The sequence below is a fragment of the Struthio camelus genome, chromosome 5, assembly GCF_040807025.1.
Source record: "Struthio camelus isolate bStrCam1 chromosome 5, bStrCam1.hap1, whole genome shotgun sequence".
Lineage (NCBI taxonomy): Eukaryota > Metazoa > Chordata > Aves > Struthioniformes > Struthionidae > Struthio > Struthio camelus.
Window position 1 is genome coordinate 30,629,073 of NC_090946.1, and position 269,703 is coordinate 30,898,775.

Below are 269,703 nucleotides of genomic sequence, written 5' to 3' on the forward strand. Positions count from 1 at the left end.
GAAGCACTGCCTACATGAATAAGCAAATTCAGAATGAGGCAAAATAACACAAAAAAGACCATGTAGTAACAAATCATACAGTGCTAGTGTAGAAATGATCGAGTCAGCGCTCTGGTTAAATCAGATAGAATAAAGAAAGCAGCAAACAAAATTATTTACAAAAAGGAAAAAAAAACAGCTAAGAGGCCAAAAAACCCTTAAAATAAAGACTAGTAATGTGAAGACCATGTCTATAGATTACCTGTGTTGCCAGATTCTGACTTATATCTTAAGATAATTTAATTCTTTAAATATACTGGAATTTTTGAAATTTTTTGAAGGTATTCGACTCATTCGTCTTCACAGCTTCAGGTGAAACAGTTTAACCACAGTACATCATTCTATCTTCAGAGACCATAAATGGTACCTAAATGTTCATAAATTACATTCCAAAAAACAGAAGACAGTAGTGGTTTAGGTTGCTCAGATATATATGATATGATGCAAGTTTTATTATTCTATATAATGGACTGTATATTTAGGGGAGGAAGGAGATGCCTAAAGCTCAGGTACTGTTAGCAGCAGATGACAATTTTTGGTTGTTTAGAAAGCAGGAGAAAGATGTCAATAGGAGAGGAAGAAGAGCATTTTCTTTCAGAATAGGACAGTTTGTTTTGTACTACTGATGGCTGCTCAAGACTCACACCTAATGCCGGCAACCTTGTGTTGCTTCAGAAAGGTGCTGTCTTCTTCCCGGAATACAGATTTCTGGTCTTTTGAAATCTGTGATATTTCCTTGCAGCCATGTCTTCCTGGAATAGGATTACGGTCTTTTATTTCTTCCAGTAGTCCAGCTAGCGGGAACTGCTGGCTTTTTACTATTTTCAGTGCTATATCCATCTTTCAAACAGAAAACCTGCTTTACAAGATTGTAGGACTGGCAATCTCAAGCTGCAGAACAGTGCTACCTTTTGTTTGAGACTGTTAACGGGATAATAGCAGAAAGTTTATCAAAATCCTGTGTGTCCTGTTTTGAGATCAGTTACTTGTATTTGAACCAGGAGTCACTGCCTCAATGGAATAACATTTCTTTGGAATTGCTTATGGATCAGTAGGTTTAGCTACTTTTATTTTTTAAGATGAACCAGTGGCCTTTGTAGGTAACTGCCTCTGGTAACTTTCATTTTCCCCTTTTCTGGAGGAGAAGGAAATAATTTATTCTACCTCCCCAGCCAGGCTTTAGAATCTTCTCTGGTTGGCATATTTTCTAAGTTGAATGACAAAATCTTTAATTTCTTCTGTCTTTCCACTAATTCAAGGCTTGTTGAGAGAATAGTCTTTGCATAGTCTTTGCTTTTCCCTCTCTTTATCGTACATAAAATCTGGGTAGATTAATGTCAAAAGGCAAGGTTGGAAGAAAGGGTACTGACTTCTGCACAGCTTCTTGAAGCCAGTTCACCATCTGCTGCTATATTAGGTTTTGGTAAGAAAAGTAATCTTCTAAGCCTAGTAGATTCTTACACATGTCCTAATCTATTTTTAAAAACAGAACCAGCATGCATACTGAGTGAAGTGCACAGCTGCTGTAGAGTGATTTTACATACTGCCTGGTTTGACTGTGATGAAAACTTGACTTTTCCTCTAAATCCTGTGTAGAATTGCCTTAAAGTAGCGTCTGTATCCACATTAAAGAATAGTTAACGCATTGAGTTAGCACCTTGGAGAATGTATAGTGATCGCCTCACTTTTTCTGCAAATACAACTGTTGTCTTAATATATCAAGTAATGAGCACTTTCTTTCAAAAAGTATAGAAATATTTTAAAATATTTTTTAGCCAGTACTTTTTGCATTTTAAGGAAGCCAGTTTGAATTCCAAATTGCACTTAATTATGGATTGACATAATAATGTTCGTTATACTTTTATTGGTTTTATAATTTTTATAAATTAAGATATTTCTAATTGCTGTTAGAGCAAGTCACAAGATCTGATACTCCTTTTATACAAGGTACATTTCAATGTGCCAGTAATCGGGCAAATCTGGGGAAGCTGGACAAAAGACTGAGGATTCTGAACTTGGGGTGGCTGCCTTTTTGCCATATGTGGTTCAAGAGGACAGAGTCTCTGCTCCACTCCTGCTTCTCTGGCTTTCTCTGCCTTTTTGAACTGACGGGATATTGGAGTTGACAGGGTTTCTGCAGGACTGAAACCAGCAAGAGCACCAAAGGGCCTGCATGAAATATATACTCTTGTTGGTCATGGGCCATCCAGTTTGGAAAAGGACACTTTAATATCAGCTTAGACATCTTTTCAAGCATACAAATTTAAAAGGAAAATGCTTTGAAACAAATGTGATTTCTGTGGGAAAGACAGTGTAGTTGGGTAGGGGAAAGGGGAAGCGGCCCTGTATTAGCCTCGAACATACCTCTCTGACCATTACAATTCTGGACGGGGTTCTTTCACCCTTCGGACTGCTTTGCAGTGCTTCAGCAGTGCAAAACAACCTCCGAACCACAGCGCAGGGGGATTTCCCAGATCTCAGGGAAGCCTCAAGTGGCACAGAGATTTTCTCAGCCATACAGGAGAATCAAAGTTCTTTCTGCATGCCTTTCAAAATGTCACTCATACTAACTTCCTTTAAAATTATGGGGAGGAATCAGACATCCCTGAATGTTCAGAAAAAGAAAGTGTATGTATGTTCATCAAAGCACATTGCTCAATTTAACACGTGCAATTCCCGGTAAAATCAATGGCTTACCTGGCCAAAACCTAAGTAGCTCTTTGAAAATTTAGCTCTCACGTGAATAACTATAAAGTGTATTTAAGCGCAGATGAATATGCTTCTACTGCACCAGCAATTGTAAAAATAAAATGTCTCCCGCTGCTGCCAATACATTACCCTGAAAGATTGCTACAACACATGTGCTCAGAAACGCAGCACAGATACAGTCTAAACTTGGCTTAATCTAGCAAACCACAGTAACGCTTTCCAAGAAGTGGTTTAATTGTGTTGGCCTTAAAGGTTGTTCATAGTCTTGGCAGATGACCCAAACAGCAGAATGCTGTGAACACACAGGTTCACTGCTTGCAGAGCAGCTAGGGCTGCTCTGCTTTCTGCTGCTCTTCCCATGCACCACTCAACATGGCATCGACTTCTGTATGCAATTGCTCTGAGCAACGTGGCTGTTTCTGCACTTCATCCCAAACTTTTATTTTTCTGAGGCGCGAGGTAGTGTCGTTATTCTTCTCGTATTCTTTGCTACAGGGCATTGAAGGGGAGTTGGCAGGAACATTTGGCAGTGGCACTGACTTTCAAAATCCTTCTCTAAGCCTGCAGAAAACTGGTCAATCATAGGTGATATCTCCAGTCGGTCCAGAATCATGAACGTTGATGGCAAGAACCAAAGCATATACCTTCTCTCACTTCTCTTTAAAGTTCATAAAGGGCCTGATAACACAACAGACATCACATTTTGAGTTAGCAACTTTTTTACTAAAGTATGCTTAAATGGAGAAGAAAAGATATTTCTTCCATTATTTGTCAAAGCACTATAAGAACTTTGAAACCCCTCCCTACTAGCTCCCTGTATTTTGGGAAACTTTTGGGGTTTTTTGACTGAGACAACTTGGAGCACTTTGGGGGTGAAATATGAACAGCAGAGCACTGCACCATTTCTCCACTTTTGACAGTTGATTGTTTCAGACTGGGCTAGGTCCAAAACTTGTGTAGATAAGAATATGTCACCACAGTAGCTCTGTAAAATATTTATCAGTCCCTGAATGCTTTCTTTCTGTACGTTCTCTTCTCATACGGCTCCTTAAATTTTTGCTACTGACCATCACTGGCAGCAGGTTTTGCCTTAGACAGAGCCTTTAACCTGCCAAGTGTAGCACTTGGCATGGTTTTTGTTCTGCATGCTGGTTTCAGGTGCATTTCTTTAAGTTGTTAATTGAGAGTAATACCTACTGTAATTTAGCCTGGATTTTTTCTTCGTCTCTGTCATTTGTGAACTGATTTCAGCCTATAGGCTCTCACATGCTATTAGTCACCAAATAATGTATAATTTAGTGTTTGTAAGTTTCTCATTGGAAACATCCTGACAGATATTATAAACATGGAAAAGGTGGATAATAGCATATGTATATATATCTGCTCCTTGATTACCTGTTATTAGTAGTATGGAACTGCTAATTTAAGACATTTTTCTTTCTTCCTCCATAGGACTATCCTATTCAAAAATGGACAAGTAATTAAGAGAAAATACCAAATAATAAACTTCTATCCCAAATGTTTTTTTGAATGAATGAATGGAAATAAGAGTGATAAAAATGTGTTCACCTTTCAGGATTCATAAACTAGCTCTTAGTTAGCCCATTGACTCCAAGAAATTATGAATAATGAATCATGAAATCTCAGAGAAAGTACCTGGTCAGACACAGAATGGGGGTGTATGAATCAGGTTTCCACTGCTTCTGCAGTGTCTGTTAGATTTTTTTGCAAAATACACTAGTTTTTCACAAAAGTTGGAATGCATCTAGCTTATGTCATGAATGATTTCCTTTTTCTCTCTATGTTTATATGTTTGATGTGAAAATATATCTCTTGCTTCGGGTTCCTGAAACAGTTCCGTGCTATGCTTGGAGTTCTGGTATCTCATCTCTAGTTTAACAAAAGAGAGTGTCATGACTCTCTTGTGGCCGTGATATAGGTCTACAAGCCAAACAAATGACTGCATCAAGTTTACAATCATCACCTGTGCTTTTGATCATAATGCTGTTGTTCAGAGTGGCAATGCATACAGCATTTAGGGTGGAGCCAGAATTTCACTCTCACATGTCAAATCCATTTCTAATTCCAATTTTCACTGTTATTTCTGGTATCCTATAGGGGTGAAACTACTTACATATTCGAAGTTATACACATATACAAGAGTTCACAAGACTGGTGCTTTTCGTAACTCTATCATATAAGGTTTGTGGCTAGCTTAAGCTCTAGTATTTGTCTCAGGACTAACATGATATGTCATGTTTTCTTTTCTTTTTTTTTTTCCCTACATTCTGTTTCACTCCATTGGAATATATTGGTCAAGAACTGCTGACTTTTAATTCAAGGGGTTTAAAAATGTATTTTCTTCCTAGCACAACATCATTTTATTCATGCTAAAATCACCTAGAAAAGAACAGTGATGGCTACTTCAAGACTCCACAAAATGATTAGTTAAAAATAAGATATTCGTTCACTGGTAGCCAAATAGAAGATTAAATTAACTATCACGCATGTAATTATTGTTTAATAAAGCAGCCAAAGCTCCCAGTCAAGATCATGGCCGTATTTTGCCAGCTGTTGCACATGAAAAACATGTTTTTCTATCTCAAAAGTTTATTAAATAGTTCATTGTTGGCTTGACTATGCTGAAAGTTAGAAATAATAGAACTTTTTCCAGTGCAGATGCTGCAGTGTAGAGCTACAGTCTGTGTACTAGTATGTACTTTTCTGCTCTGAGTCTGGAGAATTATTTCTGTTGTTGAGTTATGACTATGTAGTAATGTAGATCTTCCAAATTTTTAGTAATTGCCTCATTTTTATCTGGATAGTAGTTGATATAATAGTTTGACATTTTTATTACCTCTACATGAAAATGAAAGACTGATGTACCGGGGAAGAAAGGTGGTTACGAACAGTTCTGCCAGAGGCCTAGACTCTCTTCTCATTTAAATTGTAATATATTTTTTTCTAAATGGGTATATGCCTCATACTCCCCCTGTTGTCTTCGCATGGTTGCAGTCTAAGTCGAGCTAATCAGTCCAGTTTGCAGTAGAGCAGGGTGAACTGGTGCTGGCTTTTGTCCTCTTGACTCTTCTCTTCTTCCTTGTGATACTGTTATGTTGTGGAAAGTCCTGGGAGGAGTAATGTTCAATAGGCAGTGTGGTGAAGCCTTCTCAGAAGACAAGAGGTTTTCAGTACACTCTAGATACCCTGTATAACCAGGGACAGGCATCACCTGACCTACTTCATTTCACTGTACATAGGCTTTTGTTCACTGGAATGAAGTGTGACCTGAAAAACTGTGTTGCTCTTCATATCTATGGGACCTTTAAAAAGCATGAAATCTTGTATGAGAGTGTCTGGTGGCAAAACATGTCTCCTGAAAGTTTCTTGACTACCATGCAGTATATTATCTGGTGATTTGAGTACTAAAACAATTAGTCATCTTATTATTGGTTTCACTGTATCATCTTTTTAAGATACCTTACAGAAAGTCTGTACCATCTGTTACACTTAAAAGGGATACATATTTGTCATCTTCACACCTCCAAAATGAGCTCCATAAGCAAAGCAAAGCAAGCAAGATGACATAGAATCTTAATAGGCTAAGGATGATTTTTTATTTTATTCCAAGAGCCATTCCCCTCTTCCAGTCATCTCCCCAACAGCCCTTTTACATACATACTCTCTTCCCTGTGTTTTGATCCAAGAAGAGAGGAGGTAATGATAACACCCTCTTCTGTCTATCTTTAGGATACCTGTTTCTCCTCTGGTGCGTGAAAACTAACGTAACTGATTTTCACTTAGCAAACAGCAATGATATGAGGCCACTTTTTAGTAGCCAGTAAGCTTATTTAGACTGTGATCACTGCATATTATTCTTGCTTGTAGAAAGGATAATGTACATGAACGTGAGTTTGGTTGGCAAACATGCAACTAAAACGTTAAGCGTACACACCCACTGGTGCTTAAGTTCAAGCATATAATACCTCCTGAATCCAAAACAGTGGTAAAAAGCTTCCTCTGTGGTTACCAGAGATGTTAGGGTTTATGCACATATATAGCTCAAGATAATATTTGGGCTAACAATCTCCTATGATTTTTTTTTTATTATTTTATGAAGCCTTTGGTAAGGATAATGGATATTAATGGACATTAATTGCACTAATGGCCTTTTTTGCTACATTAGTCACACAGAAGAACTTTACACCTGCTCGAAATAATAAATAATTCCTCTTCTCACTGCGGCCTAAAGAATGGGTAAATGCCAGCTCCACCAGATATATGACTTAGGCAGGAAAGGAAAGGGGAACCAGAGCAATCAGATAGATTTACCTTTTTCTTGTCTAAGTTGTATTTTACCATCCAAAAATAAACTTTATCAAGGAGCATGAAAAGTTACTCAAGCTCTCTAATCTCTTTGTTCTCCCAAAACTGTTACTTTCTTCTGACTGCTTCTAAGGGCATGCTAGTATGGCAGCCAACATTCAATTTCAAATGTTCTCGTTTGAGTACTGGTAGCAAGAGCACACAGAACAGATCATGGGCTAATCAAGTATTTACTTAGGGCTCCAATGTGTTTTGTGTTCAGCACTTTCTCAGCCTCAGTCCTACGTGTTTCCAGTAGCCAGTTCAAAGCTAGCACAAGGCTGTCTACACAATCCTTAATCACCCACTTGACGTCAACATATATCTGTGCAAAGCCGTGCTGTTTTTTTTAAGTCCAAACTGGATTTTAAAATTATACCCATCTACTTCAGGGACAGGAATGGTTTCATTTGATTAACATATGTAATCACAGCTAACAGTCTCATATTCTGTTTTGAGTGTTGTACAGTTAACCATTCATAGCAAATTGTTATCAAAGAGTAATAATGAGTACACTTACAGATCTGTGAACAAATATGCTGCAAAAGTTATCCAATGTGCTCCTGAAAGACACGCTTTTGTACCCTTCTGTAGTTTCTGTCTTTATTGCCTGGATTTGTCAGGTAAATTATTCACTATGAATATTTTCTAATTGCAAAATGTGACAAAAAAGGCAATTGCAAAAGAAAAAGAGGCTATACCAGGGTAGAACAGATCTAAGCAAAGAGAACTGCTATATACGGAGAGCTTGCAACACAGCTCTCATAAAATCAATTTACATTGATTGAAACACGATGCAAGCAGGTTACGTCCTATGGAATCTGCACTGCAAAAATCTAGAGCAATATGTTAGTCATAATTTTCTCTTATCTCTGAAGGTTAAGAGATATTTCACCTGAGACATCTTACAAGGGATTATCTGAGATGACGTGTGGATTGGATGTGACTTCAGGGAAGCTGTATATCTGACAATAACAAATTTTACATCTCCAGTGAAATTAAGTTGCTGGCCTGCCATTCATCACATCGTCTCTGTTCACTTTCCACAAACGCTATGGCAGTCCTTAGGGAGGGTATTTGACAAAGAAAAAAGGTCTTTCTTAGGTTTCTCCTAGCAAAATGTATTTATTTTTTATTGAAACCCCGAGAATAACACACCTTCATCTTAGAATTTTTTTAAATGTTCCTGTTATAATTGCCCACTGAATATGTTGTGACATACAGTGGTACTTACAAGTAAATTGTGGGAGAGAAAAATGCCACACAGTAAGTGATAAAGTTGTTATGGTAAACTGTTGAATCAAATATAATGCAGGTTGGGTTGATCATTAATAAAGAATTACATCCTTTCTTACTTTATTATATAGCAATGAATGTCAAAACTTAGTCAAACAAGTTTTTCAGCATCTAAAGTGGAAAAAAATATTTTGCTATAGTGTGCTATAGAACATTTACACTTTTTAAAAAAAATGGCATTAATTTATTTATTTATAGGAACATGTTTCTCTGGAAACAGTTGCTATTTTGTGCCCATTTCAGAGTCAGCATGTTATAAACAAAGTTGGTTATTATGTGAATGAATATTAAGTGAATGTTTTCTCCCTTCCTTTGCTCCTACCTTTTCTTATCTTAAAGTAAAAATAATTTGGAAAGTGTATAGCAACTTTTCATATAAGAGAAAAATATAAACATTGCTATTTAAGTGGTAGAGCTATTCATTTTTCTATCTAGAACCTTTATAATGGAGCAATACACTCAGATACTGCTGCCATAAAGTGCCTGTAATAATTTCTCTCTGTGTAGCATTCCACCCTTCATATATGGCGGGATGACTCTGACATTTAGCTATAGAGAACACTCTCAGCAGGCCTCTTCACAGTTATTGCTAATGGCATATGTATATACACCTCATCTTTTCGTCAACAATTCTCAGCACCATTTGCAGAGCAGACAACTATCATTATTCTCCGAGCTACAGCTAAGGAAATTGAGGCAAGACAAGGTAAGCAACATACCTTCTGTCCTCAAGCATCTCCTGCAAGGTGGCAGCATTTGCTAAAACCACATTTTCTGGCTGAACATCTTTCCTTAAAGCATTAACACTAGCTGTGGTATTAAGGTCCTCTATTCAAAAGGGATAGAGGGTGCGGGGGCAGGGGGACAGTATCTTGCCAACAGAAGTAATGGCTTAGGGCAGACAGCTAGGTGGGAAATAGTTTGCTTTTTTATTGTTGTTTGGTAAGCTGGAAGGTAACAGATAATGCACCATAACCTCCCTGAAACAGTTTTTGTTAGACTGTTTTTAAAAAACAGTGCCAGTTCCGGAGCCTGCTAGGAAAACAAAGCCATCCTGAGTGGATAGACAAGAGTAAGGCTGTGGTAGAGGCAAGCAAAATTTTCGATCTATTTTTCTGACAAATGGACATTCAGAAATGCTGTGCTCTGTTGCATGAATTTTTGTTTAGCTTTGTCAGCCAAGAAAGGATAGGGGAGAATGAACCTCACTTTTCCAAAAATTTAAGATCTTATCTTCTCGTTTCAATTAGTTAGTGAAACTAGAAGTTTCACTGTGCCAGGACTTTTAACTCTTTTGAGAACTGACTTTTTTATTTTTACTAAGACCTATTTCCTTCTAGTAAGCCAGTAAATCAATTAACTGTACAGGTCTAGGTTTACTGCACAGATGCATCTGCACATAAATTTTTGGCTACTATTGTCTAAAGTGATTTCAGTCTGAGCAGGCTGTGTGTGTCCTAGCAGTTTGCTTGCCAGCCTTGCTATATTCTGATGAAAGGAGGAATTCCAAAATATAGAACTTAATCTATTATAAATCTTGTTTATTTGTTTTGGAGAAACAAAGAAACATAAAGGCTTTTGCTTGTTTTCCACTTCCCTACAGGCTGTGCTATACGTTGCCTACGTTGCTGAAGGAAGGATGGTGAAGTGTGGGTTGAGGCTGTTTTGCTTTGTAGAGAGAAGGAGTCGGAAAGATTATTTGTTGTTGCTTGGCTACAGGCCTTGCTTTTCACTGCTCTAAGGGATAAGTTGTGATGTTAGGGAAGGCAAAAAGTGTTTTTTCAGAAAGCGATTTACATTCAAAGCTTAAGATAGGGTTCGTAAGAGCTCCTTCTCTTAAGCACAGACATCCTAAGGTACACTGTATTGTCTTGTTTTTCTCTGATGCTGTACATGTGTATTAAGGATGGCAGATGTCTGTTCTGAGTACCCTCTTTAACATATGTACAGCCTCCTTTCCCCCCTTCAGTCTCCTGCCAACATTCGATGAATCTACACATTATGGGCCAGAATGTTGTCCTGTGTGACTGCTGAAACTGATATGCACCTGTGCTCTCTGCGCTTAATAAACAGCTGTCACATTTATAACCTTATTTTGATATGAAGCAGCGAACAGGGGAAGCAAACCTTTAGAAAGACGTATCAAAGAACAAATAACTAAGCCACTATAACCTGAGTCATTGTAAATAAGATCCATGACAGTTCTTTTCTTTGTTAAAGCGAATTTCAATATATTTTAGATGTGTTTCCTAGTGGTTACTTTCAGGAATGTGTCAATGATACTCCTGTACAAATAACCCCTCCCATTTTACTTAATTCAGCTTTCTTCTGTGCTGCTTTAACATCCTCTGCACACCAGGGTCTTCTGTGTCTCCGTCTCGTTAAGGAGCAGATACGATCTGCATGTGACCTGAGATTCTGAACCCAGGATCATCTAAATTGTGGACCTGGACTGAGCATGATGCACTTTGTGTTCGGCTCCTCTACCCAGGTCTCTTTCCTGCAGTAACTCTGCAGGAAGGTGGTGGCAAATGCTTACCCTGCAGAATCACAAAATAGCTGAAGCTGGAAGACCTCTCTGGAGATGGTCTAGTCCAACCCTCTGCTCAAAGAAGGGTCAGCAAGAGCAGGTTGCTCAGGGCTGTGTCCAGTTGGGTTTTCAATATCTTCAAGGAGGGAGACTTCACAGCCTCTCTAGGCAACCTGTTCTAGTATTTGACCACCCTCGCAGTAAGTTTTTTTCTTACATTTAAATGGTATTTCCTGTATTTCAATTTGTGTCCATTGCTTTTTGTCTTGTTACATAGAAAAATTCTCCCCTGAACCTTATCTTCTCCAGGCTGAACAATCCCAGCTCTCTCCACCTCTCCTCATATGAGAGGTGCCTCAGTCCCTTAATCAAATTTGTGTGCCTTTGCTGGAGTTGCTCCAGGAGGTCCATGTCTCACTTGTACTGGGGAGCCCAGCAGTGGACCCAGCACTTCAGATGTCACCTCACCAGTGCAGAGTAGATGGGAAGAATCACTTCTTTGACCTGCTGGCAACACTCTTCCTAATGCAGCCAGTCGTAGAATGAACGTATCAATTTAGACATAGCCTAAGAAAATATTTTGCAAAGATGAAAAGGAAAATTGACAAAATTATGAACTATTCATGCACATGAATTTGATGCTGTTTATTCCCTTCTCAGACAAACTATTTTCTTATACTCTTCCCTATGCCTCCTTTTTTAATGAGAAGCAGATATGATTCTGTCTTGTTTCTATCTGATTCATTGGCACTGACAGATTTAGGGCTTTTTATTACCAGTATCCAAGTATGTATCATCTCTCTAAAAAAAAATCCTGCTTTTTAACTGACACATCACAGAATAACAAGCTTTTTTGACCTACTCCTTTGTCTCCAGAGTAGATACCCTCCCAGCCCATTTCATAATGCTTTGTGCTTCATCATTCATTTTCATGATGAAATCTTAGGGTGAATTTTCTTGTGTATATTGACAAAAGTATTTGAAACTCTCTGTTTAATCTGAAGGTTTTGATCACAGAATGTTGTTCCTGGTTGCTATGATGCCTGGCAAAGGATGCAGCGAAGGCGACAGCAAGAACAGTCACTACAAGAGAAAATGGTAGACCATAAGGATGAGATTCCGATTCTACCTAAATCAATAACAAAATCTGACTGAGTTCATGAGGCCAGAATTTTTCCCCACGTCTTTTAGGTTTTGCTACTTTCACCTTCCTAAATCTTTAGTTCACTTAAAAGAGTTCCTAATGAACTGGAAATTCAGGATGAGATATATAAAGCTGAAAATTGTTAGATATGGATTACACTTCAGTCATAAAAGCTAACTCTAAAATGTAGACATGAACCGTGCCCACCTCCATATGTTCACACAGTCAGTCCCAAATCACAGAGATGAAGGGTTTTTTTTCCTTTTTTTTCCTTTCTGACTCTTCTTTGAATGCAACGGGCAATATTGAGAGCTTCCCAGCAGACGGATAGCGGGTGTGTGTTGCTGGAAAACTCAAAGACAAATATAAATCGAATAAAAGCGACTCAAGTATGTCATCGAGGGCCCGGCAAGCGAAGAGATAATTAAATTGGGATTTAGAAGGTATGAGTACTTTGAACAGCTAAAATCTAAGGAGAAATCCTTATAGAGTTCTGTCAAGTGTTGGAATAATTATCTTTATTTCCTAAATAAAGTTGTATTTATTTTCTTAATTCACTCTTATTAGAGATGAATTCAAGATACTGCCAAAGCTTTTTGATTAATATGTTTTACTGTAGAAAATTTTATCTTTAATAAATTTTTTGATGGAAACACAAAATATTTTAGCGAGAGACAGGTGAGTTAAACCAGGTTTTCCATCACTACATTTTTTGAGACTTCAAAAGTATACCTGCATAACTACAATATTTTAGCAGTTTTGTTCCAATATACAAAGAAGTTGGAATAACCGTAAACCTGTTACAGGCCCTTTCTTTGTATCTCTGTTCTTTCTGTGTAAGTGCACAGACCACTAAGGTGACTGTCGTCTCTGTCTTTCTGTCTCACTCTGCTTACTAGCACATCAAAAAGACACCTGCACTCCAAATCATATAATTCTATGGTGGCAGCATCTCATAATCAAAGGATGTTCAGCTGCAGCCAAAATATTTCAGTTTTCAAGCACTGAAGTTTTCAGTTAAATTTCTAAGTTCTCCGTGGAAAGCAGATCCTTTTAGTAGAATAATAGCAGTAAAAATAACTGAAGAGCAATTTTTCTGTGAAACAATTTGGATAATTTTCTGTTGAATATTTGGAAACATTTCATTCAACCCTGCTTACAGGAGAAGTTAATATATGCCTTTATGCCATAAAGGAGACAAACACTTGCCATTATTAGATCTTCTTATAAACTAATTATTTCACTAAACTTTCATTCTGATTGAATTTTTAGTGTTGGATTGCTAATTTAGTCTGCAATTTTTAGAGGCAAAAATGAAAACTACTGAGAGCAGTGGTAGGAAGAAATATGCTAGTATTAAATTTTCCCCCATGAATTTTTAAGCTTTTCTATAGTTAACAGTTAATATGTGGAAATGTGACAGGGAATTATCTTGCAAACTGGTGAATTTTGATTTCCCAGTGGAAATCAACCAGGGCGAGGAACTATGCAAAATTATCCTTTGCACAAGGGAAGCTCAGGGTTAGTTCTGAGGTAAGGCAACACGAAGGCTTGGCCACAGCAGCAGATAGCCAAGGACAGCAAAATGCTCAGCGCTCTAGAAAGCGAGGCTGGCTGTGGCAGCCCTCTGGGAAGGCAGAGGTCCTCCCCAAGCGCCAGTTGTCATCCTCACCTTTGCATCCCCTTCGGGCAGCAGAAAAGGTAAAGCTAGCTCTGCAGCTCTTCTTCCTCTCTCCTGTGAGTGGCAGCAGTACCTGGGCCTCATCCCCTAGTCTGTACAACAGCAGAACTGAGTTTTGCTAATGCTGCACAGCCTGGTTGGGACTTAATACTAAGCTCATGGACTCTTTCAGCACTTCAGGGGCTTCCTCACAGCAGATGGACTTTTGCTCTGATTCGTGGCTACTTCCATAGCACACTGCTTTCAATATGGAAAAGGATAGTTATTTTGGGAAAGAGAAAACCTCTATTCTTACTCCAACTACTAGTAAGAATATTTTTCGTAAAATATAGACCCTGTTGTACTGTCTAAGTATGAAATACCCCAAACTTTCTATCTATTGGAGTCAGGCAAAGAAAAATCCTTTCCTACGTACAGGTAGATTAACTGAGAAGCTAAATAAAGTTGATTCTCCCATAGCTGAGGATCAAGCACAATCTAGTCAGACAAATTCAAGCCATACCTGATTAGTCGCAGTATCTTTCTGAAGGAATGTGATAGGCTGTGCTGTCGGTAACCGCTAGGCAGCATCCTCACAGGAATGGGAGAAGAGAAGAGAATCTGGCAGCCTGGTCACCAGGATTTACCACTGTTTGCTGCACAGCAAATAGTTCTGCAGCCCTGTGACAAAGAGCTGATCCAGACAGAAAATGACTTTTACCCATTACCAGTTACTCAGTTGGGTCAGGTGACAGAGCTGTGCACAAGGGAGCTAAGGTTTGTGGTTCAAGCCTTGACTGGGGCGCGCTTGTTGTGGGTCAGCTTTCCTGTGCATACAGTTCTTTACAGCCCTCTACAGTTACCTTTGACATACACACACACACACACACACACACACACACACACACACACACACACACATACCCCAAATGTATATATGTGCGTATTAGTACTAGGGTAGTACCTATTGTAGTCTAACCAAACAGCGACTTTACTCTACTACTCACATAACATACAGATGTTATGTTATATTGAGGTTATGTCAATTTAAAGATCGTCAATTTACTAAGCAGTGTAGTACACTGTATCTTTAAAATCAGACAACCCCTAGGTACGTAAAGTGTGCCTTTAGTTATTACCTGCAAATAAACCTTTAGTAATGAGGTTTCAGATCTATTGGTTGAGTGTTGATAATAAATTCTCTGTGGAACTGGCTTCAACCCATTAAGCAAGCCCGCTTCTGCCGTTGTGGTTGTTAATTTGACAGGACTGTGTCACATTAAGTAGAACAAACATGTTTTCACCCACTCAGCCATCCAGAACGGACATGGCTGTTACTCTAACAACTGGATATTGATTGGAGGCATTCACCCTTTCTGACCCGGGGCTGGTATATGAAAATAGAGCCAGGACTGATTAAGAAATTGCATGTGTTTGTGCACATGTGTGCAATGTTAACAGTCCACATAAATTTCAAGCCTTTTGAATTCATGTCATGTTAATGCTCTGAGCATGAGATCTGTCACTCATTTCCTGCAGGGGCCATGAAGCCTCATTTATCTTGAATTATTTATTTGTCTGTATGCCTGTACCCATCTGGTCAGACCATGCTTTCAGGGTCCACTGCCCAATATCCAAAACTTTGTTTATTAGCAGCAGCTATAACAAAAAAGTCTGAGGAAACAGTTAAAAACACAATGCTAAAGTAGGTGAAGATAGCTGAGATTTCTTTTTAGTTTTATTCTCAGGTAACAGATAATTCATTAGGTAGTAGCATGCTACTTTTGTGATTACCTCGATACAAATAGATAGAGTATCTTTAACTGGTCATTTCAGTAGACAAGTGAGAAGAAAAACTAAAGGAGGGAAAAAAGGAGGAAGGGAACTTTGCATCTCTTTATGACAGTAGGCAATGTTGCAATATAAATGTTAAATACACTTCACTTCCTTCCTACACGTTTTGCTGTATTGCTTACTTTACCTATGCGTGATGGAAGGGAAAGAGAGATGTCTTACTATTTGCCATCATGATTTATATTCACTCTAGTTTAGAGTGGAGACAAGAGGAAGTAGGCTAAACTGCTGCTGTTCCCCGTGCCAGCCAGCTGTGGGGTGTGCGAGTGGAGACCACGAGCGTGGAAGAAGGAGTAAAACACTCACTGCTGGAAGACTGGCAGCAACTTGCTTCCCCTTCCAGGAAGGGGCATCATGAGCTCCGCAGCGATTCTCCGGGGTTCAGTGCAGTTGTGCACTGTCGCACACGCAGGATCATTTTGCACCTCATGCAGTCTGGCCTGTATGAAATTATAGGTTCACTGATAGTATGTTTTCCCTTTGATAGTCTCTTCTCAATTTCTTTTCCCTGCTGCCTATCAGAACGAGGATTCTGCTAAATGTATTATACCATTTAGTTATAATGCATTTTCTTGGTTTTAAAATTATTGTTGCCAAAAACAGTGCCAAGGAGCTGATGATAAATTGTTACCTCTGAGTGTAACTACCACAAATTATCTTTTAATCAAAGGCCATGTTGTGGCAATTAAAGTGAGAAATGAGAGATATAGGTAGACTGAACAGGGTGAGAGAGGACTAAAAATAAGTATTCATCTTATAAAATATATAAAATATACAACATACAATATATCATATTATATTTTATATCTTAATTTTCTAGCACTGATATAAAGATATATAAATATATATAAATTATGCATAAAATATGTATAATACACACATAAAATATATACAATAATACATAAAATTATTTTATATATTTTACTCTCACAGAGTGCTCTGGACATTATATAGTTAAACGTTATGCTTAGGTAAATGAGCATAATTAGAGTTTAAGATATGGGAAATACATGGCTATTGATAATAAAGATGCAAAGTCTTCACACCTAATAACAAAATATATCTGGTATTTTTAATGGAAATACTTTAAGTTTCAAAATAAGTGACTTAAAATATTTCAGCATTATGAAAAATAAAATTTTCACATTAAAATTTGTTGGGTTTACAGATATGGCAAACTAATGGAAGATAAAAAGGCATTGCTCTTTACTTCTGTCCATCATGAAGAAGAAACAAGCAATGCACTAGTGAGGAAAGCAATGATGAAGTTTAGCTGAATACAGAAAAGAAAGCTTAGGAAACTGATGTGTAAATATAAAAATATAATACAGCTTAAAAAATTGAACAAAAAAAGACAGGGGAACACAGTATAACTGAATAAAAAATGAAAAGCCATTACCAGCAAAAGGTAGAGCTGATCAAAGAAGAGGAATAAAAATAATGATATATATAGAAATTTTGATACAAATACTGCAAAATAAAAAAACATAGCAGGAATCTAGGAGGGAGGCTGAGGACCAGCAAAAAGGGAAACATTGCAAAAATGAGGAAGAAGAAAGAATTCCTATTACAATTGTAGTGAATTACTTTGAAAATGAAATAATTTACGAGAAATGATCAGTTTCATGGAAATAATTTTTCCAAAGTATCTGTTTTATTATTGAAACAGCTTTCATTTTCCCACCTTGCTCAACTCCCAAGAAATTGAAATGATTGAAGGAAATGTTGTTTGAAAAACTTTTAAGACAGTTGGGTGTAATGAAACTTAATGTTCTTCTGTTACAGTTCATGACTTATGAAGCAATCAATCTCAGTATGTGCGTTGATATTTTGTTTTGTGGAGATCATTGGAATTCAGCTGAGTGGATAGGATGATGAAAAGTGATTCTGGCATCACTGAGTTAGAATGGAATTAAAGATTCATGGGAGCTCTGCAGAGGGAAGCAGGGTAGGAAGCAGGACAGAATGCACAATTAGTCATAGGGGAGGCTTCTGCTGTGAATTCAAAATAATCAATACATTTCTTTTTCATACTATTAAGCTATAAATATATTACCCCAGAAAATCAGACTCTGCATTACTGAAGTGTAGTACTGCACAATATTATAAGCATATAATTGTGCACGTAAAGAAAAACATTCATCGCAATGTGGTAAGCAATTAGTGCTTAATTGTAGCTAGGCTATATTATTGTTTTAATTTTGCAAGAATGTTGAATTCTGATTAATATTTTATTTTGAAATTTTACAATAGAGCTTATCTGTAACTCACTTGTAAAATTAGCATTTATCTCATTTTATCTCTCAGGGCACACAAAATTATTATTTTGTTTTGTATTACAATTCCTGTGTTGGCATATTATTTAGCAGGTAGCAAGATCTCAGGAAAATAAAAACATTGCCTTTGGAACGTATATGTCTTCATTAAAAAGGGTCTTGCATCCTTTTAACTTTGTCAAGGCAAGTAAAATACGCAAAGGCCCGTTCTCTTGCACAGCAGGGTTCACAGCTATAGGGTCAGTTTATGTCCCTCCCTACAAGAGGTGGCCTTGGCTCATACTACCTGGTAAGAACAATCCCTGTCTGGTGCTGTGTCTCCTATCACACTCAAGCATTTTGAGGATGCTGGTTGGTGCAGACCAACGCTGTGCCAGGGAGGGTGCTCGCAGTTCAACACTGCCGGTGTTTGCTTGCGTGTCCTGACTCAGCGTGGAGCACTCAGTGTGTGGCTCTCTGGAGCCTGACAGCAGCAATGCCAAGCAGGATCCAACTGGCTGCCACATGGAGGGGCTCTGGGCTATCCATGATCTAGGATCCCAGCTGCCTGCAGCTGGAAGAAGGACGTGACTTGCCTAAACTAGAAGAGTAGAGCACTGAACTTCACGTTTGTTTCACTGATTCCTCCAGAATACTGATAGCTGTCAGTTAAAGCATCTTTCTGAATGTTGTATTTCAGATTAAAGACATGCTCGAAATGAACATATGGTCATGGAAGTAGTTAATACTCTGCAGCTTTAGTATGTGCTTTCTGATCATATAACAGAGACCCAAATGAGAATGGATATAACAGCAACTGTGTAAGAACCCTTCACATAAATGTCCTCTCTTGTCTTTAAGTGATTGCATTTAGCCAAGCTCACGTCCGTTTTGTAGCTACTTTGTGGAGCTGAGTTTTATTGGCACAAGATTTCTCGGACTCTTAACATGATTTAGTAGAAACTAAATTTTAACATTCTACAAGGCAGCATCTGGGCCAGAGTAAGAAACAGAAGTACTATAGCAGGCACAGACAGCAGCATGACACGCAGCATCAACCAGTCATCTCCAGCAAGAAATATTGTATATTAATTGAAATACTAGTATTTATTTTGAGTTGTTATTCAGAGGCACAGCAGTAATACATGACCTTTAGAAGAACACCCTTCCATCCTTACTTTCTATAAATTCTGTTGTTTGCAGAGGTTTCTTTGTGGCCAATCCACCGAGCCAAAACTCTCTCTCAAAACAATCGTTGCATCTATATTAATGGAAGTCTTTCTATTAACTTCAGTGAATTTTAGATCAGGTCGGTAAGGAAGTAATTTAAGCATATCACAGCCTGCTTGAAAATATTCCATGAAGATAAAGAGGCTAAACTCAGCTGATATTATTAATTGCAAATCATTCATTACTTTTATTATATCTTTTAAAGACATTGTCCTTGATCAGTTGCTGTCTTCACCTCGTATCTTACTCCTTCCTTATTGAATCTTTTTTTTTTTTTCCCCACTCTCAGGGCACACTGAAGTGATTATACATTTCCTCATATTTTTTTCTGAACTAAAGAATGAACTGAGAAGGGAGGGTCCTGCTTTGCTTTTTGGATGTGATCTAATGTTACATATTGGCTAAAAATCACCTTCAAATTTTGTATGAATGCTGATGCTGTATGCTTAATCTTATTTGGGTAGCACTTACATAATTCATAGATAGCAATAATTGTGTAAAGAAGGCTAAAATTCATTTGGAAAACTAGTGACCTGGACGTAGTTAGCATGAAAGGTTATGTAGCAGAATGTGACAGAGGCTACAGTAGAACCTGTACCATCTCTTCAATATATATGCTGTCTACTGGATTGTACTGCCTTTTCTACAGTAACTGTTTACCATTTTTAGTAAATGTGAGCTCTGTTAGGTAACTCTTGCTTGTTCATTACTTATATATAATACATCTTTGCAAGTCAGAGGATATAGTGAATAAATCAATCTAAAGCTTAAGGGTGAAGTTTGAATATATACAACAATAACAGGAATCTAAAGAAGCAGATGCATGATTTTAATGACATGTTGGTCATAGTTATTTCAAAACCAGTATTGCAACCAAAATGGCAGTAAGTTAGAGATATCAGAAATGTCAGGCCAAATGAAACAGATAAGAAGTCAAGCAACGGATGAGAAGTCAGTAATTTGTTTTTTATTACCCTTTTTTATTGGTGGCTCTAGATCAGATTTTGTGAAGTGTAAAAAAACTTAAATTTTTATTTGGACCCTGTTGCGGTTGGTCATTCCCAAAGAAAGTCAAAGAAATCCCTCCCTCAAGAACATGCACAGTGTAAGACAAAAGTGACAGAGAATAGTTTTCTTTTCATCTTAGGTGAGGACGAAGATTCAGAATGATTACAGTAAAGCTGATGGTCATATCACATATCTATGATAGAACCAGAAATTGGACTAGATGTCTAGAGATATCATTCAACATAATCATGGAATCATAGAACAATACAGGTTGGAAGGGAGCTTTGAGGTCACCTGGTCCAACCCCACTGCCCTCAAAGCAGGGACTTTAGATCAGGTTGTTCAGGGCCTCATCCAGTCAAATTTTGCATATCTCCAAGGATGGAGAATGCACAGCATCCCTGAGCAACCTGTTCCAATATTTAAGTACCTTTATGGTGAAAACAAATTTCCTAATATCTGATCAGAATTTCCATTCTTAGAACTTTTTGCCCATTGCTGCTATAGTTCCACCACTGTACACCTCTAAGGCTCTGCCTCTGTCTTCTCTACCTTCCCATTAGGCACTTGAACACAGCAATAGGATCCACCCTTAGCCTTCTCTCAAGCCCAGTTCTCATAATACAATCAGCCTTTCCTAATACTTTACATGTTTCAGTCCCCTGATTGTATTGGTGGCCCTCCCCTGGGCTTGCTCAAGTGTATCAATGTCTTTCTCATATTGGAGAACCCAAAACTGGATGCAGTTCTCCAGATGCCATCTCACAGGTGCTGGATAGAGGGGAAGAATCACTGCCGTTGTCTTTCTGGCTACACTCTTGCTAATGCAGCCCAGCGTGGTTGGCCTTTTCTGCCGGATGGGCACAGGGCTGACTCGTGTTCCACTTACTGTCCCCCGGGATGCCCATCTTCATTCTGCAGCGGTGCTCTCTGGCCAGTTGGTGCCCAGCCTGGTTTGCATGGGGTTATTCTGTCCCAGGTGCATAACTTTGCATTTGCATCAGATTCCTGTGTCTCACTCAGAAGTGGCTCAGTCTTCCCAAATATCTCTAACAAACAAAAAAATCTGATCCTGTAGCTTTTATTCATACGTTCATTACAACCATACGAAGCTATTGATGTTTTCATTATCAGAAGTGTCAAAGTGTGTTAACTAATATGTCCAGCTTCAAGAAAAATTATAGTTGAGGAAGCTGGTTCAGCCAGGTCCTGATTTCAACTGCTCTGTATCAGTTTGATTAAATCAACACTGGGCCAGGCTACCAATAACATTAAGTGGATTTGATTAAATTGGAATGCTTCAGACAAGTATGAAATGCCTCTTCAGTAATAAAATGTTACACTTTTTTGTCCTTTGCTTCACTTGGTTTTATCTGTGCAAAGCAAAAATATTCTTTCTGTATGAGTAGAAGTAGCAATTCAGTTTCATGATAAAACCAGAAATGTATCAGGGGCAAAGCCAGTCTGCAATCCACTAGATCTGTGTGATTGACTGAAAAAAAAATTAGAAATTGTTATTAGATAAGTATTTTGGAGTTTGGGTATGTGGCTAGTCTCTGGATCTGCTCCTAGTTTTACAGTAGATCAAGTCCTGCAGACTAAATCATTCTGGGCTCACTGATTTTATGCAAAAGAGATATAAATCTGATCTCTTGCTACAAAGGATCACAGTTTGAACTTTGTATTTCAGATGTGCTCTTTAATTGTATTATTTTCTTTATAAGTAACAAGTACACAGTTTTTTATCCTTCTCTCAGCGTTCTTCCCATCACTCTTATACTAAATGCACAATTTTATTTTTATGTATGCCACAGGCAGCAATGGGCAATAGTCATGTAGTTAGAATTAGAACAAATGTACCATACTAACATCATTTTGATCATGCTTAGCAATCCTACTAGTCTTTTGGGTTTTCTCTGCCCTTTTACTTGGCATGGGTGGGAGTAAAGATGTCTGCATCATCAGCCTAAACACAGTACCAATATGTTTTATCCTGCAAAGAAGATCAGAGCATCTTAATGGTATGATGCTGCTCTCCTTCAGTGGAGAGAAGTAACTGATAAAATGGATATTTAAATCTTTATCACTGTATATCTTAATAACACTCAGTAATTTGAATGAGGCCACTGAAATCTGTTGCAGATATTGCTTGTGTCCCCTGCAAACTCTCACTCCACTTTGTTTAGGGTTTCAGAATTTTCTTTAAAGTCGCAGTAGCTAGATAAAATGCAAGATGTTATGTTGAATTTTACAGTAGGCTATGATCTGGTGTAGTTATTCACACGAAATTGTATGCTCAGTGGTTTTGGGTGCCCATTGAAGTCAGTGGACTTTGCCCTAACTATGGACAGATTCACACCAAAAATCATCACCAGAAATAAGTTTTTGATAACCCTGAAACTTAGATTGGTGTCCTTACAAGTATTCATGATTTTCGCCTTTCCACATGGCAACATCATGGTTATTAGTGATTTCTTATAACAAGATAAAAATATCTGAAATCATGATAATTTCTAAGGATTTCTCCTTAGGTATTGAAAGATTACTTTTGAAAATAAGAACAAGTACTGTCAAATTTAGGGCACAAATGGGATATATCAAGAGGAAGTTATTAGGACTTGCACTATGCTGGCATTTGCCATAGTAAGTTGCTTTTTTATACACAGAAAACAACTCTGAAATTTGCTGTTTCATCCTTTGCCAGTTTTCAATCACACTGCGTTCGTTTATGAAGGCATGTAAACGCTGTAAAAAAAAAAGGTTCCTGTTTTGCGGGCATTCACCTCAAAAACGCTAAATGCTAAGAGGGCAGTGGGATGGCTGTGATATTCCTGGTAGAATTTTAGCAGGTTTTTAAAAGTTTATTTTCTCTTCCTATTGGGGCAAATAAATAAATAAATAAATAAAACATACAAGAAGCGGCGTATGTTATTTCCTAGAGCCAGTTTTTCTCTTAGCAGAGCCAGTGCAGGATTTTCATTACCTTTGCAAACAACAAGGATTTTGCAATTGTGAGGAAACAAGTGGAAATATAGCAAAAGGGAGTTGCCAGCCTGTGTGGCATACTGTGCATGGACTTGACGCTACGTATACGAAGACAGCCTCAGTGTTGGTTTTTTTGGGCCAGGTCTTGAATTCCGCCACCACTGGCTGTGGGGCTACTGCTATTCTGATTTTTGTGCCTTGGAAATTTCATGACCATAAACAACTACCAGTTCTATTTGAACACTAGCACCATCTCACACGAGCAAAGGGCCTGAAATGAAAATTGCTTTGTCTCCTAGCGAGGGGAAGTTACTATCCACCTACTACCTGAATGTTTGTTCTCTGCTAGTCCATTGCAATGTGTTACAAAATATTTTTACTTGATCCATATGATTCTTTATACAAATCTAGTAAACACACCTAGCAATGGTGTGTTAACTTCTTAAAATACACTATCAAAATCAAAAGAGAAATTACTTTCAGATTTGTTGTAACAACTGCATTCTGAATAGCAGCTGGCAGAAGGAACGTAGAAATGTAGTCTGTGGAAAGTTACATAGTCTATCGAAAATGGCTGTGGGAAAGCAGGTAGTGACTTGTCAAAATAATATGAAATAGGTACTCCTGTAATTTCTATTTGATTACTTAGCAAGATTTAGTATTTGTGTTCTCAACACGTTCTTGAGAGATAAGAAATGGGATCTGAAGCAAAAAGGTCACAACATTTTCTCAAGAAAACTGGTAGCAGATACAGATCATGTCTTCATCTTCTACCTGAAATTCTGGAGCATATTTTTCAAATACAGATAAGACTTGTTGCCTTAATCCTAGCTTATAATACATGGGCAGCAACTGTTCTTTTTTTCTTTTTTTTCTTTTTTTTTTTTTTGTTCTGCTGTATTATCCTTCAAATATCAGGAAGGAGAAGGAATGAGGGCTTCTTGCTACTTCATACTTCATGCTTTTCTGGTTTTCTTGTATGTCCTGCATTTATATAAAGCTAAGAATACATTTTTCTGTGATCAGAGAGTACTCAGAGCATGGATATATTCTACCTATGCACTTTATATATAGCAAGTTTGGGTACCTGGTGCATGAAAGAGGTGAAGAGGAAAGGAAACAAGAGAGTCATATAAGCCTTAAGCACTAAAATTAGATAGATGGAAAGGCCTTTTGCTGTTTTATACTGCCAAACTAGTGATGGATACTAGTTATGAATACCGTCCTTATACCTTTCAAAATAGACTTTACGTTAAAGCCCCACAAAGAAATAATGAAAAAGGAGTTATAACAAGACAGAAATAATTATGAAACAGAGATGAATAATGATCCTTTTACTTTAAAGCAGTCATCAGCACCAACTAAGCAAATGCATAAATTGCATTCTTGTTAATGGACTTATTAGCGAGACAATAGAGGAAGTGGCATTTGAGAGAAGGAAGTTCTAGGGACAGAAGCAGACCAATGATGTCACCAATCCACTGTCTTTAATGCGAATTCATATAAGCTTCTGTTTAGCACTCTTTATTCCAGCATTAAAAACTTAAAAGAAGTTGACTGAAGTGGAATAACAAAGCAGCTCCTACTGGAGGAGTGGAGTCCTTTTCTTAGTGAAGGATCTAATTTTTATTCAGTAACCAATCAAATGCAATTCAGCTAAAGAAAATTTTAAAATCTTATAAATATATTTTCTGTGGACAAATTAAATGATATCTTTAAGGAAAAACAGTATTTCTAATGTGAACATGAAGTACAAACCTATTTTTTTATATTCACAGAAGTCTAATTCTGCAGCTCATATTCCATGAATAGTTCTGTTGAAAAAAAAAGATACGGTGTACATCGCAGTCTAAGTAACTAATTTTTGCATCACCTGCCACTTCTTTTTAAAGTCATAATTAACAGACAGATCTACCTTTCTAACGAGATAGTTAGATTTTTTAATTGCTGCTGGGTGAGAAACAACATATAATCTTATATTCTGTAAAGGAACTATTAAATGAATTTTGAAGTCTCTGTCTCTTTAAGAGATAGGAGTCATGTATCCTAATAGGTTTCTTGATATCTAAACAAGATCCTTAACTTTAGATACTGATTAATTCCTTGTAAATGAGCCTGCTGTTTGGTCATCTTTTAGATCATTAGAAATTCATGATGTCATGTTACACATAATACTATCTGTGTTAACTGTATGTGAAGTGAATTACAAAATATTAGCAAATCTCCCCTCTAAAGACTATTAGCTAAGCAATGAATCAACAAAGGATATGTGGGTGAAATTGTTGTAGCCCCGGGTTATTACAACACATGAGGCACCACCAGAAGACTCTCATCCCTCTCAGGAAAAATTTATTACAGCAACATCCTCTGAACTTCCTTTATTTATACAAAAATTATTGGGATGAAACATTTGGCAAAGCAGTATTAGCACAGCTAAATAGATTGCATGTAGTCACTATCCTCTTATGGTTTCACATCAGTACCTTTCACAGAATATAGCTATCTGATTTCAAACCAGGTACAGAGTGAAAGCAAAAATACCGTGTTTGATACAACTGGACAATAAAAACCTTTGCTTTTAATTTTAATGATAAAAGATCGGAAGCGTAACTAACCCAAGCATGAAATTCTGTCTTAAGCTTTTAAGGGTTTCCCCTGTAATCCCCATGTGTGCTTATAATTATTCGAAGTATTCTTCTGCAGGCATAAAACTTCCGAGCTTGGGCAGAAGATGTCAAAGTGGGACTCTGATTTTATCTTTGATGCACATATGTTTCTCTGGAAACGAGTAGAAAGTATTAAGCAGTCTTTAAAAGACTTCAGTGTCACAGTGCTGAGAATTTGCACTATATTAAACTGTCATAGGTGACTGTACGCTGGTTTCTTGACAGACTCCAATAAGGGCATGATATGGATTGACTGGAGATAGAAGGAGAGATCTCAGGTCAAAGAGCATATGGGTCACTATATTTATTCAGACTGGACTGAAAACAATTGGCTGCCTTAGCGAGAACATGGTAGCTGAGAGCAATTATTTCAAAGAATACTTTTGCATCCAGAACAATCAGATTTCAAAAAGCAATAAAAGTGGCTTGTAGTGAGATCTGCCCAATATTATTTCCATATGTTGCTTCTCCTCAAGGTACAAAACAGAGTATCTGCCAGGCCTTCAGAGAAAGCTGAGGAAGAAAATCGGCTCAAAAATCTTTGCCACCTTTTCTCAGTATTTGAAAAAAAAATTCTAATCACACTTCCTGAGTCAAAAATAGCTGAAGATCAAAAGTGATGATGTAATCAAGTAAAGCAAACTAAATGTGGGTGATTGATAAGTAACTTCTGCGATCTAAATATGCAGTCACTGAATATATGCTGTGGTTTTATGTAGCCCCTTTACTCCAAAAAGTTTACAGGAAACTAACTGGGAAATTTAGTATCTCATACATGATCACAACTAAGTGGATTCATGTGATTATTTTTGTCTTTTTTCCCAACTCATCCAGTTCTATCCAATCTGGGAAATACCAGTAGTCTGTTTTGAAGGTAATGGAGAGCCATATATTCTCCTTTCCCCAACTGTATGACTACAAAGGTATCTGTGACCAAGTGCAGAGAGTGCAGTGCACGTATACGTAGGCATACAATAGCAAACACAGCGTTGTTTTCATGAATACACGTGTAGAGATATTCTCATCCTGTGATGCTATGCACTTCTTGTGATGGAGGACGTTGCACTTTTGAACTATGAAGGCCAGATAGGTCGGGTAATAAGAAGCTGGAAGGGCTTCCTGCAAAGATGAATTGGAGAGCAGGCATTAAATTTTTTTGGCGAGTCAGATCCAGCCCGCAGACAGAGGTTGAATATCCATATGTTAACAAAGAAGGACCCAGTTTCTGAAACATTTACTCATAAATGTAGCACTACTCATTTGAATGAAGCTATGCAAAAGTATGTTTGCACAATCAGATTATGTGTGTTTATACTTTCTACTGTGCTCAGCATCTGGCAATTTTACTTTCTCCAATAAACATTTTAATAACCAATGTCTCCTGTAACTCCTAATTCTGACTACAAAATTATGTATATTTTGATATCAGAATGAACACATTTTTGGAGCTTCTGGGTGCTTGGAACTTTTGAAGTTTTGGCCCTTACTCCTTTAAAGAGGCCCATCTGGGCAAAAGCAGAGCAGCAGTTATGCATGGATACACAATCAGATTTTTAAGGTATTGGCCAGGATGTACTTAACAGGAATACCATAAACCTGTAAAAGAGTTACAACTGTTCCTGGTAGCGCCAGTAAAACTTCAAAAGCTTTCAGTGTACCCTTGTCCTATAATTTCATCTTCTGTTTTTCCTCTGTGTATTTTTCTCAGACAAAATGCTAACAGCAAAATTATTCTAGACATATGTCTTCTGTTAACTTGTTGAACTCGAGAAACTTATAACACTCCATTAGAATGATTTCCCATCTCACTAAGATGCCATGCCACAAGTCATAGAGCAACTTTAAGTAAAGCATTACTTACTTGTACCTGAAAATACTGTAGTCCTAAAGAAAATCACTCTTTTAAAAAAAAAAAAAGTTTAATTTTGAACTGTGGCCCAGAGGCATTGCAGGCTTCTGCTCCAAATTATCATAGATGAATTTGATAGCCTGAGGCTGTGTTACTTGAGATTGATTAAAATATCAGTTGGGTTTAATTCTGATAGTTGTGAGAAAGGAATATAAATTGTAAGTGCAATGGTAGTCCTGAATGAGAAGATCAATAAATAAGCACTCCCAGAAAACTGAAGTATTGCATTTCACATGAACTATGAACTTATTTAGTAGAAGCTGTGCTAAAATGACAATGATCCATATTAGAGGGGAATGATTAATATTTTTATGACATTTTATTAAAGTAAGTTTAACTTCATTTTTCAAAACCATGATCACACTGGCCATTTTTATATGGCTCCTTGAAAGTATTTCCTCAGAATGAATCCTATGAATTTTCTTTTGTGTGAATTGAATTGAGATTTTTAGTTAAAAAATGATGAACAGTAATTAGGATATAAATTATTTAAAGGTCTTGTAGTTTAAGCAGACATAAAAACTGGCAGGCAATTAAATTCACTGTAAACTCTAGGGGATACTGGTGGAAACAGGTGGAAGCGAGTATTTTATGAGACCTGGGGACAAGCTTGAGGGCTCAGGAGATGGTGGCATGTGGATGAAAACTGGCATTTTTCAATCTAATGCTGGCTTAACAAGATGTATAGGAAACCTTATTGCACTGGTGTGCATGTCCCCTGTGGGGCAGAGTGAGGCTAAAGCTTCTCATTTAGAGCTCCAGATGGGAACAAGCAGCCCACTCTCTGAAAGCTTTCGCTTGCTTCCATCCCTTTGTATGCATAAATATCTGGGGTGTGCTCAGGCTCTGGAGCACAGTTTCACAGCTACTGCGAAACCAAGCAGAGCAAAGAGTGTTCTGATAAATGAGCAAAGCTTGCCAGCATCTATGAATTTAGTTAGAAGTGCAAATGCTTAACGCTTCTAATACATTGTGCCCACCCTGCCGCCATACAAATAGCCTAAAACAGCCTAAGTAAACATTGCTAAAATGTTTCTACCTAATGGAAAAAAAATAGTTTTTTCATTTTCAACAAAAAAGATCGTTTAATATTCATTTACTTTTTTTTGTGCTAGCATTATTCCAGTCAGTAAACAGCTCACCTAGAACAGGGCATATGATTGGTGGAAAACCTGCAATTATTTGTAGATTTGGAGAATCTATTTGTAGAAAAATCTGCATTTTTTATAATGTGTGCCAATTAAGTTGAATCAGAGATTTGCTTTTTATTAGCTGTATGACTGTGCAGTATGTACACATCTACCCATCTTCGTTCTCATCAAATTAGTTTTTAATTTATAATAAGCATGAAATCACAGGTGTGGTCAAACAAGCTGGTTTAATAAATGTACATGTAATCAGTGTTTTCTTTGTACACTGAGGAATGATATCTCCTTTAACGGCCTTATGGCACATGCCTTTAATTATGCAAGGAGGCTGAAGAGACACAAGAACTAACTAAAAAGCTAAATACTATGGTCTTTCTCAGGTTCTTGAGTCTATCTTGCTGTTTTAGTATAGCTCAAGAGATACCATTATTTTCTGTCCTTTTTATTCTCTGACTTTCGGACTGCCAAACGGCAGCACAGTCATCTAATCTAACAAAGCACAGGCCTTATGGCTGCTTTACGTAACAGCATTTTCTGAACGTGTTAGGAGACTCTTCTGGAAACTGAAAGTTATGCTGCAGCTATGTTACTGTCTTCATGTGGCACTGGTTTTTTTTCATTCTCCTGCGAAAGTGCCACTCAATAACATAGTTTTTGGATTGCTTCTCAGCACACTAATCCAATGAGGATGTAGACCAAAGATTGTCATCCTTTCCTCAGAAGGCAGAACACTTTAAATGCTGTACCGAAGACAGAAAGTCCAGCTTGTGGAAAAATTAAGATTTTAGTATTTGTTTTTATTCTATTTAGGAGAAAACTGCCTAATTTTGGATTTTCTAAAATGAAAATTCTGAAGAGAATTTGAGATGCCTTGAAGCATTTTATTGTGCTTCCACCTGTATATAAGAAGAAAAAAAAAATACAGAATGTCAATTCTGAAGTGCCAGAACAGGATACTTTATTCTTGTCACCTCTTTTAATTTTTCAGCTAAATGAAATTTCATTGAAATAGGAGTGTTTCAGCTTTTGGCGGAGAAATACATTGTGATGAAAAATGCTTAAATATTTTCTAAACAACACAGTTTCATTTTAATTTAGTTTCTCCTGGCCAAAAAGTCCCTACTCTGTAACATCACGGCTCTGCTATTGGGAGCAAGCTGAAAATCCTTTGGTTCTGACTCCATAGAAAGGCTCCGTGGAAGGTATCTTTAGCATGGACAGCATTAGTTTTCTCTGTATTGTTTCTGCTTTTCTGCATTTATGAAGCTAAAGCCCTAAACTGTCTGTGTATAACTCTTTGCACATAGCGAACTTTTTCTTTGTGAAAATATCTTACCAGCCCAGCATGTCCACTGCTTACAGTGTACCAGACCTCCACACTGGTGTCCAAGAGCTAATAATACATCACAGGCCTTAGCTTCAGCTCTTTGAACAACTAAACCAGGCAGGGTTTAGTTCTGTTCTCAGGGTTGCTGAGAAGAGGAGGAACCCTAATCTATGCAGCCAATATGGCCTGAACACGTTCCTCTGGGAAACTGTAGAAGGCACCATTGAGGTACCTGTTCGCAAGTGAACTGCCAGCATTTTATCAGAAGTGTAACCATGCTTACCGGTTTTGTCCAAGACCTAGCTTCTTGATTCAGACAGTTCAATGAGAATCACCAGCTTTAATTTTTTTAAAAGCAAATTCCTGGTCCTCATAAACGTCAAAGAAAGCTGGACAGCATGATGTAACAACGTTGCTATGATTCCGAAAGCTAAAGGCAAGAACAAGGCACGTGCGAATAACTGACTAAACTAAATTTTGACTGATTAAAATTTTTTTTTCTGAATCCGTAGATTTGTGGGCTTGACTAATGCTTTGTGAATATTCAAGATAGGATGTTCAATGCTGGATCCTCAGATTCCATGTGCTCAAATGTTGGGCTAAATATAGCAGTCCCTTATTTTGGTGGGCGTGCTCAGATGCAGTAATCCCTCATTTACTGGGACTGCCTTGGTTCACTGCCCAAAGGCCTCTACACCTTTGGAGGAAAAGGTAGACTTAGTCCAGGTGAAAATTCTGCTATATTCCACAGAGTATACTAACTATACATGTCACTACAGTAAAATGTGTTACAGCCTAGAAATTTTTACAAGACCTTTCTTTCTGTTTTGAACACTTTAAATCATGTTAAAATCAATGGGGACACTTGGGAGTAAGCTGAGACAGATTTTGGCCCTATACCTATTCAATGTACACATTGAATTCTGTGATGTAAAATAATACTGTAAGCTATTGTGGTGCTGTTTTCTTTTTATAATCCACATCAGATTTCTGCAGTGCAGAAACATATTTAAAAGCTACAGAGTCCCCCAAAGGATTGATTATTTTTAAATCTTTGGAAGGCTTGTACCCTTTAAACCCAGACATATTTGTTTTACTAAACCTGGCTGTATGTAACTGTTAGTAGTAATAAACTATTTTGCATACCCAAGGAAACGTTTTAGCTTTATATGTAAAGCTTTATATATATATTTATATCGAATGAATGGTTCATCGCTGAACAAAAGTAATTTAGCCACTGATGAAGACAATTATATATTTGCGAGAAATATTAAAAATAGGATCAGCAGGCTTACTAATATTTTAGTCTTTGCTGAAGAGTGAAAATACAACTAAATATGGAGATCAACAATATAAATTCTTGCTGAGGAAAGAATTTCCTTTTCAGCTTTTTAGACGTTGCCCTAAATCTTAAGATAAGATTTTCAGAGTTGTGTAGAGTATTTGCCTATTTCCTTTTCATTTCAATGGGAAATGAACACATAAATCTCATAGGCTTGAATTTTCAAAGCCACCTCAAGTGATTGCTGATTTTATTCAGGTTTCTTCTTTACATATATGGAACCAGCTATTTTAAGTGTGTTTGCCAGCAGTGGTCTCCACAAATTCCATTGTTTTGAAAGTTTTTTTCTCTCCATGAGAGAGAAAGATATCATGAAAGTAGATAGTGGTGACTAAACAGGCTCGTCTATGAATGAAATAGGTAACCACTATCTTACCATAGTTGCTATAGCCCATAACTATGATTAGGTCCCCACTACACTAGGTACTTTACGTACAGTGTAAAATAACTCATGCCCCAGAAAGCATAAAATCCACACAGAAATGAAAAATGAATGAAAGCGTTACCATACTAACCTTACATGTGGGAAACTGAATGAACTGAGGTAGAGGCACTTAAAGTGCTACATATTAAAGATCCTTTTTCATGTCTTCATCCTTTATTTCAATATCTAGTTAATTTTGGAACTTGTGTCATTTTAATAAGTGACTTACACCAAGATCTTCAAAAATAATAAGCCACTTTATTTATGTTTAATAGGCGTCTAGTGACTTTGAAGATCAGACTCAGACTCCGCTGAACATAAATCCATTTGATTTTCAATTAGTCTTAGAGACTACAGCTGCATAGGGGTCTTGGGTCTCATAATGCCACACCTGGCAGACCCTAACCCTTGCTTGCTTTACCACCAGACGGAATCCACAGCCAAAGTCCCTCAGGTCCTGTACAATGCAGGAAGAGTCAGGCTTAGTAGAAAATGTGATATGCAAAGACCGGAATACTGACCAAGAAGCTGTAATATGCAAACAGGAAATCATGACAAGAAAGATACAGCTTGAACTGATCTCCAGCCAGGAATTAAAAGGCTAAGTCTGATCTGCATTGCTAATAGGAATTACTTTTTTCAATTCAGTCTCTCTCTTGAGAGAGAGAGTCTGAGAGAGAGTCATCTCTGAACTCTCTCTTGAAATTGAGCATTTCAAGTTTTTTCTGAGGTGAGGCCAATCTTTCAAAAGATAGCAGAAGCCGGTTCTCCAAAATTTGTCTAATAGCTCAGTAGTACAAGGACTAATGTGGGCTGTAGACTTGAGTTCTGTTCCCTCTTTTGTCTAACAAATGTTAACTTCTTCCCTCCCTCCTTCCCTTTCTCTCTTCTTCCCACCTTCCTTCCTTTCTTCTGCCTCTACTTGCTTCCCTTTCTCTCTCACTCCTTTCCAGTTTTAGTCATCAGCCAGTAAAATACTGTGGAATAGTAAGTTGTCAGTCCCTCCTGCCTGAAGTTGTCCCACACTGGAATTGAACTATTAAATATTTATGGAGATCTGCAGGAAAGAGAAAGCATATTTGAGAAAAGAGAGAGCCTACAGCCTAGTAATAGTATTAAGGTAGGAAGGGTGAACTACTTCCAATCAATAAGTAATATAAAAAAATGAATTATTTAGTGAAGTAGGGATTAGGAATCTCATTTCCCCTTTCTTTCTGACACTAATTCCTATTCCTAGTTCTCATTTCTGAACTAGATTATTTATATATAAACTATATAAACTATTTATCTGGGTGTATTTATGTGCAAAGTGTTGCACATAAGAAAATTATCCTACCCTCATATATAGTATGATAGTCTCTGAGATGACTTTCTACTTAGGAACAAAGCATTAGAATCATACAGAGCCAGGCTGAGCTCAGTGCTCAGCAGAGGTCAAAAAGAAAGTCAAACATTAGGAACTGCTAGAATAGGAAAAGAGAATGAAACAGAAGATTGCATTAAACCACTGAATACATCCGTTCTTTGCTGACACCTTAAATACTGTGGACAATTCTGGCCCTCTGACCTTACAAAATACATACTAGATCTGGAAAAGGCTCAGAGAAAAGAATGGAATAACTTCCATACAAAGAATGACTGAGCAGGCTAGCAGTCTTCTGCATGGAAGCAAAGACAATTTAGAAAAGACGGATGTCTACCAAACTATGAATAGCATGGTGAGGTGTTCCTTTTCTTTTCCAACACAAGAACTCTGGGCCATTAAATTAGGCCAGTAGGAGCCAAGTTGGAAAAAATAAAAAAGAACAAAACCCCCAAAACAAGTAGAAAGTGGTATTAGACTTGTGAAATTCCTTACTTTATGACATTTCGGATGACAAAATATATGTGTCAACAAGACACTACATAGGTACTTGGAGGAGAGATTCACTGAGGATTACTAAGTAAATATATACCAGCAGGCTTTGGAAATGTTCTGAGCTGAAAATTGTTGGAGGCTGGGAGAATCTTAACAGGGGAAATGTCACATATTCTTGCTGTGTTCGGTTTTGTTTATTGTTTATTTTTGTAGTCAAAGTACAAGGCTACGTGGTCTGAACCAGTATGGTTATTCTTGTATTCCTTGCAATGTGTCCTCTGCTTCAGCAGCAGAGAGGGGGTAAAAGACTGTGCCCAAACCAGACCTTACTCCCTGGTGACTAGACAACTCTTGTGAGAGAACGGGACACAAATCCCCTGGTTTGGAGGAAAGAACATAAATCTTCTGCATCCTCTTTGAATGGCCTTAGTAACATGCACAAGATCACCTAGGGAGCTCATATCATAACCAGGGCTGAAACTAAATCTTCCAAATCTCAGAATAATTCTTTAATCATCACCTGTCAGATTTTGTTAGTGAAGATTCTGTGGAATCACTGATAAAATTTTGATACAAGACTGTAGCCTTAAAGTTAACAGCAGTAAGGATAAAACATTCTGGCATCCACCCACATCTTCATTGAAATATGTTTGCGTGAAATGAGTCATCTTGATCCTTGCAGACTTTTTGATATGCATAAAACTTAGAAGGTACATTTGGTTATTTAGAGAATAGCAATTTTTTTCACAACCAGAAAACATATGGAAAAAAAGAGAACATAATGTTGTTTCTATCAGTTTGAAATGCAGTTTTGGAAAACAGCCTGATATAGTTGCACATGGAAAGTCAAGACCTAAAGGCTAAATGTAGACAAGTATGTTAGCTGCAAAGCAATAGTAGACCCAGTTAACAGCATTATAAGAATCAGTTGGTCAGTAAGCAACCCTTTTTCAGTCCAGTGACCAGTTCTTAGCCATTCTGCCTCAGGAATTCACTATAAAAGAAAACCAAAGGCTATTATCTCTACAACAGAATCCAGCTTAATGAAAAAAATCACGTCATCTTTTCTGAAAACTAGGCATTTTCTTATATGCCAAGAATCACAAAATCACAGAATGGCTGAGGTTGGAAGGGACCTGTGGAGATCATTTAGTCTAACCCCTCTGCTCAAGCAGGGTCCTCTAGAGCACATTGCCCAGGATTGTGTCCAGGCAGGTTTTGAATATCTCCAGGGAAGGAGACTCCACAACCTCTCTGGGCAACCTGTCCCAGTGCTCAGTCACCCTCACAGGAAAGAAGTTTTTCCTCATGTTCAGATGGAACTTCCAAGAGTTCCAGCAGTTCCAAGAGAGTGGAGATGAAGTGATATTGAGGTGCCTGCCTTAAGAACATTTCCCATTGCTGATTTTTGGCACTTGAAAAATGTTCGCACATGTTGCAGGGACTAGAAGTAAACTTGTGAGTCCTCACATATAGACTGCTGCTACTGAGGCAACCGCATTAGACCACTTTCATAAGATGATCAAGCTTCATCATAAAAGCACTTATTTTTCTTGTCCTCATGATCCTTCCAGAAAGCTGATCCAGGAGCACAATGGTCTGATGGTTAGACACTTTGTTGGCATTCTAACCCTGGTAAATTATAAATGAGCTTGCACTTTGATCCTACCTTACATTATTCCCGTGCTCATCCACTTCCCAAATTCCTGTTCCCACTGAAGGCTGTTGAGATAAATCAGATCTGCTGGTTTCTACGGTTATAGAAGGTTTTCATAAACATCATTAAATGATGAATGAAGGGTCTTATTTACCCTCACTTGTAAGAGAAATCATTCATTACTTTCTCCCCACAGTCATTAGTATCTTAATGCCTACAGATGTTCGTTGTGTCTCGTTTTAAAGTCTCACTCAGTATAATAGTTATTATCTAAAATGTCTCTGGAATCTATGGAGATTCTCAAATGCTTCTGTTTAGGAGTCTGGTTGATAGTTAATTTTACATTTTTTAAGAACAAATTTCACTCTAGGTGTAAACCAATTGCTGTCAATATACAGATCCAACAGACGATTTAGCAAAAACATATTAAACTTTTGAGATGCCTTCTGGTTTTTTTCAGCACTTGCCCACTAACTCCTAGTTTAATCCTAACCTTCATTTCTATTCTTGTAAATTGTGGCTCTTTTTATCTTCTCAAGACCTTGAACAGAGACCATTCTACTGATTATACTGGACTGATAAGCCAGTGGTGTTTACTCTTTCTTCATGGTTCTTTTTTGTAGACACTGCTCAGGTTTCAGGTTTATCATATATTCTAATAATTCTCAAAATTATCCTTGAATGCCACATTGCAATAATGCATGACTTTAGGAATACTTTATTTTTTCTTCATCAGTGTTGTTATACTCTTTCATTTCTTTCACCATCTGCTTCATGGTAAAGAAAGAAAAGGGGTAAACTCCCAATGATTCATTGTTGATGTTTTTCAATAGTAAAGCTATTTTTCCACCTTGTCAGCCAGCATTGGCATTATGCAGGTCTTTAGGAGGTGTTCTTTTTATGAACAATACCTTGATGACACAAACCAGAGCCGCGGTGGCAGCAGCAGAAGCAGCTGAGGTGGTAGCATGTTTTTTAGTGGACGAAACAGAAGAATTTGCAGAACCTGTGAGAATGTGACCCACAGGAGAACTTGCTGCCAACTTGCTCTCTCTTTTATAACTTTTCCTCTTTCTTTTTCATTATATTTGACATTTTCCTGAGACTGAATTTTTTTTAACTGTAAGTAGTTTATGGCAATGAACAGATGAAATGGGGTTTGCTCTGACTGGGAACATAGACGAAGAAAATATGCAAAAAAAACAACTTTCAAAAGTTGGAAAAAGCATTGGTGAAGTGCTTATGACCCCTCCTTGTCTACAGAGGCTAGTCGAAGCTAAAGTGCTCTATTCCTTGCAGTTGCTTGTATACAGAATCAAGTTTCACTAATTTCTGTCTAGAAACTAGAACTATGTTTAATTTTTCTCTCCCTATTTTCAGTTGACAAAGAGTATTAGTCCTGGCTTTCCAGTTAAAACACTCCTCTCAGCTGTACTCTGTCACCTCCAGTATTATCTCTACAATCCATCTTGCATATTTTTTTTCCTTAAATTTCACTAAAAATTGAGGGAAAGTGCAAAAACTTGTCAGTCTAGTCTGCAATATTTTCACAGTAAGCCTCTTACACCTGTTTTCATCATGTATGCTGGCTTAAATTCAGATGCTGGTTTTCACTTACATGCCCTTGAACAGTCAAAAACAGGATTTCTAACAGAACACTTACGTAATACTGATTCCACTTAGAGAGGAAAGCAAAGTTTTCATAGGCTTTTATGGCAATAGGATCTCATCACCATTGTCCTTATCCAGGTGATACGGGATAAGTAGTGGCAATAGCAATAGATTGATGTGGAATGCATAAATGCAATGTATAGCGTAGTACTCGACAGTGTATGATTTTAATAGCTTTTGGGGGAAAGGCTAATGAAATATTTGTGATTTTTAAAATATTTTCAAAATTTTTATGTGAAAGTTAGTAGACCTTCTGAAGCAGAATTCAGAGACTGACTCAAACATCAGATATAGAGACATGAGGTAAATTTAGTTAGTTTGGCTGAGGAGCCAATGTCTTTGGGATTCAAAGACAGCCACTGCATCCTCAGGAGAAATCCACTAGATTACATGCATTTTCAATGCCTTTAAATTTGTTACAAATCTCAATGGTAGACAGTAGTGGTAACAGCACCTTCCCTTGTCAGCATTGAATTGTTTCTGTACTGTTGGTAGGGGAGAAGAGGCTAAGCTATTGTGGCGAGCACATCTTTCTACTGTTTATAGGTTGTCTGGCCCAGTATGCTGAAAGATTCCGTGAAAAATCACTGTAGCAGGTTGTAAATGATGTGACATAGGAAATGAAAAATCCGTTTGCCTTTTTTGTGCTGAGAACACCAATGAGGCTGCCTAATGGCCTTCCCTCCTGTGCATTTTGTGAGCCACTCGAAAACTCAGTAGTTGCAGCAGAGAGACAGGAAAAGTAAAGAGACAAATACACTGCCTCCTCCATCCCCTCTCCTCTTCTACCCTCACATATGTAAATAAACATGTTTTAATGAAGCATTTTTGTATTTCCTCTATCCCTTCCTGTCCTTCCCTAGTCACACAATACGCATTGCTTTAGATCAGCTTAAGTGAGAACTTTAGAGTCTTGTGACAGGAGAGAGCGATTGCTTCACAGTTAAAGACAAGCGGCTTCAAAAGCAAAAAAGAGCTGTGATCTCAGGTGTAGAAGCTACGGCAAGGACATCCTCCCAAGCTTGAGATGCTTCTTTCTCTTTGAAGAACTGGAATATTCTCTTCAGGCCTGTTTAGACTGTAACCAAAGACTAGAACACATGCTTTACCAATGAAAGTTATTACTTCCATATTTGAAAAAGCCCCGGAATTTCAAAATCAGATTCATTCTGCCATTTATATATGACTGTATGTGTCTAATTTAATGCAGACAGGTACCTTCTTAGCATATCTATCAGATTCTTCAGGTCTATGTTGCAAAGGAAATAATCCATCAGTGATTTTTGTTATTATTTACAAGGAATATGCAATAGTCTTTGCACTGTACAAGAAATTAGGACAACATTTACCCTAAAGCTTTAAAATATGATCAGTCATTTGTGCCTACTGAGTTAGTTACAGACACTGTTACAGCTGTCCAGCTAGGAAAGTCTTGACATGATTTTTCTGTGCTGATGTCTTCAAATGTACTGAACAGGGAAGTTTGTCTAAAATTTATTATCTATGTTATCTATGTGTATCTATGCATGTGTCTTTAAGAAGATGCTCTCTATCTCTGCAACAGCTTATGATTATCACATGATGCAGGAATTACCATGGTAACTACCTGTATGCATTTTTATTGAACAGCACAATGAGAGAGCAAGAAAAGCTGCATAAGTTGTTGGCAACACAAGTTACAGCTACCCTTGGTCTGTGTAGCTCAGTCACTGTCTGTGGTGAAAGCACTATCATTGTCTTAGGATGGAATGGTTGTATTTTATACGTTAAATCCAAAGAAGGCATATCTTGACAAATTGGTGGCCTTCCTGTATATTTATGATTTGTGGCACAGAGAACTATACTTGTTTTTACTCAGGAATGAGGAAGAAAAGAGCTCTTTTGCTCATTTATGTCAAAGATAAATTACTAGGCATTCTGAATTCTTCTTTAATATTTGTGCAGAAATGAACATATTTCTCTCAGAATGGAGTTCACAGGATGATATTCCTTGGGAAAAATTATAAGCAATGTTTGTGCATTTTTCAGAAATATGAATGCAGAAAATTCAGTAAAATATAGTTTCCTCCCATAGGATTATTGTGCTTGCTATGCATTTTTCTTGTAAGTGTTGCATTTCAGGTGGTGTAGAACCTGAAATGCAGTTGTTATTCATCATGAGATAATAGGTCTGTTTAGATTGTAGTCATATTCTACTATAACACTCAACTAATATTTATAATATTATAAATATTAAAGATAAGATATCACAATATCTTCCTCTAATGTTCCTATGTGTGACTGGAACCCAGGGGAGGCAGCAGCAGGGTGCTGCCTGTAATCTCATTCACTGGCAATTGCTCTGATGCTTCAAGGGACATTTATTACTCACTCATTCCATGTCAGCAAAGCCAAGCAGCTCCAAGTGGTTTATTGAAGTGCCCAGTAGTATTTCGTTTCTACCAATTCATTGCTTAAAGGAGAACAATAGAATTTTTATAAGTGGAAAATCATATCTATGGCCTTGAAAGCAGCCTCCAGAAGGAGACAGTAAAATATGTTTCCTCATCAAATTATTTAGAGCTCAATGTGATGGTTTAGTTCTCAATTCTGTGAGTTACCAAATGTCTTCAGTGCCCTCAGCCTGGTGTTACAGAGGTGCTATTTGCACAGTGAGAGTAGAGGAGAAGAAAAGAATGGTTAGGTGATGTTCCAGCTACTACTTCCAGACTCTGATGAGTCATTACCCAGTAAAAATAAAAAATTTAAATTGTGCTGAAGTTAGACCAAGTCAAAAATGTAACTTTTAAGAGAGCTTATGTATATGTATATATTTTTGCTTTATCACCAAAGAGGCAGCATAGGCCAAGGGTATATCAGAGTGGGAAACTTCAGGTTCTGTTCCTAGCTCTGCCAGAAGCCTACTGCATAAGCATGTTCCAGTCCTTTCCCTTTGCTATACTTTGATTTTCCTACCTGTAAGATAGCTTCGTGCTTTTTTTATGTTATTTGTGTGACACAGAAACAAAACAGTAGCTTTGTTATCGTCATCATGAAACCAAATGTCAGATCAGCTATACAGTATCTACATCTTCCTTGTGTGGTATCTGCTCTTGTTCCCACCACTGTGGACCCAAGTGAGTTAACTAGATATTGTACATGGTCACAGAAATGAGCCTGCGTAATGCAATGCTGCCCTAGTACCTTGGCTGGTCTGTCAGCAGGGCATTTTCGAAGCTCTCTCTCCAAATTGTGTGCCAAGTGACATGTGATGCAGCAACTTGCATAATGGGGAAGATCCCTATGGAAAGCAGTATGGGGAAATAAGGAGTGCTTAGGTTCTTCTCAAATATTCTTTTGAGGAAAAACATGATGAATGTTGCATTCACAGTAATTTGTGCTTTTCTTAGTGCTTGGCAGCATGACTATCATGATGCTTATTCATATCTGCAATTTTAAACAAGTGCATGATAATGATACAATTTAAATCGCCCAAGTTCCAGATTATTTGGTTCCCACACCTTGAACAATACTTCAGTATAACTTCCAAGTTGACAGACAACATAGGAAAAAGAAAAAAATATAAATGTCTCCTCTGAACTCTGAACTGAGAATCCTAACTTTAAAAATAAAATAGCTTTTGCTTCTAGTTTTTCTCCCTGTCAACATCACAGTCTGCCAGCTGCCAGGTTTAAATCCCCCACAAGGCGACATTAGTTTCCAATACTGAGATACGGACTGACGTCACTTCTTATATAAGATCACAATAAACTGAGTTTTTTCTTGAGTTAGTTCCAGTGATTAAATTTGCTACATTGACAGTGCCTGCTGTACACAGTAACTGTCTCTACTCAAGAACCTCTAATACTTACCAGTACCAGAGCCTCTAAAACTTACCTACCCTTTTATTCTTTTTCTAAACTTGCAGTGCATTTTACTTAGAGAAAAAGACACTACTATTCTTCAAGTAATAGTTGTCTACTCGTCCCACAGAAGTAGACTTCAGTATAGCTTTTGAAAGTTGTCAAATTGTCATTGGTTTGGACATTATGGGAAGCCTTTGCATGTCAAGTTACATATGCTGTGTGGTAGCGCTATGAGAAGAAAGGCGAAGTCGGATGTGCCTGATGTTTTCTGGAGTATTGATCTCTCTGAGTACTGCAGGGACCTCTTGGTAGGGTCATAGTGATAAAAGTGTTTCTCTGGATTCAAAAGCTCTTATTGGTTTGAGAGTGCATATAATTATATGGTATTCAAGAATTATTAGAAGGACACTGTTTAGCCTGCAAATAAGTTAGGACTTCAAATATTTGAAACTGCAAAATTTAAAGTGGCTTTAGAGCTCTTATTTACACTCTCCTTGTATACAGTGAGATTTTAAAATGAGTGTAAAATGTGTCAAACGATTCTTGAAAAATGTTAACATGCATGTACACAAAGATATACAAACTGAAATATCAGAAGCATCTATAACTCTTGCATTTCCTAAGTTTCAAATGCTTAAAGTTACAACATTTAAAAGACCTCTTAAGAATCACTTAGTACATTTTTACTCAGCATTAGATATTTTTAAAAGGAGAAAATAAAACTGAATTTTATCATGTAAGACTTTAAGACACGCTTCGGTGTATAGTGTCAATGGTGTGTAAATCCTTAGAGAATGCAGGGTTACCACTGAGAGTTGGTACATGGCAGCATATACTATATGCTGTCATCCTAAGAGGGACAGGGCTTGAACAAAGAGGTTTTCAGCTTTCTTTTTCTCTCTGTGAAGGACCTGGGTGACTTCTGTCTGATGTTAGCCCAGGTACAAAATGGGCTGCTGAGGCTATGCGCTACATCAGAAGGTGAATGGCAGAAATGTTTCGTAATGATCTCATAACATATCCCACTTCCAAATTGTTATAGCTACTTCCAGCAGTTTCAACATATTCTCCATGCAATATCTGATGCTGGGACTATAGTGCTGACCTATTCCTGTCATGAACTAGACAGTCCAAGTAGAAAAATTATTTGGCTAAGTATTATTGGCAGCTACCAGTATTTTTTCCTGAATAGCAAACATTGCAACAAAAAAGTAAGATTTTATAACAGTGCATACATACTTTGGTAAAAATGAAAATAATTTATGAGCGAAAGAAAAAAAGTAGTCTGAGAATTTTCCTCTGCCTGTAATTATCGCACTGCCTAATTATAATACATAATATTCATAAAGTTTGCTAGACATGTGCAAGGTATTTGCAGATATGTCATTTGTATAATGATGGTGTAATCTATATTTTTATACACATTCTGTTTTAGAGAGCACCCAGTCAAAATAAAAAGATAATATAAAAATAAAAGCATAGCTACGTGGTGAAGATCTTTATGATACCTTTTGGAGACGCATGTCTCAAGCCAGTAACCTTTCACCTCTCCCCATTTCATCTACACTTTGCCTTCTAATCTGTCTCCACTGGGACTAGTGTTCATATTGCAAACTGCAGAGCAGCTGTCAGAGAGATCCCATTATTATCATTTTATTTTTAAAAAGGCAACTAGCCATTAAACATGCCAAGTATTTTTATATTCTCGCACGAGGAGAGTGATGACTAGCAGACACCTAGTTTTAAAGCCCTTCTTTTGTAAGGAATCCTTAGTTTTCCCTTGCTGCTCCCGTGACTAATCCCTTATCCGCCAAATGCTGGATGTGTCAGCAGGGCATATGAATGTCGGGGGGGAGGGGGTGCATGCGCACTTACATTTGCTGGTGCAGATTAAAAATTAGGTTGCTATGGATTTGCGAGATCTTTTTATGCCAGGGCTATGACAGTAAGATTTTGAAAGAGAAAAAAAAAAAAGGAGAAAGATTTGATTTGATAAGTTTTCAGGATCTAGGGGAAAAGCATACTTGTGAGGGAATATGAGTGAAACTCAGCACATTTACCATATTTGCTCTTGAATTGTGTTAAAATATTATTTCAGACAACTATTTCTTTTTATAACAATGTGGTCTATCTGAAACTATTGTTGAATAGTCTCAGTCTGCAGAAAGGAAAATACTAGCAGTTGTTATGGCAGACTTCTGCCGTTAGTGTATATGATTCTAGATCTAATAGGCTTCACATGAGGAGAGTAAATAAACTGGCAACTTCTGTGCATCAGACATGAATGAAACAAGACCCATACCCTACCTCATCTATGTGAATTGCAAAAAATAGGAGTAGCTCGAAGTATAAAAGTGCACTTTTACCGTTTGACCTTTGGCACTTCATGTTGCTAACCCTTTTTTGCTGTATTATCTAATACAATAACCACACTACTCTTTTTTGTGTACTCAAAAAGTGTAGCGAGAGTCAAGAGTTTTTCCTCTTTTAAAAAAAAAAGCATTGCAGAAAAACAGATTTGAATAACTACCAGATGGGGAGGCAACTTAGCAATACCAGAGACAGATAGATGACATAATTCATGGCTCCAGCATTTCATTTTTTATGTAAATAAAGGACAGCATCCTCAAAACATATACTTTAGCACCAGATTGGCAGCTCTGAGATAAAAAAATGTTTTCATACTGTCAGTTACTATTTATTTTGTATTCAGTATTTTTCTCAGTATTCGGATGCCAAAATGTTCTTTGTCAGTTATACAGTATGTACAGTTTTCCCCCTTCACTAAGAACCATTCGTATTTCATTGTCTGGATTTGACTAACTATACTTCTCATGCATTTACAAATAAGTGAAATTTCTTATACTCTAGTGGCTCCTTGTGGAGTTGCCTTTTTCAGACTGAACTCCTGCAGATGATTCACCGTTGCAGATTTTTTTTCTGCATTTGCTTTAATATAGAGAAATTGAATTTTTGATTCTAGAGTAAATAGTTATGGAAAATAAACCAGATATTTGAAGACAGAATATCTGTATGAAGTAGCTCAGCAGTTTCATTATATTCACTTTCAGTTTCACACTGATTTGTGGCTTGGAGTTTTGCCTGACTTGTCTTCAGTGTGTGTTAACTCATAAAAATGCACGTGATGAAGTCATCCAAAATGGCAGATGTATAAGGTGCATTCGTATTCTTATCAAACTGGTCTGGATCGCCTAAGACTGTAGAGCTGCACTATTGAAACGGAGTGACTGTCTCTTTGCTGCCCTTTTGCTTTGTTACTCTCCACATATCCAATCCACTTCTGTCCGTTTCTGCAATATACATGAAAAAATGAAACCCTTGTTTCACGGAGTAAGAAGCAAATCTTCTAGAAATTGATAATTACTTAGAAAATTAAAGCAATATGCAATATAAAATATTGTAATATATTTAATTTTCCAAATATTTGAAAGCAAAAAAATCCAGAACTGGGCTCCAGTGTGGCAGATGCAATTGTCATATTTATCCACTGAAATTTAGCAAAACATACAATACACCACATCTCTGTACTCAAATGTGCAAGTATTGACCTGCACGTACTGAAATAGTCTCCAGGTTGAGATGATCTGGGTAATTTCTAATGCATTGTGGGCTCAGTCCTTCAAAATGATGAGTACACCCAAGTCAGTGGGAGCAAGGGAATGAAAGAGCCGTTCATCACCTTGTAGCATTCACCTGTATCTGAAAAGATTTAAGAACTTTCCCTCCTCACCAGGCTAGGGCTCCTGGGGTCCTACTCAGCTTGTGCTCCTTTTCATACACTCTTCTGTGGATTTATTCAAATCAGATGCATCCAAAGAGCAGAGCCTGCTTTTTCCCCATACTCTCAGAGCAAGATCCAGGTAAATGATAAGAACAGGGTACAGGTTAAAGTGGAGGCAAAAGTGATGCTGAAGAAGTGGAGATGGTGTAAAAAGTAGGGCAGAGTTAGACCCAGTGTGACTCAGTCAGGATTTTGCTTTAAATATGTAAATAAAATGCTTGTATTTGTTTCAGCATATGCCTAACAGACAGTTCCAAATTCGGGTTGAATCAGTGGGATGTAAAACTATGACTTTCCTTCCTCAGGATATATAAAATACAGACTAAATCTTTTTTAAAGCAATTTATTGCATTTCTTTCAAGTTGCTTATCAAATTTGATATATTCCCAAGTTAGCGTAGACTGTAGATTCCAGTGTCTAATCTATTCTTTTTAGTTTCTTTAACTGATGTAAATTGGAGGCATAATTGTCTTTTTTCCCTGTTATTTCAATATCTCATTTAGTTTATGCTGATCTAAGTGTTCAGTCCCTTTATACGCTGGCAAAGCTGTTTGAGGCTATTGCCCTGGTACAGAGTGGACAAAAAACTCAGTAGTCCTAGCCAGTGGAGGGTCCCTGTGGCAAAGATTCCATAGGGGGTGTAGACCGCTATAGCTGCTCTTATCGACAGCATGAAAGGTTTGAATACAGATAGATCAGGTCCAACATTTTTGCCATCCAAGCATCCTCTGGACTAATGGATCAAATGAAGCCATCTTTATTTCCTTCCCTCTAAACTATATAAATGCATAGATGCTTTTGGTATCTGGGTAGGGACATTTTGGATCCCAGAAATGCTACTCAGATAGGGAGCTGTCTTTATTTCCTTTGGTGACCATGAAAAGGCTAAATATTTTAAAGCTTATGAGTAAATGGTAGAAACCTCATGCTGTTGATGTAGAGCGTGCTTTCTAAGAACTTCTAATTGCATATACTTGATAGGACATGAAAAGTTAACTTTTAGGTCTGCTAACTTGTAAACAACCTAAGGACACCGATTAAGCCAAAGCCTGATGGAAAAATTGCACATCAAACATGCTGACCAACAAGCAGAGAAAAATCTTGTTGGCTATATGCTGTAGGGAATCAATGTAATTGTCTAATATGGACAAGTGGGACAGTGAAATAGCAACATCCAAAACTATTTATTGTGGCAAAAATTAATTAAGGAAAGTTTGCAAAGGCCTTGGGAGCTAGCAGTTTAAGGCCAGCACTGAGATCTGCCTATAGCCTGGGTTTCAAATGCCTGATTTTGTTAAAGATATTATGAGATTCTAAATTCATAAAATAGGTGGTAGTGAATATGATAGATAAAAACAATTTCCATAACTCCTTTCAAGTTTAATCCTCAGAACAGACTAGATTATTACGTTTCAGTTTGTTAAAAGTAAAACCTGTGGAAAAAAGTGTAAATACTACTTGTTTCCTATTGTTGTGTAAGAAACATTGTAACAGAGCAAACACTAGTCTTTACATTTTTAATTTTGAAAAGCAGGAGGAGGGGGAAAATGCCCAAACTGAAAAGTGGAATAAAAAAATCCTCTAAAGGCTTAGGAAACTATACAGATTTTTTTCTCTTCCTGAAATAGTTTTCTAGGTGATTTATTTAAAAGAAAATTAAATGACTTCTAGTGGCTGAAAGAGACTTTTCAGATTAAAGCAGGACTGAGAGAAAAGAAGCAAATCGAGAGAGATGGGGGCAACAGTCACAGATTAAAATTACTTGTCTTGTGTATATTTTTAGTCTCTAGTATTTTTTCTTTCCTCCTTTTTCCCTTGAGCTGTGAAGAGGCTTGTACAAGTACTACCTGTCCTAAACTTCTTTTGAATGTTATCAGAGACATTCAATAAGTAGTGCCTATTCTGCAACCAAAAGGCCTCTCTTCCCTCTGCCTTGTTTTCTCCTGTTATTGCAGGAGGCCAAGAACGATCCTTGGCGTAAGGGAGCTAGTTTGGCAAACGATACTGGGAAGTGAGGGCAAATGGTTATGCAGCCTAGAGGGGATCTGGGGCCTGGACTGAGGAAGAACAACAAATGAGAAGAGGATGATTTGGGGGCAGAAGAGTGGACGAGAAATCAGGATTACACATCGGCACTAAAAATTGCAGTTCACAGATTTGGACTGATGGAGAGTGAGGCAAGGATTGCAGGGCAGGGATCTGGCACAGTTGTTCTCATGAGAGCTTTGACTAATTCACTATGCAGGAAGCAGCTTCTATAGAGGAGTAAAAGCGACTTGTTACGTTAGTTGAAAAATGTATGGTGACTGAGGCAGAGGATTACTAGCAAAAAAAAAAAAGGGTGATGCTTTATTCAAGACTGTTGAATGCCATCCCAATGAACTGATTTCCTTTTTTCTTATTCCAGAATTTTTAGATTGATGCTAAACAAGTTATGTTAAAAAAAAACACACACCTTCCTATAGATATTCACTAATTATGTTCCTCATTTCTGGCAGGAGAGTGTGAGATGATAAAGTCTGATGGCATTAGAGCATTTGTAACTGCAACTGATATGGGGGAGTATATTTTAAACTGAGGTGCTATTATTTAGTGCTAATTGTTCTGAAAAATCAGAACAAAGATATTTCAAATTAGTACCTAAAATTAGTTGTCATTTTCACGTTTTGGCTTAGTTCTGTGCTTAAGCATGCAGTCAATGCTTCCTTATCTTGTACAGATGCTGAGGAAATGTGAATCAATGTCTGAAGCACTAGGACACTGTAGTGATGAGTCTTAAGGAAGAGTAAATAAGGAAATTAATCGTTCTGTCTTCAAATCAGGATTTAAATGGGCTGATAATATCGAACAAGGAAGATAAAACAACATATTGAATAGTTGCTCATTAGTATATGTTATTCATTTGTGTAGATGAGTGACACACAAGTCCTGTGGAAAACACAGTAGTTCATCATGCATTGTTTCAGAATATAAGTAGAAAATAAATCCAATTAGAGTGGTACATGCACATTTCAATTCTGATATTTCCGAAGTGTGAATACTTGTCTTAGCACTCATGTATCTTTATACATATGTATAGATAGACATATATATATACACAAAGATAGCAAATACAATTTTAAGTGAGTGTATATTGTAGATGCTCAGTTTGATGCCTAGGTATCATCTGGAGGCAGTAGAAGGCAGGAGGAATTACAAGGAGTGTTTATTCTTCTGTCTGTGGACTTAACATGCTATTAAGCATCAAGAGAAAACAGCCTGATAATGTTCTGCTTTTATAAATCTAGTAATACTAAGTAGTGAGGTAACTGTGAACTGTTAACATAAAAACTGTAGTGTAAATTTCATGAGCATAAATCAAGTTTTAAAACTAATGAAGATAATTAGAACTGTTATTTCAGGCAGTCATCTTTGTTTCTCCCGTTTAATATATAAACTGGGACACATTTTTGTGTCATATTAGCATGTAGGATCATCCAAAACATGTTAACTTTAAAAAGAATATAAAAAATTAGTTAGTAAGAGAGGATCCTGCTGAAAGATGATGCTTGTTCAAGGCTAGTTTTGCTTGCTTGGGAGTGTGGCACCATTATGGTTAACTCCCAATCCGCGATCGAATCCTGATGATAAAGGGTGAAATGAAATTTGTGTTGGCAGCACAGGTCATTGCTCCTTATTTTAAACTATCAGTGGCCAAAGCTGTTCTTTAAAACCATTGTTTCTAAAGCAAAAGGGAGAAAGGAGTACTATTGCAGCAACACTATCCACACAGCTAACAAGGGCAGTCTCAAAGGAAGCTTTCAGTGGAGTTTCAGGTTTGCTGCCATGTGATAGTAAATGTCATATCACAGGCTCAGGGAGCTTAGCAGGGAGAAAAGAGAAAAGAGAAAGGCATTGTCAGTAGATAACCATGTGATAAATTGCTACTTTACAGAATGTCATCTGTTTTGTTTTTCCAATAGTTTCAAATCAAAGCGTACTATCTATTGTAAATCCAGTATTAGCGTACTAAATCCAGTGTTAGCATAGCTAAATTTCCCCCAACTCCTACCTTCTGTGAAAAGTTGTTACTGACAATCACTGCTGTTTCTAAGGTTGTATAATAAGGAAAATGATGTCTGCAAAACCTAAAGGTTACTTTGCCTATGTCTTATTAGGAATTTAATGCTGATTTGTTTTCATACGTCCAATTAATCACAAGAACAACAGAAAGACAAATTAAATTTGTTTTTATTTTTATTGCATATGAGATGAAGAGTGCTTTAGAGATGAACTGCAAACCTATTCCAATTAGTGACCAAAGGTGAATCAATAATTCATCCATATATATCTTCCTGCACTTTGCCGGCAATCACAGATTAAATTAATGGCCGCACACAGCAGATGAAAAGAATGACTCTGGCATTTTTCCCCAGGAGATCAGCACCATTTCACTACAAATGACAGAGACTCTCAGTGGGTCCCACACTGTTTTTTCAGACAACAGAAGCAAAAGCCCACTTAAGAGGATGTCAGGTCTGAGACGCTCTATAAACACTTTTTGTCCATGTAGGTTCTAATATATGCACATCAAAAAAGTTTAAAAAAATAAGCTCCTAGTAAAGGTCACATAGGTTCTTTTTATTTTGGAGGTGATAGAAGTTCCCCAAAAGTGTCTGAATACATAACATTTCTGTTCCCTGTTGTTAATGCAATTAATATGCAAACAGCAATATAATTTTACTAACTGATTTTATTGTCTTTTCTAATATTTGGTTTACAATGTGCCTTGATGGTGACCCCCTACCCCCTTCAGTCAGCTGGAGGATTCTTTTCTGTCTCATTGTTTCTCACATGTTTCTTTTTCTATATGCCTTTTTGATTATTATTATGAGATTTTTCCAGGATGTATCACATGATTTTGTCATTTCATTGCAGAAAGGGAATGCCAAGGTTGCTTGAAATGAAAGGAACAAGGAATAGTAACCCCACAGAAAATGATTAAGTCAACACGTGGCTACTAATGAAATGGACTTATACATGATTATTTCATTTGTTGAAATAATTGAAAATGATAGATTCATAAAATTAAATCAATAACAAAGAAAAAATAATCATTTCCAAGCGGCCTCCAGCTTCACTAATTAATCAATTAAGGTTTGTTCACATGACGTAATGCCTCTAGGTTGTGTTTCGTTTGTTATTTTATGAGGTTGTGTTCTTTGTGCATCTTAACAATTGTTAATAGCTACAAAAATTTAGGTATGCCTTAACCATGCTGACATATCCAGAACAGTAGATGCAGTGCCATGCTGGTGCAGATCGCTACTTTGTGATTTTCTGAAGTTCTACTCTATATCATGAAGATAAAATTTCCCTTTTGTTCAAATACTGTTCACCTACGCATGCTATGAAAACAGAAGAGATCAGGAAAATAAAAAAGATCAATTCATTGATCGAAGGGTTTGAATACTTGTCTGGAATATGAGAGGCTCGCATTTGAGACCCTGGTTTACCACAGCTGTAGCCATAGCCCCGGGCTGTTCTGGAGCTGATCTTGTTTCCTTGTGAAGTTCTGAGGAAGATGCAGTTTTCATTCTGATAGAGAATAACAAATGCCAGAAACTTTGAACTTTGAAGAAAATATAATTACAGCTTTCTCTGTGTTTCAGTTCTTCCATTCTGTTAAATAGGAATATAGGCTCAAATCTAGTGCGAACAAGCAAAGGGCATTATAACTGGAGAGTACTACTTCAGAAAAATAATTTCAGTGCCCTGACTGCGGCTATTCCACCGGCATGGGCACGTTACAGACAATTTTGAGAAACTTGATGTATCTTTTCGGTATGGAAGTCAATGACAGAAATCTCACTGCCTCCACAAGGTGTAGAACTGGCCGTTTTGATAGAAGATAGGGCTGAATTCTCCCAAGTTTTACAATGCATGCGTAAAGGTATCACTTAGGGAATAGATCTTATATACTATCTTAATGCCAATAGTGAAATGCAGAGGAGATTTGCTGAAGAGTGCTGGAATTCCAGCTCTGTGGCAGTCCTTGCAGCCTGTATGTTTTCTGCTAAGCGCTTTGTGTGACCTCTCAGATAGAATTGTTACACAAGAACAAATAAATCATTCGTGACCCAAAGGATTTTATTCTAAATAAAGCACAGAGTAATTACATTTAGTATATGTGCAGAAAAAGACTGTTGCAGTAAAGCTGACGTTGTATGAACAAATTTCTAGGCTGATACTGACACTCTAAGACAAATGAATAAATGAACTAGAAGATGCTTTTTTAAACATATTCCCTTTGTTTTTGCTCATGAAGACTGAAGAATTAAATATTGCCCTGTGCAATAATTGACCTAAAAAGATCATTCTGATTTCCTATGTCTTCATTTCTCTCTGTTAAATCTGTGCAGTATCTAGAACATTATTCAGTTTGAATAGAAAGGTATATTGATTTGTCACAGAGTCAAACTTTAAGCTTCTCAGCATGACCCCAGCCATGTCTGAAAAATAAAGAGAGATCTAGTTTCAATTGGGTATTTATAAGAAAAATAAGAACAAAATTCCTCAAAAGAATGCTTTCTGGAATATGACTTCTATTTTGAATATTTTTCACTGTATTGTCAGTGTATAATACCTGATTTTTCAAGTTCATTAGAGTGAGTTGAAAAGTTCTCTGAGAATGTTATGCGGATTAGTTCTATTTTTCTATGTTAGCCTGAGATTATTATTATATTTTTATCTAACCAGTCCACTTCTTCATATTGCCATCCTGTTACATACCATCACATGACTAGTCCAGAAATAAATATGGACGATTGTTTCCAGAACTCCTGAATTAGAGCTGGATGCTCAGTCTTCACCTTACGTTACTGCCTTGGTGATTTTCTGTGTAAGGCTTGTACGTGCGGACAAGCAACTTTTCATACGTCACATTTAATTTGATGCTTCCTCTATACAGGGGTAAACAGTTTGTGCTTTATTGATCCTATGATAAAACGTAGCTGCATGGAAGAGTAGAACTGAAGAAGAACTTGAGGTTTGTCTTTATTTGTACAATTTTCATTCCACAAAGCAACATTTACAAACAAGGAAATAACACTGTAACTTCCAAAGCAAAACTGAATGCAGTTATGTTGCTTATCCTAGTGTTTACTTTGAAGAATATAACTTACCCTCCTCACAAATTTATTTAATTCATGGCCATCTAAGGCAATTATCCATATTTAATTGATTATACAAGACAAACTCTAATTATATGGCAACCTTCCAGCTTTAACAAGGCTATTCTTTATTTTCAGAATATTTTCTTGTTTGGTTTATTTTCTCTTTCTAAGCATAAATTTTGCTTTTTTTTTCCATCTTTGATTTTTTTAGCATGATAGCTGCCTTTCTGTTTCGTTCGTTGGCCTTCCCAGATGCTACACAAGGGTGGAGAGAAGTAAATAAAGAAGTAGAGCTATTATGCATCCATCTTATTTCTTCTGGACATGACTTATTGTATCACACAGAAATATTTTCTAAAATTTGAGGAATTTTTACCTCTCTCTGAATCCTTGGACATCCAGTAATCCACTTGCATTTTCTGAATACTAACTTAAGTCAGACAAGTTATGTGGACATTGACACATTTTTACAGTGTGTGTGCTTTTTATCTGCATGGCATGGAAATAGTAAGTCCAAAATTTCATGGTAAGTGTCATTTTTACTGTGCATGTGCTATTTAGTTGATTCATATGTCTTTAGTAATTGTGATGCACAAATGTACTATACATTATACACTATTATACACTATATTATACATATTATACCCTATTATACAATAATTTACTATACATTATACATTGTTATACACTATTCTTTTAGGAAGCCCTGGCAGAAAGATAGCAACATTATGAATAAGTGAAAGAAATTCCATTCTTTTCTTTCATATTTCCATTTCAGTAGAAAACAATTATAGATGCTCTGAAAAAGTATATTCAGAGTTGAAGGAGATCCCTTAAATTGGGGAATCATATTGGCATATTCATAACTCTAGAAATGTTATGAACTTTAAGTATATCAACTACATTTAGTTTAAGTACTAAATACCAAGTACCAAATTCCAACTATGGGGTAAATCAATAATAGATACAGAAGTATTTGTGACCTGAAAAATGTAATGATGAAGGTGTCCAGATAAGCAGTATAAAATGAAGTGGTTTCTGCTGATATCTCCATCCAGTTTTACAGACCTGAAAGAGTTAGGTTGCTGATCTGAGGTTCACACAAGCTATCAGACTTCAAGATCTTCTAAGAGAGAACACAAACAACTAAGCTTCCTATGTATTACTTTTAATTTTTGCTCCTTACTGGGGATGCCCTTATTTACTGTAGATTATGGTGGTTTTCAGAGGAGCGCTACATAAGTACTATTTTAACTGGCTGAGGATGTATTAAGATTTTGATCTAGTAGCAAGTCAAAAGCTAAGTAAAATCTTTCTCTGTACACTAAGATTTCTATAACTACTCCAAATATGTATATATTAATCACATATATATACCTATGTACATTTTATATGTACATATATTTGTATGTATATACACACCTAGAAGAAGAATATTCTGAGGAGGTTCATGTTAAATTTTAAGTGACGTTTACAATTACATTAATCTTAATAACCATCTTTTCTGTGAAACCCTGTTATCCTTCTCATATATGATATATTTACTATTTGAAAAAATAGTAAATAAAATAGTAAAAAAAATCCTCCTGTTACTGGTTATATTAAACAGTCTATTTTGTTAGGTTGCTAATGCGATAGGTAACTTCTGTATTTTTCTGAAAGAAAGGCAGGAGAGGAAGTAAATTTGCAATTACATGTTGGGAGTTCAAGGTGTCACAGTCAAAGCAGTTGTGAGTGAATTCATACTACTCAGTATGAATTGGGATCTTGCTAAACCAAATATAGCTGTATTGTTTGCATGTGTCAAATGCTCATCTCATTCACTATCCTTTGTGCACAGAACCTGCCATTTGATCTTCAGGGTACAAGCAACAGACCTTGTCATCAACTCCTTGTCGGTACCACTAGGTTGCATTATTCTTTGCAGTGCCTTGCTCATCACTTCTGCAAACCATCAGTAGTAAAACTGCTGACCCTGGTTAGTGCAAAGATCAAGAGCACTATTTGCTTGCATGCATATGTGAACAGATACTATGCCATTGGACAGCAATGCCAAGCCAGATAGATAGAGTGTAAAAAACCACCTATATTGTAAAGTGAGTTCAAGCACAAGTAAATGCTGATCACCTCCAGCAGAAGGACTGAGGATAATAATAGCAGCTCCTTGAACACAGTTAAGAAAGCCCACGGTGGGTTCAAAGATGAAAACTTGATTCGGTTTCATCAAGACACAGTGACAAATGAAACAGCCTTTTCTGGAAAAAAAACTGGCACCATGAGTGTGTCCACAATAGTAGAGTACCCCGGGAGGAGAGACAGGCTTTGAATAGGAATCCAAAACCTACTAGTAATGAAGTAGTACACTGTGGTATCTAACAGGTAAAATCTTATCCTAACAGGTCTGTATATTTGGCTATAGTTTAGGAGAATAATGATGGGATGGTGATCCACGGTTTTTCTCCTTCACGGACTAACACAGGTGCTTAGTTTCAACGTTGTAAATGGACCATACACAGTTAGATAAGGTGAAGTTAGCAAATCTCCTTGGAATCAGCTCCTGATTCCTATCCCAATTTGCAATATTAATAAAAATTAACGTTGTATTGGTTGCACTAAAAGTTAAACATTTATTTTCAAACTACTCTTTTATGTAGCAAATAACCTAAAAGTACAAAGGGAATTCAGGGGCATAAATGCAAGAGAGGATTGTGCACGGCTATTGGAAAACCTACGCTTGGAATTTAGGTGAGCAACATTCAAAAGCTGCTGATATCACAGCCTGGAGGCAGGCAGCTCTAAGTCCTGGACTTTATGATAAAAGTGTATTAAGAACTAAAATTTCAAGACTTGTTTTTTATCTATAAAAAAGAACAGAGTCATTTTTATGCATGCTACTGAAAAAGATAAACTGCACTAAACAGAAAACAGCGCTAATTTTGAACAATGATACATACTCTCCCTCCACCCCCAGAAAAGATTTTCATTTAAAAAGAAATTCGTACAAATAGCCAGGAATATTACTGCCAAAATTGATAACTCAGACTCCAGAGAAAGAGTTTCAGGTGACATGGAGCTACTACTTCTACCTGGGCAGGGGAAAAATACTATTTAAAGTGTGACTCTTTCAGTGATTTAACAGATTATATCTTAAGTGCTCTTTTAACTGGAAGGAGCATTTAAACTGCTCCTTAACTTAACTGCTCCTTCAGCCCTAACTGAAGCCCAGGTTGGCTTCAGTATGCATCCAGTTCTCAGCCCTTGGAGCTGTTGGATTTGCTGTTCTCTTTTTTTCTACAGATTACTAGTGAAGGCTAAGAGTTTATTTATATTTCTAAACAAGGGGAGAGTTCAATTCTCTGCTGTAAAGCTACATTAATTAGCTTACTATTTAACATCATTTTTAAGACTTGTTAGCTTGAATTCACCTAACCTCTCTGCTCATATCAAAAGTCCAGAAATTTCAGACGCATCAGATTGGAGAGTATATCTGCCACAAGCTCTGCTTTGGAAGTTTTCCTTTGTACTTCGTATATCCAAATAGTAATGTAGTTGTTTCAAGTTTAGTGTCTTTCAAAAAGTATCTTTCGTATAAAAAGGTTCTGGAGGTACTGGAGGAGGGCAGAAAGAACGAGATGTTTGTGGTGCTTTTATGGGTGGGGGTGCTGGCTACACTCAAGTACAGAAAATAAGGGGCAATGAGGTTGTTGTTAATTGAGTGCTTTTCTGAAAATTTTTATCTGACGCTAAACAGGCTGAGAATTGCTAAAGAAAGCTTGATGTTTAATTGTTACTGTCTTACAGTGAGATTTAGTATCTGACTTGATGTCTTCAGATATTATAATAATAATTTGTTCTTTTTTTTCAATGAGATGTTTTATTCTATGTGTGTAGGGTTAATAAATGATCAGAAGTATTGCGATGGAGAAAACTTATAGACTACCTTAGCACGTCTGCTTTTTAAGTTATCTATGCTTACATGCATTACAAAGCTGGATGAGAAGCTAGTTGAGACAACTACAGAAGAAAGGTATTTTTAGTCACATACACAGTGAAGCAACAGCTTCACAGTCAATACCAAAAGCTTCCAAATTTAGTAACATACGAATCATTAGATTAAGTGATAAAGTCTTTGCTTCTTTGCTGGTGTAACTAGTAGTAATGGGAAGGATTCCCATTTACTTCAACAGGCTTTGGATTATCTATCAAAGGCATGCTTGTTTCTGTCGCAAGACTGGGAGGCTTATTTTAATCAGAACTGGTAATTCAGGAATTGTCATTGTTTACATGTCTTAATTTCTGCATGGTAGCTTTTGATTTGTATGTAATTTGGCAGTAGAAGAGCGTATGAGCAGAGAATCCAGGTCCTTTCCAAAACAGCCTGGACTTAGAATATGTTTAACCCTTAAGAGCAGATTTTTCTTTTCTGTGATTCCCATGTGGTTTCCGGCTAGCTGGAAAGAAACCAAACCAAGCTAGCTGGCAACGTCCCTAGTGCAGGGAGACTGGGCAGCAGGGAGCCGGCGCCACTGGCGCAGCGGGGAAAGGGGTGCCAGGGAGCCGCAAGCGCGGGGCTGCCCGCCAGGCAGGGTGAGGCACGGACAGGGCCCTCCTCAGCCCGAGGCCCTACCGCAAGGGGCTGAGCTACCCAGATAATTAGGGATTCCTCTTCAGGTTTTTTCCTCACTACTGTCATGAACGAAGGCTAGGAAATCTGGCAGCTCTTCTGTAAGCTTTCCCTTACATTTCCTAAAACACTGCCTTGTTTCCTGTGGTCTCTAACTTATCTTTATGTTTCGTGTTTGATACCGTATCTGCCTTTCATACTGTTGTTCATGCTTTATTCTCTGCTTTCTTCTGCGTTGTCATTTGCAATCTCATTTTGTTTTAAAATGCCCGTAGCATTCAAGAGAATGCTGCTTCACCTAAAGCAAAAATTGCAAGAGTTATATGTTTCTAATGTTAAAACCTTATCAAGGAGGCATTGATCAACAATCATTTTGTAGCATTCCCTCTCAGACAAGGAGAAGACTGTCTAAGCATTTGAATTCAGAGTAGCTAGTCACATGAGCTTCAGTAGTTGTGCATACGTGACCACGTAACACGCTCTATTCTGTGCCATGCCTTAGGTTACAACAGAGTGTGAAAGTATTAAGCAAAGCGAGAGTAGCAATGTCAGACACAATTATTGATTCAGAAAGGATATACTTACATACCCAGTTTAAAATATCTTAGTGTAATTCTCGGTCCTTTGATTATTTACTCTTAAATTGCCCGGTGCAGTGAAAATTATTCAAGCAAAAATGCAGACAAATTAAAAATAAGGACAAAAGCAGCTGCTTTTAAGTAGTTAAACTAGACTTAGACTAGCCTTCAAACTCTTTCACAGCTCATCCTAAAAGGAACAAAATATTTTATCTTTCAAAGGCAGCGTCTGTGATGTTATCTGACAGTACAGCTTTGAACTGTGACATTTATTCTGACTTCCACATTCATTCCTATTTCTAGCTTCACGCTGAAAGAGAACTTCATTCAAATTTGCAGATACTCTTTTGTCACTGTTATTCAACCTTTACCTTGAGGCTTTCTTTTCCCATATGAAAGTGTTTTTATGAAATTTGCTCCATTGAATTTCATGATCATTTCTGAAAGCAAAAGCACTTTTTGATAGCTTTATCTCTGCAGCAGAGAGTACATGCTAACAGAAGGGACCTGACCAATGTGGATTCAGTATTTTAAAAATTGTCATTGGTTGAGTGATACTATCTATATGAAATCATTTGAAGACATAAAGGTGAACATTGGAGCTGATACTCTAACCTGTCTGAAGTTAAAAGAAGTTTTCAATTGATTTTAACAGAGCCTAGGTTTTGCCCCCTCCTTTTACGTACTGTTCTTCACTTAAGAAAACTATCTGGTCAGTAAAAATGTAAGTAATAATTCCTTCCCTCTTTTTAACATATTAAGCAAGTGCAGCGTACCAGATAGGGGGAACAGAAGAAAAAAAATAACAAGATAAAAAGACTGAGTGACTGTGCATGCTGAACCTGTAGTCTCCTTGACAAACATGGATGATTGGACCTAGGAAGAGTTGCAGAATAGGAACACTGCACCACAGAAACACAATGCATCTGAGGGCTCGTCTTTGAATCTGAGTGCAGAAGAGAAATCTTTGGGCAGAAAGAGCACACATTCAGGAGGGGTTGGAGAGGTATATTTTAGCAATCCTACTCTATAAAAATAAAGTTCAGATCAGAGGGAAGCATAAACACATTTACTGAGATGAAATGTAGGAGTTAAGATCTTCATCTTATGAGGGTCATATCCCCTGAAATCTCCTTTTTCCTAAAACAGAAGCTGCTGTTGCTGCTTGTCTTCACATAATCATCCTTTGCAAGAAACCAGATATTTTTCTCTATTTCTTCTCCTTATTTCTCAGTCATATTGCTGGTGTTTGATTGCTGTATGTTTCCACAAAGAGGAATATGTGAATTTGCAAAAATCTTTCAACCTATCATGCTCCTCTTCTTCTCAGACAAATGAAATCCTCTCCACTTCCATTAGAGGAAGTATAAACAGTCAAAACAGAGGCACAGAGCTAGAAAGAAACGTGGAGGGTCTTAGAATGGCATGACGTTTTAAGCGAAGGGAAAAAGAAGAAAACAAACTCTCAGATAGGACGCATTTTCAGAAGATAAAAAGTGAGCTAACTACATAGCAAGCAGATCAGTGCTTTAAAGATGAAAATGATTAAATGATGGATTATATCACAAATATGTTTTACTCAGACATGCTAAAAAAGATTGCAGAACATTTTCCCCCTGTTTATAAAGAATTTTCAAATCATTCCAGTTAATATTTGTCTTCAGTTCTAGAAAGTAAGGCATTTGCTGAGTTCCCGTTGAGTTGTGCATGGCTGAACAGTGCAGTGGCTAACAGCTGGATGAGTCTCTCCTGTGTTCAAAGTAATGAAAAGGTATCAACCCAATAAGAAAAGAAATTACCTGTACTTAGTGAAAGGAAATTACTGGACCAATTCCAAAAGATAAAGCACCTGCAAGATTAGACTGAAAACTAAGAAGAATTGATTTTAATTGCATTAATTAGTTTTCATTTTCTAACCTGTCCATTTGCTACAATAAATATAATAGCACTTCTACAGCCCCTATATATCCCGCTTTTGTATGGTCCAGGATGTTTCTGTGGTGACATCACACCAGCCCAGCCAGACAGTTAGCAGTAACTTTGTGTGTTATGTGAGGATTCAGCATCTGATGACAACTAGTCTATTGGTAAGAAACACTGGGCACACGATTGTTCCGTCTAATGTTTTGTAGCCTTCTGTTCAGTTTGGTGCTTTTACAGTCTTCTGCTTGGTGCAGAAAAATCACTGAGCAGTAAAAACTTTGTTAGAAAAAGGCTTATTTTTGAGGTAGAGTTCATTGAATTTCCCTGATTCTGGTAGGATCTATCTAAGGGGATGGACAGAAAGTAACTTTATCCTCCAGTAAAGTAATATTGCTGCAGGAGCAAAATAGGGAACAAATTCTAATGGCAGTCTGTGACAGCTTTTCATTTGCTGTAGAGAATGCTAATCCACACCAGCCCTTTAGCTAACACAGATTAGTTTCTTGTCTTTACCAGTTTTGCTGCACTGGCTGGTGCATTGATCTTCCCGCTCCTTTTTCATTCACACTCACTCCACACATCTTTCTGAGAAGAGGAACAGCAGTCCAGGATTAGGCGCCTCTCCCAGCATGTTTCTGTGCATGGACAGAGGAGAGGCTAGACCATGCAGACCTATGGGTATCCAGCATAGCTCCCAGCTGAGACCTACAATATTATCTCCATATCCATAGCAGAATTTATTCCTCGGTGAGTATAGTTTTATTTGTCTGTATTAAAGTGCATCTAAAAAAATGACAAGAAACTACAATGGTCCTTTTTTATACAAAAGGATAAATAGAGCATTTTATTAACACTTTGCAGCAACAAAAGTGACACAGTCCACATCTTTTTCATTAAACAGAGCGAAAGCTATGGTCACATTTTACATCACTTTGAGGCACAAAGCAAAATATTTTTTCTTAAGGTCAAGGTATGATTTGCATTAAAAAAAAAAGGAGAAGAAACAATCCTCAAGTTGTATATTGCGGTAGCAGGGTTTCCAATCACTAGCACAATACAATGAACAGACCAAGAATCCAGAATGGATTATTACATACAATAATAGTCATTTGATTGAGTTAAGAAATGGATCATTGTTGTCATTTTAGAGTATTAAGAAGTGGTCTGGTGTTGCTAACTTCAGTTTGGTTTGGTTTGGTTTGGTTTAGTCCCAACGACCCCAAGTATATACAACAAGCTAAATGAAGATTAATATGTAGACTAGAAGATTATGCACTTTATAATGCATTGCACTTATTGCTTGGTACACTAATGTTGCAGTCACTGTTGAGTTATGCTGAAAAGACAAGCATGGTGCTTGTTGGCTTCTTTCAACCCAACACTAGTTTTTTGCCACTTTGGTTTATTGTGAATTTATATGTTACTCATGTTCAGTGTCCATTATTACTAGGTTTAATCCAAAGACAAATAAATTTTTTATTTCAGGGATTTCTAAAATAGCAACATTTTCTATAATTACAGTATCTTCAATAAACTTATATCTATGTATACAACTGTGGCACAATGTGTAAAAATATGAAAGCTATTAAGGGAAGAATAAGGGTTAAATTACTCTGTTTTGTCTATTGGCTTCAAAATATTCTGCAAAACAAATACGTCCTTTTTCTTAGGGCTAGGTGCTCATAGTAAATTTCTCTTTGGAATTTTGTATAAGACTATATATTTTTCTACATTATACTTTTTTCTCTCTCTAAAGATACCAGTATAAATTTGGAATATACTGCAAAGAAAGGAACAATAAAGCTTGCTGTTGGTAAGGGGATTTGGCAGTCTGCATGAAAAGTCAGACTTGACATTATATATTGTTTTTATGCTAGTTGATTAATGCAGGGAAGAACATGACAGTGCCTATAATTTCATAAGGTCCTGTAAAGAATAGAAATAAGTATTTGTGCCCAAACATTCAGTATAAAACTCCTAAATAGTTCTTTTATTCATCACAGAGTAGCCTGCAGCATGTAATCACGATAAACATACAATACATCCTATTTGTTCTTTTAGGCTTGATACAATTACCATCAAAGGAAATTGGATCAGTCCCTCCTAAATGCCTAGGACTCAACCTTTCTTCTTTAAGAAGGCTCTTGTCCTAGGCCAAACATACAGTTCCTACATTGCACTGAGTAAACGTGTGTATTTAACACAATCTCTTTCAATACAGTGTAACAAATATATAAGTGCATTTTTTAATGATCAAGTAATTTTGGCTTTCTAAAAAGAGTATTAGATGTGCCAACTTGGTTGCTTAGTTGTGCTTTAATCCTTAGTTATGAGTTTCAGCTCATATATACTGTAAGTATCTAGTTGCCTCTACAGTTTTGACCAGTAAACCCTTAAAACTCTAATGTTTATAGAACAAATATAACCTAATGGAAGTGATGACATGTCACAACTCATACAGATTGCACTTTAATGGATTTTTTTTTTTTTTTTTTTTTTTTTTACAGTAAGACCTTCCTGTCTGATATGTGTTTACATGTTTATACCACATTTTATTTCTGTGTGCAAACAATCACAATGAATTTAATCACAAACACTACAAAATATACCCAATATTTAGGTTTGTTATGAATAATCTCCTTCCTTGTAGTTGTATGAGTCTCGTACTTCCTCTTGTACAAATTCCTCTTTTTTCTCCCAGCCATTAGGCCAGCCACCGTTGACCTGGGTTGTAGCACCATAAGACTTGGTGGTACCATAATTTACATAATTCTGAGTAATGTCCCCTGTCTCTTCATCAAGTTCATCTTCATGAATAAAGCCACATTTCTCTTCACTTGTCTGCTCAGGGTCTGCCCAGGGTTGTTTCTCTCCTGAAGCAAATATGCCATAGAATATAACACCTCCATAGTGAACTAAAGCAGCAATAAGGAAGACATACTGCCACTCTTCACGTGTCTGTAAAAAAGAAATTATCTAGATCAGACCACTGCATAGATTTATCTAAATCTTATGAGCTCAGAGATTTAAATCAGGCTGTGATGGTCAGCCCAGACTAAAACATTTACATGTCCAGTTTCCAATTACTTGTGTTCATCATCCTTTGAAAATCACTGTATAAAGGTTAATATGACTTCAGTATAATTCTGTTTATTATTCATTACCTCACAAAAGCATTGATATGCTGAGGATACAGTGAAACATGCTTCACATTTGCAAGTGCTGGATGCTATTCCCTAGAGGTCCCCAGACCTTAATACAGAATTTCTGGCAAGTTATTCTATAGAAAGGTCTTTTTCTTGATGCTAATAGTGTTAAACTGAAAGATTTGAAAACTGTATCACAGTTTACCTTGTTCTTTGTCATTGCTCCAACAATTATAGGGCAAACCATTCCAGACAAGGTCCCGACTCCATTAGAAATCCCCATTAAGATGCTGGCGTACCTTGGGGCAATGTCTAAATGGTTGACATTGAATCCTGCAATACAAATGTCAACAAACATTCATACAACAAACAGAGCACTACTTCAGTTCTGAACTGAAAAATAATGCTATCACTTGATAATTTTATTGTGACATATTGGGGCTGTTTAACTGGCTTAAAATGATAAAAGGCTTAAAATGATAACATATTCTTAGAGCATCTCTGGGTTTTCATTTTCTTTGAAAAATATATTATAAATTGATACCAAGTGTATTTTCTTCCCAAATTGACAATTAAAAAAAATTACAGTTGTGATTGTGTAGGGTAGGGAACCCAGAAGATATTCAGGCAGGGGTAAAGTTCAGATTTCCCCAGTGTCATTCTTGACCTTTTTATGATGTAAATAACATGTTGAAATGCTGTGTCATTTCTTCTTCCAGCTTGTGCCACTTTCTTTGCCTATTGTCCATATTTTCCTTTTTATTACACAGACCAGCAGAAGGGAACTTGCTGTTCGTGTGTGGGAAAGCAGGATGGAGGAGGATGGAGTCATCTATCATTTATTAGTTATTATATTTATCTATAAATTATTTTAAGAAAATAATTTTGTTTCTTTGCATTTACAACAGTTTACCTCTGTTCCGATTTACTCAGTAACTATTCAAATAATCCTAGAACAAACACATGGTTCTGAGAAGTAGCAGAACCCATTGTCCCAAAAATAAGCAGATAAGTAAATGAAAGCAGAAAACAAATCCTTAGATACTGAGCAGTAATAAAAGGGAAAAAGCAGGTGATAGGTGATATGCATAACACTTTGACAAAGTGCAGTTTTTAAGTGCTACAGAAAAGGCATGATGACTTGTAGAGTAAGTGGGATTATGGACAGATTTGATTAAGGAGAGTTTAGATATTTGGCACAAAAGAAAAGAGAGCTTGTTTTAGACATAAGGAACCAGCATGTGAGAGGATACTAAGATCACAGTGGGAAAACAGGCAAAGGCCAGGTGACTTGCATTGCGAATAGGGAAAAGGGAGGATATATCAGCAGGAGAGGGGAATAGCTGATTTTTATATTTAAAAAAATGCTAGTTATTAGGTCCTGAAATAATAAAAAATGCAACACAAACAAAAGAATAACCAATGTGCAGCATAAACATGGTAGAATTTCTATGTCTAAACAAATATATATCTATATTTAGATATTGGTATAGAATATCAGAGCATTTGTGTTATATATTTAATTTTAAGAAAAATCAATGGTGTACATTAGCAGCTCACTGCAAAAAATGTCTAGTTTGCTGCAGTGAATATTGAAAAAGTTGAAGTATTTAGAACAAAAATAATCTAATACAGAAGATTTATTTATTGTTCTTTCATTTGGAATTATCATAAATAATATCATTCGGAGTTCTGAGGTTTATGTTAAATTATTGTCAATGAATAAGAAACAAGTGAGATGTTCATTCCCTTAAATTAAAATAATTTACCAGTAGCAGTAGTGCAATCTTACCAGATATGGCGAATCCACTAAAGCCTACAGCAAGCACTAAGAATGAAATAGCCACTCCTTTACTGTGAGAGTATCCCACCACTAGAAGAAGAGTTGCTTCCATACCAAAACCTTGGGAAATTGTAAAGAAAACTGGACATCAGATTTAATTATTTCTCAAAAATTGCAAGTCTTAGGATACTACATTTCATAGGAGGACAAAGTGGCAAAACATTACCTCAGAGTGAAATAGTCAGGCAATTCTTTTGTCCCTAAAACCCACAAGTTCTTGCTACATCAGGCAATCCTTATTTTGTTGTTTGCATGCTAACTTATTGTTACTTGCTGTCAGTTTTAAGATAAAATAAAGAGATGTGATTAGGTTATCCAGGGAGTTCCCATTGGTCCTAATGAGAGTATACACTTCACCTGCTCTCTGAGTTTTGAAGTTGTCATCACAGCTGGGGTTCAGCTTGTGTAGCTTTAACATCTCAGCAGTACGATATCTAGTCACAGCTAGTTGTCTGGGCTCTCTTAGTGCAGACACAGTTTACAGGAGTACCTAAGGCTCATTAAGTAGCTAAGGGTGAACAAATTACCCCAGCAAAGCTCATCTGCTTCTTTAAGTGCCTAAATGCTTTTTTTAAATACCAAATGTAAGTATTGACGTTGGGAATAGGAACACCTGTGTTTACTCTTATTTAGTAACCACATCTGTAATACACAAGAAACATACAAAGTATTGCTTACTATGTAGGTAAAACCATACAGTTTTGTTTGTTTACTGTGTATACAGGATGCTATGTGGACATTGAATCTATACAAGGTACTTTATTAATAAAAAAGGAAAACTTACCTCCACAGTTCATTATCTTTCTCACAGTAGTAGTTGAAAGAATCTGTTTGCTTCTTAAAAAGTCTGCAATTTGTCCCCCAATAGGCACAATAATTGTCATCACTAAATGCGGCACAGCAGATAAGATACCCACCTAAAATAGTAGTTAGAAATCACAGCGTATAAAATGTAAGAAAATACTGATTTCTCAGTTTCTGAAGCATTCAGCAAGTTGAATCAATTAACTGATTCTCTTCAATTTCAGACTATGTGTTAAAACTAAAAATCTTAACTTACTTTATTAAGAGAACAAAATCTGTGATCTTAACTTGTCATTGTACTTTCTAAAGGACAGTCCGACTTTTTAAGAATCTCTGATGCCATGACACTTTGCATTTATAAATTGTTCTCATTGTTTATATTTGATTGAGTGACTTTTTTTCTGATTGATAGCCCCCTTACACTTCCTTTTCAGAAAATGTAGGATCAAGTGTGTCTAACTAACTGAAGTGCTACATTTCTGTTGGTGTGTGTTGGGCCTGGCTTTGCCCAGTAAAACTAATACTCCTGGAAGTGTGAGGCCTCTGAGAGATTCTCTGTGGATTCATCATCACTTGCACAATGGTCATTTGCCTTTGATTTCTGAACATCCAGCAAGCTTCAAATTCTATATGGGCAAAGGATATGTCTGGGAGATTCTGTATGTAATGACAGATAATAAACTAAATATCTGTAGATAATATATAAAATGCTATAGATACTAAAGAATTAAGACACAGTAATTTTGCAATGATTGTCCCAAAATGTAACGATATTTTTGAAAACCCTTCCTTAAAAGCAGTACAGAGTATCTGTGAGCATGGAACGAACTGCCACCTGCTTTTTCCTGCAAAACATAATTGCCTTGCAGATAGTCTGTTTTAGCATGCATGACATTTTATTCTAAAAAGAAATTCTGGATTTTATGTACACCTGAAAATGTGTTTGAGCCCAGGTTTGCGTATTTGCTGTCTGTGTCAGTCTGGCCTGAGGTGTTTCAGCATGCAGTGCAGATTACATATGTGGCAACTATGTTGTGACAGCTAGCTTTACGTTAATAGGTGTTACTCCAATTGAGTCGTATATTAACTGGGAGATAACTGTGATGTTCCAGTTACTACTATGAGGTATTCCTGAGTAAACATTAACTATTAATTTTGTGACTGTGCATCTCCGCAGCAGATGAAAATTGACCCTGCTGCCATTGCTTACAAAGCTCCAAATTTCTTTGAACACATTCTCCAAAAAGTCTTTTAGAACAAAATGATCAGATTAATTCTATAAGGCATGAAAAGCATGACTCTTCTAATGATAAAGTTTCACGCATAGCAAAGCTTCTTAAAAGAACTCTAGCTAGGTTTCAAGTTCCATTTTGCAGAATTCTGAACACTCAATAGGCTGGTCTAAAGATTCGAACACATATACCACTAGATTTACATGTTTGCTTTACTTATCAAGAAAATACTCAAACAGCCTTGTTGTTTACCAATAAATGTAAGAACATACTGATTTTGAACTAGAATTTCAAATATTTCATTTTCCGACATGATGCAATTATCATGAATTGTTTAACTTTTTCCATTCCAGTGTAGTACCACAAGTATAAAAATGTCCTAAAAGCAAAGTACCAATTCAAACCAACTCCAGTCTTTGAAGATAGGAATATTTACGGGTGAAGTCCAAACCTGATCGTCATTTCGAAAATGATTTCTTTCCTGTGATAGAATAGACTCATGCACTTAGATCTGATCTGAAGGCTGGAATTCCAGGACTTAATTTGGTATCTCCTGCCCATCTTTAAATGCACGATATCATTACATAATTGTGATAATGTCCTGTAAGACTGCTACACTTTAGTAGCTACTTAGAAGGTTCTAATTGTCACAGCAAAATTCAGGGTCACTCAGTACCTCATAGAGCAATATCAAAAGAATAGAGGTGTTTCAAAAGCACTTTCACAAAAGGAAAGTTTTATTTGTGGAAAGCTTAATATACGCTCTTAAGATTTGTTTGCATCTATCCATATTCACATTAGGGATCTGATCCAAAATTCATATGAACTGCATGGAACTGTGGATCATCCTTTGGTCTAATATTTTGCCATCATCTGTTTCACTTCCTAATTAAAAAAGGAGGTGCAGTTCTTGGCACATTAAAGGGGAAGGTTGAAAGGAGATACATCCCCCTATCTTTCCTAAAACCAGGTAGCCATGCTCTGCAAAGTACACCTGGAAAAATGTAACTACTTCTCCAGATTTTCCTAAAGCTTTGATAGCACCCTGTGGTCCCTGGGGTATCAGGAAGGATAGAAGTGTAATGGGTCTTTCTATACCTTTCTAATACTTTGCATGGTCAGGTTTCAAACACCTAATTGAAGGTCTTTTTGCAATATGGCCCCAAGCAGATCGTCACGAAATAATACCATCCTGCCCTCACCTTCCCCTATCCACTCCCTTTTCATTTTTGTTACTTCACTCGTATGTACTGACAGTATACAATAACTGGTGAAATAAGATTTAAGACTTGTAAATCCATAGTAAAGATGCAGAACACTTATCTTTCCATCTCCTAATAAAGACCACAGACATGACTGATATTTACTTATCTAAGATAGAGGCTTTATGTTATTGTTACATACCTTGCTTATTTCAAATCCAAACACTTCCTCAAAGTAAGCAGGCTGACTAATAAGCAACAAGTAAAAAGTCCAGCTTCTACAGAAGTTTGCAACAATTATTGCATAGACTGGCATAGATGTAAAAAATTTTCTCCATGGAGTCTTGTATTTCTGAAATATAAAGGGGGGGGGATCCGATTAACATTTTGTTCATTATCAACTGTACCTCTTCCCTTTTGCTATCTGTTATTTTTACTTATACTCCAAGAAACACATGTATGCGCAACTTGATGTACCTGTGTTCCGATGACTTTAATTGCCATAAAAGTGCATGCATCCATGTTTGGATAATCAAGATTTAATTTAAAACATAAGCAAGTAATTACAAATTGACTACAAAGTGTGCAAGTGGAGAAACTCAGTTACTGAGCTGTAGCACTTGTTAACATTCTTGTACAAGTGCTGTCAGTTCAGTCCCATTCAGTCATATAAACATGAACATATTCAGTCAAAAGTAATGTCTCTTTAAAAGAGAACGTTGCTGTATCTAAGGCAACAGTCCGGTTTTACACTATATGCACACAATTTCATCTAGGTTTATTTTAAGCATGTATTTTAGCATCTAAATCTTAATTCCAGCACTCTTTTTACCAATTCTCAGCTGAAGCTGCTTGGTCAATATATTTTTGGTTTGTTTTATTGTTTTTTTGAAATGAATTGCATAACAAACAAACAAACAAAAAGAGATGACAGATGGACAGAACTGCAGTCGTGCTGAGTTCCTGCACCTTTTCACGAGCCCAGGGTTCTACCCATCTGTGTTGATCCAAATGCATGATCCAACCCCAGATGAATATTTGAAAATTACTTCAGCAATGTTTCAGGCTAAATTGGGTCTACTATGCTTTGAATACTGGCTTTTCTTCAAAGAAACGCAGCCCAGTAGATAGGTATTTGCACTAGCTTGTAACCTATTAAATTACACTGAAGAGAGAGTTACGGATTAAGTGAGACTTAATTATCGAGAAGCCGGCCAGAAAAGCTGACTTGAAACTTTGGGAAGAATTTCAGCCTGAGTATTTCAATAGCAATTAAACTATTAATGCAAAATAATTACTTCCAAAAATATTAAATTAAAAAGCACCAATAAAAAAGCAAACAGAAAACATCCAATCCAAATTAGAACTATGCTGACTTCCTTTGAAATATCTCATTACATGTGAGACTTTCAAAAACACTTGTAGGCATAAGAAACCATAAACGTTGAATACCGTTATATATTAGCCCAGACACTATCTTAGGAATACTTAAAAATGTCTTTTGTCAAAGAAGTGACTCTGTTAAGCATTTACAGAGCATTTCCTATTTAATCTAGAAAAAAGCTTTTAAGAGGAAGTTAGATTGTTAGGATGGTTTCCAGCGTAGTTTCAGTCTGGACCAGCTATCGTTCCCACAAGAAATTTCTGGCTCATGACTTAGTAGAGACCAGAAACCATTTACAAGGGGGTGTTCATGTGCAGCTACCCTGCCTTAGTGGCTAAAAGAATTTAGTAGTATGGTAACAAGTCATTGCATGCCTCTCTGTCATAGCACTGTGCATGTATACTATACATACTAATATATATAAGGTTCTTCTATGTCTGTTCCTCTGAGTTTGCAAGGTAGATGGAGTGACAGCACTGGATCTTGAGGGAAAAAAACCCATCAAATTTACCAAAGCACTTTTTTAGTTTTCAGAGGGAGAGGGGGAAATCAATGGATCTAGGCTAAATAAAACACAGTGATTCCATATTTCCTTTGAATTTCAGTAATATCAAACGAGAGGCACATTAATCGCAGCCTAGCGTGTCTAGTTGACTAAGAAAGCATTGATTTGGAGGGTAGAAGCAGTGAAGAATGCCTTGAGAAATCAATGAAAAAAAGTCAATGACAGCTAATAGAATAGAAACTTTGATACAGTTTTCTGACTTGCTTGAAAACAGTTTCCCACAGCCCTTAGCTCTTAGAAAGAGCAGAGTTATATCCTGCGAGTGAACCTCTAGAAGAACTGAAGCCTGTGTTCTTTTTATGCAGAAGCAAGATCCGCCTAAAAATCCATCAGCAGATTTCAGGTGGCCCCCTTCCAAGTTCAGTTGTTTAAAACATGCTTTTCTATGTTAAAGAAGTAGAGTATTTTTTTGTTGTTTTTTTTTTTAGTATCTCATAGGAAATAAGTATGAGAGTAGTATTCTTACTTCCATTGCACCTAGGAGATTGGCACTCTCTCCAATGCTTTCTTCTATGTATCTCCTTTCTTCATCTGTGATCGTAGGATGTGCTGCAGGACTCTCGTATGAAACCAAAAGCCAAAACATATACCAGACTATACCAAAGCTCCCTTTGGAATGGAAAGAAAGACTTTGAAAAGAAATGAACACTAAAGCAGCAAACAAGGAAAAATTCTGTGGCTAATTAATAAATTTAAATGGCAGTTATTACTGCTTCCCTACCAAGTCACTCTAACAGAGAGCCAGATCCTGCAAACTGTACATGTGCAAAATATATGAAGAGCTGGACCACAGTGAAGTCCTTGTTTCAGCTACAGAATGACTTCACTTTAAAGAAAGATTCATTCAGATCTTTACAGTGATTTGTACAGCGCAACGCAATGAAACAGTTTCTATGTCACTGTTACAGTGAAGTTCCATTCTGCTTTATGGCGTTGTTGTAGGATCATTGCACTAAAAGTTTTCCCTGCAAAATACAAGATTCTGGCACTATTTTCAACATAGTAATGCACTTCCTGATTTTGTATAAGGTTTACCCCTAATTCACATCAATTTTATGCTGCAGAATGAACTCCTTTGAGGCACCATTTTCCATCAGTGCAAGTCAAGGTAGCGCAACTATTCACGCAACTGTGTGAATAGACTTACGTATGATGTCTTCAGAGCAGCTAAAAATCAGGACATCTTACTCAGGACAGGTACTTTTATATTGTATAAATGAAAGAAAGACGTCACCTGATCTGAAATTCTACCGATCTGCATGGCTATTTGCACTACTTGTTCTAAAAGTAATGAAAGTTTCTCTGTGAAGTAGCTTCTGTTCTTGTTTAACGACTTGCTTTCCTACTCTCCTTTAAGTCCTATTCTTTCATTTTCCTTTCTCCTGGACTGTATTTTTAGCTTCAAAGGTCTACTTCTCCTTTATTTTTGGCCTCTTAACAGTGGTTTTTACATTTTTGAAGGGGTAAAGTAGGGTCATACACTATTGGAGTGAAATGAACAAAAAAGTCGTACCATACACATAGAACACAGAAGACCACCCAGTATATTGCACAAGAATTCCAGCTAAAGGCATTGCAATAACAGCTCCTGCATAGGAACCTACAAAACAAGACATGTGTGAATGAAAATTGCAAAATAATCAGTCTCAAAATATTTTATTGTTACAAGTGAAAGACAGACAGACAGAAGGTTACTTACCACAGAAGGAAGTGGTTGCTAACCTACTTCTTTCCAGTGGAGGGGCCCACTTGCTCCAGATGCCGTGGCAGGCAGGGTAAGTGACGCCCTGGGGAGTGGACATTCCACACGTTAGCTACTACTGATCAATCAGGCAATGCATCGTCTTTGTATGAACTTCTATGTTAAAGCTGGTACAGACAAAATGTGAGGATACTTCACATTTCTATAGCAAAGACTGAGCACAGCAGTAGAAAAACTCCAATTCCTATAAAGTTGGAATAGGTTTTTTTCGCATCATATATACATTAATGATTTATGAATCCTTAAAGAGGCCTTATGAAATAGATATAAAACATAATTATCCCCCTTTCTCCCTTACCTGTTTCAGAAAAGAATAGTGAATATGAAGAAAGAAAGAATCTTAATGCACAAGTATCAGGGTCGAAGACAGGATCAAAACACAGATCCTCAGGAGTCTTTCTAATGCTGGGCTCGTTTCTGCAGCCCTCAGTAAATAATCTTGATTGTTAGTGACCTTTTAACATTTAAAATGTAGTACACGAAATACGTCCAAATATATGAATATATGAATAATTTTTTCTGTTGCTCCAAAATGAGAAAATAAAATCAAGATGATCTCAAAAATATAAAATTGCAGGAGAAGTTTTTCACTATCTTTGTTTTTAGTGAACCTTTTTGAGCACTTAAGGCAAAGAATTGGATGATGTCAGTTGATGCAATTTTAAACCAGTTACATTTTAGGTCTCCCTTCCAAAACAGCTTTCATTTTAATAGTAGAAAAACTACAAAAACATCTTGCAGCCTTGAAATCTTAGAAAATATAATATGAAATATATAGTAATTTTTCACAAAATTAATAATTATTGTGAGGTCTGCATTGTTCCATAGGCAGTTACATTTTTTTCTTTCTTTGAAGTTTTGATTCCTATGCAGAATTTCAAAACCAACTGTTGCAAATGCAAAAAGCTTTTTTTGCAAAAGCTAACAAACATTTATCACATTTACTGGTTATTTTATACTTTTTCCATACCTCTACAAGGCCCTGCAAGATCCTAACAAAGATGACACACCCATAATGCACCCTGGCTGCAGATGGTATTAACATATTGAGGGAGGATGTCAGCAATATAGCAGCACCAAACACTCTGCAAAAGTGGGGAAAAAAAAAGGAAACAACTTAAGTATTGTTCAAAATGAGTTATTCCACATATGTTCACATATCAATATAGATGTATATAAATATATGCTCTTTATTTAGGAGTATACCAACTGCTGGACTGGACTACTGTCTACTTCTACCTGATGTAATAACCCCTCTGAAGAGACCCAGACCAAACATGGACATATCCATCTGTTTAGCATTATTTCCTAAGGAAATAAGTCTTTTGCTGTCACAGTTAGATATCTGACTATCCCTGTGCAACCTCACTCTTTAGTTAATTTTCTAATCTGTTAGCTAATTTCAACCAAATCTGATTGAATTCTCCACCCTCTAGAGAAATTAGAAATTAGATCCCTAAATGTTTTGATAGAATACGTGGCTAGGAGAGAGAGTCATATTAATGCTTTAATTTTAAGAAAGTGGCAACATACACTCACTCATTAGAAAACACTAGAGAATCCACTTTTATAAATGCCAAAACAGCAGGAAAATTTTCAGAGATCTATATTTTTTCAACACAGAAGTCAGTTAATCTGAAAATACATATCCACAGAAAACAAATCATTCTTTCTGCTGGCTTTTCAGGGGCTACTTGTTGAGTTCTGCTAATTTTGATTTCAGCAGCATCCTAGAGATTGCTTTGCATAGAGCGCGTTCGGAGGTCAAAACAAATGAGTGAAATGATTCATTTTCCTAATTCCACTGTTTTGTCTGTTTTTTTAATTTGATTTAATGAATATCTACCCCTTACAGGATGAAGCCTTTTCTCTACCACTGTTACATTCTTTTGCCTGTTTGTTCATTCCTTCATTGCGAAAAAAAATCCTTTTTTCAGTTTTCCTTCACTGAAACTATGCAACATTTTTTTCAGTTTTCCTTTCACAGGAACTGTGCAAAGGCATGAACACAATAGCAATGACTGGCCACTTTCTTTTTATGAAACTATGTTACACTAAGATAAATGCTGGAGATTTTTTAACATCTGACATCATGATATCTGATGTGGGACTGATTTGAGAGAAACCTTCAACCTTAGTAGCTGTTTTTTAGAAATTGGTACAGTGCCAAAAGTTAGTGAGAAGCAGACCTTAGCAGAGAAAGAAGCAGAAAGCAGTGATTAGTTTCAGAAAGAAACTTCTTCCCAAATATATCTATGTTTCCTATTATGTATTTAGAACTGCAGCCTGATACAAATCCTCAAATAGCAAATAGAATATACTCCACTTCTAAAGTTCAGCAAATACTAAAGGACAGCTGTACAGAAGAAAGCCTCTTGGACCTTCAAGGCAGCTTTGTTAAATAGTTCTAAACCTGCTCTCTTTATTGTGGTTCCCTGTGATCCCCCTCTCCTGTTGGACAACATCTAGCTCCCTGTGCAGTGTATTCCTGGCTTTGTTTGACAGCTTGTTCCATGTATTTATTGGGACTGGCTAGTATGTGTGTTTGTATTTCACTGTGTGAACTATTTTGGCCTGAATTATGTATTTACTCTTTAATTTCTTAATGTACAAGCTTTTTGTTTCATAGCTTTATGACTCACTCCAAAAGCATGAGCAGTTCATTTCCTACAATTTTAATGCCCATCCCAATATGTTCACATACACCATAATGATGTCTTATTTTTCATTTGCTTTTTTTCTTTATTTATAAATGAAAATAGTTTGGAACTCTCAGGAGTTTGCTTGTGATTTTTTACAAATGCCCTTTAAAAACAAGATGTTCCCTTTTGCAATTCCTGAAGAGCAATAGGCCATAACTATTCTAAACCAAAATTCATCTCTAAAATCCTTGCTTGTTCATGAGCAAGAAGAAAGGACTGTTTGTAGGTTTTTAGCCTTTCCTATTTCTGCTCTGAGTAGCTATTTAGCTAAATGTCTTATGCAACAATACAATTTTAAGTTTGTGATTGGCATAGATTTGCTTGACCAGATTCTTAACTAGTGTGAAGCAGTGCAACTCTTTCTAAATCCTGTTAAAATCATGCTAAGATGGAAGGAATATTAGAAATTGCCATCTTCTAAGGATGAGATTTATAAAACCGTTTATGATATGTAATTGTTTCTTCAAGGAATTTTACTTGTCTCTCAATTCTGTATCTGAAATGAGATTCTGCTTGCCACCATTGACAGTTGTATTTCCCAGAATAGCCTTTTTTTCTCATTTTAACCAAAGAGAAGCTGATTTTTTGAGTCTATCCCTTCTAAAAGAGAAAGGAAAATGTAATTTAAAGAATGATCACAGGCATGCATCTTCCAAATGAAAATCTTGCCTATATTTAGACACACAAGTAACAGTAAATGTTTAGTTACATTGAGGACTAGATGATGAAATAATTATTCCACAGTGTCACTTGCAAGTCAGTTATTTGAGAGCTATGTTTTATTGGACCAGGCTTTCCAAAATCAGATTCATTATGATTTTTATTCCAAATGTATATGGATTTAAGGGTAGAATACAGTAGAGTTAAATTATGATTCTTGTCAGAAATGACTTTTTTATCCTTTTTCTTGAATGCAGATTAGAAGCAGTACCATCATTTTAATGCATTGCTATTTTGGTAAGGCAGTTTCCTTTATAACCCTCAGCCCACAGTAAATACGTCTTCCTACATTTCCTTTGCATCTCTCAGTGCACACCCATGCAGAAGCAGATCACTGGTTTATGAATTTTATAACCACCAGTATTTCTCTTTAGTGATCTTTTTTTCTTGTTACTGTTATTTCTCCTCCACAAATGCTAAATCCTTCCTAACAGAGTATTGTGAGTTTGTTCTGCTTCTCAAACTATGCTCATTTGCTCAGTTTAAATATGGAATTAACCCCAAACTTATATTAGAAAGTACAGCTGTGGTTGTTCTAGAAATATTGTCCTACATTTTAATATTTACTCAGATATTCATCTGCATAAATTTGATGAAAAGATCTGATAAACGGTGTGTATGTTGAAGCCATAGTTTTCTTCAAAATCCTTATATTTCCATAGGAAATTGACAGTATGTTAGGTTCCACAGTTGCGTTTATTGCAATTAATAATGGATTAGGTTCATTTTGGGACAAACATGGCTCATCTGTTTAAAATAAGCCTTTCAGCCTGTGTGGGAACATTCATCCCTATCCCACACTGCGCTGCATTTTTTATATATCCCTCTGTGTGTTTTTCTGATGTTCCGAGGTCATCATGAACAGATAACACCTTCCTGTCAAACTATTCACTTATGTCTAGGTGTGCCCCATATTGGATACACACACTTAAAGCTGCATGACTTCTTGTGCATTTCTTTGGTCATGCCTTATATATATCTGCATGGGCTTGTGGAGAAGGCTTCATACCTCAGGCTTAAATATCAGTAGAGTTCAGGTCTCTATATTATAGAGTGAGCCAAGTCTTGCTATATGCTGCCTCTCGGGTTCACTGCACCAAACCCAAAAAATAAGATTGAGCCCAGTTGAGGAATGCCATGTAGCTATGCAGTTGAATTTTTGTTTAAAGCTATCCATAAACATATATTTCATGTTGGTCACACTCCAAAACCCACAAAACACATCTTAATGCCATGTGACAAATTTAAGGGTTTTAGCAGGTTGAAGGTAAACTTCAAGAAAACTAGAATATGCCACAGAGCAAATGCAGGAGAGGCCAAGGGCATTGCCATCATTCTCAGCCCTGACACTAAGAAGGAATTAAAATGACCTGGTATGCCCTCAGCAGTCCCTAGACTTAGGGGAAAAATCCTTTTTGACCTCAATCGGCAATTAGCGTAACCATATATAGAAGAAAATAACCATATGTAGAAGAAAATAAATGAATACAAATAAAAGTAGTATGTCCAAAAAAGTAAGGGGAAAAAAGTAAGTCCTGGCCATCAGAAATGATCAGAAGAAGTCTTGAAACAAAGAATTATGCTTTGCTTATGTACTTCTATTTATAGACTCAGTAGACTCAGTCTCTAAAGAGAGAACCTAACACTGTTCTTCAGTGTTTTACTGACATTGGCATTATGTGAAGGTCATGAGCTGTGACTTACTCCTCCTGTACTACAAGTAGTAATAATAGCAAAACCATATTTGACCAAGAGACATTTGGGATGGGAGCACAGGAAGGAAATTACTCTGACAATTCAGGAAAAATGCTTAGAATGGAATGAAGTTGCAGGGGAAATTAATCTTTTGGGTTTTCAAGTCAATTGGCTCATTTTTCTGTTTGGAGAAAAACTGAGGAAAAAGAAATATATTTATTTTCATCTCTGGATGTCTAATCTCTGCATCTGCATGGCTCCACTATTGTCAGCTGCCTTTCTTGGGCAATTGATGTTACATGAGCATTCTGCACAGAAGTGCATTATAGGTAGTGCTACTTGACTGGAAGAAGTGCTAGCTCAAAAAGTGAGCTGAGAACAGTGGGAGTACAGAGGCATGTCAAATGCTGAATGCCGGAGGGGTGACATACTGGGTTATGCATATGGTATCTGAAAATAAGGAGTGCAGGATTGCAGCATCCTTTTACCCCAACAGCTGGGAATGAAAATTGCTGCAATGACTCCAGAAAGCTAAATCCTCTTTCATATGCCTATGGATAAGAGTCAGTTCCTTAGCTGTTAGAAGCTAGTGTGTTTCTATTGATGTTATTCTTTAATATGATTGACAAATGCTATGATTAACTGTATCTCTGAAAAAAGTGATCCAATTTGCATGAAAAAGAAATGATTATGAAAACTAAATAATATGTCTGACCTTAACTAAAGTTTGTGCTGTATAAAAAAAATCAGAAGAGTTAACTCAGTATGTTTTTTTAGATATTTATTTCAAAGAGAAAATCCTTTAGGTTTAAGATGCTTAAATGTATGCTTTATAAATGAAGTATGAGTGACATTTCATTAAAATCCAAAATAATTAAAAAGTAGTAAGTATTGGTCACTGAGGACTACAAAAAAGATCCTCAATGTTTTTCATAGAATTCCATTGAAAGCTCTGTAGGCACAGAAGGTTTCAGTTCACTCTTCATGGTAATCTAAAAAAGTTTTCACTGGCTTTAATAGGAAATTCATTCAGGACCGACTGAATAATTTAACCCTCAGAAAAGACACCAATCACCATTTCACTTAAAAGACCTATCTATGGAATAGGATATTTTGATTATTTTAATTCCCTAAGGAATCATGAAGAGGAAACACAGCATTTCACACTGCTACAATAAATCAAATCAAGATATTATAGGGAGTTTTACTCTGACTGTGAACAAGAACCTATGGGAATTGTAATCCGCATTCATTTCTGGGCCATACAATTTCCGTACTTGATGATTTTGCAGTAATACTAATCATATTATAAAGGACTTTATTTTCATTGAGTAAAGTATTTGTATTTACCATTTTATTTAAAATATTTATTACCTTCTCTCTTTTAATGAAATGTCTGAACTTTTTGAAACTATTTAATTAGTTGTTTTTCCCACCTTGTGAGCACTTGTTTGCACAGGTGTTTACAAGTCAATGCCTTTCTTCTGTCATCCTTGTGGACAAATTAGTATGAATGAAGCAGAAATACTTAATGACTCTTCACTGATATGAATGTTGTCACACTTTTTTTTTCCCCACAGTCCTTGCATCAGCTAAGTTGATGATAACTGGGCACAATTCTTGCATATAGGAAGCCCTGCATGCAAACTGAACCAGCTATCTAATATTAGGCTGTAAACAAAGAAAGAATATTTTTTCCAGCCTTAGGCAGAGATTCTTCCATTAAGGAAGGGTGGAAACCAAATAGAAGTGAAAACACGAGTTTCCCCAAACTAGTCTGGAAATGAAGATGCTGTCCTGAAAAAATGGAAATATGTTTGGATTCAAGTTGGTGAGCTGATTAGGCTGACATCCATTATTGCCATTCCTCTTCCTTACAGAAGATACATTAAATACATTAAAGGACAAAGATGTATTTTATAAAACTTGTATAAAACTAAACTAGGTCTAATTACCCTTAGGTCTTGCTGAAACTATGTTTAGGAGAGTCCCAGAGCTGGGCTGCTGAACATGTATCACTCGGAGTGACTTCTTAAACTATTCTGTCAGCTCATTACTAAAATTTATAATCTTATATTCAGACTGTACCTACTATCATTCATCTTTGACACAGCTCCTCCTGCAAAAGGCCAGGAACACACAGCAGAACTGATTATGCTCCTTTTTTTTTACACAATCCAAAGAATCTCCTGCCTGAGAGGAACTGCAAGACTGAATGCTGGATTCAATGCTAATTTTTTCAAGTAAAAGACTATACCTAAGGAGAAACCAGGTCAGGAGCTATCTGGAATGTCTATAGGCTGGAATGTCTATAGGCATGCAGACTTTTTCCAAAATCTTTCTTGTCATAGCAAAGCCTATTTGTGATCACCCTTTGTAAATTCAGTTTTTCTGTGAGCTGTGCAGTGACTGAAAATACAGAAATTTCAGTATTTTAGCTGCCAGTTAGCACTTCATTTCTCACTAAGTGTATGTCTACCCATATTAGGTATGATAAGGATCTTTGAAGACTAATACGGAATATGAACATTTTGAGGACCTGAACTTCCTGTGATTTGATCTACCAGCTTTTAAAACAGACAAATTCCAAAATATTCCAAAATTTTTTAATAGAATAGATCTTGATGTTACTTGCAAGAACTGGACGAAGCACCAAAGTGAAATCCCATGGCAGAGCTAAAGCTAATGTGTAATAGTCACAGAAAGTCCCTTCAGCTTTTTGCTGCTCTGAGCTCCACCAATGCCACTGTCTCATACAGGTCAAACCAAGATCCCACATAGCTCTCAAGCCATGCCTTCCATTGACTGTCCACAGCCACATTTTTGGTATGTCAGTGTATATTTTATGAAGTACTTTCTCACTGATGGATGACAGCATCATAGCAATCAATGCTGAATGGAAAAGATTCCTGTGTCATTACCAGCAACTCTCCTGCTCTTAACAGCAACTACATTACCCGATCCTTTCATAATCAGATCAGGTTACATCTTATAAGTAGTTAGCATTTGTCCTGTTTATTTTGGAGGCCCTTTCAGTTTGTTACTTCCAATAGCAAGTAGATACCTTGTACTCATGCTGTCATTTTTAACAGTTTTTATCTCTGCAATTTACCCATAATAGCAATCCGATCCTGGCTCTTTTCCTTCACTAAGCAAGCTAGGCTTTCTTCGTCTCATCTTCCCCCTTCTCCATTCATTTGATCACCCTCCTAGCCCTCTCTGCCTCTGCAGTCTGAATTCAGCTGGGGAATCTTTCAAACCTGTGGTTTCATTTTACAACTCATTATTACCACATATGTCTAGATAAAGCTCTGACTCATTCTTTCTAGCTCATTAGCTTTGGGATGGCTTGCTCTTTAAATATGTAATCTGCTAGATCATGTTTCAAACTAAGAGCATCTCGTTCAAATTACCTTACTGAGTTCCAGGTTTTAGACTGTGATTCATAACTGTTGACTTAGAGGTATATAATACAGTTAGAAAGAAATGAGCGGTATTTTTAACTTTAAAATATTTTGTGGAGCTGGTTGGAAGAATAATCACTGGACTCAAAGACTTTATCTGTACTGCTCTATGGAGTGTTTTCTGGCATGAAGTCCAGGTGTTAGAGATGATTGTATCTAAACTGCTATGGTTAAATGTAAATTCCTTCAGAGAATACTGGCTCTGTCGTTAGTGTTGTACAACCAGCATAAAGGGCATTTCTGTAGCATGAAATCAAGGGTGCATATTGTATTGGGGTGAGGGCTGATGAAGGATGAAAAGCCTAGTTAAGTAATGCTACATAACTATGTAGATGACGAGGACATAACCCTGGTACAATCTTACCTGTTGGGAAGAGCACCATTGTGCCAAAAATTTGGGAGGGGAAGGGGGGAGTGTTCAGAGGGGACTATTTTTTTCCTTCTGAAAGGGACCCTGGTTATGAGGTATCATTTGTGCACTGTAGATTCATAGAGGATCAGGACCTGGCAGAGAATTGGGAGCAAAATTATTTGGCAGTGTAGACATACCTGGATGATATAATCTAGATAAATAATATGTTTCTTTGTAGGCTTGGTCCGAAAGCAAGTCTGGTATCATTTTAAGTAGAATGTAGCAAATTTTCTATGGATATTGATTTTAGAGGATTTAGGTCAGTGGAGGAAGGAATGCAAAAATGAGTCCTGATTTAAGACTTAATCCTGGTCCTGTTAGTTATATTTGAACAAGCAGGGTCATATTCTCAATTTTGTATATCTAGTCCTGAAATAACTCGATGAGAGTGGATGTAGGTATCTGTATTTAGTACCCTGAGGACCACGGCCATGTTATATCCAAACAGTTCCAAAAGTCTACCTTTTGTGGTCTTGTACCAGCCAGCTGGTACTGATACAGGGGCTTCTCAGTAATAGAAAAAAAATATATTTTAGCCTATAACATTACTGCTTGAGGTCCATTTGGAAGCTATAAATTTAATACCATTAATGATGGTTTTCTTGCTTCCAATTTATGTAAATGTAAACAAATGTTCTTCCTGGGTTCTGAAAGGGTTATTTTGCCTCAGTACTATACTGTGACAATCGTTTACATTTTTCCAGCTGTTTCCCCATGCATCAATGATCACCTCCTTGATTAGGAATTGTGTTTCACCATTCATTTGGACTATTTACATAAAGTATTCGCATGACCTATACTCATGTTTATTAAGTATTTACCTATCATATCATTTGTTCATCCCCTTTCTAACCTAAATAATCCTGATACTGTTTCTCTTACTGTAGTTATCTTTTGACTTTGTAATTTTGCTGATAACCCTTCTTGGGACCTTTTCTATTTCTCTTTGCTTATTCGAATGGACTAAGTGAAAGTGAGCCCAGAGTGGGGAGATACTACTTACCTATTTTGTGCCATTGTTTCATCATTGTTACTGTTCTCTAGCATAGGCTAATTTCCTGCTGGCTCTGTTGACCACTCTACAGTAGACATTTTCACCCGAAATGGCCACCCTGACAATTTATAGCTTCATAACTGATAGATAGAATGTAGTATTTTTCTGAAACGAGCCTTTAATTTGCATAAAATGGTATAGGACTAACAAAGTGGGATTATGCTGTGAATGTTAGAGTGTTGAATGAACTCAGCTGCCCAGCAAAACAGCTAGAATAAGCTTCCTTTGACATTAGAGAGGAACAGTTATTCCCAAGTGCCAGTCACAGGTTGAAGGTACTTCTTGAGAGTGAATCAGTTAAAACTGATCATCTTTAATAATAATCTGTGGCGAGAAGCCGTGGCATAGCAGCTTTGTTTGTCTTTTTAAAAATGTGATAAAACAGGTTATTTTCATTCATGTGTGTACAAGGGAGGAGGGGATGTGTCTGTCTGCCCTTCAGACTAAATCCTATTATAAGCCCTTCATGAAGCATTAATATGTAAAAGCTGACCTCCCGCTATCTAATCTAGTATAATAAGGGCTTGGACACATTATTAATTTTTGTCACACATCTGAGGCCCCCTTTTATCAACCAAAACCCCCATCCAAATCCCTTGTTGCATCATTAAATTGTGAAAACAGCTTCATCACTCATGACAGAGAAATGGAAGGACCCTAAGCCATATGGCAGAGGGAGCAGCAGTACCAGCCACCCATAGAGGTTTCTCCAGTCCCCTCCTTGCAGCAACGGGTACGTAAAAGACCCGTGCAGTGCCGCAGGGGAACAGAATCGTCTCGGGTTTTTTGTGCAATATTGGCTTCTGTGCCTGGGAACAGACGAGCCCAGCACCAGTGCCTGGGACCATAGCCCAGTGTCAGCTGCGGGATCTTGAGCTGAACGTGAAAGGTGGAGTTGGCAAGCACAGCTTCAGAGCTCTGTCTTACAGTGCAAGGTCAATTTATGTCTTCCTAAGTTCAGAAGTTAACCTTTGTCTGACCATCCCAAAATACCCTGGTTAGGCTATGAATTATGAACTATTTGTCAAACAGGAAAACACATATTGTGTTTGTATACTAAAAAGGAATGAATAATTTATCTTTTAAAAGGGGGAAAATGTAAAGACGTAAAGTCTTGCATTTTTTATTCATGTTGTCATTAAAACTGACTGATTTAGGGAGATGGACATTATCATTTCTCTGACACACTAACAATACAGTTTCTGTTAAAACCTTTTGGATTCTGAGAAGAAATGTACTGACATAAATTTGTCTGAAATATCGTTCAATTTATCCATGGTAGTAATCCTATTGGATTGCTTGCTAGAAACAAGGATTTGGCCCTTAACAGCAAGATGAATGGCACTTTAACTGCAGAGAAGAGTCTGAACTGAAAGGTTGATTTATATGCTTTCATTCAAGTTAGAATGTGACAACGATGCAGAGTTCAACACAGATGAGAGATAATTGAGTTGTACAGAAATTCATTATAGTTCTGTAGCTATGATTATTAATGTGAGTAGTGCCAGGATTTGCTATTTGACAGATAATGAGAAATGTATGTCATTGTTATAGAATTATATGGGTTACTTTAATTTAAAAAATGTAATTCTCTTCTGTTTTTGTGTTTTGAGTTCTAATGTTTGAGTACACATGAATGACCTTAAATATTCAGTCTTTCATTTTACCAGAAATAGCCTGTGATTTTTATAGATCTGTTTTTGCAACCGTACTTGCACAAGTAACTACTGATAATTTCTTGTATATATTGGATTTGTACACCTCCATGAAATGTTATGTATTTAACTTGACATTTACTTGTTCAAATGTGTATGGCCATGTACAATCAAATAAGTGCATTTTTATGTTAAATATTTAACTGAACACTTGGGAATGAATTCCTTAGCTTGTGTAATCTAACAATGACCCATTAATTGAAGTGAATCTTTCCTGTTTTACACTAAGTATCTAACCTGTACACTTAGAAAATCGGTGATAAAATACTGTCCCAGCATTTTGGTTTTGTCTTTCACAAGGAAAGGGTTTCATTACAGATTCCCAATGTTTTTTAACAAAATTTGTAAAGAGTGCATCAGAAGTTAAAATCTAATGATATTTAAATTATTCTGAGATTAGGTTGTAAAAACCAGTAGTTTCACACCCTTCCATATGCACGTAACAGCACAGCAGGTAGTTGAAACCACACATTATTCACAGACAGCTCTAGCTCTGCAGTAGTATGAATGTGGAATAGGAAATACTAATTTAAATAAAATCATTATTTTTCTAGGTTAAAGACAAAATATGTGAATATATTTTAAGGCCATAGGAAAAATTAGTTCGTCTAGCTTGACCTCTCCTATGACATTGATCCTTACATTTCACTTGATTAGTCTTATACTGAAAGCATGTGTTTGTAATAGGTAAAATAAAACTATCACAATAGGAACTGAACACCCAAGGTGAAGAATCTAGCATATTCTTTCCCTAGTTGGGCCAGCTGTAGCTAGTACTCATTGTTAATATTTATGCTTTTTTTCATTTATCTGGCTTTAGCGTACTGGTTCTTGTAACTGGTACTTTCTATAGGAGTAAAAAAAACATGTTTATACCCAGCGATTTTTCCCAGTGGAGGTGTAAGTATACTTTATAATCGTTACTTCCCAATATTTTTTCTGATACACTGAACACTTGGTTCTTGCTATTTCTTTTTCTGTATGACATTTTTTCTATCTCTGTCTTCAGTAGCTCCACAGCTAGTTTTAATAGCACTAAACACAGAAAAAACAAATATCCCAGGATTACATGAGCTTCTTTACCAGGGCACCACATTGGAAGGTTGTGATGTGTTACTAATACAGAATGGCTTAGGATCCTTTTCAGAATCACTGCTTTCCGGAATGGTTTCCCATTTTGAAGAGGTGGCCTTGTTTCCTGACATTGCTTTGCATTTGACTGTACTGTATATGGTTTTGAACAACACCGTATATATCATGGCTCAATATATCATCATTCCCTTTTTGTACCCGCAAGTTTATCAGCGTTTACACATACTTATGAAATGGCTGATAAAATGCAAAGATTACACTACGTCCTGTTAAAGGACTATTCAGCATTGTTATAATAGTATATAAATCTTTGAAGTGTTCCTAAACATTAGTTAATTAATCTTCATAGCATACCAGTGTGATAAATACATCATTAGTCCAGTTACAGACACTCGCTTTTTTGTGCAAAACACAAAAAGACACATCACACCTACATGATGAATTGAGCTAGTAGCCCAAGTACTCTGGAGTCCCCATATAGTCAACAGGCAGAGATGAGCACTTTCTGGGAATGATATAGCACACCCAAGATGTGAAGTGCTTCCTAACTCCGTTGCTTAGTTAAAATGTATAAATCCTCCTGGAGGAGCTCAAAGTCAAGAAAAAACGTATCAATTTGCAGATTACCTGGAAATTATTCCAGATTATCTGACAGTGTTTTCAAAGTATCAGAACACCAAAATATGTTAATAATATAGTTGCTAAGGTACTACAAAAGAGTGTAATTATTAAATGGTCATTTCTAAATTTCATATCAGAATATTGCATTCCTTGCATTCTTTTAAAGCATTTAAACATCTTGGCCATCACATTCCATTTAATCCAATTTTGAAAGATAGAGCTGAAGAACCACCAAACCACAAATTTCTTTCTTTTTTTTCTTGTAATAAGGTTTCAATCACTGTAACTGATGATTACCTTTTTAAATGTGTCAAGTTGAGATGAAGTCTGATTAGCCCCAGCCAAAGTTCCTTTTGTGGCCTAAGTAGAAATTAAGACTAATGGGTTAGAGGACTGTCAGCATATTATAGACTGCAGTCTGTTCACACAGCACAGTAATCTTATAATGTTAGCCACTCTGGTGGGAGCCACTGTAATGCTGACATTGAAACCTATACTTTAAAAGCACTCAAATGAGATTTTCCATGCTTTTAAATGGCATTTACTGCCATTGTGAATTATGGCCCAACTGATTAAACAGTGTGAATACATGAGTGTATTACACTTGAATTTTCATGTTTTCTTGTAATTTTCAAGGAAAAATGCCTTTAAACGATGTGAATGCAACTCTGTTCCTTCCTTCTGAGAACCCGAGTCACACTAGTGAAAAACCACTGTGACTTTAGTAAAAACAATAATAACATTGAATCCTCAGCAATTTTCAGATCTCCAAACAGTCTCACCCCAAATCACTCTTTTATAAGAAAGCTTTGCTATTACTACTCAGAATGAGTTGTAACTAAAAAATATTTATAATATTTTTGAATCTCTGTAATCTGCTTACCCATTCATGCCCCTACAGTCTCAAAAGCTCTAAATCATGCCTGATTCTCTCTCATAAAAGATATTTATATAAAAATCTCTACAAGGGCCACCCACTACTCCCAGTGTACTGCAGCCTGGGGAGAAGAGCCCTGTTTTCAGTATAACGCTCTACATAAGTTCAAATATGCGAAGTAAGTAACCTAGATTATTTGCAGACTTGGAGGCTCCTGCGGCAGGATGCCTTCTCCAGAGCATGTCTCAGTACTCTCTGCTATCATCATCTAATGCTTAATCGATAGCAAGGTTAATTGTTCATTGAGAACTTAACTCTGAGGAAAGGTGTAGCTGTAATAAACTCTACCCATGGGACTCCACATTGTGCTTCCGTCATTCCTCCGGTCTGCTGTGGTTGGTTGCACAGTGGTTTCATACCAGCGTCTTCCAGAGGCAGATCCTCCTCTGGGAGAAGAGGTCTCTAGCCTTGTAGCAAAAGGGAATCCTCTTCTATTTTCACACACTGCCCAAGGGATACAAGTTTAAAGCTTCACTGATTGCAGATGAGTTGGCACCTGAGGCCTAACCCTAGTCTTCTGAAAGATTACGTTGTCTTACAATGTATTGAATGTTCCCTATTCCTATGGAAGTCAGTAGAAGTTGAAAGTGTTCAGGAGTGCTGGCCCTTTGTAACATGCTATAGCCCAATTTCTATTGATCCCTTAGAGGTAAAAGTTCTGATTGTACTCTTGAATTTTCAAACACAATTTTATTTGATCTTATTCTCACTATGAAAGTGTAAATATGTCTCTTTTAAACTAAAGCAGTTTTCTTAGTGTTGGACTAAGAAAATTCCTGCTGATGGTTTTCCTTTTCTTAAAAAAAAAAAAACATGAATTTTTTTCATCCACTCTATTGAGGAAAATTCTCAGTCTGCAATCTGAGATAAATTGGGATAAAAGCTAGTAAGTGCAAACTCCTGAAAAATTCCTTTGACCTTTCATTATATGCCAATAAATCTCATCTCTCAGAAGCAATGAAGAGCTACATGCAAGATAAGAGCAGTGGGTCAAGGCAGAACAGAATCACTATGCAGTAGCAGCCTTGAGTTTTACTATTAGGAAAGCATGTTAGTAAAAAGTTCCCCATTGACTGACTCAGTTGGAAAAAAAAATGGCAGAGAGTTCAGAGCTTGGGGTAGCTAATTCTTGATTGGCAGTAAGCATTTTAAAACAAGGATAAGATCAAAATAGTCTCAGCCTAGCTTGAAATTAATACATTGTGTGTAGAAAGGTTTTCTTGATATTACAAGAGGGTCGTTTCTTCCGCGTGTTATGCCTTAGCGACACTTTCAAATTATGTCCCAATCTCTATAATTGGCTGCTAGACTGAATCTTAATATCAAGCAAACTCAGCAACTGCCTGTCAATAACAAATTAAGCTCACAAAACACTCCCTAACCTTCCTTCCTCATTGCTTTCCTTGACAGTCTTCGCAGCTGGGACTCAGTTTTTCATTCATGCTATCCTTTCCATGTAATCTCTATCTCCTTCTCTTCCAGGGAATGAATCATTTTCCATCTTGAAAATCTCCCTTTTTTCTTAAACTCAAGACTGAGTTTCTGATAGATTATTTTGAATCCTGCTATGCTTTTCTGGAGTCTGTTATTTTATATGTAGAGCACACCTGAAGTTAGTTTTTCTTCATAAATTCAGACTTGCTCTGAATGCAGAGGAAACCAAGGCTGCCACAAAGGTATACAGTGAGATTTGTTTAAAAAAAAAAAAAGTTACCTGGCCGTCATCCACCACAATGTGAAGGGACCAGCTGTGACTCTAACATCTGACACAGACCAACACTGACTTTTACAGTAGCTGACATTCTGTTGTTACTGTGGGTCTCGAGGCCGAAGTATTCACTTCTCTGACTTTTTCCTCATGTAGAGTTTCTTGGAAATTGTGTGGACATTGAGGCTTGCATCACTTGGTTTTCGTGCTGCTTTACCCTATAGATTTTCCTGTGCATTTCAGTTAAACTTGTGGGTGCCAAAATCTGATTGTAGCATTCAGAAACAAGGATTTTGGCTCTTCTAAGTGGCCTATTATTCTGACCACTATACCTAACTCTCTATTCTACGCCATTTTTATCTATGTGCTAAATATAAGTCAAGACAACTATCCATATTTTACTATGTGTGATTACTGGCATATACATCATAGCCAGTACCTTAATTAAAACTATGGTTTAAATGGTTATTTGCCTTGTATTGGAGTTGTCTCAGAGGCTTCCACAGCAGCAGTAACTAACCATTAATCTGTGAAAACTCATGAGTTAAAATGCATCAAGGGTGATAACTGGAACTAGTCTGCATTTACAATATCATGAAGAGGAGGAAAATTTGGTTCAGGTACACCAGGCCGTGTATTTATACTGCTGAGTTTTCCTAGGAATGTGCATACCATTCTCCTACAGATCCTTATAGTTACACTACTTTAAATCTGAATTGATTCAAATTACTTTGTTAAAGTTATGCTAGGGTAAATGAAGACAGAATTTCTTAGTTCTCTGGGTCCAATCCTGCACACTCTACTTAGGCAAGATTCCTATTAATCCTGTGGAGTTACAGGCTGTGTAAAGATGCAAAAACACTCAAGAAAGGAAGAAAGGGGAAGGAACCCTTTATCAGGCTCTTAATTGTTATTTGAAATAGATGTGTAAATGCTCATTATTTTTAATGCAAGTCTCTGTCTAAAAGGTATGCTACCCTCGGAGAGGGTATTTTTGCTATAGCTCCCCTCTCTCCTCCCCCCCTTTTCCAAACAAATACAAGGCAGCTTGCCCCCCAGGCAAAGTATCTCTATCTATCCAGGGCTACCTTTGATGTGGCACACTCCTGGAAAGAGTTAAAGGCATATATTGCTATTTTTAGTATCCATTTGCACTTAGTTCATTACTGTTTTGAAGAGTGGCACTAGGACCTTCACTACTTCTCCTAATGATGAGCCTATGGCACTAAGGATGGATGTGAAAGCCTCATGTGTCTTGAATACTCAGTGGATCTAATTAACAGGTAGAATCGCACCCGGGGTGCTTGAAATATTGCCAGACACCATAGAAACGAGTCCTTAAGTCCCTGCACCATCTGCACTTTCTTTTCATTGTGTAAATCTCATTGAAACATGTTTTTCGACCATTCTAAATTCATTTCAATGTCAATGGAAAATTCCTGCTGATGGTTTTCCTTTTCTTAAAAAAAAAACATGAATTTTTTTCATCCACTCTTTGAAAAAATGTCTCAAGCTTTGATGAAATAATGAACCTTTGCATTTGCCTGTATTTTTAATAACATTGTCACAGCCCACTAAAACTGCATTTTAAAGGGAAAAGGAACACACATGAAATCCCGCACACAAGCGGAGGACAGTTCTGAGTGTTAGATGTGTCCCGATAGCCGCTCTTCCAGGTTTCACGCGAGCGCCTTTTCTTTTTAAAGCGAGTGCCCCGGGCCCGGGGGAGCCGGCCGCCTGTGCGGACGTGCCCGCCGCCCCTAGCTCGGGGGGCCGGCGGGGGCGAGGGGACCCGGGGACCCGCGGGGGGATGCGGCTGCCGCTGGCGCGGCCCGGCGCTCCCCGGCCCGCCCCGCGCAGCGCCCGCGGGCGCGGAGGGAGGCGCCCGCCGCCGCCGCGCTGCGCTGCGCGGCGTGCGCAAGCCCGCTGAGGCTGCCTGTGGTCTGCAGGCGCACAGGAAGCGAGGGGCTTGGGGCCGCCGTTACCTGTTAGCTGCCAGTCGGGAGGAGATATACCCGCCGGGGATCTGGGTGATTATGTATCCCCAGAAAAAAGAGCCATGGATCAGGCCGACTGTTTCAGGATCCCAGTTGAACTTCGCTTTCTTCCAGTGCAAAGGACCAGGAAAAAGATGGAAGAGAAAAAGAGGGAGGCTGTAATCGTGCCAGATTAAAGCAGTCACCCGCAGTAACTTCATACTGGGCAGTCGAGGGGGAGTTTCTAACGTCGGTGGTGCCACTTGGCAGCTGGTACAGCGCCGGGCGATGGGGAAAAGGACGCAGGGCGCCAGGCTCCCAAATCTATTCCCTTTCCTGTTTGCTCACGACAGCAAATACTCCAGCTGCCCGCGGGGGAAAAAAAAAAAAAAAGCAGCTAAACAAACTCAATAGTAATAGCCGGATGGCGCTGCCCAGGACCCTGTGGGACCCGCTGCGGCCGCGTCCCTCAGCAGTGACCAGAGCCCCGTATATCCCGACTGCCCGGCACGGCACGGCCCGGCCCGGCCCGGCCCGGCCGCCGCAGCTCCAGGCCCGCAGGAGCCGGCCCGGCTGGGTCTGCTGGGCTTGCAAACACCCCGCTGGCGCCGCGGGGGGGAAAGTGCTTGCCTGCCCGCCGCGCCCGCACCCCCATGCCTATGAACACCTACCTCTTGCTTCTGCTCCTGAATGTATTCGGGAGTAAGCCCTAGGGTGTTGAATCCGGACTTGCATATTTAATACTCGCCCATATTTAACATTTACCTCTTTCTCCCTGGGCTACAACCCGCTTTAAAACGGTGGCATTTTATTAACACAAATTCTTTCATCCTGGTGTTTTCAGACATTCCTGCACAGTCTCCTTCACAGCTCCGCGCGTCCATTTGCTATCGCTCACTCGACGTTCTCCTCCCCCATTCCCTATATTTATTTTACAAGATATCTGCGTTTTCCGAAGCACAAACGAAAAAATCTGCCCACAAATTAGCGCCGCAGAACGGCGTTGGGCCGGGAACCGAAAGGGAATAACCGGAATAATCGGGAGGATTTGTTGCTCGTACAGCAGCGGCGCTCCGGCCGTCGGCGCGGAGCGGCGCGGTGGCGGGGAGCATCGGGGGCCGCTCCGGGAGCGGCGGGAAGTGCCCTGAAACCTGCAGGGCCCATGTCGCCTGCTCTAACCTGCCTGACGTGAGAGGATATGGGATTTACGAGGGAAGGGTCCCCACCTCTTTAATAATTTTTCCTCCGCGGTGTATGGTGCTATTATTGACCATGTCCACGATGGCAACTCCCAAGTTACATCGGATGCCAAAGGAAATGCAGAATCCCAGTCCACTCATGATGGCAATGATGTACCTCCGGGGCAGCCCGAAGCAGGTGCAGTCGCACAGCGGGGCTTTCTTCTCGGACACTTCCACGGGCTTCCCATCCTCCGTTAGCTCGATGGTGTCCCCGGGCTTCTGCCTCTTCTCCAAGACCCTGCCCGACACAAGAAGGGAGAGTCAAGTTCCGCCGCAGCCCCGCCGCCCTGGCCGGCTGAAGGCACAATTACTTCGAGTAGCTGAAGGCTTACGTTCAGCGCTCCCCCGCCCCTTGGGCTGCTTTGGTTTGGGGGTTTACTCATTGCTTTCCATTCACCTTCAGCTGTTCTTTAGCAATGACCTGTGGGAGTCACGATTAGTCATCCTCAACTCCCCCCGCCACCCCGCCGCAGAAGCCCAGGGAGGAGCTTTAGCTGCGAATTGCTCATCTATCATTAAAGACTTCTGCTTAAATATGTAGGACACAGTAAGAAGACATCATCTGTAACCACTGCAGAGGCGCCATGTTGGGCAGTCCAAGAGGCATGGTTTGAACTGGAACAGGCTTTTGGAGAAGGTTTTATTCTCTCGTTGCTGCTTTAGAAATATTAAGGGGCATGATCTTAGTGTACATCTCGCTTCTGGTCTGGGAACAAAAGAAATGTTAATAAAAAGGGAGGGGGCGATCTTGCTACTTATTTTAGATTTGCAAAATGGCTGTCACAAGCAGTGGAAGAAAATATGATTGTCTTTGGAGAGCTGGCATTTCCGGAGAGGTCTGTCGAAAGAGAGCTGTTTAGCTACACGCTGTGAGCGTGCGATCGTTTAGCAGTTTTAATCTTCCCAGATCAGCTTTATGCTCGATCCCATTGCCCTCCTTTCCTTATTTTTAGTCGGGAATCCTAGCTGCTAGAAATCAACGCACAGGATTCTGGTTGCACCTATTTCGAACCAACAGAAAAATAACGATGGAAACTGTCCTCCCCAAAAGGTGATTTAGAACATTTCATTTTATTTCTTCTTTGGAGGAAAAGCTTTAAAAATGCCTTATCGACAATAAAAAAGATCTGGTTGATCGAGCAAGTGTCCCATGCTGAATCTCATAATCTTCTTTTATTGTCACTGGGATATTTAAAACACAAAAAAAAACTAACCGCCTTCATCCTACCTCCATCCTCTTGAGGAGCGAGTATGTGACCATTTCCGACACTTTACACTCTCCCTATCACTGTCCTAACTTCTGCTTTAGGAGTGTTTTCTCACATCACAAACTCTCCTTGGAGGAGCATCTCAATTGAGGTTAACTCATCCGACTAATGGGGCGGTAACAATTAGCAGAATCAGGCTCAGAAGGTTCTCTGTGTTTTGTAGAAAATATAGAGCATTCCTCCAATAGTTACTCAGTTGAAATCCTCCCAATTTTTCTTTGTTGGGAGAATTAATTCCATTCGTAAAGAAGGCAGCATTTCTAGTGTCTTAAAGTTGAGAATAAAATACAATACTGCGTTTTTATGTTCAAAATTCGTTCGTGCGAATAAAGAATGATGTAGAAGTGTCTTCTCACTGAATGGGCTTGTTGTCCTCAGGAAGACACTAAGGTATAAGGGACATAAAAACTGTTTTAATTCTTAGAATCGAAAACAAAACAGTTCAGTTCTGTGCATGAAAAAGATTAGTAAACGGAGCACTTCTTAATCAAGGGGGAGTTTAAAAAGAGTTTAATTGGAAAATATAAACACTGTTTCTCCATTATTTGCTGTGTGACAGTATAAAGAAGTGGATACGATCGTTTTATTTATTTATCTTTTATTGAGTCTTTCAGGGTGGAAAAGGATTTTATTTCCTTAATGATATTTTTAAGAGCTGTTCTGTATTATCAGCTAGTTTTTTTTCTTTTCCTGATCGTTGAAGATGACTTAAAATATGGCCATAAAATATAGGGTTTTCACTACGTTGTTGTTGGCTTTGGTTTTGATTTTGTGTATTAAAACTACACCAGTCCTGCTTAAATGGAAATCTTAGTTTTATCTTTATTACTTCACTGATATCTCCACTTCCCTTAAAATGGCAGCAGAAGTTGTGACTCATACTGTGGAACAGCCTTGTGCCTGTGCCCAACACTGCCGCATAGGTAGAGAAAAAAGACTTTTACGTGACCTACGGTAGGCAGATAAAACCGCAGTTAGCTTTAATCAATATTTCTAAAAAATTTCGAGATGATTTCTAGCAGAGGAGAAAATCAAAAAAGTATATTGGAATTTAACAGACTATTCTCAGACATCCTGGAGGTCACTAGAGTCCCCAGGTTTGATATGTCAACTTTTGTGCATACCTTTTTTAGTAATGTGTGAATTTTTGGTGGTATACCTGTCATCTCTAAGATGATAGAAATGTGTATACACAAAGAAACGTAGTGTTGAGCGATTCTTACGAGTTTAGCAATTACAGTTGTATATTACTTATAAATCAAGTGGATGCTTCTCAGTGCAGACGGATAAATAATTAAACATATCACTCTATATGTTTCGGCTTAAGAAGAAAAAAAATCGTTCGGTTATCAATTATTTATACATCTCCATGTTTATCTTCCTCTGACGACGAATTACACAAGGGACAAGACTAATCGAAACCAGGAAGGATTTTTTTTTGCTTTTTAATGATCGGTAAGGGCAAGCAGAAAGATCTTACGACTGCATTGCAAAATTAATGCAAAACAAAAAATACGGAGAGCTGCTCTCCTCTGATTATGATTTCAAGATGGGATCCTGTTTTTGTGGGAGAAGGATGGGGTAATCTTTCGCCACATATTTACTGACACCATCTACGAATCAGATAGCCAAGTTACGAGGGTGCCATATTGAGAAGCTTCAGCGTTAGTTTCCAGGATCCAGATTAGATCAGCGATATCTAAAGAGCTCCCAGCCCGTCCGCGATGAATGATACCCGGAACATAACTATTCGACCTCCTTCAGCAGCTGGGGCTTAAGGAAAGCCTCGAATTGTTTCTATTACGACGGACAGTCCTAAAAGAGTTCTCGATCTTACCTGTAGAGTTGACCAAGCGATTTTCCAGCAAAATTCTTCAGTCCCTCCTTGCCAGGGGTCAAAATCCTTTGTTTTACCGACTCCATTCCTGCAGGGGTGCTCGCTGGATTCCGCTCTGCTCTGAATAGGGCACTGCTATGAGCAACGATGGTTCATATTGGTTTAATCTCTAACTTTTCCCCCTCATTAAATGTCTGTCAGTGCACCTCCGGGTAAAAGGAGAGGGAGAGAAAGCGCGCGCGGGTGTGTGTGTGTGTGAGAGCGAGCCAGCGAGCGCGAGAGAGAGACGGAGCGTGAGAGCCGGGAGGAGGGGGGGGAGGCGAGGGAGAGGGAGAGGGAGAGGGAGAGGGAGCGCGCGTGTGTGCGGCAGCGAGCCGAGTGTGAGAGCGCCGCAGGCAGCCCCCCCGGTTCCCCGGCAGCGCGGAGTTGGGCGGCTCGGTCAGAAAGTCGCCTCGGCCGGGCAGGGGTCAGTGGCGGCAGGTGGAGGCAGTGCCGTGGCTCGGCTGGGAGGGCAGGAGGCTCCCTCGCCGGAGAGTTTCAGAGAAACCTCGGTTGGCGCTGGCGGTTCTCCTGCGCGGTGGAGCTGGAGGGGGAGGGGCGCGATTAGCCGCGCTGGGCAGACAGCTAGCTACACGGATGAAGTTCCCGGGATCCGCTGGCTAAATCCCTCGGACAGCGAGGAACCCTGGCTTTTCCTCGCTCCGCCTGCCCGCCCGCGGAGCGCTGCTCCCAGCGCGGCCGCGCAGGTCGCGCCCCGGGGCGGGGGTGGAGGCGAGCGGCGCCCCGAGGGCGCCTCGCCCCCGTCAGCACCGCGGACAGCGCCGCGCCCCCGTCAGCACCGCGGACAGCGCCGCGCCCCCGTCAGCACCGCGGACAGCGCCGCGCCCCTGAGCCCGCGCAGGGGGCGGCCGCGGAGGGCGCGGGGCCGGCGGAGCCGCCGCGGCTCCCGGGGCAGCCGCTCGCCGCCCCTCCGCGGGCCCGGCTCGGCCCCGCGGGCAGCGCCGCCCCGCGGGGTTTGCCGCACGTCCGGGCCGGTGTCGCGGATCCCTTCGCACTGTTCGTGCGCGGAAGGGACATGGTCTCTGTGCAGTCGCACTTCTGGGGAAACGGGGCATTGATTCAAAGAATACTGCTCTTGCTATAGATACATAGCATCTATCCAGAAGGTATATTTATCTCTATATCCATATTTACTTGCACAGACTATTCCATTTGATATTAGGCATCCGTTAGTGACTGCTTGCTCTTAAGCCTTTAATGTTTTCATACCTTTTGTGTCCTCTGCTTTAATGCCCTGGAATAGCATGCCTGGAATAGCCAGCATTTAGAGTTGGTTTGTGGTATTTATAGCCCTGGAATGAGCCGGGTACATTCTGTCAACAGGATTATTTCTTCTTTCCGGAATCTCATAGTAATCTGCTGACCTTAATCACTTTGCAGTGCGTTGTAGATACAAATTGTCGTATTTCTTTCTAAATCTTTCTAAATGTTATATTTCTCTCGGGCTTCATGCTAATAGTAAAATTTATGTAAAGTAGGTTGGTTAATTACGAAAAGATTGAATGTATAACTTGTGCCCTGAACAAATTTGTCTGAAATTATTACGTTCCTTCACTTGCCTACTTAATTTGTGATAAAATGTAAACAGCATCATATAAAAATAAGATCAAAATAATCAGTTCCCTGATGAAAACGTGTGATGTTCCTGCAATATCCTGAAAGCAACGGCTCTTTGGAATTACATAAATATTTTTTCTGATGTTGCCCTCTGGTGGAGGGTTAATGAAGTTTTACAGCAGCAAAGCACTTTCGTGCAAGAAAGGCCAATTGTTTTAACACTAAAATTCCCATAATGACGATCTTATCTGCCTAGAACTTCAATATTTAATTTCAAAAGTGTAAAAAACCCACGAAGTATTACAGGGGCAAATAAATTCAAACTATAGATAATTGAAACGTTGCTAATTAGCAGCATAGTACATTGTTGATATCTACATCCTGGTAGGTACTGAATGTGGTTTTCAACATAGGGTTCATTTTGCAATCTTCATTACCATTGCACTGCTGAAAAGGCTTTTCCCAGTACATACAAGCTTACACAGTTATATAACCAAATCCTCCCAACGTTTCATGGCTCTGACATGCCAATGCAGATGCTCAAAAGAAACCCATATTAATAGATTTGTTTCTGAGGGACAGAAGGAATAGGAAATCATTTAGTGAGGAATAAATGGGACTGAATTTGGAAAAGCAATCCTATCACAAAAGCATGTGAGCACTTTTTCTAAGCTGGAAGTTGCGATTGTAAAGTCTGTGGGCCAGAGGATCTTAGCACTGTTTATTCACACATTACCTACAACAAGGAGCTCTGACCCTTTTTTAGACAGCTCAGCACTGATGCTTCTGCTGCTACTACTACTAAGTAGTAGCAATAATTATTACTGAAATAATAACATTTATTAAGTAAATGAGGACCGATGTGGGAGAGATAAATAATTTATCATATCACATGTGAATGGGTTTAAAGGCCAGATGAGACTTTCCTGGATATGTTCTCTTACTGGAGGAAAATGAGTCCTTAATTGTATAAAATATGAAAAATAGCAAATATCCCTGGGATAGTAAAATACTTTAGTGAATAGGCTGCTGCTGTAGCCATTTGAAACAGAAACTGTATATCCATCACATACAATATTCAGAATTTCCAGAGTCACTTCCTAGTCAAACCCAACTGTTTTGGTTTCAATTCAGAAACTAATATGTGCAGTAAAAAGCTAATGTCATTAGCATTATAAAATATGTACAAACTTGCCAGCTTTTAAAACAACATTGTATATTAGTTCTTCAGTCTGGTTGGATTAAGTCATTTCTAGAAGGAAAAACACACTAATGTGTAATCAATATTATTATTAAAAATTATTGCTATAATGAATGCCTGTCAAGTACAGATTTCTCTCAGAAAAGGCCTAATTCAGACTCCATTGAAATCAGTGGCAGTTCTTTCCACTGGTCTCAATGGCAGCTGAAACAGGATGTTATGCAGAAAATTCTGGTTCAGGTATCACTGCAAAATGTCACAAATGCTCAAAGAAATTCACTCAGAAGTCTATGGGATGGTCTGGTAGATCCAGCAGGATGCTGCAGATCCCTGCAGTTCTTCATGTGGTACAGAAAGCTGGTTGTTTCATCCTGAAGCCTTGTAATTAAATTAAATTCTCTTTCCTAATAAATTTTCTTTTCCTTTTGCTTGTCTGCAGGCTAAAGGAGTGAGTCCTTACCTGCCCTTTTGTTTCTATAAATAGTCTGTTTTTACAAGAGACTTTCTGACGGAGCTGTTTCGAGATAGAAGATGAGTAATTACAAATTTTTTTTAGCTCAATTTTTCATATTACTATATATCTAACGTCAAGATTTTCCACAATTACCCTCGGAACAGTGTCTAAATATAGTACAACCCATTCAGGGACTATAAAACTCTAAGATTTGGTCTTGCTGACCTGAACTACACCCTAAGCTGAAACTTTCATCAGTGATACATTCCAGTAATATAAAAACAGGTAATTTGTGTAAACTCTGTCTTTGATACTGATATCCTGCAGTATGGATTTACTTTTTCTTAAGTGTCATGCATGCAGGCTTTATAAACAAAGATGAATTCTGTGATCTATTTTTAAAAATAATCATATATGTACTCATTTAAATTCATATGATCACATACATTCTATCTAAGATATTTTGTTTTCCCCATCTACTGAAAGGCTACAGAATATTGTTTTTAATGATATAGCTTCATCTCTGTAAATAAATTGTATGCTTGAAATCTTAGTTATGCCATTAAATGCATACTTGCAACACAGACCCATCTGGGACTGCGGACATCATGAACATGCTTCACAAATTAAGCTCTAACTTGTGCTCCTATTTTGTGTTAACTGACCATTACATCCAATGGGAATTGATGTCATCTTAAGAACAAAGCAGTTTGGTATATATTTTGGAACTGTGGAACTGTAAAATCCCCAAACAATGCCAAAAATAATGACATCACTTCTCGGGCTGCCAGGAAGGAGGTTGTCTGGAGGAAGCAACAGCTCTGTAAACTATTTTTCAGTAAACTGCTTACTGAAACAATTAAAATCTTATGCCAGGACCATGACTGAAAAGGCAGAAAAGGGGGACAAAAAGAGTATTTTAAATCATTGACTTCCTCGTTGTCCTTGAAAGTTTGTGAGAGGTCACTTTCTGGAATAACTTAGGTCAGCTTTTTGTTTTATCCTCCAGTGTCATGCCAGGTGATCCACAGCAGCAACTGGCCAACTCTCTTGAGAGATCATGGAGTCAGGCAATTTAAGCATTTATATGTAGTGCCCATGTGTTAAAAAGGTGTATGTGCACTTCAACCTGTAAAGGTTCTTGAATGCCAGCCAAAACTACATGAAGCTGAGATGACTACTTTCTAGATGATTTAGCCTTGGAGACATGTTCAGTAGTGGCTAAAATCTGTTTTATGGCCAAATAGCCTTGCTCTTTTTTGTGCATGTAGCTCCAGACCCAGGTTATGTGTACAACATGGTCATTATGTTCTGTTGAGAAGTGTGTTGCACAACAGTGTTAAAAGGAGTAGCTGTAATGTGCTGTAATGTTAGAAGTTCACAGAATTTCTCTCTGGTCCCTCATGATCTCTGTCAGGTACATCATGAATGAGATTTTAATTTTCTGAATTGTAGGTTAGATTTTTAATTTATTTAATGTACTGGTACAACAGCTAATGAAATGATCCTGATTGCATTGCCTGAAAAACACTATAAAAGAAATGTGGCAAAAGCTGATCTCGGGGATCAGGTCTTGGACCTGTGTCACTACAACAGTGCAAAGGAGCCTCAGCGTAAAGGGATTTATTTATCTTTCTCTTTATGTACCTCAGAGAGTATAGGTTTTAGCTGAAATATGCAAAAGAACGCATGCTAACTCGCAACATCTGGACAGAAAATACACATGCACCTGGAGGGTCACTCTCAGCCAGCCCATGCTTCTTGAAACACAGCTTCAGAACTTTGGGTCAAGATTGCAGGGACAGACAGAAAAATCTGACAGGAAGCTGATCAGAGGGCTGAAAACAACTATGACTGTGGATTTGGGCAAGTAAAGTTGTGTAGCTCTTCTACTATTTTGCCTAACAGTAGTATGTGACAGCTCAGAAGCTAATTTGGCTACTCTCTTCCATATGCCCAGTATGTTCGGTTGCTAGAAACATTATTACATTGCTTTGCCACTAGCCTAATAAGCACATAGAGTGGATGCATAATCACACTAATTCTGCAGGGTGATTTGTAGTTTCAAGATGGATTGGAAGTACTGTGCTCGGCAATCTCTGCACTAACGTAGGTGATGAAATAATCTAATGACTTGCTACAAAAATCAGTATTTGGCAAGGTGTTATTGCTTGTTGAAAAGGTAGCAGTAGTAATTTCAAAGAAGGAAAAGATCATAAAATATCAGACAAGTACATTTTTTATTTTTAAAGGCTATTTTGTTTTTTAAGCAATTAAGTTCCTAGTATTAACTCTGATTGGCAATTTTCAAATAATCCAAGGTGTGTTTGACTTGTGAGTAGCAAGGGCAGGTTTCATTACCCCATTAAAGCTGTTGCTTCAGCCCTCTTGTGGCAAAAGCTATTAATGCACTTGAAGTAATGCTAATTTTTATTTTCGAGTAGCATGAGGTATTTCACTCTGAAAACAAAATACTAATTGATTTTAGGTTAGCATATATGACTACTTCATGGCTAGAAATTTTCCCATTATATTACATCAAGATTTATTCATTTCTCCTATTCTCCCTTTCCTGTCCAAGACTTAGTTTGTTTTTAATATTAGCAACTAGATTTTAAAAAATTCTAATAAAAATTCTGCCAATGGCAAATGCCTTTTAAATTGCCAAAGAAATGATTTCTATATTTAAAAAAAAAATCTCATTTTCTTTATATCTGTTGGGGAATTCGATGGTATAAATTATATTTATCTTATATAAAGATATAAATGATATGGTATATGGTATAAAATATATTTACCTTAAAAGTAAATGTAGGTGCTTATCTTCTTGCCAGATATTATAGGGACATCTGTTCCTTCGAATTCCTGTACTGATCCATGAGTTAAATGCAAAAGGATCCCTAAGGACTGCAAGCCATCTGTCATGTTACACAGACAGAAATGCACCTACCTCTGGGGGTGAAACAGAGTAACAATTTTCTCAGCATACAAGAAGGCTGTGCAACACTTGATGAGTGGGATGCAACTACCCATGATGAAATTGAGCCAAGGATTGAAGGGTAATATCCAGTCTTTTATTAATGTGATAGTTAATGATCTTTTATAATCTATTGTCATTTTGTTTTTCCATGATGTCCCTCATTGGCTATTTAACAGCATAGACTGATCTTAGACAAGAGCCAGTTTCTTCTTGGTTGTATTAAGGCCTCTTTTCACTGCTTTAAAAAACTTAAGGCAAACGTACAAATTGAAGAATGTGTTATGGTGCCTTTTTATTGCTAGAATTAGAAAATCAGAACCAGCTTCTCTAAAGGTGCAGCAATCCTTTCTTGTTTATTAACATTATTTTAAAACTGAATAGGAGAAGTTTAGGGAGGAAGTTCTTTTTCTCCTCTGTTAATTCATATCACAGGTTGGACTGAAATAGGTTCCAAAGTGATTATGAGGAAACGGACACACAAAACTGTGTAAGTCTCATTTCTGCAGAAATCTAGACTAAAACAATCAGCTCTAGATGTTGTTGTTGTTGATTTTCATTATCTCATTAGTAGTAGAAGTTCCCTTTCGTATTACTCGGTCATTTGAAAAACAGTTCCTCTGCTGTATGCAAACCACCATGGTCTCACTCCCTTTTTACAATAAATACTTTTTTAAAAAGTGCTAGATACCTTATTTGGAGAGCATATCTGTGGATTTGAAGGCATAAAAGTCCAAACATTATTCTTACCACAAGGTATAAAGGAAAAACAAAGACTGTAAAAGGTTTTGAGGGAATCTGAGCTTAGAATGGCTATTCTTGTTGCTTCGTTGAATACATAAGATGTTCCTCCTCCCCAGAAGCGTTAGAATAGTACGTAATTCAAGGCGACAGGAAAAGTTCTGCTTTATTTTAAGGCACTGCTAATGAGCACAGTGGTGACTATATTGTGTTCCATGGTGGGGAGGAAGGATCAGGGCTATCAGGTAGTTTTAGGCCAAAGCACTCTGCCCATCCATTTTCCACTGCTGTCGAAATATCCAGGATCTCTAAATGTAACTAAAAAAATCAACTTCTCCTGAATTCAGATACTATTTCTAAACGTCATGCTTAGGCTTTATGAGGATTTCATTTCATTTCATTGTATTTCATTTAGTGTATATACTTTATATCTATTTTTTCTTATTGTATGTTATAAATAAATCATCAGAGATCTAATGGGTGAATTACTTGATTCCACAAGAGGAAGCTGTGGCTTCAAATATACTGTATAGTGCCGTGGAGCGATTTTAGCTTTGATAGCGACTTTACTATGCCACTGCTCTAGCATAGTTAGGGTCTACAGACACAACATTCACTGAAGCAGGTGAAATGCTTCTGGACCCTTACCTAGCACCTTAATAAGATAAGGATCTGCCCATTTGCACATTGAAGAGCATGGTCCTGATTCACTTTGAAATGTATCCTTCCCCTCCCCGTCCTCAGGAGTAGTTAGCCACAAATTCAAATGTTTCAAGGAACGCCTCTGGCTTACTGAACACCAGCTGGGTCAAGCTGAACACACTCATTCTTGTCTGACTCAGTCTCTGCGTGACTACTTCTGATGTCATTAGCTATGCCAGGGTTTCTCCTACAGGCAAGATGAATTTTAGTTATTTATTAGTCTATTGCAGCACTTGGAAATTCAAACAGTTCAAAAGACTTACACTCAACCTTCAGCCCATTCCAGGCTCAGGGTTTATTAGTCTATCTCTTAGCTTGGCATTTTCATCCTGAAAGTCAGGACCAGCTTCTCCCTCTTTTGGTTTTCAGCCTAACAACCCTCAGCTTAGCAACTGAGGTATACAGGGCCCTCACTATGGGCTTTTATTGCATGTATCTGATTGTACAACTCATGTTCTGCAGCTGAGGAGCTTTCTGGCTCCTCTTCTGGCAAAGACTCTCTGGCTACTTCCCTTTTCTACCCAAAGGGCACTGTATTATGGGCAGTTCTTAAATGGCTTCTTCTCTCACAGCTGACAAAGTGATCAGTTTTGCCACTGTTTTCTCTGTATGCTATGAAACACGACCTATGAATCCCACTATGCTTGACAAAGCCAGATATTGAAGTGTAGACTTAAAGTTCTTATAACAGAATAGTACTTATTCTCTGTTTCTGTGCTACAGAAAGTTCTCAGTACGTTAGAAAAAAACCAATTTTTCTGGGGAACAAGGCAAATTTTGAAGTTTCCGCTTGGGCTTGGGCTATACTTCTACTTAACTCAGCAGGAGGCTTGCCTGTGCAGAAGCATATCAAGAAAGGAATCTAGAATTTGCCCTTCTGTATAGAACTAACTTCAATGTGCACATTTCATTTTACCAATGGTCTGTCTTTAGGTAAGAACCCCTCCATACACAGCGTTACCTCTTCTACACTCCGCTTTCAGAAGTGATGCCAATTCCTCAAAAATTGTCTTACTGTTTAGTTGTTTTAAAGCCCTGTTCAGGAACAGCTACTTCTTAGCTATTACCCTGCTTTATTCATGAAAATATGCCTTATGCTACAGCCAAGCAAAGATCAAGACTGAGTGTGTATAAATATGTAAGAAAAGGTAGGCTATGAGAACCACTTCTATTGCTGTTTGCCAGATGTCCTGAGATCACACCCTGGGGGCTGCAGCTAAGTAATTAATTTCTGCAACACATAACTTGTTAAATTTAGATGTTTGTTTTCCTATTCTCTCTCACTTAATATTTTCCTCCAGTTCCAAACTGTAGATCTTACTTTGTATATAATTCCAATAAAATCACTGAGGCTATTTCTAGAGCAAAGGATCTAAATACTTTCTTGTACAGTGATTTGAATCTTGCCATATGTTTTCTGTGCAGATCAGGTTTTTGCCTTCATGATGATAGCCTGACTTTTAACTTTCTTGGTAAGGAAGGTACTAGTTGTACAGAACTGGAGAATCTATCTGATATTTCTGTCTTTGTGTACATACAAGGAAAGGGACTAGACAGTCAGCAGCTGAGTTGTATGCTTGGCACAGTACTCCTCTCTTCCCATCTCTCAACGTCTTCTATCCCAAAATGAAATGTCACTTAGATTTTAGACCAGACTCCGTGTACGTTTAGACTTCAGATTCTCTGTTGCAGATTCAGCCTCCCAAACTGGCCAATTCATTCACACTTAACATGTTGTTATATATTTCTTTCTTTCTGGGTGTCTTCTGCTTTCCAAAGGGCGGTACGCGTCAGAATTATTACAAAGGCTAGCTTTTGTGGCCTTTGGAACAATGGAACTCATGGGCTTTTGACTTTCTATTAGGAATAATCATATAATAATCAAAGCTCTGAAATAACTCTGTATCCCCAAACTGAGTAGCTGAAAAGCAACTACTTCCTAAACACCCTTTCTGTCACTCATGTCTTTTTCACTTCCAAATCCTCTTCTACTATGAGGCCCCTCAGCTCATGGAAAACCCTTTCCCTGGAGATAGCTTATCTTTAATAAAAATCTCCACTGAATCCATGAGTTCAATCAGTCTCATATTACTGAGTCACTCTTGGTGAATTGCGTTGGTCTTCTGCTCTCACAGACAAATTTCCATGGCGGCCTGCCAGTTTCTTACCATTTATGACAAGAATATTAATCACTCTCTGAATGGTGCATGCTTCACCATCGGTGCACATCATAAATCATTGAGAGGTACTTTTGCATCTGGTTAACATTATACCTAAGGGCTTCACAGAGCACAGTCCTTCCCAGTCTGCATGGTCATCTTTTCTTCACTCGTATGTTGTACCTTGAGTGGTATTTTCCAAGAGGCTTCATAAATCAATTGCTTGTCTGTCATAAGTTGCCCTATACTCTCCAGCAGTATTAATAGGTTTCAAAATGACCCCCGTTAATCCTTTTTTATTAAAAGGATGGGTGACTGATCGTAGAGCCTGACGGTAATGGGAAAACATGACCAGGGAGGGAGAGAGAGCAGGATTGTTTCTTAAGTGTATCTGGGGCACAGGGGAGGTCAGGTAGTGTTAAAAATCTGCAAGCTTCTCTACTCAAACTCAGTCTCTAGGAATATGACCTTAAATACATGGCACTGCCTCATGAGTTCTAGCATTTCTGCAGAAAATTTCACCAAGATTCAAGGCCTGGTATTGCTTTTCCACACCACAGTCAGGTTGTCGGCCTGGAAGTAGGCAGTAAGTAGGCCTTTTGATGGGAAGAGGAGGACTTCTGTTTCACATATGTAGCCCTTTTTTCCAAAATACTCTATGCCTTATCTCCCTGTTTCCCTGTAGTAGGATAATGAACATAAGTATGAATGTTTTTATCAGCAGAAGTGGGATGGCCAATATGCGGGGTAGCTGAATTCTTCACTTTCTTCTCCAAGCTTTTTCTTAATTTAAACTTTGCTATTTTGCAGAAAGATCAGAGGGACATAAATAGAAAAATAGCACTTCAAATTGAAAAGAATTAATAAACAGTTGATCATGTGGCTAAACATACAGGCCCAATTCTGATTCCATTAACAAATGCTTGGCCCAGGTGTATCTTCATCAGTTTTCCTGCTATTAGCTGCTCCGAGAGAAATTAGGCTCAGAAATTCTTTGTTTTCTGTGCATCAAGAGGGAGGATGGAGTAAACTGAGCTTGTGCAAGTACTTTTTTTTCTTGATTACATTCAAATGTCTGGTACTTCTCAGCATTTATTATTTATTCTTTAGAACTAAATTGGCCTGAGACTGGTTCTCCAGCTAAGGGGAATAAGCTGCTAATCATGTATAATCTTGCTGATGTTATGGCCACATGGCAACACATAAATGCGAGTAGCTGAAATGCAACTTGAATGTGGAAACTGGTAACTCAGTCCTGCAGAACGAGACAGGAGACTGAGAAGCTCAAAGAGTGGAGAACTTGTTTTTATCTTTGAAGATAACCAAAAATAATGCGAACCTCTGTTCTTAGTGTTTGAAAATGTTCCCCAAAGCATATATTATCACCCAGTTAGGAGATTTAATTTTGCACATTTTTAAACTTTTTCAGTTTAAAAACTGTCAAATGTGGAAGTTTTTTCATGCTTTTCATGAAAAATCCTATTTAAAAAAATAGGCTAACAACCAGGAAAGCAAATTGAGCGAATGCTTTCATTTTTCAAAAATGGGAGTTCAAAATGTGCTGACTCATTTCACTGATCTTTTTAATAGTGCATGTGATGTGTGAAAGATATAAAAGAAATGAACAAATATTGATGGAGAGATTGGCTGTGAGTCTTCAAAAGAAAATTTTGAGAGCATAATTTTTTTCAGGGGTATAGTTTTCCTGCCAGCTCTGCTCACCGCCTACTTAACTTCAAAATCACAGAATATTCAGGGCTGAAGACTGACAATTTTATTGCCCCTAGCCATCTTGCGTGAGTCCAGGAGCGAGCTGCCCAAGTTAGTAGCTTTTAGAATATAAGCATCAGTGTCAGTATCTGCCCTACATATGTGGTGGAATGTAAATAGTTTAGTAATTTAGGCGTGTCTGAGTGCTGACAGCGTAGGTGACTGGCACGTGGGTCCGGGTAGTCTCTGTCCATGCAGAGAGGCAAATCTGTACCGATCACTGTTTGCTTAACACCCTCAGGAATTTCAGTGGATATACTATGGCCAAACAGCGATCCATGTGCAGACATGTGACAAAATAAATGCTGCAGTGGTAGCAAATACGGTAAATGGTCCTAGTTATCTTGGAAAGGACAGCTCCAAAGATGCAGTGCAGCTGGTTCCTGTGGTAGTTGATCAGAAACAGAAAGGGTAAGAGCCACATGTCAGCTAAGACCAAGTAGCAAAGGAAAAGATTGCTCTGAGTTGTTTCACCTGGAAGTTGAAAATCCAGATGACAGAGATGTTCCAAGTCACCCCACAGATGGGATGAAGAAAAAAGTGCCTGGAAGGAGAGTCCTCTGAACAGTGTCCAAGATGGTGTCTGCCTTTCCACAAAAATCTGTCTCTGTTTTCTGTGCAGATGCAGAGAAATAAAACACAATGTTTCCACTCTGCGTGACAGAAATCTGCTCTCTACATTACAGCTAACGTGAACATCCTGTGATGGGTTGTACCATTGCTGCCAGTTCCGAGAAGAGATTTATGGTTGGACTGTTCTCATTTTTTTAGATGTTTGACATTTTACTGACAAATCAGTTTGGTCTGATCAAAGCCCATTATAATCAACAGGAAAAACTACCTGCTGGTTTGGATTGGCCCCTCTGGAACGATTCTGGGCCCAGTTGCTGTTCCAGCACACTAAACACTATTTGTTTCTGTCTATTCGCTTGGAGCCCTTGTCATATAGTTCTGATACTGAACTTTGTATATATTTCTAAGCAACGTAGTCAGGCAGAAGAAAAGCTCCCTAAAATAGAAATTTTTAAATTCATGTTGGAAAGTATTTGAGTATGCATGTTTCTCATTTATGCAAGGTTTTGCACTAAAATCTGACTTTCTTTGTTAAGGAGAGTTTTTCTGGGGACATGATCTATTAGATAAGTCCAAGAATGCTTCTGCATCAAATCCCATGGGGCAGGAGTAGGAAGATGTCTCATTTCTGGATTTTGTGGTAGTTCAGGCAAGGAGGTTCCTTTGTGCCTATGCACACAACATGGAGGGGGACGTGGGGATCTTCACTGCATCTGCTCAGGATGGGCCACAGCTGGGCAGAGGTTTTTGAGACTCAGTGTTTCTGTCTTTAGCACTGAAATAGGACCATAGATGGGACTGAGTTTGCCCATTTTGCCTAACAATGGTAGTAAAAAGATTGTGAAAGAGTTGCATAAATCTTTGCTTTTAAAAATGACAACATATTCTTTGAAGATAGTGGTCCTGTATCACTTGCTTTTCTTATGCTAAATAATACCAACCCTTTTGCAGGATAGAGGCTTCAATTATAAAGCTCCAGAATGTCTGAGAATTTTGTGCGTTTGTGTGCTAGTTGGCATTTAGTTCTGAATTACGAATCTTCACGAACATAGCTTTAGAGAAAGCTGTAATTGTCCTCCCCACAAAAGAAACTGAAGGTACATACTTTGCTCAGCATTTGCCACATCCTTATCATACACAGGCACTCTCTTGCACAAACGTTTGTTCCTGTGACTCCTTCTGTGCAGAGGAACAAGTCAGGTCCCTGCAATGGCACATGCGTGAATAAATCACTGATAAACGGTGTTTCATGCGCAGGAGAAGGCGAGGTTGCTCAGTGCATGGGGAGGTATCGGATTACACTGAATAGACATTTGAAACAGTTTATCCTAGCACTGAAAATCGAGCAAGATACTGCTCCAAATGCTTTCTTTGTGTTTAATTTCTTCCAGCTGCAGAAGTAGAGCAAAGCTTCCTTTTCCCTTCCCCTCAGAATCAACCTCTTGAATGCCCCGTTTCAGTTCTTGTATTAACTGCTAATAAAACTGGCTTCTCTCTCCTAGGCAAGAGAGACTTGCTGATGGACTAGAGTTTAAAGGCTTCTTATACACATTTGAATATTAACGAGTCTCCATAGCAGTTTCTTTACGTAGTCTGGCCTTGAGCCTGTTTGTGGCTTCAGTTTTTCTACCTTCTCCTGTTCATCAGCCATTACACTACTTTTATTCACCTCTCCCCTTTTGAAGATAAGTTCACTAATAAGAACTTCACAATTCCTTGCTAAGTTCAGTCCCTCCATGTGTTCGGTGCATAACCCTAGCACTTTGCACTTAAATTAAAAGTACAAAGCAGGTTCCTTTCTGCTTTAATTTCCTCTACCCATGTCACCTCCTTCAGCTCTAATCACAGTGGTGACCCCATAGACTCAGCATTTTACCAGTCCCAGAGAGAATACTGTAATATGATAAAAATTTTGCATGTTGTCCATTGGCATAAACATGATGGCTTGGCACATTGTGGCATCCTCTAATTAAAATATGAGCCATCATGACAGGCTGGTTGTAGCCTCAGAATAATTTGCTATTTTCACATGAGCATACAACAGGAAAAGTATAATGAAAAAGCAACGATCCACTTATTGCTGTGCCATAAAACACACAGGATCTGGTCGTTCCCTCAGTCAGAATACAAGGCTTTTCTATTGAGAAAGTTTAGTGAAAAAAAACCTTTTATGGCAGCATAGCAGACTGTCCCATTTAGAAAAAAAGTAGCTGGCTGCAATGTTGCCCCAAGAAAATGCCCCTGCCACACCTCACAGGATCATCTCTCACTGCGTCTCTGGCCTGAACCTACAAACAGCAGCTTCCGTGGCGTTGAAGTGGCAGGAAACCTCAAAAACACCGGGCTCTCCCAAGTTCTTGGCTGAGAACGAGGAATGTTTCTTGAAACGTTCATGCAATTTGGGACCAATATGCCTACACTTCTCCCTGGCAAAACTCTCCATCACCTTGACACATGCCCGACCCTTTGCAGGGCCTTGGGAGGATGCTCTGGGGGCACAGGAGTCTCACCTCAATTTGAGAAACAGAAACCAGGCAAAGAAACCTGTCTGCAGATGAGTGGAAGGCTGATGTGGCACGGAGGCTTTGGTGTGTTGCGGTACTGCCATGCTGACTCCTGCACTACTCCTGGGGACACTGAAAAGCTCTCATGACACGAAGGCAATCTGCTGTGAAAGAGGAAAGTAGGGACTCTTTCCTGGTTGCAATGCACTAGTTGCTCACTTATAACAGCTTGAAGTCTAGACACCTTGTAGTATTGAACTGCTGGTACTGCTCGTGGTCACAAAGTTAACTGGTTGCCATTATATGGTTAGCCATAGTAAATACATTGGTCCACCTGTTTCAACTGCTTTTTTCCTGGATCTCTATTATGGAGAAGAATTGAAATCTTGGCCCCAGCTGAAGAGCATAGCAAAATCTCCATGAGTATAGGTGGAGCAAGGATTTTATCCAAAGGACAACGAGGGCTGGCAGAACCAGAAACGAGGCTTAACTGTAGCATGAGTGTGTTTGCTGACACTCTGCTAATGGGATAATGTCAACAGAAATGTTTATTAAGAGAATCTGAGAGCAAAGCCTTCTGTTGTGATGAGGTTGTAACATGACATATCAGCCTTCCCAGCCTTCCTATCAGTTTTTCCTGCTAATACCTTCTCTCTGGAGCACTTTGATTCCTCTTTTGAGAACATATTAAAAGAGCCAGCTAGCATGCAGCCCAAGCTCACTGAGTATTTGCTTCCTGTTACAGTGCACCAAAGACTAGTTGAGACAAATTAGTAAAAACGATCAGCATGAGAGATTACCTGGAATAAGGGGCCATTTGATCTGGAACTTTCCTGCCACAGGTTGTCTTTGCTGAGGCTGACACAGTCCAGATGTACCAGCAGTAGCAAGCATTTCCAATACACTGTGGCAGGGAAGGGAAAACATGGCACTCTCTAAACAAAGACTTACTTTTTGATGCCTTTTGACTTTAGACATAGTTATGATGTGCCCTAAATACTTTAGGACCAAAACATTCTGCTAAATTCACTCTATCTTACTGGTAGGCCACGGGGATGCAGATGCTAGCATTTCTTTAACGCCCCCAGATAGATACTCTTGCTATGATGCCTCCAGCTCACTAGGACAAGTGACTGGAAGGATAGCCTGGAACTGAGCACGGATCCAGAGAGGAGCTATGCTTCAGTGTTACAGTTTATCGAAACTACTAACAGCTCAGTTTCACTGCGGTTGCTTCAGCTTTCCGCTTGTGTAAACGGGACCAGTCTCTGATGCATCGCCTTGTGTTGGGAGTGGTTGATTGCCCTGATTCTGGACAAGTGAGTGCTCGTAGAAGAGGGTTGCGCTGTGGTTAATAGATGCATTAGTGTATATGCAGTTCAATATAGATGAATAAAAAAACCCTGTTTATTACTGTAACTCTACTAGACTTTATCCATTTTTACAGTAGTATGTATGTAAATAGAATCAGCTCCTTTATATATTTGCAGCACCATTTATAGTTATTAGACTGGTAGATCTAATTGACAGTTCTTTGGCTATTCTTCCGTAGCTAAGCAGCTATGATTTGACTGTCCCATCATTTACTACTTGACTTTTAAACACCACAGTCTAAACCTGGCTGACTAAAGGTGTCATTCACAAGAGTTTATATTTAAAATAATTCCATGAGCTTTTACTGCAATAGCTCTGCCTTTGGGCTGTGCACTTCTGTATCACAGATGTGAGATCATCCTAAAAAAACAGCTGTCATGCATATAAACATTATCGTTTTAAATAAGAGCACTGGTGCTGTTAGTTTAGTATCTTTATTACTATCTACAATAGTTCAATTTAAATCACATAATGTATTAAAAAGTCACCTGAGTTTAAACATCTATCCTTGTTTCTGTTTATACTGGATAGATGTTCAATATTTGAGCACAGAATAACTGAGATTTCTATTCATTTCCGGCAGAGACCGTTCAGTGAGTGCAGAGTATTGTTAAGCAATAGCTATGAAGGTTTAGAACAACAAAGGACAAAGCTAGGTCAGTTAGTAATTTCAAATAAAAATATGTTTCCGAGTAGTTAATAGCACTGTTTTGTCTAGGAGTTAAAGAAAAAGGTACTTTAAAAATGTTTTAGATTGACTCATTTCTGACTGAGAAAGCATAGTCACTAATTGTTACAGGGGAACGTGCATATGCACCTTCCAAAAATTGATACGGCTGCTGAATTTCACAGCCTCCCCATCTCCCAGCAGATTTCTCAGTACATATGCTTTTATATATACATATATATGTGTGTGTGTGTGTGCGCGTGTGTGTGCGTGTGTATGTATGTAAAAATCTTCCTGAGCTGCATCTGAGTGATACAAGTGTTGGATAGAAGTGACTGGTTTTTTGGTTTTTTGGTTTTTTTTTTAAAACCAGAAGAAGATTTAATTTAGCTATAGCTTTTCCAGGATGCCAAGACTGTGCTGGTGAGCTGTTGCACCCACCCTGCGCATGCAGGACCAAAGACAAGCCCTAGTAGCTCTAGCTTACTGAAGTTGCAAAGTAATACAAATATTCTGGAAAGTATTTTGTTATCTTTCATATGGTAATAAGCACATGTTTTCTTTACTTCTTTCCAGCTTTCAAGGAAGGAAGGTTTTTCATGCCGATTTTATGGCCTTTGCTAGGCTGCATTTGCCTTCTCTCTGTACAGTCTCTTTGCCCTACCAGATGCTAGGGACCACAACCCTGTTCCTCAGCTTCTTTCAGTGATAAACACTCTTAACCTCGTGCCAGTTACAAACTGGGAGCTGAGACTGAGCAGTTGCCACTGGTGTAGTTGTGTTGACTTCTAATATTTTCAGTGTCATATCTAAGGCATTATTATTTTCATGAACACAGGTTTTAATTCTGAACTTTTTGAAGAGCATTAGACAAAAAATTTTAACTGTTGCAGCCCCCACACATCTGAGACAGACATGAAACATGCAAACTGCAGATTTTGGGACACCATTTCTTCCAGATCTGTTCGTTCTTTCCCACTGATCTAGTAATGAATTCTCTACTCTTGTAGGACAATGTATTTTATGCAGTGTATGAGTTTCATTGAGATGCACATGTTCAAAACACTTATTCTGCTCTTTTAATGCTTCTGCCATTTTTTCCATAGAATAAACAAGGAATTTTTTTTTTAGAAAGACCTTCTAATCTGAGTGGCCAAAGACACCGACTAAACTAAATGCCGTACTTATGTTTCCTAGGTAAAAAGAACAACAGTCAAAATTTTGGCTTGACTTTCATATCAAGATAAATGAAGGAGTTAAAGACTTCTGCAGGGTAACTACAATTTATGACCATGGGAGATACCAGGTTGTTCTGTTACGTTCCAAGACTTGTAGAGGTCTCACAAGTTATCACACCACTCCTCCTTATAAGATGTAATTTTTTTTGCATAAACTTACAGCTTCAATTAAACTTCATTATGCATTTGCCACAGGCCTCAGTGTAGGCAAGATTTAGCTTCCAAGACCAAAGCTTGACTTCACCTGAGAGCTTCTAACTCTTTCATAATAAATATCCCCTATTGAGGCATAGCAACAACAGTTTATTGGTCTGTTTTTCTCTTTTCTCACTTTCCTTTTGCAGTCGTTGCTTTCTTCTCCTTTTTTTAAATAGTTATCAAAAGGAAAAATAAAACTAAGTAACCTATTCCATCTCAGTAACTAGCATAGCATAATAAATAATCAACTTGCCCATTGACTCTATCTATCTACTGCATTTTTATTAAGATAGACAAGACAGTGTTTTGTTCATCTGACACCTTTGTTTCGTTTGTGTTTGATTATTGCTACTGCATGTCTCAATAAATTAAGTTAAAAAGGAAATGACCTACTAGTTCTGGAGCGTATTCTTGTTCCCAGAGAAGTTCTGGTAACGTGGTAAGTAACAGGAGCGATAGCATGTGTTGATGCTATTTATTGACAGCAAATGTTAAACTACATTCCAGATTTACTGCCATTTAATCTAGAGGCCTACGCTGATGCTACAATTGAGTTTTAAGATAAAGATCAAAAGATGTAGAGATATCCATGAACAATAATACTTTACCAGTCAATCCCCTGGAAAATCTTTAGCTCTACCATATTTTCCAGTGTGTGTCTTAGACGATCCAAGTGCATATATGTGAACCACTCGTGCTACTTGTGGAAACTATATGTATGCCTCACCGAGAACTTGAGAAGTCACCTGAAGTCCCGGCACTGAAAGAACAAGCACCGTACCGCAGAAATAAAGGGAAAAGCAGCCTAGCTGAAATGAACCCTGCTTGTGTGTTAGCATACTGTTTGTACCATACCTATAGAAAGATGAAAGCACAGAGTCTTTTTCACTGTATTGTGGCCTTCTAACACAAAGAACGTGCAAAGATAAAACCACTCATGAAATATCATATACACCTGCTACCTCGTCAGTGGTCACTGTCAACGCCATATGCAGAACTTAGTACAAGTTTGCCTCGGTAACTGCTTTCTAAAGAAAACGCATAAAGACAGATAACACAGCTCCACAATGTGGTTATCATTTCAAGTGGAAGAGGGCAGTCAGATGCAGGCTTTCCTAACAAGTTTCTTACTCGTATTATTGAAGTGACTATTGAAGGAAATCTATATACAGCATCCAAATACCCTGCAATGAGTTGGAGAAATCTGTACGAATACTTTTCTCCATAAAGTTCTCTGGCCACTTTTCTTTTAATATTTCAGCTACTCTCTGAAGTGGTGGAATCTCCAAAAACAAGTTGACAGCATATTAAAAATAAACACTGCTTTATTTGCCAACAGATTTAAATCCTATTAAATGTACATATAAGTTAGCTGAATGCAACGTTTAAAAAAATTATCCCAACATTAGTGTATCATGTGTATCACCAAGATACTTTGCAGACAAAAATGCTACTCTGATCATATGACAGTACAAGTCAAAACAAGCAATACAGAAAGAACAATAAGAAAGTACATCTATTTCCATTCCTTCCTTGTCTCAAACTGATGGTATTATTCATGTTTTCATAAAGAAGTCAAAGTATAATAATAAAATCTTCTAGAAAAACAGTATAGTGTTTTGTAGTAGCACTCTTATTTTGCAGTCATTTGCTTAGATCATAACATACTAAATCTTCCTAAGGTATAAATACTACATTTCAATTGGGAAAAAAAAAAAACCCTGATCTTACTATACTTTGAAGGCCAATTTTGTTTTTCTAACTAATTCTAATGAAACAATCTACTGTTCCTTAAATTACAGTAGTTTAAACACAGGAGTAGCTTCACTTTGGTTAAAGGACACTTTCTGATACATATTTTAACCAGCGAAACCAAATATTCCAACAGTAAGAACAAGCACACCCCCAAACTGACTGGACCATTTTTTTTGATTTGTCACTTTTCAAGAATGCTGCAGTAAATATATATGTATGTAGACCATTATAATCCTAATCATGCTAACAATCTTTTGTTTGTGAAAATACTGCCTAATAACTTATAAAGGCAAACTATTACATAAAGAGGTGTGTTAGACTGTGATCTTATGTGACATTAGCTGTGAATACAACACATTCTCTCTTCAACAGTTTCTATATACCAAGTAATGCTATGAAGTGTAATGATATATTTATATACGTATTTAAATAAGCTGATCCCACAGTTTTTGCTTTTTTATAATAGGATACAACATACGCAGAACATCTTTTCTATAGCATCAAACAGGAAATGATGTCAAGAAATAAACTTCAAAGAAGCAAGAAATGAGGCCAAATATCCAATCCAATTCAGAGTCTCTATGTGGGGCTTCTACATATTAATGCTGCACCCCAGTCTTTGTTTCCTTCTTGTTTTCCTCCATTTTGCTTTCAAATAGCATTATTGATTCACAATATAGCTATTTTGCTGACATCTTGTCAAGTGTAGTATAGTCGGAAACTTTATTACAAGATGTGAAGAAATTAACGTTCTGTCTTCAGAAACCCATCTACTGCTGAATTTTCAAACCTGTTTTAGCTTCAGACCTGTGCATTTTGCATAGAAATATCAATATTATTTTGCATCTCATCATCTCACTCTTTGAAGCAATTCTGTGCCTTTGCTATCAGTAGCAAACGTGTGGAATCTAAATTAAGCAATTTAGTTAGTAGTATATATGTAAGAAGCAGAAAAGTGCTTGCATTATTTAAATTCTGGTGTTGCATACATAATTACGATGACTGATACTCCTCTTTGGCTTATACATTAAGCAGCAGAGCTATTTTATTTACTGCATTCCCGCAGTAAATCCATTATTTAAATGCATGTAAATATTCAAGAACATGGTCAGTTCACTATAAACATGAATTGCCAATATGCTTGATTTATCAAGCAAGCTTACAGAATCAAAATGAATAACTTACAGTAAAGAGAAATGTACACCTGCTTCAGCTGCCTGGCTGGAGCCGAACCACGCGATGTTTGTTAGAGGTAGGCACTTCAACGTCAGAACTTCTGCTAGTAATGACAGTTCTACCCAAGACATTGATTTAAAAGTCTGTTAAGATAACAAGGTTACTAGCCAAATGTTCCAAGACATAGGCTGGGTCTGCTAAAACAAAATCTGGAAACTAACTTGTGGACCTAGTAAACAGTACGTTATTTGGCTGATACAGAATACAAATCTGATTTTTTTTATACTTGCAAGGAAGTATAACTTTCAAAGTGCAAAAATATTAAAATTTCTAACTCTCTAGCTAGTATACTTTAGCATGAGAGAACTCAACAGTCTGGCGCTACTTCACCTAAGCAGTCCAGTTCTGAACTGCTCTCCAATAGTTCGCATAGCACAAACACACAGAAATGTGCCAAGGCAGGCATTGTTTGGCTAATACTATACAGTTTTGTGTGCAGGTTCACAGTATCATGATGCCTGCAAGCACACTTTGGAAATACACGTTTCCACATAGTGATCATTTTCACATCTTTCGTCAAATGCAAATAAACAAGGCACTAAGCATCAAAGTGTTGATATGTTTTAAATATCCAGCAAAATCATAAAAATGTGTAACTGCTTAAAATTATAAAACATGAGCACATTCATAAACTGGTAGCTATTTTGCACAAGTAGATATTATATATAAACTTGATAACTTTGTAGAAAAGTCCCATGAGAAAGCAGAAAAAAATCCTTCTTGAAAGTTTAAAAAAAGAAAAAAGTCAAGGCTCCTATGTATAAGGACAGTAGCAACATAAACATACGTTACTTGGCATTCTTAAAATGTTTTGAGTAGTAATCCTCATCTCTGCACAATCATATAGCTAGATCAATTGGTATGGCAGTTCAGCTCCCAAACTGCTGGACTGTTTAAAAGTCACTCCACTGCGTACACCCAATACAGACAGACTGTTTTAGCCCATTGCTGGCTTTCACAGAGATGGAAAGAAACCAAACCAAGGACCAGTTTTGGCCGAAACTAACGTCAAGCCTATTTTTCTAATGGTAGTTTCTGAAGTTGAGGAAAAAGGAAAAAAAAAGATTAGCTGCAAAAACACTAATTAGATGATTCTACAGTATTTGCATTTAAAGAGAAAACTCTTTGGCAGGTATCTTTATGAAAATAAATTATGGTTCTTCTCCTTCATTATGTATTAACTGAATTCTATGCCTTAAAATAATTCCAAGTGGAATTAGACCAATACAGCTTTAAAAATCCATTCCATCTAAAAATGTGTAAAAGTTCAAAGTTGTGAACAAATGTTATATAAGATATGTAGCGGATACAAAAAAAAACATAACCCAATCCCTGCATCAGAAGTATTATCTGATTTAAACGATCACGTCACAAAAATAATCATTTTCAGCATTTTCCATAGCAGGAGTCATCTATAATATCCTTTTCATTCAGCTGGGACACAGCCTGAACTGTGCATTTAGGAACAGGGGGAAGGGCTTGGTGGTGATGACCACATGATAACCTGTGAGCCCTTATAGCGGAATATCCCCTATCCTGGGAATCCAAATTCTAGGATAACAGGATTACAATTATTATTCAAAGCAATACGTAAATAGAAAACAGTGCTGAAATCGCAGGAGTTAAGTAAATTTACTAAACCTAGACTGCTAAGACTTCTTTAAAAAGTCTGAAATCTGTGGACTGAAAGCAACGGATTAAAACTATCCCACAGCTTTCAAGATGATGCATACTGAGCAAATCACGGAAAAAAGGCCCACAAATCCATGATCTAAATCACATACAGTAGTTTTTTTCAACTACATTGCTCTGGATAACTCCACTTTTCCTTCTGTGGCAATGAACTCCTTTTCTGTGGCTTGATTATCACCTCGACACAGCTTCTCCTTCAGTTTTTCAAGTTCATACTCATGGAGGATTTTCTGTGTTAAGTACTTTTCACGTTTTATTTTGGCTTTCACGTCTGCAGGGACATCAGGAATCATCCACGCTACAAAGAATTTGACGATGAATACAACATGCTGCAAGAAAAAAGCCAGGGGAAATGTAACAACTCATTACCAGATGAAAGGACTACTGTTAATTATTTAACACCAAAACGATCACTTCTCTTTTTCTTCACACAGACTATTCATCATTCAGCTGTCCTGGAACAAAATGTCACAAACTAATGTGCATCCGAGATGTGCACAAAGATTAAAACATTTCCTTTTATGGAGAAATTTTAATTCCAGATCATTTTATTAATTAGCAAGTCCAAGAGGAAAGTGTCAGGTTTTGAACCCCCAGCATTGCTTTCTAATACCTCTGGGTGGTTTCTTAACAATTTCACATTCCCATGCTGATAACGCGCAGCTTTCGAGAATCGATAAAAATACAGTAGGAAAAGTGATGAGAATAGCCCTTTAATGGTCATCTTTTCTCTTTAGAACTTGTGAAACGCTGGCTTAATACTCAAATGCCACTTCTCCAAATTTTTGATTTATCTGGTTTTATCCAAAACAGATTGCTCGAAAAATGCTTTTAGGATTCTGTATAGCAGCTGTCTCACATACAGTGCTCTAATGAAACCAGTAGAAGCTCAAGGGCTAGTCCTAGTGGTTCATGGCTCTTGCCATCTGCATAAAGACATTTTTTATTCTGCTGTTTTCTTTAGATCAAATCTAGCAGTCTCTCAAGCTGTTTTCACTCTTCGTATTCTGAGGTTAACTTCCTGAAGCTAAAAGACCGAGTCATAGTAATTGCTTTGGACATGGAATATTTGATATTACTTAGGGAAGAAACTACTTCATACTCTCAGCAGTTCTAGCTCCCATAATATCAACAGCTATCTGCAGAATCTATAACATTAATTTCAGAGGAAAATTATGTGGGGTACATACCTCCATAATAATTATAAAGGCCATTTTTGCAGCAAGAATATGCCAGAACTGCATAGTGTGTAAATATTTCCTCTCATGATCTGGAGGATATCGATAGTCTCTGTACCTGTTAGGTAGAACGACATGTAAAGGTGAAATGTCATATTCAGTCTGAGACAGATTACAAGCTCAGTGACACTTACATGCAAATACAGCTGTCATTTAAGGAACCCTTTCATCTTGCTTTAAATGGTCTGCTTCCTTTTTCGGAAAAAGGTTGGCTCTCATAATTTGTTTCTGTCTTGTATTTGCTTAAACACCCTTATTCACAGCAACAGAGCATGGATGAGGACGAGCAAGAAGTGCAATTTTATACATAGGTTACTTTTGTTTTCAGGCCATGATCAAATAATGCAGGACAGAGTGATGCAATGCAGCACATAGTAATGGACAAATGAATAAATGCAATGGAAGTTGACAGATTATGTACCAGACAGATGCTGGGTTTAATCGGAGGGCAGTCTTGAGTATGTGTTCAACATTCACATACATAGGTAGAACTCCTGGAGCTTTAAAGCTAAAATATCAAACAACTGTAGCTTCTTCTTAAAGGATTTTTCTCCACATCAAATGAAGTGGTTTTCCTTCACTATGGATTTTTCTGACCTTGTCTCTCAATTCTTCTAGAAACCTCCAGTTTTTCTTCTAGTGAGAAGGGACTTTTCTTTTCCATGAAAATGAATGGTCCAGCTTCTCAATGATATTAAGCACAGTGACATTGACTTTAAAGACTGTGTCTCTTTTTCAGTAGTGGTGCATATGCTTTGGAGTCTAAACTGCCCCTTAATAAAGCTTCCTTGGCCATTTAAGCATTGCAACTAAATACTTTTTAAAATACAGGCTTAAGTTGCAGCTTCAGGGACATAAATCTCTTCCACCACTCAATAGCATAATTAAGAAATAAATTCTCATATTAGTAAATCAGACTGTCTTTAAGACTAAAAAGGTGACTTTTCATTCGTTACTGGCAGGATCTCTTACTATCTCAAACACTGTCTTGTTAATAGCTTAAACACTATCTTTCACGCTTGGGATTTATGTCATGTATTTTCCAGTGGACTATTTAGATCTGCATTGACTTTTTATGGTGTATTCTAAACAGATAGTGACAAAACGTTTATTATTATACCAACACAAACCTGCACGTGTCAAAATCACCTAGATTCATTTTTGGCTTGTTTCTGTCAGGAAAATCCGAGATTTGAAACACTGACAAACTATTGTTTATGTATCCAGACATAGGTGAGTCTTCGTTTGTAGAATAAGCATAGTAGTAAACTAAACGAGGAATCATATCTGATGTGAATGCAACAATAAAAGCCTGGAAAAGAAATTGGAAAAAGAAATTGAGGAAGTACCACACAAAACTTGTGAGCAGATTAATAAAAGGCTTTTTGGTACTGTGACATAACTCAGGATCCACTGAGCAAGTGTGAGTGCGATTAGGGCACTTGCTTTGGTAAAGGAGCTGGCTCTAGCCTCTGCTGCAAGGACTAGTTGATTTTAAACATTTAGTGAAGAAAATATGTGAACTGTCCTTAGAAGAGGCACTGAAACCCAAAAATCCTCTTCCCCAGAGAAGTGTTTTGGCTTCCAAGTCATTCCTCCCTTTCCCTTCTCTTTTAATAAATTATGAATTACTTTATGCAATACAGAACTGATTTCTTGTACTTTCCTGCCCTCACACCAAACCATCTTCTATGAGTGATTACAGCACTGCTGAGGGAAAGAGATGTCGGCTGGAATCCTTGTGAGAAAGGATGAACTTTAATCTGGTGTGTGATCACTAAGTTATTTTAAGAAAGAAGGGGAGCCGTTTTCTCCAGCTGCATTTCAGAAGGAAGTAATGGCTACCAGGACATTTCGCCTAAAGACTTGAAAAGCTCAAAACGCTCAGGTGTCTTGCTAGTTATGCAATAGCTACAAGTGGTTTTGTTACTTAAGACATTTGTAGATCTAATACAGTTTAATATTTTGCATTAAAAAGAGTAACTGTTTTGCTCAGCAGACTGTTTTACATTTTACTAAAGACGGAATACCAAATGCAGCATGTTGTTTCCAGTTTATTAAAAGTGTTCTGAGCCATTGCTCCCATAGGGGCATCCAGAAGCAGTTGAACAGGAATTCCCACAACACAGACCCTATAATGACGAGACAGAAACGTCATCTGACTGATGGAATTAATCCACCTCTACTATCCCCTGTGGTTCCACCTGCACAATCTGGATGCTTCAGACTAAACTTCATCAGACTAGCTCACGCCATTCCAAAATGCTAGAAGGGACAAGTGAATCAAAGATTATGGTCCAATGAAATGTGGATTGAGAGACACATGTCATCAACACACTGCCAAGCCCAATCACCTAAATAGTTTGACCATATCTCCTAGGGCAGCATGGGATAAAATGAGTATTGCTGATGAAGGGGAAAAAGCGCCTGCTGATTTTTAAATCTGTACATTCTGAAAACATGAACGCAGAGTTGACTTAGCACAGTTAACTTACTTACATTAGTGACAACAGACAAGATGGCCATTCCGTTCAGGATTTCTTGCCAAACTCCTATACTATGCGCTTTGGCAGCAACAGGTCTCCTGTACTGAGTGGTTAACTTCCAGGAGTCTACTCGGATCTCCAAAATATTATTCATCAGAGCAAGAAGGGGAGCCAGAGGAAAGGAGGCCACAAAGAGAGTAATAAATCCAAACTGAATTACTGCAAGGGAAAAAGAGAAAAGTGCCAATATCTGCCCTGAAGAGAGAACTTTCAAAGTGACAATGGAACATTTAAGACACCACTACTGCACACGTGGCAAACTTCTGCCAGGCTGTGCAACAAAGCATCTCCACCCCCGCCCAGGGTGACACGTCAGTCTGCTCCAGCCCGTAGACTTCTCTAGTCTCCCACGGCTGCCTCTCAGCAGCAGCCAAGAGGAAGGGGCATTTGGGCCCTGTCACAGGACCAGTAGGGATGGATATCGATTTTTTCATGGAGCTGCACTTGTCATGTAGTGAATGTAAAGTGACTCATATGCCAAATTTCTGATTTTCTGAGGGAGTACTAAAAAAGCTCATTCTCCTCTCCTGCAATTTGCACAGAGCAAGCCCTTTGGCCTTTTAAACTTGCTATCAATTCACTCCTAAAGAAGAAGGGAAAATATTTTAATTTTCATCACAACCTTACCTCTACCTGCTGTTATTGGGTTAGTCAAAATATTATTAATATTAATTTTGCTTGTTTTAATGCCAGTGGGAAGTCTTAACGTTAATTTAAGAACTGCAAGGAGAATACATAAATGATCCCTTTAGTCACTACCAAAAACGTAACGTCTCTTGATACACTCTGTATCGTCCTGTGACATTCCTCAGTGCAGAGCCAATACTGCCACTATATTTTAAACAAAGGAAATGAAACGGAACATCTTGTCTGGTTTAGGCAGTGGATGATAACGCTCCTCCCCGCCCCGCACACCAGCCGTCTGTTCTTTCATGAGTTTAGTGATAAGTTTTTCATCTTACTCAAACAGAAGTCCTGCTAGCTCAGCAACCCTGGAACAATACCAGAGTGTACTGGTTCAGCTCTGATTCAGCAAGGAAATCTATTACCAGGCACGACTAACAACACCGATTGTCCTTGACGTATGAATTTCACTAGATCCCAGTGCTGCAGGAACTAGCTATATGACAGGAACAGAGCTGCATAGCTCTAGGCAATCTATTAACACTTAAAATTATTTCTTTGCAAATAAAACAATACAAGAGAGCCCTTTCCAACAAATTTTGTCCTTCTAGTAGACAAGTATTTTTTCCCTCCCCCAAGTGTATTTTCGATTTACTTTGGCTTCAATTTCCAGCTTTAGCTTCTTAGGTTTTGTAAACAAATTTCATAAGCTGATCATGTTAGCATCACTTTTGAAAAAGCTTTTTTTGTTACTCAGGCTCCCTCTGCTGGTCTACTGGATTGCATCAAAGCACTGATCAGTGCAAAGCTAAAACCAAATGTATTCTCTCTGCTCCAGTGCGTAGATCTCATATCTGCAGTAGCCTTACAGCATATTTGGCACTCGTCCCACACTTAAGAATTTCCACTGACATCAGCGGCAAACATGCTGGGGAACAAGAACTGAATACACAGTGACAGAGCTAGCTGCACTGAGAATAATATTCACCAGCCAAATAAGGGAAACAAACAGTCCTTGCAGTATTTCTATGAAACTCCCTGCATTATAAGATGTGGACAGCTTTGTTTATTGGGCTGGGATATTTCATGATTTCCAGCAGTTCATGCTCTGCTGTTTACCATATGGAAGTGGTACCATCATTCCTCCAAAACTAACTGAAAACCAATTGTCTTGCAAGTATCGGTACAGGGTGACTTGTCCCCATTCCCAAAGTGTTTTTTTTTTTTTTAACTTACCCATTTCTAGATATTCATAGAATAGGCCCAAGGCTCCGAATACTTGCAGATCATGGTCCTGCTCCCAGCGACTGTATAAATTTTCTGGATTACTTCTCGCTTTCCGACGTCCCCACCAGTTACAAATCCAGCTGCAGTTGCACAAAACGGTAACAAATGGAGGAAGCAGATCACGTATTCCTTTCTCTCTAAGCAAGCTCCTTATTGCAATATGCTCTTACAAGCATAGCTTTCACAATAAAAAAGCCAAAAGATCTATAAAGCAAGTCTACTTTTCAGAATTTATGTGGTTAATTTACACACAGTATCTTTCTTAGCTTCTTCATATGGCCTACCAATTATCAGTCCTTCCAATAATTTCATCCCTCTATAAAAACAGGCATCTCAGTGGAGGGATAACTTACGGTACAATGGCCTCTTGGATATTTCCCCAGATCTGTTTACCAGCCATGACTATGGTGAGCTGTGTCGTCAACTCTATCAAGCAGCCTGCAGGATCACACTGGTAAAGACAGATTGGAGGTTAATAGTAACATCATAATGGATGCTACCCAGGTAAAATATATCCTACTCCTGTATATGTGAGAGAAGGGAGAGAAGAAAAGTTCATAAATTGCTTAGGACAATACTTAATTTACACCTGGACTGCCAGCTAAGATTTTCTCTTAAGGAAAGCTGTTACAGAAGGGCTATAAATGCTCCATGTGCTCAGTAAAAGACATATTAAAACAGAGAGACCATTTAAAGGAGTAACTCTGATGCTTAAGAGTAACACAGGTGCTTCAGGCTGACTGCTGTGCAGAGACACAAGATGGGGCAGTAGGAGCCAGGTGCAGCAGCAGCAACCCCCTGCCCCAGGCAAGGTGAAACTATGGTGCCTGTTTGTCTCAAAACACCTAGACCAACAGCAACACCTAGACCAACATACAGCAAGCACCTGCTCTGCTTCCCGACACTGGAGGTATTTAAACACCTGCCAGTATCTGGTCCCTGCTGTTTGCTAGTCTTTACTGATGTTTTTTTAATAATTTAGCAGCCCGATCAGTACTAGCAGAGAATCAATTACTAACTCCACTGCATTACTTCATTCTGTTTTGCATCAAGTTTTTTCGTCACAATTAACTTCCAAGCAATACTTAGCATTAAATATTGCATTTCTTCTCTGTACATACAGTATACTTAGGAAGGATGCAAGAAAAAAGCAAAAACTTACAGAGGTGCCTCTTAGCAAATGGTTTCTCTGAAAATGTGGTACCTCAAAAAGCTAATGAAGATACCTGGAAGCCAGTGAGCATCTCCATTTATACTAACTTTCTTCAACCTACAGGGTCACTTCTCAAACATATGGCTTAGATCCACCGGTATTTCAGGAGAAGCGAAGTCAACAAAAACTTTTAGATTTTTTCACCTTTGTGACTGAGTGCCACAAGTTTTCACTACCAGTGTTTCCCCAAACAGCAAGAGCAGGAAGAGCCCTTGAAAGTGCCTTCATCAGCCAAAGGATGGCCAGAAAAGGTCCAGCTCATTCCACATCAAACGTACAGTAGGCAAGTTACGGCTCCGTGGGTTGGAGGGGATGAACAGTTTAACTAGTTTAGTATTCATTTCACCTTCATCAATAAAGTCCTACCTCTTCATTTCGCCAGCGATTAAACATGTACGTGTATGCACCTGGGTAACCAACAAACTTCCCTTTGAAGAAGGCCACATAGAAGCAGGAAGAATAGTAGTTGACAAACTGGAACAGAAACATTTTCATAGTCAGCCTGTTCTCATACTCCAGATGAGTTCTGGGAATCTCTGTGAAACCAGAATATAGTAATTTTATTTTCCTTTATGCCTTTAAAAGGGCACAGATTCATAAATACTCATCACCCCTGGTGCCCTTACATCCCAAAGGAAAAGAGCTCAGCAAATGCTATTCCTGTTCTCAGACAGCCTCCTCTTTATTTACAATGCAATGTTCTGAGTAGGCAGGTAAGTGGAATTCGTTCTTGAAACGCTTATCAGCTTCAGTTTCCCCTTCTTTATACTGTCTGCTAGCACTTGTCCCACCCCCCAAATCTCTCATCTTTCAGCTCCTGAAAAATAGCATATCTCAAATCTCAACTAGCAGTGCCCCTAGAATAGGAAGTTTAAATTTTGGCAACGCACACAATACAGAAAAATTTTGCTTTGTGGCAGAAGACTGCTACAGTTCTGTGTTTTTTCAGTGTGCAACTTCAACAGAAATCAGCAGGAACTGGATAGGGCCAGTGCCTCCAAAAGACAAGGCTCATAGCAGGGGAATATGAGGGAAGTATAGAGGAACTCTGGTAATACTAAATATCACCAAGCCTTTGCTTAAGATTTTGCTGCCTTCTCATAATCGCATTCTCCATTTTGCTTACTTTTTTCTAGTAGTAGGAAGCGTTAAGCACATCACTAGTAAAACGTCATTTTAAATAACAACAAATAACCAATTCAGGTCGGAAGAGATGGGAAGAAAATAAAACAGAAGAATTCCAGCTCCTCTGAAGCGGTCAGAGTCTGGCAGACACGCTGAACTCACCTGCCTTAGCCTAAAGGTATTTTATACTGGAGTACATTAATGTTTCTGAATTTGGCCTAAGCATTTTTTATTCTCAGTGAGCCATTCAAATGATTCCATCAAGCACTTCATGTCCACAACACCAGAGGTGGGCTGTACCTCTACATCTGAAAGCAAAATCTGGCCAAACCTTTTTAAAGGAATCAAGACTGAAGGGAGTTAGAACAGACACTCTTGACAGATGCGGTCAATGTGTTTTTTTTATACTCCCATGTTCGACTTCATCTCTAAACCCAAGCTGAGTGCAGCCTCCTGTGGCTGCCATAGGAGGGCAGCAGTCCCATAAAAGTAAATACTGTTTTTCTTCTGTAGCTGATAATCACAGTAGCACCAACACTTACAATACTCCACATTTACAAGCAGCAAAATAACAAGACTGAGCCTTTATACTCTTATAAAGTATAAAGTCTTTATACTCTTATAAAGTATAAAGTCTTCTCTTCAACAAGAAAGATAAAAGCCATAAAAGACGACTTTTTTTTTTGCTAGTCGCAGTTTTACTTATTATTTGTTCTGTCTTTCATTGGCCAAATTTGATCTAGTGAGATAAGCAATAAAGATCTCAGAATTAGAGATGGTCCAGATCAATCAAAATAAAGTCAGTGCAACATCCTATTATGTTTCTGTAAAAAACACCTTCCACTTGTTAATTCCACATATAAGAACTCATAAACAAGATCATCCAACTGTTTCATGACAGCTGTACGAGTTACAAGTGCATAATACTTTTCAGCTTCCCCCTCTCCTAAACTGAATATTCTGCAAACATCATTTCTTACTATACAGCACCTATAGAGACTTCTATGCACAAATTATTAAAGGTAAACAGCCAAATTCACAGAAACTGTTCTAGGGAAGCATATTTCCAGCACTCAAGCTCTCACCCCAAGACCCATGTATAAAATTGCTACTAAACCAACAGATCCTTCTGGTTCCACCTGCCTGCCACCAGCTCTGGAACGAGTCTGCTGAAGACAAGGCTCCCGATGGCCATAGCCACAAGATATCTTAGGCCTGACTGCTTCTCGACCTGCTCCATCTCTGCCTTCAAGCTGTGTAACTTTGGATCTGTAAATCCACAGCTAAGGGAGGTAGTACTGAGCTAACAGCTGAAAGGTGTACACCATCCTATCCCCCACTCTACTACCTTTTCCCCCAAAGTAAGAGACACGATTATTTAGCCTTTTTTCCTGTAAAGATGGCTGCTGAAAAGCTGTAATCTGTTTTTAAGAATATTACTTCATACATATTCAGGATTTCTAACTGAAATACTGCTAAATCAAGACAGCTTCATCTCACTTTGATGATTCTCATGTAACACAATGATTTTTAATTAATGTTCAGAAATATAATTGCCTCTCTGTCAGACTAATTTTAATATATACAAACATTATACTAAGAGAAACCAGCTTGTGGTAACTATTCAAATGCAGGGAACATATTCCATATAGCCACGGATACAAATGACTAGCTGCTGCAAACGTCACAATGCTGCCAGCGTGCCCAAGGTGAGGACAGCTACGTCAAGCACCTCTACCAGAGTCTATCTGTAGTGACTCCTCGAGAGTATTGTCTGCAAGTGCACTGCTTACCCATATCAGTAATCCAGATAGCTATTCTCTCATATAAGAAATTAAGTATCATGATGATGACAAAATTCAGGCATGAGGCTGTGACTGAAGTTGCCAGTTGAGGAGTCAGTAATCCACTGATGGGTTCTAAAGTCTCAGTATTCTCCATGAGGCTGGCAAAGGCAGCATACACTGCAAGACGATACACGATCACGGCTATCATGCTAGCTATAATCAGAGATACCTAAGGAAAGGACAGAGATTTAATGTACGCTTACAGCTCAGTATAGCTCTATTCATGCAACTTTGGAAATAAGATAAAAAGAATCATGTTTATACTTTTTTATTTCATTCTTTAAGGCCATGAGTTCAGCATCACTGAAATGCAAAGTACACAAGCGACATCATCTTTTATTAGATACATTAAATCCATCAAAATTATTTTGTTAACACAAGAAAAGCAAGACAATTTAATACCAATATTCAAAAAAAGAAATAGTGCAGAAGAATACAGACTCACAGAAATGAAGACAGAAAGGACATACTTTGAATTATATTGCCCACTTCCTGGCAAGTTCATTGTATAGCTACTTCTCTTAAATTAGCATTACATGTCATTGTTGTGAATATATATATACATTTTTTTGCGTTTACATTTTTTCAGGACGATCTGGTAACAGCATAGTTATCCCTATGCTAGAAAGGCTCATCACATTACTAGTTACTGACAAATTTCCAAGATCTTTTACCTTTTTCATCTGAATTGAAGTGCACTTTGCATGACAGCAGGGAACGTACAGGACAATAGTAGAAGGGAAGGTTAAAAGCACTAGTATGTGTTAATGTGATGATTAGTGATAATACATATTAAAGCGATGATTCAAAAAATGCTCACCCAGAACAACACTGTAGTTCCTGAGATGCAGAACCGCACAGCCTGGCTAGTTAGAGGCAAATAAGGCTCCATCTCCTGAAACAGTCAAGCAAGCACAGCACAGTTCACAAGTCCATAATCTCATTTTAATATCAAGCAGCATAGAGAGCTCTCAACAGCTGTGTGAAAATGACCACATCCGAGAAAAAACATTCATAACTCCTCTCTCTAAAAGGCCAAGTATGACATGATTTTTTGAATGTGCTGATTAAAAAAAAAATCAGGACAGAAGTGGCCATAAACAATGCTAAAGGTAAATACAATACCTGGAAAGCATAATTAAACCTTTGCAAAATCAATCAGTGCCTAAAGGACAAAGACCCACTTCTTAATCACATGAACAGGACAGAACTATTTATTGTAATGCGAGGTCAGCTGTCATACAGCTCTCAGTTCAAAACCGGACTGAATCTTAAGAGAGTCTTCACGCGAAGGTTTTTTAAAATCCTCCTTTACTTGGATGTGCCATGTTGTTCCACACAGCCAGAAAGCATTTTCCTCCACTCCTTCAATGTATTTGTTTTATTGAAGAAATGGCTCGATTCATTAGTTGCCAATCTCTGCTGCAGTATCAGGCAGCTAGGTCTTACCCAAAAGAGTATTCCCACATAGCACAAGAACAGTTTTCCATGTTCGTGTACAGCTCTCTTTTTAGCAACCAGTTCTAATTCCTAAAATATCAGATTACACGTATTAGGAAGAGTTTACTTACGAACTAATGCCAGAGGAAGAAAACGTAATACAGAATAACCTGAAGTTGATAAAACTTTGAGACGGACAAGTCACCGTACCATGCTTACGTGAGCCTTGGACAAAGAGGCCCCGATTAGCATACTTAAAGTTTGTGCTAGCCTGTAGTACAGATGACTATTTTGAAATTGTAGATACTTGCTTTGAAAGTGGAAGATATTTAACCTGTAACATGTTGTTGAAGCAAGTTTATTTTCTGTTATACAGAAGTCCAGAGTGCGCCGAACACACCAGTGTAACATGCCATAATTGCTACGAATACAGCGGGCACCTAACTGAGCAGCACACTTCCCCTTGAGACAACCAAGCAGTAGCAATCATTTCACCTGACAAGCGTTCCTTTTTGATGGCAATATTCTGTAGCCAGATCAGTCAGCAATATGTTCATATGAACGCAATTTTGTTTTAAACGCAATGTGCTGTTTTCTCATGAGAGAGTAAAACATGTTGCTTACATCTGCCTAAAGTTACTTACTAAACACTACTATAAATACTTTCGTCTTAACTCACTACAAGGTGTTGATGATTATAACAATTAAAAGCTCTAGTAATAGTACTATAAAAAAGCTAGAGATAAGCTGATACTGACAGAGATATCGGGGGACTCCATATAGTAAAATCTAATACATAGTACGTATTAACAAATATGTATACACTATATTAAGAACAAGCGCTCAGACACTCTAGGCTATTTAACAAGTAGTCTTCTACTTGAGAACAAAACGTAGGCAATGATGTTGTGCAGCAACACAGCCTAATTTTGAATGAAATCAGCAAAAATGAAACATCTAGTTAAATACTTCAGCATCACGAGTATGATGCTGATACTTTATCAACAGCAAATGAGGTATAGCTAAGACTCAGGATGAGTGATTTCTATTTCAGCATACCTAGAACTTAGAATCATGGCAGAGTAATGAGAAAATAAATTTTCTAACCAAACTAAAGTTTCCTGGGACCCAGAAAACTCTGTGACCTGTATCCGTATCATCTTTTCAGACTACAGAATGAATCTATTTTAAATCGTTCTCCTTTCCTATGTTCAGTATTACACATTATCTAATGAAAGGAAATTAGGCTACAGTGTGGCTAACCTGTATAGTTTGCTGTAACTGGGCATTGACAAGGATCACTGCAAAACCCTGCCACACAATAGCTTCTGAAAATCCACCAAGATAATAAATATGATGTGTCATAAAATAAAGGATTATACAGTAATTGAATTTCTATGGTAATTGTCAATGCATACATAGGGCACAACACTAAACACGCTGCTGTGGATCGACTCCTAACTGTAAATCGGTATCTCAGTATGAGATGAGAAAAATAAATATTAAGATCCCATTTTTATTTCCTAAATAAAGTCCAAGTAAACCATCTTACCTAAGGGATCTGTCTGCATTTACAGAGGTAACAATCTTCTCCTCCAGAGCACTAACACAAACGCACTAGCCTGTGCCATCTTTGGCTGTAATCTGCTGTGACTGATTCACCTCCCCAGACTATGCGTTTTGCTTCATGCTGTACATAACTACTGCCTATGAGTCAGGCCCCTGCTTCCTTGCCCTCACCCGATTATGCTCTGCTGCAGTACATTACTCCAGAGGGCACAAGGGCCATGAACTGCCTGGGTGATTTTCCCCTGTTCTCTCCTTCAACTGCAACAGAACCACAGTGGTTCAGCTGTTTTTGGTTACTGTGCTGCTATGTAAGAAAATGGAGGTTTTGAGCCTAGGCATATAGAAAGACGCACACTAGCAAGTAACACGCAACAGGCAGGCATCTGTTTTCAATTAGCTGAACTAGCTAGGCAAAAATTATGACTTGCCTTAAACTGTTTTCCTAAGCCTGCAGAAAGTAATACCTCTGCAGAGCTACACTCAAGATCATACTGCAGGATCTTCAAAGATCTCCGTGTGACTAGAGCGTGCAAGTTACAGTTACAAAAACAACATCAACACTGCATGTGCTGAAAGGGAACAAGAGAAACACTCATGAGAAATTAGATTAGTGTATATATTCCCTAATTAAGCAGACAGCCATGAAGGACAGGTACTGTTTGTATAATAATGATGTTTCCCATGCTCTGGCCAAGTTTCTATTTCTTTTCTGAAGACCGTGTTACCTTAGTATACCCGTGACTGGTAAAAATAAATTATTTATATACAATGCAATTATAGGAAGATGGAAGAGGATTTAAATACTTCTGACTGAGGTGGTAGATGTTGTGCTGGAATGTAACCATCTGGTCCTTAAATTTGTCAAATAACTCCTACCTATAAGTTTTAATGAAGACGATTAACTTCTAGTAGGTATTTAGCTAGAGCGTTTAAGAGTTAAATAGCGTGGTTAATTGTATCTCAGTTAGATTTCAGACAAAGGACTTCAGCAACCTTCACCTCTCCAGTGCTCCCCAAACTGTGACCGGATATCGTAAGTGAAACCACAGCTAATGTCACACTTAACCATCTCGATATCAAGACAATTGTTCCTTTCCATGTTGTGTAAGGATGAGAAAGAGCGCTCTACTGAAAGCACAAAGATTTCAGAGACTGCCATGCTGAAATGTGAATGACACTGCAAAGATGGTGTTAGCATAATAAAAGGTATAAGCTGTGACTCAGTATTCCTCATTTAATATATCAATTTCCTGTGGAAATTAAAGTCATTAGAGGATACTTAATTAAAATTATGAACATACCCTAGAAGAAAAAAACACATTCTCATTTATTCCAGGTCAAGAAGTCTAGCTAAGAGACACCTGCATGAAGAGAACCATGAGCTAAGAGATGGGGCATGCCTGTCATGCAACAGGTCGCAGTGCTGAGAGTCATCAGTTACAGTTAACTTTGGACTGGGAAGCAGTACAGCCACACCACAGTGCATTGCGTCAGGATAAACAGACCCCTGAAAGGCAGGGCTATTAGCTCCAGTACCAACCAGCGCTAACAAGCAACAGTGCTTTCAGCAGTTAAAGAGCTTATATCTGATATTAGTCAATCAAAGAGTGCAAACCTCAGCCCTCATCAACTGGATGCCTTCAGTGAGAAAACAGTAAGTGTTACCAAATTCTGCACAGGGTGCGGTTGGCATCATGTTCTCCATATTTAAGGCAAGATCTTTGCAATCAAACTCTGTTGCGTGGAGAAACAATAGCTGGGGGCCTGCCCTGCTCTGATACACATGCTGTATTGCTCATCTGTGTTGCACAAATCTTTACCTAGCAATTAGATGCTCATACATTATCAAATCCTCCCCCTAACATCTTTCAGCACAAAATTGATTTTGCATGCATATCAACCCAGCAGGTGTTTACCTGAGTTACAGGGTTCTTCTTCTTTTGGGTACATTTGGCTTCATACTCAGGCCTCAGCTGGAGTTGCTGCTGCTCCTCTTCAAAATCAACCAAGTCCCACTCGTATTTCAGTCTAGCTTGCCGTCTCTTCCAAAACTCCAAGAACAGAGTAACTGCAATTTTAAAATGTTGAAAAATAGTTAAAAAGGAAAAAAAAAACTTTTAGGAGATGTGAACAAATTTATTTCCTATATTAAATAACTTGTCTCTGCACTGCCTTCTATTCTGCAGCCTATTCTTTGCTCTCACGATCTATTTTTATTGACTACCTTTTAAAGTTCATAGCTAAGAACAATAAAATGGATTAAATACAATTATTATCTGAAGTCCAAAAGTGGATGAAAAGGAAGATAAGACAGGATATGGATTATTTCCACAGTTATGACAACCATGTTCAATTACACTTTAACTGTTTTTCAAACATAAATATCAATACAGAATTAACAAAAGAACTGAGATAATTCACTTAATTCCTTGAGTAACCCATGAACAACTGTATTACGGACAAGCAGAACTGTTTCTAAGTTCAAAGGCTTCTGTTACTTTTTTGATGATTATTTGATATTGCGGTCATTTTAAAGACAGTTAATGTCTGATACTTTTCAAGTGACCAAGACTGAGGCTGCCTTAAGAACTGTTTTTTTAAATACAAGGAGGGAAATGTTTTTATATATAAAACAAACAACTATAGAAGCGGTAATACCATATAATGTTAAAAAAGCCTTCTATAAACTGTTTTAAAATGTAAGCCTTCGGTAATCTGATCGTTGTTATTTGAACTCAAGAGACTATGGTTTACACAAACACAGCAAATTTTATCTTGTGCAGTTCTACAACCTTTTGCTGGTGCTTCCTAAATGACTGATCTATGTCACTCAAAGGCTAGTGCTTAAAACCAAGAAAGGTTTAGGATACAGGCACATGACATCTTATTTCAAGAATTTCTGAGAACGTTCTGTGAAAATGCTAGCGGCTCTGATAACAAATAGACAAACAGATCTTTGTGTGTTAATAGATCTGTATCCAAATTGAAGTTCTGTTTAATTACAGTATTGGATGCAGTCTTTCACCCAAACAGCAGACAAGGTATTTAAGGGAGCGAGAAATAATAACCATGTTATCCTGAATCTATAAAGATGTATAGAATTCAAGAACATGTATTCAAGACAACACGATCTTAACAGTTCGAACAAGTATCTGTTGGTGTGAATATATATACCTTATAGCAAGTCTCAGGAAATCTACCCATTTCTGCATCATCAAAACATACATGTAATGTATGAACTTCATCGGAGTGGAAGCAAACTGATTCTCGTCCTTAAAGTGCTGCTGGTAATGTGGTAGTGCTGGGCTCCAGTGAAAAGACATAGAAGCCCTCTATTCCCTCACGTGGACACAGATAACTTGCAGGATTCAGTAGGAAGAACTCTTAAAAGGACTACATGAGCTTGGACCACTCTATGTTAGGCTACTAAGGAGAGAAACAAACGGTAACAGCTGGGGTATTCAATGCTTATGACATCCTAGACAGCCTACACACCTGCTTTTCGTTGTTGTCGTTTGTTTTTTAATGTCCAATCCCTTTGTAACCTAAATTTATTTTTATTCTTTCATCAGGTAGATAGTTCTGTATCTGAGACAGAACTTTAAAACATAAAGCCATTCTTCACCTTCTTCCCACCCCAGTGTCCCTCAATAGTTTGTCCAAGACCTCCTTATTGCTTGACATAAACTTATTATCAAATGTACTCACCCCATATGCCCATGAAAATGGCAAAAAAAAGAGTTGCCACGTTATCAAACAAATGGGAATACTGCAACAGAACATATAGGAAGAGTTCAGTAACAAAACAGTTTTCAGTAGGAACAAAACGACAATGGCTGGAAAAACAGATACAGACCTCTGAAGACGCACAGGTGGTATTTAGCTTCCAGTAGTCACAGTCTCGGTCACAAAGAGGGCACATGATGATCTCTCCTCCAATTGCAGGGTCACAGATTTCTTTGCTAAGGAAAAAAATGTTTCACAGTATCTGTTTTATAGTATCTTAAGAATCACTACATGAATTTATTCCAGAAAAAAAACATCAGAGCTTCATTTCTTCAAAGCTCAACATTTGCAGCTTCACATAGTTGTCACATCCACTGACGTAACCTGTAGTGGGTCAGGTCAGGACAAGAAAAAGCAGTGGCTACACGGAGCAAAACTAGCAATTCACTTGGTATATGCTTTGTTTTTTTTTTTTTTTTCCCCCTAGTAAATGGATCAGAGGTCTGTAAGAAGCTGAACTGCACATGCACAGCTTTCAGGTGAGATATAAACCATGTTATTTTTCATCAGATCAGTAAAGTGCTCATCACACCTTTTCTAAAAGCAGAAGTATTAATTCAACTTTGCTATCTACAGCAAAACATGCTGCTTCAGTCAGACACAGCTTTTTATTCTGTTAAAGAAGTCCTATTTCAAACCACACTGAATTTAACTCCTATAGTTGGTGAAGTTTACAATCCTATACATACTTCCTTTATATCCACAGAAATTTGAACACGCATAGCAGTATATCCAGGTGAATTCAGAATACGGTAACTATAATGCAAGTTTCAAAATAACATAATTCAACAGAATAGGCCAGACAGCAGTTATATTCTGTATAGAAATGCAAGTAAAATGCTAGTTTCTGAGTTTTAATTTGTTATATTGTCTTTTATGGGTAAAAATGAAGAAAGGTCCTGGAAGCCTTTTCATTAAGATCAGGAGCAGTGAAAGGGTGCGAACCCTGCTCTCTTCCCCCCTCCTCCCCGGCAAATCTCTGAATATAATAAATCCTGGGATTCTTTGAAGAAACAAATACTAAATTATTTACAAAAGAAACTTTAGCAAACTCTGGCTTCTGACATAACGGACTCATCTCTGATGAGAGAACACTGCTGATCTACCTTGTACTCATGGTTTTGACAGTGAAAATGATGACCTCCTGCCCCCTTCACCTCTGCAAAAGGTCAACAGACTTCTCTGTGAGATAAATTAAAATTTAAAAGGTTAAGGGAACACTAAGCAGTTGAAACAAACTATTCTGAGAGATGTTAGTGGTATTCTTAAGATCTTACATATTGCAGGTGCTCCAATATAAAAAGCTGTTGCCAAACAGCAGTAAAATACCACCTCTTGCCCACAAGTTCGGTCTTACTAATTAATAGTCACCAATTCTACACTAGCTGTCCACCACCATTTTAGTCCATACAAATCGCTGGAGAACAAACTGGTCTGCCCCAAGATTAAAAACATGTCAAGTTATCTGCTTTCCCACAAGAGCAAAGTTTTTGCATTGCTTGATTTGCTAGGTAAGTCTCAGTTTTTACCATCATAAGCGCAGGAGATTTTCAATATTACACTCACCTGCTCATATTTTCATCCATTGTAAAAAAGCCATAGAGAAAACAGATTAAGCCAACAACTGCTGCAAGGAATAACATCTCAGTGTAAAATCCGAGCCAGGCAAAATAGATTCCAATCTTCTCGCCATAGTACTTCCTGAATAGAAAAAACGGAATTGAAAAGGAATATCAAGCAATGCTTAAAGCTATAATAGAGAAAAATGGCCACAGTCAAAGTGAAACACTGCACAAAATTCTCATGTAACAGAAGAGCAAATCCATTAACATACACTGGTAAAAACAAGATTTGAATCCAGCCATAAGCAAGAGTTACAAAAGTTGAATGAACAAAATACATGGTCTCTTCTGACCTTTTCTTTCTCCTTGCAGAAGCTCTAGCTTTCAATCACTCGTTCCCTCTGCCCACAGGATAACATACACAAAGATTTGCAATTCTGATTTTCAAAGCAGTTATACAAAATTAAATTGGGCGCAATAGCTCTGATCACACATTTAGAATGAATGTGCTATTCACCACAAAAACACAATTGGTTGCGCTACAAATGGAACAAATGTAACCCATGAATAAAGCAATGCACTTGTTATATAAGAATAGGAGCTGAATCAAAGAGATCTTGAGTAAATTTAGTTTAAATGTGAGCTCAATACTGAATGAAGAGTCATGCTTCACAAACTGATTGTTCTCAAAATATTTTCAAATAAATACGTGTTGAAACCTCAGAGTTTCAGCTTCATCTTTAAAAATATCTGCTACAGCATCTTGATTGTAATATGCTACGTATTCTTCATATACGTTCATCTACAGCTGAGTTATCTGTAAAATATCTGACCCCAAGAGCACTGGCTAGATTGAATGGGGCTTGATCTGAGGTAAAGCGTTTTTCTAGTCACCAATAAAAACATCTGCTGTGTACAGGAGACCTAGTGCCCAATTAAGTATCTCTTTCTCATCAATCCTTAAAAGGAGTAAAAATTCAAATACAACCAATGCTTCTCAGACAGTCATTTACCTGATAAGGTCCAAAGGCTGTTCTTTATAGAAACGTAAGAAACGAGCCCACTCCATATATAAAGTATATCTCTCATTGTCACAGTTTGGATCATTTGCTTTTTTCCAGTACTGACACTGTGAGCAAATCAGAGGAAAGGCAGAACATCTCAACCAAAGACTCAAATAATGCATCAAAAGAAATTAACATTAATGATGATGTACTCCTCTTAAGCTTGGGTCAATTAAAATAACTTGAAATTCAAAGTTAGCACTGTACTTCAGCACTTTTATATAAGCAGAACCTTCTCTATATATGTAGCTTTTTAAGAGAATACACATTTTCAGAAAACATCAGTCTTAGACATTTAGCCAACCTGTACTGAAACCGTATTATGCTATGTTACACTAATGTTGCACTGGTACAACCTGTACTTTGTGATACTCATTTGCTCCAGCAGATCACTGAAATAAGTTGTTTGTTCCTTTATAGCATATGTACTTGCTCAAGCTTCCCTAAAATGGCAATCCCTCCCTATTTTACTCCCCCTTCATGAAAAAATAATGCAAATTTAAATCCTGTTCTCTATAGTTCACAACCAGGCTCTCATTCACATTTCACAGCCAAAAGACTTTCACTGAGAGACGTAAACTAGGGGATATAAATTCAAGTTTTCATGCCTCCAGACATTGCACTACACTGTGCTCAGTGCTGTGGCCTCTAAAGTTGTAATGCAAATGCGCACAGAACGAAATTCTGACTAACTTCTGTAGTGTTCATCACCATCACGTATCCACCAGCCTAAACTAAGAAAAACTTTGCAACTTTATCAATTTCCTAGAAATTAAATGTATTAAAACAACCACTGTTTCTGATAGCTCTTGTAATTTTGTTCTGTGTTGTAAAACTCTGCCTCTTCAAAATATTGGCTATGCTAAAAATTCAGTGTGTGATCCTGTTTTTCCCTTTTTCTTTTGAATGCCTCTTAGCTATGAAGAAAAGCATGAAAATTAGTTTCTAAGAAATCAAAAATTAATTGAAAAACTAAATATCCACATTTACAAATATTTTTAATACGTTACATATTTAATTTATAAAAAAATTATTTGAAAATAAATAACAATCATCCATAAGAAGTAACATTTTGGCACACAAAAGTCAAATAGCAGGGCTGGCATGTATTTCTTGTGTATTATAAAACAGAATTAATTTCTGGGACAAGTTAAAGGGTATGAGTACTTTTTCATTTCTGCTGGAAACAGGAGTCTCACAGAAGGTAAAGATAAAAACACTGGGAAACGCTCAAAGGAGCAGAGAACTAAAGTACTTACATCATGAAGAGGATATGCAGCTGAATAGGTGCCATTATTTAGCAGTCTTTTAATCCCAAACTTCTTCTTCCCTTCTTCTGTCCCATATGGGCAACGTGTTAAAATATAATAAACCTAGATTCAAACACACACATTTCAGACCTCACTTACTTTAAAGCCATTTAACAGAATCCTATACTGGCTGATGGAAAGAGCATGTACCTGAACTGCGTATTTAGCCAGTTCTCCCTACCAGGAGTACCCTGTCTGAGACTGCTGAAGACAAGCCAGCCTTCCTGCAAAGGTCCCAATCCATTCCAACCAATATTACTCTATGATTTTAAGAAAGATGCACAGGCATCTAGGTGTCTGCACATCTACTCAGAGAGTTTGTATTATATATATTCCATTCTTGCATGCATACTCGCATGAGTCACTGTACCTCTACATGTAAATGTAAACGGACAAATTCATATACGTACTATTCTGTTTCTCATGGATGGTGAGAAGAAAGTGCTCTCATCATTAATGAGGTACAACTCCTGCTTCTCCTTGCTGAATGGTGCCGTGAAATAATCCGGTTCAGGGTGCATCACCTTCTCAGGAAGCCTGAATGGTGTAAGCATACAATCCAAAGGGTTCTCCACCATCGGAGGAATATCATTTTCCTTGATAGGAACTTTAATGTTCAGCACTTCTGCATACGTGATCAGAACCTCCCATGGGGCATGGATCTTCACAAAATAAATTTTGCCATCTTCAGATTCCTGCCCCAGAAGAGTTAAATGTGACATTAGACTACGCGGCATTTTGCTGTAAGATTTATCAGAATAGCTGTTACACATAATTTTTTTCCTTTTGCACATTTTTTAAATCTCCCGAAAAAGGAGGGGGGATCTTTATTGAAAAGTTTATCTGATTCGTTGATTCTTGATGCAGATGATCGTTGCATTACAAAGCTCATGAAGGATTCTGAAACTACATTAATCTCGCATGCTGAAGCCTGAAAACTCTCATTACGTTCTGCATTGGCAATACGCCCCTTGCAATGCACTCGCCCCTTGGCGACCCACGTCTTGCATGCCAGCGTGCTGCATTGTAAAGCTCTTCCGTTTCCTAGAGAGGGCAGTTTTCATACAGCAGAGCAGGCTATAATAGTCTCCTTGCAAAAACTCATTACCAACAAGAACTACAAAGTCTGTTACTGCCTTGCAGCTATGATGAGAATAATCTTATCACAGCCTTCACCCCGCAGCATATGTCATGGAGTGTTCTTCTGCATACGCTGCATATATGCACACAAGAGACTACAGCAATCAAGTAAGTATTTTGAACACGTAGCTCAGTGAATCCCTGTCTGCAGATGTTAGAGTCTAAACTTCATCAGAAGTTATTTTGCCCCACCCAACCTCTAGCAGAGAGGGGAAAAAAAGAAGAAAAAAAAGAGGATGCTGACTGAGGAAGACAGGATTCTGGGTTCACCACACGTATTAAGCAAAACAATCTAACTAATGAAATATCCTGAAGTTGCCACACCAGGGTCCTTCCTCGTCCTAGCTACAATACCCAACAGTCATGACTTCAAAATATGATACTAGTTGCTTCACTCAGCTTTGAAGAGGCTTAAATGGATTAAATCTAGCTGTGAGTATACTTTCCACTTGTTTGGGTTTGAATGAGTTCACAGATATTTTTCACTTCCTTTTTGTTATAGAATCAAATGCAGTCACTTCTTCCTGCAACAAAAGGACTTTCTTCTCACAACTCTTATGAACCTATCTGGAAAAATAACTCAAAGATAGACAAATTTAGCTTGTTTCACTCAAGTTGGTCAAACTACTGCTATCTGCTACATTTCATTAGCATAGTAATTTACTAAATAATTTTTCTCATGGGGGAAAAAATTTTATTAGTAATTTGCAGAACTATTTCTTTGTTTTTTTAAATACCTTCTTGTCTTCTGTTTCTAGTTCCAAACCAGCCTTTTGCAGATTGTTCTCAAATTCTTTTCTTCTTTCCTAAAGATAAACAAACAGACTTTAATAACTCATGAACTGGGGTAATTCTACTGCTTCATACTACACGGATGAAGACCCCTTTAAACTATGCGAAATTTGTATAAGAAAGCAGAACAACAGATAAAAACTGGCCGAAGCATACCAGTCCACTCCTGAGTAACGGCTAGCCTAGCGGCAACACAACATGAATTTTGTTCACTAGCAATATAAGCGACCGTGGCACAAAATTGGAGAGCTGCTTGTTAGTTTAGGAATAGTCTCATAAAGTACTCAAATTTGTAAACCAGGCAGCAAAATAAAGTCGTAAGTCTTCAGCATCCGGGTCTTGGGGGCCCGGTGGGGGGGAGGGAGTGCTTTTTACTGTTAAGTTAAACCATTTTTTTTAAGAGAAAATAGAAAAACTAGATAAGCAGAAACATTCCGGAAGCTTAAGAATTGATTATTTATTGTTTGCAGTGATAGCTAACTAGCAGATGTTCAAATACTGACTGAAGACAATACAAATAATACGCTTCATAAACAACTGAACTGTAAAACCAGGTAATAGTCCACTGAATCATCCATCATATGTAAGCCTATATATATGCTTGGCTCGCATAAAGTCAGTGTGGACTTCATACAGAGATCATTAACCCACGGTGGTGGTGGCAACCACGTGATGTGTCTGTCTCTGTGTCAATGATAACGATGCAACAAGTTAGGAGTAAGTTGGAGACCCTGAGGTTTACTTCTCTGAACTCTTCATTTTGTCAGGTAATTCCCAGGTAGCAACTTTAGGCAAGAACATTATCTTCCTCTCCTTCTTGGTAGGACGAGACCAATTTTTACTCCTATTAGGAGATCCAATAAATTTTCTTTAAATTATATAAAATTTGCTGAAGAATTACCAGGAGAAAAACAAAATTTATGTGAAATATTGAGCCCTATCCTCATTACAGAGCATGAGCAAAACTACCCATTGATTTCTAGCTAACACCTGCAATGCTGTGCTAGATGTGTTCTCTACACTGAGCTGTCAGTCCCATGTAACATTTTTCAAAAGTACTTTGAAAAGTTTTCAGCCCATGTCCTTTTCCCATGTTTGTGAGGCGCAAGCTGCCTTATTTGCACTTGACTTTACATAAACTACTCACATTAATACAGACCGAAGAACAGGTTTAAAGGTCCTCAAATCTATGCTAAATGTGTTGATGTATTTACTGATAATAGCCTTGCATTTTTATCTCTAATACCTGGTTTTGCTGAATATCAGTGGATATTAGATTAGATACTGGCCTAGAAACTTAGTAAACATGACAGTCCCTGCGTTCTCACGCAGGCTGGGGCACAGGCAATTCCATGCATTACTTTTTGATTCATCTGCCCCACAAACACCCATATGTGCACCTGTATAAACTCAGCAGAGCACCACTGTTTGCTGACCTGCTGATCTCACAGAAAACAATACAACTTAAAGGTGATTTATGATTACATTCAGAGATGGTATATAAAAGCTGACATTCAAGTCTAATATCCAAAGCTATGTGCTATTCCGGATTACATTTTCTCCAAACAAAGCAGATCGCCTTGCATTCTTTCCCTAGCAAACCTGCGGGAGATCCAGGTGAGTCACCACAGAGGGCTCTCGGTCCCTAAAAACACTTACATGCCAGTTCCTCCTCTTTCTGCGCAGCTCAAGAACAGAGAGCGCCAAAGCATCTGGACCCATCTTACTTACCTTTTCTTACCATATGCTTAGTGTGACAAATTGCAGAGCTATAATAGAAATTATGCTTCTTTTATTAGTTTGCTTCTTCCCACTAAGCCATCTCCTCTGAAACACATGTAAATGTATTGTACGTTCATGTACTCTCCAGACACTGGAAATAACCATCTTTAAAAGGAAATCAACCTACTAAAAACAAGCAAACAAACAAACAAAACCTCCCCCTTTCTTGCCAAATACTGAATTTCTTCATAACGCCTCTACTTAAGGCTTAAAATGGACAAAATGTAGCCTTGGGCCAGCACTGTTTTGTTGATGTTGTTTAATAGGTACAAGTTCACTGTTTCATAAACCTAAAAAGCTACACTTGGGCACCTATTCTGGATTGCCTGACACACTATATAACTCCACTATCACAGAGGATAGGGAGAAATAACAAACAGTTGTGTTAGCATACTACTAGTCCTCTCTAATCCTCTTCCTCCCATTTTAAGTATATTTTAAGTACAGTTTTAAAAAATAAACCTCTCTGAAGCACCCGTAAAAGAGAGAAACCACATTTTCTGACACTGCAGTGGCATATGTAGGACATAGTGCAATAGAGCATGCACCTCTCCAATCATACCACTGTGGATATCTCATTTACCACGATAAAATAACTTCACTATCTAATGTACGCTTGAGCATAAGGAACCATCCTGATAAGATTAATAAAGCAAGATCCAAAGTCCAATGGTACTAACGTGCCCAATGCAGAGGCAGCACTGCACGACAAATTACCTAAGGAAGACAGATAACTATTATAATTCTGTTTCTTAATAACAACGTTGTTATTGCTATTGCTATAAATAAAAAAATAAAATCATTTTCAAAGTTTACAACATGTTATTCTTTAATCAAAAGCCTCCTCCTCCTCCTTGCTTTTTCCCTTCCTTTAGGCAAGGAGCTCCAACTCTTATATGTCACGGTGCTCAGACTTATTCTAACTACAGGCTTGTGTAGGACACTGGGACATAAATAGGAACTTTAGGAACAATTGCATATTACAGGACCACAGAGCATACGTGAATTCTCCTCTTACCTGTACCCTGAGAAAATGCAATTCACTTCACAGGCCTTACACAGATGCACTCAGACTGAGTTCTGGCTGCCTACAAGTCTCCACGTGACAACAGACACACTTAGGAGAGACCTGTGGCTGTATCACCTCCTGCAGTCACAAGGCCTCAAGGTTGACCAGACAGATGAGGTACCCGCGCCCACCACAGCGCCTCTGGGGCTGCCCACGGGGCTTGTGAGCATGTCCTACACAGTGCAAGATACACTAAACACCTGCCTTTTGCAAGTACCAGCTAAGTTGTTCTGAAGCAGTGTGGGGCAGTGCCAAACCATGACCGAGTCTGGTCTTAGCTGCCCCTGCAGAGCTGGGTACGCCGCTTCTCCCAACCGGCGGCCAAACAGCATGCACCAGGAGCATGAAGCATCTGACTTGTTGCTGCTCCTAGCTCTGGGCTACCTGGTGCCAGGGAGAATGCAGAAGGTTCTGTCTGAGATGATGACAAGTGGGAAAGGCCTGGATAAATTCATTTCTGCTTTCGGTATCTCCATGCCCCACTGGGGACAGGCAGAGTTTGCTTTCAATAAAACACAGACACAAGCTACTCCGCATGGAGATTTGAGAGTCCTACCGCTCCGGTGCTTTCTGTAAAAAAAAGCATATACTTTTGGGCAATAAAGATCACATCTCAGGCCCGCGTAAGTAATTTGTTACATTTTTTTAATTGTATTTGTTTTCCATATTCCCATATGTCATAGATGGGGAGAAAATCTCAGTCAATCTGCTAGAGGCACTGATGAAAAATGTAAAGTAAACTGTCTCACAAAAATGTAATCTTAATTTTTGTTTACAGGGGCTTTATGGTTAGGGTTTATGCATGTAGCTCATAGAATGCAAATTCAAAAACAGAATTTAAGCTGCTTAAGCTGGAAAGTTCCTGGGGAACATCACAGAACTTAAATACTTTTGTTCTGCATGAAGCTAAGGGAGAAGATGAACGTACTGCCTTTCACCCACAACATCCCTATCAGGGCTATGCTGAAATGCACAAAGTAGTTATTCATCCCATTCTTAGAAATGCAGAATAAAGCTGTTTCCTTGAGACAAGGAAACAAAACCCTTTGTCACAACTCTTACTTTTCCTATGAATGTTTCTATTCTTAGCATTTCCATTTTGCCAAGTCATTGTACTGCAGGAAAAAAAAAGCCTATTTCTTTCCAGCAAAAACTGCACAAGTTTTTGTACAAGTAAGCAAGTATGATATCTCAAACAAATTCCAAAGGCTGCACTGCGTCAATATTTAAATTTTGCCCCCACAAAGGAGACAGCACAGTACTTCTATGCTAGGCAGCCTGGGTTAATTTACTGGTACGTTCATTGTAAAAAGGCTTATGCTGGAAATAAATACAGGGTAAATTTCATTTTTGCAGCAGACTTCCCTAAAACTCCGTATGGAAATTGATTTGCCCTAACATAAATGCCTTCATGCCTGTCAATTCTGCGACTGCAGAGCTAACGTACTGAGCCACAGACCTAAGGCCTTCTTCCACAGAGCCACTCATGTTTACTAGCAGTGGACGCATGCAGAATTAAGTCTCACAAACCTTGTTGCAGATGTTCTACTCTTTTGCAACAGATGCATGTTTCTTCCTAACTAGTTCACTTTTTATCTCAGGCAGAAACCATAAAATCAGCTATTTCTTGGGCTCCCTCCTCCCCCCCGCCATGAGAACGCTTTAGTCATTGACACCCTAAGCTAGGCAGAAGGCCTATCATCTGGCTAAAACTCTTGCCTCCCCCTGATGGGAGTAAGAAGAAACTAGGTAGGTAAGAAGAAAACTGCTGCACGCTATATGAATGAGTAACTAGAGCGAGCTTCTGGTTCATTTTTTGTTCCCACTTGAAACATTTGCTAAATCATCTCCCCTTCTTTCGTCATGTTATCTGAGCATGACTAACGGACAAAGTTTATTGCTTATTGTGTAAAAAGTTTATTTTAGGGCTTTACATGTTTTGTGGGGCTATCTTTTTCTTCTCTCTGCACTGACTGGTCTCCTCTTCCTTCTGTTTTAAATGCATTTTGCTTTATGGTAGAAGACAGAATTGGGCTAGGATTACAATCTGAAGAAGTCAAAAAAAAAATCAGGGTGGGATTGAAAAAGTATGCCTTTAAATAAACCTATGGTTCCCTAGCTACAAAGACTTTTTTTTTTTTTTTTTAATATGTGTACGTGTATCCATATATTTAAAAGCTATTTGTCTACATATTTATAAGATATAATAAGATGCAGGGGTTGTGTTCTACGCTAGATTGTGTTTGCATGTAAGTATAAGGAAAGTAAGTGTTTAATGAAATCAGTATTTCTTTCATAGAGAAATGTAATCAGTAATTTTATTGAGCAGCCCAATTTTGCAAGCTTTGTTCAAAGGAAGTTATCATTTTTAAACTATGAAACATTTTAATACTACAACATATAGGCAAGAAGTGTTCTTCACTTCACAGAGCTTCATTTGTACAGAGCACAGTAATTGTGATTTTATTATAAGCCTCTGTATAATTACACTTTTTCAGAAAGCCTTATCTTTCAGAATAATGAGATTACATGAAAATGAAGGCTTTTTGCCATTTTTAAGAACAGACTTCTGTGAATTTATTGCAGAGACCAGTTTGTAAACATAATCTCTCTTGGCTCAGAAAGAAGGCAGAGAGTAAAGAAAAAAACCAAAGAACTAAAATACCTACTTTTTTTAACCTTATGCTTTATATAAGTTTGTTACTCATCTTGACTGCAGCTCATAATACTGAATTTTACAGCGTGAACAAATAGCTTGAATTTACATATTGCCTGAGTTAGATCCCAAACGTCTGTGTGAGCAAGGAACATATGTCATTTATTGATTCCTTCTGACCTAGTACCACCATTCAGGCAACTAGGTCTTGCTGGGAACTTCAGGGATGATCGCTAACTGGCACTGTGCAGAAAGTCCGTACTTGGTGCTCTGCTGCATAGAAGGTCTCTTCTCATAGACACTTTAAATATTCTTCCAAAAGAATGAGGATGCTTATCTAGTGAGCAGGCCAAACACTGCCAAAACCTCAAAGAAGAGATGCTGAGATTGTTTTACTCAAGAGTGTAAGAAATTAAAAGGAACATTGCATGGATTCAGTGTTGCATCTAAGAATCTGTTTCTGCTCTAACTGAAGAGAAAGCAAAGAAAATCAAAACATAGTCCATTTATGTAAAATAACATCAATTAGTTTTACACGTCATTTGGATAACATTTTGCTCCTTTAGGAAAAAACCTCCTTCATTTATCACTGTGTACAGACATGGTTTCAGCAACAACACAACTAATTAGATTGTCTTCATTTGACAGTAAAATCATTTACGTTACTGGACATTACACTGTCTGTATAATATATTGACCAACTTAAATAATGCAGTGATCAATTCAGTAAGTGAAACCCTAAACATTTAGAAAAATTAGGTCCAAATGAACAATAGTAATTTACACAAAAATGTCCATATACAGAATGGCTTTTAACAGAGCTATAAATGTTTGCAAAGTCCAAATCCTGCCAAGTATAATGATTTGAAAGGCCTGGTAAATGATATTAAGGTTATGATAGGTAAGAATTACAAAGACACCATAAAAAGAAACTTACCAACTTTTTTTCCCATTCTTTAGTAAGATCATCCACATAGGAGAGAACAAAATCAATTCGACGGATACCATCCCTGAAGAAAATAGAATCTTTGCTTTCATGTCTTTTATCAATCTGTGGAAAATACAGGACTCTGATTAAAAAAAAAGTCAAGTACTGCTGTTGCTCTAAAAAAAAAAAAAAAGTCAAAACAGTTTCCTTAAATTGCTTCACATTTTCCGTTTCTTCATAGCTGAAGATATACTTGGGCAAGATTTAACAATGGCTTCATCCAGTTAAAAAAAATTCCAAATTAATTGCCTATATGCACACACACTACATGCAAACATCTGCTAAAAGAAGAATAAACGTGTTAGTGTGGCAGCGCCTGTGAACAATGCTATCATTTATTCTTTCACAGATTTTAGAATATATCAGAAACGATTGAGGCAAGTGTTATTTGACAGTATCCTTTTTTTTCCTGCAGAGTTAGTAGAAATGCCACTCTACACAAAAGCAGACTAGGGCACAGTTCAACTTCAGGCAGGTAGCAAAAAGTAAAATCCATGCATTTTCATCTCCATAACAAGGTTCAACCAACCACCATAGAGAAACGTGTCCCAGCAGCGATACTTAGCTGATCACATACCAAATTAGCACACAAACTATATACAGGTTATGTTTCATAGGATGCAAAACTGAGTACTTGTTTTGTCGGGGTGGGGGCGAGGGGGCACAGGAGCTAACAAAATGCACCAACTCAACAGGGAAATTAGTCTTCCAATTGCTCTATTACGTTCACGTTTTCACCTATCAGCATGCTGGAAGGCTGTATTAATAACGTTCACCTTTTTCAATGGGTTAGACTACAATAATTAACGTTATGTCAACAGAAACTATTACCTCATTTGTCCTGGGAAAGTTAACATAATATAACATAATATTAGGGAATATTATTTATTATTGCGTCAGCTCTTCAGTTTGCTGACAAGCCTACAGCTTCACACAGCCAAGCGCTCACTATAGAGGCCACCACTCTGGTCTAAATTTAACTCTATGCTGAGGAAGTTTTTTTTTTTCAGCCACACCCATCAGCAGACGTGACATGTATTTACACAGGACTGAAGCTGGTTTTCCTTTTATTCAGTTCGGAACAAAACCCAAACAATTTACACAGGGATACATCAGTCTCCTCCCTCTTAAAACATACAGAGATGCAAAAAGAGTGAAAAAGTTGTCTGAAAAAACACAAAGCCTTTGTAACTGTGAACGTGGCTCTCAGTTAACAAAAGGCATCGCCCAGCGAAGCATGTTATTACTGCAGCCATCCAAGCCACTGGCAGTATCATTCATCACTGTTTTACCCTGAGACGTCGCTTCAGGAACAGATTATATCTCCTTCCAGTCTGCTGGAATAACCAACAAGTCGTTAGCAAGCCCACTGCTCCTCGCCAAGCCCCACGCTGCAGCTGCCTCCGGCCCACCCCTCCGCCCCCAGCTCAACTTAGGGAAAAACTGTGGGCTTCAGAAAGCCAAGAAAAACCTCCAATTATTAGAAAAAACACAACCACCCACAGTCCGACTATAATGTCTTTTATCTTTTAAAAAAAGGCAGGCAGCACTGGCATTCACTGAGAAAACAAACTCAGGTATTTTAAAATAATCTAATCGTCTAATGATCTAGTCGTCTAATCTGCTAATCGCCATTATTTAGTTAAACAGGCTAACTAAAGAAAAATAAAAGGCTTCGTTTAGTGTAACATAAAAATAGCAACAAAAACCAAGCACTGGCTAATGAACAGAACATGCATGCTTCTCTTATGCTCGTGTTTTTTCGGATCCTGTGGAACATGAAAAATGACAACCATGTAATTCCACAGCTGACCAAATTACAAGCAATAGCCACGTATTACAGAACACGCTTTTATTTTCAAACAAGCTCAAGTTAAAAAACACTTGTTCTATAGTTTTGTACAAACGTGTGCATCTTCCCCTGCTACACTGACAACCGCTGAACCAAGACGCTAGCCTATTTGAACCTCTCACGCACCCTGATGAATTTCTGTGGCTATACTAGTCTCTGGGAGGTACAAAACACTCTTTTGCAAATGAAACTTTTTAAAATATATGTATATATATGTACACACACACATATATTAAAAATTATTTATTCCCTGGAAGTGCTGTAACCGTGTTTGTCTTCACTTTCTAGCAATTCTGTTTTTTTCCTTGTGAAATATTTACAGCAGCCCAATTAACACAGACTACTCCGTAAGAATTGAAATCTAGGCAGCACCTTAGAAAGTGCTTTTGCTTCCACATACGGTACCTGACCTTGTAAAATTAAGAGGCTCACAAAAATCATGGAATCCGTGAAAAGAAAAGAAAGTTAAGATTTTCTAAATCCTTTTTGTTTTGTGCCTCCATATTTGTTTGTACAAATAACCGTGACAAAAAGCAATTTGCAAATGCTTAGATGTCAATTTGATTAGTATGTAGAGTCACACAAATCTGTACAGCACTAGCAGTACCGGAATTATTCAGCATGTAAATAAGCCAGCCCCAAAGCTCATTCTAATAACTTATAAAACTGGGAATCTGCTTTAAAAAAAATCAGATCAACACAACCACCAATTTAAGAGGCTTTGTCCTAGTGAACGGTCAAAAGTCATAAACAAAGAAAAATAAAATCAGTTCAGTAATATTTACTTAAAGCTCCTGCCAAAGTCAAGTTTCCCAAGTCCTCTGGGTAGCATAGTTATAATTAGCTCATTCCATACAGTTAAAGTAATATTCTATCTTTAGTGTCAAAGTCTGCTGGTTTTCTAAACTGTTTTACAATCCAGTTCGCAGTCACTGAAGTTTTAACCATCAGTGTAGGTATGTGAAGATAAAATAGTTTATCTTTGGATCTGGTTTGAGAAAGGGAACACTCAAATCTTTCTCCTTCTAAACATATAATTATTCATCACAGAAGAATGACAGGCCTAATTATTAAACTCAAATTATTCCTTCCCGTTTTGCTGCTCTTGGATTTTACAAGATCAGTCTTGCATATTCATGCAGTTTTGTGCATAAGTGTGCACTGATATGCCTAAAAAATATAGAACATTGGTAATTTGCACTGGTTGTACAGGTAAACCATAAAACATTCTGGATTACTAAATTTTAATTTTTAATAGCTCTTCACAGAACCGTGACCAAAATATTTGATCTCAAGATGGCCTACAGGTACTAAATTAAGCCACACCTCATCACAGTTGGCAGATACTCTGTTAAGTTACTTGTACATCTTCTGGAATACAAGTATCTGAATTAGAACTTCCCAAAGTAACACATACAGCAAGTAGAAGCTTTTGAATAATTGCTGTCCTCAACTACCCAATAAGGAATTACAGGAAAGGTGAAGCCAGACTCTTCTCAGAGGCACACAGTTAAAGGAGAAAAGGCAATGGTCCCAAGTCCCAACAAGGGATGCTCCTACTCGATAAGGGAGCGGTTGAACAGGTGGAAAAGACTGCCCAAGGAGATAGTGGCATCTCCATTCTTAGAGATTCTCAAGGCTTGACCAAGCAAGGTCCTCAGCAAGCTGATCTAACTTTGAAGTCAGCCTAACCTCGAGCAGGAGATTGGACTAGAAGATCTCCAGAGCTCCCTTCCAACTCGAGTTATTGTATGAATCTACGAAAGGATAATACTGCAAACGTTTAACATTTACCAGTACTTCCAAGAGTTCTATACATCCTTCAGTTACAAAGCAAATTTATAGTTCAAAGTTCAAAAAACATTTTCAAAAAAAAAAAAAAAAAGGACAGTACCCTCCTACTCTCCTGCAGTAACACCAGCTTTAGCAGTCTAATCATCTCTGTAAGAACTAAGTGACTTCATAGCATCTGGACAGATCAGCTGCTTGAACACTACCTACCTACTGTACGGGGCAGAATTTTCCTTTTATGTAGTTACATAAGTCCAAACGTACTTGATTTATATGGAATTATATTAATATTTACAGTTTACCCCATAATTGTTAACTTCTATCTAGACATTCAGCTGAGGTTAGCTGGTTGAACTATGTTCAACCAAACAACAATCCAAATAACAATACAAGCAAGGGTACTGCAATCCTCCTATTAGATATAAACTAGAGTCCCACCATAGGAACACCCAACTCAGAGGAGAGAGGTTACAAGACTAAAATGTCAGTATCAAAGTAAATAAAGCCTAGTCCAAGACAAAGTAAAAGTTGAAACATGCCGTGTTCAGTTTTGCTCAAACTGATTTGGGTAAAGTGAGTAAATGCTGGGCAGCGGTTGCCACCCTCTACTTGCACTCTAAAATCCAATCCTTTAAGCTTTGTCACACCACTAAATACCTCACCAACAGGCCTTCACCACCTCATGCCTACAGAGGATTTAAGCTACGCTTCTCCAGGTCCAAAGCAAACAAGCCAGTCACCACTAACGGGAGAGGGGAAAGCAAACTACTGGATGTGGCATCAACCACTGAACATGGTAACAGAAAGCGCTTCAGAGAAAGGACTTTGGACTGATGCTGAGTGACAGAGACTGTCATAAATATTTCCTTAGCATTACTCACCCACCAAAATGCACAGATGTCTGACCTTGGTTAATTCAGTCAGCTAACCTTCAAGGATCAGACAGTATGATAGTACCTGAATAGCAAACGTATTTTGCAGGTGCCATTCTGCCAGGCATGAGTGATTTAATCCTAAATATACTCACAGGATTCAGACAGAATTTATTTCTCATCATCCACATAACCTTACACACTACTTAGCACCAACTCTCTCCTTTCAGGCAACCGAGCTTCCTCCGAACTCACCTTGCTACTAAATATCCTAGCCATCTCCATGCCTGCACGTTAGAACTGACAGAGCAATTTTGCTTAGAGCAATACTCTTCAGGTTAACACTCAGTCAGATAACTGCAAGGCTCTTTGGAGACTGCATTCGGAGAAAAACTTCCCAAATTCGATTCTCTCCTCCTCCAGAGAGGGACACAAGCGTCCAATCTTGCAGAATTAGGACTGCAGGTTCTGTGGTCAGCTTCCTTCAGCTTCTGCTTTTTGCATCTCAAAGTGAAAGATGTTTTAGAGCAGTAACTTCAGTAACGGAGCAGTAACCAACACTAACCTAAGACCAAGGAACCTGGTAAATTACCAATAGCAGAGTTATAGTGTAAAGAAGAATCTCTAGCTATGAGTGTAATTGGTATAACTGGTACGCTAAAAGGTTGTTTCAATAATATTATCCCCATCAGCACATCCAAGAGATAAATTATATAATCATAATCCTACATTGCCAGAAAAGTGAAAATTCGCTGAAGTTGCAAGGAGAGGAAAACAAAGACAAAAACAAAAATCCCTATACATTTTGCATGCTTACCAGATATGGTTTACAAATCAAATATTTATTTAATCACCTTTAATAATCATATAGTTAATTAGCTTTTGTTACATACAATGTAACAAATCAAAACGACTGTTACAAAAATTAGTTAATTCTTTATAAGTTAACAATCCACTGCAGAAATATATCCAGAACACTGAAGCGCATGAAAATAAGGGTTTGAAAGCTGAACCAAAATAAATCTCTCCATAACTGAAAAGACAAGAAATATTCCATGACTTAAAAACAGTTATCGCCATCACTTAGATTCCAAGCTTGCACAAAATAGTTATATAAACTTTTACACAGAAAGAAACACTTTGATTAAAGTTCGGTTGTGCTAAATGTACTGTTCAATAAATTTTATTTCCAAGAGCAAAAAATTCCCATAAATGTATTTAACATATGCAGATATATAGGCAGTCCACTAAAAATCAAAAAGGCAAATTCCACTCTCGTTTATCAACAAGAACTTCGGTTCTTTTTACATCAGAGATCCAATTTGCATAAAGTTCCCATCAGTATTCTTCCTCTGAGGAGTCCATAACTGAAATGCTTATCCACTTCAAAGAAGTGCAAAAAACAAATTCTTAACACCACATATGTCCCAATTTCCAGTTATGCTTCATGCAGGCTACAAAACTATAGACTAGAAATATTGCATTGAAAAAGAAAACATGAGTTTGTTGGAGCTGAATTTTACAAGATGTTTTTGCACCTTTACCACATTTGTCTTACAATTTTGAACTACATCAAAATCTGAAAGAGTGGAAACATGCATGTCAAGGCTTTTTTTTTTTTTTTTTTTAAAGAAACAAAGATGTTCACATTAAAATTTAAATGTGCAGAGGAAACCTCTCCGGATAAAAGATGACATTAAACAAGGACAAAACAAAGAAGAAAATATAAAAACTATGCTAAGAGAGAATGTGTTAAGACACCAGAGCCCAGTGGAAGCAAGCAGACAATTTTGATACACCTCAGCATGTACTTCTCCAGTTATCTTAAATGAATTTTTCTAATTTTTTTCCTCTGTGAAAGAATAACGGTTATTTAAGTTTTCTGGTATATTTGGTAATTAATACAATTCTCATGTTTGAGAATTTCAATGAGAGGATATTTTGAGCCTTTCCTTATTATTTACTACAATAAGAAATGCATCACATACCAAATAGTATCAGTGTTTATTTCTTGCTCTTTGAAATATTTAAAAGTATCATGCTGACCGAGACCTGCAGAGTTATTATGATAAAAGGAATCCTGCATATGTTAATAACACCATAAGCAGAATATATTATATATCCCATCAAACCAAAATAATAATAAAAAAGCAAAACTTTCCAGTTTTCTCCACCAATAGTTAATTTCTCAAATTTGCCTATTATTTACTGTGTGAACCCTTTCAATTGGCTTGATTTTATCAATTAAACCATCACATTATGTTCTCATGGGGCTATTTACTGGGAATAAACTTTAAAACCACACTCATTTTTATATGCTTCAAAAACAATTATTTTCGGAAGGATGGCTTTGAAACTGGAAAATTTTTTGGTAAGGAACTTTTTGGCAAATGGTAATAGAAGACGCCACACAAATTCATGCAAGAAAGCATGAATATTTTTTACTGCTTACCACTTGATGATCAGGGATGAGTAAAGCAGTCTCAGTGCTGTTTAGGCCCTGCCAGTGGTATCGCAGGAAAAACATAATGTTGTTAGTGATGACTCAAAGGATGCTTTTTTTTTTTTTTAAAGGCTATTTCAGAAGAAACAATGTAGCTTCTGGTTTACGTTGGTGAAAAGCTATTCTAAATTATAGTTGGATTTTCAGCTCAGATATCAGAAGTTTAAACAAATCTCTACTTCCTCAGATCAACTGGCTCTCCAAACTAGTTTTACGTGGCCCACATTGATTTTTATGGATCAAGAACGAACAACTTTTAAGAGAAGCTATGCAGTATTCCTCAGCATTTCCATTATAACAGTTACAGTCGGTAATTAATTTGGCACAGACTGCAAGTTTACAAAATGATAAAGAACAACTGATTAAAAATATTTTTCTTGTTTTAACTTCAAAAGAGAGAAAATATACAGAGCAAGGACTCTTGCACTCAGTACATACGTGATGCCACTTATTTAGCTATCTTCTCAAAGCAAATAGAAATTATACCATGTACACTGAATAGGAACAAATGACTAAATTAATTAATAGTCTACTAACAGAGACAGGGCAAATTCTTACCAGTCATTATAACGGTTATGCCTAACGAGGCTTGAGAGCACCTCCCAGCTTCTAATTCCGATACATGCCAGGTGATACATGCCTAGTCCAGTTTTAATCATACAAGACCCAGGTGCACGTTATTTCTGTGAGCATGAGCTGTAACATCCTCTGCCCAGACTCTGTAACTGGATGACTAGATGACCGGCACAGAGGACTTTGCGAAGCAGAGCTATTTTGTGAAGACACATCCATTGACTATTTGGGGTGTTGGCCTCACCACCGCAGGATTAGTTGAACGAACAAGGGATTTTGTGATCAGGCTTTACTAATGGAAAGGATAATGGTGTGCAATATCTAATTCTACTACTTAGTAATTTTCCACAGTTTTGTTTCATGTTTGCTTCTGAAAACAACTCAAAACAGATAGGTACAAGCAGTGCAACTGAACAGCAGGAAGGCTGTAAGAAAATACAGCAGCTCCCTATGCAGTGGAACTAACCTTCAACAGCAACAGAATACCGACACCATTTCATTATTGTATCATTATTTATTGGTTTGGGGCTGTAGTACTTCAAAAAGACCATTTCACAAATGCACGGTATTTCATGAAAATTGGATGTCTTCTAATTTTGAAATTAAAAATTTTCATTTTTGATCAGTCTTGTTCACTTTTTCTCTTCTGTTAAAATTTTACTTTAGAGAAACCACAACAGTTCATTTGTATACTTCTGTAAAATACACAATTTTTGTTCCTGCTTACACTTGTGAGGGAACAAATACATGTCTCTCCATTCTTTGCCACTGCTGCCATTTCTGAGTGTTTGCTTATCAAAATAAGAAAAAGTGTCTTTTTCACAATTTAGTCAAACACAGGAAGATCAATCTATCTGTCTTCTTCCAAGGAATCCACAGAGAGAAGAGAAAAACTGCAAATACAAATAACCACACTGTGCTCTTATCCCAAGGTAGTCTGAACTCCCTTTACAAGTCTTACCCTCTTGTCACTGATCCTAATGGAAAAACCTGTGCTATTTGTGGAGACATAGAGGTTGAGACACTCAAGTGGAAAGTTTTCTCCAATTATATTCTGAAAATATCTGCCATGTAAAGTACTGTACAAGTTTGTGAACAATGAAAGTGCAGTCTTGCTTTTCCTTGTTCCCCAGAGGATTTATGACCTCTTCATTTCACGTAGGACCCTTCCTGTGCAAGCTGACACCCTTCTATCTCCTTCTCTTCCTCCGCTCAAGTCTCCTTCCCATACTCCTTCCACTCACAACTTTCCATCCCCATGATTAGATGTAAATATAGGCTTTAGCCACCTACTGGCCTTCAGATACTGCCCACACTGCTTCACTCAAAGATAGTACTTTAATACGTTTAGCAAAAACCTAAAGTGTGGGATGAAGACATACAGCAGGCAGAGTCTAGCTGCTGAAAACCTTTTGTGTGTTCCTATGCTTTCTGTAAAATACTTTCCTGTTAATCCAGGGAACTTACCCTGCTCTGAAATCAATAGCTGAAGTCACAGGGTATAAGTATTGTCAAACTACTGATATCCAACATACCCATTCCTGAATATTTAAAAGCAAGAACTTTTGCAGTGATGTCACTTTTTCATTTTATGTCAAAGTCTGCATACAGCACAGCAGGCTTCCTGATTAAAAAAATAACCCTAAAACAAGAACTAAACAGTCCTTTCAGAAACACTCAGTCTAACTTTGTTTAGATTAAAGTCAAGAACAAAAGTTTGGCACTGGTGGCAGCAGAGTTCAGCTGGTCCGTAGCATTTGGAATCCTCACTCATACATTTTTGGCACACTCTTCGTCTCTCTCCAAAACACGCCTCAGGCTACGTTTCACAGTTACACTTACAAGCCTTTTTGTGTTTCTTCCTACATGTTGAAATTTGGTCCATTTTCACAATCAATAATGGTGTTTTATGCTCCTGTCTACATAAAAACACTGCTCTAAATTAAAATATGAACAAGCAAGAAAGTAATGAGCATTATGACAGTGTTTTTCCAGAGAGAACCAATTAATTTGAGATAGAGAGGTAAAGATCCTGAGCTCCTGCTTGCAATCATTAAAAAAAGTCCATGGGCTATACTGGTAGTGTTGGTAAAATGCACTGATTTAAATACATTTGATGGAGCTACAAAAAACTTACTTCTGCTCACAGCCCAGTTTAAATAAAGGCTGCTGGTTCTCACAGTCAAGTCTATGCCACAATACAGGGAAATCCCAATTAACAGAAATTCTGATTAATGGAAACTTCCAGTGAGCATTTCTTCGGTGGAAAACGACTACAAAAGGTAAAAGTTTAATACATTACTCTGCCAAAAAAAGAATTCTTAGCTTCTCATAGCTAGAACGGGGCACAACCCTGCAGCTTCAGTCAGGGAACAACGCAACTGCCTTTCACGAGGTTGATGAACTCAGGGTATATGCAGCAGGTATACACAGCAAATACTGTAAGTGATTTTAAACTTCCTAATTGGAACAGGAGGCATAAATATTACCTAATTACATTAGTGAAAAGAGACGCAACACGCTATCAAAATATGGTTGTACCATTATGTATTTTCTAGCTCTAACTCTGCTAGAACATAAAAGTACAGCAGGAAAATTAGATTCTCAGTTTTTGGTTCATTCAGAGGCATTTACAGATCCCTTGAAATAGGAACTCCATAAAACCTAATTCAGCTACATTCTCTACAGAATCACTTAGGCAGGCTGCCTCTCCCTATCAGGAGGGGCTGTCTGTGAATTACAGTTTTAACCATCACAGTTGGAAGCACAGTCCCCTTTGCAGCTTCTATTGAAAAGTAACCCTATCATAACTCCTTCCTTTCCTCTCCTGTTTGCTGAAAAGCTCTCCAGGCCTCCCTGCACTGAAAGCATCTTGAGATGACTCATGATATAAAGCTTTTAATACGCAAGTTTGCTGAACTCTAAGTAACTCGGTTTCTCTCATCCTTCTGGGAGACTGACTGAAGAAGAAAAATAAGGAGACTCAACAAGAAGCAGATAAAAAAACGAGAGGGGGGGAAAACAAACAAACAAACAGGGAACAAGATGGGGGCACAAACGCAAAGCCATGAGGAAGAACAAAATGCATCACGGATGGTAACTATTGTTGCTTTTTTAGGACCAGAGTTTGTCAGACTGTTTCGTATATATTTCTGGCACACTTCGCTGCAGATGCTTTTTCAGTTTCGCTTTCGTTTGACTTAAACCATTCCTTGTTCAGAAACGTTATACAAATTACAAAAGAAAAAATTATTTCATTGAATTACAGCTAGGTAATGTTTTATGTTCTCCATATTTAAATCCAGAGTCTTCTTTCCCTCCTTTGCTAAATCAACAGTACAAGCCATAACTTTTTCTCCCTACTGCTGAGAAGCATGTTAATACTGTAAGTTATGTGCTTTTTTCTTTTCCAGAAGAAAAAAAAAAAAAAGACAGTCCAAAAATAATGAAGTTGTGACAGGAACGTGAACTCACTTAAATCCTGCCACTGCCCCTTTTATGAATCAACTCAATTTCTGTTTTTAAATTCCTTTAATTAATTAAATGGTTTTAAGACTTCAAGTGTTAACATCTTCCTACTGCAGCATAGTTTTGAGTGAAGTATCATAAAGAAAATGGTGCACAGGAGCAAGTTAGGTGTATACAACCAAGAACTCCTTTGTAAGACCTATTAACAAACCTACTGCAGGAGTACACTTATAAAAGAGAGAAATACGCTGTCTGCCAAGAACAAGAACGCAACTTGTTGACCTGAGTTCAAAAGACTTGGTAGAAAGAGGAGAAACCGCGGACTGACTTTTATGCCAGGACGGTTTACCTTACTAAACTTCCCTGGAGTGCACTAAGGATGATGAAGGCAGCCTAGGAAAGAACTGAGAGAAAGAAGATTCTTCTGGTGTGCAGAGAATAAAACTGAAGTTGTGACAAAACATGAGGAAAAAGGATTAGCATTATATGAAAAATCTGGGCTATGTTACTGTTGAAATGAATTCATGGAAAAAAACTTCATCAATTTCACCTGAATATCTAGGACATTAATCTTTGTGAGTCAAGGCTGTCACTGCTGATAAGAATGTTAAACTGGGCAAGAAGATTAAAAGTCGCTGTGTAACTTCTATGTCTGGTTAATGCACAGGAAGGGAAAAACTCAGGTACATGAGACTATCTTAAGAGATATGGGGTAGGAGGATGCAAAGCATAGAGGAAGTACTAACTCAAACGTAAGAAAGCATCAGACAACCAGCTCACTTGGAAAAAACAAACTTAATCTAAAGTCATTAGAAGTCATTAGAAATTTGGATTAGGTCCAAGAGAAAGATTGGAGGCTGACATGCAACGACAGCGTGTTCAAGACAAAACATGTTCTAAACCTAACCCCAGATCCCATGAATACTTTTTTTGGCTTTCATGATACGAAACAACGATACAAATGCAAGACGGCCGAGAAGAATCAATTCTCAGAAACTAAAATTACTGTGATCAAGCCTGAAGCAAGACTCAAAAGCTTACAGAACTCTAGGGGGATAACTAAAAAAGCTTCATTTCAGAATCCTTAAAAATTAGTAAAACAAATGTGCTATCTCTTCTGGGGGGAGGGAGGAAATCAGAGATCTGGTCAACTACAGAAGTACTAGTGTGACAATACTTTCTGATACCTCACAACAAATTATAAAGAAAAATAAGGAAGATACCTAGAGCAGAAAGAGAGAAAAGGCAGCACAAATTTATCAAAGCTAGATTGTACAAAGGTAATCAGATGTATCTTTCATAAGGAGGCTCATTTCCCAGACACGAAAGTGCTGAAGATCAGAGCATCTCCTCTTCTACTCCATCATGCATCCTTCACCCTGAAACAAGGTTCAAATCCCATGTCCCCACAGATACAAGATACATGCCTCACATCCTTTCTCCCATGTTCCCTCCCTTCTCACATGAATTCTTCCAGATTTTGGTGAAATAGGTCATCTCCATCTGCACACAGATGCTCAAAAGGAACTCAGAATCAGATGCAGACTCTGCTGCATATCATGGTATCATGGTTCATATAATTTGAGATCAGGTTTCAGTGAAGCAGTTGATACGGCTGTTCAGTGAAAATTTTCCTCAAGAAAAAGATCATTACAAGAGTCCTCCAACAGACAGAGGAAGCAACATCAAAATACTAACTATTAAGACAGAATTTGGTAGATCCATAAATATTTATATGAATGGTTGCATGTGACAGCAAGACACAGGTCTGTGTAATCTAGGAAGCACTTCCAAGCTCCGTCTTTTCACAGGATCATCTCTCCATTTGCTTCTTAGAGGTAAGTGATGAAATGTTTTACGCTTAAAAGAGTTCAACAGAACAACCAGTTTGCCAACGTTCAATTCGACAGATACCATTCCATATGAGCGCTCACAGTCGGTACAAGACTGCACATCAATGGAGCAACTATCCCTATCTTCCTCTAAAAACATAATAGTAATAACCATAATGAAGAAAATTATAATGAAGAAGTTAAAATACTGATTTCAAGACATGTACTTTTGATACTATTTTATATCTGCTTTTAATTTAACAGTAAACATACCCTTCCGTCTTAAGTAGATATTGTGTACTGCATGTATTAAGCGATGAAGTACATTGCTGTGAGAAACAAATGGCTGATAATGTTTTTTGGATTGCACATGCAAGAAAAAGTATATATGTATTATAACCAAAATTTCATTTAGCTTCTCATAAATCTTGCCGCACTCTTAAAGCTCCTAGAGCACAGTGATGCAACAGTGCCTCAATTTCCCCATTAAACCAGTAGCGTAACACACAGCATAAACAGAAATGCTGGGTTTGTGCAGGAGCATTATGTTTTTCCAATTGCCAAAACACTGTATTATCATGTGACTCTTATTTCAGATTGGTATTGGAAATAATCTTAAGTCCATGCTGCTTTCCACTATTGTTAGCACTGATGTGCTGTAAAATCTTTTGTAAAACTGTGTGTAGCAGCATTACCCTCATGGCTTTGCTCCTTAAAAACCACTAGAGGAAGAAAATCTGTACATGAATAAATCCATAAGTACCAGAGAACCTAAAAGAAATATTTTTCAGAACTATTACCATCTTTCGCAGCATTACTCCTCTTTCTTTCTAACATTAGTATTTACAGATTTGCAGTGTTAACACTGGGTGTACTGCACCTTACCTCAGAGCTGCTTGGGATTTCTGATCCCGTGGTTGAAACAGTTTCACATAAAGGTCCATTGCATTCTTCTCCTAAAGAACATTGAAGGAAAGATTCACATGAGCATATTCCTCCTTTTAGAAATATTCTTGCATTTGAAAATGAAGTAAACGCTCAAGGCACCATACAACGAACAACCAAAAGCAAGAGCTGGAAAATAATACTCACATACACAAAGTCTTAAAGATTGATTCTTTGAAGGGAAAAAGAATTCTATGAGACACAATATCCTCAATTTGCCCAGGCTAGTTCTGGCAGTCACAGAAAAAAATTTTTTAACTCTGACAAACAAAATCTGTCAGCATCATGTCTTTGCGAAAATAAAATTTTTTCTTGCTTCAAATGTCTGAGAGGTTAATATATATAAGGGTCACACACTGGGAACTTTGCTGTCTGAATTCTTACAGTTCAATTATCTCTGAGGTTGTTTGCTAGAAACCGAAATTGCTTTTTTTTTTTTTTTTGTGGCTAAGGGATCAATGGTGTATAACCCTGAGATAACACATTGGGGCCCTACGTATTATGTATTCCCACATAACGAACGTATAGTGAAAGAATCAAGGACAACAACATCGCTTAAATTACCAACTTCCTGTTGTTTCAAACAAAGTCCTTAATTTTAACAACAGTGCTATTTCTGACATGATTTTTCCACAAATACTTAGTCCACCAATTACTTAAATGTTAACATTACAGGGAAACCACATTGAATAATGGTCCCTGTAATTTATAACTGCCCATTTGATGCAAAGAGAAACTGGTCAATGATATAATACAGCATTCAGAAACACCTTCAGTGTAACACATTTAAAGTTGTTGCATGCTATTTCGTTACAGCAAAATATGCCTGCAAAGGCTGTATTAAATATCTCACAATTTGAACACACAAATTGTATTTATGCACCTGTAGCAAGGTATTTGCATATGCCGATATAAGTGTGTAGACCTGTGTTTAGTCACCTCTAAAAAGAGCGTGTAGAAGTAACTGATTTAGGCTCACTCTTCCTACCCAACAATAGCATAAAAGCTTCAGGGACTACACTCTTCCCAAAACAGAACACCAAACACTGAAAAGGTTTAAAGAAAAAGCTGCAGCACAGAACTGAATTCAGTTCACCTCCCCAAGCACAAACATTCAATACCCAAGATAAACGAATGGAACAGGAGAACATCACAATAAGAACACAGGAGTCTACTTGAAAATAAACTATCAAAATATTCAGACTAATTTACCTCAGAAACTGTTTGTGCAAGAATATTCCTAAGAGAGACTGTACCTTCAGACAAGGCTGGCTCTAAACAAAAGCAAGCTAGGCAGCTGCCTAGTACAGCAGACTGTGGGCTGATGAAAGAAAGGGAGCATAAAGTTCATGCTCCAAGGCCTACTTGCCCTGTACTGCTAGAAACCAGGTTAGCTGCTGCTGCTGCTGCTTTAATGAAAGTAGCAAGCCCAGGGCCCAGGTGCCATAAGCTCAAGTTCTGGAGATCTTCATCAAAGGTTCTGTCACAGAATCCTCTGTGCCAGAAGTAGCCTGAGACGACTTCTCTGCGGCAGCAAAATTCAATTCTGGCTATGCTGCTGAGAGAACTGAGACTCTGCAGCCTTCAGTTTTGTATTTTCTGGATTACCATTCCTACAACTGTGAAAGTTTAACTTGAGGAACAAGCATAACTCAGAGTTTTACTTTTTAATTGCTCTTTCAGTAAGAAAGTTGATTACATATGCAACTTGTGAAAAGAAATCCATTACTGCTTTCCTGGCATCTCTGATCTAGGGGAATAAAACAGAACAAGTAAAACACAAGACGACAAAAAAGAGAACGCAAAACATTTGTTAAATGAGAAGTAGAATTTACTCAAAACGTTCACTCCTTGAGAAGCACATGAACACGTTCCTTAACAGCAGGAGTATGAGAGGTATGTCCATGTCATGTGAGAAGGTGTAAAGGAGTCACAACACAGAACCACAACACGCACTCCACTGGGAATGGAGGTGCCTGATAAGTTCTTGACCAAGAGAGCAGCACATAGATAAGTAAGAACTGACTGGCAAAAAAAAAAAAAAAAAAAAAATCACACCGCAAAAAACCTTGATTGTATGTGATATTAACGACTCAAGCTAAAGTCTTATTTCCCAGAGGCTCTCAGCAAACAGAAACTTAACAGAGGACACATATAAAAGGGAGGAAAGCTGGTTAGTACAATACCTTCTGACCACCATGGCTTGAACTTGGTGAGAGTCACAATGTCATCTTTAAAGGAAAAAACATTTCAGTAAAAACCAAAAGTCTTTTGAAGCAAAATCCACTTTGAACATTAACACATTTATTAAATCTCCTCCCTGTAAGATCGCTATACCCAAACAAAAGAACAGGCATTAAAAATCAAGGATTATGACCTACACAAAAATCATAGGCAGGTTCCCCTTGAAATAGCAACATTCACCTTTTCGTCCAGGTACCATAAGGCACCATAATCAGCAATATAGACAAGGATGTAAACTGCCCATTTCAGCAGCGAGGAGGGCTGTAAAGGTTTCCACTAGCCAAGAAAATGCTTTTGAGAACACTTCAATAAATCGCATCTTCATATCTAAAGAGGGAGCACGACAATATTCTGATTAAGCCATCATACTTAAGGGAACCAATTTGCTCTTCAACATTACATGCTCTACCGTATGTAAGAAGATCTAAAAATGTCTGTACACCAAAGAAGAATGAATGAGGACATTCACTGAACATAAATGGCCCTTCAACGCAAAAGTCATTTGACCAAAAGTTGCAGTCACTCCTTGCAAATTTTTTATTCAAAATCAGACACAAAACAACACTGTAACTATCAGAATCCATTTACGTAGCTTCAAATATAAATATTTTTAATATTGTTTCAAATTATTGCCCTTTCATGGGCATGCACATCACACCAGAAAAAATGCTTCTTTCCCAATGCAGCCATTATCTCCAACAGCCTTACAGTTCTATACAAAGTTATTTGTAATTCCTTGAATATGGGAGCCTTGGGAGTTTGCGCACTATTGGCGACGACAGCCTCACATGGCCTCTAATTTTATAGTATTATTAACCTTCGTTGCCCCAAACTACACCCTACTACACGACAACCTACTTATAAACATTTAATTGGCCACCCACAAGGATTACGGACCTTTTCTCTTTCAATTACAGACCTGGATGATGAGAGCAATAGTAATCCAAAACAGTTTAGAGAAATTAGTGTTCAGAATGGAAGACTGGTGAAGATAATCAGCGCCAATTTGGTCTTTTGGAATACATATTACATGTATTAACTACATTACATTATTCTACATTAAAATGTACTTTTACTAGTGCAGTCTCACAATTTTTGTAACAAGCACAAAAAACAAGGCTTCTTGTATAACGCAATGATTAGGCATTCTAGACTAGTTTAAGTTTGTTCTAACTGCATGAATCACTTTTCTCCCCAAAAACATCAGTTTTGCCACATGGAAAAAGAAATAACAGAAATCTAATTCCACATTTGTACCTACTGGTAAAGGGAATGCTTTAACGGGATTAGTATTTTAGGAATCAAAAAGGTGCCCTCCAAGATCTTCCTACTCACCAAGATCAAAGACAAATCTTTAGTAGTAGAGACATCAACACTCTTACAGTTTTTCAAAGACGCTACTGTATGTGCAATCAACAGAAGCAGAAAGCAGGCTATTTAAATATTACTAGTAGTCACATATTTCAAAGCAGAGAGATGAATAGAAGGCCATATAAACTGACCTACCTACCCTTGCCATGATAGCATGACAGAAAGTAGAAAATTCTCTCTGATGACTACAATGGATAACGTAGCCCTTATAAAATTGAAAAAAAAAAAAAACAAAATAATTTACAAGAACACAAATTACAAAATAAAATCTATTTTGACAAGTGCTATTTAATTTCATTTATAAAATGCCATAAAACACAAGTAAATTATTCGGTGCTGTCACAAAAAAAGTAACGATGCCATTGTAAATCAAGGGCTCCTGTAGCCCTTGTTTTCTGATAGCTGGTGCGAGGTTGGCAGCACACACCAATGATGCCAAGAGCTAGCGATGTGTCCCTCAGCACCAAAAATGAGTTTGTGCTGAACGTTCCGAGAGAAGTGTAACCCATCACAGGTCGTGTCCTAGTCACCATGGCTATGGCTGGACTAGTAAAATAGCAGTGCCAGGGGATGGGCCCAACCACAGGTCTGATCACTGTGTTTAATCATTAGCACACTCTGTGGAACGGCTTTTGGCCTCTAGCACTCTCCCAGACAGTGCAGAAGCATGTTGTGGAGGATATCACAGGCCAAGTTCTGGTCTCAAAAAAACAGCATGGAGAAGTCCACCCAGTTCTGCGGAGAAGTGAGCTTAGCCATGTGGATGCGGCAGTACTGCGCTACTTGTCTTCAAAGCCAATGGAAAAAAGCCATGTGGATGCGGCAGTACTGCGCTACTTGTCTTCAAAGCCAATGGAAAAAATCCTTAGCTTGGTTTATTTACTAGCAAAGGCCCAATCAGTAAGACTAGCACCTTTAACATCACCCACCTGGCAATTTCCCTGGATGATGATGATGATCTGTGTCACTCTCCAGGGAGAGCTGGGTATACTGACTGATGGGAGGAAAAAAGTGTGGCCAATGATGCTGCACTCAAAATATATTCGGGTGCTCAGCAGCTGCTGTGTAGTTACGGCAGTCTGGCATAGTTTAGAGCAACTCTGCATCAGAATGCAAAGAAAAGGCATTTTAAAGTTTCCCTTTCTTTCAACTTCTAGCGCCCTGACTCATCCGCACCAAGCAGACCTCTTGCACCGATGACAAACCAGCTAAAAATTCTCCTGGCTGCATCTCACTCTTCATATTGCAATGAGTCCTTAAAAGGTTCATGCCTCTGTCTGGCACAATATGAAACCTGACAACATTTTTAAAAACCTCCCTCTCTTCCACCAGCCCTCATTTTTTATGAATTCTCACACTTCAGCAATTTTTTTTGCCAACTTCTACCAAAGCAGAAGTCTGAACTTTGAGATAGGACCCAGACAATGCATGTACAATCTGATATTTAGAATCCAATTTGTAGAAGACCGTGACTGAGCAGAAAGTCAATTAAGTCAGCAAGCAAAAAAGGCGAGGGCGGAAGTGTCTTACATCACCCTTTCCCCTCCCCGTCAGGGAAAAAGCAAAGCTCTTTCACTATTTATAAATGGTGTAAACATTCACTGTAACACTGACAGATCCTAGGTCTCTCCCTTCCGAAACCAACACCTTAAACATGGAAATAAGGGTACATGCTCTCTATGGCTCAATCACTCTTTAATCAGGAGCACCTATAACGGACAAAATGAGTGTGAAATAAATAACACAGTTGAAATGCCATATTGAGAAACATACTGTAGGTGATAGGCATGCTTCTACTAGTAAAAAGGTAAATCAGGTGCTTCTAGAGCCAAGTGGCTGCCGAACAGATATTCTGAGGATCAAAATCTTGATATTGCTGAGAAAACTAGAAAGTCATTTACACTTGCATGCTTAGGACCTCTGGTAGACCTATCCCAAAGGGAAAGTCCAGAGCCAGAATTCTTAGGCAGGAGCTAAAAAATTGTTTATTGCTTAGCAGAAGATGGTATTATTACTAATACCATTATTACTTCTAGTATTATTTCCAAAATACTACTTCTATCACTGTGGGATTGCTACTCGTACTTACCAACTGGGACTCACTGGTTTCTGTCTTTGATCTAGGAGTTCAGTTCTGCACTGAGTCACTAACAAAAATGCATACTCAAAGACTTTTCCAGAATAAAGCCACTCATTCCAAGTAAACTTTAAAATTAGCATTTTAAGTGCTTGCATATCTAAGAAAAATATGACTTTAAAATGATTAACTACATTTACTTACTTATTGACCATAAACCTCCCAGTTCACATGATGTATGTACCCCAGCTCCACACGGACACAAGTTGTTGCACCCTGGGTTCCTTGGGTTGTTTCCGGGAACCGGAAGGGAACTACAGTACACCGACTGAATTCCTGCCCCAGATGACTGACTAGGTTGCCTGGGGAAACTGAGGACCCACCTAGCATGCTGGCTCCGGAGCCAGTACATGTTACTGTTTCTTATCAGTACAGTTATTACTTCCTCTGACGCCACTGCAAGAGCGGTATCTGTATTCCTCAACCAAAGATTCAATTTCAAGATTATTCTTGAAGTGGTGGTTTATGCACATTCAGAGTCGTTCCTAAAAATTTACATCACTTCCTTAGCAAATAAAACATCAAGTTTTCAACAAATCCAAGATAACTTAGTAGGAAACTTTTAATAGTACTTTATGACTCACTTTAAGAAATAATCACACTGAAGTTAACAAATCATACCAAGCTAGTTATGCACTAATTTTTTTTTAATCGCTTACATGTATGCATGGACATGAAGGAGAGAGACACAGAATCTACCTAAATTTCTTGAGGCGTGCAGAAAACTGGTATGTTTTTTACTAGACACTGCACACTTAATCTAGCAGCAATCAGTACTATTGAAAGAGAGGGATACATCTTCAGATTAACAAATACAAGACCACCAGTGTAACTTCCTGCCTATGCTTAGGATACTAGCACACAGAAATAACAGATTTATTTGGAAGCAAATACTAATCTTATTTTCATAACCTCTCTCTTTAGGGTTTGCAGAGACACTTCTCAGTCACCTGAGAAAACCCTGCTCTCTCACAGACTGAACTTGCATTTTGACTTCTATTTATTTATGCAACGAACACGTTATATTCCAAATGAGTGGCAGTAAATGAAACTTGCTATAAAAAGCTGAATGATCTTTAGCTTCTCATCTAAAAAACGTTAAAGAAAGTTCTGAACAAGTATGAACCAGTTGTCATGTGCCTGCTAAAACATCATTTACATAAGTATAGCTATTTAATACTATATGAATTCTATGTGTGCCTCAATCTCCAGAAATCAGAATCTAATTAATACACTAATGAATGTATTAATCTGTTTCACAAACATTAATTTATAACACGTACTTTATGATTAAATAAGTGACTCCAGAGAATAGGAATTTATCAGTACATAAGAAGTGAATGAAGAAAATCAAGTATTTTAACAGACAAATATATGGGAGAGAACCCTACTCCTGGCAAAAAAAAGCCAAAAAAAAAACCCAAACACACACACATTTACTATTGATAAAAGATAGGAAGGCTAGTTCCTACATGTTATATCATCATCTGGAGTAACAAGTCAGATACGAAAAGAAAAAAAAAAAAAAAGTGTTACTACCTTACAGAATATCAACCAAATCTTACATACTGACTTAGTTTTTACTCACTTTTAATCTCTGCTACAGTAAACGGGTCGTTTAAACTAAGAATTTGAGACTTGCTCCTAGCTGCCTTCTTTTTAAAGGATCTTAAAACCTCCTATTTTGATTAGAGGGCATGGGATTAAAAAGAAAAAATAGCATAAATATGCTCTTAGCAAAAAACCACAAGCAGAGTTTTGAAACATATAACTTGAATGGCGTTTTAATGTGGTTAAGGCAATAACCAGCAATAATCACGACCATATTGCGAGTCTCCGCTACGCTGGGACACAGAGCGCGCTACAATTTACTGCGAGCACTGAGGTTGGCATTTATACTTTTCAGGTACCATCATTTTGCAGAATGACACATGTAACAGCTACAAATATAAATAAAAAAAGAAAATCCAAATGTACGATACTTGTAGAAAGTGAAGTAATCTTAAATTGTGTAACATCTAGGGGCATATAAGTAAAAGGAATAGGATGGCAAATAAACCTCAGAAAAACAGGATGGTAAACACCCAGCATTCAGAAATAATCCTGACAATTTATGAAGCAGTATTGCTGTGCTGGTTTTCACTCGGACTATTTTTATGTTTGGAGACAGACTGTGATCAGCACTATATGACTGCAGAACCAAACAAAACAGCTCAAGCAATTCACTTTCCTTGCACATATATAAAAATGCCAAGTGCATTCAAAACTCAAGTACGAAAAGGGGAAGAAAGGGGGGGAATTGTGGTGTTCGCAGCTCAAGGGAATTACAGGTACTTCAAAAAGCGAAACAGACTTACCTTCCTAGTGGTCTGAAGCCCATTAAAAATCTTGTAACGTTATCCATTAATGCATTTCTCCAGCTTCCTCTGAAAACACTGATGTAAGACTGAAATAACACAACCTCTCATTTCATTTTCCTTCATCATTTGTATTTGTGTTACATTACTTCTTCGGAATACTGGGGGACCAAACGTATTATTCATTCAAGGGACATAGATAAGACATCCATCTGTGTACGAGCTATTTTCTCTAGACAAAGCAAGAGAAAGGCAACACAAAAAGTGACCTAAGAAGATGAGGTAACAGCAAAAAAAAGGGAGGGGGCATGGAAGGGAGCAGGGTTGTAGCTTAAGCTAAGAACATATATGACTTGTACCCTTATTAAGGCAGTGACAAGCGCTATATGGAGAACCACACCTTTCATTTATTGTCCACTGGTAATAGTCCTGAGTTTCGTGTTACCAGGACATTTAATTTCAGATGGCCACTTTCATCTGCAATTTTTTGTTTGCTGGTTCTCATGCTCCAGTTCAACATTATTTTGGATTTGCTTCCGGGAAACGTGGGAGCAATGCCTACACTACTGGAGTCATTCAGAATTTTGCTACTGTATTCCACAGGATAAAGATTTCATTTGCTTATGTTAAACAACATTAAAAATATATCAGTATAAAAGACTTCAAATGAATCTTAACAAAAATATGAATAAATAAAAAGTAACCTGAAATACGAGTTTGCAAGACTAATGTTTTCTGTCCAAATTACTTTAAGATGGACTAACTGTGGAAGTCAAATGCTGGTCCCGGAGAGAAACGTTTCCTATCATTCAGGGCAATGGCTCCCACAGCTCCCATTGCTCACAGTTTCTGATGTGAGCACCAGTTCGTTAACAAGACTGAAGTAAATAAGAGCATCTAACTTGCCAATGGCCTCAAAAATACATGTCTGCTAGTCACTACTCATCAGCATGATGTATTTCGAGCACACTACAAATTGGGCAAATACAGGCTTTCTGATTTTCTACCCCATAGTTAAGAAAACCCCTTTGAATAACAAACCACAAGGCCCTTTGTAATTCAGGGCCAACGCAGAAAATTAAAGACCAACCGTTAGGCTCCTGAGCCCTACCCACAGGGCCTGCTGTGTTCTGTTATCTTGCCAAAGGCCGGTTTCACATTTACCCTTGGGAGCCTGCTAAGAAAGGGGAGGAGACCACCCAGGCTTTCCAGTTTTAAAACTGCACTTTACCAAAAAAAATATTCTCACCTCTTAAAAACGTGCACTTCGTTGTCTCTGCTGGTCATCACCGATAACCAGAGGAGAATGGTTCTGACTTTACTAGAAGATGTATGCAGGATAAACAAGATAAAATGAAGTGCCTATATTATACGATTAGTAAACGAGTGATCCATGCATACTTTAAAAAGTCTAATTTGAAACAACAGTCTAGAATGACATCTTCAACAGAAGTAATATCAAATGCCAGTTTATTCTTAATTTATTCTTGATGTACAGATCTGTAACATGGACTACTGGACAACAAACGCAAAAAAACCCTCAAAAACAAAACAAAACCTCATAACTCATTTTATAGGATCCACTGAAAATTCCAGATTACACCTATGCAAACAGGAGACAAGCCAGTTCATCTCTTCGTTTCTTGGGCAGCAGTTACAATTAAAGCAGAAACCCTAGGTTAGCACAAACCAATGGTAACAACAGTGGCTGAAGAGAAGAAAACTAAAGGAAGACCCAGAACCTGCGGTTACTAATTCTATCCTAATGCAATGTAAGAAGTGTATCAGTGATCCAAATTTATACTAGGATTTATTCTGAATACATCATAAATACATTCGGCATCCTCTACAGAATTACTGTAATACGAACAAAACTATTCAACCTCAGTTATGGAGTTAAGGTGTTTTCTCATCTGCTTTGAGGAAACACACATACCTTCATCTTACAACCCTAAACCCACCCATATAGTTAGGTAAGTTAAGACTATTACACTAAAAAAGATAATTACTGCTTACAACGTATTTCACAGTTGCACAGGACGTGCAGTTTTCACCATTGTTTCAGAAAAATCAGCTTTATTCCATGACTTTTCATTATCTGCAGCCAACTAGCATGCTGATATATGCTGCCTTCTCTTGGTGTGCATCGGATTAAAGCAATGAACACTACGACGACATTTTGGGGTCCCACATTTAACAGCTGTACGTTCTTGTAGGAGGTCCTTCAAAGAAAAACGCACATCTCTACCGCACTATCCAGCTAACCAAGTCCCAACCCAGAATCAATCCTTTCCTGCCCCCTGCCTTCAATTTTCAGATTTTCATTAATAATTCCTGACCCATATTATTCAGCTTCTGCAGATAGCTGGCACCTAAAAAATCCCTAGCAGGATGCTTGCCTTCCCCTTTGTGCATTTATATGCATGGACACATGAAAAGACACTATCAACTATAATGAAGTTATTGCTAGATAATGAATGAAGTACTACCTGGCAACCCCATTGCTCTTTAATTCAAATATTGGTTAACAGAGGGGAAAAAAAAACAACATACAGGGAGAAAGAGTAAAAATTCACTAAATTGCTACCTAGACACATACATAAAAATGGGGAAAGAGTTACTCTGTCAGCAAGTTACCTATACCTTTTTAATCGCACTTTTATATTAGGTGACCTGTACTTCTCCATCTGCATATAAGACTTTACTTTGTTCACAGACACTCAGTATTAAGAAAATGTTTTTTTTTCCTAACGAAATATCTGCCAGCCATCTCCTCAGTGTATTTTTAAAAGCACATTTTTCAGTAGCGTCCTTACACCCTATTATAGCTTCTCCTGAAGTCCCAGTATTTATTTACCACTTGTATATAGATGTAAAAATGCCCTTCCATTTTACGATGCAGTTGTCTCATACTTTCATAGAATATAGACTTCTCTAACACACAAACAGCAAAACTTACTTGCATTTCTACAAAATCTTCAGCTCTTAACAGGTGCTGGCTAATGCCATATTGATTGCACTTATCTGTAAAATAAAAGCTTGGAAAGCAAAGTAACTTGGAATTTTGTTTAGTAACTTGAGACAAATACTTACAAAAAGTTTCCAAACTGCTATACCACACCTATGTCACAACCTCACTGACCAGTAGCAAGGCCTAGAAAGTTTCTAGTTGCACATATACTTCAAAAATTTTGAAGTTTAGTCAGATCTAAAGCCAAACTTCTATTTAAAAAAAATGAAAAACAAAATCCTACGAACTGGAAACTCACCTTTCAGTTAGTCCTATAAAGTAGCTCAGAATGGGAAACCACACCGAATAGCAGCCTTCAGTGTAAACTGCCTCAGCTGACAAGGTAACACTGAGAACATACATAAACATGCCTTAAACTGCAGTTAAGATTTAGTCAATCTGAAAGCTCTGGCTGAAGGCTGGAACAAAGCTCCTCCTTTAAGAACTGGTGTAAGGGAGAAATAGTGATGGAGTTTTTTTCTTCCATTTTATGAGGAAAAAGGTGAGATTTTAACAACCCTTTTAAATACACAGGCTAGACAGCATTCACTCAGATGACAGATGGTTGTTCTGATCTTTATTCTACCTGAGGGAGTCAGCTCCATTTCCCAGCTCTCAGAAGAGTGGCCTAAACATTCACCCAATGGCAATTATGTGGGATAAGGCCTGTGTGAAACTCTTAATTCCTCTTCAGAGCTGCTCTACTTTGCCAGTCCCAGGGCTGCGGAGAGAGTAAGAGCGACTCTAACCTCATAGGCAGGGTCCTCATCTAAAAAGAGAAGTATTATAGGTCTCAGTCACCCATCTAGGGCAATTTTTTTTTTTTTTTAAATTGACTTACTCTTTGGATAGAATTCGCACTTAAGAACTGTGGTGGAATGGGGTTGAAGTTTGCAGTTTTTCATTAAAAGCACCAAGCATATACATGGCAAAGATACAAAGCAATATTATGCAAGGGGTAGGGATCAGCTCCAAAAAGCACACTTTCCTACCACAAACTGCAGTTTTCAGTTAAAATAAGGTTTACCTTTTGGATAACCAAAAAGTATTTAAACTGTGCCCAGATAGTGACACATCTCAGCCAGTAAAGAAATTCCATTCAGGAGTTATATGCTGGTTGATCTAACGGAACATTTTCTCACCTACCTTTTATATTCTGAATAGGTCTAAATGTATTAGAATTTCTATTTCATTAGCTAGGAATAGCCTTTCAAACTATTTTCTGACTAATAAATCTTCCATTTTATCTTAGTTCTGTGGGAACACGATATCCCATTCCATGTAATATCCCTATTTCTACAAATGGACCAGAAATCATTACATAAATTTCTTCAGTAATTAAAGATAGATGTGGTTTTGAACAGAGGCCCATATTTAATTTTGTATATTACTGATATTAATCATAATAGATCCAATTAACTATGCAGAGTAACACTATTAAATGATATTTAAATTTGGCCCAGAACGCTACTACATTATTAGAATCTAATGCACTGGAATAAATGCTGTTCAGAAGTCACCACATCAACTTTTCTTGATATTTTGCTGCCTATTTTCTCAAATGAGGGAAGATGAGCAAGATGCCAAACAACATACGTAAGCATTTGAAATTAGAGCAGTCAGTGTGAATCTTAGAAACATGATCCATAGCCAAGTCCAGTCTCCTGCTACTGAAGGCAAATGGTGTATAACCTCTTACCATCTGCTACAATATTCTGAGTTCAAACCATGTTTGCAAAACTTCTGGAAGAAGAACTATAGATATAAAGGTGGCCCATTTCAAAACATGACACTGAGCCAATTACTAGTTTCCAGAAGATTCACAGCCTTAGGACATATTCCACAACACAGCTACTACAGTATTAATGTTCCATGCCAAAAATAAATAAGTGACAAATTAATAATGCTGAAAGACAGCAAAGACCTAAGGAAATATTCCTAACCACATACTATGGTCTTCTTCCTGTGATATTTACATCCAAATTTTGCAAGTTCACTTTTCTTAGTTTTTAATATTTAAGTAAATATCACATCTTCAACAAAATGCCAAATCACACACACGCGAAAAATGGAGGCTATTACCTCATGCTGTGATAACTCAACAGGAAGCAAGAATGTTTCCTCCAAGGTAGAAGGCTTGGCATATGGCCTCTACACACAGACTGCAAGCTGAACCTTCTGCTGCTAGTAGGTAGATTTTCATTCCCATAACTCATTCTTCAGCATTCATTAGTGAAATGCAGTAGTGAAACAGAATTAAACACACATGCACTCTTCAAACATGAACACTTTTTAAGGAAAATATGCAGTAGCTGTCCTTTCTCCTGCCTCCTTCCTACCAATTCACACAGACCCTCCTTCTGCATGTCGGATATCTACAGTTTTGAGCCTCCTTAAGGGGCTATGTTTTTCTCAGGAGCGCAAAGCATGTGTTTAGATCTACCAGAAGTCCTAGTGGAGATCTTATATGCATATTGTTATCTTTCATAGACCATTAACAAAGGAAGATTATTTTATCAGAGACATTTGTTTCCCTAATGAATTTTTGAACAATAAATTAACATAGAAGCTTTCTACTCTATCCACCATAGCCCAGATTCTGTTTCAGAAAAGTGTTTGTTTTTTTTAAAAAAAAAAAAAAAAAGAGAATGAAACTGGTACAAACTTTTGCACAGACAGGTAATGTCCTCCGGTACTGTAAATTCTAGTAAGTGATCTTTGTTCACTGAAACCCCTCAAATCTCCTTATATTCAATGCTTACGATCAATGAACCACAAGATTCACATGGGAAAACTGAATGCTAGGGAATCGTGTTTAAAAATCTGACTTCTCAACATCGTTCCCTAAAAGGATACCGTATATTTTGCAAACATTTAATTTCCTGTTAATCATGTTGAAAATTTAGTCTCAAGCTACTTCAGAAAAAACACCTACTGCAGGTGCAGGGCAATTCCAAGTACATTTCAGTGCTTACGTGTGGTGGGAAGGGCAGTGGCTCAGGTCTCCCTACAAGGCCTTGGCCAGAAACACGTTGCTGGCCAAGAGGCTGTAACACCCCATCTGCTTCAGTTCCTGAGCGAGACTGCTAAATGCAAGATGCTTTCACAGAAACGGCAAATATCTGTCTGACACCAGCTGTGACCTCCTGCCTCCCGAGTAGTTGGACTATGCTGCGCTCACGGTTGTCACTGCAAATAGCTTCCTTTGGATAATCTTCATGGGCGTTACTTGCAGTCCTATTTCTCTAAAGCAATACTGTCCAACGCTTGGAGAAACCGAGATTTCACACTACTGCTTGGAGCGTTTAAAACAGCAATACGCATTTTTCTACAAGAGACAACGTAATCAAGCTCGTGAGGGAAAACAGTCAGCCTGAAAATTCAAGAAACCAATGTAGATGCCTTAGTCCTTTTCCACCTTAAAGTCTTTACTTCTCAGGCTTAGGTTAAAGCATGACTCTCCAAGAAATTTTTCCAACTCAAGGTTTTTTCTCTCTCTCTTTTTTTTTTTAATAAAGAAGGAACTTTCTGACAAAATCTGTGTACAATCTGGCATCTGACTGTTGTTTTGCGTTGCCAGGCGAGCTATTGCTAAACATACACTCGGCGCTATACGTAGTCTCATTTCAAGAAATCCTAACGTTAACCCATTAACTGTAATTTACTGCACTAGGTACTGAGAGGAGCTGCAAAAAGCAGGGCCCAGCACACACCCCCCGCGGCTCCGCGGAAACCTCGCGCCCACCCGAGCCGGCGCCGGCGGCGGAGGGAGGCCGGAGGCGAGGAGGGGGCCGCTCGCCGCCGCCCGCGGCTGAGGAAGCGGGCAGCGCGCTCCTTTCCACGCCGGGTCCTTCACCGCCTCCGCTACTAACGGGCAGCCAGGGCCGGCGGCTCCGCGGCCCTGAGTCACGGCGCCGAAAAACGCCCGCCGCCGGCCAGGGAGCGCCGCCATCGCCGCCGCCCCGCTCCCTCGGCCGCCCCGGCCGCCCCGGCGGCGGCGGCGGCGCCGCGCCCTGCCGCCCCTGGCGGCACCTACCGTCGGCGGTCAACGCCATCTCTATGAGGGTCTCGTCCGCCCTCCTGCCCAGGCGGCTCATTGCGGCTGACTCGCTGCCGTCCCCTCCTCTCCGCGGGCGGTGTGTCGGACTGGCGCAGCGCCCCCTCCTTCCGCGGCGAGTCAGAGGGTGAGTCAGGGGCCGCGCAGCGCCGCGTTCATGCGCACTGCCCGCCCCGGCGGCGGGGGGCGAGCGCGGCCCCGCCCCGCCCCGCCCCGCCCCGCCCCGCCGGGCCGGGCCGCGCGCGGCTCTCCGGGGCCGTTGGCGGGGCGGGGCCGTTGAGCGGCTCAGGCGGCGCGCCGTGAGGGGCGGCGGGGAGCTTCCCACCGGCCGTTTGGCCCCGAGCCGACGGCAGCGGCCCGCTGATGGGCGGGGGTGGCGGCCCTCCGCTGGCCGCCCGACGGCAACGGCTGCGGCGGGGCGCGGCGCCGCCCACGGGAGAGCCGCGGGGCCCGGCGGGGGGGGGGGGGGCTGCGGGCCGCGTCCGTGCGGAGCCGGGACGCGGCGGCGGTTGCCCCCTTGCAGCTTCCTGCCTGGCTGGGTGGCGTTTGTCTGTGCCGTTTTTGGTACGCTTCTTGTGTCGTTCTTAACCGAGGTGCTCCCGCAAAACAAAGCGGTGCCGAGACGATCCGTCTCGGTGCGGTTTCGTGTTGTCTGAAGTCTTAAAAGACAGGCGTTTTGGCTGATGTAGTCCCTGGGCAAGGTTTCTGTTAAAATCTTTAAAGCTGTACTGAGAATACTGAAATAATTACACTCAAAACAAAACAAAACAAAACCAGAAAGCATTTGAAGCATGAATGTTACACAGAACTCCGATTTTAACAGTGTTTCAACATGCCCTATCTTTAAGAGTTTTAGAAGAGCAAAAGCCTTTGGCAGTGTTAACTCGTCAAGCCAGATACAGCAAAGGGGGTGTCCCTCTTTTGACTGGAGTTTTTGTAGTGATTGGCCTGCTGTGAGCAACAAGAAGTTCAAGTGGGATGGGGTAATATTCCCTTTGCTAGTTTCTCATTTTTCTTTGTTGAGGACCAGTTTGCACTTGCTTTTGAGCGTGCTGCAAGGATGACCAGCGCAGTGCACAGCTCTCTCCTCGCGTACTCAGAGGGCAAATTTGTGCAGGTAGTAGGCAATGTAGCAAGCTGTCCTGATGACAGATTTTCCAAGTGTGAAACAGCCTTGCCTCATCATCATTTTCTTCAGTAACGAGGGGTAGTTTCCAAAACTCTTCCCATTTATGTCACATACCTTTTGCTTACTAGCATCATCTTGGGACAGACCCTGAGGCCTTTTCTCAGATCAGCTTTGCATATTCAGCTTTTACTGACTAAATAACAACTTCCTGCAACAAACTGGTTTGCAGTTCTGTTACTTAGGCAACTGATGCACAACAGCAGTGTCATGAAGTTAATCAAGTCCGGTGAGTCAAAATTACTCAAGGTGCTGGGGTTGTGTTCAGGTCTACATACAGTATTAGGCCTTTATTTTTCATGTATCGTGTAACTGCTTCTAGAAATGTATTTTTAGTCGAAAGCAAGACTAAAAACATACTTGATTGCTTTCCAAAGTCAGAAATGTTTGGTTTGGTTTTTAATCTGAAGATATAGGGTAGTGGGAACAAAGAGTACAGAAATGTCATACCAAAGGAAGCATTTAAGAACTTGAAAGTGCATACAATTCACTGGGTCAGAATGATGATTTTAAAAGCTGCGTTTTCTAAGCCTCTAATTTTATCATAGCTTTATATATAGGATAAAAGCTTTTATGCCCATAGAAGATACAGTTAGAAGCCAGTATTCAATCAGAGCCAGGAACAGCAAGGATTTCAGTGGCCAAGACTGAGTTTTGCCTTCTAATTACATACTCGCCCTTCCCAGCTCCACCCTGCCTGTGCAACAGTGAAGTTGACCATATCTAAAGCTCTAAGTACTATATCTAGAATGCCAAAGATGCTTTTGCAAATCTCCTGTAATTGGACAGGCTCATGGTTTGTTAAGGCACTGAATTTGTGTAAATTACACACTGACCTATGTTAGAGACACAACAGAAATCTGCTGTCCCAGAAAGAGCTATGGAAGGCCTTGTGCCCCTGGCAGGCACACGTTGCTGAGTACATGCAATACCTAGCTTTAGGTTGCTTGTATATTCAGAGTTTAAGCAGCTATTGTCTCACACTGTGGTTTCACAATATGACATCTTGTGTTTTCACTGCAGATCATTAGGTTGTACAATGAGTCAGGTCAACCTTTTAAACAGTCTGATGACTTTTTTTCTGGATTTTCAGTTCCATGACTGACTGCAAGCAACAGCTACTGCCAAAACAAAGAAAGAAACAAGGAACTCGAAGTGGAAGGGCAGGACCATTTTATTCCTTTAATATCAATACAACAACCTGGAACGCTGTCCTGTTTCTGCTTCTGGTGGCCTGGAGTTCAAGCGCGGTATCTAATGCAGTGTATATGTTTATTTTTAAAAGTTAAAGTACCTGAAAGATTGTAGGTCTAAGTAATGACATCACCAGGAATTACTAGCAGTGATTATACTTAGGATAGCAACAAAACATAAGCAAAAAATAATCTTCAACCACGTATGCTAAAGGAAAACAGATAGTTGGTGGCTCTTATAAGGTCTTGCTCTCTATTAATGGGCATTTTAAAAAGCATGGAAGTAATTTAGTAGCTGTCATATTTTCAAAAATTATTTAAGCACAGATAATTGGTGGAATTTGGGAGCCAGATTTTAAAGATACCTCAGCACCCATCAGTGTCTCTGATAGGCACCCTATGATCTGTTCAAAAAATTGCAGCATATGTTCCAAGATTCTGACCTTTTGGAAGTCCTGTCAGAGGACTGTCTACATCTTTAGGCACCAAAGCATCTTTGGAAGTATGACTACAAGTCCTAAATCATGTTGAAAATGGAGCTTATGTGTGTGCACATTTCAGCCAAAGCATTTAGGTGCTTTGAAAAATTTAATTCTCCACTATCTCTCTATCCACTGGGAAAGGATCTAATACGTGTAGCTTTTGCATTTTCCACTTGGGGACCTTTAAGCAGTTAAGATACATATGCATTCAGGATTCTATGCACTGTGCGTATGCCAGATATTACATCCTGTCACAGTATCAGAAGAAGCAGGTGCCTTCTGCTGTTGAAGACAGGTGTATATGTATACCCTTTTTCTTTAAAAAGTGGTTTGGGCTTCATTTGTTTCCTATAAGGAATTATTTGCTCAATCATTCTTTCAGTACATATGTTTGGAGTTACAGTAAGTTTTCAAATCCAGCTGTGAGCACAAGTTTGAAATAGACGTAGATGTAATAAAAGGAGAGCGATGGATCTCCTTTTGAGTCTCTGGGGTTTTTCTTGTTTTTTTGTTTTTTTTTTCCCCTTGATGGCTAAACAGCCACACAGATGGTTGCTTTGCTGTGAGATTTCAGGGGACATAAACTGCACCCCAGAAGCTAATGTTGCTGCCTCGTACAGCTTCGTGAGAGTGTTCTTGTCAACTGGTTAAAGGTCTTTGAGGCTTTGCAGTTGAAGAGCCCATCAGTGTCCTTCCCTGTCTTTAAATTAGCTCTTTAGAATATAAATAATAATTTGGAAATAAATGAATCATTTAGAGACCGGTAGAGCTAGATACTGTAACAGGCTTAAAAAGCTAAAGCGGGACTCTCATGGAAGTTACCTGCCCATGTCTAGCATGATACTCAAAACCCATTCAGTTATTGTGTAGTCTTGGAACTTCCACAGACATTTTTAAAATGCAGACCAGAAAGGAAGCGCAGTATCTCCTTCTCAGGCAGTAACATCAACTGAAGTTTAAACACTTACCTGGAATGTGGGAGATCCAAGACCAGTGATTGTGACTGAACGGAATTCAGCCTCTCCCAATGTAACTCTGTGACCAGCAACCTTTGCGCTGTGCTGAGTATGGTGAACAATTGAGGAATGAAGCAGGAGACAGGGCATGACAGGGGAAGTAGTGTGCACTGGCTTGTTAAAGTTGCTACTGTAAAGAAAAGAATATAATAGCCATTGATTGGAGAGAAAGCCCCAGGGGAATTGTAACTGCCTGGAGATTCAGTCTGGGCTCTCTGAACTGTTTCTCCATTTTACTCAGCCACTGTCTGACATCAGACTCTCCCCTTGTGCTATACAGCGTTCTTATGGCTAGACACAGCTACTTTAATGCCACCCCAGGATCAGGCACCTAAGAAGTACAGCAACGTTTGTTGATGGGATGGGCATTTGAATTTGTATATTAAGAGCACTGATTCTGTTTCGGTACTGCTGTCCTAAAACCTGCAGGAAAAGATAATAGCAGAGTGCCATAAACAGTTCCAGTGTAATGAGGTGGCAGAATACAAATCATTCTCAAAAGAAGTAAAAAAGTTTTACTCAGAAGATGAAAGCTCTTAATTATTCATTGCGTTTTTTTCTACATCATCGCTTCTCAGTTTGTCTACTGTTTTCAGCAAGTGGTCTGTGCAAAACGAGTGCCTATGACGCTTAAACAAACAGATGATTTTACAGATTATAATCTACCTTTTTGTTGGCCTTTGTGACTATAAATTTACAACAGTAGACCTAAAATCAGCATCCTGGTTTGCACTCTTCCCTAGGGCAAGGAAACTGCATGGGAGTGTTCTCAGCTAAACTGAACCGTACCTCTCTGGGGTACTGGCTGCTAGAGGAAGAAGGCACAAGACAGAAACACCAGCTTTGTTTTTTCTGTATGAGAAACAGAGGTATTGAAAAATCCGATAAAGATCGAGTTAATCTTAGCAGAAGCCTCTTTTCAAACCCAAGCATATGTTTTAGTTCTGTAGTCTTGCAGTTATACTCCAATAACTGGATTGCCCACTTTACAGCTGCCATCAAAGCCTTCTTAAAAGAATCTGAAGAAACCACGAGAAGTACCACAAGAGAAAATGATTTTGGTATGCATCAGGGGCTGAGAGAATCTGTCTCTTCCACCCTGATAGAGAAATTCTTAGTTACCTTAATTAGGACAAATTTATATGCAAAATCTATTAACTAACTATGACTGAGGCGTGATTATTCTCTCTCATCATGTCTCCATGGATATAATTCCATTGATTTCTCTAAACTGTTCCTAAATAGTGGGAGTGAAGATCAGTATTTAATTCTGATGAGTACTGCACCGATAGTTCATATAAACGGCTGTTTAATGCGGTAGGGATGGGGAAAGGCTACTTCATCAGTTCTGGCACTTAAATGACGATGGAAGATGCCATCTTAAGATAAGAAGTTGCACTATTTTAGTAAATTCATCTACTGGCCATGCTTCCTAGCGCAACCATCCATTTTTTCACTTCTCCTATTACAGACGATTTAGTTTGTCAGGGTTTAATGCCCTCTGGTGGCAACAGTGAGAGTAGGTCATGCTGACACCTCTTGCTTTGTATTTTTAACCTGGATCTGTTGATTATCCCAAAGTGATAAATGGATAAAATAAAGTGGCATTATGTTGGGTTTTTAAACACAGAGGATTGTGGAGTGAGTAAGTGAGGCTGGTGTGTGAAAGCCAGAGCATTCCAACGATACTGGGAGGTAAATAGCTCTAACAGAAATATAAAAAACTTCAGTGCATCTATTAATCAGCTTAGACAGTAGAGCAGAACCGAACTTAAAAGGGACGCTGTAAAGCTATAGAGAACAAAGACAGTGCAGCTACATATGAGATAAATTGTAGCCTCCCACAAAACTTTGTATGCACTTTTTTAATGACTCATACATCTCTTGTATGTGAACATTTGTAACTGCCCTGGTAACATATAATATTGCAAAGACTATTAAAACGATATAAAGAGATTAGTAGCTTTGGCAAGAAAATCTAGAAAAGTAACAAACATCAATATGCGTACTACGAAGACAAGATGTTCAAGCACAATTTATTTAGCTGACAGGCTGGTGAGATTAATAAAAATAATAATAGAAGTGATTATCTAATCCTTTGCACACTGTTGAGTGTGTTCTCTGCTGTTTATAAAATTCTCAGTGAAGAATAAAAGTAGTTATAATAAGAGCTTTAAGAAGCATTTCACATTCATTATTATAAATTATCATCGATTCTACACATTTAGTAGCATCACACCCATTTTTCAAAGCTTCCATTCAGTGCAGTGCACATGCACAGCACCCCCAGAAAAAGCTGATACAAAAGAAGCATCTTTGGATGTTGGCTTCTCTGACATCAAACCATCAACACACATCATCCCTTTTCAGCCCGTCTCCTTGGGTAGGCTCTGCTAGTTAGTTCCAATGCCTTGGCTGAGGATTTCCAGCCTTCACAAAATCATCCAGCTTCCTACTGTCCCCTTCTTTGCCAGCAATCTCAGTTTCCTCCTCTCCTGCAAAAGCAGATAGAGGTAGCTGCAAAGGCATACTATCTTACCTAGCGGTCTAGGGGTAGAGCTGGAGGCAGCACTTCTAAGCAGAAATGGGTAAAGAGAAAGGGGCCAGGAAAGAAGAAAACACACAGCTTCCCATTGAGACAGAAGAGGCAAGAGAGAAGGAGAAAAAATGAGGAACTAGCGTTTATAGGAGCAAGCTAGATGAGGGTGTGCAGGGCTGTCTGCCTTAGGGAAGATGCCTGTTTGATGTTTATAGACAGGAAGGAAAGTGGCTCCAGGGTGTTTATGCAACAACCAACCATACCTACCCAAGCGCACACAGGTTTTCCTGGATTCCTAGAGCTGAGGACTGGCTGATACTATCTCACAAACCAACTGCGTGTTTGAAGGAGCTGTTGGCTGGAGATGTTAATTTCTGTGCTGGTTTGTACCCTGATAGATGTACACTAGTATATGCTGGAAGGGAGCCTTTCTCAGAAAAGGTAAATTAGATAGTGGATGACACCAGCATTGATCCAGTGCTAATGGATACTGCCTTATTTTTAATTCTAATAAAACTGGAAAGTGAGCTGGTAGTTCTTGGTTGTAGGAGCCTTTCATTTCCCTTTTGGACCCATTTTCATAGCTGTTCCATGGGACTGTGTGAGATATAGTGATGGTATGGCAAAATGTTTCCAGACTTTCCCCAGTGTTTACCATTCCCATTTTCCAGCCCCAGTTGATCCCCAGTTCCTATCTAAATAATGAACTTACCTTCCCCTGCCCAGGAAGATTGTGTAAAGTTGTCAAGGTTGCCCCAGCTGCCCTGTCCATCCCCATCACAGTTCATGCTGAGCAGATAGATCAGTTGTGTGAGCTCTTTGAACATGGTAAGCATCCAGGAGCAGCAGGACTCGTGAAACACATGAGCACCCTCAGCCACATCAAACATAATTGTGAGGATCAGGCAAAAAGTAAACTGACAAATTTAAGCAGAAAAGATGTATCCAAAAAAAATACTGTATAAATAAGATAGAAGAATACATAGTATGATGAAATCCATATAAACTAATGAAATATATACACATTCTAAACAGGAAAAAATCAGAGCCTGTGAGGGAAAGAAGTGAGAAAAAGTTAGAAACAATACATTTGAAAAATATCTAATCAAAACTTTCCTTGCCTGGAAAGTATATATAAAATTTCAGTAGAATAGAGGAAAGCCCTTGGACTGCCAGGTGCTGCTTTGTTTCATCTGACTTGCCAACAATATAAATTCTTTTTCATGCCATTTACCTTTGGTTCCAAGTAGGAAAACTAAAGTGTAACACAAATAGGCCAGGGCATAACTCTGTAATTTTTGTACAGCAAATCTGGTGTTTGAACACTTTTTCTGTGGCTACCTCTAAGAATGCTACTTTTACTTTCTCGTCAAACTGTTAAATTCATAACAGGAGCTATGCCATCTTTAACAAAAAATCAAATCTGTTTTCTTGAGATCGTTGCTCTTGTCTATAACGTAGATCTTCTTAGAAATTGTACATTACATTGTTTATCAGAAGACAAAATAGTTGTGCCTTCTATCTGTAGTCTCTTGGATAACCATCTGAGCATCTAATATATGAGGAAGTCTCTTCTGCCATTTCTTATTTTCCTCACTTGAAAACTTTACTGTTTCCTATGCTAGCTCAAACTTAAAAAGAGGCAAGAAGATACTGTGGTAGTTACTTCTCTGGTAATTACTAACCAGATCACTTATAAAATCCACCAAACTTACAGTCTTAATTGTGAACATTTTTCTTGATTTTTAAATTCATTACTTTTCTTATTAACAAATGTACAACATGTAGTTTTGGATGATTCCCTTTAAGTTAGATCTTCAAGTAAGATGGCTGATAATAGCGTATCTGTCAAATGCATGAAAATTTTGGACTTTTCCTTATCACTCTCACCATCCTAGATGTATTGTTTTCCCAATTATTATTCAGTGTCCCTGCCTCAAAAGCTCTGAATGATACTTTCATAATTTGATAGTACTCACTAGCTTTACCTGAGTCAATGGGAAACCACAGGCCAAAAAGGTCACTGTTTTTAATCTGAGCAAGTCATCAAACATAAAAGATGGAAATAAAGCCATTCATTGATAGCCCTCTGTATTTTAGAGTCACGGAGAGAAAGATAGATTGCTTAATGTGTGTTATCTGGTACATAAATTTTGTCACTGCAAATATATATTAGTAGACTCATTTTTTAAAGATTTTGAGAACTTTTTTTCAAGCCAGACCTTTACGTCTGGAATTACCTTTCCATTTCACAGATCAAACTTGATCCTGGATTTTCTCACGCTTTTCCAGCACAATCATACTTAGCTTCTCAGAGGTACGGTCCATGCTTCACAGTTTTAAATGGTATATGAATCAAGAACTAGGCTGTATAAAATCCATGGCAATTTTTGGCCTGCTTTTCAAAGCCAGTCAATTACATAAAGACTCAATGATCGTAATACTTTCTTTCATGCCCTTCCTCGAGTTACTGAAGGAAGCTGCACCATCAGCATATGCCAGTGAGGTGATCTTTCTTTGAGTTGCCTCATACCCTGCCCCCTCAGTTCTAAATTGCACATTAGAAGAGTGAATTTGATTTTAAATAGAAGGGGCAGCATTGGCTTTCCCTGATCCATTCCTACATTAATTAAGCCAAATGATGTTACTTCCTTCTTCAGTTCAGAGCATGTGTGCATGTTTCGATGGACGTCTTCAATGATTTTGTTAATATGAATTTCGGGGTCCTTTACTCTTTAATTTCCAAGTGATCTTTGGAAGTAAAATTAAATCCGTGTGCAGTATCTGTAAATAAAACAATTCTTACTCCATTTTTGCCCAGTGTTGTGATAAAACTTGTCTGTCTCAAGTTAACAGAGGCAGCTTTAGTTAATCTCTCTGTTAAAATTCTGGAGAAAAAGTTTTATAAAAATTGGCCTTTTAGTAATAGGTCTGTGTTTTCTGATGTGATTTAATTTTTCTAGGTCTGAAATCTTAAGAATTAAAATAGAATGTCAATTTTTAAAACACTCAGTAATCACTGCTCTTATCAATCATTAGCCAGTGAGGCACCTTCTGTATCAGCTAACTTTGGCTTGGCCTGCAGCAGCACTTTTCTTCATTTCCTTTGTATTTTTAATCACCTCTTTCAATGTATAAAGCTCCATGCTTCCATTTCAGTTTGTAAAATTGATAACCGCCTCGTACTCTTCCTGTTATGCTCAAATTAAAACTGAAACCGGTAGAGCATTTCTCTTTTCCTTGCCCTTATGAGCATCTGCACTATTTTTTTTTAGTATTTCTGACTGTCTGCTTATGGTTTAGTATTTCCGTAGCAGATCCCTTAAGAAATGCTAATGTTCTAAGAGTCCATCGTTGTTTTTCTATCTGCATGCCACAGGATTCATGCTGAAAATCTCTTCTTCTGTTATCATGTTGTCCTCTAGATATCTAATCATCCTTGTTCTGGATACATTTTCAGGATTATGCTTTATCACTAAATTGGTGGTCATACTCTCTAATTCAGCATGATTACATATATTGTCAGGGTCAATATGAGTTACAGCACTTCCTTTAATCAGTCTTACTTGCTGTCTTTAATGCTAAGCTGGTGATGTTTCTGATAGTGGAGAATTTATTTGCCATGGTAGTTCTTATCAAATTCTTATAACAAAGCTTCCTCGAAGACTGGCAACTTCTGTACAATTCTTTCCTGAAATTTACTGCAGTCTCCAATACAGTCAGTGTTCCATAACTGACTGGGCATGAGCCCTTCTTTTGGATTATGAGAGGCTGAAAAACCTGTTTCACATCTCTCTCATAAGCATTCACTAATTTTTTCTTGTTGGTGTCATTCATTGCTGTTGGAGCTGAGACAAACAGTGCTGTGATTCTTTCTATTGCTTTTCTCTCATAAGAAACACTAAGACACAGTTAGGTGCCCCACCATGATTATGTGGTGCTTTGAATATAACCACCATGACTCCGTACTATATGAGAAACTAGATGTGAAACTTTTCCTGGGTGGATCCCAAACGCTGCTCATTTCACTGCCGAGTTTCATTCACATCAAAAATGGCCCCGTACAGTGATGGGGTAAGCATTTCCACCAACAGTGTGCAAAAAGAGTTCTCCTTGTCACTGGTTAGTTACTCATTATTTTTGGTAGAAACAGCCCAGTGATAATCTGTCACTGGATTCAAACTGAAGTTTGAATAATACAGTTACTAGCATCAGGAACATTGCTCCATGTTTTTACACTGTACAACTCAGAAGTTGTTTAGCTAGCAGTTAATGGTATGTCAGGAAGTAGGGTCCTGTGGGAGTTGTATGAAAAATATGATAGAGACTTTCCTTAGTTCTGTCACACCTATACTAAGGGATACCAACTGAACTTGGCTTTGAGCAATGTATTACTAATATTTTCCAGTGGTAGGTTTCATTTTGAGATACTGCCAATTTGCCAGTGAAATCAGTTGGTTCAGCAGAGCATAAACATATCTGAGCTAAATGCAAACAGAATGGCTTAGCTGGAGCCCAGTTCTGCTATTTCAAAATGGGAAGTAACCAATAGGAATCACAGGAGGTAATGGGGTTCACAACTGCCTCCGTATGATGGCCCATAGTAGCATTGTAGTTGCTCCTGCCGGAGTAACCTGACTGCAGCTTAGTTCCTCTCTCCTGCCTAAGTTTCTGCATTTATCTCTCAGCTCATACCTATCTAGATTATGCTGAAATCTGAACTACTTCGTGTTCAATCTAATGACTGCCATATATAGAAATGTAACCTACTCTCTTGCAAATTCTGTTCTGATTTTTCACTTGTGCTAGTCCAAAAGACACTGCTTTTTTTTATGTCTTAGTGAGCCTTGTCCCTTTGGGAGCTTTAATTTCAGCCTACCTTCCAGTGGGCCTGCTGTGTTGCAGGCATGACTAGAAATAAGGGCTGTTCTGATGGCAAGTGATATTTAGACACACAGCCTGAATGAGACTTAGATACCAGAGCTGGCAAGGAGGTGGGTCTCATATACGTGACAGGTATACTCAATAGTTAGGGATCGTTAGGCATATACATCTAAAATATAGATTTGGATGTTGCAAGAGAAGGAGAAGGAACGGGTAAGACAAATCACAGAGCAAGATGTGTTTGTATAAAACAGTTACCTTAGGATAGATTAATCCAAGTTTAAGTCTGATACAGGCCTTCAGTAATGCTGTGACACTTTGAGAGAAATAGTTTTTGTCATCTATTAACAGAAAGTTCATTTATAAAATAATACTAAGGTAGGAACCTAACATACTCCTTGTAATTTCCCACCGAATTCAAGACATACAGCCTACTTTCTGAAGCAAATATAGCTGTGTAGAATTTCATCAATTTTCATAGCAGCATTACTAGTAGTAATAGCTGTACACAACATGAATAGCAGTAGTACATTAGAACCACAGTCTTGAGCCCGGATACCTCTGTGCTAGAAGCTGTTTTGAAATTTTTGCTGTATATCACAAATCTACATTCACAGCTACTTTTAATTAACAGTTATTAATAGCAGGAGTAATGGAAATTTTTACAAATTGTAAAATGTTGTTCAAAAAAGAACAGGAAAAAACCCATGAAAACATATTTCACAGTGTTCCAAACAATTTGCCCAGGCTACTGTAATTGTGTAGGAAGAGACATATGCAGCCAAATATGGGGATCAAAGAGTGAGGTAGAAATTTTGTATAAAAGGAAAGATTATGGATAGCAGAAATACTTCCATGGCTGGCCTTCTGCTTTTCTTCCATAGCCACATATTCTCCCTTTGTCTTCTCAGCAAAAATAGATTTCCTGCTGTCTAAAACTGAGATTTCTGGTTCAAGAGGTAGGTGGTGTCACAGTGGTCCCCTGTTGTCCAGCAGTTACCCTTGGGGAGCAACTAGCTTATGTCACTTTTGAATGTATCTTTGTCTATTTGCCTACAAGTATTTTGGCATTTTACATTGGAATATATAAAGTGTCTCAGCATCAGACTGCTATGGACTGATTTCTCATACTGCTGTCCTTTGTTCCCAGAACAGTCCCTTTGGCAGTGTTAAGATATCATTCACAGTAAATAAATATTTAATCCCTTGAATCTAATGATGGTTTATTTCTGTGGACCTAATCCTGAAATGCTTAGTTTGTCCATTTAAAAATTCCTATTAAAGTTAAAGGCTCAGGATTTTTGCCATTATACTGTCATTCATTTTTAGATAGCAATACTTCTCTCTCCTAGGAGAATCAACCAGAAAACAAATACATCTGAGAAGGTCTTTGGGCATTACAGGCGTTACATAGTGAATGAAAACGCTTTTATATAAGGTTTTGACATGGCAAGTTAGAAATCATTTTCATTTCTTTTAAATTAGTATCTTACATTCCCAGAGGCCTTATCTTGGGTTTACAAAGCACAAGTGAGCATGCTGTCCGCAGAAAAGCTATCCTGTGTAATTTCTTTCTTCTTTGCTTGCAATCAATCATTCTTTCAGTGAGGGTGATCTTACGTGCTGCTTCTTGGTTTCAGAATTCTTGCTGTGCAAGGTAGCCAGGACTGTAGCTTTCCATAATATGATTATCCAGTTTGCTAGATGTAGTCATCTGTAGCTAGGTTCTTGAACAAAGTATTTTGATTCAGCTTAATTTGAAGAAGTGTGTTCTTCCCTTGCTTCATTGTTAAATGCTTTTCAAGAAGTATCCCTGCTTTGTCTCTTCTTTCACACAGGTATTATAGTGTGTAATGAACAGAATTGCGTTGCTTTGCCCCAAGGAAGTCTTTTGAATTGTTCTTCCTGTAAGAAGACTAGCCAGAGTTTTGTTAGGAAGATGGGCCAAGCTCTCATTTGGGGAGCAAACTGCAATGTTTCTGCCTATTTTAGTTACCTTTTAGAGATTCACAGTCACTCACTGACTTTTTTGGTCTCGAAGCTGGCAGCACGGGCATATCACTCAAATTGGACAAGGAGATTTGAACACTGATGTTCTTCAGCAACTGTTAATCATTTCAAACTGATGCTTTTAGCAAGAAATTTGCCATTCCTATGATTCCTTTTGTTCTAGAAAGATTCATCTGATTCTGGTCAAAATAAGAGACAATTACCATAATGTAGTTGAATAGACCAGTGAGCCGGATACTAACCTGGCAATGGAGAAACATGACTTTGAGCTATTCCTTGTGGATTTCTCCCATCCCATGGACTGTCTTACTCTTAAAACTGTTTAACTTTACAGACTCATTGATGGCAGAGTCAAGGAGAAGGAAACTGTCTCTGCTCCACCGTTTTGGGCATTCATCAGGCATATTGGAAAACCAGCTCTACGTTCCAGCCCCACAGGCATAATGCTTTCTGTTAGAAAGGGAAGCGTGAATTATGGATGACTCAACCACAGTGCAGAAAATTATATTAGCATATATAACAGAGAGAGGTTTAAGTATGACTATGGTAGCTGTACACAGCAAAGTATGGACTGGTAGGAAAATAGTGGGGCAAAAGCTATTCCTGCTGGGTAATCTTGGTTTACCTGGAGAAACCGATTCCAGGCTTCCTTTGGTTTGTATAATCTGAATATTTGCCTTTTGTTTTGCCAAAGCCCAGTATGTAGCACAGATGTGGGGTTAATACTAATCATGCTAAATTCAAACAGAGCCTTGGATGAACTCTAACATTAGGCAGTTCAGATCTGATATGCCCCAAAATGCTCACAGGCTGAATAAAGCCATTTGCTTCCTTCACAGGGTAATTTTTCAGCCCCTCTCATCTCAGTGGTCCTGGTTTTGAATGGCAGCGATGATCAACCGGGTCCCTAAGATGATACATTTGATGGGAGTCAGAAGGATAAATATGTACGGCTAGGGAATTTTGGGCAAGCTTGGAACTGTGGGGGAGTTTCTTAGTCCACAGTCTGTACAGTGCTGCCCTTCCAGCAGAGACTTCATCTGTGATTGAAACATCTCAGACTTTTTGAGGCAATTTTTTTAAAGACATGTGTTAATTGCTTTTACAAAATCTTCAGCTTTTGCTGTAAGCTTTTAAGTTGATCTTTGAATTCATTATATCCCTCCACTACTTACAGTTTCTTGGTTTAACGGGAATAATCACCAGCCATTTCTCTCTTTGGTGCTGGCTTTACAGATCCTAGCAAACCTCTTCTTTGGAGACTGAATGCCAGTTTGATACCAGGAATACTACTTTACACTGTTGTGACTATCTAAAATGTTGGATTTATGGATTACTGCAATTAGCAAAAGATGTTGGTGATGTAAATGGGTAAACTTGATATACTCCTGCTTTTCTAACAGTAGTATAAAAAGTTCTTTTCACCGGAATACTAGAGGAATCTTGTGTCTTTGCACATAGGTCTATAAATGCTCTGGTGTCTGGATGAATTCATTAGACCTGTGGTCTCTCCTCTCTCAGCTTTCCTAGACTGTCTCTGTTTTTTCTCGTAATCACCCAGAAAACACAGTTACAATCTTATCAGTGCTTAGCCTTGTGTTTTGTTACTTGTTAGGTAGCCTTGTGGTTTGCACTTTAGTCCCAAGAATACCTCTTAGACTGCATGACTGCATGACCAATTCATCCTGTTTGTATTCTCAGTAGTGCTTCTATTGTTTGAATGTCCTGCTTATGCAAGAATGTTTCATGGTTTCTTTATATTTGTCCTGGAAGAAAGATATCTGTGACATTCATGAGCTTTAAGAGGATAAAATTCTTCCTCTCCCACCTCTCCTTCTCTCCCTTCACCCCATGAGCACAATAATACATTAATGGAGTGATATTATGAATATCAAACACAGAGCTTTTAGGGTCCAGCCATGGTGCTTCCTCCCCACAGTAATCCAGCTCTAATAAATAATCCAGCTCTATATAGTAATCTTACTGAAATGTAGTGCCTCCTGGGGGGTGACAACCATATGCACTATGAGACTATAGGTTCTAGCAGCAGCCCAGGACAGACTCCTTTGTGCATACAATTCAATGGAAACTAAATGCATCATGCTAAAATCAAATAAATGTCCTCCAGATCCATCACCAGGGGTCACTTGATCCTAGCAAGGATTTTGTTATTCACACATTCCACAGAAGCTGTCAAATGGTCCAACTCAATAACAACTAATAAAGCAAGCACCCCTTAAAAATTTCCCAAGGGAATCTTTTTAAATTGAGCAGGGAGTAATAAATCTTGGAGTGTCAATAATGGTGAAAATGTTAATTTTATTGACTCTGCTGTGTGCCTCCTCAACTGAAATTTCAAATGCTGTTCTGGGAAATGCTTGCATTCAGTCTGTTGCTGTCTGCCTGTAGCAACAGTTTCTAATCTGTGGAAAGGGCTGTTTGGCACGGGCTGTGCAACAAAACAACGTTCTGGTGTTCTCAGTTTTTGCTGAACCTTGTAAATCTCAGCTACTGATTTTAATGATGCCCTTAAATGAGAGTTAGATGACAACGATAAATGAATGGATAAGGGTTTCTCAGACGGCTGACGGATACGATCCCCAGCATGTAACAGAAATGTGTCCCTGAGTTTAGAATAGCATGAGTCTTATTTACTCTGTCACACAAAGCTGGTTTAACATTAGTATCAATAATATAATTTTCTCTATTATACAGCCTGGATAGAACAGGGCTGCTACGGTGTAAATTTAGTCTATTAAAGGTATCTCTGTGAATAAATTGTACTAGATGTTTTCATCCTTTTTAGCACAGACTTTTTTTGTAACAGATGTCATTTTGGGGCATTTGGCAATTTTTTCCTCTTAGTGTTGTGGAAGTGGAACTGCAAGAACTGACATTAAACATTTTGAGATATTTGTTCTGTTCTTTTTATAATAAGTGACAGCAGTCCTGCCAGAACCCAAAGCTCCCGGTGACGTAGATCTCCCTTTTACCGAGCGCAGTATTGCTCAGGTACTTGATACCCTCTTCAGGTAGCTATTTAAGGGACTATTTCCGAAAGTCCCAACTGCCCGCTTACTCCATGTAAGCATGCTTTCACTTTTCCTCGTTTTTATTTTGCGTCCGCCGTGGAGGCCACCCCCAGGCCGCCGCTTAGGCCCAGCCGGGGCCGGCGGTCACCGCCCCGCGACGCCGCGGCCGTGCCCGCCGCCCGCCGCCCGCCGCCCGCCGGCGCTGCCGGGAGCTCCGTGAGCGCTGCGCGGCGCTGCGCGGCGCTGCGCGGCGCTGCGCGGCGCTGCGGGGCGGCGGGCAGCAGAGGCCGTGACCTGCGTGCACGCCCACGTGCAGGACTTAGGGAAATGTGCTTTCATGTACCTGCAGCCTCCAGCCAGACTGCGGCGCGAAAACGGCAGCAGATCACAAGGGAGGGAGCAATGGCCTCGCGGTGCGCGGAGTGCCCCGTGCAGGCAGGGCAGGCAGCCGTCAGAGCCCCCCATTTCTCAGGCGGGACACTGGAGCCAGGACACTCTGCAAATCTTCGGCTTTGTGCGTGGAGTGTGGGAATTAACCCAGGTCTCTCGGGCACCGGTTATGGTTACTCTTACAGATTATCCTGTTACTACAGGCACCTATTGATAGGTGCGCAGTACGCTGGCCAGTGCATACTTCGAAACCGTAGAACAAGTGCAAGCGTACGCAGCTGTGCCCGCACGGAGCTGCCCCGCTGTAGCTGTATGGACACCTATAGCACCTGCGTGCAGCGGGCTCGGTTTTGGCGGAGCCCGCAGAGGGCGCCCGCGGCCCGCGCTCGCCCCCCGCCGCCCAGCAAGGGTTTAGCGAGGGGGAAACCCCGCTCACCACCCGCGGGAAGAATTGCAACAGGCCGAATTTTTGGTTAATGTTATTTGACGTTACCCCGTTCTTGTTAATCATTAGATTGCAGGTCATTTTAAAGTTTAATTGTTAATACAGTGCATGTAATGTTTATGCTTTGCAAGGTAAAACCAAACACCCATTCATTTTACATTTTCTCAAAGGCTTGAGGTGGCTCAAGGCGTATGACTGCTTCTAATTCGAATAGGAACCCTCCAACCCTGCCACGTGATTTCTCGGACTGTCTGCAGAAAGACTGACCGTTGACTGACCATCATTTGCACAGTTAAATTTTTTTCCAGGAGAAGAAAGCTATGAAAAAATGTCAGAGCTGTGTTCCTTATTGTTTTGTTAATATTTGCACCACAGAAACCCAGAGTCTCAATCACGAAGCAAGACTGCTTTCTGTTTAGTGTTGCCTAATATGCAGAACAAGAAGATGGTCTCTGCCACAGCAAGCTTACAAGTGTCTACTTGCCAAAAGCGCTGTGTCCCTGGCTAACTGCCAGCTTTCAGAGTGTGTTGCAGGTACTGTCCCAGGTGCTTTGTTGTTCAGTTTGTGTGTAGGTGTCACTGACATGATATGTCTTTGCACAATATTACCCTGAGGTGGTGAGCTGTAATTTACTACTAATGATGTAAGACTTCCAGGATGTACAAGCTCTTTTACTGTTCCATTATTGAAAGCTTTCTTGGTAGCGCTTGCAAGGTTTGAAACATTAAACTTCTTCTGTTTAGATGAATATAAAAGTAAGTAAAATGTGGGGCTTCCTTTCTGAATACGTTGTGACCCTTTATAGGAATGCAGGACCGGAGGAGAGTTCCTACATCACTGGTTGCGGCTACCTACAGCTACAAAGGAGCTTTATTTTATCACCAATTTTACAAAGTAGTACTAATTGTGGCATGCTCATAGTCATCTTCTTTTACAGGTGTAGCAGAAACAAAGGGAAAACACTTCTTCTAGAGCACTGTTCTTGACAAGAAATTTCTGTAGTGGAAATTCTGAACGTAGCAAAGGACAGTGATGGATTTCTGCTTAGTCTTTTTTCCTATGCTGTTAGCTTTAAAATGGCATCAACACTGGTTGGGATGGCTTCTCCTGACAGACTGTGTAGTACAATACTCCATCTTCTGCATGGAGCATGTTCATACAAATAACAGCAACAATCAAATATCAGCAAAAGCTTGTGAGAAAGAATGTCCTAATTTTCGAGTAGCATGATGCTACTGAAGACCACGTGTTTGTCTCCTTCCTGTGAAATCATCAGCTTTAGATGATGATCGATTTCTGTTCCTCCAAACTCTAGCCTTTGGCTGAAAAAAAATTTCTCAGTGTAGTATCACTAAGTGATTCTCTGCAATAAGAACAATTTAAAGTGACTCCTAGATTTCCTAATGTGGAAAAGGGCAAAGAATCAGGGCTAATTGCTCTTCTGTCATTGTAGAAGCTGGACACACATGAGGGGAAAAGGAAAGCAGTAAAGGACAAATACTTACTTTTAGTTGAGGGACTCTTATATCTGTGCAGAGGCTCTTGCCTCTCTTGTCCTTATCTGATTATTTTTGTTAGGCAATTATTTGGCCTCCATTTTAATCATATCTACACATTTTCTCAGATTTTAAAATATATTATGCTTGTACTGCTCATGGTTTTCTTTTGCTTTTGGTACGGCAGCAGAGTTTTGTCAAGTTTTGTTTGTTTGTTTTTGAGAAATCCTACTGTGCATTTCAGAGAGGTATTTCCAGTCTTCCTCAGGCTGCTCCATCAACAGCTTGAGAAACAGCAACAGCAAAGCTTACAGCTCGGATCAGACAAAGCAACGAGGGCGTATACTGTAGTGTCACAAAAGGTACAAGCATCATTAAGTTCCAATGCCACAGCAGTGCTTATTGATTTAAACTGTACTATTGGCAACCAGTTGTTTTCACACTTACTCTTGGGAGTATTCTTCAGTAAGATAGATTTACAGTCTCAGGATCCCATGTGCGTGGGCACATTACTTAACACTTTAAGTGGTCCCTCTGGATTTGCAAACGATGTGTCCTAAGTTTCTATTTCCTAAACTCAGGTATAATTCGTGGTATTAGTTTATCACAGTATAATCATAATAAGAAGTGGGGAAAGGGGGTTCTTCAGCACATTAGATGAGTGCAGCTCATTTAGATGAGGGACCCAATACCATTTGAAAGTAAAATTATGAATTCATAGAACAAGATTGCTGTCACTTTCTGTGAGCTAATACATTTGTATTATTGTGTCAGCTGGATCCTTAGGGATCTGCTAGATCCTTAAATGCTGTTGTGCTGTGGAGGATTTTTTCAGAATAACAGGTTGTTAAAAACTCAGCACAGGTGGAAATGCCCAAGTCTCTGAAATAACCCTCTAAAGTTACAGACTGCAGAGTCAAGGGACTATTAATGTGACTGACCCCTATTGTGCTGTACAAAAATGAAGCAAAAGAAGGTCTCTGCTCAAACAGTAATCATCTGCTCCAGAACTCAGCAGATTGCTGAATGTTAGAAGATGTCTGGGAACTTTTTTTTTGGAATGTTTAGCTGATGGAAAATCCTCTTTCCTAGAGGAGAAATTCAAGGCTCTGAAGATGCTTCTAGCTGCAACGGAAGAGCGAAATGGAAAGAAAGCCTCTGTGTTCAGGCTGGGGAGGCAGCGAGTCTGGCCTCTTTCTGAGCAGCAGGGCAAAGAAAGGAAAGAAGGGTTTGAGTGCATTGGTTCACTGCTTCCCTTGCAGCCTGTTACTTGGCAGAAGGGGAGCAGGGCTTGCGTGCTAGGATTTTGGCAAACTACTAAGAATGGGTCTGTAGGAAGAAACTGAAATTACCATTCTTTTTTTTCCCAGACAGCTAGAGGGTGAGAACACAGGTATTTCCACCTTCCTTCTTTTCTGGCAATCCCTTCTGGTGGAAATAGTTCACATTTTTTAACTATTCACACTCATTCTAAATATAAACATTTTTCAGAATATAGATTTGTATTCTCTAGATTCTTTTTGATGCTCTTTGAAAAGTGTACTGCAAACTGCCCATTGCAGTGGAAATGACCTTGCTCAAATTATTATAAATAAGAGAGGAAAACAATTACCTTTTAAAAAACCCCAAGTGGATATAACTTCAGTCCTCAAGATTAACTTTGTGTAATTTATGAATACATAAAAATAGAGTTTGTAGAAATATATGTATTTATTCACTTGAATCTCAGCAGAAAAATAGTTCCATTTTGAAGAATTCCGTGTTTTTTTGTTTGTTTTTTAATAAAAAAGCTTAAATTACCTTGGTTTTGTGCATGAGAATTGGAGAATTACTATGTTGAGCTGTGTATATTTTTAGAAGAATTAAACTTGTAAGTGCCTACCTCTTTTTTGAAAAGGGAGTTTATGTTCCTATGTTATGTTATGTGCTCATGAAATTTTTACTATAAGTGGCTTTTCCAAGAGCTCAGTGGTTCTGGAATGTGAGTGTCTAAGTTGCATCCATATTTCTGAAAATCCTGGAAGAATTAAAGCTGTCATATAGGTGGACCCCCTACATATCTTTTCCTCCAGGGAGTTCAATTAAATTACATTTGATTATATTACATTTGATTTTAGCCTTTAAAAAATTTGCAGCATAATCGGATAAGTATTACTCTGAAACATCCCATATAATCATAGCTTCACTGCTAGTCAAAGGGTTTTCTAAGGTAGATTTATGACTGTCCTGAAACTTAATATAGAAATATTCTGAAAAAATATGTAGTTTGTACTTCTAAAAAAAGTGTATGCCCTATTAATAAGCCAAAAGGTTTCTGGTGTTTTTCAAAGTCAGAAAAAGGAGACAGTAAGTCATGTTTTCAGCAGTGGGATCGGTTTGGCAGTACTGTTCCCAATTATATTGAACTGTGAAAAATACTTGGTTCTGACAGCCTGCAATTAGAGATTACAATTTGCTTCTTGTCTCAGGCAGTGGTAATTTAGATGGCAAAAAATACTGTTTTTATTACAATGTTTTGTCCTGTAGAATAACCTGACCTCTATACCCTTCCTCAGGCAATGCAGAGCTGAGACTGAGCTTGAGGGCAGATTCTCAAGAGGATTCCCATCGTTGCAGTACTAACCTGCATAATTCTGAACTCTTCATACCCAGAGGGCCAGAGCCATTCACAACCCTGAAGTAAGTGTACAAACTCTGTCATCCAATGCTTGGATCTAATATTCACCTAAAAACAGACTTTTTATAAAAGTCAGCATGCAGAAACAGCAGAACAACTAGCTGATGGAGAAAGGCTAGTAGAGTAGAGTGCCCAGACTTAAGTTCCTTGTCAGTGTCTTTGGCAAACTCACGGTCTCTCATAGCCCTCCTGTCCTACATTTTAAGAAATATTAATTTTCTCAGAGACTTCAATTCATTTTGCCATCATCCTTTATGAATTCCAAGAGTTTATCTCAAAATAATGATAAATATTTATTTTTTCTATCCAAAAAAAGAGCTTCCTGCGGAAAGACTGAGAACCATTTGTCTTGCAGTTTCCAGTGGGTTACTGTCTTCCTGATATGGTTGATAGGTTGAATATAATGAATTTTTTTAAGCTAGATTTTCCGATACCCAAATAAATCTAATGGGTTTACAGAAAGTGCTTCTCCTCTCTTTTATATGAAGTTGAACATGCTCAGAACATATCCTTTAGGCCCTGTTAGTGAGAAAGGAACGTGAATGTCAGTGTTGTGAATCACGGTGGTTTTTAAGCCACAGAATTCTACTGGAACATAGAAACAGGAAAGTGGAAATGAATGCCAGCCTCAGAGAGGTCAGGAAAGCCCCCATGCACCATTTCCTTATCAAGTCTGAATGGAGGCCAGCCTTTAGACATCTCATATTTTTTTCAGTTCCATATTGCAGTGATAGAAAATGAAACAAAGCATCAAGACAAAGAATGTTTAATTATTCCAGAAAGTAAGAGAATAAAAATAATATTTTTCTAAGAAACGGCTTACTAAATGCCACTTGAAGCCTTGTGATTGCTAAAATTCTTGGAACTTGGTATTTTATTTATTCAGTGAAATGACATAGTTAACTTATTTGTTCTTTCTCACTGTGATTGTTTTTATTCAGTGGTAGCTCATATTGTTAGTGTGGTGTTATAGCTAAGTTTTACCAGTTAAGAGTTTGACTTGAGACTTCAGTTGAATTTGCACACTCTCATCTGTTCAGTATAATTGAAGTTCCATATCATGAACATAAAGGGGAGAAATCAAACTCCATGCCTGAGCACGTTTCTTCTTTCCTTGTAATCTAGTACCAGATTTTAATGTCAGTGAGTTCTATATTTTTTGTGGATAAAATGGAAAACCTGGACCAGACTGGTATACTACCCTCATATTTTGAGGATCTGAGATCCAGAATCAGATTCAAATTTTGAAATTAAAAAAAAAATCTCCTAATTTTGTATCAAATTTCTTGAAGAGAAAGGACTGTATATTGGATATTGCTGTATGCCTGGATATGTTGTTCTACACTGGATACGTTTTCTGTGCTGTCTCTAGTGATTCCTGTGAAATGCTATTAACAGCAAGAGATTACTTTATAAAGTTCATGATGATAGTCTTGCTGATACAAGCAAATACTTTCTATTACATTAATATTCCATTTAAATACAGATTGCCAGTCACAAACTTTATATATCTTATTTCCCATACAGGCAATATATGGGTCTGTGAGTGTGGTTTTGAAAATTCATTTAGCACTGAATACACTTTTAATGAAAGATTTTCTTCAACATCTCTTTATAAGGCTTGTGATACCATGAATTTTCATAGTGCTTCATAAAAGAGATATTTATAATTTTCAAAATAGTTATGAAAGTCAGATATTAGGTTTACTGAAGCATACGGCACTGGGGGGGGAGGGGGGAGGAAAATTAAAGTGAATTAGGTCAGGAAACCTTTCAAGTAATCCAGTACAGCCTCATGGCATTTCATCCTGCTCTTTCTGCTGAGATATATCAGCTAAACTGATGAGCTGTTTCTGCTGAAGAGCACAGATGCAGAACTAGTCAAATATCCTTCCAGCTACTCTTCTCATCAAAATCTATTTGACAAAATAGCTAATCAAGGCTAGTGATTTTCACAATTCCAGAAAAATGGAAGTAAGTGTGGGAGAAATTGGTTCCCCAAAAAACTAATGTTGGACAGCATGCAAAAATTCATTTACATGACCATCTATGTTTGGCTAACCAGTAAGAAGACCTACTACTTACGTTGCAAATCCATGCTGCATTTGTGCTTTAGAAAGCATAGGAGGGTGGGGGAATTTATCTGAGCAGAACAGTGAAGAGGAAAGGAGGCACTGTGAGGGATTTGCATCTGACTTTGGGAAGCTAAATCAAAAAGGACAGACAGCTGTTAAACTGAAAGCCAGCAACTTGCTCTTTGAATGCAGAGTGTATTTAGTGTGGTTTGGAATATTAAAATAAGTTTAAACTTGAAAAACTGATGATAATGTTTCTCCAGCTCTTTATTAAAAACTCTTTGATGATAGTTTGGATAATTTTTAATATACTTAATGTATTTGTTGGTAGCAAATGGAAAGAGAGCCTGTTTCCCAAGTAAAACATGTGCTGGTCATGGGTGTGTCAAGTGCTGATGAAGTGGGAGAGAGCAACATAGGAGTGAAATATTGCTTAGAAATATGTGAGTTGAAATGGTCCCAGTGTTATTAAGCTACTAGAACTAAAATTAGAAAGAACTGGCAAATATTAATGGAATACAATATTGAAAAGATTATAAATCATGATATTTCAGGGCATATTAGTCTTGTGTTTGAGCAAGAATTTTCTTACTGATCCTGCTATACAGAATTTTTTTTATTAGCATTTCTTGTACCTCTTCCATCCTATTGCATGGGAAGTAACTCACATTGACCGCTAGCAAGCGTAGAACATAAAACTACATGAATTGCTGGTTTGGTTCAGAAAAGAATACTTTTCTCCCCTCCAGCAGCAAATGCTTCCAGAGTGTATAGAGTGAAATGGCAAGGAAGATAAGTGGAAAAATTCAGCCAAAAGTCTGTAGCAAGTAGCAGTTCTTCCTTTTCTATGTGATAAATTTATCATGGAAAATTCTTGTGTCTCTTTTTGTAGACCGTAAGACAGCAGGTAGGTATTATTAAGATGAAATGTTTAATAGCTTCTTCCTCTATTAAGATCCTTCATAACCGTCTACAGTAGGTGAGAGTGCCTAATGACTATTGTTCCCAGCAGAATTTTGAGCCAAGATTTACCTAACGTATTAACTAGTGAACCAGCACTTCAGATTATGCTTGCTTTGCTGGATCACACTTATTTAATAGGAAATTTAGAAGAGTTTGCTATTCATGACATTTTTATTATATGTTTTCCCCTTTTCGGTTCTCTTTTTTTGGTCAGTTTAAATATGCCATGAACTTCTTTACTTTTCCTTCTGGAAAAGTAAAGACCCCTTCAGGGCTGAACCCTGACCCTTTGGCTGGTGTTGGCTTTCAGAAGGTAGCTGCAACTGATTGTACTTCAGTATGTTTCTGTTCCCTCTTTTTCTAGAGTTCAGATTTAGTAAGCCCTGCCCAGATACCAAGCTAAAGTAACAGTGGGTTCAGAATGTGGCTTCATGGGCTTCACATTCAACATCTGGAATTTAGGTGATCCTGTGATTAAATCTCAAAAGGGATTCCATCCTAGTAAGTGCCTTGAGAGCTGGAAAGATTGGACAAAATGCAATTGAGGATGTCACTGTCCTTAAAAAGGAAGATAGTTTCACTCTACCCTTTGTCTGATGTGTAGTAGCCTATATACTTGCAAAAGAACTAGGTTCACCTATTTTTCACCTCTCCCTCTCTTACTGAATTCAAACCCACATCTCCCATTTCCTGGCCCAGGTTTCTTGCCTGTGGTTAAACAGGGTATATGTGCAGGCAGTGCTGTCCAGCCATCCTGTTGCATCTGGACTGTTGTACAGAAATGAATTCAGGATTCACTGGGCCAATAAGATAACAGGAATATGAATGTAGTTTCATGGGTAGGGCAGTACATGATAGATGGATAGCTTGAGTTCTGCTCTGAGGATTCATATTTTATTCAGTGCTGTTTCATCATCTCCACTTTCAGCTGCATTTTAAAATAAAAAAGAATGGTCCCCGCTTAGCTGTTTCGAAGACAGGTCATAGACCCCTTCTTCAGGAAAGGGCTAAAAGCTGTGGATCCTCTGCAGATAAAAGCATTTTCCTGCAAAATGTGAAGCATGGAATAGGTCAAGGTCACATTTCAAACACATCCTTGTGCTTGGTGTTTCCTAAAACAGCAGCTTTCAAAAAGCACTTCCTCCCTCTCCTTCCCCCATAGCACAGAATAAATTCTTGAAATATGTTGTCAGGAGTGTGAAAAGGCCTGAGGAAGGACCATCTGATCACTGACTCTACCTTTCCCTTTTTCCTCTGTCTTTTCCCTGGATAACCACGTGAAAAGTATATTTCACTGTGGGCTAATTGTTCTGGAGGAACAGGGCATGAGCAGCACCCAAGGCTTCAGCACGCTCTATCCCTGCGGCAGCAGTTGGGTGAGTGCAGGCATCTCTCCTGCTCCACTCTGGTCTGCCTGGCTGTGCGTTGGCAGCATGAGCACCACTGGCAAATCTGTGTTCACTAGTTAAGGTAAGACTGTGATGAAGCAGGGCTGTGAGGGAAGAGTTTATACAACAGAAAGGCAATTTTCCAAGAAAGTTCTCTGTGAATGGGGTCATGAGGACTGAGGTTAGTGATGAGAGGACATACTAGTCCTCTTTTGTGCAAGTTTGGCAGGGGTTTAGCTCCATTGGTCCCTAGGTAGGCAAGCATCTCCCACAGGAGAGCTGGGTGCAAGATCTGCTTAACTAGAGCGTGAGAGTATAAGAGTTTTTACACAGGAAAGAAAATAGATGATATGGATGAAACGGCAGATGAGGTGAACAGCTGCAGCAAGCCTCAGAGGGAAAAGATGTGAGTTCGTGAGAGGGTGGACAGTGGAACATTTCTGAAGAAAACAAGTATTTTGCTTTAGGACTGAAGTACTTTAAGACCACCAGAATCCTAGTGTCTAGCCTTAGTGCTGCATACACATTTTAAGCTTCTCTGGATGCCTGTTTTGAGGTACATCATGCTCCCGGTGCACTTTGTGTGGAGCGATGGCACATATCTGGACTCCTTTTGGAAAGCCAGACACTTGTAAGTGCAAGTTTGACTGTGGAGTGCCTGACTTGCAGGTGCTTGCTCTCTTTCTTTAGCCTTGGCTTTGATAAGCTAAAGGTAAAACAAACACCCTTCCCAGCTTTGTTAATGCACATTGTCATTATCTGTGTGCTATCTAGTACCAGTTCCTGTTCAGCTACTGGATACTTTCTTCAGATTTTCTTTCTTCTTTCCTCTGATGCTCATCAAGTGCTGCTCGGTGCTTACCCTCCAGCCTTACCAAACCCAGTCATGCTACCTTGTAGTTGGGTTAGATAAGGAGAGCACCTTTTTTTACATTTTTCCACATCTTCCCCCCCCAAATCAGATATTCTGCCAGAAAGCAGAGAGGATAAGGCTAACGCATGAGCGTCAACCTGATAGCTGACCTACACTGTGTAAGTAAACAGAGAATATCAAGTTAATTGACCTTGTAAGTGTGTTGAGGGGCTCTGGCTACATCACAAAGCACTTTGAGAAAATGAGTTTTACTAGTTCAACTGACATACGTGTGTGACTACGTGTGTGATTAGGATATTCGAATGAAAGTATGATAAATAAAAAAAGGTATTTCAGTGAGGATATTCTAACTTCACTGTGCTTTGAGTTAGACTTTAAATATTAATGGCAGGAAAAGTGGTACAGTAACAAACAGTGAAGGGCAAAACTGCAGGTTTCTTATAATTTACTTTGAGTCCTAACATATCTACTTTATCACACAAAACAATGCAGGGGCATGTGATGGCCTTGCAATATTTTTCAGATACCACAAAAAATATTTTCTGATAAATCTCCTTCTTATGTATGAAGGTTTTGATCCTTGCATAGAACTATAAATATATACATTCAAATATTGATATAGATACAAGTGTGATGATAATGAAAGAACTGCCAAAGTGCACCGTGCTGTCTTTGAAAATTGTTAGAACTCTGGAAAGACACTTTGGTAATGACAATTAAATAGTGCCTTTCTTTTGGCATATGGAGTGACAACAGTCTGAAGCAATGCAGTTTTTCTAGCTGTGTAAGTAGAGAGAGGTGCTGGCACATATTGCATATGTTTGTGAGAGTTGTGCTTGTCCTCTGTTTTGCTTCTTACCATCTTACCATCATATTGGAGGGAAGGAAAAAGGAAGGACAGTGGGAAAGGAAGCTAGACATATCTAAGTCCTTAGTATCTGTACACAGTTTACAGAATCACAGAATGGCCAAGGTTGGAGGGGGCCTCTGGAGATCACCTAGTCCAACCCCCCTGCTCAAGCAGGGTCCTCTAGAGCACGTTGCCCAGGAATGTGTCCAGACAGCTTTTGAGTATCTCCAAGGAAGGAGACTCCACAACCTCTCTGGGCAACCTTACAGGAAAGAAGTTTTTCCTCATGTTCAGATGGAATTGCCTGTGGTTCAGTTTGTGCCCGTTGCCTCTTGTCCTGTCACTGGGCACCACGGAGAAGACTCTGGCCCCCACCTCTCGACACCCTCCCTTCGGATACTTGTACACATTGATGAGATCGCCTCTCAGTCTTCTCTTCTCCAGACTGAACAGGCCCAGCTCTCTTAGCCTTTCTTCGTAGGAGAGATGTTTAGGGACACTATATACAGAAACTTTACTCCATGAATATATGTATTTGTAAAGATTTGAGGAGAATTTGAGTTTTCTGTGTCCCAGTCTCCATACAGGCATGATATATCTTACAAATTTGTCTTGATGAATATAGCTTCATCTACATAAATAAAAATATATGAAGTAAAATCATGTTAAATATGTAGTCCTCAAACTTATGCTGCATGGATAATCTCCTAAGAGAGAGAGCATCAGCTCTGCAATCTATTGTGCCAGGGTCATGATTTTATTTATTTATTTGTCTTTTTACTTGAGGCCGTTTTTTGTATTAGGACACTATGTTTCAATTATTCACTGAAATATCATGCAGTGAAACCCATTCAGTTTTAGTTTTGCACATATTATTTATTCACTTGATTTCTTTCTGTCTATTTATAGTTCCTTTTTTATCAGAAAGGAAAATACTTGGCCTCTTTTCTTACCCTAATTACTAACTCTTTTTGGTACTGAAATGGTGAAGGGAGTGCCAGATTTTTCTGCACTTCGTGAATGTTTGGCCTGACCCTCAGATCACAACAGCAAGATCAGAATCTAGTTTTAAGAGATTCCCAGTATAAACTCAGCATGTCCTTGATCCTGTCCTTTGATATTGCAGTTGGCTGCAATCAGCAGAAGCATGTCACATCATAGTTTAGATAATATGTTGTCTGATCCTCTGTTTCATTTCCTTCCAGTGCAAGGACAAGGCCTCTGAAGCACTTCATTCTAACCCAGTCTTTCAGAAGTACTATAGAACTTGTAGTACCACTGTACCTAAGGTGAATGTCATCTTATCTGACTCATGGAATTGAGAGAGGAAAAGATGCATTATGTCATCTTTTCTCACAGTGAATACAGTATTGCTTTCTTCCTTACAAGAAGTCTTTCTTTTAAAGTATTAGAATTGCCAGACAAAAATGCTTCTAACCCTTCTTTTCAGAGGTTATTCCATAAATTCATGCAATTTATGGTCAGATTTTTTCTCATATTTGGTCTAAATTTTTAGCCATTTCAATTATATACCTTTGTTCTGCCAAGTTTCCCTTTTTCTTCTGAGTAAAAATAAATTCACCCACATAATAACACTGATTTCACTGTTTGTCCATCTCCTAGTCTTTTCCCAAATATGATGAAATGGCAGCATTTTCTGGCGTTGTTTCATGAGCAGAACATTTTGGTTAGTTCCAGTGCAGATTTCAACCTGATAACTCTCTTGGCCTCTCTTAGGACTTTGCCTTATTCAAGCCAGATAGACACATGACTTACACTGTCATAATTTATACTTTTGAAAGTGAATCCAGACCAAGTCTTAAGTAGCAATGACGTTTTCCCTGAACTCTTGGGTGGTAAGCAGAAGATAAACAGCAGTTGCAGCGTTCTTGGCTAGGAATCATGCCCTCAATGCCTATGTTTGATGCACAGACATAGTCCTTAAGCTGCTTACACTCATGTCCATCTGCTGAGATGGCAGAGTGCCTTCTCACAAGTTGTTTGGACTCTTGCCTTGAGGACAGAGATGCCAGGCAATGATCAGCAGCCTGCATAACAATACAAGTGTCCTTTCTTCTAAAAGATCACCTCCTTTAAGCAATTACTGTAGTACAGGCTGATACCATGAGCCTCTTAGAGCATGATTACACCTGTTGAAAATTGTGTGCCAAGAAAAGAATACATGAACCATGCTTGAGAACAGTCCAACCAGTACAGAGTCATTTTTAGCTGCCAAGGGGACAGGTTGCATTGCCGCAGGGGTATGAAAACTCATCAGTGGTTCTCAGGGTGTCAAAAAAGATCTCAGCAGGCCAAAACTGCCTGGAGGCATATTTGAAACAGACAATACAATGGCCCTGAGTAACAACTGAAAAAATTAACAGTGATCACCTCTGTGAGAGCTTTCCTTATGGAATAGGTCACCAACTCAAGAAAAAACAGGAAAGCTTTGTGCTCTACTCTTCAAATTAAAATAGAAGACCCTAACCATATTCTTCCTGCTGATTAAACACTTCAGTGATGTAAGGTATAAAGGCACAAACACAGTGGGAGGAGAAGGTAAAATACATTTTTTCTAGGCATAATTAGGTAAACCTACAGAGCAGGTTGCTCAGTACATAATAATGCTCAGTACAGCATTATCAAAGTGTGTTAACAGAGCAAATCAAAGAGCAAGGAAATTGTGAACTTTGCTCTATTGTAAGTGCAGTAGAGGAGTGAGCACTTATCTAGGTGAAGGAAAGTCCATTTTGCCTCTCCTGGGACAACCAGGAGGCTGAACTGCCCCTCAATTTTGAGTAGAGTAGCCATATGACAGCAGGAGCAATTCTGTTGGCCAGGATTACTAAACCTGCTTCTCTTTTGTCTTGACATGTTTTTAGACCATCACAAGCCACTGTTTTGGGAACGGGTCCAGAAGCACCCATTCTGCCAACCTCTTGCTGTCTGAAGGTCAAATCTTCAGCAAATGAGCTAGGATTTTTTGACCAACGCTATTTTGGGGGAAGTGAAATTTCAGCAATTTTTAAGCGTTTCAGTTAGCTCATACAAAAAATAAAATAAAAGCTTTTATAAAAAACTCTGAAATATTATGTTAGTTTTAAAATCAGAATTACTTTTTTGTTTATATGAATTAAAAAATATTTTATTTTTCTTTATTTTTAAATGACAATGGAAAACATTTTAAATTGAACAAATGTTTACCTGATTAGGAATTTCTGGAATTTCTCTTTATATGGAAAGTTTGTGAAATGTTTGTCTGAGATGGTTCTGAAACAACATTTCATTTTTATTTTTCTTACATAGCAGTGAAGCAGAAACCAGTTGTATCTGCAATGCTCAGCATTAGCTTTGAGGTAATTTTAAGTCTCCTTTGAGTTGTTGGAGTGGACAAAAGGACTTATGAAAGCCTCTGTGTGTTTCCAAGGAAGTAGAATGAGCTGAAAGGCTGTTACCAGTCTGCCCCAGCTCATATGCAGCAGTCACTTTCTGTCTTAGGTCCAATTACATTCAGTGGGAAATCTGCCATTAATTCCATTAGGACCAGGATTTGCCCCAACTCCAACCGATACCTTGTATACACCACTGGAGTTATTCTAATTTCCACCAGCTGATCATTTTGAGCCCCAGATTAAAAGCTTTCTGGCAAAGACTATTGAACAATGTATGATTCCTTATTATGGAAAAGTTTTGCTTTTGACAAAGGTAGTAGCATGCCTGTGGATTTGTACTGTTCAGCTGAATTCAGAAACTAGTCTCTTGTGTGCTGACTCATGATGAACGCCAGAACCTTGGATCCTTGACATCTGCAATTAATATCATAAATGGTTAAAAAAAAAAGCCGGAGAACATGTAGATGATGTGATTTAAACATGGTTTGGACTTTGTGTGAACTTTTCCCTCTAATTGGAAGGGAATACAAAATGACTTCTCTATAACAAAAGAATATTGAATACCGCATAAATAACCCATTGCATTTCTTCTGTGTGCTGTCCACGAGACTCTGGAATGGTATTTCAACATCATGTCATAGTTTCATTGGTTGAAAAGCTAGATAATGTATTCTTCTGGATCCATCTGAGTCTGAAATTGTTCCAGCTGGAAAGCAGAACTTACCCTGTTCACTAAACAGTTTTACAGAATATTAATTTAAACTTATTTTGATAAAAACAATGTGAATAATTACAGCTCCTACAGCAAAACACTAGCATCTATATTCTACCCTTGGATCTATATGTATAAGTCTCACTGATGGTAATATAATTTCTGTATATAGATCTAAGGATAAGAGTTGATTCAAGATATTTTTTTCTTACATGGGGTATATGTGCCTGGAGGTCTTTCAGCTGCCCATGTCTTAGGGTAGTACAGCAGACCTAGAAGCTATGTGCTGATCTGTGTGCCAGTTGTTCAGGAATTATATTGTTACATGAGGAATTGTTGCTCATATGACTAGCATTTTTTTTTCCATTCCTCTTGGGTAGTTGAAAACAAAAAGGAGATTATTGTATTCTGAAAAGCCTGGATGTGATCCAAAAGATAACCTTGCAGGCAGGGAAAACACTTCAGGTTCTCTCCTATTTACTGAGTTAAAACCTAATGCAACTTTCATTTAAATCAACAAGAAAGATTGCATTGTTTATGGGGGGAAGAAAATCAGGCTTTGGCCTTTCTACTGAGACAAACCAAAGGTATAATTTAAGGGTGAATGTATAACATGAGGTAGTTATGATCCACAAAAACTTCAAACAAGCATAAGAACTTAAGAGCAGCCTGTGTCAGATCCATATAGCACAGTCTTTTGTGTCTAACAGTAGCCAACAATGGGTGTCCAAGGGAGAGTATAAACGATAGGGCAGATAGTGATAGTTCACACGATTTTCTCCTATGTTAGAGGATAAAAAAAACCATAATCATAAATATGTTACTGTCTCATGTTATTCAAGATTCCTTTGTGATTAATAAACTCTGTTAGTAAAAGAGGTAGTTCTAAAAGCTAAAATCAAGATCTCTTGTTTGCCACCTTGGCTGCAATTTTTTGTTCACCTTTACGATTCAGAAGAAGTCAGCCTTTACAGGCCTTTTCTTGAGTCATAGAGCCTTTTAGCTGTAAGCAAAGAATGTAGAGAAACTGGTGGCTTCTCAGTGTAGCTAAGAAAAACAGCAAGGAGGGAGCAATATAATTAATGATGTTTCAGCAGTGATGATACTGATCAGTCATTGTCTCAGTCACTGCTTTGCTGCTGAATTGAGCAAGTTGCTAAATAAAGCAAGTGCAGATCATCCCAAAACTGTGATGACAGAGCCCACAATTCCTCTTTTGTTATCTGTTACTTGTTATTTGTTGTCTGTTCTGTTATCACAGACAGAACTTACGTGCCTGGGTCCAGGAAGCGGTCCGTACAGCTCATTTTCCAATACCTGTAAAACTCTAGAAATGCCTACATTTTGAAGTGCAGCATTCCTGAGGTTTTTGAATGTAAACACCTATATGTTTGTAGCAGTCTGGTTTGCTCTGCTATATTCCTAAGGCAAGGCACAGAAATGCCTAGATTCGGTCTTAAGACTCCGAGTGGCGTGCATAAGTGTCCTTTCAGTGCAAAGTTTCCTTAAAGTCTGACATACAATTCATTACTTTATGTCAGACTGGGAATTGTATACTTTACCTGAGTCTGAAACTTGCTCCCAGTAGGATATCTAATTTCCTTATGCAGTGACTGGGCAATGTAAAATACATAATCAATTGTGGAAAAAAAATGCAAGCCTTTTGATTTTCTTCCTAGCTGACTGACCTGGCCTCAGAATCTTGAATTTTTGGCTGCACAGTAGTCCAGCACAGATACAAGGGATCTAGTGTACTTTTTCTCTTCTTACTGCTTTGCCTAGTGATTATGAGTGTGTGAGCCAGTAGATTTAAGTCCCTGATATTGAAGAGGCAAGTGTACTCAAGTTTCCTGTGTCCTGGGTAAATGCTCTGTGATACTGTTCAACAGTTGGGGTCCACTGTCTTTTATTTGTGTTTTTAGATGAAGTTGGTTTTTTGAAAATTGTAACTTTCGAATTTCGATTACTTTGGATTCAGTGCTGTCCATGTGGTTACCTATGTTTTGCATGTGCCTACTGGTGAGCTAGGGAACATTTACATGAATAACTTGGCTCAGGAGTCTGTTCGTAAAGCAGTCCTCCCAATCATTTCTTCTTTTATCATGCTGTGTTTTGTATCATGGGGTAGTCTTTGAGCACGCAGACTAGTTTCCCTTTCAGATGAAACTAAACTGGTAGATGTATCCAAATATTGCACCTAATGTACTGCAGCCATTGAGGGCTGGGCTTTGAGGTTAGAGTAACTGAAGTAAAACTCCTACAACTTGTATAGTGAGGATGTCAGCTCTCTGACACCAATTGTTTCATTCTGCAGATCTGTTCCTACTGTGTTGCATGGCTTGTAAATGTAGACATAGCCTTAGACTGAGCTTTGACCCTCTTCTACCCCGTTCATCTCCATCGAAGAAACCTAGGGTGGAGGAAAGAAAGAAAGAAAAGAAAATGAAAGATGACAGAAAAATATGGAAATAAGAAACAAAAAACACTTAATGAAACAAATGCCGCTGGCTGATGAAGTTAAAGACATGGTTAAAGACATGGCTATGTAACCATCTCAGAAGAAGAGAGAGAAGAAAGAGAAATATAAAGAGAAGTAGGAAGACAATTTATTCTGTCTTCCCGTGAAACTGAATTTAAACCCTGTAGGTAATTCATCATTAAATATTACTGTTTTCAGTGCACTTCAGAGAAGAAGAAGTGGCTGGAGCTAGCAAAAAATGTTTCCTATTGCAGCATTTGCAGATGTAATTAGGGAGCAGGAAACATCCAGCTCTCAAGCAGTTTAATTAATGAGAAAGCCTGATTGGATTCTGAGATGGGAAGTATTCTTCTAGTGGATCTTATAAGGAATAACTTTGAATCAACTGCAAATATTGCAAAAACTGACTAGAGAGTTAGTATTTAAATTGAGCTTTAATTTAAAAAAAAATTAAAAGCTAACAAAAAAACTAGGCACTTCAGTAAACTACTTAAACAAGAGCTCTGCCAGATGAGCTCTGTTTATCAGTAATCAAAGTTTTATGGGTGTTTTAATTTTGCTAAGGTAGATAAACGAAGGGAGGTTATTTTTTAAAAAAAATTCTTTAATGTCAACAGAGAAAAATTTTTTGCTATTCAGAAGGAATGAAAAAAGGAGAAGAAAATCTGTAAGAGGGTTGGGCTGGAAGTGCAGTGATGTTTCCAGAGAGGAAGCTTTACCAACCAGTTGCCAAGGAATCTGAGTAGTCAGGTAAGCAACATGGGGTACTTCAGCTAATAGCATTATAGAACATTTATCTACTAGAAAACCTTACTCTACTGGCTGCAAATCAGTTTTTTGAAAATGTTCCATAATGCTGTTAGTTCTAGGAGCCAGTGAAGTCAGTACCTAGACAATAGGAGTTAATATCTGAAGTGAACTTTTCAGCTGATGCTAAAGGATCCATTTTGTGTCCAAACGGCAGGGCTGGGTGATTTACATGAGTTACTCTAAGTGTGGCCAAAGTGTTTGGTTACTCTGCCTGGAAGGAAGAGAACTTTAGGTATTTAAGCTGTCTTCATTTCCTTAAAGCAATCTCAAAAACATTGATTTTTTTCCTGTGAACAGAAATTTGGGATTCTGTTAAAAATATCAGAATAGGCTATCTAGTTAGATGCCTTTTCATCTTTGCCACCTTGGTATGCTTGGGTCTATCAAGTTTCTCTTATCCTTTCTGCCACACTTCCTCCCCAAACTTATATACACATCTTTGTGAGATAGAACTGGATGTGATACTTGTGCCATCAGAAGAGATTATTCCTATTTCTGAACAAAAAACAAAATGGTATGCTAGCATGAAGGGAAAAGCAGTGAAGATAGTTGATATACCCAAAGGACATTATGTTAGCAAAGTGTGTAGAGCTTTAAACACCTACTGGGTTGACAGCATGTCATCTACAAAATGACAAGTATTATCAGGACTGTTCTGTAAGCCTTGTTATCTCCTTAAAAAGTAAACACAGGTGATATGCTGGATACACACAGTGTGGATATGCTTGTAAAAATGGAAAGAATGAGAAAAACAATCAGCGACAATTACGTTTGAATAGCTGCCATCAGCATAGCATCTTCATAAGGCAAACTAATGATATAGTTAAATTTTAAAAAAGATCACGTAGCAGAACACAAAATATAATCCCAGTCGTCAAGTCTCTGAAAAGACTAAGAGTGATGATGTTATTAAACAACATCTGTCAGAGGCTTACCAAGTCTGCATCCTTTTTAGTTACTCATTAAAGCCCCGTAAAATCTTTGGGAGTTCTAGGAAGAAAAAGCACCCTAATCCTATGCAAATTAAAGCAGAGAATGCCAGTATGATGGAATTATACTGTTTAATAGAGCAGTTACTGGTAGAACAACAAAGAGCCACAGATTTGGGTGGCGTAATTCAGGTTTCTGTAAGACTTGGCCAACAATTACAGTAGAGAATTGTTATTATGGAAGTTCCTCTGGACTACAACTGTTCCTCACTCACTGTTAGACTTTTGTTGAATTATTTAACACAGCTGCGCCCACCTAAACTATGCACATAGTAAAAATTCAGTTTTTACCACCATTTCCTAGTTTTTATCTGCAGCTTCCAATCCACAGAGAACTGGATCTGAATCACCCATGTTATTTAGATTAAGTGAGTATACAATGTCTTCTGTCTATTAAAAGGGACAGACTACATCCTGAATTGCAGAAGTTTTCCATCTAGAGAATGATGTAGGTGCCTAAATGGTAATTTTATGTGAGAGTAGATTTACACGGATAAGAAGGTGATTTTCTCGCTTCATCAATATTGGCCAAAAGAGAAGAAATGAAGCACGTACTCTGGCTGAAAAAGCATAGGCTGCTGCCCAACAGATTAGAAGGCCTACTAGTTTAGGTTGCAAAATGAATTGCCCCTGTAAATATTTCTGGATGAGTGAGAACTGACAGTAGTAATAAATTCTTTCTTTTGCCACACAAAAACCAGGAGGAAATAATTTATTCTTAACATAAGTGTTCAGGGAAGAAATTTTCTGAACATCTCATGCTATACTTTCAGAAGTCTACTGTTTTTCATCCCATTAAGAAATAATTATGAGCCAGTTCTATTCTCCCTACATTTTATATTAGTTGAAAATAAGAGAATTTGGAGGCCAGTAATTAATGTGCATTTTTTTCATTTGCTTCAAGTGAATTTGGAAAATATTTGAGAATAGAAATTAAAAATACCATTAGATTAGCCATTTGTTAAATCACGAGCGATGGATTTGTTGGTTCTTTCCCTCTGTACCCTGCAATTCTGATGCCGTGTGCTTAAAGGGCAGGCACATGCTCTCAGCAGCGGGGATGGGGCTCGGGCAGGGGCGACTTGTGGACAATGGCAGCGAGACAGATGTGTGACTCTGCTGGGCAGGATGACATTGCCAGCATTTGGTTTCAAATTGCCATTTTGAAATTCCTTTCTTTCTTACAATGAAATATCTATCAGTCTAAAATCAAAGTGTAACTTGTAAGACAGCACATGAAAAATAACACATACAAGTTCAGTCACTGTAACAGCAACACAAAACAAGGGAGGAACAAGAGGGATCCATTTGTTTTGAAAAGATCATGAAGGATGCCTTGATTCCACTGAACTGGTATAAGATACAAAATACTTTTCCATTCTTACCCCTCATGTTACTTGGATATGTATGGGGAAGGAAAGCCTGTAGTTGTATGAGGCACCTTCTCCAAAGAGATGTGTAAAAGAGGGGAGTTGATCCCATCCATTTTAGAGAAGGGAATTGCCAGAGAAGCAGTAGTTCTTCTCAGAGAAGTTTAGAGATGTTAATTCCAAGATGGTGTGCCCTGCCCCCATCTAGTGCTTTTCTCTGTGCTGGGGAAGGCCTGTGTGCCTACAGATCCTGCCCTACATAAGCACTTCAAGTGTTTCTGGTGTCACTAATGTGAGTCCTGGTTTGCTCCTAGTCCTTACTGCCTACATTTCCTGTTTGTTGTTCACTCTCAGGCAAAGCAACTGTCTGAGAAGAAAGCTGGATGTAGTTCCTGGGACTACAGTTCACTTCAGGGGCTACTTCCTGAAGGTAACATGCACAGGAGGGAATCAACTCTCTACCTTTTGCCATCCTCCAGGACTGTCCCAGTGGTTCTCTAGCATATCTATGTGTGTCTGTGTGCTTTTGTGATTTCAAGGTCCTTTATATTTACCTTCAGACTCACATTCTGAAAGGGCAACTCTGGATTGCCACAACACCGTCCTCACTATTTTGTCAGCTCTGAGATGAAATGCTTTTTTTTCTTCCTCTTTTTGACCAGAGGAGTGGCAAATGGGCTTTAAAGGAGTCCCCATATCCCACTGTTACCTAGTAAAGATATATCATGTGGGCTACTGTCTTTTGATACTTTTAGTCTCTATAAGTAGTTTTATAGGTAGCCTGTGACTGCCTATTCACTTATTTAACTGTTCTGTTCATCTTCTTAGAGATATTTTGGTGGTCTTTAACACAAACATTTAAACCCAGACATTCTGTATACCAGGGCATCTTCCCCAGCATTTGATGTGGAAGAGTTAGTTACAAACAGAGACTCTGTGTGACTTCAGCCGTAGTGCCTTGTTTTGGAAGCCTATCATATCTTTTGACCAGAGAAAATGAAATTGCTTCCTTATTCAGAGTGAAGACAGCAAGACCTACAGGTAGTGGGATATACCACTGTTAATGCAATAGGTGATAATTTCCTTCTTCCCTCTTTTTTACCTCTCTGAGATAAACACTGGGTGGAAGAGCTTCTTAGGGGGCAAATAGATCCTAACTACGTAGGTAATTGAAGATTTCCTCAGCCAGGATTCCTAATACTGTGATGTACTTTAACTATACAATTTAAATCTCTGAAGCATTGTTGTAATCAATCATTCAGCCGTGTACAAAATTGCTTCTTGTCTCAGCGTGTGAGAAGAATCTATGCAGTGAGAAAGCCTTCTGACCTGATATAATTTTCACTTGGCCCCGATCAAGAAAGGAATAAGGTCTTGCAAAAAAACTTTTTGTCAGCAGCCCACTGTTTGTGATATGTAAGTCCAGACTGAGCAGGTTTCCTACTGAATGGAAATTTGGCATAGAAGATGTTTATATCTCAGTGTGGTTGTGGGTCATTTAAACGTTTATAGCAGTCGCATACTTCTAGCAAGATGCTCAAGGTAATAAATTGAGTTCCTGTTCAGATTTGTCTACAAAGGATTTAAAGCATAGTCCCATACTAAATATGTTTCAGTAACCTAATTTTGAACATGGGAGTGGTAAGGGCTGCATGCAAAGAGAGAATTTGCAATGTCAGAGAGGTGCAGAGCATCAAATGATGAGGATACAGCTACATTATGATTGTCAAAAGTCAAAATCATTTCACTGATGTGTATTTTAGAAAGTAATCAGTTCCATAGTCTCCTGCACTCAAAGGCCTTAATATGACTTTTGTCACCTCTTTTGGGTAAAAGTCCCTTGGCACTTAGTACAGCACTAGGGATGTTAGGGCTGCTGCCTTGCCCAGTTCAATCCTATTAATAAATTCTTGCCTTTAATCTTTCCCAAAGACTGACTTCTCAGCATTCTTTATTGTCCTGTGGTTACTTACAGTGTTTATTTACAGTGTTTCACTGCTAGTGAATGCGGTGATCATCCTGGTGATGGGGGAAAATCTCTCTCTGTCCCTTAGCAACCTTACGTTTTATCAAGTAAAATTTGATTATCTGATGAAGTGCTTTTGAGATTGCTGGATTAAAGATGTTCTAAAAAAACAAAGTTTGATTATAATTCTTATCATCTTCTACCTACCCTTTTAATTGCTACATTTTAGTGTAATCTCTTGGAAACCTGAGCAAAACCTCTGTATAGCAGCTTCAGTCTTGTTCTCCCTCCTCTCTACTGTTGTTCTCTTGTTGTAAAATATATATATAATGTATGTATATATTTATATTTACACACATATAAAACTTTTTTCTTTCTGCATCTTTGCCTCACATCAGTTGCATTTGAGCTCAGGGAGTAATATTTATTAGTCAATTGCTCAGCTGAATCAGCAGGAGAGTATATCCAGGTTCAGAGGTGTGTAGGAATTTGTACTTCTTTGATGACAGAGTAGCAAATTAAAAGGTATATAAAAATGAAATTTAGAACATTCAGCAACTTTAATGCAGGTTCAGTTTGAAAACTAAGGTATCTGAATGTTCCTTTGAGTGCCATAATTAATAGCAGCTTCCATTTATATAGCACTTTTCATCCTGAAGCACTTTCATGAATATACACCGTATATGCAGGAGTTATTAGCCATCTCTGGAATGGAGAGGTGATTGAGGGCCTTCCTGGAGTGCAGAGAAGAGGAGATATTTTCATTCCATAATTTCAGCCCTTTCAGAAAAAGGCTCTGACATTTTTGACTTAAAGGGAGTGCTTTTGAAAACCTGGTGCTTAATGGGGGCTCAGATCGATAGGGTTGGGTTAATGCTGTTTATTTTCTTATTTTATATTTAGAAAAGTCAGTGGGGGGGAATCTTATCCAACAATCATTCTGCACAATACAGACTTCATTCTGAAAAGCATGAAGAGCTGTGTAGATATTGCAGTAACATTCATGCTATGTTTCCATAAAAACTCAACTATCATTTAGCTCACAAGGCCAGAGAAAATGGACGTGCATTACTGTGTATCACTCTGTGTATTTTGACTAATGAGAAATTGACAAACTTAACAAGGTAGAAGAAGGGAGGAATACAAAATTTAGTATACCAGAGTCATGTCAAGTGTTAAGTACACAGAGCTGTTGTATTGCTGGAAAACTTTACTGGCACATAAGAATTAAGATACAATGATTAGCTCAAGGTTTGAGAGCTATAGTAGCTTATATGATCAAAAGAATACAGGACTACAGAGACAGCTATGTTACTGAGTCTCATTGTCTCTAATAACAGGCAACAGCAGATAAGATGGTATGTCTGGGAAGGTCCAGTTTGTCCTCCAATCTTCCTCATGTACAACAAGAAACAATATACTTACCGTCACCTTAAATCAATTTAAGATTTTCAGCAGGGAAATGTAAAGCCTCAAAAAATCACACACAAGAAGAGAGGAGGAGAGGACAAAAAGATATTCTGGCTCCTTTATTAGGCTTTAGTGATGACGTGGAACTTTTAAAGTAAAATACTGAGATAATTTTGTTGATAGCACTAGCATTTATTCACTGCTAGGTTCAGTCACAATCTATAAGGCTCTGTTTACTTTCTGTACAAGTGTTGGCATTTACCAAGAGAGCAAGGGTGCTGAAACAACATTATAGCAGCCATACAGCATAGCTAACCTGTTTAAGGAAGAATCGTGAATCAGGCTCCCTAAAAGTGGCATAAAAAGTAAGATATATTTTGTGACTTCTCAGAGTGTTTGTACCTCCTCAAATAAGCATTTGCGCTGGGAACTGTGATTGAAAACATCCAGTATAGCAAAACTCCTGATAATCTCAAGAATTCTCAAAGCTATGGTTGTTAAAACATGGCAACATAGTCTTGGAGATCTACCATACCTCTTCTCTTACTTGGGACCAACAAAAACATAGAGCAGCACAGTTTCTAGGAGGATGATGAAAATGAACAATAACTTTTAATCTTATTGTGGCAAAAATCCTTGCCTTGACCTTGTCATCACTGAAGTTTAAACCTGCTATTCTTTACATTGATTTATGCCTTCTCTGTGCTAATAATTTAACTTGTGAACTTCTAGCTCTCTCTAAGCTGCTGATAGAGAATTTTTTGTGATACAATTTGAGTTTTGTTTATCTACTTTTCACTTGTAAGCTCTGTGTCGATGACATGCTTTTTCTGAGGTAGTGAGTTTGGCAGTCTTTTATCAAAAAAACGAATCTGAAAAACAAATGAGTTTGTTCTTCAGGCATTTTTTTTCTTTCTCTCCTAGGTGTTGCTTAATTACATTACTCATCTCCGTACAAGTCATACAGATGATCTCTGGTCTTTTAGGAGTAAACAACAAACAAGAGGCAATGGTTTCTTATGTGTGCACAGATCAATGTGCATGTTAATCTGTAGCTAACTATTTTACTGTTGTGAGCAGAAACAAGTATAGTCACATAATCAAGATCAAGTGAGGGGAGTTTTCCTGTGCCAGGGAAATTGCAGCATATAGAGAATATACTGGGACTGATCCTTTAAATTGCCATAAATTCCATTACATTTCAGGGAAGATAATGACATCATGAAATTGGGTTTGATACAGCACTGGAAGAGATAGCAATCTTATCACTGGAGCCTGAATGGTTTTATTTGAACCCATTTATCATTCTCATTACAATCACTATAATGAGAAAGAAGCTCTGTTCTATTTATAAGCTTTCTTGTCAGCCTGAAACATACAGCATCTTTGAAAAGAAAGCAGCAAAGCACAATGCTACATCAGTTTTCACCGTTGCTTCTTACAATTGTCCCTGCATTAAGAGCACACAGATACTGGGAGAAGGGCACTGCAGCAAATGTGTATTCTAGGTCTGTGTTTAGCATGATTCATACATGCAGAGTGGGTAGCTTTAGTACCGGGGAGAGGAAATAGAGGGGTTTGGTTGATAACTGACAAAACAAAGGGTTCAATATATCACTACAGGAAGTTGCAGTTTTCCCTCCCGCCCCCATATTACATTTTCTGGAATGTCACACTGATGAAAAATGCCAAATAGAGGGCAATGGAGGATGAAGTCTTTTCTTTATCCACTGACTACAGATCCTGCAGAGGGAATGTTAAAGCTTCAAATATTGCCAACACCAGGATCAGCCAGTTGTACAGAATAATCTGCTTTGGTTTGCCATTCAGATAAGTCCAGCTTCAACTTCAATGTTACCAAATGCAACATTATATGTCTAGGAACAGAGAATGTAGGTCAAATTGTCAAGCTGAGAGACTGTGTTCAAGAGAATATTGCCTCTGGAAAAGACTTTCAGGTCATGCTGGATAATCAACCACCCATGGACACCTTTGCAAAGCTCTGGCTATAAGAACTACTGTGTTCAAAGGGTTTATGAAGAAGGAACTTTCCTTTGGGAATTACTACTGGAGTTTTATGTCCATTTTTGCTGCTCAGAAGGATGCAAAAATTGCTTCAGTGAAACCCTAAGAAGCGCAGTCTATCTATCAAAGCGAACTTTAAAAGGTGACTTGATCATCTCTGTGTATTACATGGGAAGAAGACTTTAGATGACTGCAAACGCAACACAATCTAATGGCTAGAATTTGATGTCAGACAAAACTCAGGTAGAAATTACATTCACATTTGTAAATGAGTTTATAAACCTCAAAAAAAAAAAAAACCCAAACTATTATAAAACCTTATGCAAGGACTGGTGTTTCTCTAGTGACCTGAGATCTTCAGTGAATCAGTGATCTTTTTGAAAATATACATTTCTTCCTTAGCCAGAAATTAGCATAAGATACAGTCTTACGGCACATGCTGTGGAAGAACATAGATCATTTAAGTGCTAAAGGATGGTCCCTCTTGTCTCCAAAATTTCTGGCTATAAATTTACAATACCTGTCATCTGCAAAGACCAGTTGTAGGCAAAATATAGTTTAACATCATCATGCAAAATCAATGCTTGTACTGACGTTAAGGACTGTTGTGAAATTTTTGTATGTGAAATGGACACCAGCTTATTTAAATATAATTAAAAGCTAGCAATGCCGTTTCACGTTAGGCCACTGAATAGCTATCTGTAGAAATTTTTAAGCAAAATCAGTACTTCTCAGAACTCTGTCTACCACGTTCCCACCTATCAGGTAGTAATAGTTTTTTTCTGCTGAATGCTAAGAACTCTTGGGAAGATTGTCAAGCAATATGATATGCGTCGCAAAGACAGATAAACTAGAACATAGGATTATAAGCTATTTTGGGCCACAGAGTAAGATAGAAGGTACATCAGGAACAGAGCCCAAGGAACCTGACTCCCAGTCATCCCGGGAAACAACTTTAAGCCAACTGGATCTTATTCAATATGACTTTGACCAGGCTAAGAGACTTCTGCATTCCTAAGAAAGCTGTATTTGTGGGAGACTAGCTCAAAAGTGAACACATACCCTTCTAAGTGCCTTGAGTTAGAGCCTTTCGGGTGCATGCATTTCCCTGTCAACATGATATTTGTTGCTTTGTTTTGGTAGAGATCTGCAAGAGATGGTTACTGCTAGGATTTCATCTAAATATAATGCAGGCAACTGTTTAAAAATACCTTGAAGAATGTAACAGAAAATATTTAACCTTTCATATTTATAATTTTGTTCTGACAAGAAGGGTTTGTGTGTGTACATATAAGTGAAGGAGAAATTTTACTGGTACCATGGCAACAAGCTCTTCTTCTTTTATAGAATGAAATCTTGTAGCTTTTTTCATTGTAATAGAGTAATTTTGCCTTTTTATATGAGAACAGCAGATTCTTTGGGCTGATTCTGTTCACCCCGCTCTCTACCCTCTTTTTCAATGAACCTCTCAGTTCCCGTCATGTATGCCATGTAATCCTGAATAGAGTTTGAAAGGCCTGTTTAGAAGACAAAAACTTGAATGAGAAGTGTTCTAGAACAGAAGTATTGAATTTCAGCTGCTTCATATACATAGATCTCACTTTTCTGAATTGTTGCTTAAGGTAGAGAATATGGTAAGCTATGCAGAGCAAAAGTAGAGAAGACAAATGTTAACATTAGCTTTGGATTGCTGAAAGTTAAGGATCAAGTGCAAACAGAGAACAGCTTCATAGTGGAAGATGTTCCTGTCGTGTAAAAAATATTCTGCATATTAAATAATGATCTCCAGAAATGCAGAGTTATTACTCATGGAGAGAGCTGCTATCCCAGCCCCAAACAAGCTGGGACAAGCTGGAAATATGGCAATTGTACTAATAATTTCAAAGATCTGTTGGAATAGAAATCCTGACCAAAAAAGGAAGCACTTAATTGCTATTCCAGCTTTCTAAAAATTTCTCTGGAAATCACTGGTACATATCCGAATTTCACAATAAACAAGAAATATAATATAATAAAGGCTAAAAATTTTGTGACATTTTATAGCAAGAATATGCCTTTCCCTTCAATTATAGGCATGCTACAGTGTCATCATCATTCCTTTTATTTACACAGAACTGTCTAAAGATAAGTTACTCCTTACCTAGAGAAACTGGCCTCCTAATTTAAAATTATTCCTACTCTTGTTCCTTTGCAGTTTGGGGGTCTGAAGTTGAGACCGAAGTGCAAGAAATTGATAAGTGTTCCTTTTGGCATAAGGTTTCAAACATTTTGATTATTCAGTTGCTGTGTACATGATACATGCATCTCTACATGCTTTCTTGGATTGAATTTCTGAATACACAACTGGTTAATTTCCAATATAATTACTTGCTCTTTTACAGTACTTGGGACAGAGGGAAGCTGGGGTGGCTGGAAAAGGATATTATAGCTTTGCTGGGAGAGGGTTATACAGAGTTCATTTAGACTGTGTAAGTGAAAGGCTAATCTTTCTCAGCCAGGGAGCTGGTCATCAAGCAGGTCCAGGAATGCCATGTAGCCTCTTGGGCTTTTCCTGTTATAAAGCAAATGCCAAGTAAAGCTTAAAATTTCTTAAAATGTCCCCTTCGTCTTGCCAGTTGATTTGAAGTGAGAGAGAATAGACATAATGCAGAGAATAGCCTGGAAAGTGAATATGGGGACAAAGCCACTAAGAATGGATGAAGCACAGAAAACAGATGCTGAGAAATCAGCCAGTTTCATAAACATTTCCACAGCTTACAGTGCATCCTGCCTGGCACAAGCAAAAAATATCTTTAAAAGAATATTTTCCACACAAATGATAAACTACATGCATTTCTTTCTTCAGGTAAGAACCTTAAAATGTACTATGGATTATATCCCAATCCATCTGTACATTGTGGCTGAAGCCAGGCATCCATGCTTCAGAGCCGCTGCAGTCCTGGCCAGAGAAAAGGATATACCACTGAGACACGGTGAAGCTTTTCACTTGGACTGCAATAAAAATGTTTTGTAATTAGAGTTGAAAACCTTGTTCCAAAAGGGTCATTGTTTAAGGTGAAAGTTGCTCATGTGTAAAAGGCGGATGCACCATTGAAGTCCCAATGCAAAGGCTTAATGGGGTTTAAGCTGCTGTACAGGCCATGTGAATTTCAGAGTAAGCATATCGAGCATCCATTGTCAGAGACGGAACTAAAATGATTGAACTAAATAAAATAATGCATTCAGAGCTATTGTTTCTGATTTTCAAGAGCAGCCTTGTACCAATAAGATAACGGCCAGATACTGGCTCGAGGCCATTGCCAATAATGTCTCTGTCAAAGAGAGTATCAGTATCACATTATAATGAAATATGTTCATTTTAATTTTCAAATACTAGTTTCTTCCAATATGTCATTGAATTTAGGAAACAATGCCGTAAGTCAACATCAAAATGTCTATGCAAATGATAATCCAGTATTTCTCCATTTGTAAATTACTCTGGATTAAAACCTGTGCTTTTGAATTGCCTGTGACAGTACATTAATTAATAGATTGAAAGCCTCCTGCTTAATAAAGTAATTCAAAATGTAATGATTACATATAGTCAGCCAATTCTTCCTCTGCATCATGCTTTAGCTTGATTAAAATTAATTTGAGGGAAGAAACTGAATGATTTTCAATTATCTTGAATTGTGGCTATTACCTAGAGTATAGTCTATAACAATAATTCGCAAACAATGCCTGGAGTAAAGGATGGGACGTTATGACTTCATTTCTTCTTTCACTGTGACCTACGTACGCTGCTTTACTTTAGTAAACAGAACTTATTTTGATCACTCATTCATTAATAGTAGTGATTTTCCCTGCTGATAAAGCTGTTGAAGAGTGTATATATTTTTCTCAAAATTTGTCATTGGCAATTAGTTTTTGCTATCTTCAAATATGGAGTGAGATGCTACTCAATGGTTAGAGTATATTAGTGGGAACGATGTTTGTACAGATCTAGTCCAGCTTTTCTGCAGATATTTAAGTCAAATCATTTAAGACAACGTTTTTAAATGTATTTTGCTGCTGGATACCTAACAAGAGTCTTATAAGATTAAAAGATTTTCAGAGGTGTTAAGAATAACCATTTGTTTACTATGGCTATGTCTGCTTAGCAAGTAGAGCAGACTACAGGGAGCAGCTCTGTGGAACAGGGCAGCTGATGTCAGCACTGTAAGAATTTCAGGAAGTTTTATTTCAGCGTAGTCTAATTTTGGGTCCCATGGAATGAATGCGCATACGTGGTTCAACATCGTTAGTTGTGCTTCTGGAGCACAAGAATGACCAATTCATGCAGTCCAAGACCACACTGCGGTGTGAGTTAAGTGCAGTAAAAGGATGCTTAACAGATTGACATCAAATCCAGTCTCCTGATCTGCACTAAAATGCTAATGTAGAGGTACCGTATGTGTTAAATGTTTCTCACCAGTGGAACATTACCACTTAGGCATAATGCTGGTGCATAAAATGCTACTATGTCTTTTGCTTTAGGAGCAGAAGCTTCTATTTTAATGTTGAAAGTCTGTTTCTTACAAGGTAATTACTGTAGGCAACATAAGCTGATCTACAGTGGCAGAATGTTTAAGAAGAGATAGTATTTTCAGTAGACTAACTGATAGAGTTGGAAAGCAGACATGTTTTCAGTTATATAATCCTTTATTGGGTCATATTTGGATAAGTGAGTTTTCGGTGTCTCTTAGTAGAATACCCTAGGTAACTACCATTCCCTTACATTCATTGTCTTAAAGTGGATCTGTTCACGACGACTATTTCTGAAAGGCAGTGCAAACACACTTCAGATTGCACCCAATACATGAGAAAATGATTCTGAAAACACCTTTGATACAGTGCTGGACAGTGCTGACTACAGGAATGATTTTGTTGAGCAAAGTACTATAATATTTGTGCAGCGTTTTCCTGTCTCAAGAAAAAATGTGTGAGTAGCTCCAAATATTATGTATTATTTATTGTTATTAACAAACTATTAAATCACATTTTTATGAAATTGCCAATTAACAGTAATCTAGTTTGATGTATCCTTCACCTCAAAGGAAACCTGCAACCTTCTTAATCAGCAAAGGATTATGTTTACTCTAGGGTTATTTTAAATCGATGTTTACAATAAGTCAATGTAGCTTACTAACTAATCAATGAAAACAAATGTGGTGCTGTATATATATTTTCTTTAAAAAGCAAAAAAAGCAAAAAAAAAACCCGTGACTAATATTTGCAAATGATTCCGTTTAAAAATATACAAAGGAACTACCAAGTCTATGTTATTCTATATAGTTGCAATTAACAGTCATGGCAGAGGTATAAAACTGAATTGTGGCTCAGAATTAGCATAAGCTTAGGAAAAGGAAGGGCATAATAAGTACAAGCCGCATAAGGTATGAAAATGGGGAAAAATAAGGAAGTTGTATATGGCTATAAAAGGGCTGTTAGGGAACCATGTCTGATAATGAGTTAAAAGTAGTTCATATCACAGAATCACAGAATCGTTTAGGTTGGATGGGACCTCTGGAGATCATCTAGTCCAACCTCCCTGCTCAAGCAGGGTCACCTAGAGCATATTGCCCAGGATCACATCCAGACGGGTTTTGAAAATCTCCAGCCAAGGAGACTCCACTACCTCTCTGGGCAACCTGTTCCAGTGCTCTGTCACCCTCACAGTGAAGAAGTTTTTTCTCAGGTTCAGATGGAACTTCCTGTGGTTCAGTTTGTGCCCGTTGCCTCTTGTCCTGTTGCTGGGCACCACGGAGAAGAGGCTGGCCTCATCCTCTTGACACTCCCCCTTCAGATACTTGTACACGTTGATGAGATCCCCTCTCAATCTTCTCTTCTCCAGGCTGAACAGGCCCAGCTCTCACAGTCTTTCTTCATAGGAGAGATGCTCCAGCCCTCTAATCGTCTTGGTAGCCCTCCGCTGGACTCTCTCCAGTAGTGCCATGTCTCTCTTGTACTGGGGAGCCCAGAGCTGGACACAGTACTCCAGGTGAGGCCTCCCCAGGGCTGAGTAGAGAGGCAGGATCACCTCCCTCGACGAGCTGGCAACACTCTGCCTAGTGCACCCCAGGAGACCATTGGCCTTCTTGGCCACAAGGGCACACTGCTGGCTCATGTTTAACTTGTTGTCCACCAGCACTCCCAGGTCCTTCTCTGCAGAGCTACTTTCCAGCAGGTCAACCCCCAGCCTGTACTGGTGCATGGGATTATTCCTGCCTAGGTGCAGGACCCTGCACTTGCCTTTGTTGAACTTCAGGAGGTTCCTCTCCGCCCACCTCTCCAGCGTGTCCAGGTCCCTCTGAATGGCAGCACAGTCTTCTGGTGTGTTAGCCTCTCCTCCTAGTTCATCTTAATAATGAAATAGAAGGTTACTGAAAAACCTGACTTGCTCACATTCTAGCGCATGTAAATTAGGCTACCAGACCATATAGGCTTCTCTGCTCTATTCTCAGGCAAAAAAAGAAAGAAAGAAAAAAAGGTGGGAAGGGAACCTCTTTCATTAAAGAAATAAGCTAGTAAGATAGGCGAGTGAATTGAAGAACATCCCTGCGTTAACTTTTAAGGGAAAAGTGTCTAGAAGGATAAAAGGAGCAACATGAGATTAAGAGGAGATATGGTGAATGGATAACTCTCTGAATCGCCTTGTGCTTTGTTGAGGTGAACATAGTATTATTCATGTAAAAAAAGCAGTTTGGATGAAATGTGTGCCAAAAATATAGGTCAGATAGAAATAAGTCACATCAGCCTAAAATCTACCTAAATATTGGTAATTTACCTGAAGAGATGAGCTCCCTGTAAGCACTAGGTTCTATTGGCAATATTTGATTATTTGTGATCAATAAATGTGTGAAAATTCACTTTACAAGTAGTGGAGTTTAAATATTTTTCAGATAATCAAAATCATCATTTCTGTACTTTTAAATTCATTCCGGTTGCCCTAAACTGAAAGTTTGCTGTTTGAATGTATTTCTTTTGTGGTAATCTCCAAATCCATCAAAATGGCTAAGTCAAAATCCATAATATTTCATTGGAACTCTTCCCGTATCCACAGTTCATAGTAGAAATTGTTATATTGTGCTTGTTCTATGCAAATTTGTAAAAATGTGTTGTGTTTGCCTTATGATACATTTTTATTAATATGGAGAAATATGACGAGTGTGGGCATTTATCCTAATTTTACCAATCTCATATTTTTTCATTTTGGATGTTTAAAATCCCCATTCAAATAGTAGCAGAGATTTCTCCAGGAATATCTGGGGTTTGCCCCAGATATTGTCTATATTCATTATTATTTGAATGATAATATCCCATTTCATATTATTCAGTTAAGGGGCACGTTTGAAAAAGACATCGCTTTGTCCTGAGAGCTTGTGTGCTGTGATTTATTTGTAGGTTCCATAAGCACTATTACATTACCAACTTCATGCATGCCATTCCTCATGGGAAAATGCATAATACCTTTTATTGCTGTGAGACATTCAGAGTGCTCCAAAGAATGATGCATTGTGCCAATGTGCAGTATTTTTATTACTTAAACTGTAGGAAATCTTATATCAAAAGAAAATCTCAAATGTTTCTTTGATGTTACTTTATAACAATAGTCACAAATAGTCTTATATAATAATATCTTTTTTGCCTAAAACAGAATGGAAAGTAAATGAAGTGGCACTGAGGCTTAGAAACAGTCAATAGCAAGAACTGTGATTTGTTACGGTAGTCTCAATTTAATGTCTTTGTATTCAGATATTTACAACATATAAAACAAACTGAGGAAAATGCAGAACAAGGCCAAGAAAGTTCTGTATATCTTTAATGAGCATATGCTCCATTAAATTAAATAGGAGCATTATATGGGGCTAGTGTTAGATAAAAATCTAATTACTATTGGCAGTGTACTGATAGCAGTAAAAGGAAATATAAACAAAATGATATGATATAAAATATGGAAGTTGGTAGTGGGTCCTATTTAGTTATCCTGTTACTTCCATTATAATGACTATTGTGATCCCTTTGGTAAGCCTTGTTACCTTTATTTATGTCAGCTCTTTCAAACTTAATAGAGGTAATGCTGCAGAAATAAAGATGTACTTTACTGCTGTGTTACTGATTGTTAGAAATCTCTTTTTTTTGCCTCTACCTCTCAGAAAGATTGTGGCAGCAGCCAAAATAATAACTAAGGTTGAATATTTTACGGATCAGGGCCCAAATTGCTACCAAAGTAATCGCGATAACAGAAGCAACAGGAGCACATCTTGTCCTTTGTGCAGTTGTAAACTTTTGACACTTAAAACCATGTAGCTGCAACCATGGAGAAGTGAGATGAACAGGGGTAGGCCAGATTAAATCAGATTGACACCTCCCACTGGTAAATCCGAGCTAGATAAAGAACGTGGCCACCAACGTTCTTTTAAAATACTGTATGGAAATGGAGCTTTCTAGGTGCCAAAAAAAGGAGAAAAGGAAAGAAAGAATAAAGTTTATGCTTCCCTAAACTACCTATTCCATCTTCAGGCCTTGTGGAATTTATAGAAGGGAATATGAAAGGTCTGTATGTGAAAAACAGACAAGACTGACTCCTTGTAGAAAAAATTGCTTTCATTAAATATTATAATGAGTAAGCCTACTGGTACAAGCAGTCATCAAGACAGTTTTGGAATTACAAAAAAATGCATTAAAAGCTCACTCAAGGCAGGTTTTTAACACTTGTTTCTAAAAATTATGTTCTACTTAGAGAATGGAAACCTGTGCATAAGTTATGTGATCAGTGAATTAACGAATTGCCCAGTCCAGGCCAAGAATTTCTCATGAAATCTTGATGAATAGTACTAAATCATGAGTAAAATGGTGAAAATCACAGTCTTTATGTAGACACATGCCGGTAATTTGTATAACAGTCTAGCCTCTCAAATGTCCTGAAACTTTTCCTAAATCTTCTAGGCCTATATTTAGCCAAATTATGTTATATTGTACTAGAGAAATATTCCTGGTGGGAGTTTCACCGTTTCAATCTAGATTTGAACTTGTTCCAAGATCTTCTGAAATCTGATTTTTTATATTTCTTGTAATTTTCCTTTTAGCAGTCTAAAGCACTGTACCAAGAGTATTTGATTTTATCCACCGCCATGATACATTCCACTCCTGCTCAAAGTTTTAGAGCATATGGCCATTAAGAAAAAATTTCTCATCCCATTTTTTTTCCCCACAGGCTCATTACCGTGCGTTTCTCAACACTGAACTGCTTAGTCTGCCCATACGTCAACTCGATTCAAGCCATTCCAAATTTTATTACCCTCCTGCTTTGTATTGACTATTCCTCCCTGCATTAGACTGCTTATCAAATCTTGCCTTCCAAGCCTGCTGCTTGCTTCTGGCTGCTAACTTCTGGCTGCTAACGTTGAAGTTGATAATGCATGTAGAAATCTGCTGGTCAGCTTCCTTCAACCCACTCTTTTTTCTTTCCTTTCAAAGCCAATATTTTGTCCGTGTTCCTCATCAACAATAATGTACTTACTAATAATTTAATAATCTGTACGTATTTTTCATTAATACTTTGTAATTACTCTTTCTCTGTTATACCATACTAGCTTTAAGTGTAACCCCTCTTGTGGTTCCATTCTGCTTGTCATTTATTATGGTAATGCTTTTGGTAAGTTTACATGCATGTTTTCAGCATTCAGGTTTAGTGCTTGCTGTGGAGATCAAGTTTAAAAGTCTGAAATGGCATATCTTAATTATCTAATCATTGCACAAACAGAAAAGAAAATGAAAGTGGAGGCTTTTCAAGAAAATGGTCTTTTATGACTTAGGATAGGAACTCTGGTCAAATATGTTGCTAGTTGTTTATGGGAGAAATTTTGGCAAGACACATGCCTCATGTTACTGTCTTTTAGAATTCTTTCTGTATAGGTGATAATATCTGCTAGGCCTTTTGCATGCCAGAATGAGGAGTACAGGGAAAAAAGGAGATGTCTGATTCTAAAACATAAACATAACTGTAAGAATAATGCTTTTTTTCATTTGTTACAAAATAAAGTTACAACATACAACTTTTTGAAGTTCTGGTGTAGCTGTCCATATTTGGTCATTATTTCAACTCTTGGCCTCAGTTCCTACTTTTTTGGCAATGTTATCATTAGTTCCTGAAATTCTTGAATATTATGATTATATGTTCCACATTGATCCTGATTTCTTCAGAACTTTTTATTGTTGTGCATACAAATTTATCATCAATAGTCTATTGAACACAATTCAAGAAGAAATTGAAAATACATTTGAATTTTATGGCGAGGTCAAGGTTGTGCCATTGAATATCTCTGTTTATTATCATCTATATTTGTCCATTCAATTACTGTTTTCTTTACGATCTTACCGTTTCTTGATATTCTTACATTAGTGCATTCAAGATCTATTTAATAGTCTGTTAGTTCCAAATGAGAGTCCAGACAGCTTTTTGTCCCTCAAGGATATAAAGTTTGTCTTTTGGAAGAAGTGTTCTTTTTTGCTTTAGCTTTGATAGGTTACAATGACAGGCACTCCAATCCTTTGAATAGTTTGGTAAACTAAACTGAAAGTGGTTCTTTCGGCTATAATCTCTCTTGGTGAGGAAAGAGATGGTAAACTCATGAGGCTGTCTCATTTCCTCATAGTTTCATTACTCAGCTGTTAGTAAATGCCAGAAAGCATAGTATAGAAACTCAGGTATATTAGAAACACAGCCGTGAAACTAACATGTTCAGTTCTTATGGAATATTGTAATATGACGTGTTTAAGCAAGGAAGCCTTTAAGGGTTAGCCCACTGGACAAAATCTATTAGGAACTAAGGAGGACATGATGTCCTCAGGACTTCCTTCACCAGTTTATTGTTATTTTGTTAGGCCTTTGCCTAACTGACAGCAGTTGCAATTTCATTCTGACAGTCTAGCACCTCTTCCTTCAGGGCAACATAATAAGTTGTCATGTATGGTATGCAGATGGCCATAAAAAGTTAGAAGACTTAACACAGAAATGGTGGTTGGTATGCAGAAATTAATTAGTGAGGTATATATGTAAAACTCCAACAAGAGAAGAAGATGACTTTCTATAATGTCATTAATACCACTGATTTGATGATTACGTTGCAGGCAATGATGAGGATCCCTGTTATGTAGATATAAGCTTAGCTTCTTTCTCTGATAGCAGCGTATCTATTTATGTTATCCCAGTCTGCTACTTGTTATAATAAGCCTCATGTTTAACTAACATAGCTGAGTTGCTATAATTTGGAGGCATCCTCGAACAACTGCATACTTCCTTCTTGTCCATGGTTAAAATTTGCTTTATAATTGTATAGGACAATGTTGCAGAGATCAAAAAAAGTATTTGCTTAGCATTTTTAAAAATCACATTTGAAACCACATTTTGATTGCTGTATTTTACGGTATGTGTAAAGTAAATATAGAGAATAGTTTTCTAATGTAGCAGGTATCCACCTGAAGAATGGAAAAAAGCTAGGGAATGGCAAAATTATTGTAAGTGTCAAAGTGCTTTTGAAACACAGTCTTCAATGGATTGAAAGTCTCTAAAATTTAGTACCGTTACATAGAACACAGACATATCTTGAGCTTAGTAGAAACACTGAAAGCTGTTAGGCCTTTCTTGTAATCGCTTACCTTTATGTAACTCTGTGAACTTGAATTGACATTGGGGAAATGAGAGATGAATCAAATGCATTTTCTGACTTTGCATCAAAGCAGGCTTTTGGCAAATCAAGTGTGGGCCTTCCTTGACTCATTTCCACTTGCAAGTTGCATCTTCAGGCAATGAATTCATGCCAGTAATATTTAAATAAATGCCAACCTGAGAATAACTGTGATGTTCTGGAACATGATTAAGGATTTTCTTTGATTTCTCATGTTTTTAACTTTATTGAAACACTGGAAAGGGACCAAAGAGAAGAGCTGATACAGAGCTGACAAACCAATGAACCACCATTTCTTTTTCTATCAAATTTTAAGAATTGTTGATGACTATTTGAATCCTCCTTCTAGAGAAAATGCAGCTTCAGAAGGATAGTGAGTCAGGATGGAAACTTGGAGAAGACATTTCTCTTTTAGTAAATCTGTTCTGTAGGAGGGGGACATGAGGGCATGAGAAATTTTCTTTCTATGTAACAGCGTGAAAAATGTCATGATGCTTCATGTTAGCTAGCAGATGAGAGAGCTGTGTCATCCTGTTTACCTGTTATAGTACAACCAGTAACACAGCACATGTGAATATGTCTTACAGAATATGCAGAGTTCTGTTGACTTGATTTAAGAAAACTAATTACAAACAGCTAAGGTGTTGACATTTGTTATGAATGGTAAGGACTAAAGATGTATAAGGCGTTTAACTTAGGCTCTGTTGAATATTCCCCACTTGGCAGGAGGTGGTTGCTTTTATTTGGCTTGTGTCTGTAAACTTTTGCACAAACTATGGTTATGTGTTATGTATACTGGAGAGTTTCTGTAAATATCTAAGGTTGTTCTTTAATGATATACTACCTGGTCACGTACTATTTGCAGATCTTATAGTTTCTGATTAATAGTTTTTTTTTCCCTGAAGTCAGTCAACAGCTTCCAGTAGTTATATCCTCCGACCCAAGAAAGATCTCCTTACTCTGTTGATCTTTGTAATTTTGGATCTGTAGCTCACATGAAAAAACTTCCTGGTGTTCCACTGCATTCACCATTCCTTACTGGTCAAGCTGGTACACACATGTCTTGAAGCAATTGAGGCCAACCGCCAGAGTTATCCCTACCTCATATTGTGTTGTACATTTAGTCCATCCAGAAGCAGATGCTCAGTTGTTAACAGTCTGTATTTCTAGCTCCACAATGACTTGGTAACATCTTTTAAAAGATTCCATATATAGGAAAAGCTTTACAAAATTAAGAAAAAAGCAATCTGCAACACTGATAAAAGCATGGAGTCAGTTGGTATGAGGCAGGACCATTTGCAAGAAGTTTAATTTGCTGCATGTGAGAAATAGAAATGGCCTTTGGCCTGACTAAAAAGTGCAAATGGGAAACACAAGTGTTCAAGACTTGAGTTCTGACTGTTTGCATCCTCACAGCATTGTGGGGGGTTGCCAGGATTTTGTCTCAAGTGTTGACCCAGTGTTTTCAGAGCTTAGATAGAAATTTAACCTTCTTTAAAGACTTCAATTTACAGATACGTGGAAAAAACTGAATTAGGTTTTGTTTTCTTTAAATAGATAGATCAGCAAGCATTATAATTTCCATATCGCTAATATGGCCAAGAAATTTAATTCAAATTCTGACAATTTTCCTTCTCTTTGTTCATATCCAGTTTTGCATGCAAATAAAATTCTAGAGTGGACAGACTTGACGATATTCTAGTGTAACTTAAGAATAGGGAAACGGTAACCAAACATTCAGTAACAATGCAAACAAGTACACCAGGACCATGCTATGTTTCTTTCAGAAACTGATCACCCTTTGGCACTGTGTGCTCTGTAAGGGTTTGGAAGATCCCATGATTTATTTCAAAGGCTACATTTACCCTTGAAGCAACAAAAGCCTAGAAAATGCAGTACCTCAAAGCCTTCTTTGTCTAACTTCCCTTACAATTTGGACTGTAGCCATACTTCCTATGCTAACCATACTTCCAGAAGGCCCATCAAAGATCTTTTCCATTTCCAAGATTTATGTCAATGTAGGATTCCATAATCATATTTGCAATGGGAAGTAGCTCAGACAGTTGTAAAATCAGGCTTCCCACTAGGTGGCAAAGAGAGACAGTGATTTGCAATGTGTTTCTTCAGGGAAAAAAAAGGGGGGTGAAAAGCAGGCAGCTATAGAGCCACGCTTACAAAAATATATTGTGTTCTACAGATCTGGCCTTTGGGAGTGAAACTGACTTTTGATAAGTATGATTCTGAAAGACTGCAAAGAACAGATTGATTGAGGCAATCTAGATTAGGAAAAAAGCATTCAAAGCTATCTGCATGTGGGGGAAATGATCTAATTTCAGCTTGTCCACTTTAGTAATCTATTTGACAGGTATTTACTTTTCCAAATAATTTCTTACATCCTATATTATTCAGTGTAGAGGACCATGTTGTTGTGGGCAGCTCAATTGAATTGCTGAAGCAATAAGCTTTTTTAAAAAGTGATATTTATAATGAAGAAATGCTACTTGCCGCACTACAGGCTATTGTAAATATGGACTACCTCTACTGCAATTATTGGAGTTACCATAGAAATCCATTATTAAAGGCAAAGTGATATATAATCCTGTGCATTTCTAGCCCAGACCTGCAAGGAACCTCCTTGACCTTACAAGGTCATGTTCCTGGAGTCTGAAGTGGAAACTTTCATAATGAAAACAATTCAAGACTTTTCTGGGGCATTCCCTCTCACCCCGCCTTGTTTAGTGTTTGTCTATACCAACTCAAGACTCAGCCAGATTTCTGTGGGTTGGATGTAAGGTAATTGTGACACAATATTTATTATAAAAGAGCAGTTGTATTGAGCAGTTCATATTTGTTGTCAGCATCTTTATTTGTACGGTACTGCAGTTATTCTTTTCAAGTTTGTAAAGAATTGTAACTTCCCCGTAATGAAAAGAATGAAGCTTTGTTGTGGAATGTAGATGCGAAACAACTATTCATATTGTTAAAATTGTAGAAATTTTTTGCAAAATTCAGCTTGTTTCATGTATTCTTCTTATTTGTAAAGTAATATTGATGCTCATGGAACTTTATAATGAGGAATGCTGGCAACCCTTCTATTTAGTTTCTCCAGACTTTTTATTATAGAAATTCTTTTTGCTTATTTTGAAGAACTCTAATATCTCAATGAATTGTAGAAGGAACTTGAAATTTGAAAAAGCCAAATATTCCTTTGTTCATAACATGTTTCTCAGGACAAATTTTGAGCTGGTAATTGTTCTTCTATCCAGTGTGTTTTACACTTCTTGGAGAATCAAAGATGAAAGGAGGGTTTTTTGCTAGGAAAAAGGTTGATAGTGTACCAAGAGTAAGGAAATTAGTAACAAGAAAGGAAGAGAAAAGAAGGAGTATGGAGATAAGGAAGAGTATGAAGGATGGCAGTAAGAAATGAAAGCAGAGATGTTGTCAACAGATCTACATATAACTTTCAGATAAATATGAAGAGTTTGATACTGACATGGGAAGTTTCAGAAAGCCTTTGAAGACACTCAGACAAGTCAAGGTGAAAAGATGATTTGATGGGAGTAGAAGAGGCTGCAATTTGAACAAAGTAAAGAAAGTAACTAGAAAAGGCAAGAGGTTTCAGCAGTTAAGGCACAAGATGATAAAGCTAGATTATAGGATTTGGCATTGGAAGAAGAGGAAGAAACTGCTTTTAGGATTGTTGAGAAAAAATTAAAATATTTATTCAACGGAAACAATGCATGAGTGGAAGCGAAAGCTCAAGGACAAAATTTCATTGTGCACAGAAAAAATTGTCTACTGAAAAACTCTCCAATACACTATGTAGAATTAACACAATAGCTTTAATCCTGTTGTGACAAAGAAAGTACGGTTATAATAAAAGAGGTTTGTTTTGGAAAGGCAGTCTCAATTTTCTTGCCAGATAGAGAGAGAAAATGTGCTCTTGGCATCCCACTGCTATCTGAGCATCCAAGAGAAGTGAACTAATCAAAGAGAAGCCCTAAAATAACAGTAATAAAGCTTGTGTGAAAACTAATTTTTTTTAATGTCATGGGGCTTTTGAGTAATATCTATAGAATACTACTAAAAACATGTATCATCCACCTAAATTCAAAAATATTAAATTCTGTAGATTTTTCTTCCATGAGGGTAACTTGGAAAATATCTCTTCTTATATATAAAAGTATGAACTGCATTTTAGAGTAAACTCATTTATTTTATGGAGGTTTCTTCCCTGTCTCTATCTATTGATTCTTAGCCTCTTTTATTTATCCTTCATCAAAGTTGTTAATTCATTCTTAAACAAAGTTTTCTTGTGTCTGGGAAAATCATTCTTGTTTGTTCATTTATAAGCAAATTCTTTGTTTATTTTACATGCTCTTTCACTCACTTTCATGTGGTTTGGTTCACTGGAGAGCTAAAAACTCAAGCCGACACTGTCAGCATAAACAATATGCTTTATACTTGTTCGGAGAATGAATGTATTGGATAATAACTGAGGTCCAAATTTTTGGCTGATTTTTCAGCTACAGAAGCCCAGTGAAATCACATTTCATGGATCAAAAAACCAGTTAACTCTAAATTTCACTTAAGATAAGTTAATTGAACGTTGTTTTAAAGTCGGTAGGCAAAGTTAACTTTTCGTAGTTGCCTAAGGGTGTTCAGGAAAACTGAGTGTGCCAACATTTGTGAGCTTAAGCAAATAGACCTCTGATGGCTCTTTCCACCTCAGATTTAGTTCTATATTAATTAGAATGACAACTTATAGGGCCTTCTAAGAGCTACTAGAGAGATCTAAAACTTTGTTCTGAAAATGCTCAGTTGACAGTCCACTGATGTAGCTCCAAGTAGGGTTCAGTACTATAGGTATATTAATAAGTGCTAAAAAATACTGAATGGAAGAATAGTAACATAAAAAACAATCCCCCCACCCCAAATGTTTCTAGATAATATCTCTGTGTCATTTAGACATCTGTACTCAAATTACAGAAGAGCTATGGCTCTAAAAATTCCATTGATCTCCGTGGTACCAATTCTAAAATACAGGTGCAAATGATGTGTGTAGATATAATTATGATATTCTTTCTCTTGCAAGAATAACTACATAAGTTAAATATCTTAAAATTTAACAGACTTTAACCATATGAGTTTCAAAATAGCTAGCCAAAGAGCTTTCTGGATCGTTAATATTGATTTTTTGGTCTTTTAATGCATATTGGAAAACCAGCGAAATTTCTAAGAATTAGAATCAATTCTAATTCTAGCCTTTTTTTTTAAAGTTACAAAACAGTCATTTCACAATAGGTCTACTAGTTTGAAAGTGATCCCTGGCAAAATAACGGATGGATTGATACAGAACTCTATTGATAAAGGACAGTAATATAATTAAAGCATAATATTTGATAAGAAAAGGCTTTTTAATCAGGTAGAAAATTTCACCAAAGTCAAAAGGTTAAAAGTCAAGGGAGATAATGTTGAGTATGGTATTCTGTGTATATTTTAAATGGTGAGGATAATTAATAATGGGAGGAGTTTACCAAGAGTTGTGATGCGTTTTTCATCACAGGGAAATATTAAAATCAAGACTGGTTATATTTCTGAAAGAAAATATCTAGTTCAAACCTAGCTATTTGACTGTGAAGCTGGATATGAAAATCAGCTACTGCTAAACAGAAGGTCAGATTATGTAGTTAAATTTTTTTTTCAAGACTTAAAATCACTGTAATGTGTGAAATAGAAGCACTGCAGTTACCTATCGATGAACTCAGTGAATCAGTCCCCTTTGTACTCATATAAATATGTATATAGTAAGCCACAATTTTGGCTTCAGCCTCACTTTAATTTATTTTTATGAAAATTCTTTTATTTTGAAGAAACTTAAATGGTCAAGACTGTGTTTGAAGAGGAATGTGGGGGTTTTTTGAATTCAAAGTATGCGTTAGAAAAATTTAGTCTGCTGGTCTTTCAGTGTTTAATTTGCAACTTTTTATTATGGCTGATAGTAAAATATTATTTCTGAAGGGAGCTGAGCTGGATTGCATTCTGTCAAGGATTACCATCTCAAATTTGGTCTGCAAAATAATTATTTTTAATGATGCAAGAAGTAAAGTGAGCACAGGCTGACTTTCAGATCTTGGGGACTCTGTATGCTAAAGATGACATTTAGAAAAAACATCTTCTGAAATGCAAGCCTACCTTATTTCATATGGAGTCACTGGAGGAGAATAAAATAAAGAACCCTAGTAAGTAATTTCTGACGCAGTGCTTTTCTTCCTCTAAGCCTGTTTTAAAGCCAGAACTTTTCTTTGTTGTGCTGCTGAAGAACCACTGCATTTCAAACGATGCTAAGCTGTTCACTATCAAGGCAGTAGTCAAAAGGCAAAACATGTCACTGTCTCCTAGCATGTCTTTAGATATTCTGGAATCCTGGCAGTGCTGAACAGCTCAGGCCTTCCTCATGCCTAAGCTTTGTTGGGTTTCACAAATCCAGCATTTCATTGCCTACTTCACCCATGGAAACCGCTTGATGAAATTTCTGAAACAAGCTCTACCCAAAGCGTTCCTGGAGGACACAGCGATAAAAGTATTCCTACCAAATGTGGGAGACTCCCTTCAGCTTGATTCCCTTTATCTGAGAAGGTTGGAACCCACAGGATGCCCTCCCTTCTCGCACTGTAGGATTCTCTAGTTTATTCTCTATCTCACATGATACTTAATAGGTATTACTAGCCTGTGAATCTCTTTTTCTTTAGTTGCAGACTAACCTGTGTCAATTCACCTTCCTGAATTAAAAAAAGCACACTCACCTGAACATATGCCCTTTAAGTCCTAAAGCTGATTTAGGCCCAGCGTATCATCCACAAACTACATCTGCTGTTCAGTCAGGGCCGCACTTGTCATTTTTCTCAAGTGCGTAATTCAGTCATCCTTGTACTACTGCTGGGGTGTGTTATGCTCTTGTGTATTAGGACCCTTAGCCTGAGCCCCTAATTTTGAAGTTTCCGTGCAAGGTGCAAGGCCTAGCTACCTAACTCCATGCCTTGGATTCCAATTAAAGTAATGGCATTCCAACACCCAAGTCCTGTGGTGAATCTAGTCTTTTAGCCTGTGTGAGCTAGTCATCTGATCATCTGTTAAAAGTTGTGCCTTGTCATATAAGTGCATAGTTGACCATTTTGGAATAAACATCATAAGATACACATTATAAGCCAGCAGACCATAAGAATTGCGTATAAAAGATTGTAGTATATCATGAAAACATTTACAATTAATTAGTGTAAGGCAATAGACTACCTTAATTATCATCTAGTAAATAATTAGTATTAATTACTTAGAGGATTAATTAGTTTGCTTCTGAAGCACTTTGAAGATGAAAAGAAAAGAATAAGTGACAAGTATCATATGTGCTCTCTTACAACTGCGTATTACATACTGCCTAAAAGGTGTCTCCTTGTTTATACAGAACTCTATTTCACTAGGCCAGTATGTGACAGCATTATTGAATGGATCGAAAAGGATTTCATTGTTAAGAAACCCAGTCAGAAAAGTACTCCTTTTCCCAGTCCCAGTGAGTGATCACAGCTCTCCTATGGGGAGATCTAAGACTTGAAGAAGAATGCAATTAAGATTCATTGTGCATAGGAAGTGAAATTCATCCCTGCGCATTGACCTATAATATATGTTTATATGAATACTAGTGTTAAGAAGGTGATTACTACATACGGGGAGCAAAATTCATCCTTGAAGAATTAAGTGTAGCCGGTTCAAAGGTGCAGTTCAAGAATCCCTGTAGCATTTGTGCCTCAAAAGCCACACGTAAGAATTCTTGATTTTCTAAAGTGCCAAATGCCAAGATCTCTTAATGATGTTAGTGGGAGCAGTGGATGCTTTCCGAAACCTCTGAAGACAAAGCCCTTTGAGGCTTGAGGGACACAGAGAGATTTGCATGGACTCGGAATTTATTAGTGCGAAACAGAAATTTGGGCATGTGACTTTCCATTGGTTTGACAGTGCTTTTAAGCAGATGCGTAAGACTGTGCAGAACTAAAATCACTACTTAATTGTGATTTTCCTTTGTTCTCAGTGTATATAGGAAAGCAGCATGGTGAGCAATGCTGAATATTAAAGACAAATCTGCAGAGGTCTTTATTTTGACCTCTAATCTAAAAGCAGTATTTTTCTGAATATTGAAAATAATCTAATTTGTCCCTTCCACAAATGGAAAAAACCCGTAGTAATTAAATCCCATTTTACATGATGGCAAATTTGCTGCACTAATATTCAAGGATGAGTTAAATGGAGTTATAAATCTCCAAAACCAAGGAATGATAAGGAAAATCCTCTGATAAAGCCTTAACTGCAGCAGCAGTGACAGGCAGCATTATAGCTGGGTATTGCAGCAGCCTTGATCAGTTTACTGTCAAGAGACAGAGGCCAACTGCAGTATAATCTTAAAGATGAAGGGTCAGCAAGTGACCTTCAGCTCTTTTAAATATTTTTAGAGCAATTATGTTAATATTTGTTCCTAAGCACCAAAAATCTCTATGACAGTTTCATTTATCCTTTCTAAAATTATGTTAAAGTGCACCTTTTGTATATTAATGATAGGGAAGTGATGAGCTATTCAGCAGGATCTTAAACCTCAATGAAGAAGAGGTTTAATCATCTGAATATGATTTCAGTATTATAATGCGTACAATCCTTAAATCTTCCCTATTACCTTCTTGTGGTGAAAGAGATTAAAAACATGAGGGAAGGCATACTGAATGTGGCAGGACATACGGCCCCGTGTTATAGCATATTTCTAATTTCACTGAGTTATAAGTGAGTTGCAAGCACTTTTTTTTCCAAGTGAAAGTACACTATTCATTCACTGGGAGTTGTAATTACACTTAAAGGCTTGTTATAACTCCCAGGAATTCATTTAAAATGTTTATAACCCTTTGAAGTTGCACATATTTTACAATATGTAATTCATAATCCATAAATTTAATCTTCACTCTTTTCTAGTTTAAAGAAATTAGAAAAGCCAGCTGTTTAATTTTGGAATTTAAAAAGACCATATGACTTAGATGATGACACAACATAGCCATCAAAAGATAAATGCTGAATATCTGACATGAAGAATATGTGTGCAGTCACAGTCTAAATTCTATTTAGTTAAAGTATGTACCACGTACTTTTAAAGTAATGAATACATTAGCACAGATCTGGTTTGGCTTGCAGATTTCTCCTCAATATAGGGAGCTGCAACCCCTTTGTTTGAACCAGCTGTTTAAAGCATAGCTTGTTGTAACTCATCCCACTTTCACACAGCTCCCCACTTCTGCTGTCCCTTCTTCCAGAATCAGGCCAGCTTGGCAAGTGTTTCCTCCTCCTTTTACTCGAACAAACTTAGATCTGGAAGTTCTTGTCCCCAGATGAGGGAAAACAGGAAAAAATCCCTTCCAATGCCTTGTTATGATATCTGCCTCATTTTCATATGTCTCTCTGAAATCATCCCACTACTCGACTTGGATAAATCCCCACCTTTCAGCTGGCAGAGAGATCCATTGGTCCTCCAACTCTGACCTCAAGTAGGTAGGAGTCTCCTCTTCATCCTGCTTCCTGCCACCCCCCTGCCTACTCTGATGCAAATCGGGAAGATGCCAGATGATTTTTAAAGTACAGCAGATCTCCACTCTAAATAAGAAAGAGACTAAATCTAAAAGGAGAAGTAACAGCTGAAAGTATTGTTCCCTTGAACAACAAATTACAGAAGCCCTTACACATTCATTGTGGGTTCTCACATGTCTGTTCTTGGAGCATTTCCACCCTTTTGTTTCAAATGACAGGCACTTGTCAAGTTTAGATAAAATCTAATCCCTGTTCCAATGGCAGCAGCATCTACAAAATTAGACTGTCTCTACTTAACACGTTTGTTGGCAGTTTCTGTAGTGAGATCTAAAACTGAATAGGCCTGAAGATGAATATATTCTGTCCTTTTCAGAATAGCTGTTTCTAGTCAAGGCTGATTTGCTGTAGTGGGTAAGAAAACTGGTCCAGGATCTGCCTATGATGTGACAATCCTCTGAGTTAAAATAGAAAATGTGTCTTCAAGACCATCAATCTGGTGTCATCAATAAGCATTTAATTTGCTTTTTTAAACAAGTAATAAGGAATGAAACTTTTTATACTATTAACAGATTCCTTGCTATGTTAAGCATTACAGGTTTCTCAGTGAGAGTGATAACAAAGAAACCTGTCCGACAACGGTTTTCAGAGACTGCCTGCTGCTTTTGCTGAGGAGGCAAAGATATTGTATATCATATCTTTGAGTCACATAACCACTAAATGTAAATCAGCATTACTACCTCATTCATCAGCATGATGCCTTTAATTGTGGAGCTGGAAGATTAATTTGCAATGCCTAGAAAATGGCTCAATTTTCAGTAGAAGCGTTGTATTAAATGATCAATGCAGCAACGAAGAAATGATTGTAAGCAACCCTTGAATCTTATTTTGATCCAAGAAAAAAGCAAAGATTATAATACGAACAGCAACTATTTTTGTTCCTATAGGTTACTGCATCTAAGAAGATTATCATGGTATTAAGTGTTACATCATTGTTTAGTCATTGTACTTGATATCTAGTTCATAAATATATTAGGCTTTTTGTTGACTGAACAAAGAGTGCAGTATACTGAATTTTAAGATATGTTAAGAGCTCTATATAATTATTTTCTTCTTGACTAAAGTCTTACAAACCTAGATGCTTTGTCCTTAATTACTTAACTGTTAGTAGGATTATCTTTCCCTTTTTTGAATCCCCAGTAGAAAGAGGACAAGATTTGAAGATGGATCAGCAGTAGAACACATTTGTTCTTTGAGAATTAGCTGCAATGACTTGATCCTTCTGTCTGGTCCTGTCTGTGGCTAGGTCTCCAGAAAGTATATTTTACTGTTATGAGAGCGTATAAAAATAAGAACTATGTCCACAGATGACAGGAGCTTTACTTTGCTTTACTTTTTTCCTTTGTGGAGAGTTTTCTTTTCAACCCCTAAAATGGAAGGAAGGAGGGGAGGGAGGGAGGGAGGAAGGAAGAAGACTGAGGTTGTACAGAAAAAGTAAAGAGCCGTGAAACATATCTTAATCAAAGATGGCCAGACCTCCAATGGCTATGGAGTTTCTTATGATCCTTTTTTATAAACTGAAATATTCTGAACCTTCTACAACTGGATTGGAAGCCTTTTTCTGTCTTGCTAACACAAGACAATTAGTGACTATGGAGATGTAGGGTCATAGTGCTTACTGGTAACAAACAGCCTGTGTCGGAAGTGAAGCCAGTTAGCTTCTGTCTTCCTAGCAGCTAATAGCTCTTGGGTTGGATCACTCTAACCTGACAGCAGGATCACATGAGACCTTAAAGTAGCTTGACCGCATGAGTATTGAATAGGCACATTTCTGCTCTTACAGGAGTACAAAGACTCCGTAGAGCTACAACTAACAGCAGCACTAGCTTTTTCTCACGAAAGGGAAGGTTTTCTAATGCAGGTGCATTGAAAGTGCTTTCTGTGAATCTGACTCAGGAGAGCCTTTTTCTTATGGAAATGTAGTTCTGCACAGGGTGACCTTGTCCTGAGGATGTTACTACCACCTGAGATAATGAAAAAAAGCTCAGACTAGATATATATTTACTTTCTTTCAAGAACTGGTTGCAGTAACTTTGTCCTTATGGCTGGTCCTGTCCATGGCTAAGCCTTCAGAAAGTATGTTTCACTGTGATGACAGGGTGTCAAATAACTGGACTCAGCTCTCTGTAGACATGTAGTAACCGCTTCAAGTGGGGAATGATTTCACAGTGTCAAAAAACTGCTGAATCTTCAATGTATTTCCAGAAGTGGATGCAGGCATAATCCTGCTGGTATAGGAGACTGACTGGCTTCGTACAATGGCTCATTGTAACATGCAAAGCCAGGTATGACTCTGTGTCTGTTTATGTTAATGAAAAGCATGGAAGAAATTCATTTAGCCATCCTGAGAAATCCATGTCTTTTTGTTTAAGTATTTTCTGTAGTTTCTCTGGAAACTTGCAGCAGACTTGACTACTTCAAATATAAAGTAAGTCAAGAGCTCTATTAGCTAGAAGCTGATTTCCAGAACTCTGGGGATTCCTTTAATTCCCCTCCTGAAGTACATTCAATTATCCATCCTGAGCTGTCAGAGTGATCTGGATATGTAACTTCAGCTGTAAAAGTTTACTTCACTTTATTCTCAGCTAATCTTTCAGTGAAACCAAGAATCATAACTTGAATCTTCTGCATGCTAACAAAAAGTGGTCATCTGTGTCAAATGTTTTCTCTTTATTAGGAACCTGATTCAATTTTATCTTCCGTGAACATGGGAAAACTATCTAGTGTCTTTATCTTTAATACATGTCATGCCTTACATAAATGTTTATGCAAACAGCAGCAACAGCTTTTACTTATTAATTTGAAGCTTGTTTTTGAGAAAATTAGTACAGTGTTTGTAGCCGATCCTTGCTCATCAAAGTGGCTATCAGTGTATTAAGCGTATTGTTGAAGGAGATGTGGAGCATAAAGAAGCAGCAAAAAAAGGGCAGTAGCAGTTTATGAGACCATCCTTCCAATTAGCTGTTGAGTATCTTCATCAGACAGTATGGTATGAAATCTTTGCCTTGACACATTGCTAAAGCAATATTGTAACATCCGCTCTTCACTTTCAAGCATTCCCCTGATAGTGAGGTTCCTGAGTAAAGCTTGAACGTTACTTCTCCACAGTGGTTTCAGAACCGCTTTCACCACGTACTAAACAAATGGCACTGGAAAGATCACACTTGTTTTGTCACCTTCATGTTGCCATTTCAAATGGATGGAGAATGTTAACTGTGAAGACAAGATGATTCTAGTGGGAAGGACATCTCTCTTTTTTTTCCCTGTTGCTTGCCAAATGCTGTAAGCACGAAGAGGTTTTTTTTGCGTTACTCACCATAATTATGCTAATAACAGTTGGCTGTGTTTTCTTTTTTAGTTATTTTACATTTATGATATTAATTCTTAGCTCAACTGTGAATTTACAACTGCCTTGTATTGCAGTCAGTCTAGGTATTAAAGATATTCTGATACAATGCCTTCTAAATTAATATAGTTGCTCTGTTTTGTATATAGGAGATGAAAGAAATAGGATCGTAGTCTTCATTTGCTGATGGTCAGTTCATTTGAGACAAATATGTTATACTGAGTCTATATGTCTGCGTAACACTCTTTTTCACTTGTGTAATAACTGTAGATTTTGTTCTCTTTTGTAACAGGTGTTGATCTTCCTATCTGTTTCTTCAGTGGTTGACATGTTGTTTTGGAGGAAGATTTTGAGAAGTATCAAAGCAGTCCAGGAGCACAAATTGCCCTGGCACTTAATGGGACTCAGCTCTCTGAAATCATCAGCATTGTCTGCAGAGTTGCCTACCACATATCCCAGCAAATTATTCTGAACATAGGCAGTTTTAAAAACCAACCTCTCCTTCAGAATTGTTATATTCTCCCAGGAGTATAAGAAAATAATGCAACACAGAGAGGGGTGTACTGTTGAAAATTAAGAAAAGTTGAGAGGTTAGCCTGGTCTCTAAGATGGAGTAATAGAGTGAAAGACAGTAGATGTGGTTTTTCTCTATACATATCTGTCACTGGCTTGCAGTGTGTCCTGACAAGTATTTTCTTTTGTATCTATTTTCCTATGCATATTCTACCTGTCTTGTCTTTTTAGATTGTGAATTTTTGTTGGGAAAGGACTCCCTCAGCAAAAGTGTTTAGGGGATTCTGATTTTGCCTGGAATGTGCTGAGACTAATAATTTTTACAATATAAAACCACTCTCTATGTGTTCCAAGAGTCATTAGAGGATGTTTTTTTCTCATCAGTATTTGTCTGTTAACTGTTATAACTATATGTATATATTAAAACACTAAAATGATGTTCCAGGTAATCCAAGCATACGGGCTAAACAGTTACTTTTTGCTGTAACAGAAAGGCGAATTCTCTGGCGGGACTTAAGAGAACGACTCCTTCACTGTTCCTAACCCTGAAATCATTCTAAAACAGTATAAATAAATTTAAGACATTGCTAAAAGCTTTTTATAGAAAGCTTTTATAAGTTCTTGAATGTTCAGAGATTTTCCTCTGCGTAACAACGTGAGTGACTTCTCTGTGAGTCATCATCTGTGCTGTGCTGGCTTGGGAGAAATACTAAATGATGACAGTCCTATCTAGTCAAATATCAAATGAAGTAACGAGGTGCCATCCTTATGCATACTCTTCTAAGAATGAGTCAGACATTTGGCCTTTCTGCCATTTGCTTTTCCTATGCTTTCATATAGCAAGATAATGTATAGAATGCAAAACAACCAGCTATAACCAGATAATGCCATTTCCAGAAGGCTCCACATTTTCATTTGAAACTTTCATTAAAAACATATCAGATTTTTTTCATTATTATTATTAACTATCTCCAAGTTATAGACATAGTTTCTGTGCAGAATAGATATAACTATTAAAAATGCAGAAACAAGATTTTATTACCTGAACAATATTAGAGCTAGGAGCTTCAAAACAAAAGCAGCATTAGAGAAAATATGGTAGTAATTTGCAGGAGGGGGACTAAACTTTTAAAATTCTTTAGCTATTCACTGTAATAAAATAAATTATGATGGCCTGTGACAATTAGAGAGGATTTCATAAGTTACTAAGAATTCTGCTGTCACTTGACAATTACGAAACCCTCTTCTGCCACTGCAGGATATGAATGTGGTTCCCATGACCATCACTGGGAATTACTGTGTGCTCCCATGACAGAATAAGACCTGCTATGTCCACTTGAAATGATATTGTACATGAACTATAATATAAATATAAGATCTGGAAATGTAGTATAAACTCTGATACACAATGAGAACCACACTGAAATCAGTTGAGAAAAATAGTTACCCAGATTCTAGACTGCAAAGAGTAGCGGTAATTCAAACCTGCTGCCTGAAATACTTTTTGTCTAAAACAGACTTTCCCATTCTGACTGGTTGTAGGATGTGATACAGATTGATGCGGACTTGCAACAGATTAAACTGTAAGGTATCATCCATACTACTAGCGCTATATGGGGCTAGGGAACTGGCCCAAAATCATCCATACCATTAAATTGATATTGTGGTTCCTAATAGAGTTGGCTTAGGCCAACTAGCACTCTTCCAAAAAGTGCTCAGCCATGATCCAAGACCTATACAACAGGCAATTTAGATGTGGTTAGCCCACTTTGGGAAGTATAGTTGCATGAAGGTGAACCATGCTATGGCAAGTAACCCCTGCAGCCAGAGATTAGGCCCTCATCTTTTTTCTTAAACTTGTGCAGACATAGCCTAGGAGTCTTCACCTGACTTCAGGTGGTGAATAATTGTTTTGGGAGAGTTAAGAAAGGGTGACAGACGGACCCAGTAAACTTCGGAGCTTTGTGCACTATAAATAATTGTAGCTTAGATACATTCTTCTAAGTGTTTACATACTCCCTGGATTTGTGTTTTTACTTTATTAAAATCTATCACTTAGTCCTGGCAAGCATTTGTTCCGCTTCGCATCACCTATATGCTACACTGACTTATTGGAAGCATTCTCCATTGCAGTAAATACAATTGTACATGTTAAGAATCCGAATGGAATTTGTCTTTATGCCTGTTTACAGCCTGAATATTTCCTACCTGATTGTCACCTACAGTACAATTGTTTTTATCCAGGGCTTCTCTAGGGTTCCTTCTGTTAGTTTCACAAACCTGGCTACTGGCTAGTGGAAAGTATGTTAGCTGTGTGATGTACCTGAAACCTTTCACCAAGCTGCTTATAAAAACACAAGTTTCTTTCTAAATTTCTCCATGTGATATTGTAGTATGTTGCTTAGGTAATAAGTTGAAAAGTAATCCTAAGTCATTTCCAAATATGTTGCTAAAGATGAAGTAATAGAATGAATATGATTTCTTTTAATTCTTTGAAACAAGTAATTTTATATTTCATGGTGATTAGTATATATCGTTGAAAATCTTTTTACTTCTGTAATATATCCCCGCCACTTTGTTGTTTATTTTTGTAATTTCAGCCACTGTGCCTTGCATTCTTCATTTTTTTCAGGTCTTCCAGGTTAAATTCAGAAAGTGATTAAGCAGACTATCTCTTCCAAGTATAACTTGTGAAACTATTTACAATTTTATATTTTTGCTTTGGGAGAAGTAATTCCAGTGTTCTGTTTGGCAGCTTTGAGGCACACCAAGACAACTGTATAAAACTAAAAAATGGCATTTTTTACTGAAGGGGTTTAACTGTCATGTGTGCTACTGTATCACAGAATCACAGAATCGTTTAGGTTGGGAGGGACCTCTGGAGATCATCTAGTCCAACCTCCCTGCTCAAGCAGGGTCCTCTAGAGCACATTGTCCAGGATCACATCCAGGCGGGTTTTGAATATCTCTAGGGAAGGAGACTCCACTACCCCTCTGGGCAACCTGTTCCAGTGCTCTGTCACCCTCACAGTGAAGAAGTTTTTTCTCAGGTTCAGATGGAACTTCCTGTGGTTCAGTTTGTGCCCGTTGCCTCTTGTCCTGTTGCTGGGCACCACGGAGAAGAGGCTGGCCTCATCCTCTTGACACTCCCCCTTCAGATACTTGTACACGTTGATGAGATCCCCTCTCAATCTTCTCTTCTCCAGGCTGAACAGGCCCAGCTCTTGCAGTCTTAATTATAAGTATATTATAAGTCATTTGATAGTAATATTGAATGGAAATACTCCTTAACTTTAATTATTTGAATGAGTAGATTCTGATTTCTATATGCTCTGGCCACAGAGATCTATATTGTATTTGATGTGTTGTGAATCATTGTGAAAACCAGGTAAACGTGGACTTCTTGTTTGTTCCTGAGTGTTGCAAGGAGGTTACAAAAACAGTATTCTGCAGTTAGGTTTCCTAATGTGGCAATTGTCACAACCAGCAATAATAAATTTGCTAACATCGTCTGCCATTGAGTGGTAATATATAATGTTCCATAAAGCTTCCTAGAGAAACTGCTTAGGATGTACAAACAATTCTTTTTAGCTTGATAGTTATGGATTTGTAACAAGAATACCACCTTTTTACCGTTTATGCAAGTAGGTTTTCTAAATTCATGCTGAAAAGAGCAAGAGAATATGTTCTGTGGGCAAACTACACTTCATCTTAGGAGGTTACCCTGATGAAATATTTTCAGTAAATCACAGTCTTCATGCTGTCCTTGGATCTTCTGCAATCTCAGTTGCCACTGCTGTGTAATGTACATTGATTTCTGTTTGGTATTCAGAGAGAGAGAATGCTGCTTAATCATTTGGTTTCTAACTTGTTAATAAAAAATCTGTCTTCTTTAATAAGTTTATTTTAGATAAAACTACAATCTCTGCCACAATTTGACATTCTTGCTTATGTTTTTTAAAGTGACAAATGATGCTGAGGATCAGACAATGTAACTGTAATCTCTTCTTACCAAATGAATGCTTTTGTGATTTGCATTGCTGTTCAACATCGAGAGAATGAAAGCTATTTATTCATTCTCCATATGAATTGTAAATAAAGTTTTACACTCGTCCCACATCGAGGGAAGTGGAAGAGGAAGAAGGTGAGAGACACCTCTAATCATTAAAAGGAAACCTCTTCTAATAGTGCGGAACAACACGTCTATTCTAAAATGTGAACATCTTTTCTATCGCTAACACTTTTCCACCCCATTGAATCTCGTTGATGTTCTGCTTCATTAAAGTCTCATGATAGAAAAGTCATTAATATGCAGAGGTAATTTTATATCATATTGAAAAAAAAGTCTAATAATGTAAGTACAGATATTATATGATGGGAAATCACTAATATGATTAGAAGTGCCTGACAGATTATAGTAAGAGATTTGATGAAGTCCACCTGGGTTTGAAAGAGTCAATTGATCCAAGCCAACAGCTATATAGAATAGGGAAGGGAGAGAGCAGCAGGGTTGGACTCCAGTTAGATGAATATAAATCAGGACTCAATCTATTTGTTTTAATGGGTCTGCTGCTGGTTTTCACCTTATAGCTGGGCTCTTTTCTACATTAAAGATATTCTTCCAGTTTAGAACTTTGTTCCGTAACAATGGCTATGATCTGTAAGTATGGGCAACGCATTGTCAGTAACACAGTGAATTATATTTGAAAGTACTCCAGGTTGAAGTTTTCAGCAACATTTATTGTCTGTATTTTGTTGACTAAAAAAGAATAAATGCCTTTTTTCACTTCTACCAGTGTAAACCTGGAAGATCTCCAGTGAAACTGTGGCACAGCAACTGGCCCAGCTAAGAAGAGTTTCAGACAAAAGGTATTTAAAAGATGTGTTCATTGTTAGGCATAAGAGTTTCATTGTTGTAGATGTTCAGCATTCTTCAGCTTACTCAATGGACCAGAATCCTTTAGGCGTGTATAAGAATAATTTTTAGACAAAGCAGCTCAGCGTATGTGAGCTAATAGCGCCCCAGAGGTACCTTATGCACAGCTTCTACATTGCACGATGTGCAGTGACCTGACTGAAAATACAGAATTTTCTAGATTTTGCACTGTCTCACAGGGAGTAAATTCCTGCTGCTGTTTTCATGTAGGAGACAAAATGTTTGCTTAGGAGTGTCCTAGCACGCTTTATAGCTTAAGGAAGATGCTTTTTGACACTCCATAAACGTATTTTCTATTTCTCAGTTGGAAATTTATAACACAATAGGCTTAGCATTGTGGAAAGTTTGTCAGATATACGTAAAGAAATTGTGATAGAAATCAATTAATGGACAACCAGGTTTCAAAGTATCCTTGGAGAGCAGATTAGAGAGAAGTGTATTAATAGGAGAAAAGATAAAAATGAAGGTCAGAATAACATAGCGAAGGAAGGAAATGAGATATACCTCTCTGTAAAAGACTGGAAAACTGGATAAGAAAGTTCCACATTTACACAGAACTTGATTCTTTTCTTTATGTTATCAGAGTAGATTAAGAATAACTTTTTTTCTGATCACTGATGTTATATCAACATTGTTCAATTCAAAATAAGATAGTATGATCTTTGACACCTTCCACTCATGCCCACCAGCTTGGTTAGAATGCTGCAGACCTGGCCTAATAATGTAGGCCACAGTACTTGTTAATATTTTTTTCTCAAACAAGATTAAGAAAATGGGGTATGTTCCTTTAATTAGTGTGCCTTTGTGAACTAAAGCTCATTGTCTGCTTCTTAGCGGTAAACTAATCAGTGCCAAGGTATTGTCTTGGACTGTTTCCCACAGTTTTAAAGCTGTTGGAACTGTTAGCCACAGTTCTTGGCATGCTCTTGTCTTATGACAATTAGGAATCTCCCAAACAATTCTCAGTTTCAGTTTGAAGATTAGCATGAGTTAGGGACTATCTGCAGCAGGTGTTTTGGCTGTGTCATCTCTGTTTCAGAAAGTAAGAGAATTTAGCTGTATGGACATGAAACTAGCTGTGCCTTATAGGCCCTTATCCACTGTTGCTAGTATAGATGGAGCAATACGAGCTATGAGAGGCTCTGAACAGAACAGCCCAGCTGCTCATAAGCATCCAAGAGTCACGACTGAAAAAGCATTGTCTTCTCTGAAGATCAAAAAAGAATCTACTTTTTCAAAGCTAAAGATTCCATAAATTAGCTATTTGCTTTATATGGCCCTTGGCATGTTTTTTTCACCCTGGTTTGAGCTTCTGGTATTGGTTATCATTGGTGCAGTCCTTATGATTGTGGATTTATTTATATGAATTATGGAGTAGATAGCAGTTGTGACATAGTATGTATATAGCATACAGGACAGATAGTACCATACCAAAAATCATTCACAACTGTATTTTAGACATCTGTTTAAGAGATACTTGCCTTTGATAAAATCCTTTCCTCTGCCCAGAGTCAGTGCAAATGCTGTTGCACTCAAGCCCTCTTTATGCTTCCTCTCTGCAAAGTGGATTTCAGCCATCTGGTCAAGAACCCTTTTATTTCAGAATTGTGAAAACTTAGAGATATAATGCCTAGTAGTGTTCTTTATTTTAAACATTTATTGCACCTGATTGGTCTGGTTGCCCATAATTGTACAAGTTAAGTGGAAATCACTAGATTTGCTCTTTTGTGCCTTCTCTTTTTGTTAGCACGTAGCTGTTGATCTGTTAAAATCTGAATAATGAAAAGTCTCTACCTGTGTTTTCCTTCTGCCAGTTCTGATCCCACTGTGTCATGACTTGATCTCAAATAAGTGGTTCTTTGGATTTAGTGAGCATGACCCTAGCTTAATGAGCAAACTGAAACTAAGCCTGCACTTTTCCTGCCAAACTCAAGGTGTGAGATTCTGGGGGCTTGGTAGAGAGACCCTCTGAGCTTTAAAATAATTCTCTTTTCTTCTCAAAGGTTGCAGTTTGCATCTTAACTCTGCCAGCTTGATGGCTAGCAAAGGAGATGACCCTTCACAGTTGGAAAATATAGCATGTTGTGAGCAAGCAAGGACCTGAAATTGAAATTGAAAATAATAATTTGCATGCTAATCCTGGAGACCTCAGAGTTTATCTTCTCCCAAAGCATAAATGGCTGTATGAAAGGGCAGAAATCAGAGTGTTTAGGTAAGCCTCTACTGAGAAAGTATGCTGATGAATGATTCCTAAAGTGTTTTGCAAATATTGTGAGGGAATGTGACATAAGTCTGAAGAGCAATTATTTTGCTGAAAATTGGTAGTTGACACCACTCTGAGATGGGTGAAATACCTGTAGATCATATCCTCACCTAGAGACAAGCTTTAGTGCACATTAGGAGACAGGGAAGAAAAAAGACATTTTCAGGATACTTTAAACATTTCTCAGTTTGTGCAACATCTTAGGCCTTTGGGAGTTCTGTCAGGGATTTCCCAAGTATAGCATTCTGAAAAGCATGACAGATTATAAAGTCATGCTTTGATTGCCTAGCCATTGAGTAAAGCCTGAGGAAGTGTGATTAATTGCTTTCATATTTCCTGCAAATGCAGATTCTCTAAAACTAATATCATGAGTGAAGTCCATTTTCTTTCATCCTACTGCCATGCAACACTGAAGAGTACGATTATGTCTTCTTGATGACCTCTCTGTAGGTATTGGAAGGCTGTTGTTCTGTCCCCCCCAAACCATCTCTTCTCCAGGCTGAACAAGCCAAGTTCCCTCAGCCTTTCCTCATAGGGAAAGTCCTCCAGCCCTGATGATCTCAGTGGCCATCCCCCAAACTTGCTTCAGTTTGTTGATGCCTTTCCTAAAGTGGGAGGCCCAAAACTGTGTAGACTGTTCTAGATGCAGTCTAAAAAGTGCTAAGTGAAGGGGGATAATCACTTGCCTTGATGCACAAGGGTTGCCCAGAATGCTGTGAGAGCACACTGCTGGCTCCTGTTCAGCTTGCTTTTTATTGGGAGCTCCAGGACCTTTTCAGCAGATGCTCCCCAACCAGTCAGTTCCCAGCCTATATTATTGTTGCAAGTTCCCAGCCTATATTATTTCTTCCCGGTTGCAGGACTTTGCATTTCTTCTTGTCGATTTTCATGAGGTTCTTGTTGGCTCATTCCTCCAGCCTGTCCAGGTCCTTCTCAATGGCAGCCCTGCCCTTGAGGGTATCAACTGGTCCCCCGTTTGGAGTCATCTGCAGACTTGCTAAGCATGCACACCATCAGCTCCTGCTGGTCATTGATAATGGCGTTAAACAGGACAGGTCCCAGTGAAGACCCTGCAGCACCCCATTTGTCACAGTCATCCGGGTAGAGAATGACAATTAATCCCTATCCTCTGAGCCTCAGTGGACCCTAGGACTTCTGCAGCCACAATACTGTGTGAATAGAAAGGTAGCTTGCCTTTGGCTTTATGTATGCCAAACTCAGAGACTGAATTAATGTGAACAAGAGACTACTTTTGAAAATGTGCTTCTCAGTGTTTTGTTCAAGTTCATACACAGAGAAAAAGAAAGTGTGACATAGATTATTACACATCAGTTCCCCTAAATACTGCCTAAAATAGTAGCTAATTTAAATCAGAATTTCGTGTGAGTCATGCATTAGTTCATCATATAGCCTTCTTCTGTGAATTTTATTTTATACGTATCTGGTCAAATAGTATCAATGAAATACTATATTCAATGATTCATGGTAAAATGCAGTGAAATCAGTGAAAAATTTTCTGCAAATAGGAACCTGGAATGATACTCACACATTCTGGGGTTTCACATAGTGCAAAGTGTGGTGGGGCTGTTGGAAGCATTATCCAACAACAGGAGTAGATAACACAGAGTCCGGGAGAGCGGTGTCAGAGCATGTCCATGGGGGCAGAAGCTTTGCAAGGCAGAAAACTGCTGCCTTAGGAAATGGAATAGCAGATTCAGGAGTATGCTTCCCTAAAGGATGCACTGCCTTAAGGAGGGGACACAGGTTTGAAGAGACAGCTGGCACGCCCACCAAATTTTCTGGCTGATTTGCTGAGGGGACAACTGTCTCGTCTTTGTCCACAGCACCTGATAATAAACTCAGGCCAGCTGGTGTACCCTGGCTTATGTTCCCACCACTCAGTGGTGACTAGCACTGCCTAGGATGGCCTGTTCACATCTGTGCAGCCTAGCAGCTAGCCTGGGTCACCTCTGAAACCTATATGGTGCAGCTATCCTTTTTCTTTGTTTTTGTTGAGGCACTTCCATGCAGTGGACCAGGAAAGCTTTGCCACAGTTGTGGTCTTACAGCATGACTCTGGGGTTACCCAGCTATGAATCCTACAGTAAAATAAGAGCTGTTATCCCCTTTAAGAACAAAGCCACCTCCAAATCTATGGATGTGTAGTGGAATCCAGCTAGAAAATCCTGAGGCTTTGATCCCTAAACTCTAGTTGTAATCCCAGTCTCCACACTAACTACAGCTATAGAAAGGACCATGCTGGAATGGAATGGGTGGTTTTCTGGGTTATATGTGCGAAGAGATGGAGAGGCAACACACCTTCATTTTAGTGGACTAGTTATGACTAGTTGCAATACTTAAGTGGCTTTCCTGAGGATATAGTCACATTGTCCAAAACCTGAGCTGAGGACTATTCCCCAGCTACTGTTCTCACCCTTAGATTGTTTTATTCTGAGTTATGATACAAACATACATCCTGGGCACATATAACAGCACCTGTTTTTCCATAATGTGGAACTATTGCCTGTTTCTCAGCTGAAAATGGCTCAATGCAAGAATATTCCTCTTCCCAGTCCAGTGAAAAAGGTTAGATGTACAGCAAAACAAGTGAAAAGCATCATTACAGTCAGGTACGATCTCAAGTGGGAGGTTACCAACCATTAGCACTCCCAGCTGATAGTAATGTCTTTTTATGTCTTGTTAAGGCCACTGTTAACACTTTTCCCTTTCATTTCAGCACAAAGTCAAACAGGTGAGCTTAAAACACTGTGACACAGCTATTACATGCAGCAATCTGGGAGGAGAGGTCGCTTGTCAGCCTGCTATAAATAGAAGCTCCAGCAGTGCTGGGGGTAGTCAGTTTGGTTTTGAAGTGTTATGTGCTGTGGTCAGTGTAGGCCAGGGGGACTGCTGAAATTAAGGCAAGTTTTTCTGTTTGAATAGTTTGTATGTTAAGCATCAAATGAAAGTGGAGCCCTAAGTTGTATTGATATTGTAGTGTAATATACTTCAAAAAGTTAAACAATGTTCTTATGTGCTCAGAATGTGGGGGCATATGTACAAGTAGATTTTCTCCAATTTTATGGTTTCCTAATTTTTTGGTGACAACCTGCTAGCAGAAAGTTCTAGAGAATTGTGATAGTCTTTCAAAGAAGCCATGAAGAAAAGGTTTATTAGCTGTTACATTGATGTATGTGTATAATTCAGTTAGTGCAGTAACTGCTATTTTGTTTTACCCATTTAGGAACTGGGTAGACTCATACATGTCCTCTGAAAATTAGAAATTGGAATTGCTAAAACAGCCCTGGGTAAGGCTGTAATGTATTTCTCCCCTCTCTGGTGTACAGGGATACCTAATAATACATTGTCTATGGGTGGCTGAAAAGAACTTATGCTCATAAAGTGGTTGGGGCTAGCAAAATGTCAACAACTATTACCTGATAAAGGACAAGGATTCTGCCCTTAATGCCTAATGATGTTGGCTACGTTTGTGTATTCTTATTTGTATTTCAGTATTATCTGTCTATCCCAACCTTAAGATAAAGACCCAATCAGACTGTATGCTGTTTAATGGGAGCGGGGGGGGAAGGCAATCCCTACCCAAAAGCTTGCAAACCTAATAATTTGATGTAGCATATGTTGGATGTTTGTCTCTAGGGTATGGTAATTTTCTCATCTTATATCTTTATCTCCAATGAGTAAGCCATTTGTGTTCTACAGCCTTGTAGCTTGTGAAGTTCCTTTCTGTAGTTAATGATTCATGTAAATGCTAACATGCAGTAAAAAATTCTTCTATTCAGTTCACACTGACATTTTTTTTTCTGTTGTGTGAACTGTGTTTTGAGACCCTTGCACACTGCAAAATTTCTGTACCTGAGCAAAAAGCCTTTATTGGGGCAAGCCACAGCTTCTTTTCTTCTAAAGGCCCCTGTACAAGTTATGTTTAGAATAAATACAGCATTTCAGAGGTTGATATGAAAATAGTTTTCTAGTTTGCTTCTTTCTGATGTAAAGTGATTGCAAAGGTGACCGTTCTGAAGAGCAGTGAAATTTTATATTGTCCCTTTTGATGCATGAAATACATACAGAACTGCTTGAAAAGCACAAGTTATTAGTAAGAGGAAATTCACAGTAATTGTGATGAAATGAAAAAAGGAAACAAGGGAATGGCCCTGGAAAGAATATGTTTAATTGCATGTAATTACTTGATGTATATTTCAGTTGGGGGGGGGGAAGGAAAAGAGCATACTAAATAGTATTGGTGTGGCAATTACTCGAAGATAATTTGCCCAAATGATGGAACTTTGTGTTGACTTTAAATTGAAGAAAAACAACACCCTCATGTTAGTTCTTTCTAGTTGCTTCTGAAAATAGTCATACACAACTTCTTCACTGTGAGTCAAAATGTTCAGCCCTGTACATCCACCTAAACTGCTGAGCCTAGTCCTTCATGGTATGTGTTTCTATGTTTAGGAAAAAACCTTTATTTTTCTAGTATTCAACAACCATTTCATGTGCAATACAAGTTTTAAGAAAACCTGAACCATCAGCAAATAAAGATGTCCTGCACTGCAGTTTAATGTTGCAACCTTTTACTTATGCAAGCATTCTAAATAAACTAGGCTTCATGGCTGAACAAGCTTTTGACACATCAAGTTCATTATCTGCTAACAAATTACAACATGATTTTAAAAAAACAGTACATGTGTTGTGGAGAAAAAGTAGAAGCTTATTGGAGGCGGGATTCCTAGCCCTAATTCCAGTGCTTTTGTCTGTAAACAAGTAACTATGCTACCTCATAACTTGAAGATTGCATCCTGTCATTGGTATTAACCTAGGTTCTATGCAGGTAATAAAGTTATTTCAAGGCCAAACCTTAAACTGCTTCTTATACTGGAAAAATTCATACAGATGCTTTCCATTTTGGATTCAGGGCTAATACAAGGACATACTTCCAGCAGTGATGAACGATGAACAAATGAGTATGACATTACATGATGGATAGCCATGGGGATGCACATTCTGAGATAGGAACAGATTTTGTTCTTCATGATACCATCTAATAAGCACATTATGAATTTTCAATGTGGTAAAGCAAATGTATGGTACTGCTACCTGGAGATGGTGGAATCTAAATGCAGTTAAATGAGAGGCTACTTAAGTACTGATCTCTGCTTGTGTGCAATCAAGAGACTTCACTGGGGACAATAGTTACCTATATTGATTAGAGCATTTTAAAACTTATAGTGCTTTCCTCTTCCTTGTGCCTTCTAATTGCTTTTAATCCAGAGGAAAAGCTCTCTTGATACTAGTACTGAAATTAGATTTGGAAGGATATGTTTACGTTCTGTGGACGTGCTAAGTCTTACTTTGCTTCACCTATATTACTATGCAATGTCCAATGCAGGATTTGAAACACTGGTAGAGGCTCTGGTTGGTTGACATGAGCTCTGTAATTACACTGCTATTCTTGCCCAATCAGGGAGCAGTTTAAAAGTCTAGACTGCAGTAACACTGCTAATCACAACTGAAATTATCCCAAATTCCAGAAGACTTTTAAAATAGGCATCTGAGTACCCTGCTGCCAAGTTTAAGCATAATTGCTGGACTATGTGGAGCTTATGAAGGCTGAAGGTCTGGATGATCAAGTCTAATCCTTCTCACGGCAAGTCCACTTTGAGACAACAGGGGTTGATTGTGAGAAGTTATTTTTTTTCCAGCAGACCAACTGTGGTTTTTAGCGAATGCTGAACTAGACTTGCTGGGGGACATAGGGAATCAGAGTCACAGAACAGCTGAGATTGGAAGGGACCTCTGGGGATCATCTAGTCCACTCCCCCCTTCCCCCCCCCCCCCCCCCCCGCCCAGTCAAGCAGGGTCACCTAAAGCATGTTGCCTAGGATTGTGTCTAGATGGCATGTTTTTGCCCTGTCTGTAGCAAAAGCATATATTGGGAATTTTTTTGAAGTTGAAGAGTTTCTTAGCTGTGTGGCAAAGCTATATGTGGACTGCATAAACATACACTTGGCTGAGTATGTTAAATAAAGATACATCTATTTCTTCTCATTACTTCAGAGAAGAATGCTGTGGAAACTTCCAAGTGTTAATAGATTTGAGAGGGCATGGGGGATTCTGGTTATTAGTCATTAGAATATTTGACAGGTCTGCAGAGGCAATGAAAAAAGGAGTAGGAGGGTGAAAAAAGCACATAACCGTTTGTTTCAGTGCTGATGAGATTGATTCCCTTACAATTGCTATCTTTTTCTCCAGGAATGCCATATCTCATCTGAATATGAGGCTTCAAAAAAAAAAAAAGAAACAGGGCTTGCAGGGAGACCCAATAGTTAAATCTGTGCTTGTGAAACACCTGCTGTGTAGGTAAGTTGTGTGTTTTTTTTTTTTTTCAAAGTAATATCCTTCTCTCTGTCTTCTCTTGTGAGATGTAGATCTGGAGGAAAACTGCAAATAACAAACCTGTGACTGTGTCGTAACGTATTTCATTTTCTCCAAAAATGAGAAAGATATCAAAATGATACAGCTCAAAAAGAGTTAACTGAGGTGTCAGCCTTATGTGAAGACTGTATGGAAGGACAAGTATGTGCACTCTTGTGCATTCATTCAGATGCCAACCATGCCATCTTTTCCGTATGGGATGTCTAGCTTATGCATGATGCAGAGTGGTGCTGTGACCTCTTTTCTGCTCCAGATTGCTCTGGCTGGGTGCGGCTAAATGACTGAGCGTGCAGTTGGCCAGAGTGAAGGACATGCTGCAGCAGTGCGTAATGCCAAGGGAGTGCAGGCTTATGAGTGGGATCAGGCAGTGTGTGATGCCAAGGGAGCACAAGCTCACAGTGGGATTGAGCAGTCTTGAGCTATGGCCTTTCTCCCATCACAGGATGTGACATACTTCAAGCGGGGCTTTGAAGTGTGACATTTCACAGCATAAAAACTTAGTGTAAAATCCACCCATCAGCTTTCAGCAGTAAACAGAAACTTGGAATGGACTTCTGGTCAAGGTGCCTTTTTACCCTGTAGGGCTATATTTCTCCTGAAACAGGATCTATTTGTGCTGTTAAGGACAAAGGGGTGACTTCAGAAAATGAAGTTATCAAATTCCTCAGTGAAATTGCCTTTGCCCTGAGGTAATGGGCTCAAGCTGCAAGGTTTTATTAAAATAATAAACAAGAAAATAAAGAATTAAATGGCAGTGACCTTAAATTACTGCAGCTTCACAAAGCTGATTAAGAATGGATCAAATCAAGTTCCTGCTGCAGCCTCAGTAGCTCAACTAAATCAAACTTTTACTGTAAAAAAAAAAAAAAAAACTATATGAAGTTTGACAAAAACATTTTTGTATGTGTAAAGCTCTTAACCTTGCATAAGGAAATGGAAGGAATAATTGTTTTCCTTCTCTCCTGGATTCTTATTGATAATCCAGCTGGAACTAGACCATAACCCCTGTTAGCAAAAGAAATGAATGACTTGTTGTCCCGGAGTGATAGTTATCTCCTCCATGTAAAGAAATACAGGAGGAGTTAGATGTCTGTACTTAGCAGAACATACATTTTTTTAACAGTAGTGAAAGCAGGAAAATGTAAACTTTCTTTATATTTCATCTTTTTATGTGGAACAGTGCTGAGATTATGGAGACTTAAATCAGTGATTCCCATTTGATAGCAATTTCTGATTAATGCTTCATCTTCACTCCAGAGGCTTCCACAAAAATAACTGGTTACCAAACAATGGATCTGATGAAATTTAGGGTCCTGTGGGTACCTTTTGGCATGTGATGCACTACTGACGTGTGAGTAACTGATTACATGGAAATAATGAACAGAACATTGTATTTCTTTGTTCTGTGGAGTATGAAAATCTTGGTAGCTTTCAAAGGAGGATACTGCTCTTCAGTGTGTCTTCTCCGTACACCTCAAAACCCATCTTTATTCTTCAAGTTGAAGGCAGATAGTCCTGTTTTCTGGATTCAGAAAATAGGCCTAATTCTCTCACAATTCTCAGGTCTTTGACTAGTAAGCTGGTGAATGTCTGTACCTTTGAAATCTGTTGCATATGTGCCTTTCTAAAACTAGATAAGGACAGAAGAAACAGATACCAGCCTTCTGAGGAAGGAATTGAACTTGGAAATGAACTTGGGACTGTCTCTCAGTATCTTTTAAAGCCTATCAGCATGTCCGTTCTCACTCATGGCTATTACTTTCTGTAATTAGGAAGAAATTCTGAGTGGCAAACCGTGGGGAACTAGCCCAGGATTTGTAACATAAATACAGATACTATTACCTCCCTACTAGAATGAGTTTAATTTGCTACAGTACTACTAAGCTTGGCCAGGCCTACTATAATACTCATGTAACTTTCTTTTAGTATGAAAGTTCAGCCGTGTTCTGGTGCTATTCTGTTTGGAGAATTTTGTTTCCTGCTATACCAGTGTCAGAATAGAACAAGCTCATTGATGGGATCTGCTTTTGTAGGTGTGTTGTTTTAAGGTCTAACTTGGTGTGTTTCCTCTTCTTGGTAAGTGTCACCACAGATGCACATCTAAATGGTAGCATTTTCCTATTCAAATGAGAATAACATAGCTATGTTCCTAGAGAAATAGAGAAGGATTAAAAAAAGCGAAGCAATTTTGGATTCTCAAAGATAACTTATGTTCTGTGTTGTCTCTGTAACCTTTGTAATATCACTCTGATGGCATGCCATGTAACTCAGTGGAATAGTAATATTTAGTTCAGATTAGTATAAATAGAAACTGACTTATTTCGGGCCACCTACAGAAGCAGGTATACATCTTTTCTCTTGATCCTGACAATCTGCCTGAAAAACTCCTTTTCAGATCCCAGAGTGCCAGCACTCAAAAGCCTATTGTAGTGGAATTTCCAGCCATGTCTTACAAACTTGAGAGGTTTAGGTGTTTTGGATACACTTCATGTTGGCAGAGCTTCCTTGGCATACTGTCCGCTCCTGAGGCAGCATTTAGTTTCAGGAGTGTTTTACAGATAAAATGAGTTAGCCTCAACCTCTACAACTCTGTTTTAGCAGTAGTATTTCCAAGAGGACTATTCCATTGCTACTTCCTATATCAATGAGTCAGTGACTACACTGAAAATGGTTCAGAGGGATATACAAATCTATTTTCCTGTTGGCGTCAGCTCAGCTGCTGGCCATTCTAGATAAACTGTTTGTAATGCTACATGTAAGTTTGATAGTGAACTAGCAACTAGATTACTTATTCTTCTGACTCCTCTTTCTTTTTTTCTTTTTTTAATGCTTGGAGATCAGCAGTTGAGTTGTGTGGGCATTCAGCTCACAGCCTTGAGGAAGGAGAACTATTAGTGGAAATTCAGCAATTATACTTTATTGTGAGACCTGGAGTGATTCCTTTGTGGTAGTGATATTAAGAAGGTGCTCATGAGGGGGTCCATGTTCTTACTTACAGACTTCTGAGGATGGCATTTGCTAACAGTGTCAAACTGACAGGTTGCACATGAGCAGAATTTTTGAACACCCAGGGTAACCTGCTGTAACTGCATTTCCTTTTCTTTACAATCAGCAGTGTCTGCAGGAGTGTTTCTTTCCTGGTATTTTGGGTTAGTAGACTTGCTCTGAGATCTCACTTTTTCTTATTTTTGCTAGGATTCATACAGCATTGAGTACTTAGTGATGCATCACCAGGAAAGTGACTGTTCCCCAAAGGTATTGTGAAACTTGTTCCTGCTCCCTGCCTTATTCCCCCTAATTCATAAACATGTTTAGTCATAACAGTATTTGTAGCTAATTGTTATGAGACTCGTTGGGACATTTGAATACAAGGTGGTAGTGCTAGAGGTTTTCTTGGGGCTGAGATCAGAATGATTTTGGTCTGTTTGGTAACCTTTCATCAAGTTAGCTTTAACATATATCCCAAGCCTTCTCTCCCAGAAAGAGCTGTTTCTATTAAATCAAAAATCAATCTTACAATGTAATATTTCTGTACTAAAGTGTCTTCTGACATAAGAAGTTGTTTTTTTGGTTCATTTCCTCAGTGGTATAAGTGGGGGTAACTCTTGTTTTAAATAGATGTTGGCTGAGGCTCTAATGCCTGTGCTTCTGTGCTAGACTCAGTTAATTTCATACTTTAACATTCTCTTTTTGCGGAGAAGCAGTAATGTTGTAAAGCATATCTTTTATCTGGAGATCCTCATCAGCCAGGAATTCTATTAATGAGGTAGAAATCAGCTGGGATTCAAGAGTTTTAAAAAGGGAAACTGCCAAAAATAAGGAAGTTTTCTCTAAGCACAAGTAACTAAATACTATGTTCATATAATGGCAATAAAATATGATCTACTAATGATAAATCTGCAAAAGGAAGGGATATTTGGATGTATTTCCTGCTGTTATTGTGATAGAGGAAATTGCAAGAAATTCATGACTGTCATCATAAAATGAATTTTTTCTGCTGGTGATTGCTTTGCTTAGTATTACTAAAAATTGGTTTACTAAACCTGCTATGAACCAGTCACAGCTCACTCGTTTCTAAATTTTTTTGCATAGCCTGAATTTCAGGAATGTCCCCAGTAAGAGTGGGAACAAGCAGGCCAATGAGAGTGTCTGCTCTGTCTCCCTGTTTTCACATGGAAATAATGTAAGAAAGGATATGTTGCTTTAGCCTTTGCACGTCTCTTTTGGAGCCCTTTGTAAGGGAGTACAATAGCCACAGTGATAACTGACATGACATCAGAGCATAGGGTCTTCATGGTGACTAGGTCTGATATTTAAAATGTGTGAGCTGGCTCTGTCTTATCTTGATAGAACCAGAGATGGATGTTTATTCAGCTGTTCCTGATTTTCCTCAAGCTATAGTGCCAAAAGAGCTTAATGAATACTTCACAAATTAGCTACTAAAATAACTGCCTGGTTACTGAAATTGCTGAATGCTTTTACCCTTAAGAATAACCAATATACCTATAGTATACTGATGCCCATAGGTATAACCAGTATTCTGCCAATGGGAGAGGCCTTCCATGTGTCATTTGTAACAGACATCTGCCTTAGTGCATGTTTCAGGCACAAATGCTCAAAGAAGACTTTAAAAATATTTCTATATTGCCATGGAATGACTGGCTGGATAGATGAGGGGAGAGCAGTGAGCGTTGCCTACCTGGACTTCAGCAAGGCTTCTGACACTGTCTCCCATCACATCCTTGTAGGTAAACTCAGGAAGTGTGGGTTGGATGAGTGGACAGTGAGGTGGATTTAGAACTGGCTGAGTGGCAGAGCTCAGAGGGTTGTGGTCAGTGGTGTGGAGACTAGTTGGAGACCTGTAGCTAGCAGTGTCCCCCAGGAGTCAGTACTAGGTCCAGTCTTGTTCAGCATATTCATCAGTGATCTGGATGAAGGGACAGAGTGCGCGCTCAGCAAGTTTGCTGATAATACTGAACTGGGGGGAGTGGCTGACACACCAGAAGGCTGTGCTGCTGTTCAGAGGAACCTGGACAGGCTGGAGAGTTGGGTGGAGAGGAACCTCATGAAGTTCAACAAAGGCAAGTGCAGGGTCCTGCACCTAGGCAGGAATAACCCCAGGCCCCAGTACAGGCTGGGGGTTGACCTGTTGGAAAGTAGCCCTGCTGAGAAGTCCTAGTGGACCACAGGTTAAACATGAGCCAGCAGTGTGCCCTTGAGGCCAAGAAGGCCAATGGTCTCCTGGGGTGCACTAGGCAGAGTGTTGCCAGCAGGTCGAGGGAGGTGATCCTGCCCCTCTACTCAGCCCTGGGGAGGCCTCACCTGGAGTACTGTGTCCAGCTCTGGGCTCCCCAGTACAAGAGAGACATGGCACTACTGGAGAGAGTCCAGCGGAGGGCTACAAAGATGATGAGGGGACTGGAGCACCTCTCCTCTGAAGAAAGGCTGCGAGAACTGGGCCTGTTCAGTCTGGAGAAGAGAAGACTGAGAGGGGATCTCATCAATGTAGACAAATATCTGAAGGGAGGGTGTCAAGAGGTTGGGGATAGACTCTTCTCTGTGGTGCCCAGGGATAGGACAAGAGGGCAACGGGCAGAAACTGAACCACAGGAAGTTCCACCTAAACCTGAGAAAAAGCCTCTTTCCTGTGAGGGTGACAGAGCACTGGCACAGGTTGCCCAGAGGGGTAGTGAAGTCTCCTTCGCTGGAGATATTCAAGACCCGTCTGGATGTGATCCTGGGCAATGTGGTCTAGGTGACCCTGCTTGAGCAGGGAGGTTGGACTTAGAGGATCTCCAGAGGTCCCTTCTGATCTCAACCATGCTGTGATTTATTAATGTCATTTTCTTGTGTGAGTATTTTTAGAAATAACTGAATCTTCCATTAATGAAACTGCATGATTTATTTGACCAATCACAGTTGGCCATCAAGGGAGAAGGAAGGGTGTCTGTTTAAAATTTCTGACTTTTTTAGTCCCTAAAGTTGAAGACTACTCTGACTTTTTTCCTTGTGAAAACATGAAGATGTATTTCTGTATCCATTGCATCAAAATTATATATACATACATGATTATAGTGCTGGTCCTTAGGTATGGGTAGGTGCATATCTACACGGCGAGACATGACCAGGATATTCACTGTGCTATCAGGTTTCCCATGGAATTTAACATGAGCATAGAAGGAGGGAGCCTCTGAAGTCTTGCAGAGCTCTTGATGCAGGTAATCAAGGGACAAGGTCTGCAGGGTGCTTGATGAGGAAACCTATACTGTTTCACACAACTTGGGACACTTTCTTTTTATATTTTTGCAAGTGATGAATCTGGCTGCAGTCCTGTTGGGTTTCCCTAAATTAGGGCTATGCACAAAATAAAGAAGTTCCATCACTTGAATATGCAGAGAGACAGAACAGTTCTTAATTCTTGGTTTTAATTTGCTGAAGAAGTATTGTAATGAAAAACAACTATTTTGAAAAGCAAGAAAGAAGAGTGAAAGTTACAGCTCTGTATTTCTGATCCTGAGTTTCCTACAAAAATGAGACTAAATCAGAGAACCTGTGAGTTAAGCTGTATACTGGGTAGCTACAGGTGTGTGTGGTGCATTGTCCACCTAGTAAGTTTAATAAAAACTCTGTATACCATTTTCCAAAAAGCTCATAATTCAGTCCAATCAAAGCTAGTTTTTGCAATACTGCAATGCCTACTTCTCAGTAGGGAATATCATGCTGACAAATTGCAACTTTTAAGTCTAGCTGTTTAGGTTAGAATATAGCCCCAGAAAAATCTCTGCTTTCTCTTGTAATGCAAAAAGTATTATTTTTACTCTGATCACAATAAAAAGTGAAGTATCTTATTCAAACTACAGAACAGATGCTAGTAAATCATTGAATAGAAATCCACCTTGGCTGGAGACAGGAAATAGAACATTTTGGATGAAGCAGTGACTGTTTTGCAAAGTCATATCCATCTAAAAATGATAAACAATTTGGCAGCCTCAGTTATAGTAGCTACTGTTGGTCTACTACAGCAAAATATGTAACATGTATTTTCATGCCTACTTAGTCCTACGCATGAGTAGGGCCATTCCTTAAATAAGATTATTCCCCCAAGTAAAGTACTGAATGTATTTGAATAAGGGACTAGGGCTGCTTTTTAAACTATATTAAAATTGCAATATATTTTCATACTCCCAAATTCTTTTGGTCAAAAATGACGTAGCTTGAGTACCTGTGGCACATCCTTATTGTTTTTGCTCACGTTGAACAGTTTAACATAAACGTTCATGGGAAAGTCCCTCTTGCTCACTCTGAATCCTCATCTATTGTTCTAGGGTTTGGTTTCCAGCACAGTTCTGCATCAAGGTTGTTGTAGTTCTCCCACACAAACCCTCATGTCTATCTGTTGGAATGCAACTGTTTTGCATTTAGTTTTTCCAGAGATGATCCTAGTGTACCTATATGCAAGTGTGCAGACACATGTGCCTGCCCAGAGAATATGGGTATGCATGGGGGAATGTGTGCATTAATGTATACAGAAAATGTACATAAATGTATAGAGATTACTTTTTAATGTGTATCTGTCTACGTGTGCCTAAATGTTTAGACAGTATGTATGAATCTTCTGCTGACATGTGTGGGTATGCATATATACCCATGTGTATGTATGACAGGATATATCTAAAACTGATATTGTACTGATGTACAAAAGGCGAGTGCTGCACACATCCAAGGAATCAATTCTGTCTGTTTGCACTGTCAAATGTGATTGTGACTAATTAGGGGAAAAGACATCCTTCAGGTGAGTAATTCTCGCAGATTCATAGTCGACCACTCCTTTTGGACTCAGCACTAATATGAACATGGTCCACTTCCTCCATACAATAATATTGGAGTTGTAGATTCACAACATGGTGAAATAAGTAGTATGTTTCAGTGGCCAGCAGTGGATAGAAAATTCCCTTTGTGTGCAGCAGGGTAGTGGGAGGAGCACTTAAAACTAATGTGGACCTGAAATACCTTGTAGTAGTAGTGATATTTGTACCTTTAAAAATCACTATGGTAGTGAAAGGACATAAGTAGATATTCTGTAGATGGAAATAAAATCTTACTAAAATGTATTATGAGAATAAGTGATCACAAAATACATGTGCCTATGTATGTGTAGATGGACTAATTTTAAAAGTAGGTAAAACAATTTCTGAAGGCTAAAAGTTTAAAGTGACACTTCTATTATATTGATATTTCATTATTTAAATGTCTAATATGCATTTTGCATTTAGATAATTAGCTGTCAGTTTCCAAAAGCAATTACATCTTAAATGTTACCACAGTTGTTCAAAGGAAAACTTAGGCTTTTTATCTTGTGACTGAATTGGTATTCAGAGCTAAGTAAGTACTTGCACAAAATGCATTTTCCTCAGAGGGATATGCATTAGCAAACAGTGGGCAATACATGGGTAGGGTTCATGTCTCTTGGAAAAAGAAAAGATAAAGATTTATAATCAAAGTAGCACATGCTGCCATGCCAAGTAGTACAAAGTGATTTTTTTTGAATTAAATTACTTCGTCTAATCTTATACTACATCAGCACATTGCTGCCTTCTTAAATACCTGCAGCCAGTCTCTCTTGTATGGATGCAAATGGTTTTCCATCAGTTCTTGCAAAATGATTCCTCCTATATGATTTGAATGTGTCCCCAATGTTCTACTCCCATCACATATTTGCTTAAAATATGTTACTCTTGCCTCCGCTTTCTAGGGAAGACTCTTCAGTGCAGGCTGAAATAAATGAGTGAAGTTAAAACTATCATAGTAACACTTAAATAACAATAAGTACTTTTCACTGTACAGAGCACCTTGTAGACACAGCTGCCATGTGGTGTGTGGGCCCAATCAAAGCACAGCTGTGCTTTGGACCCAGTAATGACTGTAGGGAATTTCCTGAGAACTTACTCATAACGGGTTTTGGAAAGACAAAGGTGAATCGGCACCACAGGCTCAGCATGTGGATACTCTCTTGTTATATGGAAGCAACAAAATGGCAATTGCGTGTTAAGGTGTACTGGCAGTCTGACTGTGAAGGAGCGTGCATGGCTCACCGGAACAGGAAAATAAGGAAAGTCAGAGCTGCTGTACATGCAAGACGCAGCTTTCAATCTAGTATCTTATACAGCTGTGCGTAGGAACAGTTTTCTACATCTTTCATTTTTCTGAGATTTCGGAAGTTGTTCTGTACTAGAGTGGCATGAAACCAAGCTTTTTTTTTTTTAAAGCTTTCTGTGAGAAATGAGACGGGAAGAATACCCTATGGCAAAGACATTCACCTACAATGTCAGAAATCCACATCAAAGCCACATTCAGGTTAGACTTGCATTTAACTTTTTTGATACAATTATACTTTTATCTATCCTCTTGGAGCTTTTCTATTTTCTGCAAATTGATATTCATTGGGCCAGAGAGCACAAGTGAGTTTGGAAAGAGCACTTACAGATGTCTAATGTGAACGTCCAAGTCCTGCATCCTTGAGGTGCAGAAGACTTCAGGAGTGTCCTATAATCATATGGATTTTAGAGTATTTTGAAAATGAATCGGTTAAATATAAAGGGCCTCTGCTGTTTTTCTCACTTATCACAGAAATGAAGCTGTCTTGGTAATTGAAGGCAATAGTTTTTAAACATCATGCAGTGCCACAGAATAGAAAATGGAAGCTTGTCAATTAAGGTTGTGTTGTTTTTGATGAATAGACTGCCCAGCAGTGTAGAGAAGGGCTGTTACTGGTTATTATATTGCTGGGCAAAATGCAGTGACATTTTCAGTCTCCAGATCTGTTAGGACTTTGAGTTTCTCTCTCACTGGAAAGGCGTTTGCATTAGCTCTATGTACACCATTGGCTTAGTGCTGATTTGTAAGGATGAATAGCTGTTTTATTGCTCCTGGATTTTTGCTGGAAATATGTTCCCAAAGGATTTGATTCTACAGTTGAATCTTTCTAGGCAGAGCTTTGAGTTTCCTTCAGAACTGTATGCCTGAAATATAAAATGAAACTTTATGCATAGGTTTTTTTATTGCAGGACTGATCTTATCTGTTTGAAGATAGTAGCAAAGCAGGTGAATACCTAAACTGTTCTTAATTAGTACTTATAATGCCTCTGCAAATGATGATTTTAGCTATATTCCCATTTTGTTTAACCCAATTACATATGCTATTTATAGAGTTGCACCACAATTTTTGGTCAATTACCTCTTAAATTATGTATGTTTTCTTAATTAGAAAATGCAATTTTTCTTCCACACAAAGTTCTCTTCTAAATGTGTACTTAATATATCTGAAATGATTACTTGTATTTGTACACAGAAGCTAAAATGAATAAAGTCCTAAGTGTGTATGCTTTTATAATGGTCCAGACACCCTTTTTTCTGTATGTATGGAATATTTGCTAATCAGTGGATGTACAATCCTCAGACAGGGAAATTCTGAAACCCAAATGTGTTCATGCCATCAACAAAAAATATGTATTTTTTTAAGAGCAGAAGAGGAATGTTTAAAAAGTTAATGTTCTTTCAAGGCTCAATTATTTGACTTTACTGCGAGTCTGGTAAAAATGTTTAATTATCTAGGAAAATGTATTCTTGCATGACACATGTAGGTACATATATGAACTTCTAGTGGTATTAACATTTTTAAATTGGTTTCCCAAAGAAGCAAGGTGAAAACTAATTTGAGAACAACATGCATGATGTGTATAATGGCTCTCTACTCCATGAATCTTATCTTTTGTAATGTCCTTGAAAGGCTGTAGAGTAAAGCTCTGGATTTTTAGTTTGTATAGAGTGATGTTTCTCCATTAACGCCTTTGTGTTTATGCTGATTTGCATTCAATAAATCAGAATCAGTAGTGGATTCTTTTCCTGGGCAGCACAGAAACAAATGGTGAATTCATCTCTTCTGTGAACAGTATTTAAACATGTGCTCAACTTCATACACATTAAAACCAGATTCAGGTTTAGGCATGAATCATAACACTAAATCGCCAGCAGTAGAAATTGACAAATATAGTTTTACTTTTTAAAGTTATAACTTTTCCATCATTCCACTTATGCTTGAGTTGGCAACCTAGCCATGTCCAAGCCACTTGAAATATTGCGTATTTTATTTTCACTTCAGGGCAATCTATCACTTTACCAGACTCAAATATCTGCATTATTATATGAGGCAGAGAATCACCATGGGAAGGAAAGCTTTAAATTGCATTGTACAAGCAAGATTCTCAATACAAAATCAAATGTTACTTGTTGTTACAGATTGACTCTTTGCTGAGAGCAAAACAGGTAAATAGCACCAGAGATTATTATAATACTTATGTTATTTTTATTACATTTACATAAAATACTAGAAAAGCTACAGTGTGGAGTTGGTGACTGATTATGTTATCATTATATCAGATTATTTCTTAAAATGAATAGGGAGTTTCCACCATGTAATTTATATTTATCAATGTGTTGTCTAATGCATATCTGTGCTTAGTCACTCAAAGCTGTACCCCCTTGGTCTCTTGATAATTGCTTGCATCAGCATGTGCATGTCATTTGGAGAAAATATCATTCATAATAAGTTTGCTCAGAGGTCTTTGAACTGTATTTCCTTGTTTTCTTCATTTTCTTCATCCTTCTCGTCACCACACTTGACAGGGATGGGACTCCCCTGTTTTAGGGCCTGAGAACAAAAGAATATTGTCTGATGTCTGATTGTCTGTTTTAAAATCCATTCTTATCAAGGTAATATGCAGCTTCATTATGCCATTATTCTTCCTCTACGGTATACTTAATATCTGCCTTAAAGTTTTATGGAGACAAAAGAGACAATGCAATGAATTAGACTCAGTGTTCAAATACTTTTCTTAAGTGCAATATAGAACTTACTTTATTGTAGTGATATAGGTAAAAACTTTGTGCCTTTAAATTAACAGGAGGTCTTGCCAGTTATTTTAGTGGAACTAATATCTGTCTGACTGGCCTAAATTTCATCATTTTTATGCTGGGAGACAACTTACAAGGGGTTGCTAACTTTTTTAATATGAGTTTGAAAAGAAACTGTATTCAACTGTATCCAAATTCAAAGTATTCGGATTAACTTTTTTCCTCCCTTGGATGTGCTGCTGGTTTCATTGCTGCACTGTTTTCAGCTTCCTAAGTGGGTGATCAGCTCATTCTGCTGAGGCTACCAATCTCCCCTGGGAGCTTAAGACTGTTCTGCTATACCTACCCTCGAGTTTACTCCGATCCTGCTGACTTCCAAGTTCAGCTACTATTTTCCTTCTTATCTAGATGTAAAACAACAAAGGCAGCTGTCAAGCTTCTGCATCAAATGGAAGAGTTTGGAATGCAGCAATGGGAATGACTTCATGGGATGTAGTGCCTTGTCCCATGTTGTTAGAGGCACTGTGCACATAGCTTTTTCATAGAATCATCTAAAACTCCATTTTTAAAAGCAGTCTGTCCTCAGGGCCTCCCATACTCCACTTTGGAAGGCTGCGTCATAATCTAACTGCACCAAGAATGAAGAAACTTTTAATTTCTTGTTGAATTTTATTCATGATCATTTTGTAGCAAATTATATTTGTACTGATAAAAACATTTAAGCATGTAGTATTACTGACTGATCAAATCAACCTCTTTTAGATTCTACTCCTGAGTAGGCTCCATTCCCTTCCCCACCGAAGTAGACCTTACCTATGCTTGTTCCAGTTCAGTTTGTATTTGGAAAGCAGTGTGCTAAGTGAGATCTCATCAGTGCTCGAGTTGTACTAGTATTTCCAGTCCTATTCTGAGGTCACTTTTCTTTACTATACTGATACCAGCGTGAGTAAAAGTAACAATAAATATGATATTTTAAGAAGCTAGTATTTTCTTTTGCATATTTACAACCACATCACCTTGGCAATTCTTGGTTAACTCTGATTAATGAGCAGTCATTCTCTTCCTCAGTCATTTCACATTGAGTTCCTAGCTTATAGAAGAAGTTATGGGTATTAGATGGAAGCTTGTTTACCTTGCATGTTGTATGCTTGAATTCCATACCATTTCTATTTCAGAGTTTTATGGCATGATATGTTTATCCTCTTTAGTATTGACAGTACCTCTTACACGTTTGCCAGCTGCAAATTTTGTTAAACATTCCTACCTCTTGTTTCAGGACCATGAAAGAAAAGTTGAAGGATCTTGCAAGTCCAATCATTAAGGTCTCCCTAGTTGCCTGATATTTTTCCCTTTTGGCAGTATCTGCTGTGTTTCCTCTTGATTATTTTTAGTTCTGTTACTAATCTCTACCATGTCGAACATTGTGTGGCACTGTAAAATAGTGATTCAGGCAGCTACAGTGTCATTAGTGTGACCTCAATAAAATACAAGAATTTAAAACAGATCTTGAAGGAAGAGATAATGAAAGCAGTTGTAGTGCTGTGATAATTGCTATGGTCTAAGGATATGCCAGAAAAGTTGTAATTAAAGAAACAGATAAAGGAAAAAAGGCTAGAAAATGAAAAAAGGATTTTTCAAAGATACTATGTCTGAATAATCAAACAGCTTTCAGTATGATAATTGATTTTCTAAGAAATGCAGCAGATTTAATCTGCCTGGACTTCAAACGTTTTACGACTCTTCTGTCTAGAAAATCAATTGTCATTCCAAAGTCAGCCTTTGGTAAACCCACAAACCAAAGAGGTTAGAACTGCTTCCTGCTTCTACCCTTGCTCAGGAATGACAAAAGCCAAAAATGACTCTAGCTCCCCACCTACCTCTGGGAAGGAAGGTTATGTCACTTTTCACTGCTGCTTCTGATACATATAGGGCCTGGGATCAATACAACTCATTTCTG

At 38.2% G+C, this 269,703-nt stretch overlaps 2 protein-coding genes and 1 long non-coding RNA gene across 13 annotated transcripts; 1 reads left to right on the forward strand and 2 right to left on the reverse strand.

Moving 5' to 3' along the window:
* Positions 1–59,816: 59,816 nt before the first annotated feature.
* SLC17A6 (solute carrier family 17 member 6) lies at positions 59,817–94,090 on the reverse strand. The gene is made up of 12 exons (XM_068945331.1): positions 93,384–94,090; positions 90,264–90,516; positions 89,047–89,165; positions 71,912–72,026; positions 70,879–70,966; positions 70,693–70,779; positions 69,646–69,788; positions 67,433–67,582; positions 64,777–64,909; positions 63,942–64,052; positions 62,355–62,482; positions 59,817–61,961 (listed from the first exon to the last, which is right to left on the reverse strand). The coding sequence occupies exons 1-12, from the start codon at positions 93,467–93,469 to the stop codon at positions 61,629–61,631; spliced, it is 1,746 nt and encodes a 581-aa protein (XP_068801432.1). The 5' UTR covers positions 93,470–94,090; the 3' UTR covers positions 59,817–61,628.
* An 18,775-nt stretch (positions 94,091–112,865) lies between these two features.
* Positions 112,866–174,403, reverse strand: ANO5 (anoctamin 5). 11 transcript variants are annotated; one of them, XM_068945347.1, is made up of 22 exons: positions 174,271–174,403; positions 161,302–161,346; positions 159,056–159,126; positions 152,247–152,294; positions 145,229–145,342; positions 138,730–138,798; positions 137,263–137,547; positions 136,802–136,915; positions 135,492–135,607; positions 134,483–134,617; positions 132,987–133,092; positions 132,839–132,899; positions 131,047–131,198; positions 126,942–127,016; positions 126,068–126,290; positions 123,516–123,685; positions 122,290–122,387; positions 121,886–122,016; positions 119,979–120,184; positions 118,610–118,791; positions 117,432–117,537; positions 112,866–116,570 (listed from the first exon to the last, which is right to left on the reverse strand). In XM_068945347.1, the coding sequence occupies exons 1-22, from the start codon at positions 174,329–174,331 to the stop codon at positions 116,349–116,351; spliced, it is 2,790 nt and encodes a 929-aa protein (XP_068801448.1). In that variant the 5' UTR covers positions 174,332–174,403; the 3' UTR covers positions 112,866–116,348. The 11 variants fall into 11 exon arrangements, with proteins under 11 accessions (XP_068801448.1, XP_068801443.1, XP_068801449.1 ...); XM_068945342.1 differs by lacking the exon at positions 174,271–174,403 and adding an exon at positions 165,012–165,427; XM_068945348.1 differs by lacking the exon at positions 174,271–174,403 and adding an exon at positions 161,540–162,851.
* Positions 174,222–242,270, forward strand: LOC138067456 (uncharacterized). The gene is made up of 4 exons (XR_011141423.1): positions 174,222–174,418; positions 176,571–176,727; positions 195,521–195,644; positions 241,964–242,270. It is a non-coding gene; the product is annotated as an uncharacterized lncRNA (long non-coding RNA).
* The last annotated feature ends 27,433 nt before the right edge of the window (positions 242,271–269,703 follow it).

Coding starts and splice junctions, on each gene's coding strand:
- SLC17A6 (XM_068945331.1), bottom strand. CDS start 93,469: ATGGAGTCGGTAAAACAAAGGATTTTGACCCCTGGCAAGGAGGGACTG. Junction 72,027..89,046: donor TCCCGACTGGCAGCTAACAG/GTAACGGCGGCC, acceptor CCACTTTTGCAG/AGTGTTTGGTGCTGCTATAT. Junction 64,910..67,432: donor TTGGATTTGAAATAAGCAAG/GTATGTAACAAT, acceptor CTACTATTTTAG/GTGGGTATCTTATCTGCTGT.
- ANO5 (XM_068945342.1), bottom strand. CDS start 165,219: ATGTACTGGCTCCGGAGCCAGCATGCTAGGTGGGTCCTCAGTTTCCCC. Junction 138,799..145,228: donor AAGAATGGGAAAAAAAGTTG/GTAAGTTTCTTT, acceptor GTTTATCTTTAG/GAAAGAAGAAAAGAATTTGA. Junction 117,538..118,609: donor GGTGATTTTGACACGTGCAG/GTTTGTGTTGGT, acceptor TCTACCTAACAG/GTACAGAGACTATCGATATC.